General features: G+C 35.6%; 3 protein-coding genes and 1 long non-coding RNA gene across 5 annotated transcripts; 2 read left to right on the forward strand and 2 right to left on the reverse strand.

Annotated features, from left to right (window-relative positions):
• Nucleotides 1-37,588: 37,588 nt before the first annotated feature.
• LOC148940515 (uncharacterized) lies at nucleotides 37,589-119,431 on the forward strand. 2 transcript variants are annotated; one of them, XM_089105287.1, is made up of 5 exons: nucleotides 37,589-37,679; nucleotides 66,611-66,873; nucleotides 70,511-70,576; nucleotides 116,910-116,975; nucleotides 119,241-119,431. In XM_089105287.1, exons 2-5 carry the CDS (start codon nucleotides 66,852-66,854, stop codon nucleotides 119,303-119,305), a joined length of 219 nt encoding a protein of 72 aa, XP_088961413.1. In that variant the 5' UTR covers nucleotides 37,589-37,679; nucleotides 66,611-66,851; the 3' UTR covers nucleotides 119,306-119,431. The 2 variants fall into 2 exon arrangements, 1 of the variants encoding a protein (XP_088961413.1); XR_016143374.1 differs by lacking the exons at nucleotides 116,910-116,975; nucleotides 119,241-119,431 and adding an exon at nucleotides 72,060-72,221 and having other exon boundaries at nucleotides 37,665-37,679.
• An 11,239-nt stretch (nucleotides 119,432-130,670) lies between these two features.
• LOC148940516 (uncharacterized) lies at nucleotides 130,671-220,458 on the forward strand. The gene is made up of 5 exons (XM_089105558.1): nucleotides 130,671-130,691; nucleotides 157,536-157,920; nucleotides 200,596-200,942; nucleotides 205,081-205,339; nucleotides 214,804-220,458. Exons 2-5 carry the CDS (start codon nucleotides 157,566-157,568, stop codon nucleotides 215,349-215,351), a joined length of 1,509 nt encoding a protein of 502 aa, XP_088961684.1. The 5' UTR covers nucleotides 130,671-130,691; nucleotides 157,536-157,565; the 3' UTR covers nucleotides 215,352-220,458.
• LOC148940517 (uncharacterized) lies at nucleotides 190,600-197,979 on the reverse strand. The gene is made up of 2 exons (XM_089105570.1): nucleotides 197,941-197,979; nucleotides 190,600-191,097 (listed from the first exon to the last, which is right to left on the reverse strand). Exons 1-2 carry the CDS (start codon nucleotides 197,973-197,975, stop codon nucleotides 190,812-190,814), a joined length of 321 nt encoding a protein of 106 aa, XP_088961696.1. The 5' UTR covers nucleotides 197,976-197,979; the 3' UTR covers nucleotides 190,600-190,811.
• Nucleotides 202,810-214,240, reverse strand: LOC148940518 (uncharacterized). Its single transcript, XR_016143402.1, has 3 exons — nucleotides 214,106-214,240; nucleotides 212,415-212,543; nucleotides 202,810-202,916 (listed from the first exon to the last, which is right to left on the reverse strand). It is a non-coding gene; the product is annotated as an uncharacterized LOC148940518 (long non-coding RNA).
• Nucleotides 220,459-269,973: the final 49,515 nt, after the last annotated feature.

The raw sequence follows: 269,973 nt of genomic DNA on the forward strand, positions 1-269,973 counted from the left end.
GGTGTCAATTTATAGGGTTTTGCCATTCTCTAGAGGAAAACTGTTTACAAGTCCAGCAATTATTGGCAGTAAAAGTGTGAAAAAGCTACCGCCTGCTTGAAGGAGTCGTTGTCTTTTTAAATTTTTCCCTTGTTTTTACAAGCCAAGGCGCGCACAGTGGAACGATGTTGCTTTGTCTGTTGTCTAACACCTTCTGGCAGTTGAACATTGCCCACGGTTAAATTAAAGAATATTTCAGATATTATATTAATAAAATCATTGTCAACACCATGTTTGAGTATGGCCTTCCTAAGCAAGGGTTTTGAAGTGCTTAAAACGGAAAATAGATTCCGTTGTTTGTGTAGTTTTTTCAGTGTCATAATTCCAACTAATAGTCTTTTCTACTCTTTACCAGAAGATGTATTGTAATTTCGTTGTCGAAAATGTCGATGACTGCACTAAGATCCTTGGATCTGCTCTGATTACGATCAAGAAAAATATTACCGTAGGGCTTGCTAGTTACCTGATTTTATGCTGACAACAGAAAATTAGGGGCGCCGGGGTATATCTGTTTATTGAGAATTATGAGTGAGCTAGAATCACGAACAACTCGATAGATAATATAGATAGTGCAATTAAAAGCTAGGTTTTCCATACATTTGCTCTGACGAAACAGATTGTGCAGAGCTAGGGTTATAGAAATTTGTTTATGGTGGGCGCGAATAGTGAACAGTTGTAACATTTCCTCTGAGAAATGGTCAATGGTCTCGGCCAAATCATCAATGCTCAGCCATGAGTTTGATTCAATGGTATCGGAAACTTCTTGTCCCCGTATGAATTGTATTGGTATGGTTGTGTCAATTTCATTTATTTTATCATGGAACTCTTATGAAAAAGTATAGTAATGTTAGACTTTTTGGTTTGTCCAAAAACCTTTTATAGTAATTTTGAATTATTTTAGTTAAAAGTGCGGTTTTCCCCGACATTGAGGGACCACACAGAAACGATCTGAAGGGTGTTTTAAATTGATAAATGTTGCTGCTGCTGCTGCTGCTGACAACAGTTGGACTACAACTTACTGTAAATCATACGTGTCCAATGAATAAGTAGTAGTAGCAATAATTTTCCCATAGATCTATCTAGTACTGGTTAACAACAACAAACAAACAATATATCATGGTAGCATTTATTTCGGCAACATTAAAACAAATATTTGTTCAACGTGAACTGCAATGATATGAATAACACTTGTTCAACAAGAAAAACAACAATATTTCATGTCAGCATTTATTTCGACACTGCATGAAAACTCTATTTGTTCAACATGAACAACAACAACATAGGAATAACACTTTATGTTCAACAAGAACAGTTGACAATATTTCATGGCAGTATTTATTTCGACACTGCATGAAAACTCTATTTGTTCAACATGAACTGCAATGATAAAAATGACACTTATTGTCTTTAAAAACACTTTTTTGTCCATCAACATGAACAACACTTATTGTCTTTAAATACTTTGTCCATCAACAACAACACTTTATTTACATTAGTAGCAAACACACACTTTTCTCTACAAAAAATGAGCACTTGAAAACAACACTTGAAAACAACACTTGGAACATGAATCAGCACAGTTGAACATTACAGTGAATTTAAAGGTGGGGTCCCCCCCCCAGGGCCGCAGGACCGAAAGCCGGCCGCGGATGGGACCCCCCCCCCCTGGGCGGCCGCGGGCCGGGCCCCCCCCCCCCGGGAGCCGGCCGCGGGAAGGGCCCCCCCCCCCCCGGGAACCGCGGCTGGACGAAAACAATTGCACACAATAGTTGTCGTCACTGCTGCTGCTACAGGTTAGTCGAGCTGGGTTAGTCGAGGTTAGTTACATTTATGAATCGTGGTTGTGTGGTTAGTTAATTTATGAATGGGATGATGCTGGTTAGCCCTAGTGGTTAGCTCAAAGACATAGGTTACATCTTATCCATGACCAAGTTGATTGCGATAGTCTATGCATTCAACTCGGTCTGAAATACGGTCAGTCAGCCGGGTACCCAGAACAATCCTTAAGCAATTTCTCTGGAAAACATTTAGCAAATCTTCATCCGCTTTTCGGAGCGTCCATGCTTCAGAGCCATATTTGACCACTGTCATCACTGCTAGCTTCTAAGATTCTAATCTTGGTTTGCAGACTTATCTTCCTATTCTTCCAGACTTTTTTTAACTGTGAAAAAACACCCTGAGCCTTGGCTATTCTATTTTTAACATCTTCACTGCTCCCACCATCTTTACTAATAATAATACCAAGGTAAGTGAAGCTGCACACCTGATCAATCTTTTCATTACCCAACGTCACCTTTTCATCTTCACTTATTACTAGCCTTAGTGACTTAGTCTTACTAACATTAATTTTCAAACCTATTCTAGCACCCTGAACTCGCAAAAACCTCTAAAACTTCATTCATTTTGCTCACACTTTCATCTAGGATGCTTAAATCATCAGCATAATCCAAGTCCAGGAGACATTTTCCTCCCCATTTGATTCCGTGGTCTCCCATTGCCTTTCCTGTGCTCCTTAAAACAAACACTGCTACAGGTTAGTTGAGGTTGGGTTAGTTAGTTGGGTCAGTGGTGGTGGTGGTGTTGGTTAGTTAATTTATGAACGGGTCGGTGGTGGTTAGTTGGCTAGTTCAAGTTAGGTTAATTTATCCAGACCAAGTTGATTGCGATAGTCTATGCATTCAACTCGGTCTCAAATACGGTAGTGGCCATGAGGCAGGACACTCACACCATTCTCGAGCACATAGACTTTGTCGGATATACACGACATTGCATTCATCTCCACTCTCACAGTATAATTTCTATACTCTAGAGAGCGAATTGCAAGCACTTGTGCTCTCGGCACTAGGCTACTTTCTACACAGTATCTGTACACGCTCATGTTGAAATTGTTCATTACAAAATGTGTAGGCACCCCTTTACACGCCTGCTTTTCCTCCCCATTATGAGTTATAACGCAATAAATTTTAGGGCCCGGGAACACCTCCCTGGATATCAAATCACTCCCCGCCTCTAATTTTAACACTAATATTTGGTCGGGGGCTTGAAGTTTTACTAACTCGGGGTAGAGGGACGGATTTCAGCTGGTAAAATCTATCCACGAGCTGATGTATTCCCCCTTTTCTAAATAACTCAATAAATCTTCGGTCCCATTTACCTTTAACAGCAGAGGATCTGTATCCCCATAGTAAACTTGAACCTCCCCCTCCTGGGGCAATGGCACCGTTCAAACATTGTAAAAGAACGACAGGATGACACTCCTGGAAATTTCTAGCACTGAACTACCACCCACTATATTTTTGTTTACTACTAGATTTCGCTTTCTCTTCTATAGAAGAGCCATACCAGTCTCTATGCCTTTGACCGAATTAAAATTGGGGTCGGCAATAATTCGTGCACACTCTAGAGGGTCAGTCACAACGTTACAGCGAGATCTATTACAGACTCATTCACGAATTTTGCCAAACACTGAATTTAGAATCAGCTTGTATGTTTCCTTTTCCACCTTTGAATTTGCCCTAGACTGTCTATCGATAAAAGTATCGATAAACGTCTTCAAGTATGGTCGCTGATTGAACTGCAAGACCCTGTGTATTTTAGTGATCTTGAAACCATTGTTCCCCATCCAGTGCAAAAGCACATGGTGAACAACGATATTCTCCTTAGGGTCCAAATCAGCAATCAGTTTCTGTTTGGAGGGAGTCCAGTGCATCCCCATATCCTCAACCAATGATCGATTGTAGGGGCTCAACGAGTCCCTGCTCACGGGTCGATTAATACAGGGAAAAACAAAATCTTTGACGGAGTCGTGAAGCGCCAGCGGAATGTGACCATCAATTTCAAAGAACCATCCTTGTGACCCATTGTCCTCGACGGTGGTAATGTCGGGGAACTCACAAGGATTCTTAAGCCATTGATAGTTCCCACACGGCAAAGAGTAGTGAGACATTTCCGAGGGGTACAATGAGTTCATGTCCAAGAACACTGCGTTTGACTTTGCACCGGTGCTTTGTCCGCTCGGATCGGTTGACAAGACGCGGTCCCCGTGAACAATATATCCTCCCCTCATTGAATATTCTACTAAAAGGTGTTGATCTACATCTTTGATTAGGCCTAGTTCGTCCCTACTAATTTTTAAAACCAAATCCATCACCAAATGGTTTATAGAAAAATAATAGCCTCTTTCTAACCCAAACTCTGAAAGGATTTGATCTATGTTCCCACTGACTATATCCCACAGAGTTAAAACGTCTCTGGCCAAGTACAGTCTACAATAATCCCACCCATTTTTACAATCCCCACTGGACAACACCTTCTTGGCAAACTCATACTCCTCGGTTGTGCATTCACTGCTGGTCAGTGAATTGTAAAAAGCTTCAATTGGAGGTAGTTTCACCTCGCTTAAGCAAGCGCCAGAACAGTAATAATCGTATGCGTATACACCTTTGCAGGTCAACAGGTCATACATTTCACTGTCTGGAAAGTGCTGTTTAAGCAAAGGAAAGCTACCAAAATTGTCGCATTTCTGCACTTGAATCAATTGACTCAATACCTTGCGAAAAAAACTAAAGAAATCTAAAAACCTGATTTAATTCCAGCACGTTTTCCCATTATCCACTGCCTGCCATTTCAATTCGAGAAGCAATAACTTCTCGGCCGATTTGGGGATAATGTTATAGGTAAATGAATTGTTTATCCATGGCCTATCTACTCTCCCTCCCTCCCTGTGCATACGTGCCAGTGCCTTTAAAATAAATTTTAAGTCATAATTAGATTTGTGGATTAAAACAGGGGTAAAAAACTACTGGCTAACATTTAAGTTACACGACTGATGCTCAACACACCTAAAATTACTACCCCCCGAGGTGATGTCCTGCCCCCAAGGCTTCTTATATGTTACTTTTCCCCTACCACCTCGCTTACTGTTAGTCCCCTTATACACATCAACACAAACTCCCTGACAAACCCCAACAAGTGTTTTATTTTTTATAGCGCGACGCACCACATCGCACAAAACCAATTGGGAATTCGTATTTATCAAACAAGAAATAGCACCATTAGCCGTGCCACTTAGTTTAGTCAGTGCCTTGACCATGCACTCACCCTCATCCAATGTTTCTACTATTTCTAACAACCGCATGGTGTTAGAACTGTCTCTTTGCGCGTGAGCATAGGAAACTGCGATAGCCTGGTGTTCTTTGACTCGGTTTGGAAATTGGGGATCGTTCACCTCCACCAGCTTAGCTTCACAGTCTAAAGATATTTTGTTGCACTGGAGAAGATTGTTCTGGAAATTTTTGAAACGTAACATAGCCCTAACCGGTGAAACTATTTCTCCTCTCTGGTGACTAAGCCGTCTACAGTACTTTTTATTGCATTGCAGTTTTAGGTCACCGAAAAAGCGGGAGAAGAGAGTTGGACAGTAGAAACGTGTCCCCCTAGTCTTACCCGCCCTTAGATATAAGAAGAAGGTATTGACGAGGGCTGAAATGATATCTTGCAGTTTCATGGTCACAAGAGGTTGTTCACAGAACCAAACCCAGTGTTTAACCAAATCAATTGACGGGCCCCTTACCGGGAAGACCCCCCCTTCTTTTTTAAACGAACCCCATCTTCAAATTCAGTTTCATACTGAACCACAGTAACGCCGATATTTAAGTGGGCATTAGCCCTTTCAAAAATATCAATGGATCGAAGCGTTACTGGGTATTTTCCTTCTAAACAAGAGAAATCTACAGTGGAAAAATCGGACCCGTCCTTCCCATGCACAGCCCAGTAATCTAAATTCGTCTTGGTAGCGTCACGTGCTAGAGGCTCGAATGCTGATATGAGGAAAGCATACCTGAAACATTTTTGACCTGTTTCAAAACAAATCTTCTGAACACCTTGACAACCTACTAGATCTGGATTATAATTTAAAACTGTACCCGTGTCCCTATGCCCCCCTCTTAAAATAAAACCTTTCTTAAATTTACAAATATTTACACTTAAATTTTCAACAAAAAGAACTAGAGACCCACTACCGTTTTCGTTATAGTTCTCAAGATGCGTTATAATTTGCACTACTCAATCCATGAAAACACCCTCAAAATTTTCTAAATTCGAATAAACCAAACGCATCTCGGAATGTATATAATGGTGATAAACTTCACTTTTCCCCTCATTTAAATAGAATACCTTTAAAACAATAGAAACCTTAATTGAATCCCTCCCCCACAATTGAATTTGGTTCTCCAGCAGTGCACGAATTTTATCTACATAGGCATGCACAATTTCTACAGGGTCAAACACAAATTTTCCCCCCATTAGTGAATTAAAGGGATCACCAAACGTCGCAGTGTAAACAACTATTGCATTTAAAATTGTATTCGACAATTGAAAATCGGGAAAAGTTGTACCCCCCTCCCCCTCTTATAGATCACCCCCTCCCCCAAGTTGTTCAACAATATTTGGCGAATTTTCCACTTCAGTTGTTTGAAGTGGACTCGTTAGGGTATTGGAGGCTGGCGGAGGAGGAGGAGAAGGGTTCCCTGTTAAGTCCCGGGTAAAATCGTCTAAAATTTGTAGGGTATTTGGACTTAGCAAAGGCAAGTCCCCCTATGAACTAGGAACACTGCCCTGCTCAACTGTGCTAGGTTCTAAATTAAAATAATCACCTAAAGAATCGTAAATATTAAATGATATTTCTCCAAATTTAAGGATACAATGCTAGTCGTAGGTAGCTCATGTTTTATTGTACTGAATGTCGTAAAACTTCATTGCTCTTTCAACGAGTTCTTACACTCCTTCACCTGATAACGATAGCGTGTAAGGGACCAATGGTCGTCCAACCTATAAATGAAAAAAAGATTATTTTCAAAGTGTTCAAATCATCCCTACTGTTAAAATTTGGATTATTATTTAAAGTCAGTGCTTAGTAGTAGCATTTGGTTAATTCAACTGAAAGTTTCAAAATATCAAACTTAATATATTTACAATCTATAACAATGCTTTACATAGAAGACGGCAATTTGTTCAAAAAAAGAGATAGTCAAATATTTAAACTACTAAAACTAAATAATTATGTGCTAGTTTGTTTTGTTTTTTGTTTTTTTTGCGGTGCTTTTCGGGCCCGCATCGCTTCTCTGGCCTGCGGCGCATCCCGTAGCGCATCCCGCGGCGCATCCCGCGGCACACCCCGCGAGGCATCACGCAGCGCTTCTCGGGCCCGCAGCCCTTCCCGCAGCGCTTCCCGCGGTGCTTCCCACAGCGCTTCCCGCCCCCCTTTACATAATGTCCGTCAAAAGTTGAAATATTCGCTTAGACTGCATAAGTCGCTATTTCTTTCTAATTCCACACTGGTTCGGTGAACTCATGAGCTTAATTGTTGTAACCTATCGCGCGCGAGTGTTCTGATTTCCAAGATTGAACTTCAGACGAGGAAAATGCCGGGAACCGTTAGCTTGGTTTCCCCTCGCTGAAATCTTGGCACGATAGAAAGCTATTTAGAAATATTCAGTGCAAATTAGAACGCTGATATGTGACAGATGGATAAAATGGAATAAACTCTCTCTTAAAACTATGTGATATTCAATTGTGAAAAATAACATTTTGAGTTTCAAAGGCAGTGATTATTAATTGTCTAGAAATTACCTAAAAATATTCACTTATGAGATATCGAAGCAATAGCAACGGAGAAAATAGCAAAGATTAGAAAAAAGAGGAGCGGTTTCTTTTGCAAAAAAAAATTACATTAGATATCTCCGAGGGAGGGGGGGAGAAAACAATGGTTGGGGGGCGCGGGGTTAATTTCCCGCTGAGATACACTTTTACACAGTTTTGAAAAATAGTGAACAAGAAAAAACATTGGAAGAAATAGATATATATATTTACATAAGATAGTTTGAGGAAAAAATGCTCACATTTGCTAATCCTGGCTGCACTTGGGTGCCGGATGGTCCAGGTAACGTGTGTTCGATGGTGGACGGGGCGACGTTAATTTCTTGTGCAACTGAGCCAGCAATGTCATATGGCTGTGCAGCCGGGACAGCTCCAGAGGTCGAAAAAGCATGATGAGAGACAGGCTCACAATCTTGCGTAGGTGGGGCTTCGACATTGTAGCTAACTACCCACTTTGTCTTTGGTTTTCTGACAGGCTGAATTGGGGCATGCAGCGTAGAGCTGGGGGTTTCGACCAACAAGCATATTGTATAACTGATGCTCTTACAGGGGCTGCCTCACCCTCTCTTGCTTTGTTACTAGGAGGTGGGGCACATTCTTTACAATTTGCCTTAAAAAGAAGAGAAAAAATTAGTATCAAAATAATCTCCCCCTTTATTTTAAAGAAGGAAAATTAGTACCTCCTTCTACAGAATTTATTGTCAGATATAATTCGTCTAGAAAAGCATTTATCTCAAAGAAGCCCCCTCCTCCACCCTTTTTCAGCAAAGCAAAAAGTAAAAATTTCGCGAGAAATATATTAGGCTTAGAAATCAAACATTTTTATTAGACAGCTTGTAAAAATATTAAAGGTTCCAGTCTATAGGCTTTAAATTAGATAAATGATTGTTAACCCAGCGGCCTATAGGCCTAAATTTTGCAAACATAGGTTAAAATGCTATTCAATTTACACATAATATAAGCTTCATGCAACTCCTAAAGACTTTTCTTTCTAGCCTTGCATATCAGCCTTGCACAGTTTGTTTTCATTTTACAATGATGGCGATAGAATTGAGGCATTGCCCCCTCCCGCTTTCGCCAATATACTAAATATATTGTTAGACCTAAATTTGAAAATAATCCGTTTCACTTCTTCAAAATAGCGCATTGCGTCTGCGCCTAATTATTGCAAATGCATCATAGTGTTTTAATTTTGACGGAAGAACAGTTCCTTTGACGTTCGTAAACACAAATGGAAAAGGGTGACAGCTAATTTTAACCTCGCATAGAGCATTATGTCAAAACAGAGCGGCATTTTCTTTAAAAATTGACAGAAGTCAGTAGACACTTTAAATCACATTAATTTAACGAAAAGATAATTATTTCTTTTTGCGAGAATTTTGGTTGTAAAAACAGTGAGGGAGGGGGTTAGGTTTAGGTAATAAAAAGAACGCCTTTTTTGTTTTCTATCGAGTATAAAGATTGTAGAGTGATGTTTGTATTGTATGGTGGGGGGGGAGGGGATTGACCTGACTAGACTGGAGGGTGACCAAGGAAAATAATCTTATTTTGAAAATAAAAAAAATGAAAAATGTACTTACATTCCAAATTGAAGTTGGCATGGCTTCTAATACATCAATATTATCCATTGTTGTATCAACTATGTCAAAATACTTTCTGATAATTTAATCACATTGCATGCCCGTTATATACGAAATCTCAAGGGCGAATTGTTATGTAACGGGGAAAACCATATGTAACAAGTCCTCTGATTGGCTGAGAAGGGGGATGTAACCGACTCGCTGATTGGCTGAGAAGGAAACAAGTGATCTAACTGTTTTCTATTTCTGGAAACTCATGACATTCGTTGAGAGCAAAACAACAACAACAACAACAAATGCTGTTTTCTATTTTTGGAAACTCATAAAATTCGCTGAGAGCCTGCACTTACCCAAAACAACAACATTGACCAGGAAATTCGCTGAGAGCGTGCACTTACAACAACAACAACAACATCGACCTTGACATTTGCTGAGAGCGTGCACTTGCCCAAAACAACAACATTGACCTTGTGATTCGCTGAGAGTGTGCTCTTACAACAACAACAACAAAATCGACCTTGACATTCGCTGAGAGCGTGCACTTACAACAACAACAACATCGACACCTTTGGAAATTTAGGTCATTGACCCCATTAACCACGTGTTCTCCCTAGGGAGGCTATGCCCATATAAGGAGCCCTGTCACGACCTTTACCCCCTTTCTACTACCCTTAAGATCGGAGGGCATTACTTCCCTCCAAGAACAAAAAGAAATGACAAATACTAACCAGGAATGGGAGTAGAAAGGCCTCATGAGCTCCCGGGCGAACCACGTGGTTTATGGTTTTTGTCAGTGAGAATGAAAAAACAGGATTTTTCTCACTTGAAAAAAAAGGAATTTTCTCACTTTTATGGATGTTTTTTTGGACGGTTATGAGTGTTGTTAAATTTATTTTATTTTTTTAATGGATGTAAAAATAATTTTATTTATTTTTTTTGTTTTTTTTCAGTGATAATTAAAAAAACAGCGACGAGTACAGCAATTTATGGATGTTTTATGGTTTTTGTCAGTGAGAATGGAAAAACAGGATTTTTCTCACTTTGATGGATGTTTCAAGGTCGATTTATTTGTTGTTGTTTGTCCAGATGTAATGACAATGGGGTGATTTACATAATCGCTAGGGGGATTATTGATTTACAAAAAGGGGAATAAAGAAACAAGTATGGCTTCTTTGATCTTAGTTCTGAGGGATAAACGCTCTTTAGGTCAGAGAGAAAAATTAATGTTCTATTTTTAAATAGGGCTTCATTGATCTTTAGTGTCAGGAATTAGAAATAACATCACTTGTTATCTTGGAATTATGCGGGACTCCAAACAGATAGAAATTCTATTTTTAAATACGGCTTCATTGATTTTTAAGTCGGAGAGATAAATTGATATTCTAACAAAACCTTAATAGTGTAGCTAGGAACATTTATGAGATGAAGAAATTAACGCTGGAAAGGGTTTCCCAATAATTTCAAATGTGACAGCATAGGGATGTCAAAAACAAAAGGAACACGTAGAAATTACGTTTAGGGGTTATTTGGGTGAAACCGTTTTAGACATTTTAGGGAATTATTTCGGCGAAACAGTTAGAGACATTTTAAAAGATGATTTTAGAAGATGTTTTAGAAGAGAATTTGAGGGTGAAACTCTGTGGTCATTATAATACACAAGTTCCATTTGAACAGGGTTGTGAGGTCCTCTACCCCAACCACAAAGGGCCCCGATCCCCCTACCCCAACCCCAAAGGGCCCCGATCCCCCTACCCCAACCCCGAAGGAACCCCCGGCCCCAAAGGTCCCCCGGGCTTCCAAAGGACCACCCGGCCCCCCAAAGGTCCCCCGGGCTCCCAAAGGACCACCCGGCCCCCCAAGGACCCCCCAGACCCTCAAAGGCCCCCGGGCCCCCAAAGAGCCCCCTCTTCATTTTTTTAATACTTTTTTGTGCACTTGAGACACAGAAGGGCCCCCCCCCCCCAATTTCAAAAGGCTTTATTTTATCTTTTCAGAACAAGTTCCTTTCTTAATGTCATTACTAAACCCATTTTACAAGTTGAAGTACCCATCCTTTTCAACACAACTTTACTTTACAGCTTTTTGAATGCCCCAACACCAAGCAGTACTTTTCAAAAGGCATTTCACAACAAGTTTTTTTCTTGATGTCCCTCCTAAACCCATTTTACAAGTTGAAGTACCAATCCTTTTCCCCATAACTTTACTTTACGACTGTTTGCACACCCCAACATCAAGCAATACTTTTCAAAGGCATTTCAGAACAAGTTCTTTTCTTAATGTCATTCTTAAACCAATTTTACAAGTTGAAGTACTTATCTTTTTCACCACAACTTTACTTTACGACTTTTTGCATACCCCAACATCAAGCAATACTTTTCAAAGGCTTTATTATATCTTTTCAGAACAAGTTATTTACGTAATGTCCTTCCTAAACCAATTTTACAAGTTGAAGTACTCATCTTTTACCCCACAACTTTACTATAAGGCTTTTCGAATACCCCAACATCAATCAATACTTTTCAAAAGGCTTTATTATATCTTCAGAACAAGTTATTTACGTAATTTTCTTCCTAAACCCATTTTGCAAGTTGAAGTACTTATCTTTTTTCCCCACAACTTTACTTTACGACTTTTTTTGCACACCCAAACATCAAGCAATACTTTCCAAAAGGCTTTATTATATCTTTTCAGAGCAAGTTTTTTTTTTCTTAATGTCCTTCATAAACCCATTTTTCAAGCTGAATTGGTAGAATGTTTTACTACATCTTTATTTTACGCCTTTTCTGTGCAACCCAAGATCAAGTAACAATTTAGAAAAGCTAAATTATATCTTTGCACAAAAATTGCTTCTCTAAATGTACTTTCTAAGACGATTTTAAAAATTCTAAAGTTTTACTTAGTAGATAGATAAAGATATATCATAGTTGTGAATATTTTCTCGGAAGATCAGCAGTTCTATTTCAATTTTAAAGTTTCTCAATGAACTGGAGAAAAGTTCAAGTTTTCTTCTGAATTTTCTCAATAAAAAGAAATTAGTTATTAATCAATTCTATTTTTCCAAATAATATAAAAATTTTCCACTTCGGTTCAGAATTTTCTCAAAAGGGATGAAAAAATTTAAAATACTGTTCCAAATTTTTCATAGAAGATAGAAAAGTTCAAAATCTCTTCTGAATTTTACCAAAGAACACAATTCAATTCTAATTTCTCCAGAGAAAATAAAAATATTCCACTTCAGTTTTAAGTTCACCAAAGACATAAAGAACTTTAAAGTTCTATTCTAAATTTATCCGTAGTAGATACAAAAAGCTATACCATAGTTGTGAATATTTTCCCGGAAGACAAAAATTTCTAGTTCAATTTTCAATTTTCTCAACGAAGTCAAGGAAAGTTCAAGTTCTATTCTGAATTTTCTCCATAAAAAAGAAATTAGTTATTGATCATTTCTATTTTTCCAAATAATATAAAAATTTTCCACTTTAGTTCAGATCTGTCTCTAAGAGATGAAAAATTTAAAATACTGTTCCAAATTTTTCAAAGAAGATAAAAAAGTTCAATTTCTCTTCTGAATTTTACCAAAGAACACAATTCAATTCTAATTTCTCCTGAGAAAACAAAAACCTTCCACTTCAGTTCTTTATTTCACAACGACTTAAAGAAATTTAAACTTCAATTCTAAATTTTTCGGTGGAAGATAGAAAAAGTAATACCATACTTGTGAATATTTTCACGGAAGATAAAAAGTTCTAGTACAATTTTAAATTTTCTCAACGAAGTGAAGAAAACTTCAAGTTCTATTCTGAATTTTCTCAATGAAAAAGAAATTAGTTATTGATCATTTCTATTTTTCCAAATAATATAAAAATTTTCCACTTTACTTCCGATCTGTCTCGAAGAGATGAAAAATTTAAAATACTGTTTCAAATTTTTCACAGAAGATAAAAAAGTTCAAGTTCTCTTCTGAATTTTACCAAAGAACGCACTTCAATTGTAATTTCTTCAGAGAAAATAAAAATCTTCCACTTCAGTTTTAAGTTCCCCAAAGACATAAAGAAATTTAGTTCTATTCTAAATTTTTCCGTAGTAGATAGAAAAAGCTATACCATAGTTGTGAATATTTTCCCGGAAGATAAAAAGTTCTAGTTCAATTTTTAATTTTCTCAACGAAGTGAAGAAGTGATTTTCATCACAAAAGCTTCCACTTCAGTTCTTAATTTCTCAAAGACATAAAAAATTTTAAGTTCAGTTCTAAATTTTTCCATAGAAGATAGGAAAAGTTATACTATGATTGTGATTATTTTCCAGTGAAGATAAAACGTTTCACTTTAATTCTAAATTTTCTTAAATTCAGGTTTCATTTTTCACACAGAGATGAAAACATTTAAAGTTCTGTTCCACATTTTTACATAGAAGATAGAAATAGCCAAAATTTGATTGTGAATATTCACCGTGGAGATAAAAAGTTCCTCTTTAATTCTAAATTTTCTCAATGAAGTGCAAAATGTTCAAAATGTTCAATTAATAAATAAATAGAAACATTTCTACATGTTTAAGTTAGGTTAGGTTAGGTGAACTTATCATGAGCGCTCATGATAAGTTAACCTAAACTAAACTAACTTAAACATGTAGAAATGTTTCTATTTATTTATTAATATTTATTTATACCTAATCTAATCTAACCTATTGTTTTGGAGGTTAGATGAACGAGTTTGAACGATTTTCTTTAATAATAGAACGAGTCACTCATTTTCTAATTTAAAAATTTGAGGGGTAAATCCATAAGACAAAGGAGCTAAAATTTAATTTAAAATTAGAACAGAACTGTAAATTTTTCATCTCTTTGAGAAAAAAACCAGAACTGACGTGGAACCTTTTTATTTTCTTGGAAAAAATAGAAGAGAACTTGAACATTTTGCACTTCATTGAGAAAATTTAGAATTAAAGTGGAACTTTTTATCTTCATGGTGAATATTCACAATCAATGTATAACTTTTTCTATCTTCTATGAAAAATTTGGAACAGAACTTTAAATGTTTTCATCTCTTTGAGAAAAATCGAAACTAAATTTAAGAAAATTTAGAAGTAAAGTGAAACTTTTTATCTTCACTGGAAAATAATCACAATCATAGTATAACTTTTCCTATCTTCTATGGAAAAATTTGAACTGAAATTTAAATTTTTTATGTCTTTGAGAAATTAAGAACTGAAGTGGAAGCTTTTGTGATTTTCATTGGTAAAATTCAGAATTGAGCTAACTTTTTTCCCTTCTTTAAGAAAATTCAGAAGAGAACTTGAACATTTTGCACTTCTTCGAGAAAACTCAGAATTAAAGTGGAGCTCCTTATCTTCATGTCGAATATTCACAAACAATGTATAACTTTTTCTATCTTCTATGAAAAATTTGGAACAGAACTTTAAATTTTTCATCTCTTTGAGAAAAATCGGAACTGAATTTAAGAAAAATTAGAAATAAAGTGAAACTTTTGATCTTCATGGAAAATAATCACAATCATAGTATAACCATTCCTATTTTCTACGGAAAAATTTAGAAGTGAACCTTAAATTTTTTACGTCTTGGTGAACTTAAAACTGAAGTGGAAGCTTTTTATTTTATCTGGAGAAATTAGAATTGAATTATGTTGTTTGGTAAAATTCAGAAGAGAACTTGAACTATTCTATCTTCCATAAAAAATTCGGAACAGTATTTTAAATTTTTCATCTCTTTGAGAAAAATCTGAACTGAAGTGGAAAATTTTTATATTATTTTGGGAAAATAGAATTGATCAATAACTTATTTCATTTTAATTGAGAAAATTCAGAATCGAAGTTGAACTTTTCTTCTTCCGGGGAAATATTTGGAACAGAACTTATAAATTTTTTCATCTCTTTGAGAAAAGTCGGAACTGAATTTAAGAAAATTTTGAATTAAAGTGGAACTTTTTATCTTCATTGGAAAATAATCACAATCATAGTATAACTTTTCCTATCTTCTACGGAAAAATTTAGAACTGAACTTTAAATTTTTTATGTCATGGTGAACTTAAAACTGAAGTGGAAGCTTTCTATTTTCTCTGGAGAAATTAGAATTGAATTGTGTTCTATGGTAAAATTCAGAAGAGAACTTGTATATTCAAGATAAAAGTATGACCTTTCCTATCTTCTATGAAAAATTTGAAACATAACTTTAAATTTTCTCCTCTCTTGGTGAAAAGTGGGAACTGAATTTAAGAAAATTTAGAATTTTAGTGAAACTTTTTATCTTCATTGAAAGTAATCACAATCATAGTATAACTTTTCCTATCTTCTACGGAAAAATTTAGAAGTGAACTTTAAATTTTTTATGTCTTGGTGAACTTAAAACTGAAGTGGAAGCTTTTTATTTTCTCTTGAGAAATTAGAATTGAATCGTGTTCTTTGGTAAAATTCAGAAGAGAACTTGAACTTTTCTATCTTCCATAAAAAATTTGGTACGGTATTTTAAATTTTTCATCTCTTTGAGAAAAATCTGAACTGAAGTGGAAAATTTTTTTATTATATTAAGAAAATAGAATTGATCAATAACTTATTTCATTTTCGTTGAGAAAATTCAGAATCGAAGTTGAACTTTTCTTCCTCCGGGGAAAATATTTGGAACAGAGCTTTAAATTTTTTCATCTCTTTGAGAAAAATCGGAACTAAATTTAAGAAAATTTAGAATTAAAGTGAAACTTTTTATCTTCATGGAAAATAATCACCATCATAGTATAAGTTTTCCTATCTTCTACGAAAAAATTTAGAAGTGAACTTTAAATTTTTTATGTCCTGGTAAACTTAAAACTGAAGTGGAAGCTTTTTATGTCTTTGGAGAACTTAAAACTGAAGTTTAAGATTTTTATTTTCTCTGGAGAAATTAGAATTGAAGTTTGTTCTTTGGTATAATCCAGAGGAGAACTTGAACTTTTCCTTCTTCTATGAAAAATTTTAAACAGTTATTAGAATATTTTCAAATCTTTGAAACAGATCTGCACAGAAGCGGAAAATTTTTACATTATTTGGAAAAATAGAAATGATCAATAAGTAATTTCTTTTTCATAGAGAAAATTCAGAATAGAACTTGAAGTTTTCTTCACTTCGTTGAGAAAATTTAAAATTGTACTAGAACTTTTTATCTTCCGTGAAAATATTCACAAGTATGGTATTACTTTTTCTATTTTCCACCGAAAAATTTAGAATTGAAGTTTAAATTTCTTTATGTCTTTGTGAAATAAAGAACTGAAGTGGAAGATTTTTGTTTTCTCTGGAGAAATTAGAATTGAATTGTGTTCTTTGGTAAAATTCAGAAGAGAACTTGAACTTTTTTATCTTCTGTGAAAAATTTGGAACAGTATTTTAAATTTTTCATCTCTTCGAGACAGATCTGAACTAAAGTGGAAAATTTTTATATTATTTGTAAAAATAGAAATGATCAAGAACTAATTTCTTTTTCATTGAGATAATTCAGAATAGAACTTGAACTTTACTTCACTTCGTTGAAAAAAATTAAAAATTGAACTAGAACTTTTTATCTTCCGGGAAAATATTCACAACTATGGTATAGATTTTTCGTATTTACTACGGAAAAATTTAGAATAGAACTTTAAATTTCTTTATGTCTTTGGGGAACTTAAAACTGAAGTGGAAGATTTTTATTTTCTCTGGATTAATTAGAATTGAAGTGTTTTCTTTGGTAAAATTCAGAAGAGAACTTGAACTTTCCTTCACTTCGCTGAGAAAATTTTAAATTGAACTAGAACTTTTTATCTTCCGGGAAAATATTCACAAGTATGGAATTACTTTTTCTATCTTCCACCGAAAAATTTAGAATTGAACTTTAAATTTCTTTGTTTCTTTGTGAAATAAAGAAGTGAAGAGGAAGATTTTTATTTTCTATGGAGAAATTAGAATTGAAGTGTGTTCTTTGGTAAAATTCAGAAGAGAATTTGGACTTTTCTATCTTGCATGAAAAATTTAGAACAGTATTTTAAATTTTTCATCTCTTCGAGACAGATCTGAACTGAAGTGGAAAATTTTTATATTATTTGTAAAAATAGAAATGGTCAATAACTAATTTCTTTTTCATTGAGAAAATTCAGAATAGAACGAACTTTTCTTCACTTCGTTGAGAAAATTAAAAATTGAACTAGAACTTTGTATCTTCCGGGAAAATATTCACAACTATGGTATAGCTTTTTCTATCTACTACGGAAAAATTTAGAATAGAATTAAATTTCTTTATGTCTTTGGTGAACTTAAAACTGAAGTGGAAGATTTTTATTTTCTCTGGAGAAATTACAATTGAAGTGTGTTCTTTGGTAAAATTCAGAAGAGAACTTGAACTTTTTTATATTCTGTGAAAAAATTGAAACAGTATTTTATAATTTTCATCTCTTCTAGACAGATCTGAAGTAAAGTGGAAAATTTTTATATTATTTGGAAAAATAGAAATGATCAAAAAATAATTTCTTTTTTATTGAGAAAATTCAGAATAGAACTAGAACTTTTCTTCACTTCGTTGAGAAAATTAAAAATTGAACTAGAACTTTTTTTCTTCCGGGAAAATATTCACAACTACGGTATAGCTTTTTCTATCTACTACGGAAAAATTTAGAATAGAACTTTAAATTTCTTTATGTCTTTGGTGAACTTAAAACTGAAGTGGAATTTTTTTATTTTCTCTGTAGAAATTACAATTGAAGTGTGTTCTTTGGTAAAATTCAGATGAGAACTTGAACTTTTCTATCTTCCATGAAAAATTTGGAAGAGTATTTCAAATTTTTCATCCCTTTTGAGAAAATTCTGAACCGAAGTGGAAAATTTTTATATTATTTGGAAAAATAGAAATGATCAATAACTAATTTCTTTTTCATTGAGAAAATTCAGGATAGATTTTGAACTTTCTTTGACTTCGTTAAGAAAATTGAAAATCGAACTAGAAATTTTTGTCGTCCAGGAAAACATTCACAAATAGCGTATAGCTGTTTTTATCTACTACGGATAAATATAGAATAGAACTTTTAAGTTACTTATGTTTTTGTTGAACTTAAAACTAAAGTGGAAGATTTGTTTTTTCCCTGGAGAAATTAGAATTGAATTGTTTTGTTTGATAAAATTCAGAAGAGATCTTGAACTTTTCTATCTTCTATGAAAAATTTTGAACAGTATTTTAAATTTTTTCATCCCTTTTGAGAAAATTCTGAACCGAAATGGAAAATTTTTATATTATTTGGAAAAATAGAATTGATTAATAACTAATTTGTTTTTGTTGAGAAAATTCAGAAGAAAACTTGAACTTTTCTTCACTTCATTGAGAAACTTTAAAATTGAAATAGAACTGCTTATCTTCCGAGAAAATATTCACAACTATGATATAGCTTTTTCTATCTACTAAGGAAAAATGTAGAATTTGTAAAATTGGTTTAAGAAGGATATTTAGAGAAGAACTTGTTCTGAAAAGATATAATAAAGCCCTTTGAAAAGTATTGCTTGGTCTTGGGGTGTGCAAAAAAGTCGTAAAGTAAAGTTGTGGTGAAAAAGATAACTACTTCAACTTGTAAAAATGGTTTAGGAAGGACATTAAGAAAAAAAACTTGTTCTGAAAAGATATAATAACGCCTTTTGAAAAGTATTGCTTGATGTTTGGGTGTGCAAAAAAAGTCGTAAAGTAAAGTTGTGGGGAAAAAGATAAGTACTTCAACTTGCAAAATAGGTTTAGGAAGAAAATTACGTAAATAACTTGTTCTGAAGATATAATAAAGCCTTTTGAAAAGTATTGATTTATGTTGGGGTATTTTAAAAGCCTTATTGTAAAGTTGTGGGGTAAAGAATGAGTACTTCAACTTGTAAAATTGGTTTAGTAAGGACTTTACGGAAGTAACTTGTTCTGAAAAGGCATAATAGATGCTTTGAAAAGTATTGCTTGATGCTGGGGTATACAAAAAGTCGTAAAGTAATGTTGTGGTAAAAAGGATGAGTACTTCAACTTGTAAAATTGGTTTAAGAATGACATTAAGAAAAGAACTTGTTCTGAAATGCCTTTGAAAAGTATTGCTTGATGTTGGGGTGTGCAAACAGTCGTAAAGTAAAGTTATGGGGGAAAGGATGGGTACTTCAACTTGTAAAATGGGCTTAGGAGGGACATCAAGAAAAGAACTTGTTCTGAAATGCCTTTTGAAAAGTACTGCTTGGTGTTGGGGCATTCAAAAAGCTGTAAAGTAAAGTTGTGTTGAAAAGGATGGGTACTTCAACTTGTAAAATGGGTTTAGGAATGACATTAAGAAAGGAACTTGTTCTGAAAAGATAAAATAAAGCCTTTTGAAATTGGGGGAGGGGGGCCTTCTGTGTCTCAAGTGCACAAAAAAAGTATTAAAAAAATGAGGAGGGGGCTATTTGGGGGCCCGAGGGGCCTTTGGGGGTCCGAGGGGCCCTTGGGGGGCCGGTTGGTCCTTTGGGAGCCCAGGGGACCTTTGGAGGGCCGGGTGGTCCGTTGGAAGCCCGGGGGACCTTTGGGGCCGAGGGGTTCCTTCGGGGTTGGGGTAGGGGGATCGGGGCCCTTTGGGGTTGGGGTAGGGGGATCGGGGCCCTTTGTGGTTGGGGTAGAGGACCTCACGACACTGTTCAAATGGAACTTGTGTATTATAACGACCACAGAGTTTCACCCTTAAATTCTCTTCTAAAACATCTTCCAAAAATCATCTTTTAAAATGTCTCTAACTGTTTCGCCGAAATAATTCCCTAAAATGTCTAAAACGGTTTCGCCCAAATAACCCCTAAACGTAATTTCTGCCGGTTCCTTTTGTTTTTGACATCCCTGCGCTGTCACATTTGAAATTACTGGGAAACTCTTTCCAGTGTTAATCTCTTCATCTCGTAAATGTTCCTAGCTACACTATTAAGGTTTCGTTAGAATATCAATTTATCTCTCCGACTTAAAAATCAGTGAAGCCGTATTTAAAAATAGAATTTCTATCTCTTTAGAGTCCTGCATAATTCCAAGATAACAAGTGATGTTATTTCTAATTCCTGTCACTAAAGATCAATGAAGCCCTATTTAAAAATAGAACATTAATTTTTCTCTCTGACCTAAAGAGCGTTTATCCCTCAGACCTAAGATCAAAGAAGCCATACTTGTTTCTTTATTCCCCTTTTTGTAAATCAATAATCCCCCTAGCGATTATGTAAATCACCCCATTGTCATTACATCTGGACAAACAACAACAAATAAATCGACCTTGAAACATCCATCAAAGTGAGAAAAATCCTGTTTTTCCATTCTCACTGACAAAAACCATAAAACATCCATAAATTGCTGTACTCGTCGCTGTTTTTTTCATTCTCACTGACAAAAAACATAAAACAGACATAAATTGATTTTGACATCCATTAAAAACATAAAATAAATTGACCAACACTCATAACCGTCCAAAAAAACATCCATCAAAGTGAGAAAAATCATGTTTTTTCAACTGAGAAAAATCATGTTTTTTCAACTGAGAAAAATCCTGTTTTTTCATTCTCACTGACAAAAACCATAAACCACGTGGTTGGCCCGGGAGCTCATGAGGCCTTTCTACTAATGGGTTTCTTTCGCATCATAATTTCTCTATTGGAAAATTCGTTTTATAATTAATTATTTCTTAGAAAGCAGAAAGAATTGGTTCTTTAAAATAATTGGTTCTTAGAAAGCACAAAAAAGCAAGAACAATAAAAGCGTATCTCTCTAAGGTAAATATTGACTATTTTACTTACACACGGGATTATCTTCATTCCAAAAGCTTTCATCATAAGTAAACTCACCATCTGGAAAGCAAAAATAAATATTGAATTTCAACTTCTGAAGCAGTTTCATCACCTCAAATCATGAAAGAAGTTTTGAAAGGCTATCATTTCAGCTTGAACAAAGGGATTAGGACTAGAAACGGAATAAAAAAAAAAACTTTTCTCGAAGTGTCTTGTAAAGAAAATCCTATATTAATGGTTTTATGTACAAGAATTCAGATACGGGTACGGATACGGGTATAATTGTTTACCCCAAACGACAAGATTAAAGTTATTTTATACAGCAAAAACAAATTATAAGGGGAGCAATTATAATTCTTGTTTAATATATTCTTGTTTCCGCCATCCCGATTGTTACCAAAAAGCCTCTGTTATCTCGCAGAAAAAGAATTGTTATCTATCAAATATTTGTTCTACCAACACATGGAAAATGTTTTAAGTGGGGGAAAAACTTTAAAATTGGAGTTTTGAATGTAAACAAAGTTTAAGTAAGTTCCAAAATTTAAAATAAGTGTCAAACGCACAATTTCCTAACAGTTACTTCTCAAGATTTACTTGCAGGGTCGTATCCAGGTTTTTTTTCGAAGGGGGGATACAAAAAGATTTTTTCGGGCGGAGGTTATAAAAAAAAACTTTAAAAAGCGCATCTAAAATTTATTTATATTCATGTTTGTTACGTTTTACGAGCCAGAGAAATATTTCGGGGGGGGGGGGCTCAAACCTCCTAACTCCTCCCTGGATACGCCATTTTTACATGTTATACTTTCCGATTCTTTGAATTTTGTGCTAAAAATCTGCAAATAATTTTCTATGACAACATGTCAAATTGCTAGAAATTTGTAATTACAACTGTTCGCAACAGTTTTCTGTTAGCTCGCGGCAGCGCAATTGCTACAGATTTCTAACAGAAAATTAGAATTTAACCAAATATTTAAACAAATTACAAACTAAACATATAATAAGAGTAAAAATGCAATAGAAAACTGTAAAATACAAAATTCGTCAATACTTATTCACTAAAATTTACAAGTTTGATTTTTTCAACCTTTGTGCTCAAAATGTATCAACAATCTTCTCCATTAACGTTTCAAATTGTTAAAGAATTTTAGTAGCAATTGCTTATCACAATTTTCTGTTAGCTCATGAAAACATATTTGTTAGGATTTATTATTATTTGTTAGGATTCATTTATTTATTATTTATATTTGTTAGGAATAATAAAGATTTATTATTATCAACTCGAAGAAATGTACTAACTGGACGAGAATTTTTTTTATTGGAACTTTGAATACCAACAAAGATTTTAAACCAATTCCGACCTTTAAAAAAAGAACTAATATGTAAATCTAGGTTTTCCATAGTTATTCCTAATACTTGCAATTTTTATTTTTCGTATTTTTTTTCAAATTTGTGCTCAAAATTCGTCAGGTTTTTTCAACAACGTTACAAATTCTAAGAGAATTATACTTTCAATTATTCATGGCAATTTTTCGCTAGCTCCCTAAGACACAATTGGTAATGAAATTGATATTAACATTGTTTTTGTTACGATGGCAAAAAAACTTTTCATTTGACAACAATAAAGATAGTCTCATGTTTATTCATGTATATAATTATGGTAAAGGATACCTCATGACCCAAGAGACCTTTAAAAGCAGTTTTAACTTTGACCTAACTAAACTAATAAGTAGTAGTTTACTTATTCCCGGAACCCCCACCCCGAATACATTTATAATATTTATTCTTGCTGACAACCCTTTAATAGGAAAAAAAGGGAAAAGAAATTTCAGTGAAAATAGGTCTGGATTCTTATGAACTTGTACATTTCGTAACCGACTAATTATTTGTTCCTTGATGATCTTATCACTTTTTATTTATTTATTACTTTTATTATTAATTTTTATTATAATATTATTTATTACTTTTACTCAGCAGTTTTTTCTTTTTTTAATATTCCTATTTAGCCTTTTCTTTTCTTCCTATTTAGCCTTATCTTTATGTCTTCTTACCCTTATCAATCAATTAATCTAAAAAAAAAATAACAAAACATTAACTAATCTTCTTTAATATATAGCATTTAGTATATGTATACCGTATATATAGACATGTACTATTACATTTGAAGGCATACATTGCTGTATCCAGGGTAGGGGTTAGGGGGTTTAACCCTCCCCCTTCCCGAAATGTTTATCCGACTCTTAAAAACGTGATAAAATGCATTAAAACACATTTTGGCGGAATTTTCAATTTTTTGTAGTCCCCCCCCCCCTGAAAAAATCCTGGATACGGCCCTGAAGGCATACTACAAATAGAAAACAATAAAGAAATTACTGGTCTTCCATATTTACTTGCGAGTTATATATTTTTTAGATATAGGCCTAAAAAGCGTTGATAAACTACTTGCATAAATCGCACAATTTAATTTACTTCATGAGAATTGGATGATTCAGTATTGAATTCATTAAAGTTCAAATATGATTATAAAATTTTGTTTCAAAAACGATTCCAAATATGTTTTCTCCACATTATTGGGGGAAACTGCCCCCCTTGCCCCCACCAAACGATGCCTCTGACTGAACCCCTGTGCAATTCAACACTCGTGCAACTGAACCCTCGCGCAACTGAAGCCCTGAGCAACTCCTTCCAATTTGACTGAACCCTCATAAAAGATCAATTTCTGTGCAACTGAACCCTTGTTTAACTGACCCTGTGCAACTGAACCCTCGTGCAACTCAACCTCCCTTTAACTGAACTCTCGTGCAATTCAACCCACGTTTAGCTTAACTGTTGTGTAACTGAACCCTCGTCCAACTTAATCCCCGTGCAATTCAACCCCACTCAACTGATCCCTCGTGCAACTCAAACCCCCTGTAACTGAACCCACGTTTAAATTAAAACGTGCCGTTAATACTGATTCAGGAATGATGGCTATTATTTAAATTTATCTTTATAGTAAAAGTTCATTGTGAAAACAAATTTATTGGAAATTTTAAAAGAGCAGGAAATGTTTCCTTCCTTTTTCTTTTTTCTTCCTTTTTTTTTCTCCAGTATTTATGGGGTAATAGAACATCGTAGAGAGCTGTTTAAGTTCATTTGAAAGCTAATGCTTATGTTTACGCACTTTCTATAGTTTTGTCATGACAACGCCATTGTAAAATGCCATGTCATTTCTGGAGAGTAGATGCCATAAAACAAATACCACTGAAATCTCCATGATCGAAAACTCCTTAAACTGGTGTTTATAACCTCCCTCTTGAATACTCCCCTTCTCAGTAACCTACGAAAGTGGAAAAAAGTTTTGAAAACTACCAAGTAGAAAAAACTCCTTCCAATACAAAGTTGATTCTTTAATGATGCTATTTGTTATCATTTCAACACTGAGATTAGTTAAAAAACAAATTCTTTGGAATTCCGAAAAAGTGCTTGATACCCGGACGTGTCTTCTTTTTATTTTTTTTTTACCACCACTAGTAGGTTACTGGAACATCGTAGGTGCGCTGAAATAGGTAACCATCCGAGGTTCTCAGAATTAGCGTTTAGTTTCCCCACTCAATAAGGGCGGGTGTCATTTCCTGGTTGATCTTATGTGGAAAGACCCAAACAAAATGCTTTTACTTAACTTTAAAAATCAAACTAAAAAAGCTTAGGGAACTGGGTATAATACCAGTGTTTTCACTTGCCCATTCGCAAATCTTTACTCGAACACTAATTTAAAAGCTCATAGCTTGCAATAAAACCAAAAAACACCTTATCGGACCATGCAGGGTTGCCACCCCTAGTGATTTATCACTATTTCTAGTGATTTTTATGTTGCGTAGTGATTTTTTTCTAGCTAATGATTTAGAATGATTTTCGTTCTAAAACTAGTGATTTTTTTTCTACATCTAGTGATTTTTCACGATATAGTGCGTAGTTTAATGATTCAATCGAATAAATCATACAAGAAGCTAACTAATAAAAAAACACAAAATAGTGATTTACTACAGTTCCTAATACGTATGCTCCATATTAGCATTTATGCGCATATACCGCCTTTGAAACTTCCGATATCCCCCGATATGTCTATATCAAATATGACCCAAGAGCGTTATCATCAAGCTAATAGGCTAACTAGTTAATCGCAAAATTGCACAACTGTTCTATACTTGCTATATTACAACATTTGCTCAGGTCGAACTTTTATCTTCATATTTATGTTGTTGTTTTTTTCTCTGTAATTCATCAGCTCTAAATCAGATTTATTCTGATTTAGAATATGTCCTCTACATCTGCAAATAGAACAGAAATAGAGTAATTGAAAAATAAGAAGGTAGGTATACATTAAATATAATTTTCTAAACGAAAAAGAAATCATTGAAAAAATAAATAGTACTTAGTGCTTTTTATAATAGGATTTGTAATATAACTAGATAGATTAAATAGATTGTAGTGTGATTATTAAAGTCCGTTGGGAGTAAGGGGCGAGGTATCTACTTTGGGAATGGTCTAACGGTTTTAATTTCTACTTCTAATGTCTAATCAAAAATTCCAATAATTCTCCGAATTCTCTTGTTTGTTAATTAAAACCCCTAATAAGCGCAGATAAGGTCCTATTCTTTAAGTTTTTGGCTTTATGTGCTAATATATCAAATAGTTTGTGCATACGAACTGTAAGAATGCAGCTACAAGGCCCAATAGTAACCGAAATTCTAGAAACGGAATTTTGAATCAATCAATACATCGTCGGCTTATTTATAAGATTCATTAAGCTTAGTTTAAAAGGATAAGAAACTGCGAAAATTTGCCTGATTTTTGAAAGAGGGAGGAAACACCCAATAAAAGTGAAAGAATTTTAATTAAAATTAAACCATTAGATTCGACGTATCAGGGAACCCCACTATTACTATAGGGATTTCAAGCCTCTATCTGCAAAAGTGTTGAATTTTGTATTATTTGCCAGAAGAGATTTCACGGATGCATGTTCTTTTTTTCCCAGCGGTGATCGTATCGAACCAACGGTTCTAGAACATTGGGAGAGGGTTCATTTGAACGAAAATTAAAATTTCTGGTGTCCCTTTCATTTGACCAAAAAGATCGGACGGCTACTGCCCTCGCCCCCCCCCCTGTCACGTCCCTTTTTTAACCAAAAATTTGAGATAGCTATTTTGTTTAGCATAGTTGAAAGATTCCAAAACTATACCTTTAGATTTAACATGACCCACGCAGCCCCTGAGGATAAGTCTTGGGATGAAAGTATGCTAAGCATAATAAGGATAATATACGATTTTATGAAAAACAGTTTCATAGCCACAAAGACAAATAACGGGTGACAGAATGCATTGGATTTGTATAACTTGGGCTATATATTTGCACATTAGGAGAGTGGGGGTAAGATTAGGTAAGATAAGATAAGATTTATTGCTGAAAAACGGCTATCACAAGCCCAAAAGGGCCGAATTCGCACTTTAGCGTCAAATACAGCGAAAAAAGAACAACAAAAACAAACAATAAAAAAACAACAGAAAATTATAAAAGGCTCAATGTCAAATACGCAAAAATGTTAAAAACAAAATAAACTCATAAAATTAGAAGGTCAATGTCAAGTCAGCAAAAATGCCAAAAAAAAAACCGAAAACTCGTAAAATTAACAAGGGGATAAAGTAAAATTAAAACAAAAACATAAGTTAGTTGGTGACTTAACAAACATAAATATAAAACCTCCAAATTTTCAAAATGTGCATTAAAATAAATAACTATGAGGTAAAGAGTGAGTGAGGGGGGGGGGGGAGGCAGCGGAGATTCACTGGTTGAAAATGTCAACTATGTAAGGGATAAAAGTTCTTCTATATCTTTCAGTGCAAACTCTTATTGGGGCAAGAAGGGGGATTTTTGTTGACACAGAAAGCGGGAGGCGGGGTCGAAGGGGTGAATATTGACAAGGGAAAAGGGGAGTTGCCCGAGGGTTATGAAGGGCTTTGTTAGACAAACACAAGGTAATTTTTTCTCTCCTTACCTTAAGGGGGACAAGATTAGCTCTCCTAAGAAGGGAAATATAAGGTACTTCACCCTCATTGAAGATAATTTTTTGGCACCCTTTTTTGTACTGCCTCTATTCTGTTCGACAATTCAGTGGAGATGCCTGGATGCCAAACTGGACAGGCGTACTCAAGGGTTGGGCGTACAAATGAGAGGAACATCCTGAAACAATGCTAGTTAGGACGTTTAAACTTTTTAAGGAGTTTAAGGAGGGAAAATGCGGCATTTGTACGTTTTAAGATGCCATTAATCTGACAATCCCGTTTTAAGTCGCTTGAGATGATAACGCCCAGTAATTTTGTAGTGGTAACAGACATTTCAGGGGGGATTGGACAGGAGAAAGAAGGGGGAGTTTTAAGAAAATTAATAGCAAAAACAGTTGACTTTAAACGGTTGACTTTCATATCATCAGTAAGAGCTTCGGCTGATATCGATTCCAAAATGTCCAATGGGTTGCTTTTTGAATTTTTGGACATGTCTCAAAGACAGTTAGATCATCAACGAATTTCCAGCTATCTGAAAAATAAACACCAAGGTTGTTTATCATTGTAAGAAATAAAATTGGATAATTTACCCCCACATACCCTAATGTGTAACTATATAGCCCAAATTATATTGTTATATAAACCAAAGTATATTTTCATCATATTTTGGCATATTTCATTAGGATTAACATGACTTTAATTCTTGGTTGTCTTCCGTGTAATTAACAATTTTATCGACCGATGCTTATCGAAATTTGTGAAGAGTGGCACACATTTTTTCCATCAAGTTATAAAAAGGCAATTTTCAAAATTGTCGCTGGTGTCAATTCGGGACAAGGGAGGAAGCAAGGATTTTGTTCCATTCTCTACATAAAGATACAAAAAGGCATTTCTCAAATTTTTAAGAGTAATTTTCGCTTGCGAAAAAAACAAAACATCAACCTAAAGGTATTTTTGCACATTTAGGGGTAATTTACCCCCTTCCTGTAGGTGCGCCTGTATAGAACATAGTAAAGAGACAAAATAATTATTAATTACAGTTATAAAGAGTATTATAATTCTGGTGACTTCTAGCGATTTCTGGTCAATAATCTAGTGATTTATGTGCTGATTTAGTGATTTTTGTTTCAAGAATCTAGTAATCTTTTTTCTCACCGGTTGGCAACCCTGGGACAATGACTTCGGCGATAGACCCGTTCCAGAATGCTTCTTTCAATTTGGAAAAGTTAGGGGGTACCCAAATGGGTAATATAAGTTAGAAACTGCGAACGAGCCGAGAAGTGAACTTTAAACTTCTAATCAGCGTAAGTTCGAACTTATTCTTAGCCCAAGGTTGAGTTGAGTGAAACAGGGCTTAATTCACATGAGTTACATAATAGATGGCAATAGTTACATAATGGATGACCAGTAGATGGCTGCTGTAAATTTGTTTGGATTTTTTATGCTAAATAAATTAATTTGAATTTGTTTAGTTAAATGGGGGCTGGTTTAAGCAGGGATTCAGTCAAACAAGTGTTCAGTTAAATGGGTCTGAGTTACACGGGGTTTTAGATATGAGAGGGGTAGTTACACGAGGGCTCAGCTAAATGGGGCTAAGTTGCACGAGGGTTCGGTTAAGTGGGGCTCAGTTGCACGGGGAGTCATTTGAACGAGGGTTCATTTAAATGGAGTTCTCTTGCTTGAAAATTCAATTACATAAGTGTTCAGTTGCACGGGAATTGAGTTACAATGAGGTTCAGTTAAACTAGAGTTCAGTTACACCTGGGGTCAGATGATGAGGGCTTAGTTACATAGGTTTAGTTGCACGGGGCTCAGTTGCATGAGAGTTCAGTTACGCACATACCCACTAAATACAAATTTATCTATGGTAAAATGTTCACATGCATACAAAAAGCAGTCCAAAGTTGATGAAACCAGTTAAATAATAAAATAAATAATAATTAAATACTTGTAACCGTGAAATAAATGTGGGAAAGAAAATTGAAGAACTATCGGTCAAACATGAAATAAAATGTTAAAAAAAGAAAACTCATTAAGTACTTAAATTTAAAAGGTCAAAAAGAGAAAAAAAAACGATACAAGAATTTAAATGTCATAAGATGTTAATGAAATAAAAGGCGGCGGAAGTCTGAGAAATAGAAGGGGATTAGGTCAATTGTTGAAAAGAGCTGTAACATACGGCCCTGCTGGTTCTGAACTCATTTAGTAAGAGCATTAATTGGGAATAAGTAGGGACTTTACTAACAACTCACAACTAACAACTCACCGCAACACCAAGCCGCCCGAGGCCAGTACAGCTACGTATACTCCTCTTCTATCCCATTCTATTCAAAACCTCCGTCTTTGCACCCTCCAAGTAAGTTCCGATCTCCCTTAAACTCTTCCTTACAACATCCTCCCACTCCAACCGAGGACGACCTGCTTTCCCTATAGCCTAAGACGATTGGCCGAAAAGGACAATATTTGGCAATCTGTCATCTATCATCCGTAGAACGTACCTTGGCCATCTCAACCTTTCTCTCGTTATAGCCCTAGACAACGGGATTGAACCACACTTTTCATACAGCCTACTATTTGAAATAAGTTAACGATGGCCAAATTATCAAGAAAATAAACTCAAAGTCAAACCTCTACGCATAGGAGAAAGTGCATAATTCCCAACAGCCACTGTAGCACCAACAACAACAAGAATCCACATTTTTTAATCCCTCACTTTCATTGCTAATAGTAACTAGTCTTAAGCACCCTACTAAAGATTCATTGAGCTCTCAGATATCCCCTGACAAGGATGGAAACTGGCCCCCTTTAGAGAAAAGATGTTGAGACTTCCCGTGAAAGCGGACATGCGCCAATGTTTTTCATAAGTAGAGGAAATATTGATTTGAAAATCTAAAGAGGGAAAGTGTTAAGTAACATGGTCCCTTCTGGTGGGGCAAGATGATTAGAAACAGATCTGTAAAGGTGAATTTCTGGGCTGGAGTACCTAAAAAGAGACGAAATTACGGATACAATACCACGTTTTATGTATCAGAACTAGGACGCAAAAGTTGCCTCCATTACGTTTTTAAAGAAATTAGTTAGCTGGCCTATTATTGTGTGAAATCTAAAATTAATAGGCGGATCGATTATAGTAGCCGGATTTCTTCTTACTGTAAAAAAGTGATTGCAATTCCAACTTCAAGACTGGGTTCTAAAGCTGAAAAAATCCACGCTTGAAATTAAAGAAGTCCCAGGAAAATCGGTTCAAAATGGGAAAAGTTTCTGGGATCTCTCGCCCAAAAGTTTTGCGATCTCTGGCCCAAAAAAAAATTTATACGTTATTTGCTTAAAAGTAGTGGAAACCATTATACTGAAAATTTTATAATAACTCACTTACTGTCGCGTTGCTGCAATCTCAAAAGAAAAAAATTAAAGAAAAAAAAACCGGAAAATTCCCCTGTAGAAAATTTCCCCATGAAAAATTCCATCCTGCAGCAAACTCATTAAAGACAGATTCTCCCCTGTGGAAAATTCCCCCTATGTATTAATAACGATCGTATTTTTAAATTTAAAATTATTTAAAAAATCATATAAACCGAAAAATACGATAATGCACTGAATCGATAAACAGGACTATCGGTTTTTTCAAACGTCAGACTTACCGCAACAGGGTTAGTCTCGCACTGAATAAAGTTGTCCTTTACCATATTTTAAATAAAAAAGACAGGTCTTTTTTAACTGAAAGTAAGGAGCAACATTAAAACCTCAAACGAACAGAAATTATTATGAATATGCCCCCTCCTGAACAGCTCGCTCTTTACGCTAAAGATTTGTAGTACTTTTAAAAAAGTCTTATTGTTCGAATTAAACCGCCCATTGTGCTTCAGGAGTCGTTATTAAAGAATTAGGACAACTTCAAATTTGAGCGTAAAGAGCGAGGTGTTGAGAAGGGGGCAACCCCCTCATATTTGTAATAATTTCTGTTTGTTTTAAGTTTTAACGTTGCTCTTTACTTTCAATTGAAAAAAACTTGTTTTTTATTTAATTTCTAATCGTTTTTTATATAATGCCCGAAAATCTGGCTCCACCTCCACGGAGAAACCCCCTCTTCACGGAAATATTCTATCCTGGTGAAAATTTACCCCGGACAAGTATAAGAATTCTGACAAATTCCCCCAGTGTATAATTTCCCCTGACAAGTTCACTCCCTGAAAACTTTCCTTCCCATGTAAAATTCCCCAGTGGAGAACCCCCCAGCAGAAAATTTGTACCCCATCCCACCCGAAAATGTATGCATGCCTCCCAATAACAAATACATTGCACAAACAAAGGGCAATTTTTATAACTTAAAGACCTTTCCCCAGGGGTTGTGGGGGGAGGGTCATGATATACCCAAAGGCATAGCTTTTGGGCTTTTAAACTATGCTGAACAGAACGGCTATCTCAAAATATCGATCGGACGAATTTGGGGGAAAAGGAGCAGGGGTGGGGGCCTATGGTCACTTAAAAAGGGCACTATAACTTTAATTTCCGTTTGAATGAGCCCTCTTCCCATATTTTAGGACCACTGCGTCGATACGATCACCCCTGGGAAAAAAAAATAAACACGCATCCTTGATCTTTCTTCTGGCTAAAAATACAAAATTCCACATTTTTGCAGATACAGTAGAGTTCTTTTATACGCTGAATCTGATGGTGTTATTTTCATTAAGATCACAGGACTTTTAGGGGCTGTTCCCCCTTTTTTCGAAAAGCAGGACAATTTTCTCAGGTTCGTAACTTTAGGCTGGTAAGACTAAGCTTTATGAAACTAAATGTTTGTATTATATATTTATAATTATATGTTTGTATATATTTTTATATTACTTGCTTATAATGGTGGCTGGCGTTAACCCCCCCCCGTGGAATATACCCCCGGCGGAAAACACCCCCCGGTAATACCTCCGCCCCAGAAAATACCCCCTATGGAAAATAAGACTTTCCAAATTTGAGAATTTTATTTGAGTTTTTTTTTTAATTTCCGTAGAGGGAAGAAATTTTGGTACTTATGTATTATGCGCCATTCTCTCAAGTTTACACTGTGTAAAATTCGAGAACAAACCGTTTTTTTCGTTCGTTTCTTCGTTCCTTAGAAATAAATTTGGGCCATCGATTTGCACTTTATGGGGGAAGAGGGTACAGTGTAGCGGGTCTGAATGCAAAATATGTTTGGTACAATTATTCTGCATGTTAGATAGGTAGATAGATAAGTGTATTTTAAAATATATGGCCATGAACACAGTAAAATAACATAAATAAAAGGCGAAAATAAGATAAACTTTTATCAGTGATCATCATAAAGAACTTAAATGAAACACAACAATAACCTAATAATAGTACTTGATACTTGGAAATACAGTCATTGAAAAAAAAATACTTAACACTTGGAAAAAGCACTTAAATGCTGTGACTGTTTTAGTAATTTACTTTATACTGCGACTGTTTTAATTTTTGCTAGTTGACAAAATTTCAAAATACCTCACTATTCTTCTGTATTTTTTTAGCGGCCATATACCTAGAAAAAATTGTTTTCTGACTTCAAACTGTCCAAATACTTTACCCCCCCCTTATGTACAAATATAGAGCCCAAATTATATTTTCCAATATATTCTGTCACGTGTCTTTGTCTTGTCTCTCGCTAAGCAGAAAAAAAACTAATGAAGAAACCGGTTTGTTCTCGAGTTTTACGCAGTGGAAGCTTGAGTGAGTGGTGCATAATACACAAGTACCAAAACTCCCTCCCACTACGGAAATCATAAGAAATAAAACTCAAATAAAATTCGCAAATTTGGAAAGCCTTATTTTCCACGGGAGGGGGGGTATTTTCCACGGGGGCTATTTTGCGGGGGGTATTTTCTTATGGAGAGTATTTTGTCCGAGGGGGAGTATTTTTCGGGGTGGGAGGGGTGGGGGGTATTCACCGGGGGAGTAAACACCGGCCACCATTATAAAAATGTAATATAAAGATTTATATAAACATATAATTATAAATGTACCTATAATATAAACATTTATATAAATATGTAATTTTAAATCTATAATATAAAAATCTATATAAACATGTAATTGTGTACAAACATACGTTTATCATATTGACTTTCTGATTGCCTTTCTGATTTCTTGCTCAAAAACTAAATTTACCCGTTATTTGCTCAAAAGTATATAAAAACCTCTTCATCAAATTTATTAATAACTTATACTTATTACAACATTGAATTTTTTTTCGGCGTTGATCGCATCAGAGCAGTGGTTAATAATTGTCGAGAGGGGGTTCATTCGAGCAGATATTTAAACTTTTAGTGCTCTTTTACGACCTAATACCACCAGCTAGGTGGAGGATTAAGTATTTTTTCTCTCCAAACAAAAATGTTGGCCCTAGAATCTCATCGTGCCAAAATTTCCTAAACACATATATATATAAATATATATATATATAAATATATATATATATATATATATATATATATATATATATATATATATATATATATATATATATATATTATATATATATATATATATATATATATATATATATATATATATATATATATATATATATATATATATATATATATATATATATATATATATATATATATATATATATATATATATATATATATATATATATATATATATATATATTATATATATATATATATATATATATATATATATATATATATATATATATATATATATATATATATATATATATATATATATATATATATATATATATATATATATATATATATATTTATATGTAAACAAAAAATCGCGAAGAAAGGAAACGAGGACAATTAACCCGAGGACAAATTATAACGAGGACAATCAAGCCCCATTCTGGGTAGTGGTGTTTATAGAATTCCTTGTTCTTGTGGCTGTTTTTATGTTGGTAGAACCCAACAGCAATTGGGGGAGAGGTTATCTGAGCACAAGTCCTCAATCGACAAGGCAATGACGTTACGCCAAAGGCCTGAGGTTTTTGATTCCGCCTTGGCGCAACATGTGTACGAGAATCCACACCATTTCATTTTGTTTGACGAAGCCTCTATCGTTGCCCCCGTTAAAGGTCTCACGCAAGTTTTCAGGGAGGCAGTTGAAATAAAAAAGCACATTCACCAAAAGGTAGCTCTCAATAGAGACACTGGAGAAATTTTTCTAAGTCCCATTTATGACAAAATTATTAATTCTGATCGTTTTTACATACATCCACAAAGTTATATTGTGCAATCGAATAGAATCTCCGATAACAATCAAACTGGAAAGCGATCAGCCTTTAAAAGTGCTTTACGCAAAATGAAATTCTGAAATGCCATTTAGACTTGTGTTTTTTATTCAGTTACCCTTTCACCGTTACTAGGAAAGGGTCGTCCAATTTTAGTTTGGTGTTTTTATTTTCAGGTTTGGTTTTTACATTTTTATCAGTTTTATTCTGCACTGAGGACGGTCAAGCGGAGGTCTTGACCGAAATATTTGCATAATTTTTCAATTTTTTCACTGGCTGTTAATTGTCCTCGTTTCCTTTCTTCGTGATTTTTTGTTTACATATAAATATATATATATATTTTTTTTTTTTTTTTTTTTTTTTTTTTTTTTTTTTTTTTTTTTTTTTTTTATATATATATATATATATATATATATATATATATATATATATATATATATATATATATATATATATATATATATATATATATATATATATATATATATATATATATATATATATATATATATATATATATATATATATATATATATATATATATATATATATATATATATATATATATATATATATATATATATATATATATATATATATATATATATATATATATATATATATATATATATATATATATATATATATATATATATATATATATATATATATATATATATATATATATATATATATATATATATATATATATATATATATAAATCTATTTTATATATAAAAGTATTATAAAAAAATATAAATATAAAGCTATTAAAAATAAAAAAAATTATAAAATTGAAAATATTAATATGATATTATAAATATAATTACATAAATTATAAATCTCTATTTGCGTTCTTCTCTCTATGAATCTCTATTACGTTCAGGGGTCTCTGCTTACGTTTGATTGGTGACAAACAGTTCGTGGTAACGAACTGTAAGTAAGGAGCAATGGAGAAATTTTTATATCAATAGCTATATGAAAAGAATCGGCTTGTTAGGCTGAGTCCAAATATGTAAAATTCAATAAGTTTAGTGTTACCCATAAAAATCTACGAGCCTAAAAAAATTTGCCTGATTTTCGAAATGGGAGGAAACACTACCTAATAGTCAAGGATTCATAATGACCATCAGATTTAACGCATCCGCAGTTTCAAGCTCCCATCTGCAAAAATTTGGATTCTTTTGCCAGAAGATAGATCACGGACTTGTGTTTATTTCTTGTTGTGTTTTTTCTTGTTTTTCCCCAGGGCCGATCGTATCAACCCAATTGTCCTTGAATGTCGGGAAAGGGCTTCTTAGTAGGAACCCATTATCCAATACGACGCTGCCATCTATAATCGAGTCAAACGGTACAAGACCGCAGGCCTGTTTGTTGGTTATATGATTTAATGTTGTTTCATGGTCCTGTTCTGTTTGTTGGTTATATGATATGATGTTGTTTCATGGTTCCGTTTGCTGGTCAACTTGTTTGATGTTTCTTGGATGTCTGATGTTTTTTTCATGGTTCTGTTCTGTTTGTTGGTTATATAATATGAGGTTATTTCATGGTTCTGTTCTGTTTGTTGGTTATATGATATGATGTTGTTTCATGGTTCTCTTTTTTGGTCAACATTTTTGATGTTTCTAGAATACAGACAGAAGTTTACAACATTGCAGGATAAGAGCGAGTTTATGGGACAGGATCACGTGTCTCTTTTTAGGCCAATCAGGGAGTCGGAAACACTAACGGGACAAGATCATTGACACCTATTTCTAGGTCAATGGATTTCTCTTACATCGCAATTCAGCCTTGAGATTTTGTTTATAATGAATACGCTTTGTGTTTAAAGTAACATACCGTCTCAAGACATTATGGAGAAAACATCCAATATTGTGGACTTGGAAGTCTTAGCTGCATAGATTTATAATATGAGTCCTGTTTAGTAAATTTTCTTAGGTTTTTCCAAAAAAAATCATTTTTTGTAGTCCGCCCCCCCCCCCAATATATTCAATTCAGGGTATCCCCCCCCAAAAAAAATGTTCACTACGCGATGTTTATAGTCGTTAGAAAGCGTAAATATGCTCTTTTTTCCACTACGTAAACCCCATCCTACCTCCTCGCACCATTCATCACCATTTATTTCATTCAATTGAAGTTATTACTCGAAATTGTCTTTTCACATGCGTTTAAAGTCATCAAAATCTTTACACTTGCGATTTAACCTAACCTGTGTGTGAATATGTCTCAAAAGTGGTGATTTCTTAAACAAATCCTTTCGCACGTGTCATATATAAATTAGCATAAACAAGGGTGGCTTAATCAGCTCAGTAAACAGGCTAAAACTTTAATTATCGCGCACCTTCAATTGCTCATCCGGCTTGCTAAATCTTATAAATTTTCGCTTCAGCATTACAGTGGTTTCACAAAAAGATGCTTTTTTCGGTCAAATTAGTGACATATCTCTCTACAATAAATCTTATGAATTGCAAGAGGGAGGGGGTAGGTGTTGTTTATGATAAATTTTTTCATATACTAAATTTAAATGCTTCCATTTTGAGTACTCAGTGTTTATATCGGAGGAGGTAGGGGGCTAAGAAAAAGATACATACCTGCCATGAGAAGGTTTATTGAAGCGGGGGACCATTTAAAAGATCTAAATTGATACACCTTTTGACCCTACAGAAATAATTAAAGTTTATAAGCTTTAAAATAGAGCTCATTTTGCTTTAAATCCGTTCCAACTCTAGGTATGTAATTAAATTTTTTCTAAATGCTGAAAGTACGAACAGATATGTATAATATATGATTACTCTTCGACGGGTTTATTTCCTGCATGTAGTGTATTTAAATTTTTCTAAATGGTAAAAATAGGAGCATTTCTACTATAGAGCTACTGACTGTCGTGGTGTATTTCTCGCAAATTTTACTTTTTGCTTTGCTGAAAAGGGAGGGGCTTCTTTTGGCAATGGCAGATACTTTCTAAATAAAATTATGCCTTCCAATAAATTCTGTTTTTTTTCTCTAGAAGAGGGTACTAATTTTTCTCTAGAAGGGGTTACTAATTTTTATTCTGTAAAAGGGGGACGTCATTTTATACTAAATTTTTTCTTCTTTTTAAGGACAATTTTTAGCAATGCCCGCCTCCTGAAAAGAGAGCTAGGGTCCAAGATAAAACCCCTGTGAGGGCGCCAGTTGTACAGTATGGTCGTTGACCAATGCCTTCAGCTCAGGGTACCACACATATACATGGCTATGACGTTGCTGGTCCATCCACCCCACATATACAAGCGTTGCCGGGCCCTTCACGACCAATGCCCTCTATACAAGGCGAGAATGAGCCTCCTTCAGCCCTCAACATTCAAGCTGAAAATCTAGATGTAAGTTTTTATATTTTATTTCTCGCTGATGACTTATTCCCCAAGTCAATTTGAAGGACAGAAAATTGTACCGTTAGTCATTTACACATATGGATTCTAATTTGCGTAATAAAGGCTTTGATACGAGACTTAACGGTTTCCATTTTATCATTTGTTCTGGAAAATCTTGAAAATAACAGACTACTAATTGAAAATAGGCTATTTTTAGGAGATGACGTGAATGAATTAGACCCCGTTTTTTCCTCAAAGCAGATCAAGAATATTAATATGAATTGTTTTGGGGGGGGGTTGTTTGAAAAAAATCAAAATCTACTATGTATCGTTTAGATTGTAAATATGTTATATCACTATTAAATTGGAACTTTCAGGATATATAGAGTGGCGAATAGTGAATTAACCAAATGGTACTATGTACATACTGCTTCTGCTAAGCGTGTTTTTAAGCACATTTTTTAAATGATATGAAAATAATCATCCAATTTAAAAAATAGGGTGTTTTAGATACTTTGAAAATAAGCTATTTGCTTTATGGATTGCATTGGTTCCATATGCTGTGTCCCCCTCACCAACTGAAGAAACAAGTCACGAACTATGTGTTCGCATTGACGCGCCTATGGAGTTTCGTGACAATAAGGACACTGAAATACCAGCTATCGACGATAATGAATTGCGCGGTAATGTTAATTTAGACGTTATAGCTTCTGATATTGACAATTTATTGAGTAATTATTTCAATGTAGACGCTAGTACAGTTGAGCAAGGCATTACAGTTAGTTCAGAGAGCGGGTTACCATGGCTAAGCCCGAAAACATTGAATTTTTTAGATAATTTTACCAAAGAGTTAAATGAGAATCCCCCACTGATTTAATGAATATAGCTTCTATTCAATCGAATTTAATTGAAAATGAAATTGTTTTGGCAGATTTTCAGAGCCCTGTTGTTGAACAATGTGGGGAAGGACGCTTAGGTAGTGATATACACGGGGGGAGGGTAATGATATACAATTCTCCTCACTACCGGAATTTCAACAAACGAGTTCGATATTGAATACAATAGTCGTTTACACTGCAACTTTTAGGGATCCGTTTAATTCACTTATGGGGCGAAATTTTATAACCGAACCCATTTATATCGTTCATGAATATGTAGAAAAAATTCGTGCACTTTTAGAAAACTAGATTCAGTTGTGAGGATGTAGGGACTCCATTATGGCTTTAATTGTTTTAAAAATATTTTATCTGAATGAGGGACAAAGTGAAGTGTACGACCAATATGTACACACCGAGATGTTAGTGGTCTATCCTCATTTGGAGAAATATGAGACAGTTTTTATGCAATGGATCGACACTATTATCACGCATATCCAAAATTATAATGAGAACGGGAGCGGGTCTGTGGTTTTATTTATTGAAAATTTAAGTGTAAATATATGTAAATTTAAATAAGATTTTATTTTAAGAGGGGGGGGGGCTGAAGGGCCAAGGGCAATAGTTTTAAAATATAATCCCGATTTAGAAAAATATATTCCTCTAACAAGCACGCGGGGGGTGCGTGTCGGAAAGAGCAGTGGAAAAAAACACTCTCTATACAATAGTCACTGCGGCAGTTAATTGATAGTACTATTTCAATTTAAGTTAACTTATCCAGACCGAGTTCGTTTCGATAGTCTACACATTCAACTCGATCTGAAATTCGATAGTGGCCGTGAGGGAGTACTTTTACACCATTCTCAAGCACATAGACCTTGTCGGATATACATGACATGGCATTTTTTCCCACTCTAAGAGTATAGTTTCTATAATGTAGAGAGTGAATTTCTAGCACTTTTTCTCTTGGCACTAGACAACTATCTAAACAGTTTCTGTAAACACTCATGTCGAAATTATTTTTTACAAAGTGTGTAGGCACCCCTTTGTTTGCCTGTTTCACATCCTTGCCGTGTGTTTCTACACAGTAAACTTTAGGACCGGGGAACACCCATTTGGATATTAAATCACTCCCCTTCTCTGATTTTAACATTAATAGTTCATTGGGAACCTGACGTTTCATCAACTCAGGGTAGAGGGACTCATTTCTGTTAGTGTAGTCCATCCGCGAGTTGATGTGCACCCTGTTTTCTAAATCGTTTAATAAATTCCCGGTTTTAACTTTTAACAACAGAAAATCTGTGTCCCCATAATAAACTTGAACCTCCCCCTCCCTTGGTCACTGTACCTTGCACACATTGTAAAAGACAACTTGAGCTTTCTGGAAATGTCCAGTACTGAACTGCCCCCCGCTATATTCTTGTTCAGTACAACATTTCTCTTTTTTCTGTGTAGGAACACCATATTCGGCTCTATGCTCGTGAATGTTGTAAATTTGGGATCGGCAATAATTCGTGCACATTCTTTGGTTCTACACAATCTGTTTCATCAGAGAAAATGTATGAGAACCCTTGCTTTGAATTGCACCATCTATATTATCTACCGAGTTGTTCGTGACTCTAGCTCGCTAATAACTCTCAATAAGCAAATATACCCGGGTGCCCCCAAATTGCTATTTTCAGCGTACAGTCAGGCAACAAATAAGCCCTATGGGTAAATTTTGCTAGATCTTAATCAGAATACACCCAAGGATATACGTTTAGTCACAGATATTTTCGACAAAGATATTACTATATATCTTCCAGTGAAGAGTAAAAAGGATTATTAGTTGCCATCATGACATTGAAGAAACTACACTAAAATAGACATTTATTTTCTGTTCTAGGCGCTTCAAAACCCCCACTCGGGAAGGTCATACTCAAACATGGTGTTGACAATGATTTCATTAATCTAATATCTGAACTTTGTTTAAATTTAACCGAGGGCAATGTACATTTGCCAGAAGGTGTTAGACAACAGACAAAGCAACATCGTTCCACTGTACGTGCCTTGGCTTGCAAAAACAAAGGAAAAAATTTTAAAAGAAAACGTCTCTTTCAAGCGGGCGGTAGCTTTTTTACACTTTTACTACCAGTAATCACAGGACTTGTAAACAGTTTTCTCTAGATGGCTAAACACTATAAATTGACTCCAATAGAACTTCTCCTCTCACCCGTGGAACATTTTGAAGACAATCTAAGTAAATTCATTAATGACGAAAATATTGCCGATGATAAAAGCTATTTTTAATTCAAGATGCATTGCGACGTGTTGACAAACATAGACCTTATCGTGAGAGACCCGTCGCCATCACAGATCCCCCTAAACAAGAAACATCTTCTCAAGATTCTGCACACTCAAAGGAGAAGGAATTGAATTCCATAGTAACATCAATTGAAAACTTATTGCCAGTGACCTATCGAGAACATAGTAAAAGAGTATTAACATATCTTATGTTGGAAAGTGATGGTGATTATCAAGTACAAGTCGATAGCACTGGGAAACGAATTATAATTCAGAGAAAAAGTTATAATTTAGTTGATTTAATTTGCGATATGGTGACGAATCGTAAAGGACTTTTATCATTTGACAATAATCTATACACCTTTCTAAATGCATCAAACTTCCCCAAAAGTCTTTTTGGCAATAAGAAAATTCTAAAGAAATTAAGAGAATAGAGTCCTCTAATAACGCCAACAACACCATTTAAAAAATAAGAAAAAGAAGATTTTAATTCAATCTTGGAAAATACTAGCACTCCTAGTAGCAGCAATGATTTGGTAAAACCAACGAGGATGGCTGGACAAAAGCAAAGACGTATTGATTCACCCTCCAGTGTGCAAAAGGGAAGTGGACATTACACTACGTGATTGTGTTCAAAATGGATGAAGTTTCAAAACGTGTCTATGAAAATATTGGTGAAGTGGGAAGTCTAAGTTCCCCTACAAAGCATTCTAAAGTTGCCTCTGACATAGGTGGCAGCACATTAAAAAATGCAGAAGAGTATCTAGAAAATGAACCGAGTTACACACTGCATCGGAATCGCAGGCTTCGTGGCAAACAATATCGACAAACTAAAGCCTTTTTTCTCTGCATATAATGCAAAGTGATCTTTTAACTCTAAAGGCGATTCAACGGCCTCACAATACACCCTACAAATATATTCTAGTGGCAATCAGTGTCTATAGTCGCTATGCCTATGCCATTATATTGCGATCGAAGAGAGGTGTTGAAGTTGCTCAGGCCTTAGAAAGTATTCTTGAACATGATTGCTATAGAAAAATTCAATCGGATCGCGGTAGAGAATTTGTTAATCCTCATGTGCAAAAGGTTCTATTGAAATATAATACAAATCTATATCATAGTCACAGTCCGATAAAGGCTGCATTGTCTGAACGATTGATAAGAACTATTCGTTTATTGATTTCAAGATATTGCACGCTGAAAAATACTGCTGCTTTTATTCATGATTTAGATAAAATCATGCAAACATATAACCAACGACCACATCGATCCCTGTCCAATGTTAGCCCTCGGGACGTTCATTGCAGTGAAAATACATTTGATCCTTTTCTAAATCAATATTCCAGTGAAAAAAAATTGTGAAGAAGAAATTCAATGTTGGTGATACTGTTCGAATTAATAGAACCATGAATATTTTTGAAAGGGGGAATTATTAATGGAGCACTGAACTTTTTAAAGTGTCCAAAATACTAGACACTACACCCACGAAATATCGGCTGCGAGACAGCAAATATGATGAGATTCTCGGCAATTTTTAGGAATATTAACTACAAAAAGTTAGAAACACTAGTGAAATTCATCAAATTGATATTAAAGAGTCGTACTTGAAAAGATATTAAAGAGTTGTACTTGCAGGGGCAAGAGACAGTTGCTCGTTCGTTGGCTAGGATAAAACTCTGATTTTGATTCTTGGGTTGCAGTTGAAGAAATTAACAATGCCCAATGATTTCTATTTGACATTCAAGTCCAATGTTTCTGATCCTTTCTACAATAATTTGAACAAAACAAGTGATTTTTGGACGAGACTCTCCCCCACTATCAAATTTGCTGGCGCATATGAAGTGGCTCTTGTCGACTGTATTCTAAAAATACATACGATATCCTGAGAAAAGATCGCAAATATGATATAAAAATTAGACCCTATGATTGACCGCCACCCCCAGGTGATCAAGAACAAATTCAAAGGATCAATTGGATGAATTATCCATATATTGAGTTACCCTACGAAGAACTCACTTGTATGAATTATTTATGTCGTTCTATCAATAAAAGAATTTCCGCTCGTAAAAATGGAGCCTTTCATTTCAACTATTCAAAGAGGAGGGTAAGATCTACATTAGTTCACCCATTGCCGATGAAAAGGTTATTCTCAATGATAATCCAAAAGATGTTCTTGGCTTGAAGCTCTATATAATCAATGGTAAAAGTGCTGGAAACATTAATTTTATTTTTGCTGACTACCCACCTGCCTTCTCCACCGACACTTGAGTTGGCAACAGCAATGTCCCCCTCCTACGAGTTTTTGAACGAAAAACCAATCAAGAACATATTCACCATTACAATATAAAGCATCTTCAGTATATCCCCATAAACACTTCCTATTTGGAACTCTGTCAGTTAACACTAAGAACTGAATTAGGTGATCCTTTAGCAATGTCAAAAGGTTTGGCTATGATTACATGCCATTTTCGACCCATTCAGCAACAAGATGTCTAATAGAAAAGCGGTATTTATTTGTCCTGATATTGACTGCTATGTTAATACTCTTGGCCCAAGACAACTGGGCAATGGAACGGACTATTACAAAGGTCGCTCATCAATGTCTGGCTACGGTCTTGGCGGTTGGTTTGCTAAGCTGTTTCGCTCTGCACTACCTCTGGCTAGTAAATATATTGTACTGGCTGTGACACATTTTGCATCCTCTACACTAGACGATTGGGGCTCTGGCAAGGATTTTAAAAAATGTGCTTCGGAAAATCTTAAGTCCACTGCGCGAACCCTTGGTGAACAGTTGAAATCTCAACAGAATGGAAAAGGTTTAAAAAAGGTCAAGAAAAAATGCACCACTCATTAGTCTCTCCTCATGTCAGAAACGAGAGAGATCACCCCTGTCAAAGAAAAGAAGGAAAAAGACGACACATAGAGTAAACAGAAGAAGAAGTAGCCTCAGGAAGAGAATTGTTAGATCGAAACTGGATTTCTTTTCATAGATGTCATAGCTACCGCATAAGAATTCACAACGTTCAATCACTTCATCTTCAAATCTATTCAATGCAGAAAATGTTGATGTGAGCGTAAAACATAGATACTATGAACAATTTTATTCACAACAACCCCTCTCCGATAATATCCACTTTCAAATTTATTCCAATGAAGACTAATTTATGGACATGTCTTCGACTTTTATAGATTTGCGAATGAAAGTCCGGAAATCCGACAATACATTGCCAATTATCGCCGATGGAATATCCTATGAAAATTGTATATTACATAATTTATTTCGTAAAATAATTGTCTACATAAATGGCACGCTGGTGAGAAAAAGCAACAAACTCTCGAACTATACAAGCTATATGCCATTCATGCTGATGACACCCAAGTCATACAAGGATTAAGAGGCACCTCCAATGGATATGAATATATTACAAATATTGATAGTACAGACGCACTTAAAAATGCTACATCTTGTGAATTACATCTAGTTGGAAAAATATATCATGAAATATTTAATATACCCCAATGGCTACCACCCAATATTAAAGTGAATATAAAATTGGCGCTTGCTCCATCCAATTTCATTTTACGAAAGGAACCTGCTGCAAATCCTGATGTAACTCTCTGCCTCACCTCAGCAATACTACATGTACAAAAACAGCAGGTTATGAGTTCTGTTGCTTTGGCAGTGGAAAAACTGAGAGTCAGTGGAAATAATATAAAACTACTTGTTCCTCATACAACACTAATCAACGCCATATTACCACAGGCTCACGCACCTTCAACGACTCATCCTTTATCAATGGGGAAATTCCATCAAAATTAGCATTGGCATTTGTAAAAAGCGCTAGTGCAATAGGAACGTGGACTGGATGCCTAAATAAATTTGAAATGTTTGGGCTTTCATCTCTTGTCTGCAAAGTAAACGAAATCCCACTCCACAATCTATTAAAACTCTAAAATAGGGAGGGGGGCTCTTTGGGGGCCCGGGAGGCCCTTTGGGGGCCCGGGGGATGGGGGGCCCTTTGGGGGGAGGGAGCTCTTTGGGCTGAGAGCCTAACTTGAAACTCTAGACTCTGAACTACAACAACACTAAACTATAACTCTAACTAAAATTGTAAGCTAATATCTAACTAAAACTCTAAACTAAAACTCATATCTAAAACTAAACAACAACTCTAAACTAAAACTCTTAACGAAAAATAAACTAAACTACAACTCTAAACTAAAACTCTTAACTAAAACTAAACTACAACTCTATACTAAAATTTTTAACAAAAATTAAACTAAACTATAACTCTAACTAAAACTCTAAAATCTAAACTAAAACTGTGAAGTCTAAACTAAAACTCTTAACTAAAATTAAACTAAACTATAATTCTAACTAAAACTCTAAGCTTAGACTTTAAGCTAAAACTCTAAACTCTAAACTAAGACTCTTAACTAAAACTAAACTAAAAATCTAAACTAAAACTCTTTACTAAAACTAAACTACAACTCTAAACTAAAACTCTTAACTAATACTAAACTAAACTAAAAGTGCAACGGAAATTCTAAACTCTATGCTGAAACTCTTATCTAAAACTAAACAACGCCTCTAAACTAAAATTCTTAACTAAAACTAAACTAAACTATAACTCTAACTAAAACTCAAAGCTAAGACTCTAAACTAAAACTCTGAATTAAAACTAAACTAAACTATAACTCTAACTAAAACTCTAAGCTAAGACTCAAAACTATAACTCCAATATAAAAACTAAAACTATTAACTAAAACTAAACTAAAACTATAAGTTAAAACTCGAAAGTAAAACTGTAAACTAAAACTATAAACTCTAAACTGAAACTCTTAACTACTACAACTCTAACTGAAACTCTAAACTAAAACTCTTAACTAAAACTAAGCTATAACTCTAAAGTAAAGCTCTTTAAAAAAATTAAACTGAACTATAACTCTAAATAAAACTCTAAACTCTAAACTACAACTCTAAAATCTAAATTAACTAAAACTAAACTAAAATTAAACTAAACTATAACTCTAACTAAAACTCTAAGCTATAACTCTAAGCTAAAACTCTAAAATCTAAACTAAAACTCTTAACTAAAACTAAACTACAACTCTAAACTAATAATCTTTACTAGAACTAAACTACAACTCTAAACTAAAACTAATACTAAAATAAACTAAATGTGCAACGAAAAACTCTAAGCTAAGACTCTAGGCTAAAATTCCAAACTAAAATGTTTAGCTAAAACTAAACTATATGTCCAAAAACACTTAATTAAAACTAAAATAAAATATAACTCTAACTAAAACTCTAAGTGCTGAGAGTCTAACTTGAAACTCTAGACTCTGAACTACAACTAAAATAAACTATAACTCTAACTAAAACTTTAAGCTAATATCAAACTAAAACTCTAAACTAGGGAGGGGGTTTCTTTGGGGACCCGGGGGCCCTTTGGGGGCCTCGGGGGTGGGGGACCTTTGAAGCCCTGGGGGGAGGGGGAGGGGGCTCTTTGGTGGCCCCGGGGGAGGGGGCTCTTTGGAGGCCTGGGGAGAGGGGGACCAAGGGGAAGGGGGCCCTTGGGGTTGGGATGGAGGACCTTACAACACTCTTCAAATGGAACTTGTGTATTATAACGACCACAGAGTTTCACCTCAAATCATCTTCTAAAATAACTCAAACTGTTTCGCCCAAAAAATCCCTAAAATGCCGATTAATTTTTTTGCCCAAATAATCCCCTAAAAGTAATTCCTGTTTGTTCCTTTCTTTCGGTATCCCTGCGCTGTCACATTTGAAATTCCCAGGAAACCATTTCCCGCGTAAAATATATTCAATCTGTCTTGATCTCGTATGAATTTCTGAAAAAATATCTAAGGTGTTCCTACTTAAACTATTGTGGCTTCGATAGAATATTAATTTATCTCTCAGGCCTAAAGACCTGAGAAGCCCTATCTAAAAATAGAATATTAATTTATCTCTCAGACCTAAAGACCTGAGAAGCCATATTTAAAAATGAAATTCCCTCATGACAAAATTCCCCGCCGATTTTGTAAATCAATTTCCCAGGAATTCCGTCCCCTTCGTGGATCAATACACTTAGATGGGTTCTATGCCCATATATGGAGTCCCTTCCGGAGTCATTAGGCTTAGAAACATCCCTGATTAACCTTGAAAAAGACACGTGATCTTATCCCGTTAGACTCGACTACAGATGGCAGCACACGGTCCCGTTCGGATGTAATAACCCATTTCTACTGATGTTAAGATTTCCGTATTATTTTGTCACAAGCTGAATCCATCCGCTTTTGCACTCATTGTATTATTAGCAAAGAATACAGCCAAAGAAAAAAGAATAATTATTTGCAAAGAACAATTAAGATTAAATTATCTTAAATTAAACTGAAGAAAAAACTCTTATTTGAATCTTATGATACTAAGTTATTGTAAATTAGGTTTATATGAATATCTCCAGTATCTCTACTTAAAGCAAGGTCACTATTTATGTATTTTTTAATTTCCCCTAAAAGATTGTGGCAAACCATTTGCTATAAATATTAAAGTTGTCCGATTAAAAAGAACTAAATAATCTGGATTTTCAAAAATGTGGAGGGCCAAAGCAGAAGCAAAATCATTCTTTTTATTTTCTCATTTCAGAGATTTCTCTATTGAAATCTTGTGTTCATGCAGTCGTTCCTCCTGTTGTTGACTGGTCTTGCCAATATAAAACTTTCCTCATGAACACAGGACTCTGTAAACACCACTAAGCAATATAGGGTCAGTTCTGTCCTTTCCCGAGTTGAAAAAACATTCAACCTAAGGTTCATTTTTGAAAGAAACAGGGAGATTATGTTTCTTTAAAAATTTTCCAAGTTTGTCGCTGAGTTTAAGGATATATGGTTGAGTGGTGGAGATTTTGTTTTCAATTGCAGGAGTAACTAAAGAATGGGTAATCTTAGCTCTGCTCTAGAATGTATGATAGACTATCAATCAACAAGTGAAATAACATTATTTTATACAATTCTAAAAAACGGTTATTGCCACCTTTGCCTCTCACTCAGACTATCTGTCTTTACTCCAATTAGCCATGGCTCTCAACTTTTTCATTAGAGTCCACCAAGTTGATTTTAATTCAAAATCAATTGGGGCTCAGTATTTCCTTGTTTTACCTTTTTTAATTTTTTATATATGGTATTTTCAATCAGATTAATGTGATAACCATTACTGAATAAAATATCTTCAACACAGTTTAATTCAGATGATACAAGATTGTGTGAACAGATTTTTGGAATTCTGTCGACAAAAGAGATTTCGACCCCCTCTTTTCGCAGAACGAGGGTGGTTTAACGGAAGACCCCCTTGTTCCTTGTATAAGTATAAAATGTAAGGTTAGGAGTAAAAGGTAAAAAATAAAAGGTAAAGAATGCGACGTTGGACTTTATAGTCCCTACCGGCGGTGCTGATCTCCGTTTCTTGCCCCTATAGCCAGGAAGTGCAATGGGGGGTTGGGGGCCAACCATCCTGTGCTTACACAAACCCTTCCTGTTCACCTTTCCCAGATTTCTCCAGGAACCCATTTTAAGCTGGGTCGACTCTGGCTGACTTTACACAGTCACGCCACTGACCCCCTTCCCAAACCAAATAACTGGGTACATTAGGATTCGAACTCTCATCCTCTCGGACAAAGGATCAAAAATCCAGCGCACTAATCCACTAGGCTAGGACGGCCCTAGCCGACCTAGCCTAGGAAGGCTAGAAAATACTCCTAACCTAAGAAGGTTAGGAGTATTTTATTAAATTAAACCATCTAAGAAAAAGAAGCTTCCCTGAGTCTTCAGATTGAGGATCATAGACAGCACGCTAGTGCTGCCTAAGTAGAGAACGATGTGGGCACAATATGTTGTTTGTTTTTTCTCCATACCCGGGCACTTCGTATCGAAAGAGTCGTCGTAGAAACTTCGAAAAGGGCTCATTCGATTGGAAATTGGAGTGGCTAGGGCCCTTTTTAATAGTCAAAAGTGATTGGAGGGCAACTAGCCCCCCCCCCCCCACGCCCATCATTTCTCCAAATAACTCCATTCAAAGTTTTTAGATAGCCATTTTGTTCAGCGTAGTTGATTTCCAGATAGAACATATGTTTTTGAAGAGGACACTCCCCCATAATCCTCAGGGAAAGGGTTTTAAGTTATGCCCTGGGGGCATATAAGGTTTTTATAGAAGGTGTTGTCGTAGAAACTTCAAAACAGGCTCTTTCTATTGGAAATTCAAAGAGCTAGTACCCTTTTTAATAGTCGAAAGTGTTTGGAGGGAAAATAGGCCCCCCCACGCCCATCATTCCCCCGAACATATCCAATCAAAATTTTGAGATAGCCATTTTGTTCAGCGGACTTGATTTCCAGATAGAAAACATGTTTTGAGCAGGACACTCCCCCACAACCATCAGGGCAAGGGTTTTAAGTTATGCTCTGAGGACAGATACGGTTTTTATAGAAGGCGTTGTCGTAGAAACTTTGAAAAGGGCTCATTCGATTGGAAATTGGAGTGGCAACTAGCCCACCAACGCCCTTCATTCCCCCAAACACATCCAATCAAAATTTTGAGATAGCCATTTTTTTTAGCGTAGTTGATTTCCAGATAGAAAATATGTTTTTGAGGAGGACACTCCCCCATATCCCTCAGGGTAAGGGTTTTAAGTTATGCCCTGGGGGTATATAAGGTTTTTAAAGAAGGCGTTGTCGTAGAAACTTCAATAAAAGCTCATTCGACTGGAAATTAAAAGGGCTAGTGCCCTTTTGAATAGTCGAAAGTGATTGGAGGGCAACTAGCCCCCCCCCACACCCATCAGTCCCCCAAACACATCCAATAAAAATTTTGAGATGGCCATTCTGTTCAGGGTAGTTGATTTCCGGCACTCCCTCACAACCCTCAGGGCAAGGATTATAAGTTATGCCCTGGGGGCATATAAGGTTTTTCATTGAAATCTTTGTCGTAGAAACTTGAAAAAGGGCTCATTCGATTTGAAATTCAAAGGACTAGTACCATTTTTAATAGTCGAAAATGATTTGAGGGCAACTAACCCCCCTCTCACGCCCACCTTTTCCCCAAACACATCCAATAAAAATTTTTAAAAAGCCAGTTTATTCAACGTAGTTGAAAGTTTTGGAAATTAGGTCTTTAAGGATGACAACCCCTCCCCACAAAGCCCCCAGGGCAAGGGTTGTAAGTTATACCCTGGGGGCATATAAAGTTTTATTGAAAGCATTGTTGTAGAAAATTCAAAAGTGCTCATTCAATTGGAAATCGAAAAGGCTAGTTCCTTTTTTAATAGTTGAAAGTGATTGGATAGCAACTAACGCCCCTCTCACGCCCATCATTTTCCCAAACACATCCAATTAAAAATTTGAGATATCCATTTTGTTCAAAGTATGTGAAAGTTCTGGAAATTTTGTCTTTTAGGATGATACCCCCAGCAGATCCCTCAGTGCAAGGGTTGTAAGTTATGCCCTGGGGGCATATAAGGTTTTTATTGAAAGTGTTTTCGTAGAAACATCAAAAAGGCTCATTCAATTGGTAATTCAAAGCGCTAGTACCCTTTTTAATAGTCGAAAGTGATTGGAGGGCAACTAGCCCCCCCCCCATGACAATCATTCCCCCAAACACATCCAATCAAAATTTTGAGATATCCATTTTGTTCAGCGTAGTTGAATTCCAGACAGAAAATATGTTTTTGAGGAGGACACTCCCCCACAACCCACAGGGCAAGGGTTTTAAGTTATGCCCTGGGGGCATATAAGGTTTTTATAGAAGGCGTTGTCGTAGAAACTTCGAAAAGGACTTATTCTATTGGAAATTGGAGTGGCTAGTGTCCATTTTAATAGTCAAAAGTTATTGGAGGGCAACTAGCCCTCCCCTCGCCCATCACTCTCCCAAACACTGTTTTTGAGGAGGACACTCCCTCACAACCCTCAGGGCAAGGGTTTTAAATTATGTGGGGGTATATAAGGTTTTTTAGAAGGCGTTGTCATAAAAACTTCAAAAAATGCTCATTCGATTGGAAATCCAAAGAGTGCCCTTTTTAATAATCAAAAGTGATTGGAGGGCGACTAGCCCCCCTAACGCCCATCATTCCCCCAAACACATCCAATCAAAATTTTGACATCGCCATTTTGTTCAGCATAGTTAATTTCCAGATACAAAATGTGTTTTTCAGGAGGACACTCCCCCGCAACCCTCAGGGCAAGGGTTTTAAGTTATGTCCTGGGGGCATATGAGGTTTTTATAGAAGGCATTGTTGTAGAAGCTTCAAAACAGGCTCATTCGATTGGAAATTCGAAGAGTTAGTAACCTTTTTAGTAGTTGAAAGGGATTGGAGGGCAAATAGCCCCCCCCCCCCCCCACACCCATCATTCCCCCAAACACATCCAATCAAAATTTTGAGATAGCCATTTTGTTCAGCGTAGTTGATTTCCAGATAGAAAATATGTTTTGTATGAGGACACTCCCCCACTACCCTCAGGGCAAGGGTTTAAAGTTATGCCCTGGGGGCTTATAAGGTTTTTATAGAAGGCGTGGTGGTAGACACTTCAAAAAAGGCTCATTCGACTAGAAATTCAAAGGCCTAGTGCCCTTTTGACTAGTCTAAATTGATTGGAGGGCAACTCGCCCCCCACGCCCTTCGTTTCCCCAAACACATCCCATAAAAATTTTGAGATAGTCATTTTGTTCAGCGTAGTTGATGTCAAGATAGAAAATATGTTTTTGAGGAGGACACGCCCCCAAAGCTCAGGGCAAGGGTTTTAAGCTATGCCCTGGGGGCATATAAGGTTTTTATTCGATTTGAAATTCAAAGGGCTAGTGCCCTTTTTAATAGTCGTAAGTGATTGGTGATATTATTTGTTGTTGTTGTTGTTTAGACCAAGGCACTTCGTATCGAAGGAGTTGTCGTGGGAGCTTCGAAAGGGGCTCATTCAATTGAAAATAGAAAGGGCTGATGCCCTATTTAATAGTTGGAGGTGATTTGAGGGTAACTAATTCACCTTCCACACCCACCCTCCCGCGACCAGCCTCCCATTTGCCCATTATGTTTCAAAACTAAGTGTTACCTTAAGATTAAATCAAAATGAACTGTGATAATGCTAATTCCCAATAAGGCATCTCAGCAGTATCCAAAGAACGACTGAGGGTATTATGTTCAAACTTTCGGGGCTACTTCTGCTCCTAAAATTTAACTGAATCAAAGTAGCGTAATTGTATCTAAGCTAAAAAAGAAAGTAAACAGATTTTTTTGCGAATGGTATCAACTTTTCCCTTTCAGGTCAACTAGAGGAGGTATGAAACTAAATTAAACAGTACTATTTGTGTCCAGATTTTTAAAAGGGTGTATGTTGTTAAAAATTGCTGAAAATTTTTCTTCAGCATACAAATAGCAGGCCAAACTCTTTATTCTTAAAAAACGAAAAGATTGAACTATTTTTTTTTCCTGAAAAAGACTGTGTCAATACAAAGCGAGCACAAATTAATTAAAAATTTTTTTTCACAAAATCAGTTTTTCAAAGAACAGTAAAGAACTCCATTGAAAAAAAAATGAACAAAACTAGAATCAGATAATCTAACAAGCGTTAAACTACCACAAATCAGTATCAATAAATAAATGAAACCCAGAACGAACAGAAATTACAATAAATAACCGAGTCAAACTCAAAACGAGAAGAAATTAACATAATTTGGGCAAAAAACTCCTGTGCGTTCCCAAGGCCAGAACAAAATTTGCACTTTACTGAAAAAATATTTTGTGGTTGTTATAAACTTGTATTACTTATTACTTATTATAAACTTATATAAATTTATTATTATAAACTTATAAACTTATATTATAAACATTATAAACTTATGTTGTGGAAAAAGTTTGTTTAATTAATTTGAATCAAAAGCGTTCAAATGCAGCAAAAATCGCTTAGAGAATCATGCCCATGATCCCAAACAGACAAAATTTCGTCTGGAACAAAACGGAACCAGAAAGAGTGTTTAAAGGGAAACTGATCAAAGCAGAATTTTCGATGAAATCCATGTAGAAATTTGCCAAATAGAGAGACAAAACGTTTCCCATATGTAAACCCATAATTTGAAGAAATATTTGTCTCTAAGCCTATCAACCTGAACCAAGGAAAATTTGTTGCAAAGGCGAACAAGGGTCATTATTGTATAGATTTCTAAAATCTTATAATCTGACCTTGCAGAATTTGCCTTTAATTTTCTTTGTAAGGCCTGTTCACATTAATTTATGGAAATCACAAAAAGTGCACATGGAAACTGCATCGAAACTGTGTAAGATAGTATTTGCTGTTACACTTTAATTTGTTTCACTTTCCAGTAGGATCTACGTAGTTTTTTATATAAGATTTCTGTATTCTTAAAAAAGGCTTGAAAATGACGGCCAAAAAGTTTCCTACACTCATAGCTGGGGAAGTACCATATAGCACTCTACCATAGGACACAACGGAATATCTTACCTATGGATTTTGGGAAGACCGTAAAATTTGGTAATAAAGCAGCCTTTAGGTTAGAATTTTCTGTACATTTTAGGGGTAATTAGTCTATTATCTTTTAAATTTTCTATTTTTCTTCTCAGCTGCTGTGTTTATTTATCTCTGGGGTCCGTTTTTACGTATTTGTAAGTGTTTTTATCCATCAAAAGGGCATTTGCTTTTTTATAATAACTAATTAAAAAAACTTTTTCCCCAAAATAAGTTTTTCAAAGAAACATAAAGAGCTCCATTAAACCAAAAATGAACAGAAATAGAGTAAACTAATCTTCCAAGCGTAAAACTACCACAAATCACCGTCAATAAATAAATGAAACCCAAAACGAACAGAAATTATATTAAATAACCGAGTCAAACTCAAATAGAGCAAAAATTAACATGAGAAGCGGGCTGACAGCCCCATTCCATATCAGCACCAGAACATAATCTACTCATGGTACTAGTATCAGCAGAAGTATTAATATGTTGCATTTTTGTCAGTTGAATATTCCTTTCATCAAGTGATGGACGTTTCAGCTTAATACAATTTACCGTTGTTATGACATTGCCGATATGTCCTTTTGATAACCTGTTTGTTCATATACTTCTTGAAATTTTCACCTGACTGCTCTTTGCCTTGTAAGTAGTTGCAACAAAACGGTAGTTGGAATAGTAGTAGTAGTAGTTGTAGTAAATGCAGGAGTGGTAGCTGTACTAGTAATAACACGCACACTAACTTTTGGTCAATTGATCTTTTTCTTTAAGCATTCTCTGAAATATCAATTTTAATGCCTATATCCATTCTTGACGTACGCCCTTTTGACAATATGTACGCACATAGCGTGTTTTGGTTTAGTTCAAATTACCCCTCAATATTCCAGCAAATTTTCACCTTCATGCGCGTAGCCTTAATAGTACTAGCATCATAGTTGTAGTGAGGGTAGTAGGAGAAGCGCAGTAATAGTGTTGTATTAGCGGTAGTAGTAACACTAGTAGAAACAGTATCAATGACAGTAGTAGCATGCACACACTGCCTTTTGGTCGGTTGAAAATCCAACTCATGATACCCCGGAAGTTTCACCTTGATACGGTAAGACAGTCTAGCCTAGGAAAGGAACGGTTTGACAGGGAACAAATTATAAGAGAAAATATTCTTTGACTACCCGACTCAACAAAATGTGCTGATTCCAAATATACAAAGTTGGCTCATCTCTCTGTTTCACAAATATGTTTTTTTTTTAGGTTGAGGCTTATTTTGAGGGGGTAAATTTCGTATTTCATATATAGGCGTAAAACAACAAAATTGATGTCTAGGATAGTGTAATAGATCATGATGATTATGAAAATCCCTTTTATTTGAACGTAAAATTAAAACTTAGGTTTTTTTTTAGGTTGAGGTTGATTTTAAGACGGTGAAATTCGTGCTTCCATGTATAGGCGTACTACAACAAAATTTATGTCTAGAATAGGATATTAGATCATAGTGATTATGAAAATCACCTTTATATGAACGTAAAACAAAAACTTAGGTTTTTTTTTGGTTGAGGTTGATTTTGAGGAGGGGAATTCGTTTTTACATATAAAGGCGTACAGCAACAAAATTGATGTCTAGAATAGGATAAAAATCACGGTGATTATGAAAATCACGTTTATTTGAACGTAAAATTTAAAAATGTTACTCAAATATTCCATCAGTGTTAAACCGCGCTTAATCTGACAGAAACCGGGCTTAAAATGTAGAATGACAATTATCACCCAGTTCGATTTTTTAACTAACGATTAAAACATTCTCGACCTTTTCAGTTATATAATATACAAATGTGATAAAAAAAAAATCAAAATATCAATTTTCATAGATCTTCGTTATCTTCCAGATCATCAGCTCCGAGAAACTCAATTGTAACACAGTTAGCACAACTTGTTCCCTTGCAAGGTCCACAGGCCCAGGTGGATTTCATGCCATTTCTTTTGTAAGTACATCGCATATTTGAGCAGTCGGTTTTCTAGTTACCGTGAAAACCTGTAAGGAGAGAGTTGGGGGTAGCTGGGAGTTCACCAAAAATAGGGCAATATAGTCCATTCTGAATTACCCAACCGAACTGGGTAGGGTCGAGATTACATCCCAGGGTTTTCCATGATCTAACTTTAAAATAAACTCGAAATGAGTGGAAGCTGCAAGCATCACTGGTGGGAGAGAGAACTTTAGACTCAACATGCGAAGCAGAATACGATGCAGATGCTGTAACTTTCTCGATGAATTTGAGATGAAGCAACTGATAGAGGGTTGAAATTGAGCCTGGGTACTTATATAAAAGCATCATTGCTTTCTCCCCAGCTGCTGAAATCTTGTGCTTGGTGGATAGTGGGTCCAAAAAACTTTGGCGGATTCGTAAAACTCATTTTCTTTTTTTGTCTGAAGCTGTAGTCCCGCTGACTTCCCAATGCCATAGATACGATAAATTCAATCGCACCCAAGTAAGGCGTAGACATACAGGATTGTGCTACATAACGAGATCCAAGTTTGAGTTTCGTTGCATTTATATCCCAATTCTATTCTTTGAGATTCCAGCTCGAGGCTCAGAGTAAAAGTATATCGCTTGGCTACCTGTCTGTGCGTAATAGCATACGAGTATAAGCAGATCTCTTCGTCTCTAACCAGGACATATTCTTTCTTTGTAGAACAGACCATATTCCTGTTAAAATTGATGTGCAGGTACAATCGTGACCCTTTCCGTCTCAAATGGGTGATGTCTTTGATTGCAGGTGCTTGGTTGTATCCCTCGAAAATAACCGACGTCCTTTGCAACCCATATTTCCGTGCAACGTTGTCAACGTACTTCTGGCAGATACTATCATAAGTTGAGTTATTTTCCCAAAGGATTCGCTGAAGCAGTGCCCCACCATCGAGAACTAAATGCTTATCACTAAAATCTTTGACGAAGTCTTTAGTTTTTGGCTGCTGCTCTGCAACTAGACACCACATCCCATCGGTGAGGTCAGGCTTATGGGCTAATTGTGGAAGTTCATTTACTTCAAAAGGTGACGGAGGCGGCGAGCACAATTCATACTCAAAGTATGACTCCAAATTATTGTCGCTATTTCCAGCAATTGTCACCAGCCGCTGAAACATCAATGCTGGATGTTGTTGCTGGAATGCTGGATGAAAAACTGGTGCAGATTTATTAACAAGCATTACGGCCACTGACTTTTTCTTGAATGTGTACGTGTTGACGTTTTTCCCCTGTTATGCTGTCCATGATTTCTTGTCTGACATATCTAGCTGTGTTGACGTTGACTTTTTCATCAGCCGTATCTCCAGAAGTAATATTTCGCAAGCTCGGGTCTTCTGCGAAAGGGGTATTCTCAGCAAGAAAGCAGACAAGCTTGCTAGCGTCATTGTTGTCGCGTTCAATTTCTTGACTCTGTAACTTCTTTGTGCTGTTCGCTTGTCTCGTATTGGACCCTTGCAAAATTTTGCATCGACAAATTAATTGCACTACAAGTTGGTGCTAAAAGTAACCAAGTCAGCCTCTGCAATTAACTCATGCCACTTCCCCTTGTAAGACCACCGTTAGTTTTCAACGAGCGCATGAGGACCTGCTCATTGACCAAATCTGACGACAGACCCGCTCAAAATTTTTCGGATCTGCGGATAACATATCTTCCGTTCTGAAAATTGTCAAACACGTCGGGATTGACACTTTCCAGCTACCAATAAATATATAATTTTTAGGTACTGTTTTACAAAGCGGTAAGCGCGCGAAAACTGTATAGCAAAGTTCTTCATGAAAACAGGTTTTCGCTACCTTGTGAGGTATAAACAAATGGTTTCTCACTAGGGAACTATATTTAAACTTTATTTTTTGGGGGTTTAGGGGGAATAAAAGGTACCTAGGTTGGGTTAGGTTAGGTTAAGTATTATATATATGCTATGCTTTACCCCCACTCCACCCCCTAATGTGCAAATATATAACCCAATTGTGTTCATAAACTATTATATTTTCATCCTATTTTGTTTTATTTCATTAGCATTAACGAAACTTCACATCTCACGTGCTTATTGGTTTGTAAAACAGTAAAAATTTTTATGTTTATCACTGTGATAATAAACATAATTTTTAGTTTTAAATTCAAATAAAGGTGAATTTCATAGTCACCATGATCTAGTACCCAATTCTAGAGATCAATTTTGTTGTTGTATACCTTTATATGGAAACACGACTGGGTAATAGACGTCATTCTACATTTAAGACCGGTTTCTTTCAAATTAAGCGTGGTTTAATACTAATGGAATATTTAAATTGAAAGTTTTAATTTTACATTCAAATAAAGGTGATCTTCATAATCACCGTGATTTTTATCCTATTCTAGACATCAATTTTGTTGCTGCACGCCTTTATATGTAAAACCAAATTCACCTCCTCAAAATCAACCTCGATCTCAAAAAACCTAATTTGTAGTTTTACGTCCATATAAAGGTAATTTTCATAATCGCCGCGCTTTAATATCCTATTCTAGACATAAATTTTGTTTTAGTACGTCTTTACATGGAAGCACGAATTTCACCGTCTTAAATTCAACCTCAACCTCAAAAAACCGAAGTTTTAATTTTACGTTAAAATCAAAGTGACTTTCATAATCACCGTAACCTATTACACTATTCTCGACATCAATTTTGTTGTTTTACGCCTAGATATGAAACACGAAATCCACCCCCTCAAAATCAACCTCAAGCTAAAAAAAACATATTTGTGAAACAGATAGATGAGCCAACTTTGCATATTTGAAATCAGCACATTTTTGAGTCGGGTAGTCAAGCTATCTTTTCTTTTGCAATCTGTTCCCCGTTAGGCTCTTTTTTAACACACTTCTTGGACTATTCTAAAACTATTACTGATTTGCCCTTTTGACCCCCCTTTGAACGCCCTTTTCATCTTAATACTTTTAGCCTTACAAGTATTTGCAATCGAAGTAGTAGTTGGAGTATTTTAGTAGCAGTAGTACTTGTAGTAGTAGTAGTAGCAGGAAAAGTAGCAGTAATAGTAGTGTTAGTAGTAGCATGCACATATTACCTTTTGGTCAATTAATCTCTCCCTTTAAGCATTCTCTAAAAATTCCAACTTAATACCCAAATCCATTCTTGACGTACACATTTTTGACAATCTGCATGCGCAAAGAGTGTTTTGATTTATTTCTAATTCCCTCTTAATACTCCGTCAAATTTTCACCTTAATTCGCGTAACCTTAATAGTACTAGTAACCTTAATAGTACTTACTAGTAATAGTACTAGTATTATAGCAGTGGTGATAATTGTAGGAGCAGTAGTAGCAACAATAGTGTTGTATTACTAGTAGTAGTAAGAGCGGGAGCAGCAGTTTCATCTTGTTTCATCTCAATTTCATCTTGATGCGGTAAGTTGTTCCAAAAATATTGCTGATACGCCTGTATTAACAATCTCTATGGACATTATATGTTTCGATTTAGTTCAACTTTCCCCTTACATTTTCCTTAGATGTTCATTTCAATATCCTCAGCCTTGGCAGTACTCGCTATGGAAGCAGTAGTTTTGTTGGAAGTAGTGGTAGTAGTAATAGTGGTAGCAGTAGCAGTAGTGGTAATTGTAGTTGTAGCAGGAACAGTAACGTGCAATTATTGTCTTTTTGGTCAATTGATCATATCTTTTACCATTTCCTTATAGTTCCAATCTAGTATACTCAGTAATCCTGAGCTTTTGACAACCCTTCTGCACATAACATGCTTTGATGTAGTTCAAGGCTCCTCTCGAGAGTCTCTGAAAGGCTCACCAGAATGCCTTTCGTGTTTTTGGAAAGTTAAGGTCAAACATGCCCACCTTTCTCAATAACGCTTACTATATGTAAATAATGGACAAATCTCCTAAGTTACAGCCCTTGCCCTGAAGGCTGTGGGGGGGGGCGGTGGTTGATATTGGGGTTCCACCCTTTGTTTCTTTTCTTTTCAGATAAATGACCTATTTTCTTTTCTGTAATTACATTTACCTACAAGATAATTTTCAATCGTAAGTTAAACTCTCGTCGTCAAGGCAACTATTTTGCAAGAGAAAATAAATTGACTGGATTATAAATCAGTATGAGTCATCACATGGACCTGCTAAAATTCAAGTTATTGATTCTGAAAACACTTGCATTAATTTTTGAGACATATACATGTGTCTGAAGCAGTCCAAATTAAGTCGTTTTTATAAAATTACTTAGCTTCTTAGATGTGAAAGCTTTGGATGATAAATATTCGAAAGGAGAGTGAGGGTGAAATCTAGGAACGAAAATGCTTGACTGATGAAAATTTTCAACTTTCAATTTTGAAAATTTTTCGATAGGCGAGTTTTGGCTACTTGAAAAACGTGTCCGAGAGACTTTTGTGAGATCTTAAGAGTTTGGTAGAAATTGATAGTGGATAAACTCTGATAAGGTAAAGATTTGAAATCAAATATTTTATTACCAAGGAGGTTTCTTTTGAATTTGTCTTTTGGTTTTTTTAAATTGTGTGAAAAAGTTTTGCAACCCATTCTCTGGATACACAAGTCTTCAGATTGTGTGGCTAAGTGTAGATTGAAACGCAAAAGAAGGATGAAGAATCCGATTCCTTTTGCTATCTTGTAGAAAATTAAAGCGACAAATAATATTTACACTTGTTTTAACATAACTGAAAATATCTAAAACAGCATTGGTCAAAGACTCCCCGTAAGCCTGACATTCTAGGCCCCGTGAGCTGACATACATTCTAAGGCACCACTGGCTATACATAACGTATGACCAAAAAAAACAATAAATAAATGAATAATAAATAAAATAGCCGAGAAAACGAGGATAATGACAGCCAGTTTACAGAAAAGAAACAAAAATGACAAAAGCATATATTTCGGTAAGGACCTCCGCCAAGCCATCTTCAGTGTTAAAAAAAAAAAAAAAAAACTAATCTTTTTAAGTAAACTCGAACAGAGCAGAAGAAACACTGAATCTAATAAATCAAAAACTATGCTAGAATAAATAAAAGGCTGTTGTTTAATGGGTACCCTATTAGACTTAATCAAAAAATTATAGATAGAAGATTAAAAAAGGTAAAAGGTAAAACATAATCACTCTGTTTCTATCAAAAATGAACTAAAGGTTGAACGTTTTTTGAATTCTTAAGAGGATGGAACTGAGCCTACATTGATTAGCGGCGTTTACACAGTCCTGTGTTCATGTGGGACGTTTGACATTGGCAGTTTGATTTGAAATTTGACTTGAACACAGGATTTCAATCGATTTATTTCTGAAATATCAAAATAAAAATGAAGACTTTGATGCTGCTTTGGCCCTCTACATCTTTGAAAATCCGGATCATTTAGTTATTTTAATGAGGCCCCTTTATTTTACAGCAAATGGCTTACCACAATCTCTTAGGGAAACAGGTTAAAAGATTCAAATAACATATTCCTCGGTTTAAAGTAAGACATTGTGACCGCCCTTTGAAATGAATTTTGTTACTTCTGCTTCACTCTTGTCCTCTGGCTGACATTACTTACTTACTTGCACTTGCAGCGGGACCAAGCGTTTCCACCTCACCCAGAACTCAAACAAGGCTTCCAAATGAGTGTCTCCCATGATTTTGGTCTCGTGCCAATTCTTTAGCAAACTTTAGCCATTGTTTGTCCTATTATTGACCGAATATACGGAAACCTCTAGCAAGGTCCAGCTCTTACCTAATAAGTTACTACCAATTTTTAAATAGCCCTCCGTTTCTTCTACGTCATACTGATAAGGGTTCGACAAAAAGTATTTGTTTAATGAGGTATTCGCTATGGCGACACAATACGTGTCCAAGCCATCAGAGCTGGCGGACTTTGATTACGCTTCAGATTTTGTCAATGTTGAAATAATGTCAGAGGATACCGTCGTTCGAAATCCGATCTGACATCTGGAAGCGTAAAATAGAACGTAGGCAACGGTGGTCAAAAGCCTCTAGAGCATGTCCGTGATCTACTTTGATGGGCTATGATTCAACACTATAGAGTAGGACTGTCCTTATTGTTGACTATATATGCTTATCTTTGTCCGGAAGGTAATTTCTCGACGGACCTAGAGATATTTACAAAGTTGAGCGAAACTGTTGGAGCTCTAGATATGTTTCTGTTGATATTTTAATCACATCTTCCCTTCTAATCCACCTTGGAACCCAGAAGAACGGAGACCATTAAGGATAAGTTGGTAGTCTGTAGTGATGTTCAAATCAAAAACTGTTGTTTTCTTTGCGTTCATTTTTAGGCCGAGGTAGGCTGAGAAATGTGCCTTCTAATATCCTTTGGAAATGGTTGAGGATCCAATCGGTACAACAAATGAATAGAACCGGTGAGCCTTGTTCACCTCCTGTTCTCTTCCTTGTTCCTCTGGTTCTCCTCATTGTGACACAGTCTTGTTTCATCTCCCAGTCCACATCAAACAATGACGACTCTTTCCCATAGAATTCAAAGTGGGATACAAATCCTTCGTAGTTGGCTTCCAATATGTCAACACAGTCTTGTGGCATGTCGTTTTCAAGTAAACTCTTCCACAGGGATTTTTGGTCAACTGAACCAAAGACGGCAACATTGTATATGGATATGTTGATAAGAGGGAGGTTGTATCTTTCGCAGTGTTTTATGATCAAGTGGAGGACAAAAATGTGTTCCGAGCATTCTCTACCGAACCGGAATCCGGACAGTTTTTCCTGTGTTCGCTTATCTATGGCAGTTTGGAATCTACGTTGCAGAATGGTGGAGAGAGATATCTCTCTATAACTATCACACTGTCTTTTCACCTTTTTGGTAAACGGGGAGAATGACTGGAAATTATTGGTATTCCATGTTTCTGTAAAAATCGCCAGTAGCTGGCTTACAGTTAGGCAGGATAATACTTTATAAAAATCAGGCGGAATACCATCCTCAACCAGAAGACTTGTGTCTTTTGAGTTTTTGGATGGCATCGATAATTTCTTAAAGGTCTGGTAGAGGCATGTTTATAATGTACTACTCCGTCGAGGCCGAGGATGGCGTGTTTCCAATTCTATAGCCGTGTTAACATTGGGGCTTACAAGTTTGCTTGAATACATTTTCCATCTCTCCACTTTTTTAGCATAATTGGCTATGGTGTTGCCTTGTTTATTTTTTAGAGTTAGCCACAGAGGACTTCTTTCCAGTAGCTTCTTTAAGAATTTGACATGAACGTTTAGAATCTTCGTTTTGCGTGGCGTTTTCTAGTTTATGAGCGACTTCTCTCCAGTAATGTGCGTGGTATTTCCAAATACTTTGTTTATTGCGCTTCCTCAGTTCAGTTTTTGACTCTTTGCTAAGGTGGCTTGATGTGTGTCTCTGTTCATTCAGCTCTATGGATCGTTATGAAGTCTCTCTCTTTTTAGAAGGGGGGGGTATAGCCAAGAATATTGGAAGCACCTTCAGTGGTTGAAGTTTTAAACAATCACCATATCACCAGATGATATATTGAAATTGACTTAACTGTAAGCTCTTCAGACCTACGACACCCTATATTTGTTGGCATTAGAGTGCATGAGGCTTGTGACTCGTCGAAAGGACCACCAGACTACCACGTTAAGGTGCACAACTCGGGTTTCCTCTTGATGGTTAGGGACAGAGGAATTCGACAAATATATGCAAGTACCCCAGAGCCAGGAGACAAAGCGCCTATTCGAACCCATTTGAATTCAGCCCCATCATATTTTTGTTGTTATATGTCAAGTTTACGGGTAACATTTGATCAACGTTGTTTTAGATTTTTATTTTTTTTCTCCTATTTACGTTAAAAAGCATACAAATGTTATTTATCAGTTTAATTTTCTATGAGATGGTAAAAGGAATAAAATTCTTCGTCTTTCTTTGTGTTTCAATCTACACTTACGGCACGCAAACTGAAGGCCTGTTTATCCAGAGATTGACTTTCAAAACTTTAACACACGTTTTAAAAGACCAAAGACTCAATAGACACCTTCTTAGTAATACAATATTTGATTTTAAATCTTTACCTTGTCACATTTATCCGCTACGGATTTTTACCAAATTCTTACGAGCTCATAGAAGTTTTTCAAACACGTTTTTCAATTAGCAAAAACAAGCCTATCGAAAAATTTTCAAAACCAGAATTTGAAAATTTTCCACAATCAAGAATTTCCCATCCTAGATTTCGGCCTCACCCTCCCTTAGAAGATCTATCATCTAAAGTTTTTAGATCTAAGGAGCTAAGTACTTTATCAAAACGGCCTCGATTTGCAACGGCCAAGACACGTGTAAATGTCTCAGAAATTAAAACGAGTGTGGAGTCTGTAGTTTCTAGCTCTCAATTTGAGGTTGACTATCCGGTCTTTTAAGAGGATGTGGAGTCTGGTATTTTTATCTCTCAAGTTAAGGTTGAATATCCGGTATTTAAAGAGGAGAAGTAATACCGGATATTTAAAGACCGGTATTTAAAGAGGAGAAGTAATACCGGATATACCGGATAGTCAACCTCAATTTGAGGTTGACTATCCGGTCTTTTAAGAGGATGTAGAGTCTGGTATTTTTATCTCTCAAGTTAAGGTTGAATATCCGGTATTTAAAGAGGAGAAGTAATACCGGATATACCGGATAGTCAACCTCAATTTGAGGTTGACTATCCGGTCTTTTAAGAGGATGTGGAGTCTGGTATTTTTATCTCTCAAGTTAAGGTTGAATATCCGGTATTTAAAGAGGAGAATTAAGGAGTATCCTCGATTTTAAGCCGTAAATTTTAATCCAACTTTAAGCCGTCTCAACTCAATCGAATGAAGAAATTAGAATCCTCCGTGACAAAAAATACAAAAACAGAAATAACAAAAGCAGACAAAGAAAACACAGTAGTGATTACGGACGCCACAGATTATTATAAAAAAGCATTTGCCCTTTTGATGGTCAAAAATACGTACAAAGAAATAAAAACTGACCCCATGGATAAATACACACAGCAATTGAGATAAATCAAAAGCAAGATAAATCAAAGACAATAAAAAAGCTGGACTAAAGGGGTTCTGTGTACAAACACTTATCTCGAAAATGCTTTAGTCTTGATGCTTTAAATCTATTCAAGATCCTTTAAAGATAAAATACACTTCAGAGGCTTGGATTCCAATGCTTAGGACTCCCCTCCACCACTCTACCCTTCTCAACGGTTTGGATATGAGATAACTGCCATATATCAAAGTATTTTTTGAGTTTCCTGGAATTTCTTCGACAGTACTTCAGCGACGCCATCTATGCATTTTATGCCTTTAAAGCAAAGAGTTATGGGCAACGTCATCTGTGGATTCACTAGCGATTCAAAATTGATCTTAAGGGCTGGGCACACGTAGCTGATTTCAGGAACTGATTTCCAAATCAGCACTGACTTTAAACGGAATCGGCGTCTAGTTGAGATTGAAAAATTTTCAGCAGATTTTCAAAATCAATTCTGATTTTGATCATGGTCATCGCCAAAAAATAGGGATACAAACAAATAGTCAACCAGAGGTATCTGTGGTGAAAGACCCCGAGTACTGAGCTTGAGAATTAAACTGAGAACTAAGCTAAGATTAATCAAGTAACTATTAATAGACTCCAGTTGACTATTTGTGTCCAGGATTTTTTGTTTTGAAAATTTTGCGCAATAAATTTTTCTTTTAACCAAATTTTTCTTACCGCTTTCGTTTGTCCACTGATGCAGAAATCAGCTACGTCTGCCTAGCCCTTTAGTTGACCCCGTTTACGGTATGCAGTGTGATCTTTGTCCTTGCTTTGTGGCATGTAACTGTGTTACGTCAGATTACACTGATGCCTCAAACATAAATCCTAAACAGCATCCAACTGATTCCGGTATTTATTTTTCATGAAAACTTACGATGAGAAAGCGCTTTCTAATATCTGAGTGCTAGTAATCAATAATAAACGTCATTGCTTGGTACTGACGTATTATATCAACTACACCCAAGAACTGTAATGAAGTTCCTACCAAAATCTAATGAAAATATAATACTTTAGTAACAAAATTATGGGAACTGCAACAGAGAATTGTGGATAGCAGGCCGCCCAGAACATATTATATTAAATACCTAACCAGCTTTATATATTAAATATTTAATTAAATATACCAGCATAGTAGTTTATCTCACTTAGGCTAAGCTGATTATCTCCAAGTGCATACAGAGAAACGAGTTTAACACAGATCAAGAACAACAGTGTGGTTGGTATAATACGTAAATACTCATTGCTTTATCGGTAATGATCCCAAATTCGTTGTTATACAATACCTAAACTAATAATCCCTTTTTTAAACTGAGATTTCAAAGTGGGGCTACGTAACCATTTGATGAATTATTTAAGGGAAAAACAGAAGGTGAGCCCATGTACCCTTGTACAGTGTCCCCTCCGGAATAGACCCCGGGCAGTATGAGGGGCTCTAAATTTGTTGCGTCATTTATATCCCAGATTAAAGAGTTTCTACTCAGTCATGATAAAGATGAGATCAGGCTCCATGTGAGTACTATGAATATGTTTTTTTTCTTTTTGTGTGTGTGTGTGTCTTGACTATGTGATTTAAATAGTTAATTTTAATAATTAACTAATTAACTTAATTTTAATAACTAATAGTTAATAATTAACTGAGCACAGGTCATTCAGTCATCAAATATTGGCTATGTTTATTTTTTTGTTGTATTTTTTGGTGAATTGTTGAAAATAAAGTTATAAATCAATCAAAAAGATCAATATTTGACAAATTAGCTGCTTCGAAGTACTTATTTTCAAATCGATTTAAAATCCAATTATTCATGTTCTTAGCTTTTTGAAGATATTTCCACAATCCTGACTCTAACCTTTCAAATGTTTAGCAATTTTTTATTGTTTCTGAAGCAAGTCGTAGCTTTTTTAGAATTATAGAAAATTATACTAGTTTTAAATAATTCACAATGACCCTTTCCGGTTAGAGACTTCCAAACAATTATTTTTTTCATAAATTCCATTCTATGAGAGGTATTAAAGATTGTTCTTGAGTTATTTTAGAGTGCTAAATTTGACTTGTTCATTTTTAGAAAAATATCAGACACGTACACAAAAGTCCGGGACCATTTTTCGTAAATGTGGAAAAAAAGATAATATATAAATAATTAAATAATAACGCATTGAAGCCTTACGGCTCTTTACTATAGGCAAAACTTTCGCGGATTTGCGGTGGATCTGATTATGAGGACCGAAAACTTTTTTTTTCTAGATTATTACGTAACACAGATATTGTGTAGTAGCCCGTCGAAAAAAAATATTGAACTTCATCCGTGATAAGAAAAACAAGCTTTTACAGCATTCATAACGGCACTCGTTGTTTCTAAAAAATTCTAGAACTACGGCATTCGTTTGTCGAAATTGAACAAAAAGCCAAAGCTTAGCTGCTTAATCAGTCAGAAGAGGAAAGTAATTTTGGATCAAGAAGTAACAGAAGCTAGCATCAAAGAAAAATGGATGGGCCAAACTGCAAAGGTAAGTGGCAATAATTTCTAATTAAATGCATAAATCAATGGGTTGCGCACTGGTATCTGTGACCTCGTGCCTATTTCTCCATACTTGTGCTCGATTTTATTAATACACCTCTCACATTCACTGGCGTCTTTTCTAAATAGACATATTACTTTTATCGGCAGTGTTTATGAGACTAGATTATATGTTGACCTATCAATCGCCGAAAAATTTTGGCAGCCACGGTTACCAACCCAAATGCTTTATCACTATTATCACTATATACATACTCTTTGTACTGTATTTTGTTAGGCTTATAGATTTTATTATAAACTTTTGTTGATTATTGCTTTTATTTTGATTTTTTTTTTATATATATATATATATATATATATACTCACGAATGAAGCAAAAACTAAAAAAATATAGATACTTGACTCACAACAAAATTAGTGTTGTTATTCTAGTATTTCAGTCAAAATCCCTTTGCAAATAAGTATGTGTTACCATAGAAGTTTTATATGCTTTTTTCAGTCACGTGACGTGTTTTGTTCAAAATCCTGTCTCTCTACATCCTTTTACAAGTGCGATCTTTTAGTTGATTCCCACGGCCAAATTTTCCAATCATTTGGAAAGAGATGAGAGATGTTGCCATCTAACATCATCATGCTCAAATACCATCTAATTACCATCATGTTACATCCATTTCTGCTCAAGGTGGGTTCGACCATTTCCGGTCGATCCATTCTTGGTTCATCTGAACTATAGAATCTAAGCGACCACGATTTTGATTAAATAAAACAAAACAACAAGTTTCTCACCCGAAATTAAGGAGCAGCATTAACACTTAACAGTCTATTTTGTTTATTTTTTGATGTTTTTTGGTACTTTTTTGGGTGGTCTCTTTTTGGATGCTGTAGCGACTAAATAGATGAAATGACAAATTTTACTCTAATCATTTGTCACAATTTTGGTTAAGAATATGATTTCTACAACGTTAAAAAGTAAATACATAATTTGTGACATAATTTGATAACTTGTGTACACTGACGTCACCTTTTCTTTCTTTTTTTAAACTACCTTGATATCATTAATGTATTTCGTAAGAGGTGTTTGAAAATTTCAGTTGTTTTGATAGGTAATCTAACGCCATGTAAAGTATATGCATCGTGCTACGTCGTAAACGTCGTATGATGTGTAAACGTCGATTTAGGTACTTGTTAATTATCCAGAACACACTCAAGAATTTTGATCTGTAGATCTGTAAAAACCGGTTTCATATTTCAAAGCCCAAGGCCGTATCCAGGGGAGGGGGTATCCGGTTTGAACACCCTCCCCCCTCCGAAATTTTTGACCGAGTCGAAAATTAGTCTAAAAAATACCTGTAAAGACGGGAAAAAATCGGGTACCCCCCCCCCACTCCGAACAAAAAATCCTGGATCCACTCTTGTTATAGCCGCAAGCATGGGCATACGTAGCTTCTTATCTAGTGAAGGACAGCCAATTCTGTGATGAAGGGCGGGGTGCTGAAATTTTATTGGCAGTTCACAAAACCTTACATTGCCAGCAAGTTCTATCATACTTATGAAGTCTATTAATAAGTAATCACCAAAAATCATAAACCATCAATAAGCTTCAGTATTAATCAATCTTCTTGGATTCGATCTAAATATTTCCAAAACATTATGGATAATTACTTCTTGTTTGACTTTTATTCTGCGGTTCCAGCATTTTATTTCCAGCTTTTTCAACCATCTACCTTTTATCAACTGCTTTTTTTATCCATCTACTCTTTTAAACTGCTTTTTCAACCATCTGCTTTTTCAGCCATATCTAGTGCAAAATTCAAGTTCTAGGGGGGGGCAGCTGCCGCCTTTCCGTACGCCCATGGGCACAAGACTTATTTAGTTTTACATAATGCATTGAGCTTGTATAATTTGTGCTATATATTTGCATATTAGGGGGGGGGTAAAGTATTTGGACAGTTTGAAGTTAGAAAAGAATGTTTACTTCATAATATGTAGAATAATTGTAGCTAGCAAATTTTCAGTGCAGACCCGCTATACTTTACCCCCATCCTCTCTAATATACATATAAATAGCCCAAATTATATAAGTTATGTTCATTTTATCAGCCGTCACTTGTCATTGTGGCGATGAAACCGGTTTTCACATTTCTTACATTCAGATCAAGATTCTTGGGTGTGTTCTAAATAATTAAAAAGTACCTCGATTTATAACTTTGGAAGACTGCCAAAGCTTCTGATGCGTCCTGAAGGTCATTTTAAGGTCACATTGAAGGTCATTTGAAGAGGGCGTGACTGACGTAAGCTACTCCGAGCAACGTGGCTGTATGGGAGGAGTCAACAATCCTTTGTATTAAATGCGATTACATTAGTATTTTGCTAGCTTATATAAAATTTTTAGGTGAGGAGGGTATATTTATCCAGGGGGGGGGGGCAAAAATCTTCGAAACATTTCAAAACTTACTGCTTCAGCTTTTAGGATTGATCCTGGTCAATAGAATATAGGTGTTTTATCGACACTTATAGATGAGGGCTAAGAATTTCTGCTTCACCCCGAATCTACAGGATTTACGATTTTCCCCATACTATCTTATATGTTCCTTTTATTCATTTGTTTTGAAGGTTTTCGCAAGTGCTTCCGCTTCGCCTATATCATACAAGAACATTTTTTTTTCAGGAAAATATTAGTAAGAAGATTAATCATTATCAGTTCTATAAATTTTCTAAGATCGCAGACTTTGACAACTTAAACAAAAGATAAAACCGTTTACACAATGCACGAACCAAACCTTATCTTGAGGTTATCAGAAAGCCTGTTTTAAATTTTGTTGGGATTTATGAGTATTGAATTATTTCCTACTAAAAAAAAATATTTCCTTACATATTTTTAAAGTGAAAAGTCTATTTACAGTTGGTAATTTTTTTTTTTGCATTTAGATGGTATATACGCTTGGGTATAGCTAGGGTACAATTTACTGTTATTCTTTTTCTAATTGATCTAATGGCTATAGCAAACCAAAAATAATCTAATAAAATTTCGGTACTGATGCATTATGCGGGCACCGCTATATACTGTATATGGAATGTCAAATGAGAAATGCTACATTCAAACCAGAGAGAAAGATACCCAGTTGTAATGGTTTCTACCCATTATATATTTTTTTCAAACTGCAGTAAGAAATTGTATTTTACTATTAGCAAACCACATATTAACACGCAAACCGACTTTTTGCTTACATTGCCGTACACAACACCTCCAATATTGTCCAATATGCTTCTCATACAAGTATAAAGTCATGGCGTGGCCATTTTCGCACTCTTTTGTCTTGGGCAATAACCCCTTATCCTGTAAAAATCCAAATCTGTCTTTGGCAAATCCCAAATTGTAATTTTAACATTCATATTAAATCAATTCCACTCTTACTACTGTTTAGTACCGGGTATCTGTCTCCCCCGTTTGACTGTAGCATTTCGCGTTTGACATTCCACATACAATATATAGCGGTGCCCGCATAATGCACCAGTACCAAAATTTCATTTTTATTAGTAATATTTAATTATCTCCAGAGTTAAAATTAAATACTTTCCTTTTACTTGTAAATATTCTTAAAGTTGGTGATGTTTTTTTCATTTTAGACGCCACATGCCGATGCAACCCATGCAAATGCAGCCCTGACACAACTTGCTGCTCTACTGCTCAAGGTATGTTCGTTATTGTTTTTTTCTTATAAACCATAATTTCTTTTCGAGTAATTTCAAAATTTTTGCTCACTGTCTTTGTTTGGGCACTTTTTAATCGTACCAAAATCATAAAATTAAATTGATAAATAGCTACTATGCGAAAATATGAAAATAAACACATATTGAACAACAATCATAGTAAAATAAAATAATTACCTATCCATACAATAGCAATAAAACTATTTGGATATTAGTACAATATGTGACATTATGCAAAAACTCTACACAGATTTTTTTTTTTTTTTTTTTTTTTTTTTTTTTTTTGTATTATTGATAATACATTTTTTAGGCGTCTGCCATTTTGATTGAAAGGTTTTTGCAATTATGTTTTGCTTAATTATTTTGGTTATTTCTATTTTATTTACTTTTATTAGCTATTAGTTATTTTAGTTATTATCAGCTATTTTATTATTGCCATTAGCTATTTTACTTATTTCTTACTATTAGCTATTTTATTAGCTATTTTTACTTACTAATTAAATATTTACTATAATTTTACTAATTAATTACTTAAATTAAATAGCTATCTTATTTACTTATTTAATTACTGTTAGCTATTTTACTTATTCTTTATTATCTATGTACTAAACATAATTTTAAATAATGACTTTAATATATGATGAAATAAAACAATTTAATTTGACTGATGAACTCTGAAATTTAAACTTAATTATTTAAAGGTACGTCAAGATATTAGAGTCATATTTAATATCAAAATTAAATGTACTAGGTTTTTCAAGTAGAACATTATTACTTCATTTAATTGAACATATTCGCTTAATGCCTAAGCCACACCATAGTCGAAGTTGTTGATAGACTGAGCCAGGCTTTGTGAATGATGTGCGTTTTGCAGTGACTTTAACGTCAAACTTGCCCTGCAGAAACAGAAAATTAAAGTTATGAGAAATTTAATTTCAAAAGCCTATCTATATATGTTTTTTGAACCAAGGACAATTTCAAAGCACATGAAAGGACAGTGCGAAAAAGTTTTTGATAAAAACGAAGTCTTTAATTATTAGATGGCGTTGATGATTTTCTTTTTGGACACAGTACCAGTTGCCATTCTTATAAGCTTTCTATATTTATTGGCTCAGGGAAAAACTTGAAAACTGGTTTGTCAGGAAAAACTTGTTTGTTTGTTCCTTCTTCAGCAAGTATGAAAACAAATTGATACGAAATTGATTAGAATCAGAAGTTTCAAATGGGGACCATCCCTCCTTGGGTTTAAAAAGTACGTTTTTTATTTGAAAAAACAAATTGAAGCCCCCCCCCCCTGATTTTGATAACACTTTTTTTATTTTTTTTGAAAAACACAGAAAAACCCGTCCCCTCCCCCTTGCATTTTCTTGAATTAATTTCTTATTGACAATAAACTTACTATTTTGGAAGAGAAAAATATTGTTTTTGTTTTTAATTTATTTCAAATTTCTCTCTATGTTTTCAGGCAAAGTAACTGACGCCTGTGTGTGTAGCAAGCCGTGCAAATGTAACCCATGCAATTGTAAATAAGTTGAAGCTGAATATGAAGAGAAATTGACCACAGTTCTTTTTTTTCGTTTTTTATTTTGTTTTATTAATTACTATATATTATAAATTACGTTACTTTTTTCGCAATAAAAGTATTTTAGTACCATTTTTTTCTTCGACATGCTTTGAATAATTGATTCAACTCCTGGCTGAGCCACTCAGCCAGGAGTTTGGTTTTGGTTTGAGCTCGGTTTTGAGTGGCTGAGTCAATCAAAAGAAAATTCATCACTTTTCGCACGAAACATTCGAAAGCTGGCCAAAGTATCCCAATGTCAAGAATGATGCTTCCTGCATTGCAAGTATATCCAGGAGCTTAAATTTCTTATCCTTGAGTTTTCAGGGTCTAAAGTGCGGAACTTCATTTTGGATAGTATTCTTGTCGCTAGGAAAGTTCAATAACAAGTTAAGGAGGCAGTTAGGGAAAATTTCACTATTTCTCACATTTCAATTTTTTAGTTTTTGTTATTTATTTAATTACTAGTAACGCGTGTGCAGCTACCCTATTGCAAATTTTTTTGTAACTATTCTTGGAGGGAAGGGGCTAATTTTTAATTTTGTGGATGTTTATCTATTTGTAATAAATGAAGAAAAAATTGAACTGAATAGAGCAAAAATTAACATTAAGCAGAATTAGCAAAGTCACAATTTTCAAGTTCAGAAGACTAAAAAGGGTACGGATCCGAAAAATGAACTTGCAGCAAATTCTCAAGTAGGGATCTTGCTATCAATCAACATGGCATTTTCGGGGGTTTTCTAACTCTCTCTTTATGGTATAAATATATCTAATGAAAGATCTTAAGCTGAACTTGCCAGCCATGACAAAGAACGAACAAAGAGAGAAATTTCAATGAAGATTAAACAAACGGGACTATCGGGAGAAAACTAAAATAGGTACTTATCGGTTAGCTGGAACACAAACGACAAGTACCGCATATAGAATCTAAAAGTTCCAAATAAAAAACAGGTTTTCTCTGCCTAGTGAGGTATTGCTCATTCCGTGAAAAATTATTTAAACTTTAGTTTTCTGGGGTTGAAGGGGCAAAAAAGGTACCTAGGTCAGGTTACGTATTTAATATATGCTTTGCTTTACCCCTCCCCCCTAATGTAAAAATATATAGCCCAAATTTATTTCTAAACTATTATATTTTCATCGTATTTTGATTTTTTTCATTAGTATTAACCAAAATTCACCTCTCGCGTGTGTTCCAGCTAACCTAATAACCTAAAAATAAATGTAAACCAAGGAATAAGAAGACCAATATTAATATCTACAAGTGTCACACCTTATCCATATAGATCACATAAGCTTATAGAGTTACTTCGATGAGAACACCAAAGCAACTGGATAAAATAATGTAAAATGAAAAATAAGGTAATTATTCTATTCCTGTTGTTTGTAACCATGGACGCAATTATCCTGTTTCTGTTTTTGTCGAAAATGAAGTTAATTATTCTATTCCTGTTGTTTGTGTCCCATGGACACAAGGATCCTACAGAAAGTTGTTGTGGTTGTACCATTTGGTATTACATCCACTGTTGCAACTGTTTTTGGGATTTGAAGAGAAATAGGTTTTTATTTCGTATTGTGTGTCATGTTATTTGGTACTATGTTTCATGTTATATTTGAATACAAGGTTTTAGTAAAGATTTAAATGAACCCAAGCTGGGGCCCCCTTTAAAATGAAAATTTAAATATTTGCAGACTGAGTGTACTTGAACAAACAATCTTAATTCTTTTTTTTAGGGATTAGTCCTATTATTTAAACTTTCAAAATAGTAGCTGAAAAATTTAGTATTACGTTTTACGTGAAATTTTTTTTTTAAAGATTTAAATGAACCAACGCCTGGGCCCCCTTTAAAATAAAAATTTAGATACTTGAAGAAAGGGTGCACTGAAACGAACAATCTTAATTTTAATGTTCTTAATTTTCTTAATCTTAATTATCTTATTAATTTTGAGCCTTACAATTAGCTTCGGTGACCTATTTGTTTGACCTATTAGTTGGTTTTTATTTGTTTTTAGGTTATTTTAGTTTTATCTTTCTGTCATCAGCATTGAAGACGGTTTTCATACAAGCGAAATATCCGTATCGTTTTGGTTTTTATCGTTTCTTTGATCTGGCTGTAGTCCCGTTTTTTTTCTTCATATTTTTTTCTTCATTTTTTCTTCATTTGTTTCTTTATTTCTCTCTTTGTTAGTTCTTTATACCTATACATAATTTCCCGGGGAAGCTACATCGCATTTTCAGGGGGTTACTCGCTACATGATGTACCTTTACTGATTTTTAGGCGGGGGTTTTATGTTGTAGAGTAGTATGCGGTGAAGAATAGGAGACATGGGGGGGAAATTGTCGCTGTGTATAACTTGTGATTCATAACATTTGTTTTCCGACCCTTGGTTTATTGTTACATCAATCATTTTAGGAGACATATTGTATTACATTTTGTTATTAAAAGTGATAGAGTTATAAATATCTTCTGGAGAGGGGTTCCCAAACACCTCCTTTTTTATAAAACATCTCCCTAGCACCCCCTGTTTGTGAATTTAACCCCCGCCAAGAGTTTATTTACAAAAACATTTCTCAGCCAGTTGTTTACCAGCTTAAGCCTTATACATTTATCTCCCGCCCGACTGTGGAAAAGTTCAGTATCTTACAGACTTTTGGCGAACTCAGCTCAATTTGAGTAACTTGTTGAGCTAACATAAATAAGACTATTTAAAGAATTCTTAATGAGCATAATGATATGTTTGAACAAATAGACTTTGAAGAGGAAAGCGTAAATCAAGCCAATCCAGAGAAGAAAGGGCGCTATGGTTCATCTGAAACTACGCAAAATAAATCATTTGTTGCTACAATTAACTGCACTAATACCGATCCGTCGCACACCTCTGTTACAACTACCCAAAATAACTTATCTGTTGCTACAACTAGCCATATTAATGTTGACTCTTCATACATCCCTTATGCAGCTACCCCGTCCAACATCGACCCAGCTATAAGTGCTTTACTATGTGATCAAGAATTTGATTTATTAATTGCAAAAGAACTGGAGAACTGGTGTTCGTAGATATTGTACGAACACTACATCCACTGACCCACCACCCTTAGGCAATTCATTGGAGACCCCTCCTATAACTACCCCATTCAACATCAACCCAGCTATAAGTGCTTTACCCTGTGATAAGAATTTGATTTAATAATTGCAAAAAGAACTGGAGAAGTTCAGATATACTATGAACTTTACAACTGCTGACCCGTTTTTATTCAATTAAGTTCAATCATTTATTACCCACAACTACAAGAGAACAAGTAGTACAAGTGGAGTATAAATATAATAATAAAAAAGAAAAAAAAGAAAAACAAAAATGAACATCAACAAACACTAGCAATTAATTTCTACTAAGAAAAAACTTCAAAAGACCATGATCAGGGCCAATATTACAAAATGCATCTGCAGAAAGCCTTTTGTGTAGGTCACCGAGCTTCAGAGTTACATCCGTAACATAGAAATTTTTAATTAGATACCGATGTCTAGTCCATGGCGGCAGAGAAAGAAGAAATTTCTAAAATTTGAAATATGTAATTTTAATCTTTTTCAAATCCTTTAGCTTAAGAACAGAATGAAAACCCGAAAAATAAAATACAGAGTGATCAGAAAAAGTCTAGAATAAGCACCCAAGAGCTCATCTGTTATATTTTCCACGGTTTGCTACACCTTTTGAATAACTGAACTGAATTTTTCTTACTGCATCAGCAACAATCTCTTTGCAAAAAGATTTAGAGAATTAGAAACAGTAATACCAAGCCACCGAAAGGAAGAGACAGAAAGTACAGAATATTCATTACATACTAGAGGAGTAGACGAAGACAGATTATAAGATAAGAATTCACTCTTGTCAAGATTCAGAGATAGACCAATATTTAGGAAAGACTGAGAAACTAAGGAAACCATCGCACAAATAGCAGGCTTAGTACGACTAATCAACAGAATGTCATCAGCATAGGCAATGTATTAAATATCAGTAGAGCCAGAAAAATAAGTGCCAGAGATTTTTTCCAGAACAGTAGAAGTACAAATTCTGAAAAGGGTTGGTGATAAAACACCTCCCTGCCTTATGCCTCGAAGCACTTTAATAGTTGTTTCTGGAGAATATTTCCGGACGACGTAAGAATTAGAATACCAAAACCGTAGAAGTTATAACCGATAAATTAACACCAGAAGTAGCCAAAGAAAAGAAAAGCTGGTTACGAAAAACAGAATCTAAAGCCTTTGAAAGATCAAGTGTACAGAGACATACGACTTTACCCTCGGAAGAATTAGAAAGTAGAATAGAAGGACACAATGAGCATGTTGGCACCCCACACCAGATCTTAAACCAAGTTGATTTTCGCCAAAGAAAGAAATATTTTGAGTTGTTTTGCGTTGGACTAGGCAAAAGAATATACAAGAAGACCTTGCTAATATTGCAAGAAACAGAAATTGGACGATAAGAATAGCAGTCTGTTAGCGGTTTATCTTTTTTTTAAACTGAAGTCACGCTGCCACACCAAAAGCTTTCCGGGACGACAGAAGACGCCAAGCACATTTGGAAAAAAAAAGTGCAAGATGTGAGTAGTAATCAAGGTTATACTTTGCCTAGACTATGTTCCATCCTGTTTTATTTGCGGTCTTTACATTCCATGGCACCTTTCCAGTGCATGTACCTATGGATCTAGTTTGGTGGGTATAATCTATTCCATGGCACCTTTCCAGTGGAATTATACAAAACCTACCAGACAGGTTTTTCTGACATAATGTGTAGTTTCACGAGCACATAAATATACAGTGCAGTTTGAGGCACTTTCATCATAACGTGTTTTTTTTTGTTTTTTTTTACCAAAAACTAGAAGTTGTCAAATTGCGTATTTAGGAATGATGTTGTAGGAAAAATTGTCTATCACCTATGCATCATCCACTGGTCTATTTCTTTGAAGTATGTGCTATCAGACTGGTTTCTGATTTTTTGGACAAATGCCTTTAGTCAAGACTAGTTCGTTAGGAATGTGTCGTTGCTAAAGCTAACTCTAATTGGAAAAAAGGGGCATAAAGTTTTTTGTTTTTGATAAGAATTGCACAATGAATGTATCGTTTGACGTGGGCATTTTTTATGAGCCAATCAGAGGTTGTTCAATATACGATAACTTGATTTGTGGTTGGGGTTTGAATAAAAGGAATGGTTTTCACTACAATTCATATTAGTAAGAGAATTGAATTCAGATTCAAGTATTATCACGACCAGTATATGCCTTAGCAGATATTGACAAATGTTAATTGCCTTAACTCGAGAGTAGTTTGCTATTAAAAAAAAAATTGTATGTTACAATTAAAATTGTTTGATTGACATTTGCCAAAAGGGGTAAGGGATTCGTGAAGTGAACTGTACGAACGATCTTATTTGAATAATAAGGAAAAAGAGCTAGATAACATTTGCCAATTTTAAGATGGAGAAAAAAAAGGGTTAAAGTGATTAGCAGTCAAGGTAACCCTGAAGAGCATGTTAATTCATTAGCATTTGCGAATACTTCGATGTGTTTGGTATAATACACAAGTGGTGTTTTGAACAGGGTTGTCAGTTTAAAATAGAGTCTAACGAGGGCTTGTTAACTCAGGCAATTTGTTATAAACGGGGATTTATATTCTAGTCGCTTCTTGTTCCCCCAATTTTTCAAAGTGGGTGTTTACAACTAAGGGGGAAACTGGCCCGACCAAAGAGTATTTATATTCTTGTCACTTTTCGTTCCCCCAATTTTTCAAAGCGGGTGTTTACAACTAAGGGGGAAACTGGCCCGACCAAAGAGTATTTATATTTTTGTCACTTTTCGTTCCCCCAATTTTTCAAAGCGGGTGTTTACGACTAAGGGGAAACTGGCCCGACCAACGAGTATTTATATTCTTGTCACTTTTCGTTCCCCTAATTTTTCAAAGTGGATGTTTACAACTAAGGGGGAAACTGCTCCGACCAAAGAGTATTTATATTCTTGTCACTTTTCCTTCCCCCAAATTTTCAAAGTGGTTATTTACAACTAAGGGGGAAACTGCCCTGACCAAAGAATGAAAAGTGTTTGATTGGCAGAAGGATGTTTTAGTGAAGTTATAGTGGAGGGTGAGTTGCCAGCGAAAAACCTGTGTAGATGAGTTGAAATAAAAAAATTTTAACAAGAAATGACTGAAAAGTGTTTTGGTGGAGAGTGGTTGATTGGCAGAAGGATGTATTAGCGTAGTTATAGTGGAGGCCGAGTTGCTAGCGAAAACCCCGTGTGGATGAGTTAAAATACAAAATTTTAAAAGGAAATGACTGAAAAGTGTTTTTGTGGAGATGAGTTTATTGGGAAAAGGATGTTTTAGCGAAGTTATAGTGGAGGGCGAGTTGCTAGTGAAATTTAGTTTTAGTTAAGAGTTTAGAGTTTTACCTGAGAGTCTTAGCTTTCAGTTTTTGTTAGAGTTCTAGTTTAGTTTAGTTTTAGTTAAGAGTTTGATGTTTTACTGTTGAGTTTCAGTTAGAGTTCTAGTTTAGTCACTTTTTATTCCCCCAAATTTTGAAAGTGGATGTTTACAACTAAGGGGAACACTGGCCCGACCAAAAAGTATTTATATTCTTGCCACTTTTCGTTCCCTCGATTTTTCAAAGTGGGTGTTTACAACTAAGGGGGAAACTGCCCCGACCAAAGAGTATTTATATTCTTGTCACTTTTCGTTCCCCCAATTTTTCAAAGTGGTTGTTTACAACTAAGGGGGAAACTGGCCCTACCAAAGAGTATTTATATTCTTGTCACTTTTCGTTCCCCCAATTTTTCAAAGCTGTTGTTTACAACTAAGGGGAAACTGGCCCGACCAAAGAGTATTTATATTCTTGTCACTTTTCATTCCCCCAATTTTTCAAAGTGGGTGTTTACAACTAAGATTGAAACTGACCCGACCAAAGAACATTTATATTCTTGTCATTTTTCGTTCCCCCAAATTGTTCAAAGCGGGTGTTTACAACTAAGGGGAAACTGGCCGGACCAAAGAGCATTTATATTCTTGTTATTTTTCGTTCCCCCAATTTTCCAAAGTGGGTGTTTACAACTAAGAGGAATGGCAGAAAGACGTATTAGCGAAGTTATAGTGGAGGGCGCGTTGCTAGCGAAAAACCCGTGTGGATGAGTTGAAATAAAAATTTTAATGAGAAATGACTGATAATTGTTTTGAGGGATATGGGTTGATTGGCAAAAGGATGTATTAGCTAAGTTATAGTGGAGGGCGAATTGCTAGCAACAAACCATTGCGGATGAGTTGAAATGATTATTTTTTAAAAATTAATTAATGAATAGGGTTTGATTGGAAGAAGGATATATTATCGAAGTTATAGTGGAAGGCGAGTTGCTAGCGAAAAACCTGTGTAGATGAGTTGAAATAAAATTTTTTTAACAAGAAATGACTGAAAAGTGTTTTGGGGGGAAATGTGTTGATACGCAGAAGGATGTATTAGCGTAGTTATAGTGGAGGGCGAGTTGCTAGCGAAAAACCCGTGTGGATGAGTTGAAATAAAAAAATTTAACAAGATGTGGCTGAAAAATGTTTTGGGGTAGATGGGTTGATTGGCAGAAGGATGTATTAGCGAAGTTATAGTGGAGGGCGAGTTGCTAGCGAAATTTAGTTTTAGTTAAGAGTTTAGAGTTTTACCTTAGAGTCTTAGCTTAGAGTTTTTGTTAGAGTTCTAGTTTAGTTTAGTTTTAGTTAAGAGTTTGATGTTTTACTGTTGAGTTTCAGTTAGAGTTCTAGTTTAGTTTAGTTTTAGTTAAGAGTTTGGTGTTTTACCTTAGAGTCATAACTTAGAGTTTTAGCTAGAGTTGAAATTTAGTTTAGTTAAGAGTTTAGAGTTTTAGCTTAGAGTCTTAGCTTAGAGTTTTTGTTTGAGTTCTAGTTTAGTTTAGTTTTAGTTAATAGTTTATAGTTTTACCATAGAGTATTATATTAGATTTTTTTTTAGTGTTATATTTTAGTTGGTTATTAGTTGATAGTTTAGAGTTTATAACTTAGAGTCTTAGATTAGAGTTTTTTTTGAAGTTCTATTTTTGTTGAGTCTTAGTTAAAAGTTTGAAGTTTTAGCTTAGAGTCTTAGCTTAGAGTTTTTGTTAGAGTTGAAGTTTAGTTATGATATTTATAAAGTCAATTAAGATGAAAAAATGTCGGAATGTAGGTTTGACATCACCAGGCACGTGCGAGGGTAATTGTTTGTTGGTGGAGGGCTTAAAAAGGCAAAAATGGGTGAACTACATGAGGTTATAAGACGATTCGTGAAAATCCCAAGGTTTTTTTCTTATTTTTTGGACCATACCCATACTCCTATTGATGAGGACTGATTGTTCTAATTCAATATTATTTTCATGAAAACAAACTATTTTTTTAAAAAATTTTTTTTTTGACTTCGAAATTATTCAACTTTTTGTTAGAGTTCTAGTTTAGTTTAGTTTTAGTTAAGAGTTTAGAGTTTTACCTTAGAGTCATAGCTTAGAGTTTTTGTTAGAGTTCTAGTTTAGTTTAGTTTTAGTTAAGATTTTGATGTTTTACCTTTGAGCTTAAGTTAGAGTTCTAGTTTAGTTTAGTTTTATTTAAGAGTTTGGTGTTTTACCTTAGAGTCTTAGCTTAGAGTTTTAGTTAGAGTTCTAGTTTAGTTTAGTTGTAGTTAAGGGTTTAGAGTTTTAGCTTAGAGTCTTAGCTTAGAGTTTTTGTCAGAGTTCTAGTTTAGTTTAGTTTTGGTTAAGATTTTAGAGTTTTAGTTTAGAGTTTTAACTTGGAGTTTTTGTTTGAGTTCTAGTTTAGTTTAGTTTTAGTTAAGAGTTTAAAGTTTTAGCTTAGAGTCTTAGCTTAGAGTTTTTATTAGAGCTGAAGTTTAGTTATGATATTTCGAAAGTCAATGAAGATGAAGAAATGTCGGAGTGTAGGTTTGACATCACCAAGCACGTGCAAGGGAAATTTTTGGTGGTGTGGGGCTTAAAAAGGCAAAAAATGGGTGAACTACATGAGTTTATAAGACGGTTCGTGAAAATCCCAAGGTTTTTTCTGATTTTTGGACAATACCCATACTCCTATTGATGAGGACTGATGGTTCTAATTCAATATTTTTTTTCATGAAAACAAACTGTTTTTTTTAGTTAGAGTTCTAGTTTAGTCTAGTTTTAGTTAAGAGTTTAGGCACGTGCAAGGGAAATTTTTGTTGGTGGGGGGCTTAAAAAGGCAAAAAATGTTGTTTTTCATGAAAACAAATTATTTTTTAACAAATTATTTTTTTTGGACTTCGAAATTATTCAACTTTTTGTTAGAGTTCTAGTTTAGTTTAGTTTTAGTTAAGAGTTTAGAATTTTTAGCTTAGAGTCTTAGCTTAGAGTTTTTGTTGAAGTTCTAGTTTAGTTTAGTTTTAGTTAAGAGTTTAAAGTTTTAGCTTAGAGTCTTAGCTTAGAGTTTTTATTAGAGTTGAAGTTTAGTTATGATATTTCGAAAGTCAATTAAGATGAAGAAATGTCGGAGTGTAGGTTTGACATCACCAAGCACGTGCAAGGGAAATTTTTGTTGGTGGGGGGCTTAAAAAGGCAAAAAATGAGTGAACTACATGAGTTTATAAGACTGTTCGTGAAAATCCCAAGGTTTTGTCTGATTTTTTGGACAATACCCATACTCCTATTGATGAGAACTGATGGTTCTAATTCAATACTTTTTTTCATGAAAACAAACTATTTTTTTTAGTTAGAGTTCTAGTTTAGTTTAGTTTTATTTAAGAGTTTAGGCACGTGCAAGGGAAATTTTTGTTGGTGGGTGGCTTAAAACTGCAAAAATGAGTGAACTACATGAGTTTATAAGACGGTTTGTGAAAATCCCAAGGTTTTTTCTGATTTTTTGGACAATACCCATACTTCTATTGATGAGGACTGATGGTTCTAATTCAATATTTTTTTTCATGAAAACAAACTTTTTTTTTTTAGTTAGAGTTCTAGTTTAGTTTAGTTTTAGTTAAGAGTTTAGAGTTTTAGCTTAGAGTCTTAGCTTAGAGTTTTTGTTGAAGTTCTAGTTTAGTTTAGTTTTAGTTAAGAGTTTAAAGTTTTAGCTTAGAGTCTTAGCTTAGAGTTTTTGTTAGAGTTGAAGTTTAGTTATGATATTTCTAAAGTCAATTAAGATGAACAAATGTCGGAGGGTAGGTTTCACATCACCAAGCACGTGCGAGGGAAATTTTTGTTGGTGGGGGGCTTAAAAAGGCAAAAATGAGTGAACTACATAAGTTTATAAGACGGTTCGTGAAAATCCCAAGGTTTTTTCTGATTTTTTGGACAATATCCTTACTTCTATTGATGAGGACTGATGGTTCTAATTCAATATTTTTTTCATGAAAACAAACTATTTTTTTTTTTAGTTAGAGTTCTAGTTTAGTTTAGTTTTAGTTAATAGTTTAGAGTTTTAGCTTAGAGTCTTAGCTTAGAGTTTTTGTTAGAGTTCTAATTTAGTTTAGTTTTAGTTAAGAGTTTAGAATTTTTAGCTTAGAGTTTTTGTTGAAGTTCTAGTTTAGTTTAGTTAAGAGTTTAAAGTTTTAGCTTAGAGTCTTAGCTTAGAGTTTTTGTTAGAGTTGAAGTTTAGTTATGATATTTCTAAAGTCAATTAAGATGAAGAAATGTCAGAGTGTAGGTTTGACATCACCAGGCACGTGCGGGGGAAATTTTTGTTGATGGGGGGCTTAAAAAGGCAAAAATGGGTGAACTACATGAGTTTATAAGACAGTTCGTGAAAATCCCAAGGTTTTTTCTGATTTTTTGGACAATACCCATACTCCTATTGATGAGGACTGATGGTTCTAATTCAAAATTTTTTTCATGAAAACTAACTATTTTTTTTAGTTAGTTCTAGTTTAGTTTAGTTTTAGTAAAGAGTTTAGAATTTTTAGCTTAGAGTCTTAGCTTAGAGTTTTCGTTGAAGTTCTAGTTTAGTTTAGTTTTAGTTAAGAGTTTAAAGTTTTAGCTTAGAGTCTTAGCTTAGAGTTTTTGTTAGAGCTGAAGTTTAGTTATGATATTTCTAAAGTCAATTAAGATGAAGAAATGTCGGAGTGTAGGTATGACATCACCAAGCACGTGCAAGGGAAATTTTTGTTGGTGGGGGGCTTAAAAAGGCAAAAAATGAGTGAACTACATGAGTTTATAAGACGGTTCGTGAAAATCCCAAGGTTTTTTTCTGATTTTTTGGACAATACCCATACTCCTATTGATGAGGACTGATGGTTCTAATTCAATATTTTTTTTCATGAAAACAAACTATTTTTTTTACATAGAGTTCTAGTTTAGTCTAGTTTTAGTTAAGAGTTTAGGCACGTGCAAGGGAAATTTTTGTTGGTGGGGGGCTTAAAAAGGCAAAAAATGAGTGAACTACATGAGTTCATAAGACGGTCCGTGAAAATCCCAAGGTTTTTTCTGATTTTTTGGACAATACCCATACTCCTATTGATGAGGACTGATGGTTCTAATTCAATATTTTTTCTCATGAAAACAAACTATTTTTTTTAGTTAGAGTTCTAGTTTAGTTTAGTTTTAGTTAAGAGTTTAGAGTTTTAGCTTAGAGTCTTAGCTTAGAGTTTTTGTTGAAGTTCTAGTTTAGTTTAGTTTTAGTTAAGAGTTTAAAGTTTTAGCTTAGAGTCTTAGCTTAGAGTTTTTGTTAGAGTTGAAGTTTAGTTATGATATTTATAAAGTCAATTAAGATATAGAAATGTCGGAGGGTAGGTTTCACATCACCAAGCACGTGCGAGGGAAATTTTTGTTGGTGGAGGGCTTAAAAAGGCAAAAAATGGGTGAACTACATGAGTTTATAAGACGGTTCGTGAAAATCCCAAGGTTTTTTCTTATTTTTTGGACAATACCCATACTCCTATTGATGAGGACTGATGGTTCTAATTCAATATTTTTTTCATGAAAACAAACTATTTTTTTTAGTTAGAGTTCTAGTTTAGTTTAGTTTTAGTTAAAAGTTTAGATTTTTAGCTTAGAGTCTTAGCTTAGAGTTTTTGTTAGAGTTCTAGTTTAGTTTAGTTTTAGTTAAGAGTTTAAAGTTTTAGCTTAGAGTCTTAGCTTAGAGTTTTTGTTAGAGTTGAAGTTTAGTTATGATATTTCTAAAGTCAATTAAGATGAAGAAATGTCGGAGTGTAGGTTTGATATCACCAAGCACGTGCGAGGGAAAATTTTGTTGGTGGGGGGCTTAAAAAGGCAAAAAATGAGTGAACTACATGAGTTTATAAGACGGTTCGTGAAAATCCCAAGGTTTTTTTCTGATTTTTTGGACAATACCCATACTCCTATTGATGAGGACTGATGGTTCTAATTCAATATTTTTTTTCATGAAAACAAACTATTTTTTTACATAGAGTTCTAGTTTAGTCTAGTTTTAGTTAAGAGTTTAGGCACGTGCAAGGGAAATTTTTGTTGGTGGGGGGCTTAAAAAGGCAAAAAATGAGTGAACTACATGAGTTCATAAGACGGTCCGTGAAAATCCCAAGGTTTTTTCTGATTTTTTGGACAATACCCATACTCCTATTGATGAGGACTGATGGTTCTAATTCAATATTTTTTCTCATGAAAACAAACTATTTTTTTTAGTTAGAGTTCTAGTTTAGTTTAGTTTTAGTTAAGACTTTAGAGTTTTAGCTTAGAGTCTTAGCTTAGAGTTTTGTTGAAGTTCTAGTTTAGTTTAGTTTTAGTTAAGAGTTTAAAGTTTTAGCTTAGAGTGTTAGCTTAGATTTTTTGTTAGAGTTGAAGTTTAGTTATGATATTTCTAAAGTCAATTAAGATGAAGAAATGTCGGAGGGTAGGTTTCACATCACCAAGCACGTGCAAGGGAAATTTTTGTTGGTGGGGGGCTTAAAAAGGCAAAAAATGGGTGAACCACATGAGTTTATAAGACGGTTCGTGAAAATCCCAAGGTTTTTTCTGATTTTTTGGACAATACCCATACTCCTACTGATGAGGACTGATGGTTCTAATTCAATATTTTTTTCATGAAAACAAACTATTTTTTTTAGTTAGAGTTCTAGTTTATTTTAGTTTTAGTTAAGAGTTTAGAGTTTTAGCTTAGAGTCTTAGCTTAGAGTTTTTGTTAGAGTTCTAGTTTATTTTAGTTTTATTTAAGAGTTTAGAACTTTTAGCTTAGAGTTTTTGTTGAAGTTTTAGTTTAGTTTAGTTTTAGTTAAGAGTTTAAAGTTTTAGCTTAGAGTCTTAGCTTAGAGTTTATGTTAGAGTTGAAGTTTAGTTATGATATTTATAAAGCCAATCAAGATGAAGAAATGTCAGAGTGTAGATTTGACATCACCAAGCACGTGCGGGGGAAGTTTTTTGTTGATGGGGGGCTTAAAAAGGCAAAAATGGGTGAACTACTTGACTTTGTAAGACAGTTCGTGAAAATCCCAAGGTTTTTTCTGATTTTTTTGGACAATACCCATACTCCTATTGATGAGGACTGATGGTTCTAATTCAAGATTTTTTTCATGAAAACAAACTATTTTTTAACAAATTATTTTTATTGGACTTCAAAATTATTCAACTTTTTGTTAGAGTTCTAGTTTAGTTTAGTCTTAACTAAGAGTTTAGAAATTCTAGCTTAGAGTCTTAGCTTAGTGTTTTTGTTGAAGTTCTAGTTTAGTTTAGTTTTAGTTAAGAGTTTAAAGTTTTAGCTTCGAGTCTTAGCTTAGAGTTTTTGTTAGAGTTGAAGTTTAGTTATGATATTTCTAAAGTCAATTAAGATGAAGAAATGTCGGAGTGTAGGTTTGACATCACCAAGCACGTGCAAGGGAAAATTTTGTTGGTGGGGGGCTTAAAAAGGCAAAAAATGAGTGAACTACATGAGTTTATGAGACGGTTCGTGAAAATCCCAAGGTTTTTTCTGATTTTTTGGACAATACCCATACTCCTATTGATGAGGACTGATGGTTCTAATTCAATATTTTTTTTCATTAAAACAAACTATTTTTTTTAGTTTGTGATCTAGTTTAGTTTAGTTTTATTGAATAGTTTAGGCATGTGCAAGGGAAATTTTTGTTGGTGGGGGGCTTAAAAAGGCAAAAAATGAGTGAACTACATGAGTTCATAAGACGGTTCGTGAAAATCCCAAGGTTTTTTCTGATTTTTTGGACAATACCCATACTCCTATTGATGAGGACTGATGGTTCTATTTCAATATTTTTTTTTTTCATGAAAACAAAACTATTTTTTTTGTTAGAGTTCTAGTTTAGTTTAGTTTTAGTTAAGACTTTAGAGTTTTAGCTTAGAGTCTTAGCTTAGAGTTTTGTTGAAGTTCTAGTTTAGTATAGTTTTAGTTAAGAGTTTAAAGTTTTAGCTTATAGTGTTAGCTTAGAGTTTTTGTTAGAGTTGAAGTTTAGTTATGATATTTCTAAGGTCAATTAAGATGAAAAAATGTCGGAGTGTAGGTTTTACATCACCAAGCACGTGCGAGGGGAATTTTCGTTGGTGGGGGGCTTAAAAAGGCAAAAAATAGGTGAACTACATGAGTTTATAAGACGGTTCGTTAAAATCCCATGGTTTTTTCTGATTTTTTGGACAATACCAATACTCCTATTGATGAGGACTGATGGTTCTAATTCAATATTTTTTTCATGAAAACAAACTATTTTTTTTAGTTAGAGTTCTACTTTAGTTTAGTTTTAGTTAAGAGTTTAGAGTTTTAGCTTAGAGTCTTAGCTTAGAGTTTTTGTTAGAGTTCTAGTTTAGTTTAGTTTTAGTTAAGAGTTTAGAATTTTTAGCTTAGAGTTTTTGTTGAAGTTCTAGTTTAGTTTAGTTTTAGTTAAGAGTTTAAAGTTTTAGTTTAGAGTCTTAGCTTAGAGTTTATGTTAGAGTTGAAGTTTAGTTATGATATTTCTAAAGCCAACCAAGAGGAAGAAATGTCAGAGTGTAGGTTTGACATCACCAGGCACGTGCGGGGGAAATTTTTTGTTGATGGGGGGCTTAAAAAGGCAAAAATGGGTGAACTACTTGAGTTTATAAGACAGTTCGTGAAAATCCCAAGGTTTTTTCTGATTTTTTGGACAATACCCATACTCCTATTGATGAGGACTGTTGGTTCTAAGTCAAGATTTTTTTTCATGAAAACAAACTATTTTTAAAAAAATTATTTTTTTTGGACTTCAAAATTATTCAACTTTTTGTTAGAGTTCTAGTTTAGTTTAGTCTTAGTTAAGAGTTTAGAAGTTCTAGCTTAGAGTCTTAGCTTAGAGTTTTTGTTGAAGTTCTAGTTTACTTTAGTTTTAGTTAAGAGTTTAAAGTTTTAGCTTAGAGTCTTAGCTTAGAGTTTTTGTTAGAGTTGAAGTTTAGTTATGATATTTCTAAAGTCAATTAAGATAAAGAAATTTCGGAGTGTAGGTTTGACATCACCAAGCACGTGCAAGGGAAATTTTTGTTGGTGGGGGGCTTAAAAAGGCAAAAAATGAGTGAACTACATGAGTTTATGAGACAGCTCGTGAAAATCCCAAGGTTTTGTCTGATTTTTTGGACAATACCCATACTCCTATTGATGAGGACTGATGGTTCTAATTCAATATTTTTTCATGAAAACAAACTATTTTTTTAGTTAGAGATCTAGTTTAGTATAGTTTTAGTTAAGAGTTTAGGCACGTGCAAGGGAAATTTTTGTTGGTGGGGGGCTTAAAAAGGCAAAAAATGAGTGAACTACATGAGTTCATAAGACGGTTCGTGAAAATCCCAAGGTTTTTTCTGATTTTTTGGACAATACCCATACTCCTATTGATGAGGACTGATGGTTCTAATTCAATATTTTGTTCATGAAAACAAACTATTTTTTTTAGTTAGAGTTTTACTTTAGTTTAGTTTTAGTTAAGGGTTTAGAATTTTTATCTTAGATTCTTAGCTTAGAGTTTTTGTTAGAGTTGAAGTTTAGTTATGATAGTTCTGAAGTCAATTAAGATGAAGAATTTTTGGAGGGTTGGTTTCACATCACCAAGCACGTGCGTGGGAAATTTTTGTTGGTGGGGGGCTCAAAAAGGCAAAAAATGAGTGAACTACATGAGTTTATAAGACGGTTCGCGAAAATCCCAAGGTTTCTTCTGATTTTTTGGACAATACCCATACTCCTATTGATGAGGACTGATGATTCTAATTCAATATTTTTTTTCATGAAAACAAACAATTTTTTTTTTTAGTTAGAGTTCTAGTTTAGTTTAGTTTTAGTTAAGAGTTTAGAGTTTAAGCTTAGAGTCTTAGCTTAGAGTTTTTGTTAAAGTTCTAGTTTAGTTTAGTTTTATTTAATAGTTTATAACTTTTAGCTTAGAGTTTTTGTTGAAGTTCTAGTTTAGTTTAGTTTTAGTTAAGAGTTTAAAGTTTTAGCTTAGAGTCATAGCTTAGAGTTTATGTTAGAGTTGAAGTTTAGTTATGATATTTATAAAGCCAATCAAGATGAAGAAATGTCAGAGTGTAGGATTGACATCACCAGGCACGTGCGGGGGAAATTTTTTGTTGATGGGGGGCTTAAAAAGGCAAAAATGGGTGAACTACATGAGTTTGTAAGACAGTTCGTGAAAATCCCAAGGTTTTTTCTGATTTTTTGGACAATGCCCATACTCCTATTGATGAGGACTGATGATTCTAATTCAATATTTTTTTCATGAAAACAAACTATTTTAAAAAAAATTATTTTTTTGGACTTCGAAATTATTCAAATTTTTGTTAGAGTTCTAGTTTAGTTTAGTCTTAGTTAAGAGTTTAGAATTTTTAGCTTAGAGTCTTAGCTTAGAGTTTTTGTTGAAGTTCTAGTTTAGTTTAGTTTTAGTTAAGAGTTTAAAGTTTTAGCTTAGAGTCTTAGCTTAGAGTTTTTGCTAGAGTTGAAGTTTAGTTTAGTAATAGTTAAGAGTTTAGAGTTTTAGCTTAGAGGTTAGAGAAATTTAATTCAGGAAATTATGAAAAAAAAATTTAGACGGGGTTACGTGCGCGCACGTAACACCGTCTAAAATTTTTCTTGAATTCCCCATTTGGATGCACAATACAGAAATTTAATTCAAGAAATTATGAAAAAAATGTAAGTAAGTAAGTAACAAACTCTATGCTTTTTCTGCATCAATTGTCGGATATGTTGAATAAAATATGCAAAGTCGACATAGCTTTATTTCATTTTTTAAGGTTAATTTAGACGCGGTTCCGTGCGCGTAGGTAACTTCGTCTAAATTAACCTTAAAAAATGAAATAAAGCTATGTTGACTTTGCATATTTTATTCAACATATCGGACAACTGATGCAGAAAAAGTATAGAGTTTGTTACTTACTTACTTATATTTTTTTTCATAATTTCTTGAATTAAATTTCTGTATTGTGCATCCAAATGGGTAATTCATTAAAAAAATTTAATCGGGGCTACGCGCGCGCATGTAACACCGACTAAATTTTTTTTTTCATAATTTAACGAATTAAGTTTATCTAAGCTCTAAGATACAACTATAAACTCTTAATAATTACCGTAATATGCTAAACTTCAACTCTAGCTAAAACTCTAAGCTAAGACTCTAAGATAAAAATTTAAACTCTTAAATATAACTAAACTAAACTAGAACTTCAACAAAAAATCTAAGCTAAGACTCTAAGCTAAAAATTCTAAACTCTTAACTAAAACTAAACTAAACTAGAACTCTAACAAAAATTTGAATAATTTCGAAGTCCAGAAAAAATAATTTGTTATAAAGTAGTTTGTTTTCATGAAAAAAATCTTGACTTAGAACCAACAGTCCTCATCAATAGGAGTATGGGTATTGTCCCAAAAATCAGAAAAAACCTTGGGATTTTCACGAAACGTCTTATAAACTCATGTAGTTCACCCATATTTGCCTGTCTAAGCCCCCCAGAAACAAAAAATTTCCCCCGCACGTGCTTGGTGATGTCAAACCTACACTCTGACATTTCTTCCTCTTAATTGACTTTAGAAATATCATAACTAAACTTCAACTCTAACATAAACTCTAAGCTAAGACTCTAAGCTAAAACTTTAAACTCTTAACTAAAACTAAACTAAACTTGAACTTCAACAAAAACTCTAAGCTAAAAATTCTAAACTCTTAACTAAAACTAAACTAAACTAGAACTCTAACAAAAACTCTAAGCTAAGACTCTAAGCTAAAACTCTAAACTCTTAACTAAAACTAAACTAAACTAGAACTCTAAATAAAAAAAATAGTTTGTTTTCATGAAAAAAATATTGAATTATAACCATCAGTCCTCATCAATAGGAGTATGGGTATTGTCCAAAAAATCAGAAAAAACCATGGGATTATCATGAACCGTCTTATAAACTCATGTAGTTCACCAATTTTTTGCCTTTTTAAGCCCCCCACCAACGAAAATTTCCCTCGCACGTGCTTGGTGATGTAAAACCTACCCTCCGACATTTTTTCATCTTAACTGACCTTAGAAATATCATAACTAAACTTAAACTCTAACAAAAACTCTAAGCTAAGACTCTAAGCTAAAACTTTAAACTCTTAACTAAAACTAAACTAAACTAGAACTTCAACAAAAACTCTAGGCTAAGACTCTAAGCTAAAACTCTAAACTCTTAACTAAAACTAAATTAAACTAGAACACCAACTAAAAAAAATAGTTTGTTTTCATGAAAAAAAATATTGAATAAGAACCATCAGACCTCATCAATAGGAGTATGGGTATTGTCCAAAAAATCAGAAAAAACCTTGGGATTCTCACGAACCGTCTTATAAACTCATGTAGTTCACTCATTTTTTGCCTTTTTAAGCCCCCCACCAACAAAAATTTCCCTTGCACGTGCCTAAACTCTTAACTAAAACTAAACTAAACTAGAACTGTAACTAAAAAAAATAGTTTCTTTTCATGAAAAAAAATATTGAATTAGAACCATCAGTCCTCATCAATAGGAGTATAGGTATTGTCCAAAAAATCAGAAAAAACCTTGGGATTTTCACGAACCGTCTTATAAACTTATGTAGTTCACTCATTTTTTGCCTTTTTAAGCCCCCCACCAACAAAAATTTCCCTTGCACGTGCCTGGTGATGTCAAACCTACACTCCGACATTTCTTCATCTTAATTGACTTTAGAAATATCATAACTAAACTTCAACTCTAAAAAAACTCTAAGCTAAGACTCTAAGCTAAAACTTTAAACTCTTAACTAAAACTAAATTAAACTGGAACTTCAACAAAAACTCTAAGCTAAAAATTCTAAACTCTTAACAAAAACTAAACCAAACTAGAACTCTAACAAAAACTCTAAGCTAAGACTCTAAGCTAAAACTCTAAACACTTAACTAAAACTAAACTAAACTAGAACTCTAACTAAAACTCTAAGCTAAGACTCTAAGGTAAAACACCAAACTCTAAACTAAAACTAAACTAAACTATAACTCTAACTGAAACTCAAAGGTAAAACATCAAACTCTTAACTAAAACTAAACTAAACTAGAACTCTAACAAAAACTCTAAGCTAAGACTCTAAGGTAAAACTCTAAACTCTTAACTAAAACTAAACTCAACTAGAACTCTAACAAAAAGTTGAATAATTTTGAAGTCCAAAAAAAAATTTTTTAAAAAAATAGTTTGTTTTCATGAAAAAATATTGAATTAGAACCATCAGTCCTCATCAATAGGAGTATGGTTATTGTCCAAAAAATCAGAAGAAACATTGGGATTTTCACGAACCGTCTTATAAACTCATATAGTTCACCCATTTTTGCCTTTTAAGCCTCCCACCAACAAAAAATTTCCCTTGCACGTACCTGGTGATGTCAAACCTACACTCCGACATTTCTTCATCTTAATTGACTTTAGAAATATCATAACTAAACTTCAACTCTAACAAAAACTCTAAGCTAAGACTCTAAGCTAAAACTATAAACTCCTAACTAAAACTAAACTAAACTAGAACTTCAACAAAAACTCTAAGCTAATCCTCTAAACTAAAAACTCTAAACTCTTAACTAAAACTAAACTAAACTAGAACTGTAACAAAAACTCTAAGCTAAGACTCTAAGCTAAAACTCTATACTCTTAACTAAAACTAAACTAAACTAGAACTCTAACAAAAAATCTAAGATAAAACTCTAAGCTAAAACTCTAAACTATTAACTTAAACTAAACTAAACTAGAACTATAACAAAAACTATAAGCTAATACTCTAAGATAAAACTCTAAACTCCTAACTAAAACGAAACTAAACTAGAACTCTGACTAAATTTCTAATCTAAGACTCTAAGGTAAAACACCAAAGTCTTAACTAAAACTAAACTAAACTAGAACTCTAACTGAAACTCAACAGTAAAACATCAAACTCGTAACTAAAACTGAACTAAACTAGAACTCTAACTAAAACTCTAAGCTAAGACTCTAAGGTAAAACTCTAAACTCTTAACTAAAACTAAATTTCACTAGCAACTCGCCCTCCACTATAACTTATCTAATACATCCTTCTGCCGATCAACCCATCTCCAAAATAAACCTTTTAAGAAATATATTGTTTATTTTTTTTATATCAACTAATAATAAAGGGTATTTCTCTAGCAACTCGCAAGCCAATATAACAACGCTAATAAATCCTTCTGCCAGTCAACACATCTCCCCCCAAAACACTTTTCAGTCATTTCTTGTTAAAAAACTTTTATTTCAACTCATCTACACAGGTTTTTCGCTAGCAACTCGCCTTCCACTATAACTTCGCTAATACATCCTTCTGCCAATCAAACACTTTTCAGTCATTTCTTGTTAAAAAAAATTTATTTCAACTCATCCGCATGGGTTTTTCGCTAGCAACTCGCCCTCCACTATAACATAGCTAATACATCCTTTTGCCAATCAATCCATCTCCCCCAAAACACTTTTCAGTCATTTCTCATTAAAATTTTTATTTCAACTCATCCACACGGGTTTTTCGATAGCAACTCGCCCTCCACTATAACTTCGCTAATACATCTTTCTGCCATTCCTCTTAGTTATAAACACCCTCTTTGAAAAATTGGGGGAACAAAAAGTGACAAGAATATAAATACTCTTTGGTCGGGCCAGTTTCCCCTTAGTTTTAAACACCCGCTTTGAAAAATTGGGGGAACGAAAAGTGACAAGAATATAACTACTCTTTGGTCGGGCCAGTTTCCCCTTAGTATTAAACACCCTATTTGAAAAATTTTGTGAAAAAAAAATGACAAGAATATAAAAACTCGTTGATCTGACCAGTTTTCCCTTAGTTGTAAACAACAGCTTTGAAAAATTGGGGGACCGAAAAGTGACAAGAATATAAATAATCTTTGGTCGGACCAAATTCCCCCTTAGTTGTAAACACCCACTTTGAAAAATTGGGGGAACAAAAAGTGACAAGAATATAAATACTCTTTGGTCGGGCCAGTTTCCCCCTTAGTTGTAAACACCCACTTTGAAAAATTGGGGGAACGAAAAGTGACAAGAATATAAATACTCTTTGGTTTGGCCAGTTCCCCCCTTAGTTGTAAACATCCACTTTGAAAATTTGGGGGAACGAAAAGTGACTAAACTAGAACTCTAACTGAAACTCAACAGTAAAACATCAAACTCTTAACTAAAACTAAACTAAACTAGAACTCTAACAAAAACTCTAAGCTAAGACTCTAAGGTAAAACTCTAAACTCTTAACTAAAACTAAATTTCACTAGCAACTCGCCCTCCACTATAACTTCGCTAATACATCCTTCTCCCAATAAACCTATCTACTCAAAAACACTTTTCAGCAATTTCCTGTTAATTTTTGGTATTTCAACTCATCCACACGGGTTTTTCGCTAGCAAGTTACCCTCCACTATAATTACGCTAATACATCCTTCTGCCAATCAACCCAACTTCTCCCAAAACATTGTTCAGTCATTTCTTTTTAAATAATTTTTATTTCAACTCATCTACACAGGTTTTTCGCTGGCAACTCGCCCTCCACTATAACTTTACTAATACATCCTTCTGCCAATCAAACACTTTTCATTCTTTGGTCGGGGCAGTTTCCCCCTTAGTTGTAAACACCCACTTTGAAAAATTGGGGGAAGGAAAAGTGACAATAATATAAATACTCTTTGGTCGGGCCAGTTTCCCCCTTAGTTGTAAACATCCACTTTGAAAATTTGGGGGAACGAAAAGTGACAAGAATATAAATACTCTTTGGTCGGAGCAGTTTCCCCCTTAGTTGTAAACATCCACTTTGAAAAATTAGGGGAACGAAAAGTGACAAGAATATAAATACTCGTTGGTCAGGCCAGTTTCCTCTTAGTTGTAAACACCCGCCTTGAATAATTGGGGGAACGAAAAGTGGCAAGAATATAGATACTCTTTGGTCGGGCCATTTTCCCCTTAGTTGTAAACACCCTCAGTTAAAAATTGTGGTAACTAGAATTGCAAATAATATAAATAATATTTGTTCGGGCCAGTTTCCCACTTAGTTTTAAACACACACTTTGAAAATTGGGGAAACAAGAAGCGACTAGAATATAAATACCCGTTTATAACAAATTGACTGAGTTAACAATCCCTCGTTAGACTCCATTTTAAACTGACAACCCTGTTCAAAACACCACTTGTGTATCATACCAAACACATCGAAGTATTCGCAAAGGCTAATGAATTAACATGCTCTTCAGGGTTACCTTGACTGCTAATCACTTTAACCCTTTTTTTCTCCGTCTTAAAATTGGCAAATGTTATCTAGCTCTTTTTCCTTATTATTCAAATAAGATAGTTCGTATAGTCCACTTCACGAATCCCTTATCCCTTTTGGCAAATGTCAATCAAACAATTCTAATTGTAACATACAATTTTTTTTTAAATAACAAACTACTCTCGAGTTAAGGCAATTAACATTTGTCAATATCTGCTAAGGCATATACTGGTCGTGATAATACTTGAATCTGAATTCAATTCTCTGACTAATATGAATTGTAGTGAAAACCATTTCTTTTATTCAAATCCCAACCACAAATCAAGTTATCGTATATTGAACAACCTCTGATTGGCTCATAAGAAATGCCCACGTCAAACGATACATTCATTGTGCAATTCTTATCAAAAACAAAAAGCTTTATGCCCCTTTTTTCCAATTAGAGTTAGCTTTAGCAGCGACACATTCCTAACAAACTAGTCTTGACTAAAGGCAATTGTCCAAGAAATCAGAAACCAGTCTGATAGCACATACTTCAAAGAAATGGAACAGTGGATGATGCATAGGTGATAGACAATTTTTCCTACAACATCATTCCTAAATACGCAATTTGACAACTTCTAGTTTTTGGTAAAAAAAACAAAAAAAAACACGTTATGATGAAAGTGCCTCAAACAGCACTGTATATTCTTCTGCTCGTGAAACTACACATTATGTCAGAAAAACCTGTCTGGTAGGTTTTGTATAATTCCACTGGAAAGGTGCCATGGAATAGATTATACCCACCAAACTAGATCCATAGGTACATGCACTTAAAAGGTGCCATGGAATGTAAAGACCGCAAATAAAACAGGATGGAACATAGTCTAGGCAAAGTATAACCTTGATTACTACTGATGTGACACAAGTTCAGCACATTGGGGAGTTAGATGCTTTTTAGGTATACCATCAGCATCAATGGATTTTGACTTAAGATCTTTCAAAGCATTCATAACTTCACAACGCGATATAAGCAGAACAAAGCGTTGACTTAAAATGTAGGGACAATTTTAACCAACGCTTCGCCAAACTTTCTATGAACAGAATAATTCAAAACGGAGAATATCTTCGAATAATTTGCATGCCAAGAATTTGGTGGAATAGCATCATTACTCACATCGGAATCGTCTGTTTTACTCGAATTAATTACTTTCCTCCTTTCTTTAGGCGAAGATGGGAAATCAAGCCCACAGTATCGGACACTTTTTAGATACTTGTTGAATTCTAATTTAGTTTTCTGTTCAATAAGAAAAATATTACCAGACCTAGGTCGACGATATTCTGTCCAAACATTTAGCCAAAATTAAGCTTTATTTTTACAGGCATTAAGGTTAGGGTTAAGTGACCAAAGAGGCTTATGAGTATTCTTTCGGATTCACTTTTTATGCGATTTTTCGCACATCCCTAAAACAACCCAGTTTTTAACCCGTGAATTTCAAGACTGTTTAGAAGACATTTTATCCCCAGTTTCACATAGTGATAATATTGGAGATACTCAACCTCCTCAATTCCTTATCCCCCTCCTGCTGAATTTCAAGATGATTTTGAAGAGCCTTGATTTAATGAAAAGCAAGATTTGGCAACTCAAAGTAGTGTTGTTTTAAATTAAATAGTTGGCAATATTTGCGAACCCTACAATTTTAATTCATCCTGTATGGTTAATATTCCGGTGGAAACTATATAGAGGTCAAGAAATAGCATAGTGAAAGTTTCAAAAATAACTAATACTAATGAAAAATACTCCAAAAACAGGTCGGGTTTACCATTACCGGGAGCGACATATCGGATTTTCATTTAGCACTCGCTAACTATAGCTATCCTATTGGTTGAAAAGGGCCCAAAATCACCCCTCCACTAAAGATAAGTCGCGGAATTCTTGTCTTAGATTTGGTCAAAATAATGACTCTTTTAAATAAGCTTTTAGCTTTGAATGAAGCGGGATTGGAAGGGATATATTTAATACTGTATCCTTCAAATACTTTGAGGTAATGTGGCATACTAGAACAAAATATATTAAAATAAAACTTATGCCTAATATCTGCTTCTTCGAACGTAAATGTAAAATATCTCTTTTGTTGTTGTATATTGAAGATAATGAATCTTTCCCAATATTAAAGCTTAGTAGACACATTTATAACGGTCAATATACTAGATATTTTTATGTTTTTTGTCTTGCGCCAAAATAAAACGAGGAGGGGTTAAATGAAGATTTAAAATATAGTTTACCTCACAAGCTACGAGTAGTGGGAACACTTTCAAAAGATAAAGCACGCTAGAATTTAAAAAAAAAGTTGGTACAAAATCCTTATGGAATATGGAATTTTGGTGGCCTATACAATTTCGGTGACTTTGAGTCTATTATTGAGAAAACTGGAGAATATTCGGGGCACCATAAACGAACGAATTTCGGTTAAGCAGTAGTCAAAGCATATAGGCAACTAGTTAAATACTCGGAAAAAGCTCGACCCTTTTTGTAATTATTATTTTTTTATCCGAAAAAGAAGTTTTAGAAAGAAAAGTAAAGGATATATTGAACTTAATATCAGTGAAATTAAAAATATATGATTATTCAAACTTTAAACACCCAGAAAATACTATTGAAGGGTAAAGGAGACGGTAGTATCCCCATAGACACTCCGAGCACATGCCCTCCCTTTTCCCATAGAATTCCGAGCACATGCCCTCCCTTTTCCCATAGAATTCCGAGCACATTCCCTCCCTTTTCCCATAGGATTCAAGCGCATACCCTTTGACGTCACTGCCTCCCTGTTTCTATGCAAATTCCCACCCCTGGCAAGATTTCCAGGTATTCCAATTACTCGGAGTGTGGCCAGGATAATACACAAGTTTTGATAATATGGGTAGCTCTTAGCCCCTCGCACGTGTTTCTAGCTGGGGAGGTTTCCGCCATGGCACGATTTGGCATGTCCTGGCAAGATTTGGCACATCTAGGTAAGATTCCGGCAAGATTCTCATCCTTGGCAAGATTCCCACCCTGGCAATATTCTCATCCTTGGCAAGAGTCCAGAGGTGTTTCAACTGCTTGAAGTGTGGTCGGTATAATAGGGAATTCTAACTGGAGTCCCTCGCACATGTTTCTAGCTGGCAAAATTCCCGCCTTGTTTCTAGGCAAATCATGTCTAAACGCCTTCCCAGGTGCTAGAAGTCCCACGTGATGTTTCTTTAGGCACTAGTGCATGTCCAAGCATACCTCCCCAGGTGGTAGAAGCCATATAGTTTTTCTATACGCTTATTGTCCAAACATACCTTCCCAGGTGGTAAAAGCCATTTTGTTGATCGAAAATCAGGTTCTTTCTGGAAGTAGAGCAGTCAACATCAAAATAGATGCTTATACCCTATTGAATATTGAAAGTGTTGAGGAAACAAAACCTAGAGTGCCTAAGCTGGTGGTGGAAATTGAAAAGGGTCCCCGACTTACCCTAGAATGGGACAACATGTATAATGGATATGTTATAACATTAAGCAAATTAAATTAGGAAGAACAATTGTGCTTTGCGGCTAAGTTGAATATAGCGCATATTGACAGATTACAAGCCGGATTAAAAGCATTGGCAAAATATATAGAAGAAAAAAATTTATAGAAAATTGTTAGTCTATTTTTGCCAGTGAGAGTGATAAAATTGATAGATTAAAAAACCAGATTGTCTTACATAATCTAGTAAAACTAGAACAATGTTTTGTTTTAGATAATGAATTTCTTAAATTATCACTTCAAAAAGGATATTTGCTCGAGGTATGTTTAACGATATAATGGGAACCGATTCCCCATCTTTGGACTATTGTATGAAACTTTGTCGTCGTGGTTCCCAAGCATTTACTCAATTTATAGATATCTTAATTGAGACAAAACAAAATGATATTGTGGTTTTGCTCTTAACCACTACTTAGACGGTCATTTTGTGCAAAATCGTGTCTGAACATGTTTTGTGATGCTCCAAGGAGACATTTTTTTATTGACCCCGAGTCAGTTTCTTTCTGGAAGTGGAGCAGTCAACATCAAAAAATGTTTTACATATGTCCATTATGCTTGTATACTCTGGGCAGCTGGTCATCCTTTGAGAATTCTGCTTTTGTTGATGACTATAATGAAAAGTTTAAACAGTGTAATCCGTGTAAATTGCATAAAGGATATGCAGTACAAACGAAAGACTAATTCTTGTATTGAAGAGATTTGTGACTCTCATAATAGAGGATTCTTATGTTCCAATTGTCACTATGGTAAATATGATGAATGGGAAAACACTTGCCCTGGTATGATTGCAAAAAAACCTAAACGTGAGTTCAGTTTATTTTTAAAAGACTGGTGTCGCCGTGGTTTTAAATTGTTTTGGGAAGAAGAATTTGGTCTACGTTTCAATTGCTGGAATAATAAAAGAGTCTGGTTTTTACAAAATCGTTGTGAAGATAGTGGCTAGTTTGATTTCAAGCCTAGAGACTTTTATTTCTCTGTTACAGAAAATAAATTCTTCATATGAGACGTTTGTATGTGACATTGCTTCAAATGAGAAAATTGAAACACGTGAATTTTATAATATGAATCAGAATAGTATTATTGACTTTAGAAAGAGATCTAGTAGAAATTAAGTTACACTATATTGTAGAAAATGAGACCCGGACTTTGCATGTCAAGATGAATACAAGACGGATCCTGACGTGCTGTTACCGCTTATCGTTTCTGATGATTACCTATACTTAGAAGAAGAAATCTAAAGGACACAGTGTTTTGTATATATATACAGATTTTATTAATAAACAAATTTACATAAATTCTTAAAGCATTTCACTTTTAGGGCACCGAAATTTATACTATAGAGGTAGGAAAGAGTATTTTCAACAAGAAAGTGGTTCAATCGAGGATTGTCACCATAAATCTTGAGGAATTACATGCAAGTAAGCGTGCAAATTCAAAAAATGATAGGGCATGAAATCCAAAGCTTTTCGTTGATAGATCTTGTACCCGCTCCCGATCTTGAACAATAGATTTTTCACTCTGCTCAAGAAAATTTTTAATATGAGGTGTGTAGAATGTATACGGTAAGCCTGGTGGATCCAAAAATTCTACATTGCTTCTTTTTTGAAAGATGCATTTTTGAAAGACTGCTATTAACAATAATTAGGGTATTGTCAACATGTTGAACATGCTCCAGGATATCTGACAGTATGTAATAGCTTTTGTATTTCGACTTGTAGGGGTCAATATTGAAAACGTTGAGTATTTGTTTCGTGTTCATTGTGTCAAGTCTAATAAAACACTGTCGTCAGGGGTAATTTCCCACTTGATTTCAAACTGATTTAGCGAGATTAATGAAATACTTTACTCCAATGGTTTAGCAAAGGTTCACTCTAACCGTGCATTCCCAGTCCGCACAATACTCATATTTTGTGTACCGGACAAATCAAATACAATGATGCCATGCGTTATCGCAAGCATTTCTTCTCTTAAACCATTTTCGAATAATTGAGAATCTTGATCTAGGGATTGGACTGTCAATTCATAAAGGTTCCTGTTGGACTTATCAAAGGATAAACTGTAGAGCGGAATTCCATTTACTTTACATACAAGCGATGAAAGCCCAAACAGTTCAAATTTATGTGGGGAATCTGTCCATGAGCCAACAGTGCTAGCACTTTTTACAAGAGCTAATGCCAATTTTAAAGGAATTTTGCCAATGATAAATGACGAATCGGTATAGGTACGTGTACCTGTAGCAATATGACGTTGATTCATGATTGCATGAGGCATGAGCAATTTGACATTATTTTCAGCAGCGCTTAATTTTTCAATCGCCAAAGCCACAGACCTCATAACTGGTTGTTTTCGTACATGAAGTATTGCCGATGTAAGAGAGACTGTTACATCGGGCGCAGTGTCTAGTACTTTTCACATAATATAATTGGACGTTGCGAGTTGTAGTTTTACATCAATCTTCACTTTCGGAGGTAGCCATTGAGGTATATTTAAATACTTCATGATTTAGTTTCCCAACTAAATGTAAATCTTTAGTTGTCGCCTCTAAGAATATTGGTAGTATCAATATTCGTTTATATTCATAGCCCAGTGCTTGTCCCCTCAACAGCTTATAAGACAATGGAGTCATCAACATGAATTGTATATAAATTGCATAATTTGAAAGATTATAGCTCGTGCTCACCAATGCTCCATTTATATAGACACTTATTTGTCGAAATAAATTGTGTAGTACACAATTTTCGTAGGATAACTCCTCAGCGGCACCATGTTTTTCATTATTCAATTTTAACAATGAGATTCAAATCTATAAATGTCAAATTCAAATCGATAAAACAGTCTTCATTGGAATAAGATTTAAAATGGACATTTTCTGAGTGTAGTTGTTGTGGGTAAAATTGTTCATAGGATCCATGTTTTATACTGACAACTACATTTTCCACATTGCAAAGATTTAGAGATGAGTTGGCTGAAGGGTGAGGATCTTTATGTGGTAGATATGCCATTTTTGCTAGGAAGAGAAATCTGTTTTGGATCTTTTTACTTTCTTTGATGTTTTACTCTTGTGGGCTGACTTGAGAATGATGAGTGATGGAGTCTTTCTCCAACTTATTAAACCTTTTCCGCGTTGTTTCAATCACTCTCATAGGGATCGCGCGATCGACTTGAAATTTTGCGAAAGACTTTCTTGAATATCTTTCCCACAGGCCCAATGATGTAATGTAGAGGACGCAAAATCCACTGCAACCGGTGCAATATATTTTTCCAGCCAAGGGTAGTGCAGAGCGAAAAAGCTTAGCAAACCAAATGCCGAGACCATATCAGGACATCGACAAACGACCCCAATAGTAGTCCATTCCATGGCCCAACTGCCGTGGTCAGAGAGTAGCAACATAGCAATCAATATCAGGACATACAACTGAGTTCTATTAGCCATTTCACTAAATGGGTGTAAAATAACAAGATCTTACAGCCAAATCTTTTGCTATTGCTAGAGGATTACCCAATTCGCTTCTAAATGTTAATTGACAGAGCTCCAAATACGAAGTGTTGATCGGAACGTATTGAAGGTGCTTTATATTGTAGTGATTCAACACACGTAGGAGGGGGACATTGGTATTACCTACTTTTAATCTGTCGACAAATGATGTGTAAAGAAATATACAACTGTCCGAGGAAAAGGCGGGTGGATGCTCTGCGTAGATAACATGTTTCTTCCCACTGAAATATTCTTCTTTAATAACACGTTCTTTAAATACGAGAACCTCGCGTAAATACTCATTGAGGAAAATTCTGTCATTCTAAAATGGATTGGTAATATAAATTCTCCTTTGTTATGTCAAATAGTTAAAAGTGAAACCACCCTTTTTTCGACTTGCAATTTTTTCGTTGATAACTCGACACAGCTCATGTTTATTGTTGTAGAGCCCAAAGTTGCCCAAAGTTGAACCCCACCCCAAAGTTGCCACCAAAAGTTGCACCCCAAAGCAGAGCCCAAAGTTGCCACCCCACCTTCGTCACTGAAGTCAAAGCGTCTTACTTTAATCTTATATGTACGATCCTTTCTTAAGGTATCGTATATATTCTTGAGAATACAATCTAAAAGAGCAACTTCATACCTTCCATCAAATTTAATGGCAAGGGAGAGTTTAGTCCAACATTCACTCGTTTTATTCAAATCTTCATAAAGAGGGTCTTAAACATTGGACATGAATGTCACATAAAAACCTTCAGACATTATGAACGTAATCAGTTGTTATCCGCGAATCAAAATGACAGTTGTATCTTAGCCAGCGGACAAGCAACTCTCACTGACCCATGTGATTACGACCCTTTAATACTTTTTCAAATTGATAGATATGACTATTTCCAAATTTTTGTAATTCATAGTTATAGAAACCGCCAAGAATCTATTAGTCTTTCATATCACGCAGTCGATACGTTATTGGTTTAGTCTCCAAGACTTTTGGTACTCTAAAAAATTCAGTGGACCACAAGTAATATCCCTTTTCAAAAATATTTCCAGTACGATTGATTCGAACAGTATCACCAAAATTAAATTTTTTCTTCCCCGCCTTTTCATTAGAGTATTTTTTAAGAAAAGGTGTATTGTCACTATGATGAACTTACTGAGGGCTAGCGTTGAACAATGATCGATGAGGAAGTTGCTTACAAATCAACATAATCTTATCTAAATCATGCTTTAAAACATTTCAATGTACAATATCTTGAAATTAAAAGTCGAAATGTTCGTTTTAAATGTTCAGCCAATGCTGCCTTTATAGGACTATGACTACGATAGAGTATTTTATTATATTTCAATAAAACCTTTTTGACATGTGGATAAACAAATTCAATTCCAATGTAAGTTTGAATTTTTTTTTATATGAATCTTGTTCAAAGACTGAACAAAAGCCTTAGCAACTTCATTTTCTCTCTTTGACTGCAATAGAACTGCAAACGCAGATAGCCTAAAAACACTTATTGCAAGATAAATTATAGGGTTTTTTATAACTTCTTTGAATCGGGCCTATCGTCAAAAGATCTGCTTGTAATATTTGCAGAGGGTGAAAGGCTTTAGTTTTTTTATAGTGATTACCATAAGCCTTATGATTTCAATGAAGGGTATATCTGGGTTGCTTTTTTCAAAAAACTCTTTTGCTAGCTTCTTTTCAATTCCGGTAACCTGAGCAAGTGTAGTGGGAGAACTTAAAATTCCTGGCTCTCCAATATTTTCATAAACAACTTTCAAAACTTGATCCATTTTGACCGTAATTGTCCGCTACCCTTTTGCGTACTACCGGGTGAATCAATAAGTCTTCGCTTTTGTCTAGCTACCGCTGTCAAATTGCCAGTAGGTGTACTATCCAAGAAATACTTAAAATCCTCATCTTCTACCTTTAAGGTGGTTGATGACTATATTCTTTAATTTCTTTAGATTTTGCTTATTGCTAATAAGACTTTTAGGAAAATTTGACAACTTTAAAAATTATATAAATGACTATCGAAGGATTCGATTCTCTTAAGATTTGCAACCATGTTCGACAACAAATCGAATAAATTGTAGGGCTTGCCCTGGATCACAAGTTCATTCTTTTTCTCGTCAATTTGTTCATTTTCAGCGAGGTTTGTCAAAAGTCTTTTACCTTGTTCACGATAGGATGGAGGCAACAAGTCTACAACATAGGTAATAAATCTTCTTTTTTTGGTTTTTCAAAACTTTCACTATTTTCAGAAGGTTGATCAATGATATTGACTTTGAGCGGTTTTCCACGACATGTTTTATGTTTGTTGACATGAAGAAGGGTATTTTGAAGTAAAATTAATTTTTCGTCATCGGCAATTGTTTCATTGTTAATGAATTTACAAGTTTAATGAATTTACAGTGTTTACAAGTCCGGTGATTATCGGTAGTAACAACGAAAAGAAATTACAACCCGCTTGAACAAGATGTTTTTTTTACAATTTCCTGTCTTTTTGCAAGCTAGAGCACGTACAAGTGACCGATATTTCTTTCCTGTTGTTTAACACGATCTGACGGTTGAACATTGCCTTCCATTAAATTTAAACAAAGTTCAGACAAAAGATTAATATATTCCTTGTCAACACCATGTTTGAGTATTGCTTTCGTAAGCCTCGGTTTTTAATTGCCTAGCACAGAAAATGAATTCCGGTTTTCATGTAGCTTCTTCAACGTCATGATAGTGACTAATGACCTTATGTACTATTAATGGGAAGATATACAGGAATTTCATTATCGAAAATATCAGTGACTACACGTAACTCTTCGGGCGTGTTTTGATTTAGGTCCAATAATATGTATCCATAAGGATTATTAGTTGCTTGATTGTATACAAAAAGTAAAAATTTGTGTTCGCCAGGGTAGATTTGTTTGTATAGAGTTATAGGAGAACTTGAATCGCGAACATCTCTATAGATGACAGAAGAGGTACAATTCAAAGCAAGTGTTCTCATACATCTACTCTGATGAAAAAGATTATGGAGCACAAAAGCCATGGAAATTTTTTGTGATGTGACCAGACTGTCAATATTTGTAACATTTCCTGCGAACATTTTATAATAGATGCAGCTAAATCGTTAATAATCAACCACAAGTTTTGCACAGCACTATTAAACACGCCATCCTTTTCTGAATTTTAAGATTAGATCAATTTACTTTATTTTGTCATAATATTATTCCAATATACTATAACAATAATAGATATTTTTCTGATTCTCTTAAAATATTTTATCACAATTTTGAATGGTATCATTTCAGAGCGCCGCACAGTATTAAACAGCACTTGTAGCCAGAGTGTCATGGATGGATCGCCGTTATTAAGGAGTTCTGATGTCAGGCTACATACTCCCGACTCTTTATTGTTCTTCAGCTTTCGTACTGCTGCTTTAATTTCTTTAACGTCTTCTGGTGATAGATTCATTGGATAGTGTTAAAGGCGCAGCAGTGAAATTGCCTCATTTCTTGTTTTAATAAGAGTAACCATGGCTGTACCAACACAATCCTCACCCCCCAACGTCTCACTAAAATCTACCAATTGCATGGTATTACTTGATTCTCTTCACGCATGTGCAAAAGAGATCGCAATGCTTCATGTTTATTCACAGGATTCAACTTTGACGGATCCGACACATCCGTGAGCGCAGCCTCAATGTCCAATGATGCCTTTTTGCTCTGCAACAGCGTGTTCTGGAAGCTTTTGAACCACAAGGTAGCATTGTCCCCTGAAACCGTTTCCACAGACTGATACCCATGACAATTGCAGTGTCTCAAATGGTTTTTTGATTTTAACTCTGTATAAAACCTAGACACAAACCGTGGGCAGTAATGACGGGAAGTTTGATTTTCACCCGACTTAAGACCCTGCTAATTTGTGGAATTGGAAAGAAATGTCCAATTGATTCAGGATCTTTAGCAGGCACATAAAGAAGCCATGCCCAGTGTTTCACTGATTCAATAAACAGTGCCCTGACGGAATAAATTACGCCTTTTTTATCGCTAAGTTTCCCTTCTTCGTACTCTTCATCCAATTGTAAAACTGTAACCCTAACTTTTAAATGTGCATTTGCTCTTTTAAAAATATCAATATCCTTGAGTGTTATTGAATAATGTGCCTTTAAACAATTAAAATCTACTTTAGGAGATTCATAACCCTCCTCACCGCCATTTACTGCCCATTCGTCCAAATTCGTCTTACTAACATCCTTTGCCTCGGGATTATGACCCACTACAACGACAGAATATTAGAAACACTCCAAGACAGTGTCAAAAACGAAATTGTTGTACACCCCTAGTAGCTTTTAAATTTGCATCATATTTTTTTAAGTTAGCCTTCCCCGCCCCACCTCTTAAAGCAAATTCCTTTTTAAATTTAGTTATATTTAATTCTAATTTCTCAATAAATAAAACCACTAGCCCACTCACGTTCTCATTATAGCCCCCCATCCTATTAAAATTTTCACCCCCCCAATTCGAAATACACCCTAAAAATTATGGAAATAAGGGTGTAGCGTCTGCATTCTTGTTTGTATTTGATGCTCACGCAAAACGCCCAAACTTGCATTAAAAAAATAATTTTAAACGTGATGGATGCTTTTAAAGAGTCTCGCCCACCAACCTCCTGTATATAGTTTTCAAGAAGTGCCCGAATCATGCTGATTTAGGAATGTGCCTTGTCTATAGGATCCGTGTGAATACTACCGCTTGAAAGAGAATTGAATGGATCACCAGACTTGGCTCTATAGACGTGAGTATTGTGCAAAGCAGTATTTGATAAATAGAACTGAGGCAACACTGGGGGCGAGCCAGCTCCACTTTCCTCCCCTAAATCACTATGAGGGAAGGGTAGTGTCTTGACCTCGGTAGGTGACAATTTTTCTAAAACACTGTCAAAAAAGTCATTGCTGAGGTCGAGATCCCGCACTAAACTGTCTAAATCAATAAGAGCCACACTATGCAGACTCGCCCCCGCACTTAAACCCTCCTCGCGCTCACTAGTATCCGGAACCTGTTCCATGTTTATAAGTGATTCTATTTCCTCGTAGAGGTTTCAGGTCCCAGGTGTAGGTGTTGTACGAACCTAGAAGAATAATAAGAGCATATTAGCTCACTAGAACACGATGACCCTATGAAAAAGGGAAAATGAGTATAGAATACGTCATTGTATTATGGGTACCATGAGGCCCTTGAACTCATGGACCCCCACTACTCATTGGAAAGTATCATTGTATTATGGGATACCATGAGGCCCTTGAACTCATTGAACCCCCACTAATCGTCCGAATGCATCATTGTATTATGAAATGTACCTCTGGTACCTTAACCACCTGTGCCCATACTACTGATAAACCCTTTTGAATGTATTTAAGAAATAGTCTTGAAAAACTTACCGAATGGGGGTTTGCATCATGTATATTCACACTGCTTGCACTGTCCTCGGCTGGTGTAGCTTCTAGGAGCTCTCTCTAGGAGTTTGGGGTAAATAAGTAGACACTTAAAGATTAGAAAGGATTGAAAAATGACGTTATTTCTAAGGGGAGACGTAAATAAGTAGACCGTAAAAGATTAGAAAAGAGTGGTTTCTTTGACAAGTAATAAACGACATTAATAGAGTGAGATGGCTAATAGCCTTATTTTACTTATTTTTGAGGGGCAGAGTCTTTTAAAACTAGGGGGGATGTAACCTGAAACTTCAATATTCTAGCAAAGAAGGCAAAATATAAAAACAATTTAGAGTAAAAAGCTGACAATGTCTCTGACCAGTGCAAAACTGGTCTAAAAATTTTAAAACGGCCTTATTTAGTGTCCATTAAAACTATGGGGGGATGGGGGGCTTTAATATTCTAGCTGAAAGTCATAAATACAAAATGAGTAAGCACCTATTAGTGTAAAAGTACCCTTCAAAGCTTGAAAATTACATTATTAGAGTGAAATGGTGAAAAACAATTTATTTGTGTGGGGATAGGTCTTTAAAACTATTGAGGTAGGGCTGGCATATAACTTGAAGTTTCAATATTCTAGTGAAAAGTCAAAACTATTGATAAAAACTAATGAGTAAGGCTTAATTAGATTTAGAAAAAGCGATTTTCTTCGATCAGTAAAAAAATGAAAAAAATAGCGAAAATGTGCCAGTAGTAGGCAGAGAATATAAGGTAAAAAGAAAATAGTGAAAAAATAGGCCCAAAAAGTTGAAAAACGGGCTCATTTCGAGTCTTTAAAACTGGGGGGGGGGTTATATAACCTGGAAAGACGAAAAGTAGCGAATATAAGAACTTAGGAAAGCCTGAAAAATTACATTATTCTTAGCTATCTCTGCAGGAGTCTATTAAACTAAGAGGAGGTGGGGGCACTTAAAGAAAAGAAAACCATTAGTAGGCAAAAAATATATAAGACACCACCATTAGATTGATAAGAAACTAGTAAAAGGTTCTATGGCCGGTAAAATATAACATTATTAGGTTGATAAAAAAAACAGTGAAAAGACATCAAAATTAAGAGGAAAAATTATCGAAAGAATAGCTTTTATTAGGTTGAAAAAAACTACTTACTTCTTGAAATTCTGGCTGCACTTTGGTGTCGTCTCTTGAAGCACTCGGAAACGCATGATGGAGGTTGGAGGGACCAGCGACGTAACGGGCTTGTGTAGCCTTGTCAGTGACGTAACGCTCTTGCAATGATGTGACTGCAGGTCGCTGGGCGGGGATTTGCCTATGTTGCATGACAGGTCGATGGGCGGAAGTTTGCGTAGGCTTCATGGCACCTCCTTGGCGGGGGGCTTGGGCTGGCAGCGTGGCAGCCCAATGGCTGGGAGCTTAGGCTGGCAGCGTGACAGCTCGATGGCTGGGAGCTTGGGTCGGCAGGATGGCACCTCGATGGCTAGGAGGTTGGGTCGGCAGCGTGGCAGATCGATGGCTGGGAGCTTCTGCAGCAGTGTGGCAACTCGATGACTGGGAGCTTGGACTGCTAACCTGGAATGGGGTAGCTATCTCCAACCCCTGCAAGAGTGTGGCTTCGTTCCTTCTTGCCCTCTTTGATTTAGGGGGGGATTAGAAAAATCTAAAGAAGAGAAAATTTAGTATAAAATAACGTCCCCCTTTTACCAAAGAAAAGAAAATTTAGTATAAATTAGTACTCTCTTCTAAAGATGAAAAACAAGATTTATTGGAAAGCATAATTTTTATGAAAGCCTCGTAAAGTATTAATCACCTAAAGAGCATATAAAATCCATGAATTTGAAAATGAGAGTATTTAAATGGAATTTAAAGTCTAGATCTCAAAATAGGCAGCCCCCTTCTTTCTAGGAAAGCGAAACTAGAATTTTGTTGATAAATATACTTCGGAAATCTTTATTTATTGGAAGCCATAGTTTTGCTATAAAACCAACTTAAGGTATCGTCTAGGGAACGGAGAGAATTCTGTTACCATGGATCAATGGTATAACATCAACTAATAACTAGTGTATGATGAAAAACGGAAAACTTTTATTCTCCCTATAATAGACAATAGTAAAGCTAGAATTTTTTTTTATATGAGACCGGTTAAATGTATTACAAAAAAATAATAGGCTCCTAGGACAGGTCTCCCCCCTTTTTAAAGAAAGCAAGTAGTAGAATTTAAGAGAAATAAACAAAAACTAGCCTAGCATCATTCGCTATAATTGACGGCAATCCTTTCGTTGCAAAGGTTATTTACAAAGCTCCCCTCTTGAGACGTATTCACATGTTTTTGTTTAGACCACAAGCGTAGTGGAAAGATTTTTTGTTGGGGGGGGGGGGGTATAGGGAAAACCAGGGGACAGGAAAAAGTTCTAATAGAGAAAGTGACTTGCTTTATTGTAGGAGTTATCCATTATTTCATCACTATTTTTAAATAATTTTATCATTATCAGTATTTTACGCCTTTAAATAGAAAAGCATCGTGGGGGACTCTACCACGTGGGGAGGTATGTTTGGAAATGTAAATGGGGGAAAACATCGCGGGGGGACTTCTACCACCTGGGGAGAAATGTTTGGACATGTGTAAGCGTATAGAAAAACATCGCGGGGAGGAGGGAACTCTACCACCTGGGAACGCGTCTAGACATGGGGAATTTTTGCGAGGGGTTAGGAGCTCCCCATATTATTAAAAGCACATTCCAAGTAATTAAAACATCTCTGGACTCTTCCCTGGGCATGCCAAATCTTGCCTGGACATGCCAAATCTTGCCTGGGCGGGAATCTTCTCAGCTAGAACTATTTGCCAGGGACTAGGAGCTCCCCGTATTAATAAAACTTGTGTATTATCCCGGCAACACTCCGAGTAATTGAAACACCTGGGAATCTTACCAGGGGTGGGAATTTGCATAGAAACAGGGAGGCAGTGACGTCAGAATGCATGCGGTTGAATCCTATGTGAAAAGGGAGGGCATGTGTTTGAAACTGGGGAGGGCATGCGCTTGAATCAATGGAGGGGTTGCTACTGGAGACCCAAAACAAACAGAAATTAAATAAACAGTCATAGCTAACAAGCATACGAAATTTACCATATAAATGAATTAATAAATTTTAAAAAGAGGAAACTTTAAATTGAATATGCAAATCAAGCTTAAAACGAAAAAAAAATTTGTAATTAAAGGATAAATAAAACCCAAAACGAACGGAAATAAATTAAGTAAATCATGGCAAACAAACATACAACAGGTACTAATATAAATGAATAAATAATTAAGAAACGAGTAAAACTTATATAGATATTGCATAGTAACTCATTGAAAAAAAATATTGAACTTCATCCAAAATAAGAAAAAGAAGCTTTTACAGCATTCGTAACGGCACTCATTGTTTCTCTAAAATTCTAGAACTACGGCATTTATTTGCCGAAATTGCATATAAAGCTAAAGCTTAACTGCTTGACCAGTCAGAAGAGGAAAGCAATTTTGGATCAAGAAGTAACAGAAGCTAGCAACAAAGAAAAATGGATGGACAAAAATGCAAAGGTAAGTGGCAATAATTTCTAAATAAATGTATAAATCAAGGGGCTATGCACTATCTTTGAAAGGTGTATGTGACCTCGTGCCAGTTTCTCCATACTTGTATTCAGTTTTATTAATTTACCTCTCACATTAACTGGCGTCTTTTCTAACCAGACAGATTACTTTTATCGTCAGTGTTTATGAGACTAGATTATATGTAAACCTATCAATCGCCGAAAAGCTTTAGCAACCATGGTTTGGCAAAGCCTTTATCACTATATATTACAAATATATCACCAATTATAGTGATATTTTCCTTTTCTACTAGATCAGAGAGTATGGGTAACATATAAGAGCGGGAACTGGTGCTAGTGTTTACAAGAATACAACTATCAACGTCATCTATCAACGTCATCCAGCACGTGGCGTTTTTTTAATCACTGTAGTCGTTTTTCTGTCAGGAACTGGGATCAGACACTTAAGCGGTGCTGCCACGTGGTCCCCGAAGCCGCGCAACGCCGACATGACGGCTGCGAATGTGTGATTTAGTATCGGCGTGATACTGTGATTTAGTATCGGATTTAGTATCGGCCGAAATTTTTTTGCCGGCGCGCCACCGATTTTAGACCGGCGGCGCGCCCAGGCGCGCAGATTTTTCTGATTAAAAATAATAATAAAAATTCCACTTCACCAAGCACGTTCAACCTCGATTTTAGGTGTGTGTAGTTTTTGTGTGTGTAAGTTTTGGCGTGTGTGTGTAAGTTTTTGTGTGTGTGTGTGTATGTTTTGTGTGTGTGTGTGTGTAAGTTTTTGTGCGTGTGTGTGTGTGAGTTTTTGTGGTCATGTTTAAGTTTTTTGTGTATTTTTGTGTTTGTGTGTGTGAGTTTTTTTGTTTTTGTAAGTTTTGTCGTGTGTGTGTGTGAGTTTTTTTTGTGTTCATGTGTAAGTTTTTGTGTGTGTTTGTGTGTGTGGGTGTGTATTTGTGTTTGTTTGTTTATTTGTTTGCGTTTGTTTGTGTGTTTGTTGGTGTGTGTGTGTGTGTGTATTTTTTGTGTGTGTGTGTGTGTGTGTGTGTGTGTAAGTTTTTGTGTGCATGTAAGTTTTTGTGTGCATGTAAGTTTTCTTGTGCATGTCTAAGTTTTGTGTGTGTGTGTGTGTGTGTGTAAGTTTGTGTGTGTGTGTGTGTGTGTGTGTGTGTGTTTAATTTTTGGCGTGTGTGTGTAATTTTTCTTGTGTGTGTGTGTGTAAGTTTTCGTGTGCATGTGTAAGTTTTTGTATGCTTCCCAAATCATAATTTTCTGAAAGGACACACCTATGAAAGGCTATGAAATCTAGCTCAGAAAAGTCGAAAATAGCAAACTACACATCCCAAATCATAGGTTTCAGACAACACACACCTATGAAAGACTAAGAAATCTAGCTCAGAAAAGTCAAAAGTAGCCATCCATCCACTCCAAATCATAGGTTTCAGACACTACACACCTATGAAAGACTAAGAAATCCAAATCAGAAAAGCCTGAAATAGCAACCCACACATCCCAAATCATAGGTTTCAGACACCACACACCTACGAAAGACTAAGAAATCCAGTTATGAAAAGTCGGAAATAGCAAATTACACATCCCAAACTATTGGTTTCAGACAACATTCACCTACAAAATACTAGAAAACCTTAGCTCAGAAAAGCCTGAAATAGCAAACTACACATCCCAAATCATAATGTTCTGACAACACATACCTATGAAAGACTAAGAAACCTAGCTCAGAAAAGTCAAAAATAGCAAACTACACATCCCAAATCATAGGTTTCAGACACTACACACCTATGAAAGACTAAGAAATCCAACTCAGAAAAGCCCGAAATAGTAATTTACATATCCCAAATCATAAGTTACAGACAGCATTCACCTACGAAATACTAAGAAACCTTAGCTCAGAAAAGTCTGAAATAGCCAACTACTCATCCCAAACTCGAAGTTTCAGACAACAAACACCTATGAGTGACTAAGAATCCTAGCTCTGAAAAGTCCAAAAATCAAACTACAACTCCAGTTACAGATAGCATTCACCTACGAAAAACTAAGAAACCTTAGCTCAGAAAAGTCTGAAATAGCCAACTACTCATCCCAAACTCGAAGTTTCAGACAACAAACACCTATGAGTGACTAAGAATCCTAGCTCTGAAAAGTCCAAAAAGCAAACTACACCTCCCAAATCATAATTTTCTGAAAGGACACACATATGATAGGCTAAGAAATCTAGCTCAGAAAAGTCAAAAATAGCAAATTAACCATCCCAAATCATAAGTTCCACTCAACACACATCAACGAAAGGCTAAGAAACCTAGCTCATAAAAGCCTGAAATAGCAAACTACTCATCCCAAACTATTGGTTTCAGACAACATTCACCTAGGAAATACTAGGAAACCTTAGCTCAGAAAAGCCTGAAGTAGCAAACTACACATCCCAAATCATAGGTTTCAGAAAACACACATCAACGAAAGACGAGTGCTGGGGGAGAGCCTTTGTGGGTTTGTGGGGCCGTTGTGGTTGGGGGGGCATGGGGGAGCGCGGGGGGACGTTGGGGGCCGGGGGGAGGGGCTTGGGGGTCGGGGTTTGGAATTTGGGGGTCTGGGTGGGCATTTGGGGTGCCAGGAGGGCCTTTGGGTGCCTGGGGGACATTTGGAGACCGCTGGAGGGCCTTTGGGACCCCGTTGGTCCTTTGGGAGCTCGATGTTTCTTTGGGGGGCCCGGGGATGGCATTTGGGGGTCTGGGTGGGCCTTTGGGGTGCCGGTGGCCCTTTGGGAGCTTGGGGGGCCTTTGAGTGTCCGGGGGACAGTTGGGAACCTGGGGGACATTTGGGGCCTGGGGATGGCCTTTGGGGGTCTGGGTGGGCCTTTGGGGGCCCGGTGGAGGGCCTTTGGGAGTGTGGGGGGCTTTGAGGACCGGGGGCTTCCTTCGGGGTGGGGGTAGGGGGAGCGGAACCCTTTGGATCGGGGTAGGGCGATCGGGGCTCTTTGGGGTTGTGGTAGGGGACCTCACAACACTGTTCAAATGGAACTTGTGTATTATAACGACCACACTCAAAAATCATCTTTTAAATCAACGTCTTTAACGGTTTCGCCGAAATAATTCCATAAAATGGATAAAACGGTTTCGCCCAAATAATCCCTAAAAGTAATTTCATCGTGTTCCTTTTGTTTGGCATCTCAGTACTTTCACATTTCAAATTTCTAGGAAACCCTTTCCTACGTTAATCTTTTCATCTCATAAATTTTCCTAGCTAAACTATTATGGTTTCGTTAGAATATCAATTTATCTCTCCGACTTAAAGCTCCGTGAAGCCGTATTTAAAAATAGAATTTCTATCTCTTTAGACTCCCGCATAATTCCAAGATAACAAGTGATGTCATTTATGATTCCTGACACTAAAGATCAATGAAGCCCTATTTAAAAATAGAATATTAATTTTTCTCTCTGTCCTAAAGAACGTTTATCCCTCAGACCTAAGATTAAAGAAGCCTTAATATTTCTTAATTCCCTCTTCGTGAATCAATAATTCCCCCGCCGATTATGTAAATCAAGTTCACTGGTCAGGCCTAAAGATTAAAGAAACCTTAATGTTTCTTAATTCCCTCTTCGTGAATCAACAATTTCCCCGCCGATTATGTAAATCAATTTCTCAGGTTAAGCTAACCAAACAACAATGAAGCCATGTTTGTTTCATAATTCCCCCATCGTGAATCAATAATTTCCCCTAGCGATTATGTAACTCACAGAATAAAGAAGCCTTAATGTTTCTTAATTCCCTCTTCGTGAATCAATAATTTCCCCGCCGATTATGTAAATCAAGTTCACAGGTTAGGTTAGCCAAACAACAATGAAGCCATGTTTGTTTCTTAATTCCCCCCTTCGTGAATCAATAATTTCCCTAGCGATTATGTAAATCCACGGAAATTCACTTCCCCCTCGAGTCCCAGATCAATAACATTGTTCCCGTTAGAATTCAATGCACATGTGCAACCTTCGCCCCCGAGATATTACACATAGAAACAACAAATAAATCGATCTTGGAAAAAGAGGTCATTGAGCGATTACGTAATCTTTCTCCCTAGGGACTCTATGACCATATTGTTTCATAATTCCCCACGCTCGTGAATCAATAATTTCCCCCATCTATTATTTAAATAACCCTCATGTCATTCGCACGTGGCCAAACAACAACAGATCGATTGACCTTGACACACCCACATTAGACTCGATCGATAATCCTTGAATAAATTATGTCCCGTCTTCCCCACGCTCGTGAATCAATACGACCCCTATCGATGTTGTACCTCATCCCTCCAGTCAGTCGCACGTGGCCAAACAACACCAGATCGATTGACCTTGACACACCCACATTAGACTCGATCGATAATCCTTGAATAAATTATGTCCCGTCAGCATTAAACTAAATTGTAGGTGGCAGCAGGGGTGCGTGACACGAGCTTTAGGGTCACTTCTACTAAGGATTTTTAAATGGTTGGCTAAAAACATACAGGAACAATATGACTTACTTGACTTACTTACTGTTGTGTTTATGTGTTTATGTTTTAGGAAATAGAAGCAAATTGGGTTTGCATATAATCAAATTATTTCAAATAAGTTGAGGTTCAACAGAAAAGTTTTAGATCACCTTTATAATGCAATTACCCTCCCCCATTTTTTGTATTACCCTCCCCCATTTTTTGTATTTGAGTCCTTTTTGGAGAATTTTTCCCGAGTGCGATAAACGTAAACTTCGATATGTTTGCTAAGTTTCAACTTCGTCTCCCGCTTTGGTCCCGAAATTCTTTTCTTATTGGAATTATAATATAAAAGACCCAACTTCAGCCATCCTTAATCAGATCTCAAAGTTCAATAATAATGTTAAAAGCCATCCGTGGTTTGAAAACCTCCGCCAGTAGAACTCAGTGTGTTTTTGTTTTCTCTATGGTTTAACCAGTCTTTTCTTGCTAATGAGTATTACATTAGTGTCTAAAACTTGTACTTTGTTGTATTTTGTTTTTGCGTGTATATTTGTCTTGTTTATCTTTTTCTTATATTTTTATGTACTCCGTCTCTTATGTTTGATTTTGACGGGTAATAAAATATTATTATTAAAGGAGAAGATAGCCCCGTCACTCTATTTGTTTAAGAATATGATTAACATTGATAATCCCAGAACAATGTGTTTAATGCTACGAATCTTTAATACTATTTTTTCCTTTTGATTTTTGAAAAAATTTGAAAAAATTTGAAAAAATTTCGATTAACTATGCTTTTCATTACGGAAAACTAGTCGGAATGCACTTCCTTTGACTATAGTTACTTTACCGACATTTATACATGAGGGCTTACCTTCAAATGGTTTTCGCAAATTTTACGAGAAGATTTTTAATTACATTATTTATTATCTGCAATAGTTGCAATATCCTCAAACCAATAAGTGTCTTCTTTAGAAAAAGAAGCCAAAAATTCTACCCGGATATTTAAGCCAAAATGAAAGCACTAATTAGTAACATGTCTTAAGAAAATCATTAGACATAACAAGACATAGTACAAAGAATGTGGATAACTTTTAGGAGTAGTAACTGGTGTTAATAAAGACAAAAATTATACTAACACCATCTAGCGTTTGGCAACATTTAAACAAAATATAAAACTGTATACATGCGACAGAAACCCAAGAATATCTTGAGGTTATCAGAAAACCTGGTTAAAATTTTGTTTTGATTTATGAGCTTTGAATTAGTTCTTACTAAAAAAAAAATTATTTCCTTACATATTTTTATACTTAAAAATTCTATTTCTAGGTAGTAATTTTGTTTGCAATTAGATGCCATATACACATGAAGCCCCCTCAGATACAGTTGAGATACAATTTATAGTGTTTCTCTTTTCCGTATTTAACTTAATGGCAATCGCAATCCAAAAATTAGTTTTGTAAAGTTTCATTTTATTGGCAATATTTAATTATTTTTTACTGTAAAATAATTAATTTCTTTGTACTTGTAAGTATTTTTACAGCCGGTAATTTTTTGTTTTCATTTTAGACGCCATTTGCAGATGCAACCCATGCAAATGCAGCCCAGATACAACTTGCTGCTCTACTGCTCAAGGTATGTTAATTATTTGATTTTTCTAATAAACCGTAATTTAGTTTTTTAAGTAGTTTTTTCTTTTTTTTACACTGTCCTTGGCTGGGCATTTTGTTATCGTAACAAAACCATAAAATCAAAATTGGTAAACTCTTACTGTGTCAAAATATACAAAAAACATAAATTAAATAATAATCATAATAAAATAAGATTTTACTTGGCAGATAATAGCAAAAAAAACTATTTAGCTATTAGTACAAGATATGACATTATATAAAAACTCTACTCGGAATTTTTTTTTTTTTCGTATAATTGATGATACAATTTTTTAGGCATCTACCGTTTTGAGAGGTTTTTGCAATGATGTTTCACTTTATATTTATTTCTTCAGATATTTCAGTCATTTATTTCAGGTATTTGAGTTATTTCTTCGACTCTGTTTCCTAAAAAGTATTTTTAAAAATGATTTTAATATAAGTTAGAGTAAAACCTGCTGGTTTGACTGTTGAACTTTGAAGTTTTAAACGTAATTACCGAAACTGACGTCAAGATATTTAAGCCATATTTAGTTTAGTTTTATATTTATATTTATTATATTATATTTATCCTTTCTCATATATTTATATTTTATTTTATAATTATTTATATATGTTATATTATATGTTATATTTATTTATATATATTACAAACTTTATTATATTTTGTTATATTTATTTTTTTTTATGTTTTTCACTTTTAATGTTTTAGTTTTTTTAAACTAAATTTACGGTATTCTGTTTAATTATTATTGTATTTAATTGAACTGACTCAGTTCCAAAAGGAAGTCATGCCTCAACCACATCACAGTCGAAGCTGTGGATAGACTGAGCTAGGCTTTAAGAATGATGTGTGTTTTCAGTGTCTTTAACGTCAAACTTCTACTGAAGAAGCAGAAAAATTAAAGTGATGAGAAATTAGATTCAAAACCCATCTATATATGTTTTTTATGTGCTTGTATGCTTCATGAGATTCATCATACAGTTTAAAAATACTGCTCAAAGATTCCATCTTTTCTAATTTCAAAAAATCATGCCCTAAAATCTGGACTCTGATTTGGGCCTTTTCAGCTGATAAATCGAATTTATAAATTTATAACTTGGATTTTTGAGTATGCCTTTCCATTAACAATCTAGATTCTTGAACATGAAAATGCCACTCAGTCTCGATTACCAATTTGTCAATCCTGGTGGAAAGAGAAAATGGGTTGTGGGTTGTGGATTTTGCTAGTTGGGGGTTTTGGAACACCCATTTTAAAAATCTTTTTTTCACTGATTATTGTAAGTCTCGTTTCAAGAATTTGACTGGTCAAGGAAAAAACCCTTTCATAAATCCTGATGATTATGCTCGTATAAAATTTCTTAGACCAATTTTTCATAAGTTTAACGTAGCTCAGAACTCAAAATTACGTAAGGAATATATCGTTATCGCTGTAGTCGAGTGTATTTTTAACTTTATCAATTAGTGTGACTAATACAGCCCTGGCCAAAAAGAACAGGAAACTTAAAAGCGTTGCCAATAGAGCCACTTACAGTTAAGTGTCACGGGGCTTCATTAAAAGTACATAGCATTTTAAGGAATGTTGTATTTTTTATATGATTAACCTACAATGCAGTAGGTTCAAACCTGAAGTTTCTCTGTAAGTAATAGTTAATGCGTCGCCAAAAAACTGGGCTATGTTAACTTATGAAAAACTTTGAATTTTAAGTAGTCTAGTTGCCTTTCAGCTGATAGGCCTATTTGACACATAATTCTATTTTCATTACTCTCATCTGCATTTCCAACAGAGTTGTTCCTAGGGTTTGTAGTGCCCGGGAACCCCTCCCGACTCAAATATAAGCAAAAAAAGCCGAATTGAAGTGAAAAATTTGATCAGAGTGGGCAATCCCCCAGCCACCACCCCCCTTAACTGCGGCACCAAGGGCATCTGACCCCGGACCTCTGATTTCAAAGTACAGGAAAAGACAATGCGAATCAGTTTTGAGTTAAACAAAGTCATTAATTATTAGATGGCGTTGATAGTTTTCCCTTTGACATACTGAAAACTGGAAAACTTGAAAACTGGTTTGTCAGGAAAAACTTGTTCTTTTGTTCCTTCTGCAGCAAGTATAAAAACAAGTTTATACGACAATGATTTAGAATCAGAAGTGCCAATTTGGGGCGTTAAAAATGTCGAAAATAACAAGGGTATAAGACATAAAATTGTGTTTTTGCGTTTTAATTTATTTTAGTTTTTTCTTCTTGTTTCAGGCAAAGAAACGGAAGCCTGCGTGTGTAGCAAGCCGTGCAAATGTAACCCATGCAATTGTAAATAATTCAAAGGTGGCTATGAAGATAAATTAACCGCAGTTCTTCTTTTTTCGTTGTTATTTTGTTTTATGAATTCGCTAAGTATTATAAATTACATAACTTTTTTTTACAATAAAAGTATTTTAGTACCACATCTTTCTTTGGTAAGCTTTAAGCTCAACCCCTGGCTAAATCAATAATTTCATCACTTATCACGCAACATCTGACCAAACTATCCAACATCTGAAAGTAACCAACATCCGACAAAGCTGACCAAAGTATCCCATAATGATGCTTCCTGCACTGCAAGAGCTTAAATTTGTTATTTTTGGGTTTTCAGGGTCTGAAGTGTGGAGCTCTTTTCTGGATAGAATTCTGGCGGCTTGCAATCTAGGGCAGTTTGAAACCAAGTCATGGAAGCAGTTAGGGAAAAGTTCATGGTTTTTTATTTTTATTTTCTTGTGTTTTGGTTTTTCGTTTAGTTATTAGTAAGGCGTGTGCAGCTACCCTCTAGCAAGTGTTTTTGTAACCATTTTTGGAGGGAGGGAGCTAATTTTAATTTTGTCTATATTTTTTTTAATAAATGAAATGAAGTTGAATTAATTGAGCAAAAATTAGTGTTTGGCAGAAATAGCCAAGTCCCAATTTTCAACTTCAGAAGACTAAAACGGGTACGGATGCGAAAAAATGACTCAGTTTGACATAATTCATTCAGGTTGCCTATTTTAGTTAGAAAGCACGATCAGAATTATTTGCGTTGCCAAGGGCAGTGAAAATTAAATATAACTTTTCAAATCGGTAAAGCAAAAACGACAGCTCGAAAAGAGAATCCTTTCATCAGAAAATATATGCCTGAGGAGAAATTTAAATATAAGCTGGCAACAGAGATTCAGTAACCCTGAAATCTGAATTAGAACAGGCCACCCTCTCATTCCTATTGTCCTAAGGAAGAATAGATGAAAATATTTAAAACATTTACTCCGTATGAAGGTAGGCCACCATCCTCGGAAATGTCGTCAAAAGAATACCTTACGGCAAACCTTTGGCTGAGATATGAGGACGGCTGATACCTTGTTAGTATCTGAACGGAAAGACCTCACCTCTGCTGTACTGCTTTGGGACGAGTAAAAAGGCTCCGTTGACAACTTTTGCGCCAGAAATGGCTTCAGAAGAACTAAGGTCTAAGGTAAGCACTCAGTTATGCCAATTTTGGTAGTAGGAGGTACCAAAGATAGGAAAAGGAAACAGGATCATGGGTCCTGATTTAGGATTTGTTACTTTATGGTCTTCACAGTTTGCCTCTAGAACGCACCGGAATCGCATATTGTTGTGCTTAAAACGCATCCTCAAAAGATAAACTCAACACTACCGTCATAAAGCCTAGTATTGCGTCGGTGGTAATCACTAATTTATCAACAGTTTTTGTTTACATAGTAATGCATTATACTATCTACAATTGGACTGGGTAAATTCTGTGACGAAAAAGGTATGACCTGAATTAACAACAACTATTTAACTCTCTTGAAGGATTTTTTAGAAAGGATACACATGCTAGATGGCAGTGGCTTCAAGGTGTATACGATCAGAAAAAATAAAGATAGTTTTTACTTCAAAATAGTGGACATTGAAAATAAAGTTATACGCTAAAAATAAACTTTACCAAATAGAACTTAGAAACAGGGTATCTTGCAAAGTCCAATTTCCATAACTTCATAATTACGCTATTCTTCATCAGCATAATCAAAATAGCTTGAGCTACAGAGGTTACGGTACGTATTTTTGAAGTTGAAAAACTCTCTAATGCAAAGACTTAGTCTTGTTGCTGTTGTTTCTACTTCCTCTTAGAATCAAATTTATCCTACCTCCTGATTTAATTTTTAGCTTTTTGGTCTTTTTGCAGGACGACGAACATGTTGATGGGGTTAAAATCTTTATGAACTTATACAAACTTGGAATAGATTTAAGTCCAGTGATGGGTTGAATTTGTTTAGTGAGTGGGAGCATAGTTTTCTCATTTAGTTTTTGTTTAATTTAGTAAATTTAAGACTCCGTGAGGCTGATCCACTTTCAGTTTGTTAGAAGAAGATTTTATAAGGCCTAGGTCTTCAAGCGGTAAAAATTTCCCCTTTTCTAAGAAATTTTAAATTATTCTATTAAAAAAGTCTAATCATCATCAAAAATCTTGCTTAGTGAATAGATAAATCTGAAACCAATGAACATATCATAAAAATACTGTTACTACTACTAACAACTCACCGTAGCACCAAGCTGCCTGAGGCCAACACTGTTTCCATTTCCTTTAAATGTTTCCTTAAGACGTCCTCTCGCCCCAACCGTGGACGACCTGTTTTCCATTAGTCCTAGACGGTTCGCCGAAAAGAAAAATCTTTTGCAATCTGTCATCCTTCATCCGCAGAAAGGGCCCTAGCCATCTCAACCTTTCTCTCATTACAGCCCCAGAAAACGGGATTGAACCACACTTTTCGTAGAGCATACTGTTTGAAATACGGTCAGTCAGCTGGGTACCCATATCAATACATAGTAAATTTCTCTGGAAAACATCAAGCAAATCTTCTCAGTTTTTCTGAGTGGCCATGCTTCAGAGCATATTTGACCACTTTCATCACTGTTACTTCAAATATTCTAATCTTGAACAAATATGCAACACTCAAGATTTAAAAAGGTTTGAGGATTTACTTTTCCTTACCAAGGGAATAATTTTGTCAGAGTATAATCTGTTTTAAGCAACAAGTTTATCTCTGGATATATTGACCGCGTATCAGAACACAATTTAAACAAATTAGATAAAATATAGGAATTTCTCCTTTAGCTCAGGGGCAATTTTATGGAGGAGACAGAGGGGCCACTTGCCCCGGGCATAGAAATTTTAGAGGCACAAAATTTCAAATAAATAATTTAAGGTTTATAATCATTTTGTAATTTTTGAAATTTTATTTTTATTAAAATAAAGGAGAAGGCCCAGCTGGTAGTAAGCATAAGCAAATTAAATCCAATTTTTCCCCCCATATTGTCATCACTATATCTTGAAAATAAACATTCGTGAACTCAAATTTAATTAATTTCAGACCTGTCGTACTTTACAGGATGCTATATTTGTAATAAATTTTGTTAATAAATACAAGTTTTGTTAAAATTTTGCCTGAAATTTTTTGCATACAGGAGGGTGGTTGGCTGATCAAGATTTTGTCTTGGGCGCAAGAGAGGCCAGAACCACCACTGTTTAAACAGGGATTGAACCTCAACAATAACTCATTACTGTCATACCTAATGGCTGGATGCAATTCCTTGGTAAGTATCAAATTCTAGTCACTAAGCTGTTCTCAAAGAGTGGATCAGATGCGCAAAGTGTCAAGAGTGTCTAAAGTGCAAAGGACCAAATTTTTTAATGAAAAGTTTGCTTTTCATCAATTCCTAACGGAAAAAAACTGGATTTTTTTTCTCTCAGCAGTAACATGAAACTTGCATGACATGCAGACAGTGCCAATCGAGCTCCAATGAGGACAATGGAAAGTAATTTTGTTGTATTGGTTCGTGGGACCAGAAGTTATTTTATGACAACGAAACAGAGTTGGAACCACTGAAACACATCTATCTGGTGAAGGTGAGGAGTACATTGGTGAAGGTCCCACACTGCTTTAAACGAGGAGGCGTTGGTCTAGTGCTGAACAGCGCCGCGTGCAAGGCCCTTCTGTCATTCGCAGCAATAACACCCGGGCTCCTGAGAGAAAGGTGCAATGGTAAACATGGAAAAATAACCATCATCACCTGTTATGCCCCCACAAATGAAGACGAGGAAGAAGGACGACTTCTAGGATGACCTAAGGATGACTTCTATGCCCTTTTAAGTTCTGAGCTCTTCGTGAGGACCTCCCCATGATTACCTTGTCCATCTAGGAGATATGAATGCTAGCATTTCTAATGAGTCTGGCCTGTGGGATTTCGCTGTTGAAACCGTAACAATAGATAGCCTAAACGGCAACTGAGAGAGAATTCTAAAATGCTGTCTCGCCCACAATCTTACCATCGCAAACACGTGGTTTCAGAGGCCCAACATAGCCAAGTACACCTGGTATAGCATTGATGGATCAACGAAGAAGATGCTCAACTACATCCTCATACGCCGGCGAAGGATATCTTCTGTACAGAATTGTCACACTTACCGAGGCGCCGAACATGGGAACACCGTTCATCGTCTTGCTGTAGCCAAAATCAGGCTTAGCCTAAAAACTACAAAAGCCAGCCAGACACCTCGGAAAATTGATACCTACCGTATCCAGCAAGACTCCGCTTTGGCTAGCAGTATCAGGTCGAAATATCCAACAGGTTCGAGGTTCTTACGCAGTGCGATGACAGTGAAGGTGTATGGAAGGTCTTCAAAGAGAATGCTCTTGCAGCTGCAACTAGCGTTGCTGGAATGAATCAGCGTAAGAAAAAAGACTGGATCAGCAACGAGTCCCTTGCCATTATTGATCACAGACGGGAAGCCCGCCTTCACGGGGACATGACAGCGTATAGCAAATTAAATAAAGAGTGAAACATCATGCTGAACAAAGACCGTAAGACATTTATTGACAAAAAAGTACGCCACCAAAAAAAAAGACATTGAACCACATATAAGATCCATCGTGAGCTCTCGGTCCAACACTCAAACTACATTGTATCTCCGTAGCGCCAATGGCGAAAATGTTTACGAACAATCACAGTGCCTTCACCATTGGGAGCAGCACTTCGAGAAGCTACTAAACTCAGAGCCACCTGACCAAATAGACGACCAAATCATTGCTGCTGCTGACAATGCTACACCTGCCCCCGATGGTACTAAATTTTCAGCAGAAGAAATTAAAGCAGCAGTACGAAAGCTGAAGAACAATAAAGAGTCGGGAGTATGTAGCCTGACATCAGAACTCCTTAATAACGGTGATCCATCCATGACACTCTGGCTACAAGTGCTGTTTAATACTGTGCGGCACTCTGAAATGATACCATCAGACCGGAAGACAGGCTTACCTGTGCTAGTCTACCAGTGGAAAGGAAGTAAAGCAGAATGTAATAACTATCGTGGAATAACCCTGCTTTCAGTACCCGGCAAAGTCTTCGCCATGCTGCTCCTCAAGCAGGCAACAAAGTACCTCCATCCTCTTCGTCGCCACCAGCAAGCTGGATTAATGCCGGGTAGGTCCACTACTGAGCAAATCCATACAATTAGACAGCTGATAGAAAAAACTCTAGTGTATAAAAGGAAGGAATACATTGCCTTCGTCGACTTTCCATCTACTTTCGACACTGTCGGAATACAGTCACTGTGGCTGATCCTTCAATCTGCTGGTGTACCTAATAAAATTGTCAATCTGTTCGAAGAACTATACAAAAAGACCGAAAATGCTGTCATTGTAAATGGCCAGCTCTCATCACATTTTCAAATTGGAAATGGTGTTTGGCAAGGCTAAACTGCTGCTCCCAAACTCTTCAACTATGTCATGGACCGTGTTCTCAACAAAACACTGCTGGTGCATCCGTTTGACATCGATCTTGCTGGAAGAGTTCTGTCAGATGTTGACTTCGCTGACGATGTTGCATTGGCATGCAAATATGTCACTGACATCAAAACTGCCCTGGAAACGCTAGCATCTGCTCCAGGAAAAGTTGGTTTGAATGTACACTTGGACCAAGACCAAAATATTGCCTGTGGACAAGACACCATGCATCCTCCTGACAACTATAGAAGTATGTGGCCAAGATGTTGAGATAGTCAAGCAGTTCACCTACCTTAGTTCCATTGTCTGCTCAAATGGAAATCTAGATGCAGGGATATCAGCAAGCGGGGCAAGGGCGAGAGCCATTTCTGGTCGCCTACTGAGAACAATATTCCACAAACCACAGATCAGCCGTCTCACGGAAGCTCGTATCTACTCTGCCGCGGTAGCAAGTTTCGTGTTGTACTCGTCAGAGAATTGGCCTTTGACTCAGTCGCAGATGATGAAGGTAGATGCTGTCCAGACAAAAAACCTCAGCAAAATCAAGCACGTTAGGTGGCTCGACAGGGTACGGAACATGGAGATACTCGGGTCCTTTAAATTACCACCCTCGTCCGAACAGCCTTAGTCCCACTCGCTGCGTTGGTACGGCCATTTATTCGCCTACACACTGAAACACCTGCCCGACTTATATTTGACTTCGATCCAACTGCAAACGGCTGGAAACGCCCCAGAGGTAGACCACGTATGAAATAGGCGGACATCATCCGTGATCGACTCACAGCGTGGGGCATTGACTCCAGTGAAGCTCCTGGCCTCGCCCAAAACAGGGCACTCTGGAGACGACTAACGGCGCTGACGTTAGGTTTCCTCTACGCTGGCCACGCTCCCCAAGCAAGCGCTTTAAGTCAAGGCAAGTAAGTCAAAAGAAACGGAGCTCTTTTTAAACACGATCTAGATGTACAAAATCAGTTACTGCGGATCGGATCATTAAAATATTATTTGAATAAACCTTTGAATTAAGATACGTCTGTATTCAAGTGTAACTTTAAGATCAGGGGGATATATGGCTTCAGCTTCATCAAAGACCACCAGTTTGAAAGATTGAAAATTCCCTGATTTAACCGAGCCCAAATCTTGTAGAGAAGAAAATTTTCAAAAATTTAGTCCCCCAAACTATGCTTGATCAAAGATTTTGACTGAAGATTATTTTTTTTTACTTAAAATGTACTTTGCGATTCAACAGTTTAGTTCTAAAGCAGAAAAGCTGAAACAGCTTTTCAAATAGTCCTGTAAATTTTGTGACTTCAAACTTTGTGTTTAGGGTTTCAGAAACCAAAAACAATTTGTGGCTCCAATCTATCAAAAAGGCTATTTACAACTAGCTCCACAGGAACTTAAAATCTATCTACTGTGAAGTAGTGAAGAAAACTTAAAGACAACATACGTGACCAGGCTACAAAAATAACATGCCTGTAATATTTTGGGAAAGGCTTAGGTGGCTAAACTTAGAATATACGGGAGTATTGGGTGAGGGTGAGGGGAAGAAAAATGGCCCTCAACTGTTATGTTTGAAAAAGAAGATCAGAGGACCAAAATATTGTGCCTCCAAAATATTGTTTGTCAAGGAGACTTTTAAGAACTTCTAAGTTTTTTTGCATCGTTTCACCCATTAAACATTTCGTCGTTTCAAATGATCTGAGCTTAATATTCGGTAAAATTCTACTTTAGCTACTTTTGGCTATCTTGGAAATTGGTTGGTTAGGAAAATGAAACTTTCAGCGATGGGTCTACAGGTTAAAGTATGTCTAGGAAAGGTATTTTGTAGTACCCACCCTTACTCTTTCTCCCTCTTTTGAACCTATTGACCTATTGAAATTTTAACAAAACAACATTTTACCTTAAATTTCAGTTATCAGTTTTATTTTTCTCTGGCTTTAGTTATGAAAATACAAATCCTGTTATTTTAGTAGAATTTTAAGCCATATCAAAGTTTTTTTTCAAAATGTATTTGCATATCTTTAAAACCTTAGAAATTGGGAATGAGTAAAGTTGAGAAGTTGAAAACAATTTTATTGTGCTCCATTCAAGCAGAAGATCTGTTTTGCAAGGTTTAACTTTTATAACACACAGCTTTTTAAAGGTCATCAAAGGTCAGGACCCTCTAGAGGGAGAAGGGATGGAGTTAGGTACTTCAGACTACTACTACTACTACTACTAACAACTCACCGCAGGACCAAGCCACCTGAGGCCAACACAGCTACAAACACTCCTCCTCCACCCCAATTTATTCAAAGCCTCCCTTTTTACACCCGCCCACAAAATACCCATTTCCTTTAAATCTTTCTTTATGACGTCCTCCCACCCCAGACGGGAACAAACTGCTTTCCGTTTAGCCCTAGATGGTTGGTCAAAAAGAACAATCTTCGGCAATATCTCATCGTTCATCCGCACAGCGTGCCTTAACTACCTCAACCTTTCTTTCATTATAGCCCTAGAGAGCGGTATTGAACCACATTTTTCGTATAGCCTATTGTTTGAAATACGGTCAGTCAGCCGGGCACCCGGAACAATCCTTAAGCAATTTCTCTGGAAAACATCTAGCAAATCTTCATCCGGCTTTCGGAGCGTCCTTGCTTCAGAGCCATATTTGACCACTGTCATCACTGTAGCTTCTAATATTCTAATCTTGGTTTGCAGACTTATCTTCCTATTCTTCCACCTTATTTAACTGTGAAAAAACACCCTGAGCCTTGGCTATTCTATTTTTAACATCTTCACTACTCCCACCATCTTTACTAATAATACTACCAAGGTAAGTGAAGCTGCCCACCTGATCAATCTTTTCATTACCCAACGTCACCTTTTCATCTTCACTTATTTCTAGCCTTAATAACCTAGTCTTCCTAACATTAATTTTCAAACCTATTCTAGCACCCTGAACTCGCAAAACCTCTAAGACTTCATTCATTTTGATCACACTTTCATCTAGGATGCTTAAATCATCAACATAATCTAAGTCCAGGAGACTTTTTCCTCTCAATTTGATTCCGTGGTATCCCATTGCCCTTCCTGTGCTCCTTCAAACAAACTCCATTAAAATAATCCATATAGAGGGGGATAGAGCACAACCTTGCTTAACTCCTGATTTAATACAAAACCAGCTGCTAACCTCATTTCCTACTTTAACCGCAGCAGTGTTATTCTCGTACATAGCACTAATTACTTTAATGTATTTGTCTGGTATACCATACAAGGATGAAACCTTTACTAAAGCTCTTCTATCAACAAAATCGAACTAATCTATAAAACTGAAGAACAATGGTGTTTGAAAACTCAGGCACTTCTCAATTATTAACCTAAGAGTGAAAGTTTGGTCGATACATCCTCTAGCCTTTTCTAAAACCGAACTGTTTTTCTCTTAAAACTTTGTCTACAGCATCTCTCAGTCTAAAAAGTATCATATTACTAAGCAATTTGCTACCTACAGAGACCAGACTAATGCCTCGATAATTACCACACTCACTTTTATCACTTTTCTTATAAAGTGGCTTAATTAAAGTTTTCCTAAAATCGTTAGGTACTTCCCCTTTTTCAAAAATCATATTCATAATTTTCAGTAACTTATTTCTAACCCAAGAGCCACCATATTTAAGAAACTCACTTACCACCCAATCAGCACCTGGAGACTTATTATTCTTTAATCCTTTTAGTAATGCTGCTAATTCCTCCTCACAAAACAAATCTTCCTTCACATCCAAGGTATCACAAACTTTTTCATTTTCCTCTATAAATTTTTCCTGTAACTCTATCTCGGTTAAGCAAGTTCTCAAAATGTTCGGCCCATCTCTCTTTAGTTTTTTCCTTATCGCTAATTGCGACCCCATTCCTATCTTTAACTGGGACAAGTCTGGATTGACTACTCCCTCTCAATTTGTTAACGTGCCAGTACAGAATTTTACTATTATACCGTCTAGCTGCATCTTTCAGATCATTGGCAATTTTATCCCTGGCCTCCACTTTATACCTACTTAGTTTACATTTCAGTGCTTCCTCCATGTTACTTGCACTTCTTCTATTTTTACGTGGCAGGTCAATCAGATGGTTCATTTACAGTTTCCTTTTTATACTTGATCAGCATAAAGCTATTTAGCCCATATCTTTAGCTGCATTCCTAAGTTTCTTGTCTAAGCCACCATCCGCAACTACATCAATTATTTTTTTTAAATTATTTCAACCATCTTCCACATTATCAAATTTTAAACTCTTAAGTTTAGTATTCAACTGTTTCTGGAAAGTTTCTCTCAAATTCTCATACTGGAGTCTACCAACATCCTAACTTCCCGGGAGGTAGTTACTCTTCCGTTATTCCAGCTTCAAATTAACCCTAGACACTACTAGATGGTGATCTTTACTTTTAACATCAATAACAGCACTCCTATATACCCTAGTATCTTGTATTGATCCTGCCAGTATTTGGTTTACTACAACATAATCAATAAGGTTTGCTTTCTTACCATCACGTGAATACCATGTTAACTTATGAGCCATTTTATGACCAAACACCGTATTGGTTATAACTAGATTGTTATACCTACAAAATTGCAAAAGTCTGTATCCATTATTGTTTTCTGTTCCTACACCAAATTTACCTAGGCTGGGATATCATCTATCCCTATTTCTACCAACCTGGGCGTTAAAATCCAGTAATAACATCCTATATCTACCTGGGACCTTGTTTATTTGCTCCTGTAACTGTAAGTATAATTCATCTGAGTCACTAGTATCTCCGTCAGTCGGTTCTACAGGGGCGTATACTACTATAACTGATACCCTGAACTTTCTAGTCATAAAATGAGCAATTAGTATTCTATTATTAATACCTTCCCAGCCTTAACAAGACTTATCAGCTTCCTTATTCATCATATGCCCTACTCCCTCTGTCTATGTACCTAATACTTCGTGCCTGAGTAGACAAATTCTATATCACTTAACTTAATGTTTCTTACTTCTTGAATATAAGTTTCTGAAACTACTCATAGGTCCAGTTCGAATCGTCTGAACTCGTTAGTCAAAATGCTGATACGATAGTCATTTTTTAATGTCGTAACATTCCAAGTTCCAATTTTCATGTTCTTTAAATCATTGAAATGATTTCAGGAAAAGCAATGATCCCGGATACCAGTGCATGACGGGGATCACATATCTTCTCAAGTGTACACCGAAATATGGCTCTAAAGCACGGACACTCCGAAAAGCGGATAAAGATTTGCTAAATGTTTTCCAGAGAAATTGCTTAAGGATTGTTCTGGGTACCCGGCTGACTGACCGTATTTCAAACAATAGGCTATACGAAAAATTTGGTTCAATACCGCTCTCTAGGGCTTTAATGAGAGAAAGATTGAGGTGGCTAGGGCACGTTCTGCGGGTCAAGGATGAAAGATTGCCGAAGATTGTTCTTTTCGGCCAACCGTCTTGGGCTATACGGAAAGCAGGTCGTCCGCGTCTGGGGTGGGAGGATGTTGTAAAAAAAGATTTAAAGGAAGTGGGAACTTCGTGGGTGGGTGTAAAAAGGGAGGTTTTGAATAGATTGGGGTGGAGGAAGAGCGTGCATAGCTGTGTTGGCCTCAGGCGGCTTGGTGCTGCGGTGAGTTGTTATATTAATTTTTTGTACCTTTCGTATCTTATTGTATCTTCTGTTTGAATAGCCTTATGCTTTTACGTAGCTTAACCTGGGAAGTAGAATTAGCTTTATTGACATGTGATAGTCGTTTGATGTAGCTTGTGATAATTATCAGCACACAATAAAATTTATGAAGCAAAGCTCTGAACAGCCATCTAACGTTTTAAAAGCTTAGCATCACCATCATTATTAAATTGTAAACAAGATTTGACAACAAAAATACTAAATAACACTGTAAGCATTAAATTTTGAGATATTCACCAATGATACTACTGTCTCACACTTCCTTTGACTAAGGTAGCTCATGAGCTGTACTGGGTAGCTTAATGGTAGTTCCTTTCTATGTTACTTTGTGACATAACCTAGGCTCTATTTAAAATACCAGTGATTAGAATGACTGTTGAGATTAGATAGAGTAAGGCACCCAGTAATCAGACTGCTCATCACCACTTCATCAGCTAAATTACTGCATAATCTATTGTACCACATGAAAAGTGGATTATTTCACCGTTGAATTTGTCCAAGTTTTCTTAGTAAGAATGTAATGAGCTGGAATGTTTTAGCCATAAGCAATGCTGAATATTTTAAGTGCAATGATAGTCAATAGGGGACCCTAATCTTGGATGCAGATTTAAAACAAGAGCTGAATCTTGGCAAGTAAAGTCTGATCTAAGACAAAGCCTAGGATCTTAAAGTTATAAGTAGGCCTTGATATAGGCTACTTAGCCTAAGTAGGCTGTCTAAAATCGGTAAAATTTTGCTTTAGCTGGGCCTATTTTTGGCTGTCTTAGAAAGGGGTGAGGCTAGGAAAATAAAACTTTTAGTGATAGGTCTATAAGCTAAATTAGGCCTAATTCCTAGGAAAGTATGTTGGAGTGCCTAACCTTATTTTTACTTCCTTGAGAGGGTACTGACATGTTCTTGCTTAACAGCACTATAGCCTAGCTATTGAAATTTTGAAAAAACACCATCTTACACCCAGTTTATGTTTTCAGTTTCTTTCTCTCTGACCTTAGTTCTGACAATGAAATGTTAGTTGTATGAGCAGAATTTTTGAGCCATATCAATGTTTTATTCCCAAAATGTAGGAAATGTATTTGCCCATCTTTAAAACGTTATAAATTGGGAGTAGGCAAAGCTTTGAAGCTGTTAAAAATTCAATTGTACTTCATTTAAGTTAAAGATCTGTTCTACAAAATCTCGACTTTACGATACACCTATTTTTAAAGGCAACCAAATTTCAGGACTCATTAACAATAGACGTAAAGTTAACAGATACTTCGATGGACTTTCCTATGTTATACTTTACACAATAAACTTATTCCTGACTGATTCATTTTCCTAACCCAACCTCTTTCTAAGATATTCAAAAGTAACTAAAGTAGAATTTTACCCTAAAATTATTGAAAGACTCAGTCTAGGATAGATTTAATTTAAGCCAAGTAGTTTGAAGTAGAATTGTTATGTTTAAATAGGCTAGGCTGTAGACTAGTAGCTTACATCTAAAAGTAAATGTTGGATAACAATGTTTTTCAAGATTATAATGAGCCAATCCCAACTAAGCCTAGCTTAATCATAATAAACAGTCAATTCTAACCCTGTAAACCTATAAAAAATCCAAGGTTAGAAGCCTATTGCTTATGTAATTAAAGAAACATTTGAATCAAGATTAGAACATGTCCATAGATTGTCCTTTAGTTTAAAAAACTACTTATTAGATTTTTGAAACAGAGTTTCTATGAAAGATCCAATAGCCTATAATAACAAAATGTTATGACCAAAACCTAGCCTAGGGTAAAAGACCACTTTTCTTTGGCATTCCAGAAAAATAGAGATGGGCTTCCAGACCACCCCCAATTTACTACATCATGATGCAATGTGAGGGTAGTAGCAAGGGCCCTGCCTTCTTGGTCAAATTTTCACCAATAATTTGTCAACATGAATTAAAAATGTAGTCTCTGTTTTTAGAAGCAATTGAATAAAAATTATGTTTAATATTTGTGAATTATAGAATAAATATCAAGCAATAAAAGTTACATTTCTTGAATCAGAAGAAAATCAGCTTTCTGTTAATATTTGAATGAAAATGAAACACTAAAAGGATATACATCAAAATAGGATAATTGGTATTTCCAAAAAGAGGTCCCTGCAGGGTATGTCCTGAGGAGGGGGGGCACACTGCCCTTCCAACAGTTTTGGCATTCAGTAAAATTTTTGCAGAAGGTGAAAATGTTGGCAGAAATTTTGCAAAATTGCCTAAAGTTTAGCAAAATTCTTGATTTCTTCTGAAAATTCAGCATAAATCAGGTATTGATTCAGTAAAATTTACAAAGATTGCCCCCCCCCCAATGAAATGAGTCTTGGGATGCTCCTACCTGTAGATAAGTCAATAAACTAATAATTCCAAGTGTTTGATCTTAAGTAATTTTGATAATAACCATATTGATACATAGCTTAGATTTTTAGCTATTCATTAATATATACAATTCTTCTCAATTACGCTTTGGTAACAAGATGTGAGAGTTTTAGTTTTACATAATTTTGCTCAATTGGATACTAGTTTTTTTACCCTACCTTTAATATCAAGAATAGCCATTAAATTTCTAGTGGGCCATATAGTTTAGCTAGGATGAAGGTGGAAACATCATTTGATGTCTTTTTATGCTCTTTCATAATTCAATAATTGCATCTTAAGACCTTAAAGGGACCCCAAAGGTATTTTATATGAATTATGAAAGAGCATAAAAAGACCATCAAATGATGTTTCACTTTTATCCTAGCTAAATTATATGGTCCACTGCAAATTTACCATGAAATTTACCCCCCCCCCCCTAATGTGCAAATATATACCCTTAATTGTTGACAGCAAAGTTTTGAATCACAAAATTCAGTGCTGTTTTTGTATATGGCATTTGAAAAACTTGAAATGGTAGGAAAACAGTTTATATTTAAGCTGCCTAATAAATGAAGTTTGAATTGTTATAAATAAGTATTTTTGGAATATATTACTCTTGAACAACTTATTTATAAACTAGTGATATGTTTTTAACCACTTTTCAATAACTTAACTAGTGTTGATAACTTCTTTGTGTGGTTATAAAAATGAAATATCTTTGGGAACTCTTTAAGGGCTCAAGATGCAAGTAGTCCCAGAAGCAATTATTGAATTATAAAAGAGCATGAAAAAGGCATCAAATGATGTTTTCACTTCCATCCTAGCTAAATTATATGGCCCACTAGAAATTTACAGAATAGCCTACAGAAGAATATGATTATTCTAGCAATGAAAAATAATGAGGAAATATATTATTTAGGGCTTCATTAGGGGGAGGGGTCATTGTCAAGTCAGTAACTATTAGGGTTTTACCCCTAGTGCTGAGAAAGTGCCTTATCTTGATCAAAATGTAGGGTATCTCTCCTAAACATGGACAACAGGCTCCTTATTCTGGACATGATGTATATACATTCTGATGTTTAGGATTGACTGATAGTTAAGGTTTGGCTAGGGTAAAAGACCTCTTTTGGGGAAAGACCACTTCTTTGGCATTCCAGAAAAATAGAGATGGGCTTCTGGACCATCCCTAATTTACTACATCATGATGCAATGTGAGGGTAGTAACAAGGGCCCTGCCTTCTTGGTCAAATTTTCACCAATAATTTGTCAACATAAATTAAAAATGTGGTCTCTGTTTTTACAGGCAATTGAAAAGAAAAAGATATATTTAATATTTGTGATTTATAGAATAAATGTCAAGCAATAAAAGTTGCATTTTTAGAATCAGAAGAAAATCAGTTTTCTGTTAATATGTGAATAAAACTGAAACACTAAAAGGATATATACATCAAAATAGGTTAATCAATATTTTCAAAAAAAGAGGTTGTCGTAGGTAAGTCAGTAAACTAATAATTTTAAGTGTGATCTTAAAAAATTTTAATAATAAGAACCATATTGATGTATAGCTTAGATTTTTAGCTTTTCATTGATATATACATTCTTTCCAATTGCTCTTTGATAACAAGATGTGAGGATTTAGTTTTAAATAATTTTGCTCAATTGGATACTGGTTTTTTACCATATTTGTGATTGACTGCCTACAAATTTAGGCTGCAAAAGATACTCTATCAGCCTAGCTTATTCAAATGCAATTATTGTGCTTTTAACAAGACAACATGATAAAAACTTATCAAGAAGTATACTAGCTCAAGATTAAACATCAAATTCATTTCCAATTAGGTAATGAGTTTGGAACTTGTTGGGCCAGGTTTCTTCTGCCAGTATTGAGTCACAAGCCCTGGCAAACAGCTTTGGGCTTGCCAGACCAGTCAGCACCAGGGATGCAGCTGAGGGGGAGGGGGGTACCAAAAATTCTAAGGTGTTTGTGCACCAACACCTATGAACTTAGCTTATGTATGTAGTTTAAGTTAGCTTATGTGTCCACATTTATTGACACTCTTAATATCCCCCTTTCAAACTCAAAACCCTAGCTAAACCCCTGGTTAGTGCACTATCTTTACTGGCTGGCAACTAAAGTATTAACCTATCACTAGCAAGGGTAATTTTAAGGTACACCACTTGTTTTAAACTAAGCCTACCCAAGATTGATCCTGTATTTTATTTAGATACTTTGTTTTACTTTTAAGATGTTGTGTCCAAGACAACAACATTGCCATAAGGATAAGCTCAAGCTTTAAATATGTGTCCAAGATAAAGCTCCACTATTTACTATAAGTGGATTTAAAATATTGAGCATTACATCTTGATAAAATATTCAAGCTAGTTATATTAAGAATAATTTTTTGTTGCAGATCTTAATTTTATGTTGCAACTAGGTTTTAGATCAATTTGTTTCTGTCATGTGTCATTTTATCATTTTTGACCCATAAGGAGATACAATAAATGATGAGAGAAATATACGCTTGGCTTTTACCCTCTGGGCATAATGATGGCTCAATGTGCTGAGTCACACCACTGACTCGTACCCCAAGCCAAAGTCTTATTAAGAATATTTAGAAAAATTCAATAGTGAAAGAATCTACTTTCTAGTGATTTAACTGTTGTGGTGATGATTAGCTGTCCAACTAAGCTGCTGTGTGTTTTACTCTAGGCCTATACTGGGAAAATTGTTTGTTCAGGAATAAAAATTCTCTTCTTAACCATGCACACTAATAAAACTATAATATATAACCCTAGGCAGACACAGGATTCATCCTATTGCTAGCAAGTGTAGTTTAAGGTAATAGTAGCCTACAATTAGATTTTGGGATTGATGTTCTTTCTAAATTGTTCTGATGGAAGGAACCCTTAATGGTTCTATATTTAACCATAGGCTATACTTTTTATTTATATATTTAATAAATTGAAGATTTGTCTACAAAAGGCAAAAAAGACAGAGCAAAAATGAAAAAATATAAAGAAAGGAAGACAATACATAAAGAAAATAAACATTTACACTAGCAGAACATTGAAAATAGTGGGAAACAGCAGCTTAATGCAAGACAAAGCCAATAAAAATCAAGTAAGAAATCCAACTTATATATAGATAAAAAGTGAATGTCTTTGCACACACACTTTTGCTAAGATATAGAGTGAACTTGGGTAAATCCAACACAGGGGTAACATCCTCATCTTATTTGGCTCAATGATGACAGATGGCTGGTTCCATGTGTCATTTTCTTCCTTTAGCTTGGGTACTTGACAACAGTATTCAATATTTCTGCCATTTTCAATTCCTTTTGTAATAAAGCTATTCCAAAATTTCAATGAGGGTTTTTCTGTTAGCCAGAGGGCAGGTAGCATGTTTTCAGTGATAGTGCAGAAAAATAGAGACATGATAAAAATATTATAAATAGCTGATAAGTTAATAGGATAGTTTAAGTAATCACTGTTATTCATTAGTATTTTATTCTTAAACCAGTCAGGAGATAGAATGGGTGTTGGACTTACCCCAGGTAACCCCCAATTTGGGGTAAACCCAACATGTCAGACTTACCCTGTACATGGTAACTTTTGACAAGGGAGGTTGGGCTTACCCCATGTATGCAAGTGGCTAATTTTTGGCAATTCTAGCCTAGATTTCAGTGTGTTTGTCAACTATTTACAATGTTAACAATACATACTATACATAATTTACAACATACTAATTGATCATACAAAGAAGCAACGAGATTTCCCCACCTTGCTGCTGTTGCTCTCAGAAAACCTCTGGAACTGCCCAATTATGCTTAGCAGACCATGGCAAATTCACTGAAGGTCATGGAAAAGTTGGCATGGGGCTTACCAAGCAACAGTTTATAGATAAAGTCAAAAAATATATCAGTGAGAACAAAATCAGTTCTCATTTCACAAGGAATTGACCAGGTGAAGACTGGTGGTTTGGGTTTTTCTAAGAAAAGAAAACATCTTGCTTAAGGAACCTGAGCAACTTGAAAATCCTGAGGGCTGTGCAATAAGCAGACCTTTTCATCATTCTAGGATTTTTGGACCAGCTTAAAAAAAACAGCAGAAGAGCTTGACATCTTAGACAAACCAGAATGTTGGTACAACTTTGTCAAAACTTGGTTTTGTTGCAATCCTGATAGCCTTAAAACTGCTGGTGCAAAAGGATCACCAACAAAGTGGTAAACTGGTGGCAATGGGCATGATAACAAACCTGTTCCCACCTGTATTAGTGCATCTGATGAGAGACTGCCACTACTGGTAAGCTTCGTGGGGAAAAACACTTAGTGTTCATGGTTACCCATACCATCCAGATGCATATTTTTCCCATTTGACTTCTTAACAAAAGAAGGGCTCATGAAAATTTTATGTCAGATCTAGGAGACTTACCTTACCCCTTCACTGATTGAAAATCATTTTAAATGGCAGGAATTTATGATTCTGCTATTCCAGCATGTATCAACTGCAACATGATTGCAAAGGCAAAGTATCCAGCCAAGTTAAAACAATGTGTTGAGACAAAGACATTGGAGACTTGGAATTTAACAAGAGCAACAACCACAGTGAATGCTGCAACAAATCAGTTCAATGTTGGTTAGTTTAAAAAAGATTCATTTGCATGAGAAATCATTTGAAGAATCTCTTTTTTCTCAGCCCAGTGCTCTTCTCTTGATGCCTCAACACCCGGGACATCTGGTAGGCAGAGAATTGCTCAGGAAGCCAAGGTACTCACATCTATAGAGGCTCTGAGAGGGCTTGAACAAATAGAGAAAGGAAAAAAAGAAGAAAAGCTTGAGGACAAAAATGAGAAATTAAAGAGAATATGCTCAAGCCAAAACTGAAAAAAGAGGATCTTTCAAGTGAAGACTCTGATGTCTTACTCGGTTCGAAACTGACCAGATGGACATCTGTTACACCATTGGCAGTGAGAATGAAGAAGAGGAGTAAAAGAAGCTAAAAACAGAAGGAAAAGAAGCGAAAAGAAGCTAATTAATTGCTATGCTGTAGCATATGATAGCAAACATTATCAACAAGGCTTGTATATTAGAAGGGTGGTTGATTTTCTTGACTAAAACCTTGTTTGCATAAAACATCTTTGCTGTCTGAGCTTAGCCAATAATTCTTATGACTGGTCCCAAAAAGGCAAAATTGAAGAAGTTGAAGAATGCATCTTCACCAGACCACTGGAGCATTCTGGAGCTGGTCCCTTTACTCTACCATCATTCCAAGTTCCACATGTCATCAACCTGTACAAGAAACACACTCCTATAGCCTACAAGTGATCAAAAGTTTGCTTTCTCAACTCCCTCTGATACAAATTGAAATTATTTTTTGATAAAAAACCCTTTTTTCAACTAAAAAAAAGAAACTTTTTTTCTCTGATACCAATTGGAATTACGACTATTTCCCTATTATTTGAAGTCTGGTGGTGCCTTTTTTATATTTACGATACAAATTTGGAAAAATGCCATTCTCAGATACTTTTTCTATGTACAGGGTCAAACTGACTGTCAGAATTACCCTGTTGTAATCAGAAAACCTGTCTTCTGCTGTAGTACATGAAAACTATTAATGAGTTTTTGTTTTGCATGGTATTTCTGTATATAGAAGCATCCTTTATCATGTCTTACTGTCACATAATTTTGATCTCTACAAAAATAGGATTTACCTAGGGGTGTCAGATTTACCCCAGACTAGGGGGTAAGTTTGACCTCCCTAAGATGGGTTACTTTGGTGCAATAGTTCATGGAAACAACAAAACTTGCAATCTTTCTGGGCTGTGAAGAATACTACTAGTAAGACCAAGAGCCACTTCAACCAGTTTTTATTTTACCAGAAACTCCAAAACAATTTTGGAACCAAAATAACCTGAAAAAAAACTAGATAAGGGGTTGGACTTACCCAAGTTCACCCTAAACCAATAAATGATTCGGTTTTTTATTGGCTACATCTAAAAGGGAGTTGAAACACCATCATTAAAAACAATAAATAAGAGTTCAAATACCACAAAGAAAGAAAAACAAGCAAAAATAGGGTTTTTAAAGGCCAAATGAAAATACTGAAAAAAACACTAGAAAGCAAATATTTCGAGGGGACAAACGCCACTCTTCTTCAGTGCGAAACGAAAAAATGTAATCAATGCAAGTGCCAAAGAACAAACCAACAAATAAAACGCGGAAAGTCAATGTGAATGTGAAAAAAAAACAATGAAAAAAAAAATTAACAGATGAATAAAAATCAATAAAAGCCAACAAATTTAAAGAATTAAAACCAAATGCCTAACAATAATAAAAGTGAGTCATTCACCAATATCCGTGATTTGCAAAGAAATTCGAAATTGAACCGCCATCAATGGATACTAGCAAATAACTTTTGTTGTTGTTAGGTATTTGGTTTTAATTCTTACAATTTTTTGGCTTTTATGGAATTTTATTCATCTTTTAATTTTTTTTTATTGTTTTTTTTTCACATTCACATTGACTTTCCGCGTTTTATTTGTTGGTATATTCTTCAGCACTTGCATTAATTTATATTTTTCGTTTTGCACTGAAGAAGAGAGGCGTTTGCCCCTCGAAATATTTACTTTGTTGGATTTTTTCAGTATTTTCATTTGGCCTTTAAAAACCCCATTTTTGCTTGTTTTTCTTTCTTTATGTTATGTCAAGCCAATTTGGTCTAAGAAATTATCAAAGTTGAAATAGGGATAAAATCCTTTTAGTAGACCGTGTTTCACAAATGGTGATATAAAATTCACAAAAAATACCAGATATTTTGGTCACATATGCAGTGACCATCATCAGTAGTAAAACTAAACTAAAACAATAATAAACAATAGTTTATATACGAATAATTTCTAGTAGATAATTTCTATCACTGTTTGTGAAACACTGTCTATTAAAAGTATTTTATCCCTATTTGAACTTTTATTTATTGTAATGGAAAGGCAGAGTGGTCTCCAAAATTATCTACATCATTAAAAAATGAAGAAGAAAAGGACATAGAAGTTACCACAAAATCGAACGAAGCAAATACAACACCAACATATTCAAACATAAATACTACCACTACTACTAACAACTCACCACAGCACCAAGCTGCATGAGGCCAACACAACTATATTGGTGAATGACTCACTTTTATTGTTGTTAGGTATTTGGTTTTAATTCTTACATTTTTTGGCTTTTATTGATTTTTATTCATCTTTTAATTTTTGGTTTTTTGTCATTGTTTTTTTTCACATTCACATTGGCTTTCTGTGTTTTATTTGTTGGTTTGTTCTTTGGCACTCGCATTGATTATATTTTTTCGTTTCGTGCTCAGGAAGAGAGGCGTTTGTCCCCTCGAAATATTTGCTTTGTTGTGTTTTTTTTTTCAGTATTTTCATTTGGCCTTTAAAAACCCCATTTTGCTCGTTTTTCTTTCTTTATGGTATTTGAACTTTTATTTATCGTTTTTAATGATGGTGTTTCAACTCCCTTTTAGATGTAGCCTATAAAAAAACGAATCATTTATTGGTTTAGGGCGAACTTGGGTAAGTCCAACCCCTTATCAGACAATTTGCCAATGCCCTTTGCTTAGCTGCCCTTATTAGTCTAGTATTACATGATGGTCCATGTTGTAGATTCGTTAATTGTACAGGTGGTGGAACATAAACTTTCTTTTCTTCCAACAAATTGTCATGCATAACAATTGTCTCATTTAAGGGTCCAGGCTGTTGATTTTTACCCTTTGCGAATTTAATCATACTGCAATATTTTCATTGATATTTTGATTATTGAAGCGTGTCCGATTTCTATCACCGATTGTCTATTAAGCTTCAAACTTTTGGTTTTCTTTTTTAAGGTTTTTGAATTGGTGTAATCCCTTGTTAAAATATATACAAATATTTTTGCAATTACCGTACCAGTTTTTTTTGCTCTTCAAGCCATTTAATTTCTTTTCATACTCCTCTTTTCCAAATATATTTGATTATTGAAGTAAGTCCGATTTCTAATACTGATTGTCTCCTAAGCTTCAAACATTTGGTTTTCTTTTTCAGTTTTTGATTTGTTGGAATCCCTTGTTAAAACATCTACAAATATTTTTGCATTACCAGTTTTTGCTCTTTAAGCAGTTTTTGCTCTTTTATGCATAAAAATCTTTAATTTTTCCACATATGTGTGACAACATCGTTGCAATACTGATACATTTAAAAATGACATCACTATGAATGAGAAGGTAGCAAGTGGTGCTTTCCTTCCTCACCTGAAAATTACAATGAGTGAGAGATTGTATAATAATGTATCTATAATGTCTGCAGAGTTAAATGCCATAATCATGGCATTAGAACACCTTATGGAAAATAAACCTTTGATTGCTAATTCAAATAATATTATAGTTTATTCCGACTCTTTATCAAGCCTTGAGTTGCTGTCTTCAGCTCCTCAGTATAAGTTGGATATTGACACTTATCATTGTCTTAGTATTATAGATAATCTTGCTTCAAGTGGCATAAGAATTTAGCCACTCTGGTATAAGTGGTAATCATCAGGTTGATGAAATAGCAAAAAATGCTATAAATATCGACCAGCCAAGTGGGAGACCAATCCCCATTAGAGATATTTATCAATGGAGACTATCAGATACTATGTTTAATAAGAATAATCCTATTCTTTTCCGCTTTCCCAATAAGTATTTTTCTAAAATTTGTCATAGAATTCGTTCTGGAAAAAATGGACTAAATTTTCTTGCATTCTCTTATCAGTTTCCTAATTCAAGTGGTTCTGTTCCCCTGTCCCCTCTTTGCTGGTATTATAATATGTATAATGAAGCAATTGACCACTGCTAATTCTATTTATATTGATATTAATTCTATCGTTTTAAAGAAAAAATTCACACATGCATAAAATTATTGATCATGTAGTAATTTCATATTTTGGAACTAATAGAGCATTTCATTGCCAAATTAGTAAATTAGTAGATATTTGCAAAATGGAAAATCAATGTGAATGGATTTTAGATTGGTCTGATTTTGTAAGGATTCTAAATAATGGGTGTAAGATATGAGGGAGGGCCAGTGCATTGTAAAGGCTGGTGAGTAGATAACGTCGAAATGGAATTTGTATGTATTAATAGAGGCATAAGATGCCCAAATTTGGTAGACTTAACTGATAGCAGGGGAGCCTATTCAGCAGGGGAGCCGAACTGAAGCCTATTCTTGAGGTATTCATCCTGAGCAACTTTGAATGTTTCACTGATCTGCTGCAGCATACAACTGACATACAAGATGTCATCCATGTAACACAATAAGAGTAGATTGATAGATATTAATATCAAGGAAGAGGTCATGAGCCTCCAGAACATAATTGTTGAAAAGAACAGGGTGAGGAAACTGAGCCTTGTTGGCATCCTTTAATACTGGTATAAGCTTTCTCCAAGGTATACAAAACTAAAGAAAAGACTGCTTATTAAATTCTTACTTTCTCATATGCAGAAATTTGTATTATTAAGATTTTCATCTTTCATCCAAATTTTTAAATCATTTTCTGATAGCATAGTTTTGTTTCAACCACTAAAATTGCAGAGTATGATAGGCCTTATAAATGCCCTATCAATATAGTGCATTGATACACTTTATCCATACATATAGAAAGGGATATTGTGTTGTTTTCCAAAGTTCATTAACAAGATTTACTGTTTTGCTTAATTGATGTATTAATTTATGATGCCTGATACATGCTCCAATATGTATTAATATGACATATAGACACCAAATGGATAGAATGTTGAATGTTTCATATATCATTGTATTCTTAACACAAATTTTAAATAATTTGAATGGAATCATGTTGTTCTATGATCTATAAAATAGAATTTATTTTAAAAATTTCTTTCACAATATTGTGGCCGAATTTGCATTTTACATCAGGAATAGCAATAGTATATATATCAAAAGAATTTGCCCTTCATTTCAAACATAATACATTGTACAAAATACATAAATAAGATGAGTCAAAGAGTCCAAAAGAAAAAAAATAAATTAGATAACTATAAAGTTAATGACTAGTTATCCTAGCTATTATACAGTTCTACAAAACTCGGCACAAAACTTTTGTGATATATTTCATGTTTAGTGGGGATGGGAGTCAGTTTGGGCACTTTTTGGGATTTTATATAGGATAGTCTGTTGTGGGCGGGAAGGTTGGGTTCGTTGTTGGAACGTAACTGAGGAAGAAACCAGGTTTTGATACCGAAACAAAGGCACAGGAGGTTCTTTCTCTTGGCCAACATGGTGAGCTCAAACTTACCTAGTAGATAATGATATGGAACCTTCCCTTCACCATTTATAATTCTAAGTGCTTATTTTTGGACATTTTCAATCTTATAAATATGCTCTGAAGAAAAACTGAAATGCCTCACTGGACAAGTAAACTCCAGTACAGGCTGTGAACAATAAAGTTGGAGAAGTTCCTTAGGTGGACAAGGGAATTTTATCAAAAGTTATAGAAGAGGGAGCTTCTTCAGGGATGTTTTGAACATGTGCATCCCACTTCAAGTCCGCAGTAATTGTCACCCCAAGTAATTTATTTCATGTTACAGAGATTTTGGGAGGAATAGGGTTTGTGAAAGATGGGGATGATTTGAAAAAATTAACTGGCATAATGGATGATTTATTAGGGTTAACTTTCATCTTTGACAAATAAGCTTCCTGTGTGACATTTTCAAGCTATGTCATAATTGAGCTTTTAATATTTTGTTGACAAACCTCATGTGCAGACAGGTCATCCAAATACTTCCATCAATTTGTGTGTTCAGTCATGAGGCTATTAATCATTATAAAAATAAAATGGGACCCATCAGGGTTCCCCGGGAGACCCCACATAAGATAGGAAGGGGATCAGAATAAACATTATATTTAAGCATTTGAGGACGACCTGTTAAAAAGGAGGCAACAATTTTAGCTAGAAAGGGACTCACTTGAAACTCTGTCAGCAGTTTTTTTTTTTTTTTTTTTTTTTACAGGGATAATGTGGTCAATTAGGTTGAAATCTTTTTTTATGCAGTATTCAGCCAAGTATCAGTGCTTTCAAGCCTTTTAAGAATGGTGTCAAGAAGACTAACAAGGTAGTGTGAAGTAGATGTCTTAATGGATGAAAATAGAAAGGATGATGAAACAGTGGTGTCAATCAGGAAGCAGGGTAGGGGGAGTTGCTCCCCCTAGATTTTGAAATATAGTCCTTGTTTTGGGTATTTTAAGTGACAATAGCTTTTTATGTTATTTTCAGTAAATAATAAAAAAAAAAAAACAATATTGCCCATCCTAGGTTTAGCAATATATTTTTGCACCTTCCCTTCCAATATTTTGTGAATTAATTCCACTGTTTTAAAATCTGATCAATTAAAATTCGCTGCATATTATAAAGTAAGAATTTCATTTCACTACTGATTTCTATTTTGTATATAGCCTGGGGCTATCTATATCCTGTACTATCAGGAGAGGTGAGGGGTTGGTGCACTTTGGTCAAAATAATGAATATGATGTCTGGAGAATATCAAATAGAAAATTGACTTGTTTGTTATCTTAGTGTTAAAAGATTTCCTTCAAAAGAGGAGATGTAAAACGCCAATACGTCAAATCGTTTCCTTGTGAAGTCTTATAAATAAGTATAATAAATAAGTCTTCTAAATAAGTTATAAATAAGTCTTATATGTTCGTCCCTCCTACCAATCCTAAAGAAAAATAAACCCAAAGATAACCCTGAGTCTTATAGGCCCATAATGATTACTCCTGTGCTGGGGAAAATAATGGAGAAAAGGATCTATCACAGACTCCTCTGGTTTGTTGGAAAAAATAATATGATCCCTCACACTCAAACTGGATTCAGGAAACCACTCCTCAACAGATGCTTTCATTTTGCTAACAAATGCAATAAATGAATCTTTTTCAAAAAATAATGTCCTAGTTGCAGCTTTCCTAGATTTTAAAGGGACATATGACAATATGAACCACCAAATCCTTTTAAACAAACTTGCAAACCTTGGAGTACCCCCTAAGCTCGTATCTTTTATTAAATCCTTCATAGAAGTGCGAAGTTTCATTGTTTGTGTTGGTTCAGCCTCTTCACCCTAAAAGACAATAACCAAAGGCCTACCTCAGGGAGCAGTCCTCAGTTGCCTCCTATTTGCCCTATATCTTTGGGACATGAACCTACCCCACACGAATCTACAATATGCTGATGATCTCGTGCTATGGTCATCTGGCAACACCTTTCAGATAGCACAGTCAAATCTGCAAAAGTCACTTTTCCAGTTTGAAAAATTCCCTCAACATTCAGATTTACCCATTGCACCCACTAAGTCAAAAATAATCCAATTTCACCGGAAGCGAAACCATGTTAATGTAAAACTAACTCTAAACAAAACAACTATTCCAGAAGATAATCATATTAATTACTTTGATCTCATACTTGACCAAAAACTCATCTTTCACCTCCACATATCCAACTCAATAAAAAAATGCTATAGAAAAACCAATATGCTTAAAAGCCTTCTTTATACACAATGGGACTGTAAGGAGAAAACCATGATCCACTTTTAAAAATCACATATAAGGCCCCATATTGACAATGGGCTCATCGTCTATGGTGCATGTGCAAAGACCCAGATGCAAAAAATTGAAACAACACAAAATGATATAATACGTCTCATATTTGGTCTTTGGAAACCCACAAGCACCAAGTTTCTGCTTATGGAGAGTGGATTAACAACAATAAGGAAGAGACTTAGCTTTCTCTGGACAAAACATCTTACAAAAATTGAATCAAGTAGCTCACACACACTGCATAATTGGTTAAGAAATCCAGCTGTGTATTGAGTCATTGGAGATGAGTATGCCAATATTCAGAAGAAGTTCCCCATACCAGCAAAGTCTATATTGCACCTACTTTCCCCCTATCCCCCCATGGAATTGGTCAAGTCCCATAATAAATACTGATTTCTCAAAGTGGAATAAAGATTTAACCCCCATTGCTTTTGTCCAGAAAAAGTTTGCAGAACTTAATACTATTACTTATAAAAATCACTTCCAAATATTTTTTGATGGGTCAAAAATGAATGAGAAGGTTGTAAGTGGTGTTCTCCTTCCTCGCCTGAAAATTGCAATGGGCGAGAGATTATATAATAATTTATCTATAATGTCTTCTGAGTTAAATGCCATAATCATGGCATTAGAACATCTTAAGGAAAACCAACCTCTGATTGCAAATTCAAATAATATTATCATATATTCCGACTCTCTATCAAGCCTTTTGTTGCTGGCCTCAGCTCCTCAATATAAGTTGGAGATTGACACTTATCATTGTCTCAGTATTATAGATAATCTTGCTTCAAGTGGCATAAAAACTTATTTTCAGTACATTCCTAGCCACTCTGGCATAAGTGGTAATCATCAGGTTGATGAAATAGCAAAAAATGCTATAAATATTGACCAGCCAAGTGGGAGACCTATCCCAATTAGAGATATTTACCGATGGAGGCTATCAGATATTAACTTTAATAAGATTAATTCTATCTTTTCCCCCTTTCCCAATAAGAAACTTTCTAAAATTTATCATAGAATTCGTTCTGGAACAAATGGACTAAATTTCCTTGCATTCTCATATAAGTGTTCTAATTCAAGTGGTTCAATTCCCCTGTCCCCTCTTTGCAGGCATTGTAATATGAATAATGAAACAATTGACCATTGCCTATTTGAATGTAATATGCTGACGTCTGCACAACATACCTTGCTTTGTAAACTGTTAAAATGCTTCAAACACCACAAAATCTCACTATCAGCCTAGAGCCTAGCCAACTATACATGCACACAGAGCACAGAAATCGATATCTATCATCTTATATTTGAACTCCTTGAGTCAAAAGATCTACTGAAAGATATCTGACAATATCTAATGAATAAGAGAGGACCAAGCCAGTAGCTCTGTAGCCCACAGAGTGAAGCAAAAAGAAAAGGGCTAAATAGTATTAACTGAATAGCCCGCCTGCTGTGAATTAGAAGAAGAGAAGAAGAAATAGCCTTTGGCTATATCTGGCCAACAAGGAAGGGCGACTGGATACAATTACTAAAGCAGAGACTGCTATATTTCAGAAGAGCAGTGAATAAAGAATTCAGTAGCATATTTCTTCTTTTCCTTTCTGATTTTTGCCTTGTGTTAAGTGTTAAAAAGACCTGGTAAAAATACTGTCATTTTATTGAAGAAAGCTATTAAATTTTGAACAAATAGAATCATTAAATAATTTGAGCAAATCTCTTTACTGCAAAAATAGTCAAAAGAGATACCAAGGTTCTATCACCTAAGCCTAATAGCTGCTGGGCTACTGTGACAATTAGGTTAACCAACAATTGCATACAAGCCCCCCTCCCTCACAGTAATGAATGAAAATACTTTCTAAGAACACACTGGCTATACATGACATATGAAGCTAAGAGAAGAAAGGAAATAATAAATCAAAAAAAAACACAAAAAGGGTGAGAAAACAAGGATTAGCCTACTGGCTGACAAAATCCTTGTTTTCTCACCCTTTCTTGGTTTTCTTTTTCGTTTATTATTTCCTTTCCTCTCTTAGCTTCATAAGTAATAAATGTATATAGCCATAGATAATATACAAACATTTTGTGTATTGTCGCTGCTGACATTTTTTTGAAATCATTGTTGAAATCAACATTTGTTGGATTGTTGAAATTTTTGTGGGTTAAAGTTAGTTGCAGGAGATACATCAGATTGGAGGAAAAGAAATACATTCTTGAAAGTCCTATTCAGTGCTGTTCAAATAACCTAGTTAGGGATATAAGAGCAAAAAATATAAATATTTATTTGTGAAAACAAAAAAACTGCCACTGTTGTGAGGCACCTTATACAAATGATAAAACTATAGAGCAAAAATGAAGGTGACTACTGCTGTAAGCAAAAAAAGTAAAAATCTTGTCAGCATTTCAGAGGGGCATAGAACCTCAGTTGCCCTCTCCCTCTAAAGATGCCAATGAGACACAGTAATGGCCACCTGTTTTCATTAAGTCAGTCTGGGTGGCTCTTGGGTCACCAACCCTCCTTCTTAAGAACCTGCATGTTATAAAACCTTTATGTCTACTAAAAATTGCATATAAATTTGCTACCTTAAAAATTGCAATAGTCTTATTTCTAAATGATACATGATGTACTTAAATGTGTAATCTTGCTGCTTTGAAATTAAATTTACATAATTTTAAAACCTTATTTGGCTTAGGGGTGTCAACCCCTATTATTTTGGGTCAATTCAGGTTAAGAAATAGGCCTTAAATACTGCTTATAATTATGGAATTATAAAATTGAGTATAACATTTTGTATTCCTAGCAAGCTCCCTCTTTGTAGTCAGAGGGAGCAATACAGTATTTTAAATACTCTATTGTTACCATAAATTACCTTAAATCGCATTTGCCAGCGAGTTAAGGTGGCTATAACCTCCTGTATTTTTCGCTGGGTTGGAAATGATGTTATCTGAATATCACAGGAGCATCCCAGTGACATTTACACTCGACACTTGCCCACTCACAACCAACAGCTTTTTTAAAAGAATTTTTTCTTACATGCCGAAATCCCAACTTTTAACAACGTCCTTTTTTAATGGTCTGTTTTCAGCAATATTTAAGGGCATGTTGCAGGACACTCATAGTTTTCCACTATGATTATGTACAATTCTTTTGTAGCATAGTTGAGATTCTTCTATAGTATGTTTATCTTAAGAAATCCACTCCTCTGAGTTATCTAACTTAATAAACTGAAAGCATCGCTTTGCCAATTGCTTGCTCTATAATTATATTTGAAGTATTGGTTTATTTTGTTATTTTGTAATTACTAAACTAATTAATTTAGCGCAAAGATACAGTACTTCATTTTCTAACATAAAAAAACTTTCCAGGACTATGATTTTGAGCAAGATCACCTTTCCAACTGACTTAATCTTTTTATCAGAGTTCCTTAAATAATTCCTGACTTTAGGAACAGCAAAAAGTAAGTATATGACAAGCTTCTTGATTGGTATGGTATAAAGAAGCTATAGCAGTAATAGCTTTCAGTAAAGATTCCTTCAGATACAATTGTGCAACATTTAGCCTAAACTAAGAAAAGAAGTTTCTTTTCTCCTCTGGTTGAATAAACCAGACCCAAATTGAATAAACCTTCTTTAAAACCCACGAGTAATTAAATTAGATTCTCACTGTGTCAAAGACTTTTATTTCATTTTATGGATTTACAAATTCATTTTATGGATTTTATTTCATTTTATGGATTTACAATGGTTGAACAAATGTTTGAAATGGATAAGTTATGTAATGTAAAACAGACAAAAGTTAAGCCAGAGGAGATTTCAGGGATAGGACTTGTATTATCCAAACTTAATGCTTCTGTATATTCTGAGATAACAAAGATAATATGAGATCACAGAATATTCTGAGATAGCTTAGATAACAAATGTTTGAAATGGACAAGTTATGTTATGTAAAACAGACAAAAGTTAAACATCAACCAGAGGAGATTTTGGGAATAGGATTTGTATTATCCAAAGTTAATGCTTCTGTATATTCTGTTCTGTATCTTCTGCTATGACACTGATTGGCTTTCAGTTAGGATGCACAGTTACCTTGAAAAAGTAATAACAATTAAAAACAAGGGCTTTAATATAGCATTGAATGATTTAACAGCTATCAAGGTGTATTTGGTAAAATAATAAGTGGTTAATTGAGAGTTTAAGGATATTGATGAAGCTTTACTCTGAAGAACTCTTAAATATATGGACTTTCCAGAGGTAGTTATAAAATTTTAGATAATTAAACAGGCATAAAATTAGAGTTCATAGAGATTACTCTTGTCTATCCAGTGCATAAAGGACTCCTGCAGGGGTCATCACTTTGCCCTAGTCATCACTTACTTTGTTTCTGTCTGATTTAAAGTTCAGCTCTGATAATGTTTGCAAAGAGAGTTTGCTAACGATCTTTTGATTTGGAGCTCATGGTCCAATACAAATGATATGGCAATGGAATTTAACCAAATGATGAAAGAGCTATGGGCTTTTATGGCTTTTTCTCTTCTGATATCAATATCAAAGACTAAGGCAACTATATTTTACAAAAAGAAAAGGATTTGTCCCTCCCAAAATGTGGATAAATGAAATTCATTATGACCCTTCTTCCAAACTTCTTGGTATCCATTTGGACTATGGTTTGACTTGGAATAACCATATTGATTTTGGTAAATCATCTTGCATGAAAAGGCTAATTCTTTTTAAACGTTTAGCTACTACTAAATGGGCCAGCTCACTGACAGTACTGCTTGATTTTTACAAAAGCTTTAGCTGGTCAAAGATTGAGTATATGTATTGAAGCATACAGAGAATATTGCAAAACAAGTTTAGCAAAGTTGGAAACCCTCCAAAACATAGCAATAAAAATAGCCTTTGGTTTTCACAACCATACCCCAAGTCATAAAGTCCAGGTACTAACTGGTATGCTGTTAGTGCAAAAAAGGAGAAATATACTGGTAATCAAGTATTACACAGAAATCCAAGCGATTGGTCAAGTGCATGGGTTTTTTTCAAAAACTTTTGGTAATAATTGTTCAATGAATAATAGCGGACATATCCACTCTTGGATTATTTGCACTGAACTAGTTTCCAACTGGTTAGTGATGCAGTGAGTTGCATTTTACATCTTCAGCCTCCAAAATGGACGTTTAATCCTGTTCAAGTATGCACTGAGCTTATAATGGATAAGAAGTCAAGTTATTCCTCTCTCAGATTAAGGTAGTTTTCAGACAGAAAGTCTGAAATGATTACCCTGATTTCCTACAAATCTATTCAGATGGTTTGGTAAAAGGGTCCAAAGCGGTTTCAGCTGCAACAATCCCAAGTTACTCTTGAAATATTTAGGCCCGTTTTTTAGCACTAAGATCTTACATCTTTCTGCAAAGATTATCGTTTTTTAACTCATCTTGTTCTAAGATCTTACAGCTCACTGACGTTAGTAAAAAGTGTGAAGACCGCCACTGTTCTGCCATATAGAACAATGATGAGAGAACTTTGATGATCTACTCACCATTGTTCTCAGACCGCTGATCAGCGCAGAATGATGAAAGACGTTTGCACAAAAACGACCAAAGATGTAAGATCTTTGTTCAAAGATTTCACTTTTAAGCGTTTTCTGACAAAAGATGTAAGATCTTACCACATTGATGAGTGAAAAAACGCCCCTTTTGTACAAGGCTGCCAAATGGAGTATGCCATTGAATCATATAGAGAATGTAGTAAGACTAATCTTGCCAAATTAGAAACAATCCAAAATATGGCTAGCAAAATTGCTCTAGGGCTTCATGCTCAGTGCCCCTCTAACAAAGTGAAACACTTAATCAGTCTGCCCTCTATTTTAGAAAGACGGAATACGTTGATCGTCAAATATCACAGCAAGATACAAGCTATAGGTCAATAGTATGAGATTTTTAAGCTCACTTTTGCCAAAGATGGTATCTCGCATAGTTTGGCATGTATAAGGTCATGGAAAATATTTAACGAGCCCATCTTGGAAACTTGACTCACCCTGTTTCAGTCATTTTCTTGTCCCCCCAGGATGGCAAATGTCACCTCCAAGTGTTTCACTAGAGTTGATACTCTTGCAAAAGACAAATTACCTGCCAATCCAAATTCAGATACTTTTTCATGAGAAAATAACCACTTTGTATCCAGATTCTCTCCAAATTTACACTGATGGCTTGGTTAAAGGCAGCAAATGCGGCTCTGCATCTGTTGTCCCAAGTTATTCGCTGAATATAAAAACCAGACTTTCCAATAATACTTTCATCTAGAACCCGGCGCCGCGCCAATAAGGGAAGGCTGGCGGCCGTGGGGGCAAAAATAGTAGTGATGGTGCACCACCGGCGCGCCGCCGATGATTTGTTCATGCCGCCGCACAATAGGGTTATTGTGCGTGTTTGCAAATTTCCACGGATGAGTTTTCTATGAGGGGGAGGGGTATATTTCATAGAGGGTGAGCCAGATTTACCGGTATTATTTGAAAAACAAACAGAAATTATGCCATATATGAAGGTTTGCCTCCTCTTCAATACCTTTTTCTTTACGCTAAAGTTTGACTGTTTACTAAAATTGAAACACAAGGGCTGTTTAATTAGAAAAGGAAGCTTTTTTAAAGGTGCTAGCAGCTTTAGTGTAAAGAGCAAGGTATTGAGGAGGAGGCAACTCTTCATATCCAGAATAAATCTGCCAAAATTAATTTGCAAATTGTGTTTTAATTTTTCGTGCACAGTGAGCCAAAATCGAACCTGTATTAGTTGAAAAACAATCAGGAATTAAATAAAAAACAAGTTTTTTTTAAACTGAAAGTAAGGAGCAACATTAAAACAACAAACAGCAATTATTCCATACATGAAAGGGGCTGTCCCCTCCTCAACGCCTCTCTTTACGCTAAACTTTGACTCTTTTTCACCATTCTACTTTTTAATACAATAAAAACTTTAGTGTAAAGAGCAAAGCGTTTAGGAGGGGACAGCTCCTTTCATATACAGAATAATTACTGTTCGTTTTAAGTTTTAATTTTGCTATTTGGTAGGGATAATGCAGCAGATGAAAAATACTTGTACAAAAGCATAATTGATTTTCTTGTGGATGATAATATTGTTTGAAGAGAGCGAAATGAGTGCAGAAGAGAGCGAGAGTGAGTAGCAAGAGCTGTATAGGTGCCAGCCAGCTTACAGGCCTTAAATTGCTGAGGCAACTCGAGTACTCATACTTCCCACAAGTCATCTGATTCCATCCTTACTAATTTTCCTTTTGTTCTGTGTTAATGTTTTTGATATATGAAAACCAAGAATATTATGTTCCTTAACAATTGTAGAAAGAAAAGAGAGAAAAAATATATATGTACATGTATATTAATTGTGTTGATGGAAAAAAAAGTAGCCAATGCATTTAGAAGAAGCCGAAAGTAGTCTATTGTAGATTCCAGGTACTGTTTTTGGAAGAAGAAGGAGTACCACTGTATGCAAATTTGGTTTGCAAATTTGGCAAAAGGAATACAAACCTAAGCCTATCCAGTGTCAGAAGTGTCGCAAACTGGGACACACAACAAACAAATGCAATGAAATTCTCCTAGAGTGCAGTAATTGTAAAGCATACCATCCTAAAGAGTTGACAACTTGCAACAACACTCAGCCTACATGTCGCAATTGCAAAGGCCCACGTGAATCTACAACGAAATCACTATGCCCTGCATATAAGAAAAGAGCTCTAGCACTCCAAATAGCAACAGAGAAAGCCATCCCATACCCCGGTGCAGCAATGGAAGCAAATGCTGCCCAACAATACCAAATAAAGCCTGTAATGAAACCAACCAAAACCCCCAAGTCAAACGCCCCCAATGCGTCAAGTACCCCGTATAAAAAACCATCTCCTAATCCCCCTAGCTCACATCCATATCAGAAGGAATCACCAAGTCAACCAGCCTCCTTGTCCAGTGAGATGAGGTCAGCCTGGCCCCCCCTCCCGAGTAGAAATCAACAAGACACACTACCAGGAATTAATCCCTTAACCGACAAACAGGATCCGCAACCAAACATACAATTCCCAAATATATGCTTATTCATTCTAAACTGTAATGCAGTTCAGGGCATGAACATACATCAACTGCAGAAAACAAAAATCTACAAAAATTGGCAAAAATCTACATCCCTGATTATATGCTCATTCAAGCAAAAAAAAAGATCTTGCTTTACTTTTAACAAAGCTGAACATTGATACACAGTCATATGAAAAATAAATCAACAACACAACACATATCAATACTCCAGTGGAACATAAGATCACTCGCAGAAAATAAGCTAAATGAACTAATATCTTTTATGAATAATAATTCCATTAATATTGCTTGCCTCCAGGAAACTCATTTAACCCAAAATCAACAAATTAAGTATCTGGGATATACTATCCTGAGGAAGGATAGATCGTCAGAGAGAAAAGGAGGTGGAGTAGCTCTATTAGTTAAAAATAATATAAAATTATGTGGCATCAAGTTTCCAGATTTTGCAAATGATGTTGATGCAATTGGTATCAGTGTTTGGCTGAATAATATAAAAACCTACATAATAAGCTTTTATTACCCTAATGGCCAAACTACAGATGCCATGGATTTCTTTAATTATATAAATAATTCTAATATGTTAAAAAATATAATTATTTGTGGAGATTTCAATGCCCACAGCCTTTTGTGGGGGAATAAACCAGCAAATAAAGCTGGTAAGTTGATTAAGTGTATGACTTCAAATAATAATGATTTAGCTGTTGCTACCCCTCCAAACTAGAATACTTATTTTAACCCCAAAAGTGGCAGATACTCCACAATTGACCTAAAAATTGTGTCATTAAATATTTTGAATAAAATTTATATAAATAAAATTGATAGTCTGTGTACTGACCACTTTGCTATAGTTTGCTCCCTAAATGAACCTGCTGAAACTACTACACACCTCCAAATATATCAACACTAAAGAAAATTAGTCTATGTTCCAAAATAAGCTAAATGATGAAATTACAAGTTTCACTCAAAATTCATGCATTTCAAACACAACAGTTGACACACATGCTGAAGTATTGACATCTTTACTAATAAATACAGCTAATCATAATATCCCCAGGACAACACCTAAGAAAACCTTCCCTAAACACATTCCTAAAGCATGGTGGACAAATGAGTGCCAAAATAAATGGAGAATAAAAAAAGCAGCTAGGAAAGAATTCATAAAAAAAACCATCACCTACTACATATTTAAAAAAATTGCAAGCAGAATCTAATCTAAAAAGGACTATAATAGATGCTAAATATAAATACTGGAATAATTTTGCAAATAATCTCCAGAGAAACACATGAGCCAATTATACATAAAGTAATAAGCCACATCTGTGGGAAAAAGATTTCCCCCAACCCACTCCTGTATGAGCTTATACATAATAATACCCATTATGACAATGATAATGAAAAAGCTAAGCTATTTGCAACTCTTTTTGTTATTAAGCTAACATAAAATAATCGAAGCAAAATGTCCCCAATTCCTATTAACCCAAGTTACCAACCACGCCCAGGATCCGAGTATACAACTAATCCATTTTCAATCCAGGAAATAAATAAGGCAATAAATGATGTTAGGACGGAAACCAGCGGCATATATAACAATCTACACCCTCCATGGATGAAGAATATTATACCTTCTTACAAAAAGGAACTGCTAAACTTTTGTATTCACATTTGGGAATCTTCTAAGTTACCCAGCATATGGAAATTTTCGTCCCTTCAACCAATCCTAAAGAAAAATAAACCCAAAGATAACCCTGAGTCCTATTGGCCCATAATGATTACTCCTGTGATGGGGAAAATAATGGAGAAAATGATCTATCACAGATTCCTCTGGTTTGTTGAAAAAAATAATATGATCCCTCACACTCAAACTGGATTCAGGAAACTCCACTCCTCAACAGATGCTTTCATTTTGCTAACAAATGCAATAAATGAATCATTCTCAAAAAATAATGTCCTAGTTGCAGCTTTCCTAGATTTTGAAGGGGCATATGACAATGTGAACCACCAAATCCTTAAAAAATGCTATAGAAAAGCAAATATACTAATAAGACTTCTTTCCACACCCTGGGGCTGTAAGGAGAAAACTTTACTCCAGTTTTATAAATCACATATAAGACCCCATATTGACTATGGGCTCATCGTATATGGTGCATGTGCAAAGACCCAGATGCAAAAAATTGAAACAACACAAAATGATATAATATGTCTCATATTTGGTCTTAGAAAACCCACAAGCACCAAGTTTCTGCTTATGGAGAGTGGATTAACAACAATAAGGGAGAGACGTAGCTTTCTCTTGACAAAATATCTTACAAAAATTGAATCAAATAGCTCACACACCCTACATGCGCCCACTTTCCCCCAATCCCCTCCATGGAATTGGTCAAGTCCCATAATAAATACTGATTTCTCAAAGTGGAATAAAGATTTAACCCCCATTACTTTTGTCCAGAAAAAAATTTGCTGAACTTAATACAATTACCTATAAAAATCATTTCCAAATATTTGTTGATGGGTCCAAAATGAATGAGAAGGTAGCAAGTGGTGCTTTCCTTGCTCACCTGAACATTGCAATTGGCGAGAGATTATATAATAACTTATCTATAATGTCTGCTGAGTTAATTGCCATAATCCTGCCATTAGAACACCTTAAAGAACACTAACCTTAGATAGAAAATTCAAATAACATTATTTTAGATTTAAAATCTTTATCAAGCCTTGAGTTGCTGGCCTCAGCTCCTCAGCATAAGTTGGACATTGACACTTATCATTGTCTCAGTATTATAGATAATCTTGCTTGAAGTGGCATAAAAACTTATTTTCAGTATATTCCTAGCCACTCTGGCATAAGTGGTAATCATCAGGTTGATGAAATAGCAAGAAATGCTATAAATATTGACCAGCCATGTGGGAGACCAATCCCAATCAGAGATATTTACCGATGGAGGCTATCAGATATTAATTTTAATAAGATTAATCCTATCCTTTCCCCCTTTCCCAATAAGTATCTTTTTAAAATTTATCATAGAATCCGTTCTGGAACAAATGGATTAAATTTTATTGCATTCTCGTATAAGTTTTCTAATTCAACTGGTTCTATTCCCCTGTCCCCTCTTTGCAGGCATTGTAATATGAATAATGAAACAATTGGCCATTGCCTATTTGAATGTAATATGCTGACGTCTGCACAACATACCTTGCTTTGTAAACTGCTAAAATGCTTCAAACACCACAAAATCTAACTATCAGCCAAGAGACTAGCCAACTATACCTGCACACAGAGCATAGAAATCGACATCTATCATCTTATAATTGAACTCCTAGAGTCGAAAGATCTACTGAAAGATATCTGAAAATATCTAATAATCATGAGGCAATCAAGCCAGTAGCTCTGTAGCCCACAGAGTGACGCAAAAGGAAAAGGGCTAAATAGTATCACTGAAAAGCCCGCCTGCTGTTAAATGGAAGAAGAAGAAGGTTGTCCAGATTTGGAGAGTTTAAGTAACAGCTTTATTTTAGACGAAGATGAATAGTTGTTTTTCGAGTAGCTGAATTACATTGAAATTGTTTCAAAAATCAGGGATATGTCTTGATTTTTTTTTTGTTAAAACACTATTCTCAATTTTGATTCATACTAGTATCCTTCTGATGTATAAGAAAAAAGACATGAAATAGTTTGACCTTTATAATTTTTAGTTAAGTACAAATAGCCACCTGAACATTATGAGTAGGGGAGGGATGGGGATGACAGATCCTTTCCCATTTATGATAATTTTTGGTTGTTTCAGTTTCAAATTGTGCTTTTTGTGTGTATTTGACTTTTTTTTGGATTTCAGTAATGGACCTTTTAACCTAGGCTACTGTAGCCAAGTGATCCTATCTCAGTTGTTACAAAAAGTTTCTATTGAAAAATTGCAAATAAGTATATAAACAAGATAAGTTCTGTTCTCTTTGAGTAAGTGATGGAATAATCAAGGTTTATTCTGTTTACAGACTACACAATACAGAACATGTGACCTTGCAATGGCTGCTCCTGTTGCATCCTCAGAGGATTTTGTCTTAAAATGGAATAATCATAGACAAAATTTTGTACATGTTGTTGAAGAACTTTGGAGACAGGACATATTCACTGATGTGGTCCTCTGTAGTGAGGGAAGAATTTTCCCTGCTCATAGAGTCATATTATCAGCGTGTAGTGCTTATTTCTATGAAACATTGTCAAAAGTGGCTGAACACCAATACCCAGTGATATTTCTGAATGGTGTTTCTAGTGAGGAATTAGCTGCCATATTGAAGTTTGTTTATAATGGTGAAGTGGTTGTTTCAAAAGACTGTATGCAAGATTTCTTTAGAACTGCAGAAATGCTTCAAATTAAAGGTAAGCTCAAGTGTGTGTAATCTAAAAAAAATATAAGCATAAATTCAAGACTGTGTTTGTTTATGCATCCCTTGAGTGCATGGATAATTCATTTTCTTTTAAATTATGCATAAAGGTATTAATTCTCAGAGCTTTTAATTTTAGAACAATGAGAAATTAGAACATCCTGCCCAAGTTTAGTAAAGGCCCAAGTGTGAATCTGATGGACAAAGCTACAACCAAGGAGATGCTATAGACTTCTTTTTCAAGGCTAGAGGATTAACTAAAGCAAAACCTTTTTTTAAGGGCTAGAAACCCAAGCAGAGTGCAGCCCCTTGGTTTTGACCTAACCACAAAGGCTAGTGTATAAATTGAGAAATCCTTACCTTAGATCCTTCTGTCCCTCCAGAGGAGTCCAAGGCATCCAAGAAGAGTCTCTATTTATTGCTGAAGTCTCTGGTCCACTCCAGTTGTAAAGAGTCATAACAGTTTTTTAGGTTGTTGATTTTAGACAACAGAGTTTATTTTTGAGTCTTTGTCTATAGTGGGTGCTTTTGGGTCACCATGTCGACTTGATATTTTGGACTTCCCCTTGTGTCAATCATACCCAAGTTAACACCATATTTGCCTTCTTATAATATTGGTGTGGGATAGCTGATATATTTTGTTGCTTATAATCTTATTTGTTATCTTCTTGGTGGATCCTGCAGCAGTATAAAATTAAGCTCTTTTGATGATACTGCTTGCTTATCTGATTCTGGCAATGCTTTCTTAGACTCTGTCCTGTGTTCTTGATGAATTGGCTAAGATATGAACTTTCTTTGTTGTTGCTACGCTTGATGCTCATGGGTGTGCTGCTGTTTTTCAAGCCATTCACTTGCATAAAAATCATATATAAAATTTAGCTCATTTGAAGATGCTGCTAGCCTATCTGATTCTGACAATGTCTTTGTAGGCTATGTCCTTGAGGGATCTGCCAAGATATTGACTACTTGTTGCTACATTTGATGCTCATGGGTGTGCTGTTATTTGTCAAGCCATTCACTTGCATAAAAATCATATATAATATTTAGCTCATTTGAAGATGCTGCTAACCTATCTGATACTGACAATATCCTCATAAGCTATGTCCTTGAGGGATCTGCCAAGATATTGACTACTTGTTGCTCTTTGTTATTGCTACATTTGATGCTCATGGGTGTGCTGCTATTTGTAAGGCCATTCACTTGCATAAAAATCATAAATAAAATTTAGCTCATTTGAAGATGCTGCTAGCCTATCTGATTCTGACAATGTCTTCGTAGACTATGTCCTTGAGGGATCTGCCAAGATATTGACTACTTGTTACTCTTTGTTGTTGCTATATTTGATGCTCATGGGTGTGCTGCTATTTGTCAAGCCATTCACTTGCATAAAAATCATATATAGAATTTAGGTCATTTGAAGATGCTGCTAGCCTATCTGATTCTGACATCTTCGTAGGCTATGTACTTGAGGGATCTGCCAAGATATTGACTACTTGTTGCTCTTTGTTGTTGCTACATTTGATGCTCATGGGTGTGCTGCTATTTGTCAAGCCAGTCACTTGCATAAAAATCATATATAGAATTTAGCTCATTTGAAGATGCTGTTAGCCTATCTGATTCTGACAATGTCTTCGTAGGCTATGTCCCCTGAGGGATCTGCTAAGATATTGACTACTTGTTGCTCTTTTTTTGCACCATAAGTTATAAAATGTATGAGATTCTGATTCATTGAGTGATTATAAGAGTCATTGATTATAACAATGGCTCATTAGGCTGTGTGTCCTTTGTTCTTGATAGATTTTCCTGGATTTCTAAAACTGACTGCTTGTCCTTCCTTGTTGTTAACATATTTGGGCATGCTGCTATTTGTTATGCCAATAAATTACATTAAATCACTTATAAATTTGCATCTTCTGTTTCGTATTAGTTTAAAACTGTTTAGTTTTATACTCAAAGGAGGAAGGGAATTTATGATACCCTAAACTGCCTGAGAAGTTTGCTTGGTTCTCAGATGATTGATTAACTTGAATGTTCTTTTTTTTTCATGGAGTAAGATCTCAGTGGTTTGATTAGCAATAAAACAGCCCCAATGTATAAAGTACAAATCAAAGAATTACTATTGGTTACTGTATATCAGAACTCTGAGCAGTTTCAGCCATAGTTAAGTGAATAATTTGTTAACTATAATTTAATTGCTTATGTTATTGGAAAGCTTGTTCCTGATACATCCAATAAAGTTAAATTGTTCATTTCAGGTGAGAGTAAATTAACAGAGGGAACAATCAAAATTTAGCTTCCTATTAAATTTAATTTTTCTGAATAGGGTTAACACGCATCTTTGGTAAATCAATTTCTGTACATTCATCATCAGTTGGGAAAAATGGAGGCAAATGACAAATCCAGTGAGCATGAAGAATCTAAGCTATCTTATAGGGATAGACAAGTCCCTGTGTATGGATTTCACATCTTCAATTGAAATTTAGCACACTCCCTATCTTAGCCAGAAAATAGGGTAAAATCAACCCCTGTAAAGTACAAACAAACTTACTTGTGCTGTCTCAATTGCATACAAAATAGAACTGACCAAAATTGACAAACACAAAACTACTATCTCCGACCAAAGAGGGGCGTGACCAATCGAATGAATAACACTTAGGGGAGAGCAGTGATCAAAGGAGATTCTTTAAATGAAGGCCCTTAGCTGGTTTCCCAATGCAGCCCAAATACGAGGAAAAGTATGATTCACCCCTCATAATTAGACGTAAATGAACTCCTTTGTAAGGTGCCATACTCTACATGACACTTTTTTGTGCCATTTCTGGAGTAGAAAGGCTGGGAAGCATAATGAGGCTGTTATTTATTTATTTATTTATTTCCCTCAAAAACGAGGAGTATAAAAGATAATTAAATAAATCTTCAAAAATCCAAATAACACACCATCAAACATAGCAACAATTTACAAGTTGCCCAAAAGAAAACTTAATCAAATGCAACAAATAGTAATAATGAAATCATGCACTTTTTAAACTATAGAAAAAAAAGGAAAAAGATTATGAACATAAAGTATATTTTCAGCTTTACGGTAAAAATTATTTATTTTTACCTTGGCTATTTCCAACGGCTCTTTAATTTTAAAATTTGAAACTAATTCAGTATTACTAAAGGAAATTGGAAAACAAAGTAAAAACTTACAATATTTAAAATAACAAACGCGAATTGCTGAAAAATCACAAATTTTAAAATCTCGAAGAAGAAGGGAAGGATAAAGAACATGCGGGAGGGCTACTGCATTAAAAAGAGAACCTAGAATTTCACGACGATAAACACCACGTAGCCGTATTATGGAACCATTATGATCTCCATGATCAAACATCCTCCCTCTTATACACTTCCTCACAATGAGACCTTGTGAGAGGCATTAGTTAATAAAATGCTCCATGGTTGCAGTCAATTTATATTAAATATGAAGTAAACACAAATTAAATTGCAGTTTCCACTGGTTGAACTTTCTAAAAGTAAGGTCATTGCTAAATGAATAATTTTAATCAGTATTGCTGTCCAGACCTTTGAGAAGAAGATTCTCTGAGGGATGGGAGATCTCTGAGGTTCTCTCCAAGTTCTCGGAGGGATGGGAGATCTCTGAGGTTCTCTCCAAGTTCTCTGAGGGATGGGAGATCCACAAGAGGTGCATTCTAAAAGCAAATATTCCGGGTTGTTACTACATTTCCCTTTTTCTTTTTCGAAAATTCCCTAGCCTATTTTGGCGAGAGGTACTCCCTTTCCCTCCTCTGAGAATTGCTCTAAGAACAAGAAAGTTGAACTGTGAAGTATTCTTTTTGATTTTATAACTCACTCAATTCCAAAAAAATTGCCTAACTATTCTTCTTATGGTCAAGTGTTTGTTCAACCACACTGCTATCTGCAGTAGGTTTTAGGGGAAATAAAGCTTGCACTGTTTGAGCAAAAAAAAAAAAAAAAATCACCTGCAAATGGAGCTGGAGATAAATGGAAGGTTTAATGTGAGTTCTGAAGGTTCAAAACCTAACACATTTTAATAATGTCAGTTAAAATCTTTAGAAAAAATTAATTATTAAAGTATCTCTTATTGTTTTGTTGATCTGAAGAAATATTAAGTTGTAAGTATGTTAAATTTAATACAGATTGTCTAGTTCATTAGGTGGTTGTCTGCTGCAATGAGTTTGCAGTAGTACTAGTAGCAGTTTAGACATATTTGAAAGCAATGAGTGTTGAAGTTTGGAAGGGATGGGGACAATGGTGCATCCAGGATATTTTTTGTTGGAGGGGTGGGGGTACAAAAACTACAAATTTGTTTATATGCATTTTTGCATATATTTGATATATATATTTTATATATATTTATATATAATATATATTATATATAAATATATATATATATATATATATATATATATATATATATATATATATATATATATATATATATATATATATATATATATATATATATATATATATATATAATTTATATATATATATTTTATATATATTTGCATATATGACATATTTGAAAGCAATGAGTGTTGAAGTTTGGAAGGGATGGGGACAATGGTGCATCCAGGATATTTTTTGTTGGAGGGGTGGGGGTACAAACAAACGTACAAAAACTACAAATTTGTTTATATGCATTTTGTTATTTTTGGGAGCCGAACAAACAAACATTCGGATGCACAATGGTGCATCCAGGATATTTTTGGGGGGAAGGGTGGGGTGTTATAACTAACTGTTATACGTAAATCTTTGTTAATACGTAAATTATTTATTTCTTTGTTTCTTCTAGACCAGGGCCCATCGTATGGTAGGAGTTGCCGTAGAAACTTCGAAAATGGCTCAATCGATTGAAAATTGGAAGGGCTTGTGCCCTTTTTGATAGCCGAAAGTGATTGGAAGGCAACTTACACCCCTTCCACGCCCACCATCACCCCAAACACTACCAATCAAAGTCTTGAGATAGCTATTTTGTTCAATGTAGTTGAAAGATCCGGAAAATATGTCTTTGAAGAGGACACTCCCCCCACAGCCCTCAGGGCAAGGGTTGTAAGTTATTCCCTGTGGGCATATACGGTTTTTATAGAAAGTATTGTTTTAGAAGCTTCAAAAAGGGCTTATTCGATTGGAAATTGAAAGGGCTAGGGCCCTTCTTAATAGTAGAAAGCAATTAAAGGGCAATAGCCCCCCTCTTATGCCCACCATTTTCCCAAACACATCCATTCAAAATTTTAGAGATAACCATTTTGTTCAACGTAGTTAAAAGTTCCGGAAATTAGGTCTTTGAGGATAACACCCCCTCCCCCCACAGCCCTCAGGACAAGGGTTGTAAGTTACGCCCTGGGGGCATACCGGTATAAGGTTTTTATAGAAAGCCTTGTTGTAGAAACTTAAAAAGGGCTCATTTGATTGAGAATTCAAAGGGCTATTGCCCTTTTTAATAGTTGAAAGTGATGGGAGGGCAACTAACCCCCCTCTCACGCCCACCATTTCCCCAAACACATCCAATCAGTGTTTTGAGATAGTCATTTTGTTTAGCGTAGTTGAAAGTTCTGGAAATTAGGTCTTTGATGATGATAACCCCCTTAGAGCCCTCAGGGCAAGGTTTTTAAGTTATGCCCTGGGGGCATATAAAGTTTTATAGAAAGTGTTGACGTAGAAACTTCATAAAGGGTTCATTCGATTGGAAATTGAAAGGGCTAGTGCCCTTTTCAATTGTCGAAATTGATTGGAGGGCAACTAACTCCCCTCTTACGCCCACCATTTCCCCAAACACATCCAATCAAAATTTGGAGATATCCATTTTGTTCAATGTAGTTGAAAGTTCAGGAAATTATGTCTTTGAGGATGACACCCCCTCCCCACAGCCCTCATGGCAAAGGTTGTAAGTTATGCCCTGGGGGCATACAAGGTTTTATAGAAAGCGTTGTTGTAGAAACTTCAAAAAGGGATTGTTCGATTGGAAATTGAAAGGGCTAGTACCCTTTTTAATAGTCAAAAGTGATTGGAGGGCAACTAACCCCCCTTTCACGCCCACCATTTCTCCAAACAGATCCAATCAAAATTTTGAGATAGCCATTTTGTTCACCATTGTTTAAAGTTTATGAAATTAGGTCTTTGAGGACGACAACCCCGAGGGCAAGGGTTGTAAGGTATGCCCTGGTTGCATATAAGGCTTTTATAGAAAGTTTTTTCGTAGAAACTTAAAAAAGGGCTCATTCGATTGTAAATTTAAAGGGCTAGTGCCATTTTTAATAGTCGAAAATAATTGGAGGGCAACTAGCCCCCCTCTCACTCCCACTACTTTCCTAAACACATCTAATCAAAATTTTTGAAATAGCCATTTTTTCAACGTAGTTTAAAGTTCTCGAAATTTTGTCTTTGAGGATAACAACCCCCCCCCACCCACAGCTCTCAGGGCAAGGGTTGTAAATTATGCCCGGGGGGCATATGAGGTTTTCATAGAAAGCGTTGTCTTAGAAACTTCTTAAAGGGCTCATTCAACTGGAAATTGAAAGGGCAAGTGCCCTTTTTAAAAGTTGGAAACGATTGGAGGGCAACCAACCCCCCTCTCATGCCCACTTTTTCCCCAAACACATCCAATCAAAATTTTGAGACAGCCATTACGTTCAACGTAGTTGAGAGTTCTGGAAATAAGGTCTTTGAGGATGATTAACCCCTCAGAGCCCTCAGGGGGGAGGGTTGTAAGTTATGCCCTGGAGGCATATAAGGTTTTTATAAAAAGCGTTAACGTAGAAACTTCAAAAAGGGCTCATTCGACTGGAAATTGAAAGGGATAGTGCCTTTTTTAATAGTTGAAAGTGATTGGAGAGCAACTAACCTCAATCTCACGCCCACCAATTCCCCAAACACATCCAATCAAAATTTTGAGATAGCCATTTTGTTCATCGTAGGTGAAAGTTCTGGAAATTATGTGTTTGAGGATGACAGGCCCCCCATACCCCTCAGAGCAACGGTTGTAAGTGATGCCCTAGAGGCATGTATGGTTTTTATAGATAGTGTTGCCGTAGAAACTTCGAAAAGGGCTCATTTAATTGGCAATTGAAAGGGCTAGTGCCCTTTTTAAAAGTCGAAAATGATTCGAGGGCAGCTAACCCCCCTCTCATGCCCACCTTTTCCCCAAACACATCCAATAAAAATTTTGAGATAGCCATTTTGTTCAACGTAGTTGAAAGTTCTGGAAATGAGGTCTTTGAAGATGACAACCATCCCCCCCCCCGCACAGCCCTAAGGGCTAGGGTTGTAAGTTGTGCCCTGGGGGCATATAAGGTCTTATAGAAAGGGTTGTTGTGGAAACTTCAAAAAGGGCTCATTCGATTGGAAATTGAAAGGGCTAGTGCCCTTTTTAATAGTAGAAAATAATTGGAAGGCAACTAACCCCCCTCTCTCACCCACCATTTCCCCAAACACATCCAATCGAAAATTTTGAGATAGCCATTTTTTAACGTTGTTTAAAGTTTTGGAAATTAGGTCTTTGAGGATGACTTACCCCCACAGTCCTCAGGGTAAGGGTTGTACTTTATGCTCTGGGGGCATATATAGTTTTTTTTTTATAGAAAGTGTTGTCGTAGAAACTTCAAAGAGGGCTCATTTGACTTTAAAAATGTAAAGGGCTAGTGCCCTTTTTAATAGTTGAAAGTGTTTGACGGGCAACTAACCCCCTCTCACGCCCAACATTTCTCCAAATAGATCCAGTCAAAATTTTGAGATAACCATTTTGTTCAATGTAGTTTAAAGGTCCGGAAATCAGGTCTTTGAGGATGACACCCCCCCCCCCCACACACACACACAACTCTCAGGGCAAGGGTTGTAAGCTATGCCTTAGGGCATATAAGGTTTTTATTGAAAGTAACAATAATAATAGTATAATGCAAAAACGTAGGCCAGAGCCTTTTACAAAACAGGAAAAAGACAATACAAAAATTTAGGTAAATCTTCTAAAGTTACTGATGTCGTACATACGACTCTCGTATATCTTGTCAAACGAGTTCTTGAAAGAGCTGATGGGGGGTGCCAGAACGGTTTCTTCGGGTAGGCAGTTCTAGATGTCGACGAATCGGTTTCTGGGGATAAATCCATTTATTTAGACAGTGAAAAAACATGAACACAAGTCCAGATATTTTGGTCACATATACAGCGACCGTCTTCATTAGAAGTGCTGAAATAGTAAAATTGAAACTAAAATATTGATATGCAACAAAATAAATAGCTTTTCGGCTCCTTCAAAACATAATAAACTTCCTGAGTATTCACCGGATTATTTTCAGAGAGAGTTCCAACCCAGTAAACTCAACATTTGGTTTGCAATTAGAAGACACGGAAGGCTTTACCACTTTCAATGGAAATTTGTTTTATGTTTGAGCAGGATCGAAGAAGAAAATTTACATGAAGAACTTAGAATGATTATCGTCAATGAACTCTCTCTGCGAATTACCCCGAAGTTTTTAATTTTATTAATGAGCCAAAACGCTATTTAATTTGTTGCATATTGATATGCTAATTTCACGTCTATTGTTCCATTATATCCATTGAAGATAGTCGCTGTATATTTGATCGAACTGTTTTGACTTGTTGACATGTTTTTTCGCTGTCTAAATGAATGGATTTATCCCTATTTGAAAGTTTATTTGTTCGTCTTAGAACGGCAGTGTGGTCTAAGAAAACATCACCTAATTTAAAGGTGTTATGTCGAAAATTTTTTAGTTTCGATATCATTTTATCCCAAGATTCTTGTTTTTATTTTATGAGGTTAGTTGTTTCGCTCGACAATGCTACCCGCGAGTGACGTTTGATCAGCAGAATGTGTCGCCCTTCAGATTCTTTTATGACCGACAGGAAAATGTCATAGAGTTTGTCGGGTGAGTCTTGGTCCTTGAACATTTCTTCCCAGTCAATATTTTGGAGGTCTTGTCTCATCGCTTGATAATTTCCCTTGTAATAGTTGCGCTTTGGCTGAGCAGGCGATTTCGCTTGTGGTTTGGCTTTGATGTCAAACGCTATCACGGCAAGATCAGATTTTCCAACTGGTGCTAGCACTTCGATATTCGCTACCATACTAATATCACTCACGAGGAGATCTAAGAGGCTTGAGGTGTCGGTGCCACGCACCCTCGTGGGCTCATCTATCAGCTGTTCGAGATAGTTTTCATTGAATGTTTCCATGTAAAGCCGTTTAGGCTCATGGGTCAAAGTGCCAGTGTAGCGTTGTTAATGCCAGTGTAGCGTTGATTAATTCCTTTTTTTCTGAGAGTTATTGAAAAGCGAGTCAGCGTTGAAGTAAATGCATTTGATAGTTGTCTTCTCAGTTTTTCTTCGGTTTCTCTGATGTCAGTTTAGTTTTATCTCTTCAATATGGTCTCCTTGGATTCTGGGTTTCTCAAATGATTTTTCGGGTTTTCTAACCTTCTAGCTTGATGGTTTGCAGCTTGATTAGCTCTTTGCATTGGTGTAAAATCAGGGTTTATGAAAATGTTCGATTTCATGAAGTTGTCAGCAGAACTTCTAAGGTTTCGGGTGCACTTTACTAGCTTGTTTTGCTTTTTGAGGCAATCGGACGAATTTTTTTTTATCTCGACCACCGGTAGACAAGGCTTTCTGTCTTCTCTTTGGGCTCCTATTCTCAGGGTTCCGGATATGTCATCGATTTGGATTTCTGCGCCCAGGTCGTTTTCTGCAATTAGTTTGATCATCGTCTCTTTTTCAGGCACGGACTTTGATTCTAGAAGTCCAAACACAGCGAAGTTTGTTTGTTTCTCTTCCTTCAGTCCTTCCTTCCGTTTTCTGCTTTAAGCAGAGTATTGACAGTAGAGCTAGAGTCGAGAGGCGTTTGTTGGCTGGCTAGATTAGAGTAGAATATTTTTATTTATAACACATACATAAATAAACGTCACAAAACAGCGCACATGCCTGGTGGCATACTTTAGCTCTGAGAATATTGCCAACGAAAATACACAGCCATTTTCTAACTAAATTTTACAACAACGAAAAAGAAAGCCCTAATGAACAAAATACTTAGCATGTCATAAGATATTTCTTCACCAGTCTTAGAAAATGTCGCTTGTTGCTGCATTTTCGAACTGATGATGGAATTGAGTTCCAGAGTTTTGGCCCAGTGTGACGCATGTTGAATCCCGCTCTCGATGTCGGGCAAATTTCCCACGAAAAGTCTGAACGATGCGTAGTAGGATAATTATGAAATTATGAATTAGTTGGAAAAATGCCGGGGAAATTTGCAGGTAAATTACTATATTGATAATCGTGACAAAAACTAGATATTGAAATTAAATGAAGTTGGTCCAAAAAATAGATTCCTGAAGTCCCGTATAGGTGTCTAACTGAAGATCTACAACCAACGTTAAAAAAAGTCCTCTTGGCTTTATTCTGAAGTATTTGGAGAGATTTGAAAACAGACGAAAAGGTAGATGCCCAAACCGAAATGCAATAGAGAAAATATGGGTGGACGAAAGAATAATAAATAGATTTTAGAATAGCTTTAGGCTGATGTAATAGAATAGCTGATGTTGTTATGGGAGCGTGGTTCATGGTTTGATGAGGGGCCAACGCTACTCGTTGCGAAAACAGAGTTCCACCTGTTTGAAGGCTTTCCCTTAGCTTCAGCTGCAAGTAAGAGACACTTCTTTAATAGCATCTTTCGCATACGTAGTTAAGAAGGGTCGAATTCTGATCGTGCATCTTGATTGTAAGGAAGAGATCAGCTTGGATTCCTCTACAAGCGGCATGTACCAGCTCTCCACAAAAAAAAGTATCTAATAGCCGTAGCGTCCTCTCTAACTGGTGAGTGGCAGTAGCTGCACGGTTCGTCCGAAATTAGGAAAGAGATTTCCGTCGATTGGGGTGGGTCGTTTCGGTTGTTGACTGCAATTGGCTGCGTTCCTTGAAACAGGGGTGAGGGAACAGGAAGCTGATTGCGAGAGGTTAACTACTGGGCATTTTGAGGGACACCTGGAGGCACGAGGCACGGAGGCACGGAGCTATCGTTTGAGACGGATTCAAAAGATTCACCTAAACACCAAAACTTGATATTTGGGGATCAAGTTTGGCATGTATTTGTTATCAAATATTACCACAGAGAGAGCCATGAACTGTGAGCACCCTAGAACCGATATACTGTGATAAATTTCTCATCCGGTAGGTTTTACTTTTCGCTACAGTCAGCTTTAAAATACAAAACTTGGTATATACATTTTTATAACACAACTACCTCAAGGTCCCAAAAAAGGTCGTTTAGAAGATTTGAATAACTGGAGACAGGTTACCCTCAACTCATGCGAATACAGACTACTGTCAAAAGTACTATCAATGAGAGTCAAGAAAGAAAGCGAAAGCTAACACGAAGGAATTGAAAAGAGAAATACAGCAAATGTGCTCAGCCATATAAGAAATCTATTGATTCACAATGATATGACCAGAAAGAAGAAAGGGTCAAAAATACGAATAACAGGATTGGATATTAGGAAGGCCTTTGACAGAGTAAGAAGAAGCTTTCTTTTTGTAATAATGAGGACATATGGTTTCAATGAGTCATTTGTTGATTGGATTAAATTTGTTTACTCTAGTAATTATCCTTGGTAACGCGGTAGTCTTGTGAAGCTGAAATGGGAATAAGACAGGGATGTCCACTAAGCCTTTTACTTTTTGAGATTTATTTTGGCTTATTGCTGAAATATCTGGAGACACAACTGAAAGGAGTTCCACTGGTGAATGAGACACTGAAATAAGGGGATTTGTTGATGATATAACTACAGTAACATCAAATGATGAAGACCTAAGGAATGCTATAGGCGAGGCTATGGGATGAACCGAGCAATACTGCCAAGTTGTCAAGCTTGAACTCAATCAACAGAAGTGTGTAATTTTGGAATTGAATGACAGTAAAGGGACGGGAATACCGATAAGGAGTGAAATTAAGATCATGTGAGTGAAATTTAGAAATACATGGAAGGAGACAGAAAAAACAACTGGAATGAGGTAACAAGAAGAGTTTTAGTAACGGTTAAAAATGGACAGGGAAGGAAACTTATAAAATATTCTAAAGGGTGCAATATGTAAATATAATACAGCTTGCCTGTTATTCGGTATCTGTCAAATATTTCAGCACCTTCAAAAGCGATCTTTTAAAACTTGGAAAAAATCATTTACGAGTTTATTTGGCAAGGAAAAGAACCCCCAAGACTGAAAACAACTGATATGTAGCCTACCTAAAGAAGAAGAACGGAGGACTGCAAGTTGTTAATATCCATTCAAAAACTACGTAACCCTACGATGGCACTGATGGTGTCACTTTTTCCTATTACACATGCAGCGTTGCCACCAGCTCAAAAATAAAATTCCGATTTTTCTTCAAAAAAAATCCCGAAATTACAAAAAAAATTCCGGAACACGGTTTTTAAGTTATACAGCATAGGGCTGCGCGGTGATGACATAAAAAGTAAGGTGCGAAGTACAAAGTACCGTGAAACGTGGTTTCAAGTTGTAACTAACAACTGATTGTCAATATCCCTAGCATTATTTCGACGTGAAAACGTTCTGGTGGATTAGTAGGATCTACGACAAATATTTTAGGCCAAAACAATTCGCCAAAGTTTCGAAAAAACATGTCTACGCGTCCACGTTTCATCTTTAGTTGAATTTCCCGCCCAAAAATTGACGTCACGCTTCGCAGCCCTATTCAATATGGCTTGGCCAGCGGTAAAAGTTGCCTTTCATCACGTCTTCACACGTCCCTTTCCCTTTTATCATACCTGCTTTTCTGTTTAGTGGCTGTGCCAAGACACACCCTTGGATCTCGGATTCTTAATTGTACTAAAAAAAAAAGGAATTTGCTGCTTTGACACGAAAGAATCTGGAAGAAACAAAGATCCCTTTTTCCCGAATGTACTTAGAATCCAACTTTCTTGGTATTAAACCCAGGCCTTTGGGTATTTGAAGAGAAAACTGTAAAGCAACAGTCAGAAAAACTGTTACTACCGAGTTATTAGTAAAAAGCGCTAAGTAAAGCAACCAGCTAAAAAAAATAACTAGTTTCTCAGATATTTATTGGTACGTTTCAGTAATCATCTCGATAATCACAGCTCAAATGACAACCCTAAGAAACTGGACAAATGAGGTTCAGTAAATTAAACTAAGCTCGGTTAGCCCAAGTATAAACACTAAGTCTTTTACTACTAAGTCTTCTACTGAGCTGTAAATTTTAAAGTTGTAAGAGTAAGCCTTTTAGAAGACAACTTTAAAATTCGAATTCGTATTAGTGAAAATTGAAGGATATGAATTTTAAGAAATTGAAGTAAAAATGCCACCGGAAAAGCGTCTCCTAAAGGGGGAAGGACACCCTGGAACGGGGGGAGCGATAGATATTTGGCAATAAAAAAGTTAAATGGTAGTGTGCCTTCATGTCCTCTAATACATTGACTGGTATATAATAATTTTTTCTTGTTTTTGAAGTTTAGGTGATATGATAATGTATAAAGTTGTAAGATTTATATGTTTTGTATTAAAATATCACCGAGTGGAGAGGAGGAGGGGAGAAAAAAAATAACAACTACCTCTGAAAAATGTTAAACACGATTCCTTCTGTTGACACACAGAACATGGCGATGGTGATGGTTATGGTCTTGAGGTCAGTTTTGGGTTTAGGTGCCATTTTTAACATGATGATTGCGATGCTGACGAGACATCAAAAAAGTGGAACCGTATCTTCTGGATAAATGAATTCAGCTTTGTGAAGACGTCTGAGTCAAAGCCAAAGACAATGTTGTTGCCGATTTCCATAGAAACGGGTTCTGCTGAATGGGTTCTTCCTATGTCGTCAGGGAACGGCATCACCATATTCTGCGTGTCAACAGAGTGGCATCTTCGCCCAGACAAGTAGCCAAACTGTATGACCTGCCCAACTAATACTCTCTTTGCCCTGTCAACCGGTCTGTAAGCGCACCATTCACCGATACGCAATTCCGATTTCACACCGACCTCTGCATTGGTTTGTGGCGACTCACGTAGTCCTACTCGTCGGCCCTGGACCATCACCCGTTTTAATCGGTCCCTACTCAGCTTCTCAGAGCTTTCCCTCAGAAGCCACAACAGCGTTGATTTTTTTATTGGTGTTATGGAGCCGTCAGAAGTCTTGACAAGAAAAAATCTTAGAATTCTTCACGTTGGTCACAGGCTCACTAACCCAATTTTTCTCAACTGGGTGTTTCACACAGTGAGCAATCACTTGCAAATCTTCAAAGATGCCGTCACTTTCCAAGCCCGATGCAGTGTCAGTCGCGGAAGCCTTTTCCTCTAAGTCATCGTCTGAGTCACTGTCGTGAAGTACAGAAAGACGAACATTCGGTACTTGGTGACCGAAAGCAGAAAGTACGTCGTCGGGTATCAAGGATTTTATTATTTGCTAGCTGTCAATACGTGGTTACCCTCTATTCAGATTGATTTCTTTGTTCCCTGACAAAGAAAAATCGCAACTAACTGACACAACACCAACGAATTTAACCTGCTTGGACTGTGGCACGGTCAGTTGTTCATTAGAATATTGAGCTTCAAAATCCGCTATACTTTCATATCGACGAATTCGATGTAGAAGTTGGAGGAACGAAAAGTTTATTACAGCACTGTAAGTGCTGGTTTGAGACCGCATCTTCCTAAAAAAAACTTCACACGGTTGGCTATTCATGTCGGAGAGTTTGAAAAGACGTTCGAGCCCAAGCGGTTTGAATCGACGAATGACAAGCTCTAGGGAATGCATATTTTTCTCTAGGCAATGGTAAAGGTTTGTGGTAATAAAATTCTCGTTCAAAGCATAATTTCCACTTTTTAGAACCCAGGATCGCCAAGGTCCAACGCAGTAAACAACACGACCAAGCAAAGATAACCTCTCAAGAGGAGAAAGTTTGACGTCGTAAAAAACACGCCGTACGCTTTCCATAAGCCAAAGATAAAACTGTGTTCCTTCGCTTCCAGGAACACGATGTTTCAGTAAAGACTGAATCCTCTCATGTGAGAGTCTTACACATGCATCGTAATTCATTATGTCGTCACTGTTTAGGTCGCTGGGGTTTAAGAAATGCGAGTCCCTTGGCTGTCCCTGGACAGCTTTCTTAACGTCAGATACGGATATAGTATAAGGTCCAATTTGTAACATAACACTGGGACGAGCAAGGCACGCTCTGAACTTGCACATAATATGGACCACGTCCTGGAAGTCAGGAGAACACTCTGTGTCAAGCGGATTCAACGTAACTCCAAAATCTGTTCCATCTCACTTGCTCATGGACGACCGCGTCTTCATTGCATATAAGCATCTTGAATATCCGTCGCTAGTAAATCCGATAACTGAGATACCTATGATAAGTAATATACTAATCAATAAATTGTGTAAATTTAAAATAAGCGAACATTAATAAATGATCGAAGTCTGAAATAAACAAATTTAAATCTAAGCAAAATTAGAGGTTTTCAAGGATATTTGGTTAACCGAGCGCCGCAGTTAAATTGACTTGGGAATGATGCAAGAGCCCAAAATTGTGGGTCGAAAGGAAACTATAAAAGCTTAAGAAAGTAGCGACAGGAAGAACTTTCAGCCTGTCGATAATTCGAGTTGACGGCGTGTACACTGTGTTTACAGGATACATATACCACATCAAGAAGTACCCAGTTTGCTTCGATAGTAAATTTTATTTTGAGTACGTGAAATCATATTCGGAAGCCAATTGTAAACGTTTGCTAAATATAGTACCACCTAGATTTTCCTCGTTCCTCGTTCACAGACTCGATAGAACCTTCGCCAAATTGTAAGCATCCTAGTTTACCCTACGCTAGACAGGCTATTCGAAACCTTCGGCGGATACTCTGGGTCACGGATGGTCAGGATTGTTTAGGCCCTTGATCGGTAAACCTCTTCGTACCTGATACAACGAACCCGGGGCAAGTTGGAGAGAAAGAATAGTCTCGAGCTAAGGTAAGGATCAGAGGAATAGCCCTTAAAAAGACAGTGGGTAAGAAAAATCATAACATACCTTCTTTTCCTAAAAGTTCATTCATTGTTCTCCATCGACTAGATATTTGCGGCCCCGTGAACCGATTGTCGGTAGCATGAAGAGACAAAACAAACTACTTTCCACCAGGAATTTTAGCCACAGTGACATAGGCATTGTGAGCTACCGGCAGGGCAGCAGACCTGCAAATATCGCTAGCCGTCTCAAGCCTTACAGGAGGCTCCGAAAGACCGTTTTCTAGTAAAGCTTTGGCTGAACTGCTCAGAGAATTTGTCATAGTGTCAAATTCGAGTTTCCCAACGATACGTGTTGCATCCTTGCTAATGAAATCGTACGGCTCATAACCGTTTTTCTCAATGAAGTTTCTCAGCTCTTTACACCGAATGTCACCTTCCTTGGGGGGGGGGGGGGGTGTTGCGGAGTGCAGATCTCTCAGCAAAAGAGAAGGGGATGGGAGAACGCTTGGCATATTACTGTGGAGAAACTGGTAACAAGAATTTCCCCAAAAAAGAAAGAGCATTTTTGCAACATCCTTGCATTTTTGCTCATATCTCCTTCTGGTCTTCGCACACTGACAGTTCCGCTCACCTGAGTCACTGAAAACTTTTAATAGTGGGTTTGCACTGAAGACTTTTTCAAGGTTTGAATCGACGGTTTTCGCTTTATTCTCTTTCAGAGCCATGAGTACTTTTTCAGTGGTTTGATTTCGTCCTGCAAAACAGATGTTTCATCCTCTGCTGATTTGTTCTCTAGTTCAAAGTAGTTGCTGATTACAGCACACGAAACAGCACTACGACTTAACTGACATTGTCTTCTACTAAATTTGCGATATTTGCTAGTACTGAGTTTATTTGATGATGAGGAAGCAACTTCCATCAGGGCTGTTGTTCCTCGTGACGAAAATTCTCGTCAGTAAGACGCCTTGGCTTCTTATTACTTCTAATAACAATCATTCCTTCTTCTTCGTCCTCCTCCATAACATCCGAGACGCTACCTGGAAAGATTTCCTGCAATGAATATGTATATATTTACGCATGCACACTTGTACTGAGTCTCTAGGACCACCCCGTCTACTAAACGTGCCCTGGTAAAAAAAAAAAAAAAAAAAAAATTCAATCGAATTCAAACAAATCCGCTAAAAGAGAAATGATGTCATGGGCCTCTAATGCTTGTTTAATGCATTTTTCACGTGGTTCGCTATCTTTATTATCGTTTCTCTACTTTTCGATGATGAGATTTTGGGGATGAAATGACTTCCCTCGTTACCCAATGGAGGAAATTCTTCGCCCTGAAATAGAAGGTGGAGTACATGGTCTCCGTCTCTTGGTGAAATGGGCACCTATTATACTCACGAAACAGGACGGGAATCTTTCTCTGAATTACCTTATTTTTTTTTTCGCGGGTTGGTAGATAATTCGCTCTTATTTGAAACTACATTTTAAGATAGTACTAACTTCAAAAGAAAAATTGCACTAAATTTTCTTGTAAAATTTGAATTAAAGTTTTTGGCCTACCTTTCTGGCGCTATATTGACACATTTGCATCCGTTCCAGCCAAGTCAATCATGACATCTTCTCTGTCTTCTGCAGTAGTAAGTTTGGTAGTATGTGCGACACCTTTCTTGCTGGAAAACGAAGAAGGGGATAAATGTGTATAAAGTATAAAAGTAAACTTAAACTCCACTTTTTACTCCTGAAATAAAAGCAGATTGATTACTTTATATTCGAAAGCTCTATGGTAGTAAGACAGATAGTATCAATGGAACAACACTGACTACAAGAGCAAACAAGAAAAAATTTCAAGCTCTTGTGAACATAACCGGGAGCCAAAGGATCTTAAACAAAAGGCTAGACATACTCGGGAAATATGACTCAAAGATAACGGGAAGATGTCAAAACTGAAAAGACACAAACTACAGATGGTGGAGCAAACCATTGATCTGTGGCTCATTCTATGGCTAAACTATGGGAGGTTCAACGAAATCGTAGTGAGTGACGAAGGTCTGACCAACAGATGGCTGTTATTTCAATACCCAGCCATTAATCTATGGCTCGTTTTACAGGTAAACTCACAGGTTATATAGGTATAGGGAAAGCTCCAATAAATCGTAGAAAGTAATAATCGTAGAAAGTAAAATAATCGTTTGGTCAATAGGAAGACGGCAGGGGGATCTTATGTATATATATATATATATATATATATATATATATATATATATATATATATATATATATATATATATATATATATATATATATATATATATTATATATATATATATATATATATATGTATTTCTGTATATAGGACAGACGCATATAGTGCTCTAGTACAGAGACCCAGGGTTACGAAGTTACGAAGTAACTTCAGAGTTATGATGAACTATTTGTATTTCAACAGCACATTCGGGACTGCTGTTATAAAGTTTCTAGTTATAAAAGGATTACTACTGTAAGGAGATAAACAAAACAAAAGTTCTGCATACTCATAGTAACAAATTGCTTGGTTTTGGAGACCTTCCAAATTAGCATGGGGTGGACTCTACAAACAAAATACAAGTGTGGCAGCATTTCCTGAGTAAGTTGATATATTAGGCCAAGGCAAATCAATACCTGAGTTCAAGACTAGCATATATCCAGAAGTGCTTAATTCAAGAATATTGTATGTCCAATATCTTTCAAAATGAGAAAAGCTCACCTACCATAGTTTTCAATAGCTGAAAGGTGCAAAGCTTTAAATACAATACTTGTCTAAGGAAGGAAGATAACTAGCAGGCATTGCTGAAAAAAACTGCAAAAATCGGTTTGCTGGTAAATTTTTGAGCATATAGGTAGCCTTTTCTCATTTGGCCCGATATTGTAAAAAAGATAGTCTTGAATTGAGCACTTCTGGACACACGCTAGTCTTGAACTCATGTATTGAAATGCAAAAGAAAAACTTTTGTATAACCTCTCTCAAAAAAGGCAGTAACTGACTTTAGCATTTGTTTCTCCTCTGCAGTATGGCTCTTGCTTCTCTCACTTGGCTGAGAGGTACTCTTTTCTTGTGAATACCCATAAAATCTTTCCAAATGTCTGGTAATGTTGTGGATTCTTAACTTGTTCTTAGTAGCCAAAACTTGAGATTCTAGTGAGACAACTGCTGCTTTTGTTTTGCAACTTCTCGTTTTGCACACAGTATTTGCTTTGAAGGAGACATTACTTGAGTCCTTTAAAGACAAAATGTCACCATCAGTAGTAGTCAAGGTACTATTTTGCTTGCCTTATGTTCCTTCCGGTTTTTCTGGTAGGTAATTCTATTCTACAGGTCATTACACCTTTCAAAGAGACGGGTTTTCTATTGTGACATCGATTTTTTGGAGGTCAAACTCATGGATACATGTTTTTTTTATTATTTTTTTTTAACTGGTATTTTTTCAATGAAGTCCATAGCACTTTGCAGAAACCCGTGAATGTAGGACTGAAAGTCCAATTACTAATCAAGTTAGTGTGACCGCCATTTTTGATCTGGTTAAGTGGGTATAATCTGGTTTGGTTTGTTATTGCGAGAGGATTACTCAATTTACATCTTAGTGTTAACTGGGCAATGACTAAAGGAACAATTGAAGGTGGAGAAAAAAAAAGGGGTAATTAGCGATTGGATAATTTTAACAAGAAATGACCGAAAAGTGTTTTGGTTTGCACAGTGTTGTCAATTTTAAATAGTTTAGAAATAAAAAAAACTAACAAGAAATGGCTGAAAAGTGTTTTGAGGGAGTTGAGTTGCACGAGGGTTCAGTTACATGCGGATTCAGTTACACGGGGATTAGTTAAATGGGGTCGAGTAGCACGGAGGTTCAGTTGTACAGAGTTTCGGTTATACAGGGGTTCAGTTACAAGGGGGGTTCAGTTGTACGGGGTTTCGGTTATACAGGGGTTCAGTTACATGGAGGGCTCAGTTATTTTTCTGATTTTGTCTGTTTTCGCAAGAAAATAACTGGTCTTTTAGCAAACTTAGCCATAGCTACCTGAATTGATAGGTGATTTGAATAAAAGGAATTCAAATATTTTGTCTATGAAATAGAAACCAACTCAATTTGCGAAAAGATATTCCATTTGATCAACTCTGATCTGATTGAATTGTTGCAGACAATGAGATTTAATCGCTGCTAAGCCCATTGCTATTGCGAAAAGGGTTACTCAATTTACTTCTTAGTGTTAAATGACAAATTTCCAAATACGATCATTTTGAAAAGCAGACAAAAAAAATTGGTTTATCCCCTCATTTCTGTAGGGCAGGAGATAACTTAATTTACTTAGACAATGAATGATATTAATTAGTAATTGATTGTATCAGTGGAGAAAAAAAGGATTAAACTGATTAACAGTTAAGGTAACCCCAAAGGAGCTGTTAACTGAGGTAATTTGTTATAAATTTGAAAAATACCTAACGACGAATCGGAAACGTTTGATTAACATTTGCGAAGAAAAGCAGCAATGGGATTTGTGAAATGGAGGAGATGGGGTGGTTATGCACTGTATAATACACAAGTGATGTTTTGGTGAGTTAGGGGTTGTGTGTGTCTCTTTGGGCTATGTATGTCTCTTTGGGAGCGTTTGAATATTTTGGTTACTAAAGTATTATATTTTCATCATGTTTTAGGATATTCAATTAGGATTAACTTAACTTCATTCCTTGAGTGTTTTAGGGGGTAACACGTAAGTACCAAATTTTGAGTTCACTGCAGGGGATTTTCCACAAGGAGAATTTTCCATGTGAAGGGAATTTTCCAGGAGGTGAATTGCTACAAGTTTCACGGGAAATCATCCGTACATAGGTTTTTTCCAAATTTTTAAAGAAAATTTGCAAATGAAAAGAGGATTTTTGCACCAAACTTATGTTAATTTCTGCTCGTTTTGGGTTTTGATTCGATTATTTCCTACATTCTTTACAGTTTCATGAAATGTAATTAAACAAATATAAAAGATTTTTCAACTAAAGTAAGGAGCAAGTTTAAAACTCATAACAGATTTTCTTTAAAAATTTGGAAAAAAAAGCCACTTCACAATAAAGAGTAAGGAGTTAAGGATGAGACAGACTTTTGATCTTTTACATAATTAAATAAATAAAAATGGGGGGTTCAGTTGTACAGGGTTTCGGTTATACAGGGGTTCAGTTAAAGAGGTCTCACTTGCACGAAGGTTCAGATGCATGGGGATTCACTTGCTTGGGGTTCAGTTACACGAGGATTCAGTTACAATGGAACCCACACAAAACACACAGGGGGCACACACAAAAGCCAAATTAGCCCAGTGGCCTACGAGAAATCATAGGTTGCATGGGAGGTTGACTTGCACGAGGGGTCAGTTAAAGGGGGTAGAGTTACAGGTGGGTTTAGTTACATTGGGTTGAGGTGCACGAGGGTTCACTAGAACGAGACTTCAGTAGCACGGGGGGTTCAGTTGTACAGTGTTTCGGTTATACAGGGGTTCAGATACATGGAGGGTATAGTGACATTTTAAAAGATGATTTAAAAGACGATTTTAGAAGAGGATTTGAAGATGAAACTCTGTGGTCGTTATAATACACAAGTTCCATTTGAACAGTGTTGTGAGGTCTCCTACCCCAACCCCAAAGGGTTCCGGTCCTCCTACCACAACCCTGAAGGAAGCCAGCAGCCCTCAAAGGTCCCCCAAGCTCCCAAAGGACCACCCAGCCCCCTAGGGCCCCCTAAGACCCTCAAAGGCCCTTCCCGGACCCCCATCTTTCGTAGTTGAATGTTGTCTAAAACATATGTTTCGGGGTGTAGGGGTTGCTATTTTCGACTTATCGGAGTTGGATTTCTTAGTCTTTCATAGGTATGTGTTGTCTGAAACATATGATTTGGGGTGGATGGTTTGCTATTTTTGACTTTTCTGAGCTGGATTTCTTACCTCTTTCATAGGTGTGTGTTGTCGGAAAATTATGATTTGGGATGTGTAGTTTGCAAGTTGGACTTTTCAGAGCTAGATTTCTTAGTCTTTCGTTGGTGTGTGTTGTCTGAAATATATGATTTGGGATGTGTGGGTTGCCATTTTTTTACTTTTCTGAGCTTTAGCCTAAATGCGTAGCTATTAAATGAACATTAGAGACGACACATTAAAAGAGAAGACTTAACGAGATAGAAGACACACACACAGAGAAGTAACACACGCAGATAACAATCAGAATGATATACGACACACACAGAGATAAGACCAACAGAAAGATACGAATTCCACATCGAGACGACACACACAGAGTTGATAAAAAACACCACACACTCAAAAACGACAGTGGCGACGCACACCCAGAGATAAAACACACAAAGAAATGACATATAGAGACGACACATTCACAGAGACGATACAAACACACAGAGTCAACACACACAGAGAGACGAGACACGCACACAGAAATGACAAAACTCACATAGAGACGACACACACACAGAGACGACACACACACACAGAAACGAAACACACATAGAGACGACATACACACATAGAGACACCACACGCACACACACAGAGACACCATCCACACAGAGACGACACACACACACACAGAGACGACACACTCAAAGTGACGACTTACACATAGAGAAGAAACACACACAGAGACGACAAACACACAAAAACGACATACATAGAGATACGACACACACATAGAGACCATATAAACACAGATAAGACTAAAACACAGAGAAGAAACACACACAGAGACGACAAAAACACTGTGACGGAAAAATTAGATATACGAACCGAACAGCGATACTAAACACAAAACGAGACAACACACACACAGATCCGAAACACACAAAGCTAATACACGTCAAGATAGAGGAAAAACACACAGACACAAGACACACACACAGAGACAACACACACATAGAGACAACACAGACATAGAGATGACAGACACACAGATACGAAACACCCACACACAAAAGAACGAATCACACACAGAGAGTACAAACACACAGAAACGACACATAGAGACGACATATGCACAGAGACGATACACACACACAGAGTCCACACACACACAGAGATGAGACAAACACACAGAGACGACAAACACACAGAGACGACAGACAAAAAGAGACGAATCACACACAGAGAGGACAAACACACAGAAATGACACATAGAGACGACACATGCACAGATACGATACACACACAAAGATTCAACATACACAGAGAGACGAGACTCACACACAGAAATGACAAAACACACAGAGAGACGACACACACAAAGAGACGTCACACACATACAGATATGAAGCACACATATAGACCACACACGCAAAGAGACATTACACACATACAGAGACAACACCTAGAAAGAGATGACACACACACACACACTGACCACACACTCACAATGACGACTTACACATAGAGACGACACATACACAGAGACAACAAACACACAGAGACGACATAGATAGAGAGACGAAACACACACAGAGACGACACACTCAAAGTGACGACTTACACATAGAGACGACACACACACAGAGACGACAAACACACAGTTACGACACACATAGAGAGACGACACGCAAACAGAGACAACAAACACACAGAGACAACACACACACAGAGATACTAAACACACAAAGTGACGACACTCTCACAGAGAGTACAAACACACACACACTACACACACACACAGATACGACACACACATAGAGACAACACAGACATAGAGATGACAGACACACAGATACGAAACACACACAGAGATGACACACACACACAGAGTCCACCCACACACACAGAGGACACACACACAGAGACGACAGACACAAAGAGACGAATCACACACAGAGAGGACAAACACACAGAAACGACACATAGAGACGACACATGCACAGAGACGATACACACACACAGAGTCAACACACACAGAGTCAACACACACAGAGAGACACACACACACAGAAATGACAAACACATATAGAGATGACACACACAAAGAGACGTCACACACACACAGATACGAAACACACATAGTGACGACACACACATAGAAACAACACACACACACACAGACAACATCCACACAGAGACGACACAAACACACACAGAGACGACACACTCAAAGTGACGACTTACACATAGAGACGACACACACACAGATACTACAATCACACAGACACTATACACACACACAAATACAAAGATACTACACACACATAGAGAAGACACAGACACAGAGACGACAAACACACAGAGACGTCAACACATAAAGAGACGACACGCACACAGAGACGAAAAACACACAGAGACAACACACACACACAGATACGAAACACCCACAGAGACTACACATGCACACATAGTCCACTCACACAGAGAGAGGACAAACACACATAGACGAAAGACACAAAGAGACGAATCACACACAGAGAGGACAAACACACAGAAACGACACAAAGAGACGTCACACACACACAGATACAGAAACACACATAGAGACGACACACACATAGAGAAAACACACACACACACAGATACAATGTCCAAAAATATACGACACACACAAACAGACACCACACACACAAGGACAAGACATAAAAATCTACAACACACAAACACACAGAGGACACACCCCCACAGAACACACACGGAGAGATCAGACACCCACACAGACAAGACATACACACAGAGAGGACTTATCCATAGAGACGACACACACACAGAGACGACAAACACACAGAGACGACACACATAGAGAGACGACACGCAAAAAGAGACGACACACACACAGAGACAACACACACACATATACGACACACACACCACTCATACACACGCACAGAGAGTACAAACGAACAGCAATGACACACACACAGTGCCAACACAAACAGAGAGACAATACAGATAAAGATATAACAGACACAAAAATACGAAACACCCACAGAGACGACACACAGAGTCCACTCCCACACAGAGACGACAAACACACAGATACGACGTACACAAAGATACGAATCACACATAGAGATTACAAACACACAGAAACGACACAGAGAGACGACACATGCACAGAGACGATACACACACACAGAGTCAACACACACAGAGAGACGAGACACACACACACAGAAATGACAAACACACATAGAGATGACACACACAAAGAGACGACACACACACACAGATACGAAACACACATAGGGACGACACACACATAGAGACAACACACACACACAACATCCACACAGAGACGACACACACACAGAGACGACACACTAAAAGTGACGACTTACACATACAGACTACACACCCACCGAGACTAAACGCAAACAGACATGACACACAACCACACACACATACACTACACAAACATAGATAAAACACAGACACAAAGACGACACACACACAGAGATGACACAAAGAAAAAAGATCAGGCACACCGAAAGATAACACACACAGAGAGACACCCCCCACACACAGAGATACGAAACACCCACAGAGACGACACATGCACAGAGACGACACACACACACACAAAGAGTCCACACACACAGAGAGAGGAAAAACACACAGATACGACAGACACAAAGAGGCGAATCACACACAGTGAGGACAATCACACCGAAACGACACATAGAGACGACATATGGACAGAGATGATACACACACACAGAGTCAACACACACAGTGATACGATACTTGGCATATCTGATGAAGTAATTTAGGTCTTATGATCAATTTAGTTTATTTTTTTTTAATAAAGTAGTTTTTTTTAGTAAGGACACTCATAACAACACGCACACAGAGAGAACACACACAGACAGAGAGACGACACCCATACAGAGACGACAAACACACAGAGACGACATACTCAAAGTGACGACTTACACATAGAGACGACACACACACACAGATACGACAAAACACATAGAGACGACACACACACACACACAGATGAAACAAGAACGGACGAAACACACACACACAAAGAGCCGACACACACACACACACACACAGATAAGACCCACACAACGACAAGACACACGCACAGAGACGACACACACACAGAAAAAACTCACGCACAGAGAGGACAGTTTGTTGGTCAGAAATAAAGTCTGTTTCCCAAGACTTGGAATAAGAAAAAAGATGCCAGGTGTGCCTACAAATTGCAAAAAGTGACCAGCACGAAAACTCCACGTTTTCAACCAGACTGGTTTTTGACACGACACACAAACAGAGTCATAGTGAGAGAGATATCCAAAAAGTTGGGTTAATCTAGGTTCAATTAGAGTGGCGCGTCACTCTAAGTGAACCCAGACTAACCCAACTTTTTGGATATCTCTCTCACTATGACTCTGTTTGTGTGTCGTGTCAAAAACCAGTCTGGTTGAAAACGTGGAGTTTTCGTGCTGGTTACTTTTTTGCAATGTGTAGGCACACCTAACAACTTTTTTCTTATTCCAAATCTTGGGAAACAGCCTCTATTTCTGACCAAGAGCCTGTCCTCTCTGTGAGTGAGTTGGCTCTGTGTGTGTGTGTCGTCTCTGTGCTTATGTCGTGTCTGTGTGTGTTTGGTGTCTGTGTGTGTGTGTGTGTGTGTGTCGTCTGTTTGTGTGTGTGTGTTGTCTCAGTGTGTTTGTCATATGTGTGTGTGTGTGTGTCGTCCCTATGTATCTCGTCTCTGTGTGTTTTTTCGTCTCTGTGTGTGTGTGTGTGTGTGTGTGTGTGTCGTTTCTTTGTGAATGTCGTCACTATGAGTTTTTCGTCTGTGTGTGTGTGTGGTCTCTGTTTGGGTTTGGTCTCTGTGTGTGTGTGTGTTCTCTCTTTGTGCGTTTTTTTATGTGTGTCATTAATAAAAAAAAACTACTTTATTAAAAAAATAAATTAAATTGATCATAAGACCTAAATTATTTCATCAGATACGCCATGTCTCGTCTCTCTGTGTGTGTTGACTCTGTGTGTGTGTATCGTCTCTGTGCATATGTCGTCTCTATGTGTCGTTTCTGTGTGTTTGTCCTCTCTGTGTGTGATTCGTCTCTTTGTGTCTGTCGTCTCTGTGTGTTTGTCCCTCTGTGTGTGAGTGGACTCTGTGTGTGTGTGTGTGTCGTCTCTGTGCATGTGTCGTCTCTGTGGGTGTTTCTGTATCTGTGTGTGTGTGTTGTTTCTGTGTGTTTGTCGTCTCTGTGTGCGTGTCGTCTCTCTATGTGTTGTCGTCTCTGTGTGTGTGTCGTCTTTGTGTCTGTGTTGTCTCTATGTGTGTGTGTCGTCTCTGTGTATGTTTGTGTGTGTGTAGTGTATGTTTGTTTGTCGCCTCTGTGTATGTGTCGTCTCTATGTTTAAGTCGTCACATTTTGTGTGTAGTCTCTGTTTTTTTGTAGTCTCTGTGTAGATGTTGTCTCTGTGTGTGTGTGTTGTCTCTTTGTGTGTGTCGTCCCTATGTGTGTTTTTGTATCTGTGTGTGTGTGTGACGTGTCTTTGTGTGTGTCATATCTTTGTGTGTTTGTCATTTCTGTGTGTGTGTGTGTCTCGTCTCTCTGGGTGTGTTGACTCTGTGTGTGGGTCTCGTCTCTGTGCATGTGTCATCTCTATGTGTCGTGTCTGTGTGTTTGTCCTCTCTGTGTGTGATTAGTCTCTGTGTGTCTGTCGTCTCTGTGTGTTTGTCCTCTGTGTGTGTGGGTGGACTCTATGAGTGTGTGTCGTCTCTGTGTGTGTATCGTATCTGTGTTTCTGTCATCTCTATGTCTGTGTTGTCTCTTTGTGTGTGTCGTTTCTGTGTGTGTGTTTGTCCTCTCTGTGTGTTTGTCCTCTCTTTGCGTGTGTCGTCGCTTTGTGTGTTTCGTATCCGTGTGTGTGTTGTCTCTGTGTGTCTGTCGTCTCTGTGTGAGTGTCGTCTCTCTATGTGTGCCGTCTCTGTGTGTTTGTCGTCTCTGTGTGTGTGTCGTCTCTGTGGGTGAGTCCTCACTTTGAGTATGTCTTCTGTGTGTGTCTGTCGTCTCTCTCTCTGTGTAGTCTCTGCATGTTTGTCGTCTCTGTGTGTGTGTCGTCTCTATGTGTTAGTCGTCTCTTTGAGTGTGTCGTCTATGTGTGTGTGTGTCGTCTCTGTGTGGATGTTGTCTCTCTGTGTGTGTGTGTTGTCTCTCTGTGTGTGTCGTCTCTATGTGTGTTTCGTATCTGTGTGTGTGTGACGTCTCTTTGTGTCGTTTCTGTGTGTTTGTACTCTCTGTGTGTGATTCGTCTCTTTGTGTCTGTCGTCTCTGTGTGTTTGTCCTCTCTCTGTGTGAGTGGACTCTGTGTGTGTGTGTCGTCTCTTTGCATTTGTCGTCTCTGTGGGTGTTTAGTATCTGTGTGTGTGTGTTGTCTCTTTGTGTTTGTCGTCTCTGTGTGGGTGTCGTATCTCTATGTTTTGTCGTCTCTGTGTGTGTGTCGTCTCTGTGTTTGTGTTGTCTCTATGTGTGTGTCGTCTCTGTGTATGTGTGTGTGTGTCGTTTCTGTGTGCTTGTCGTCTCTGTGTGTGTGTCGTCTCTATGTGTAAGTCGTCACTTTGAGTGTGTCGTCTCTGTGTGTGTCGTCTCTGTGTGTGTGTTTGTGTCGTCTCTGTGTGGATGTTGTCTGTGTGTGTGTGTGTTGTCTCTATGCGTGTGTCGTCCCTATGTGTGTTTCGTATCTGTGTGTGTTTGTGACGTCTCTTTGTGTGTGTCATCTCTATGTGTGTCTGTCATTTCTGTGTGTGTGTGTCTCGTCTCTCTGTGTGTGTTGACTCTGTGTGTGTGTATCGTCTCTGTGTATGTGTCGTCTCTATTTGTCGTTTCTTTGTGTTTGTCCTCTCTGTGTGTGATTCGTATCTTTGTGTTTGTCGTCTCTGTGTGTTTGTCCTCTGTGTGTGTGAGTGGTCTCTGTGTGTGTGTGTCGTCTCTGTGGGTGTTTCGTATCTGTGTGTCTGTCATCTCTATGTCTGTGTTGTCTCTATGTGTGTGTCGTCTCTGTGTGTGTGTATAGTTTCTGTGTGTTTTTACTCTCTGTGAATGTGTCGTCGCTGTGTGTGTTTCGTATCTGTGTGTGTGTTGTCTCTGTGTGTTTGTCGTCTCTTTTTGCGTGTCGTCTCTCTATGTGTGTCGTCTCTGTGTGTTTGTCGTATCTGTGTGTGTGTCGTCTCTATGTGTTAGTCGTCACTTTGAGTATGTCGTCTCTGTGTGTGTGTCGTCTCTCTATCTGTGTCGTCTCTGTGTGTTTGTTGTCTCTGTGTATGTGTCGTCTCTATGTGTAAGTCGTCACTTTGAGTGTGTCGTCTCTGTGTGTGTGTGTGTCGTCTCTGTGTGGATGTTGTCTCTGTGTGTGTGTGTGTGTTGTCTCTATTTGTGTGTCGTCTCTATGTGTGTTTCGTATCTGTGTGTGTGTGACATCTCTTTGTGTGTGTCGTGTCTATGTAATTTTTGTCTTTTATGTGTGCGTGTCTCTTCTCTCTGTGTATGTTGATTCTGTGTGTGTGTATCGTATCTGTGGTTGTTTAGTCTATATACGTCGTGTCTGTGTGTTTGTCCGCGCCGTGTGTTATTTGTCTATTTGTGTCTGTCGTCTCTGTGTGTTTGTATTATCTGTGTGTGTGTCGTCTATATGTCTAAGTCTTCAAATTCTTTTTGTCTTCTATTTTTGTGTGTCTTCTCTGTATGTGTGTCGTCTCTGTGTGTTTGTCGTCTCTGTGTGTGTGTCGTCTCTATGTGTAAGTCGTCACTTTGAGTGTGTCGTCTCTAATGTTCCTTTAGTAGCTACGCAATTAGGCTAAAGCTCAGAAAAGTAAAAAAATGGCAACCCACACATCCCAAATCATAGATTTCAGACAACACACACCATCGAAAGACTAAGAAATCTAGCTCTGAAAAGTCCAACTTGCAAACTACACATCCCAAATCATAATTTTCCGACAACACACACCTATGAAAGGGGTTGGAAATCCAGCTCAGAAAAGTCAAAAATAGCAAACCATCCACCCCAAATCATAGGTTTCAGACAACACATACCTCTGAAAGACTAAGAAATCCAACTCCGATAAGTCGAAAATAGCAACCCAGACACCCCGAAACATCTGTTTCAGACAACATTCATCTACGAAAGACGGGGGTCCGGGAAGGGCCTTTGAGGGTCTTAGGGGGCCCTTGAGGGCTGGATGGTCCTTTGGGAGCTTGGGGGACCTTTAAGGGCCGCTGGCTTCCTTCAGGGTTGGGGTAGGAGGACCGGAACCCTTTGAGGTTGGGGTAGGAGACCTCGCAACACTGTTCAAATGGAACTTGTGTATTATAACGACCACAGAGTTTCATCTTCAAATCCTCTTCTAAAATCATCTTTTAAATCATCTTTTAAAATGTCACTATACCCTCCATGTAACTGAACCCCTGTATAACCGAAACCCTGTACAACTGAACCCCCTGTGCTACTGAAGTCTCATGCTACTGAACCCTCGTGCAACTCAACCCAATTTAACTAAACCCCCGTGTAACTGTACCCCCTTTAACTGAACCCTCGTGCAAGTCAACCCCCCATGCAACCTCTGATTTCTCGTAGGCCCCTGGGCTACTTTGGCTTTTGTGTGTGCCCCCATTGTTTTTTGTGTGGGTTCCATTGTAACTGAATCCCCGTCTAACTGAACCCCAAGCAAGAGAGTCCTCATGCATCTGAACTTTCGTGTAAGTGAGACCTCTTTAAATGAACCTCTGTATAACCGAAACCCTCTACAAGTGAACCCCTCGTTTTTATTTATTTAATTATGTAAAATATAAAAAGTCTGTGTCATCTGTAGATCCTTACTCGTTATTTTGTAGTTGGCTTTTTTTTTACAAATTTTTAAATAAAATATTTTATGATTTTTTAAATTTCTCCTTACTTTAGTTGAAAAATATTTTATATTTGTTTAATTACATTTCATGAGACTGTAAAGAATGTAGGAAATAATCGAATCAAAACCCAAAACGAGCAGAAATTAACATAAGTTTGGTGCAAAAATCCCCTTTTCATTTGCAAATTTTCTTTAAAAATTTGGAAAAAACCTATGTACGGATGATTTCCTGTGAAACTTGTAGCAAATCACCTCCTGGAAAATTCCCTCCCCATGGAAAATTCTCCTTGTGGAAAATCCCCTGCAGTGAACTCAAAATTTGGTACTTACGTGTTACCTCCGACAACACTCAAGGAATGAAGTTAAGTTAATCCTAATCGAATATCCTAAAATACGATGAAAATATAATACTTTAGTAACCAAAAGATTCAAACGCTCCCAAAAAGACACACATAGCCCAAAGAGACACACACGACCCCTAACTCTCCAAAACATCACTTGTGTATTATACAGTGCATAACCACCCCATCTCCTCCAATTTGCAAATCCCATTACTCCTTTTTTTGCAAATGTTAATCAAACGTTTCCGATTCGTTTTTAGGTATTTTTCTAATTTAAAAAAAATTATCTTGGTTAAAAGTTCCTTTTGGGCTACCTTAAATATTAATCATTTTAATCCTTTTTTTTTTCTCCACTGATACAATCAATCACTAATTAATATCGTTCATTGTCTGAGTAAATTAAGTTATCTCCTACCCTACAGAAATGAGGGGACAAACCAATTTTTTTTGTCTGCTTTTCAAAATGATCGTATTTGGAAACCTGTCATTTAACACTAAGAAGTAAATTGAGTAACCCTTTTTGCAATAGCAATAGGCTTAGCAGCGATTAAATCTCAGTGTCGGCAACAATTCAATCAGATCAGAGTTGATCAAATGGAATATCTTTTCGCAAATTGAGTTAGCTTCTATTTCATAGACAAAATATTTGAATTCCTTTTATTCAAATCACCTATCAATTCTGGTAGCTATGGCTAAGTTTGCTAAAAGACCAGTTATTTTCTTGCGAAAACACAAAATCAGAAAAAATAACTGAACCCTCCATGTAACTGAACCCCTGTATAACCGAAACCCCGTACAACTGAACCCCCCATGTAACTGAACCCCTGTATAACCGAAACCCTGTACAACTGAATCTCCGTGCTACTCGACCCCATTTAACTAATCCCCGTGTAACTGAATCCGCATGTAACTGAACCCTCGTGCAACTCAACTCCCTCAAAACAATTTTCAGCCATTTTTTGTTATTTTTTTTTATTTCTAAACTATTTAAAATTGACAACACTGTGCAAATCAAAACCCTTTTCAGTCATTTCTTGTTAAAATTATCCAATCGCTAATTACCCCTTTTTTTTCTCCACCTTCAAATGTTCCTTTAGTCATTGCCCAGTTAACATTAAGATATAAATTGAGTAATCCTCTCGCAATAACAAACCAAACCAGATTATACACACTAAACCAGATCAAAAATGGCGGTCACACTAACTTGATTAGTAATTGGACTTTCAGTCCTACATTCACGGGTTTCTGCAAAGTGCTATGGACTTCATTGAAAAAATACCAGTTTTAAAAAAAAATAAAATAAACATGTATCCATGAGTTTGACCTCCAAAAAATCGATGTCACAATAGAAAACCCGTCTCTTTGAAAGGTGTAATGATCTGTAGAATAGAATTACCTACCAGAAAAACCGGAAGGAACATAAGGCAAGCAAAATAGTACCTTGACTACTACTACCATCATCATCCACAACAGTGGCGTCAACCTGAGGTGAATCCTCCTCTGAAATGCTGACACTGAGCTGGTAATTCACATCTTCCACAGAGTTATTATCAAGCAGCAAAGTGCGGACTTTTACCCATTTGGTAATTTCTTACTCTATTTTCTTTCGAAAGTCGTCTATAGCTACAGAGAGGACCCTGTTCTGTTTGCTAGTAGTTTTAGGCGTTGATGTCTGCTCAACCGTCTTTTTTTTCTACGATGCTTTCGGACACTTTCTTTACTGACTGAAATAGCAACACCCTATGGCCTGGAAGCAATCGAAATTTCGTAATATCTTTCACACATTTACACAGAAGCGCTGCACAGCTGTCTTCCTTCTCTAAGGTTCTCACAAAATCTTCAGCCTCTTTAACACTTTCGGGGGTTAATGTGACAAATGATTCAAAGGTGTCATAACCAGTGGCGGACGGAAATCCCTCTAGAATGGGAGGAAGACTGATTCCTTCTTTCTTCAGAATGTGACTAAGAAAAAGAATTTAAACAATTGCATCTTCGGGCACTCAGCTAGAACAAGAATATTTGAAAAACTACCAGAAGTAAATTGTTAAGAGGCTTTTTCTCATCAACCCATACAAACCTGTGCATAATCTACTTTAAGGTCAAAAGCATTCACACTCATTTTTTCTCTCTAAAAATCATAGCACAGGTGAGTCATCAGATATATCAAAACCAACCCCCCATTCCCCCTCCCCGGTACACGAATACTGACTCATTAAAGAAACCCATATTGTGAAATACCTAAACTCAGCCAAGGCTGCCTAATCACAGACAGGCTTGCAAAAGCATTGAAATAATCTGTCTCTGTTTACTAATCTGCACCGTTACCAAATTTGGTTGTCATGTTTGTTGGCTAAATTTGTATCAATTCTCGAATTTTTGGCAAATAATCTAAGGAAGAGCAAAATATGATATCAGAACCCCTTCCAGTTTGGCCATTTCTAAATAAGATAACAGTACTGCAAGGTACTGCAGCTACCCTTGCAGTAAGGGGTGCATAGATACTGGTTGATAGAACAAGGATAGACAGTAAGAAGTCAGTTGTTTTTATCCTGTTTCTACTGGGCAGTGGATCTCTGCAACTTTACAGCCCAATGGAATGACTAAATTCAGTAAAAAATAGGTTAAGGTAAAGGGGTAGATTAGGTCCCTCCGTAGTGTAGGGTGCAGAGGTCCTACCAAAGGAACTGGGATATACAGTAAAGAATTAAGTTGTTTAAATTCTGCTTCTCCTGGACAGTATCTTGCAACTTTACTGCCTAATTGACTGAATAATTTACCGTTAGAAATAAGTTGTTTTTATCTGGGGTATCTAATCTGCACCTTTTACTAAATTGCCTGATTGACTGAACAATTCACCGGAAATAAGTTGTTCTTATCTTGGGGAACTAACCTTCGCCTTTAGCAAATTGCCTAATTGACGGAACAATACACTGTTATAAATAATTTTTTTTATCTGGGTGAACTAATCTGAACAAGTACCAACATGACTAATAGATTGAGTAATATACTGTTAGAAATAAATTGTTTTTATCTAGGGAAACTAATCTGCACCTTTGCCAAACTGTCACTAATGCGCTTAAGATCAGTTTTTATTTCTATCCTCAAAACAACAGCTGTTATCCAAAATCAATCATTACTATGTCAAGCAAAATTATGGCCATATGATATATTTACCACTAAAAGCCCTTCTAGTACATACTAAATAAAACTCAGACGTCAGTACAAGGATAGAAATAAAAATTTTAATCTTGCTTCAATTGGCGACAATTCATTTTGAATTACTACCTGATTAGACAGAACTCTGCAGTTCTCCCAAAGATAGAAAGAATGTTGTGCTCCTGACAGCCAGGAGCACTAACTTTAGAAGTTGTCTCATTTAGAGCAGGCATTGCTGTTAACATTGCCAAAAACTCAGTGATGCCAGCTTGGGAAGGTGCTCAATAGATATTCTTTAAAAAATTACATTCTATAGACTGTAAAAATAATATCCAACTATACTTAGCATCAAGATAAAATATCATGCTAGAGAGATAATAACATTTTTAAGACTCTTACACCTTTACCTACCTAGCTGAATATTTGACTGTATATGCAATATACAGAATATCTACCTAGTTGGATAATAACATAGCTCAGCGTTTTTTGGATATATATCCAAATAGACAGATAAGAAGATTCTCTAAGCAGTTTTGGGTTAATATCGAACTACCCAGATAAGTTGTTTCTCTTAGGCACAACAAGAATATCTACCTAATTGGATAATAATGTAGCTTAGTGTTTCTGATATATATCCAACTTGGCAGATAAGAAGATTCTCTAAGCAGTTTGGGGTTAATATCCAACTAGCCAGATAAATTGTTTCTCTTAGGCAGAGAGAATATCTACCTAGTTGGATAATAATGTCACTTAGTGTTTCTGATATAGTTCCAACTTAGTGTTCTTAGTGTTCCAACTAGGCAGATAAGAAGATTCTCTAAGCAGTTTGGGGTTAATATCCAACTAGCCAGATAATTCATTCCTCTTAGGCATAGCATGAAAATCTAAGTAGGTGGATAATACCAAGTCTTAACACTCCTGATATATATCTAACTAGGAGGATAAGTAAGTTCCATTATACAGTTTGGTGATAAAATCCAACTAGTCAGATAAATTGTTTCTCTTAGGCACAGCAAGAATATCTAACTAGGTGGAGAATAATGTAGCTTTGTTTTTCTGATATATATCCAATTAGACAAATGAGAGGAATCTCAATGTAGTTTAGGGTAAATATCCGACAAGATAGATAATTCATTTCTCTTAGGCACAGCATGAACATCTAACTAGGTGGATAATACCAAGTCTTAACACTCCTGATATATATCTGACTTGGAGGATAAGTAAGTTCCATTATACAGTTTGGTGATAAAATCAAACTAGTCAGATTAATTTTTTCTCTTAGGCACAGCAAGAATATCTAACTAGGTGGATTATAATGTTGCTTAGTGTTTCTAATATATATCCAACTAGGCAAATGAGAGGATTCTCTAAGCAGTTTGGGGTTAATATCCAACTAGCCAGATAATTCATTTCTCTTAGGCACAGCATGAACATCTAACTAGGTGGATAATACCAAGTCTTAACACTACTGATATATGTCCAACTAAGAGGATAAGTAAGTTCCAATATACAGTTTTGGGATAAAATCCAACTAGTCAGATTAATTGTTTCTCTTAGGCACAGCAAGAATATCTAACTAGGTGGATAATAATGTAGCTTAGTGTTTCTGATATATATCCAACTAGGCAGATAAGAAGATTCTCTAAGCAGTTTGGGGTTAATATCCAACTAGCCAGATAGTTCATTTCTCTTAGGCACAGCATGAACATCTAACTAGGTGGATAATACCAAGTCTTAACACTACTGATATATATCAAACTAGGAGGATAAGTAAGTTCCATTATACAGTTTTGGGATAAAATCAAACTAGTCAGATAAATTTTTTCTCTTAGGCACAGCAAGAATATCTAACTAGGTGGATTATAATGTTGCTTAGTGTTTCTGATATACATCCAACTAGGCAAATGAGAGGATTCTATAAGCCGTTTATGGTACATATCCGACAAGACTGAGAATTCATTTCTCTTAGGCACAGCATTAACATCTAACTAGATGGATAATACCAAGTCTCAACCCTACTGATATATGTCCAACTAGGAGGATAAGTAAGTTCCATTATACAGTTTGGTGATAAAATCAAACTAGTCAGATAAATTTTTTCTCTTAGGCACAGCAAGAATATCTAACTAGGTGGATAATAATGTTGCTTAGTGTTTCTAATATATATCCAGCTAAGCAGATAAGAAGATTCTCTAAGCAGTTTGGTTAATATCCAACTAGCCAGATAATTGTTTCTCTTAGGCAGAGAGAATATCTACCTAGTTGGATAATAATATTGCTTAGTGTTTCTGATATATATCCAAATAGGCAGATAAGAAGAATCTCAAAGCAATTTTGGGTTCATATCCAACTAGCCAGATAATTCATTTATCTTAGGCGCATCATGATCTTCAAACTAGGTGGATAATATCAAGTCTTAAAACTCCTGATATATATCCAACTAGGAGGATAAGTAAGTTCCATTATACAGTTTTGGGATAAAATCCAGCTAGCCAGATAAATTGTTTCTCTTAGGCACAACAAGAATATCTAACTATATAATAATAATGTAGTTTAAGTATGTTGATAATAATGTAGCTTAGTGTTTCTGATATATATCCAAATAGGTAGATAAAAAGATTCTGTAAGTAGTTTTGGTTAGTATCCAACTAGCAAGATAAAATGCTTCTCTAAGGCATAGAGAATATCTAAATAATTGGATTATAATTTTGCTTGGTTTTTATGATATATATCAAAATATCTAGATACGAAGATTCTCTAAGCAGTTTGGGGTTTATGTCCAACTATCCAGATAAATCATTTCTCTTAGGCACAGCATGAACATCTAACTAGGTGGATAATACCAAGTCTTAACACTCCTGATATATATCCAACTAGGAGGATAAGTAAGTTCCATTATACAGTTTTGGGATAAAATCCAGCTAGCCAGATAAATTGTTTCTCTTAGGCACAACAAGAATATCTAACTATATAATAATAATGTAGTTTAAGTATGTTAATAATAATGTAGCTTAGTGTTTCTGATATATATCCAACTAGGTAGATAAGAAGATTCTCTAAGCAGTTTTGGTTAGTATCAAACTAGCCAGATAAATTGATTCTCTTAGGCACAGCAAGAATATCTACCTAGTTGGATAATAATGTTGCTTAGTGTTTCTGATATATATCCAACTAGCCAGATAATTCATTTCTCTTAGGCATAGCATGAACATCTAACTAGGTGGATAATACTAAGTCTTATCACTCCTGATATATATCCAACTAGGAGGATAAGTAAGTTCCATTATACAGTTTTGGGATAAAATCCAGCTAGCCAGATAAATTTTTATCTTAGGCACAACAAGAATATCTAAATAAGTTGATAATAATGTGGCTTACTGTTTCTGATATATATCCAACTTGGTAGATAAGAAGATTCTCTAAGTAGTTTTGGTTAATATCAAACTAGCCAGATAAAATGTTTCTCTTAGACAGAGAGAATATCTAACTAGGTGGATAATAATGTTACTTAGTTTTTATAATATATATCCAACTAGGCAGATAATTCTTTTCTCTTAGGCATAGCATGAACATCTAACTAGGTGGATAATACTAAGTCTTATCACTCCTGATATATATCCAACTAGGAGGATAAGTAAGTTCCATTATACAGTTTTGGGATAAAATCCAGCTAGCCAGATAAATTGTTCTCTTAGGCACAACAAGAATATCTAACTAGGTTGATAATAATGTAGCTTAGTGTTTCTGATATATATCCAACTAGGTAGATAAGAAGATTCTCTAAGCAGTTTTGGTTAATATCCAACTAGCCAGATAAATTGTTTCTCTTAGGCAGAGAGAATATCTACCTAGTTGGATAATAATGTTGCTTAGTGTTTCTGATATATATCCAACTAGGTAGATAAGAAGATTCTCTAAGCAGTTTTGGTTAGTATCCAACTAGCCAGATAAAATGTTTCTCTAAGGCATAGAGAATATCTACCTAGTTGGATAATAATGTTGCTTAGTTTTTCTGATATATATCCAACTAGCCAGATAATTCATTTCTCTTAGGCATAGCATGAACATCTAACTAGGTGGATAATACCAAGTCTTAACACTCCTGATATATATCAAACTAGGAGGATAAGTAAGTTCCATTATACAGTTTTGGGATAAAATCCAACTAGTCAGATAAATTGTTCTCTTAGGCACAACAAGAATATCTAAATAGGTTGATAATAATGTAGCTTACTGTTTCTGATATATATCCAACTAGGTAGATAAAAAGATTATGTAAGTAGTTTTGGTTAGTATCCAACTAGAAAGATAAAATGTTTCTCTTAGGCAGAGAGAATATCTACCTAGTTGGATTATAATGTTGCTTAGTGTTTCTGATATATATCCAACTAGCCAGATAAGAAGATTCTCTAAGTGGTTTGGGGTTAATATCCAACTAGCCAGATAATTCATTTCGCTTAGGCACAGCATGAACATCTAACTAGGTGGATAATACCAAGTCTTAACTCTTCTGATATATATCCAACTAGAAAGATAAGTAAATTCCATCTTGGGATAATATCCAAATAACCAGATAAATTGTTTCTCTAAGCACAGCCAGAATATCTAACTAGATGGATAATGCTGAGTCTTAGATCTTCTGATATATATTTAACTAGACAGGAAGTTACTTAACTGCCTAGTTGGATTAATATCAAAAGGGATAGGACAAAGTGTTATCCACCAAGTTAGATGTTCATGCTATGTCTGAGAGAAAAAATTGTCTGATTAGTTGGATATTTGAGGATATTATCGCTAGTTTGTTATCGCTCGTGGATATTACCACTAGTGTGCAGGCAGCATTTACTAATGTGTTTAGTTAGATATATATAAAAGGCATTAATTTAAAATGTTATCTACCTGGCTAAAAATGATAACTAGGCTCTTATGCTTTTTGAGATTTGACTAGCAAGATAAAACTATTTTTCTTTTAAATTTTAATTATTTTCCTAGTTGGATAATTCCTTATTTGCTTAAAAGGGTTTTTGAGGTAGCTATCTAGTTGGATAATTTTGAAAATAACTAAGAATGGTTGAATATTATTTTTACATTCTATAGAATAGAAATTTTTAGATATTATCCATTGGGTATACTCCCTCGTAACTGCACTGCCTTCTCTGTATGAGGCGCCTTCTAAAGCTAGTTCTCCTGACTGTGTGCAGCTCAACAGAATCTGAGAATTTACCCCTGAAGGGGAAGCAACTTTCTGCAGCTCATCAAAATAATTATTTGCAACTTTCTGCCAAGCTTTCTGGAGCACCATAATCACCCTGTTTTTAGATACCCTTCCTCTTTATTTACACAGCATGGTATAGCCTATTATTTAAGCAGGCTGGACCCCCCACCCCCACACAAAAAAAACGGTAAAGGTGCAGTGTAGCTCCCCCTGTAGTATAGGATGCAGAGGCCCTACAAATAGAACTGCATTATACAGGAATAAGTGTGTTGTCTGCATTCTGCTTCTACTGCTCAGTAACTGTGCAACTTTACAACCCAATTGACTAAATAATATACCTTTAGAAATAAGCTGTTTTTATCAGGGGGAGCTACACTGCACCTTTACCAAAAAAACTATCACTTGCCCTAGCTCTATACCTATGCTTGGCTTACCTAAAATTTGGTTCCTCTTGATCTAGGCCCTCCATATCAGCAAAATGACATCAGAATAATTTCAAACAACAGCGAGAATCAATTCTCCCAGCTTTTGGTGCGAATTCCCTGCTATGTCTTAAAAAATCCCTAATTTATGAACAAGCAACGAGGACGGGTGTCTCGGAGGCAGGCCGGATGCACGGAGGCATGCCGGATGCACGAAGGAAGGGACACCTGTGACGGTCAGTTAATAGCCCCTCGGCTGATTGCCTTGATGACCAGAGGAAGAGGCCACTACTGACCCCGCTCGGGCTCTGGTGTCTGCGGACGAAAAGGAGGCGCGAGGTATGCATTTCCAATTCTGTGCAATCAATTTTGCGTCGGCGGACGGAATCTTCAGGTATTTGGTATGAAACTGTTTGTTGCAGGATTTACAGGACAGGGAGTAACCCTGTTTTGTATGAAGCTTACAAATGGTACAGCTCATTACTCTGTTTGGAGCTTTTACGTCGAGGAAAACGAGGGAAGCGTGGAGCCCCGCTACCTATTCCCCGCAGTTTAAGAGTCAAAGGTACCTCGACGGCCGTTGCAAGAGGTGCCCTCCCCTCTTCTGCTTGTTTTCCTCCCAAGAAGAGCCTCAAATCCCGCTAATACAATAAAACACTGGTTTGTGCCTTATGGCGCTCAGACGTAGGCCTTCGTAGGAGAGGTGTACCATAGGTGAATGAAACAGGAGTGAAATGGATCGGGAAGAAAAGTGCTTGAAGTTGTTATTGTTTGGCGTTGTAGAAATACTGGAAATTTTGGTTAATGGTGGGGATTTTAATTTTAAACAACAGATGGCAGTGTCTTGAAGACGTTTCTTTACTCTAGCACCAGATCTTCACTTTATTTGTTGGTAAATTTCACTATTCAAAGACTATATATATATATATATATATATCATTATATGAACGCACTCTAGAATCCGCTAGTGAGAATTACCATAGATAACGCTGTTTTGCTTCGAAGCAAACAGCATAAATTAGTAATAATGTTATAAGGCAACTCCAGTTAAATAAATCTATTCTTCAATACAAATTATTTGAGAAGAATTGAAAAACAACTGTGTTTTCTTACTGTTCCTGGGATCACAGAATCCAAATCGAGTACAACCTTGGTTAAAGAATCAAACTATTTCCATATAAATTTGACTTATTTCAAACTTGGCATTTTATTTGCTTCCACTGATTAAGAAGTTCAAAAGCTTCAAAAAGGGCTCATTTGATTGAAAATTGAAGGGGCTAGTGCCCTTTTTAATAGTCGAAGGTGATTGGAGGGCAACTAAGCCCCCTCTTACGCCCAACATTTCCCCGAACACATTCAATCAAAATTCAGAAAATTTGAATTTTTTTTCAGTAAAGTATCTTCTGACTATTAGAAAGCATAGGGGTAGAACCCTACTCATATTATTTTCTGCTCGTTTCGAGTTTGACTCTGTTATTTATTATAATTTCTGTTTATTTTAGGTTACATTTATTTATTGATACTGATTTGTGGTAGTTGTATGCTTGGTAGATTATTTGATTCTTTTTTTGTTCATTTTTGGTTTAATGGAGTTCTTTAAATTTTTTTGAAAAACTATTTTGTGGAAAAAGTTTTTTTAATTAATTACAATAAATAACCGAGTGAAATTCAAGACTAGCAGAAGCTAAGTAGCAGTGACAGAAGAAGTACTTGTAGCAGCATGTATATAGTGCCTATTCGTTAGTTCAACACCCCCCACACCATGTCCTGGAAGTTTCAACTTAATTCTCTAAACCGTTCTTAAGATATTGCTGATCTGCCCTCTTGATAACCTTCATGTTCACAGTGTCTTTTGTTTTAGTTCAACTTCTTCCTCCATATTGCTTACATCTTCATGCTTAATACTCTTAGCCTTAGTAATAGTAGGAGAATAAGTGACGTGATGGGGGGGTAGTTTGTCCTCCAGTTACTTTTAAATTTTAAAGAGGGTGCTAAAACTTTTAATTTCCAGTCGATTGAGCCCATTCTGAAGTTCCTACGACAACTCCTTCCTTGCAAAGTGTCTTGATAAAAAAAAAAATAATACATGTAGCCCAAATCCTTCTTTCGTTAAGCGCTGCCTATGATACAGTAAGTTTTAGGTAAATATAATTTTTTGAGTTTATGATGGTCGATTGAAAGGTATAGAGTATAGAGTAGGTTTTTTTATGCAAAAGTCAACCTGAAAATCTAATTAATTTTTTTTTCTAGTTTTAGAATTTTCCAAAAGTATTCTAAGCAGTTATATGTGACTCCTTGTGAGGGGTCAGATCTTGTTCTTTATATGTGCGGTAAGCTTTTGGGGATTTGTGGATTTCTTTTTAGGGAACAGGAAATGAGCAACTTCTATTTATTTTAATATCAGTTTTTCATATTCAAAAATTAATACTTGCTAATACACCAAAAGGCTATTGTCCTTATTTTGTTAACTCTTGATAAAAATTTAATCAAGAAGCTTTTCCCAGTGGAATCGAATTTGTGATTTATTTTTTTTTAATTTTTTACTACCACTTTTACTGTTGTGTCTATCAATTTTCTGTATATGGCTTAAAAGCTTTAAAATACAATATTATTATTATTGTAAGTAGGGTGTAGTTATTCACAAGCATGAACCGAATTCCCTTTCAGGTCTTGCTAAACATCAAGTTCCCAATATTTTACAACAAGCTACTAGTGACGTCATCAAAAGAGAGCCAATTGTTGTAGAGGACCAAGAGTATATTGACTCTAATGTTAGTCAAATTTTCCGCACTCCACCATTGAATACAAAAACGCCTGAACCTTTTGACCTGACTGTCAATCGTGAACCAATTCAGCCAGTGGAGAGGCAGAGTTTGTCATTTTCTGAGAGCAACCCTACGCGTGATCGATCTTTGTCTCCTACTCTACATCAAAGCTGGACTAGCCTGCATACTCAAGGGCTACAGTCTGTTGTAGTGCCATCAAACGTCACGCCTAATCCACCAAGAAGAGGGGTAAGTTTCTCTTTCTAGTACTTTCTCTCTCTCCTCTCTCCTCCCTCTCCTCTCCTCTCTCTCCCTCCTCTCCTCATTTCGTTTCTATCTGTCTGTCTTGCAGTCAAGAAACTTTAAAATGCAGACCAATGCTCAGTGTAGCGCAGGTACGAATCTTCTCGTTTCTATAGAATATTTGTGAACTCTCTGATGCCTTTTAGCCCCAAATGCCCTGACGAGTGTAGGCTCGTCACAAAGGCTTTGTCTTTCTTGGTGTTGTGAGATGGTTCGGGATCTCCACTCTGTCGTAAACTCCCCCCCCCCGCTCTTATCTTCGGAAGGGAAACCCTATCGACGTGGCCTCATAATATAATTGGGATGGAGCTTTCATTAGTTTGCTTAATCAGAACCAGGACAGCAAACAATACTGCAAGGTGACCTATAGAAGTTCCCCTTGAGGAAGCCATAGCCTAGTACGCGATGCAGCATTGCACTATTTATTATTATTAATTTTTTGGGTTAAATATTGAAGGCATGGATTGTAATGAGTTGGGGACAATCAGCTTGAAATTCTTGTGGTTGACATTGATTCTTGTTTATAAGAGTGCATTGCTGCATTCTGAAGATCACGGAGTGATCAGGATGGGTCCTTGGCTTGCACAGAGCCTCTATTCAACCAACGGTCATAGGGTCTTCTTGCTGTCCAGTTATAAGCCCCCCTTGAGCAATTTGTGTAGACTTTAGAAGGGGTTATTAGTCCCTGGACTGGTGAGAACCTATTGCTTTTCTTGAGGGCCATAAAAATTACAGTGATTATAACTTTATGGCAATCTGGAGATAGAACGTTACGACGTTGATAGACATCTATCGGATCGATATTTTGACTGATGAATTCAGACGTTCTAAATTGGAAGGGGTTTGAGTGTCAAAAAGGCATCTCCCAGAAATAAGAAGGACGGAATTAGACGATATAGAACGATAGACGATATTAGAACGATCTTAGAACGATATTAGACGATATTTATTCATCCAAGTAAGAAGGTATGGTACCTAGGAAGGGAGAGACAGTTTATGATGAATAAGAAAGCTTCTAAGCTGGGCTGAGAATATAGGGAAAACATTAATAATAGAATTATAATTGTATGACGTTATAATATAATATTATACTATAATATTTATAGTTATAATATAATTATAACTCTATGACGAAAAATTTTCAGGCCATTTTTAAAAAAAATTTTGTATTTATTTAAATCTGACTTTTGTTACTTTCGCCTCTACAAAATTATTAATTACCTTGTCTTAACTGATTGCTTCTAATTCTTTAGTTCGGTTTACTTACTTTTTGCTTATAATTAAATTTAAAGTTGCTTAAATTCGGTCTACTTACTTTTATTTTCAAGGAATGGTAATGAATATATTGGGAAAATGAAAGTTTCGGATTCAATTTTCTTATACCTATTGCCAACTGCACCCTCTGCTTTATTTTAATAAGAATAAAATCACAAAATTATTTGAACCGTTAGATTATTTATTTGAAATTTTTTGCCCCTAAAATTTCTGTGCCCGGGGCAAGCGCCCCTTGCCCCTTTTTTTTTTTTTTTTTTTAATCCCACCTCCTCTCCTCTCGGTGACATAATAATCTTTTTCACATAATTTCAAAACTTTAATGTCACCTACACTAATTTAAAAACGACATTTATTTTTAAAAATTTTATCCAAAAAAAATTGATGAAACCACACTCTGCTACTATAAATATTTAACATGATCAAAATTTTTAAAAAGGATTATTAGCCTTCATTATCCTTTTCTGTATTTTTATCCTATATTTTCTTTTTTTCCCCTTCCATTTTTCCAATTTTCCCCTTTTTCCCTTTTACCCCTCAACTTCATTTTACACTTATTAAAAAATAAATTCAACAAAATTACAAACTTCAACCAAACTACAACCACCAGAAAACTTCTCTTCCTCTATTTTCTCCTCCTTTATATCCCTGAAATAAAAAAAAACTAAATTAACCTAATATAACATTTTCATCATCCTAACTATATACTCCCTTTTTCAAAACAGGAAAAAAAAAATTTCCCATATATACCAACTAAAAATGAATTAAAGCAATCAAATACAACAGGTTACTCTCCGGGGCATGCTACAACACAAATAAAAACAAAACAAAATACAACGCACGTCCCGCTTGTAGGATGCTCCCCCTCCTTAGGAGAATCCTTTAGCGGTGGCTCAACTACAATCCAAATATTATATTACCCCTTCAAGCTTCCATAAAAAAAAAAAAATGAAAATAAAACAATTTAAACCATTCTTCCCTTACAAAAACCTCAACAAACAATAAAACATAACTTAAACACCACAATACTTATTTAGAAAGAAGGGTTAAAAAATTCTAACAAATTACCCATAAACTTTAAATTTCCAAATAAAATTCATACTATACTTGATTGCATAAAAAAAAAAAAAAACTATTTACCAAACTCTCTATCCACTCCTCATCAATTCTTTCATTACAATTTCTATTCTTTCTCAAAAGCTCTACTTTCCCCCTAACTACTCCTTTCAATCTCTCTAACTCAACTCTCTTTTTCTTTTTCCTCATCTTCCAAATATGGGTACATGCACATATCACAATTAATAACATTCCTTTCTGCCTCTTTTCCTCACCTTTTCTTTCAAAATCCAAGTTCAAAATTATTTTTTTACTATTTAAACTCACCATCTCTATATTCTCACCCCTAAAAACATCAAAAATAAAACTAAAAACTTCTTTATTAAAAATACATTCTATAAATTCATGCTGTAAACCATCAACCACCATTTCATGGCACAGGTTGCACTCCTTTATTTCGCCCTTCTTGAAACGGCTTATTCTACCCCGGTAAGGTAATATGGTGTGTATCAGTATAAACATCACCTCTCTTCCACTGGTGTCACACGGAACTTTATTTATATTTTTGAAAGCCGTATCAAAATTCATGAAAGGTTCCTTTTCTTTAACATGGTACGAAAAATTGTCCTCTCGGGTCCATATGTAATCATCTATGACCATTTTTCTTTCTATCTGACTCAATCCGTCCTGAAACAGTCCTTTTGATCTCAATTCTCTTAAAGTTTCCGCTGTTTCCTTTAACTGATTTGGGACCTCTTCCACTAGCGTCACAACTTGTTCCTCAACTACTTCGTTCAAGACTGGTAGTAGCCAATCTCTCTCCAAACATCCAATTTCATCGTCCCTTTGGAGCATCTCAATCGCATGTCTCCTAACAAGTGATTGGCATAAATTCCTATAATTTAATACTCTTATTTCTCCTTTTAATCTGGGTAAGAACAGCATTTTCATACTCAGCTTTTCAACTTTTCCTCTTCACAATAACCTTCAAATAATTTTTGATGTCCTCTTAGCACTCCCTTCTTCTAGTACGAAGGCTGGTACGAAATTGAACAGTAGTGGTAGACAATATGTGTTTGCATATGTCGCTCTGAAAAACAAAGAAAACTATTCAATATCATTTGCCGTCGCCAGCATCCCTTCAATTTTCTGTATTTTTTCTTCCAATAATTTATATTATATTAATATCATAATTATATTAATTGTGCCTTTTCCCCTTAAAACCGTCTCTGATGGTGAACTTTACTAAATGTAATAGTGACAAGTGATATTTTCTGTTACTGAAATCAGTGGGGGTGAGGCTTGAAAAAAAAGGAGGAAAAAACAACCAAAAATTGTTTTATTTGATAACTAATTGACAGTTTTTTTTATTTAGATAAAGAAAAGTACTAAATCATAGTTATTTAATAATGAAGTAAAAATAACCAAAAACTTTTTTAGGTAGGTAATAAAAAGTCCTACTGCTTTCATAAAATGGAAAAACAACAAAAACATTAAAATTTTAATATAGCCTAAGGATTTGATAAGGAAATCGATTTCTTAAGCTTGAATTTCAAGACGGGAATGAGGGGGGTGTCCTATGGCAGTTTAAAGGAGATATATTTTATGGCTGTCGATCTGTTTTACTTTACTGTTTTATATTATAATTCTTATAGAGCTGGGTCTTTTGAGACGGATATAGTGAGATCATTTCCTTTAGTTACATGTTTGCGGATTATAATAAAGAATATTATCTATTTCGTTGCTTCCTTTTCAGAGACCACCGTTAGATGCCTCTCCTAGTCTGCCACGAATTCAGCAACCATTTGTGCCACACACTGGAACAACAACGGTTATACAATCCCCCTCGTCCACTGCTGCTGGTAGATCTGCTTCTTCTTCTACAGACCAACAGCAAGTAGTCAGAGTAACTGTTATGACACCACAAGGACTGATGACCATGTTTCAGTGTCCATATTGTACAAAAAGATTTCGGAGGCGGGACCATCTACGTCAACATATCCGCACTCACACTGGTAATGTTAACAGGGTTGCCAGGAAAATTAGTCTAATATTGTGTTATGTCAAAGTAGTATAATTCACTTTTATCTTTGAATCCGTATAGAAATGGGAGATATATTGCAGAAAAATGGACATCCACAGGAGGGGGCCGAGACATGCTCCACCTGGCCAAAAATCCAGAAAATATGTGAAATACTGTAATATATTTAAAAACAGTGCAATGGTGACACTTATCTGTAAAGAAAAAATTCAAACATTTGTCCTCTCGGAAGTTTTATTTTGCAGGCTTTCCCCCCTCCCTCTGATCAAAATAATTCCTGTGAGCATGCATAGTAGAAAAGAAAACTGTAATCCTGGTAAAGTGCGCTCGTAGTCTCATACTTGTCTTGATATGTTTGAGTAGATGCATTTGGATAGCGATTTTTTATACAAAACAGAAGAAAAAAAGAAATACAAGAAAAAGCAAGAGTAAAAACTATCCATATTTCTATTTTGTTAATGAAAGCCAATCACTAGGATTTTTTGTTCGTGTCTCTTAGGAGTACATAGCTCCTAGGATCTCAGCTTGTCTGATTCTTCAGCTGAGCGAGGTCCCATCGCTCTAGGTATTTGGGAGCTACTACTGGGAAGACTACGTCTTCATTCCCTCTCAGGAAGTTCCTGCATTTTCAACATCTTTCATTATGACCTCTTTTTGGCCCATTCTAGAAAGTTCTGCTTTTTGTTTGGCTTCAGCCGGCTTGCTGAATTGCTTGATTTTTGGCAACCTAATATCCTCTGTCAGTAAATTGTGACCTCTTCTTTTCCGAGCTTCAATCTTTACTCCCTCTCGGAGAGTTCCCTCTTTTTGTCTTATTCTAGTATGTTCTGCTTTTTGTTCGACTTCAGTCAGCTTGCCGAAAGGCTTGATTTTTGGCAGCCTAATATCCTCCTAGTTGTGACATATTTGTTTACTTTTTCTTTAATTATGATCCTGGATATTGGAATCTAGCGGCGGCTTATTTCTAAATTGCCTTCTAAATGCACTTTAAATTACTGACAATTATCGCACTGTTTGCTATGTTAATTCCTACAAGAACGCCTTGATACAAACACAATCAATAGACGGCCAATCACAAACAGCGGATTGTCTGGTTCCGGCAATTGGCTCATGACTGAAAAATGGGACGGCATAATTTCTACGGCTAATGCTGATGAAATGGCCACTACTTTTCTAGAAAAACTTCTCGGCAAGTACCATTTCTATTTTCCTGAAAAAAGTTAACAAACGTTTTTCAGCTGATCGTCCATACGTTACAAAAGAAATGAAAGCACTAAGCAGGAAAATAAGACAACTTTTCAGGAAAAAAAAAAAACATAAAAAAGCTACTACCCTGAAGAATAAAATCAGAGGAATGACCAGCCAGGCAGCGGCGTTTTACTACCAAAAGGAAATATCTCATTTATTGGATTCTAAGCCTGGACAGTGGTACAAAAGGATAAAGCAGATGACAGGTAAAGTGCAGACTGGACTGGATTTTGGCCAAGATGAGCCGGACAAAGAAACTACAGATCGCCTAAACACTCACCTGGCAGCGATTGTTTTGTCACTTCCACCACTAAACTCGGAGAATTCCCCGGATCCATCTCCAGATCTTATGGATTTCCAAATCATCACAGAATCCCAAGTTCACCTCAAATTGATGAAACCAAAGAAGACCAGTATTGCACCATTCAATATTCCTGTTGACCTCATTAAGGCTTTTTCTGTATTTTTAGTGCTCCGTTAACTTTAATATTCAACAAGATTACAATGTCAGGCCAGTATCCGCAAAATTGGAAAAATAGATTATAACCCCTCTCCCCCAAAAAGGAGCCCCCTGTGATTTTACTGGGGTGCGGCCTATTGCGATGACATCGATTGTTAGCAAAATCTATGAAAGTTTCATCGCTGGGTAGCTGAAAACTTTGATTCTGCATAATTGACCCTCAACAATTCAGTAATATTCCCAAAAGTTTGGCAAGCCATTACTTAGTTAGTTTGCTTGATAAGATTTTCAAGAATCTAGATCAGGGGTCTCCAAACTTTTCAGCCTCAGGGCCATACTGATTACTCCAGTAAGTTCCAAGGGCCAAAACCATATTGTCATTGTTGCCGATGGTAAAAAGTGAAATAGTTCACTGATGGAAAAAAAAGTCCGAAAAAGTACGCAAGTTTAAAAAAGGCTGCAAATCAGACTTAAGTCCGCAAAACGGCAACACTGCATATTATTAATTGTCCTTTCATTATCTGTAATTTCTAGATTAGTCGTAGAGTACGAGCCATGAGGAGTAACGTGACATGACATCTGGTGGACACAAGCGGAAACTCACTTCTAGATGGTAGTAATTGGAATATATAAGAAGGCTAGTGGCGCAACCACAAGTCGGTTCCTATGACACAGTTGTGAAATAAAATAGTGTGTACCTCCTTACAACGTGTTTGTGCGTGTTTAAGTTTAAGACATCTTTGTAACAGTATTTTGATTTGAATTGTTGCTTTTGTGCATGATTTATTAGTATGGAAAAGAAGCGAAAAATTGATAGTGAATGCAGAAAATTCAAAGATCAGTGGAACATTCAGTATTTCGTAATTGAGTCCAGTAACAAGGCGCTATGTTTGATTTGCAATGAAAGCATAGCCGTTCTCAAGGAATATAACATTAAACGTCATTATGAAACAAAACATTTTCAAAATTACTCAAAGTATACAGGAAGTTTGCGGACAGAAAAATTCGAAGCTATGAAGCACGGATTGAAAACGCAGCAATTTTCATTTACAAAACTCAAAACTGAACAAGAGGCTGCAACTCGTGCAAGCTTTCGTGTGGCTCTTGAAATTGCGAAACGTGGAAAACCATTCACCGATGGAGAAATGATCAAAGAATGCATAATTGCAGTAGCCGAAGAAATGTGCCCTGATAGGGTAAATTTATTAAAAACTGTCAGTATGTCAGCAAACACTGTGGCTCGAAGGGTAGAAAACATCGCTGAAAATATATTCTCTCAACTGTTCGACAAAAATGGACATGTCGAGTGGTTTTCTTTGGTCTTGGATGAGTCAACGGATGTGTCGGATACTGCTCAGGTATTGATTTATATTCGAGGAGTAGATAAAAGCTATGAAGTGCATGAAGAACTTCTTGATATGTATAGTATTCATGGCACAACTACCGGTACAGATATTTTCAAAGGAGTTGAAATGGCCATTAATAAAAAGACCCTTCGATGGAAAAACTTGAAATGTATTACAACTGATGGAGGCAAAAACATGAGCGGGAAAGATAAAGGAGTGGTCGCTCTTGTGTCAAAGGCTGTAGAAAATGACGGTGGTTCAAAACCATTTGTCTTACATTGTATCATTCATCAACAGCCTTTGTGCGGAAAATGTTTGGATATGTCTGAAGTTCTGAAACCAGTCATATCAACTGTTAATTTTATCAGATCTTTTGGGCCGAATCACCGACAATTCCGACAATTCATTGAGGAGATTGGAGAAAATGACTTACCTTATCATATTGCCGTACGTTGGCTTAGTTGTGGGAAAGTCCTTCAGCGCTTTTTTGAACTTCGAGCAGTGATCGAAATTTTTTTGAATGAAAAGCATCGCCCTCTTACTGAATTACAAAACAACACATGGCTGTGGAAGTTAGCATTCTATGTTGATTCGACGAAACATGTTTTCGAACTGAATTTGAGATTGCAAGGAGAAAACCAGCATCTTCCTGATTTATACACTAATATCAAATCATTCCGGAAGAAATTGATACTGTTTCAATCGCAACTACAAAGTAAATGTTTTTCACATTTTAAAACATGTGAAATATTCAGCCACACCACTGAGACTTGAGTTTCCTATCGATTTTTCAATCGAAACTTTGAGTGCTTTGAAAATAAATTTTGATACTCGTTTCTCGGAGTTTGATACCATTGCAAATCAAATTAAGATTTTTCAGAATCCTTTTGATACTGACATTGAAACCCTAGCCCCAGAACTTCAAATGGAAATGATTGATCTACAGTGCAGTGATGTAATTAAGAATAAATATCAAAACTCATCTTTGTTGGAATTTTATTTGAGTCTTCCCCTGACACAATTTGATAATTTGCATAAATTTACTCGTGGGCTGTTTTCTGTTTTTGGTACTACTTATTTGTGTGAGAAGACCTTCTCCAAAATGAAGTACACAAAAAATGTTTACAGATCTAAATTAACTGATGAGCATCTTAAATCTCTGTTAATAATTGGTACAAGTAAAATTAGTCCACAACTATAAACTATTGTCAGTGGAAAATCTCAATTACATAAATCTAATTAGTATTTCATATGTCATTATGCTTGTGTTTTTATTTAAAATGTATAAAATGTTAGTTGGATTCATTTCAATAATTTGTTATTTATTATATACTGAACTTAAATTTTCTGCATATTATACATGTCTTTACTCAACAATTCTTTGTTTCTTTATCCAACTTATCACAAAAACAATAACAATAAGCCTACAACAATGTTATGAGTAGTTAGCTCATGATCATATCAATGTAGATGTCATTAATAATTATTCAACATAAAATTAGAATACTTCAGTAAACTAAATTTAATTTGCTATAAAAAATATGTTCTCTAAAAGGAGTTTTCAAGTATGCTAGCTCTCCGCGGGCCGGACATAATCTGTCCGCGGGCCGGATTTGGCCCTCGGGCCGTAGTTTGGAGACCCCTGCTAGATGAACTGGAACGCTGGGTCAACGATTTGATTTGATCTGCCATAGAACCCTTGTCCGCAAGCTATTGACAAATTTTGATGCTGATGCATATTTAATAAGAATAGTTGTAACTTTCCTTTCGGGTAGAATTAAAAAAAAAAACTAAGTATAAATCAGCCTATTCTGATCCGCAGCCAATCTACTGTGGAGTTCCCCAGGGAACAATTTTAGGCCCTCTACTTTTTTGGTTATTGTTAATGAGTTGGCAAATGATGAGTCGGATCGCTTTAAGTTCGCTGAGGATCTATTCGTACCGGAGCTCCGTGAAAAGAGTGTTTCAAGTGAGGCAGACAGAACATCACGCCATGGCGAGTTTATCACGCCAAGCTGGGGAGGGCAAAATGATTGTCAATCGTGAAAAATCGCTCGTATTAACTTTTTCTTTTCTGAGAGACAGTTAATCCCTTGCTTTTGCAGAATGTTTCAGGCATCATGGATATCAAACTCTTGGGAATACATCTCACACATGACCTGAAGTGGGAAAAACAGACACAGGTGATGATCAAACGGGCAGATCTGGGTATCCTTCTTTAAAACTCCTTGCTCGTCATGGTGCCCCCCTCCCTATTGCGTAATTTTCTTACATTTGTCAGACCGCTGGTAGAATATGCTTGTCCCGTTTGACATTACGGCCTGATTTAAGACTAGAAGGACCGCCTGGAAAGGATCCAATACCGAGCTCTTATGTTAGTGTCTAAATCTCCCAAAGTCCCTTATTGCTCCCTTTTAAAACAATTTTCACTTACAACTCTTTTGACACGCCGTGAGGGATTGTGTTTTAAATTTGGTGTCGGTGTTTTGGAAAATACGTGGCTTCGTGAAATCCTCCCCCTTCAGCATCTCCTTTGTGCCAAAGGCTCCCGCGATATGTAGCTCAACCGGTACCAGCACGGCATAGAATAGAATTTATTTGCGCTAAAAGCCCATAGGCCATGGCAAAAAATATAAACAAAGAACCATTTTAAAGAAATTGCACATAACCTAACATAATCCTAGAGGAATCTACTTCTATGATTCATCGCGAGACGAAGGAATCGTGCCAACCTTCTCATACCCATAAAACACTCATCCGCACACACATTCACCAACCACTCAAAATCATAATCCCCCCTACCAAATACTTCCAGTATCCAATCACTCAGTTCCTCACAATAACACATCAAGTGATACACACTCTCATCTAAACCTCCACACATAGGACAAAAATATGGACCGGCCTTTAACCTTTCCTTCTCGACAAATTTTCCTCTTTGGCTCAGTGGCAAACTAACAGCCCTCATTTCAATTAATAACTTTATTTTATTTTTATTCGAACCCATCTTAAAAAATAAAACTTCACCCCAAATCTCCTTTGACCAACAATAAAGACGCAGTGAATTCGAAATTGAACGCTGGGCCTGCCATGCCTGTATTTCTTCCTATCCCCCTTCTTAACTTCCTATCACTCTGTGATGAATCCTCCAGTCCGCCATCCTTTGTATTATCCAGTGATTCAAGGTAAGCGGGCCAGGTATCAGCACCCAGTATTTGCTCTGTAGTAGCAGGATTAATAGATCCTCGTACTAGTTTCCATAATTTTTTTTGTTCCTTTGTTACAAAATTTGTCTCAATTTCTAAGTTCCTGACTTTATTTTGTTCCCTCTTCTTACTACGAAGTGTCTGTTTGTATTTCCTCCGCTTCGCTCGATATACCAGGAGAGCAGATTCCTCGTTATTCTTTTTCAGCTTTCTTAGAGCCTCCACCACTTCCATTTTTTTTTTCTGCACAATCATCATCAAAAAATCCCTTCTTATTATTTTTTGTTATTCCTCTATTTGCTACATTATAAGTCTCTAAACTCTCTATTATCTGGAATAATTGTCCCGAGCCTTTATCCATTCGTCCTTCTCTGTGATTCTTTGGGTTTCCTCCAAATTCCTGTCCACTACACTCTCTCCTAGCCATTTAACCACCTTATCCTCCCCTATAATATCCACCTCAATATTTTTCATAATGAAATTAGATCTAATACTAACATAAATATTCCCTTCATTCCTATTTATAGCCCTATCAACCCATATATCTGCTACAATAGGGTGATGGTCAGACCCCACGGCTCCCAGAACACCAAAATCCCCACAAAACTACCTAAGCCTTACATCAACTAAAATATAATCAATAACACTGGACTATCAACCCCAAAACAAGTAATATCCCCCTTTCTTTATCTTGTGTCAACCTCCCGTTTAAAATTACCAATTTCTCAATTCTACAAAAATATAAAAGTTTAGATCCCCAATTGTTTTTCCTCCGCGACCGGTCCTTACTTGTCCATTTTCCGTAAATCTTCCAATCTCCTTGCATATTCTCATCATTCATACCATTATCTTCTTCTTCAGCCTGCAAAGGATCAATCCACTTCTCCAAAATCTCACTTGTGTATGCATTGAAGTCACCTAAAAATATACACTTGTAATCTTTATACAGCCTCTTATACTTAAACGCCTCTGAATACAAAATATCCCACGTATCCTCATGCGAACTATAACTACTTAATTCTGGAGGGATATACACCGCACATATCATAAACTTAACAATTCCTATAATAATCCTCAACCAAATCACATTCTCTGATTGCGATTTTAACATATCACATGTACTAAATATATTGTTCCTAATCAACAGTGTAATACCACCATAAATTCGATTATTCTTACTTCTCTTTCTGGAAACATGGAAACTTTTAAAACCTTTTATAAATACTGGAACATTCTGCCTTGTCTCAACAAAGCTGATAGCATCATAATCGTCTAGCCTAAACAAATCATTCATTTTATCATCATTATGACCTTGGATATTCCACTGGAACAACTTAATCTACGTGTTACTTTACCCATGGGCCAGCTCCCGCTATTGACTATTTTTAGCGTTGAAATTACCCTCAAAATGTCCACCAGAGAAACTTCGATCAAAGAAACACCGTTCAAGATCAGGGTCCCAGTCTCCAAACTGCATCCCACGACGGCCACTCGTCCGTCCCCTGACATCATAACCCACACGAATACCAACCCTCCCTTTATCTCCCCCACTATTCTGTCGAATATATGCTGCACTAGGTTGATAATCCTGGTCATTTGGGCTCACCACCATCTCACTGCTTCTTTTCATCGTGGATTTAGGTGTGATAGTAGAATCAGATTCCTGGGATGATATTGATTCATTTGTTTCTTTGTCCACTATGCTAACAGCACTTCTAATCTTCTCTGAATTCATTGACTCACGGACTATAACTTCCTCACTCTTTTTTATTTCTTTCACTTTGTCGTTTATCTTATTGTACACAAATAAACGATTTCCAAGAAAAGGTTTTACACCCCTCAACTTAACCTTTGACTGACCTTCTTCTTTAACATTTATCATAACCGGTATAAGCTTCCCTTGGGCTAGCCGTTCGCTAGCTGAATAATCGGGAGCTACAGTAAGGTCATATCTTAGAAAATTCTGAAATGATTTCAGGATCGCGAATTTAAGATCTATAGATGAGAATCTGATCACAATAGGTCGGACGTTTTTTGTGATGGTAACCGAAATGCATCAATATTATCGTGTTCAGTTATACTTAAATGGGGTACCACCGGGGTAAATCATGTAATAAGATCTACTTTTAGATATCTTCCTCTTACAATCGGAGAAAAATTATAAAGGATTACATTGCACCTTTTCTGCTCTTTTTCTATTCTTTCCATTCTTTCTATGCTAGACTCTAGTTCTCTGCTAGTGTTCTCGATTCGTTTTGTATTAATGTCTACTGCAGAACTTACTTCACTAATTTGACTAGAAAGACTTGTAGCCAGGCTTTGGAAATCTTTCAGTAAATTATCAACTTTAACAGCCATGGGATTAAGAGATTTTAACTTTTCTTCCACACTTTCCAATTTCGCTAATATTAATTGAGTTGCCTCTAATTGATCGTTCATAATTCTATTTTAGCTTGCCTGCTAAAATTGCAAAGACCTACCTTAGAATGTGCCAGCCATATGCTCCGGCACTAGAGTTATCAAGTGATGGTATGAAGTGAGCAATCCCTCGTAATTAAATCAGCTGGATTTTTTCACGAAAAGTTACTTGCGTAATATAACACAGTACCAAAGATAATCCGAAAAACTTGTTCTTTATCGTTCAGAGACTAAACTCAGACTAATGAAACTCAGACAAATCAGACATATGCGGTACGTAGATTTGAATCTGTGATATTTCAAATCAATGTATAATTTTGTATGACGATGGTTATGGCTGTGATTTTCATATTTTTCATATGTTTAGTGCCTTATTATGACGAGAACTGCCGTTGATTGGTATGACTATGTAAGGCGTTTGAAAATAAAATCGTTTTATTATTATTATTAAGGGCTGCTTTTTAATGCATTAACAGCTTGCCTGCTGCACGTAGCTATGGAGAGCGGTGCCTTATTTCATATGTGGAAAATAAAGATTAATCAGTCAGATATAATGGGGGAGATTTCTATATTACGTCAGATTGTTCCTTGGAGGAACAATATAGTTTTTTCGTTTTGTTATTTTTTGTAAGGGGAGTGGGCGGGTTCAATTTTTTTTAATTATTTTTTTTACAAAGTGTGTTTAATCATGTTCACTAATTTGTTGTTATCTTCAGCTTGTAGAAATGAAAAAAACTTCTAAGTTAGTGTCATTTTCTAGGAGAGAAACCTTTCGCGTGTGATGTCTGTGGACGACGTTTTTCTCAATCTCAGCAAGTTCGTATCCATATGCGAGTTCACATGGACACGTCCGCACCATCTGGAAAGGGACGAACAAAAAGTGGATCATATGAAGTTCCTTCTCAGCGATCACGTCAAGAAAGTGAGTCAGATCGAACTTCTCGTGAGGTTCGATCACCAGGCATTTTCCCAAGATACTCCCCAATTCCTGGGTCATCTGGTGAAAGAGCTATAGATTTAAGTTCTCCTTTAAAAACTGAAGAAGAAACGGAAAAAGTCGTACGAAAACGTCTTAAGTTCCTCTCTGAATCTGAAAAACCAATGTACCAAAAGGACCCAAGAAGAGAATTTCAAACTGTTGATGCTTACGGTGAAAATTGTCGTGATATTTATTTGAGAGAGCCATCTAATTTTCAGCAAAATGAAGATGGCGCTCCTGATTCCAGAAATGAAGATTGGGAATATGGAGAATCTGCTGGTACTGCCGAACGTTGTATAAGTCAGAACAGTGAGATAAGCGAGACATGACTGAGGAGTACCGTGGCCTAGCCCTTTGCCTTACCGTGACTTACCATTTTGCTTCTGCCTATATAGAGAAAGAGAGGTTTGCTAATATTATATGCTTCAGGCTGGTACAATGTATAATTTGAAGAAAAAATTTTCCTCCAAAAAGAGTATACAACTTATAGCCAGGGACTATCTGTATAATACGACTGTAGGCTTACGAGAAAAAGAAGGAAAAAAGCTAAGTACGAAATTCAATGCTGTATATCAGCCTCGTTGCGCGTACTAAAGTCTTAAAAAAATGTCATAGGCGTACACCGGCCCCACCCTTGAGTTAGGGTTTGATTTAGGGTTTTAAACTTATAATATAAGTTAGATGATACAAATATAGCCATTACTTTGAAAATCTGGCCTGCTAGTTTTGAAAATTTTCCTTTCCTCCTTGCCCTCCTTTCTCGCTAAACCTATATAGAGTCTTCCATCTAGACTTGTTTCCCTTACATCTATATCGTCCCTCCTCCAAAAAAAAGAAAGAAGAAAAATGGAGAAAGTTAGTTTTGGCAGTTATCCCCTATATACCGACCGAAATGAGCTAACTTCTATCCCTTGTCACCTTTTTCACAATAAAAGTCAGGTTAACCACCTTTCTTGAAAAAAGTATGTACCGCAAAGCTTCAGAGGCCGTTAAAAGTCCTTTGGCCCTAATATAACTGGACATCTTGCATTCCTCCTATATAAAAGTAGGAAGGGCATTACTAATCCCAATCAGATTATTTAATTATGAGAGTATAAGTAAAAGTGACATAATTGATTCGTGGGAATTCGGCAAGCTAAATTGAGAACATTTAGGTTGCTTTTTATGCTGTAAATTTAGTCCCTCTCCCTTCAGTTATATGAATTTATATGAACTTTTTCATTTAGCAAAGTTCGGACAATCCCTGAAATGCTTTTTCTCTTCTTCTGAGTATGATTATGATATACGAGTATGCGGTATGATTTGCAACCTGTTCACCAGTCAGTAAGTGACTAAAAATGATATTAATTGAATAAAAGGGTGATACTACTTGTTAGTTTTGAACATTTTTTGTGTCTTCAAAATTTGCAAGCTCACTAAGAGTTTTGCCCTTTTGACAGTCCCCCTCCCTAAAATAAAGTCTTGCTACAAAAAAGGGAACAAAATCTAAAGTTTTTAAAATCGCCACAAAAAGAAGTTTTTCTAAAAAAGCATAATTTCTTAAATATACTCTCTGTATCAAGAACGATTTTTCCCAAATTTTGGACATATGTGTAACCCTTTCTATAATTTTCGTACCGCTGAATCACAATGTGAAAAAATTAGTAGTATTTTAATAAAAATAAATATATATTAATTTTTCATATGTACACGCAACAATAGTGAAAGAAAAATACAATTATTCTCAATAACACCCAAATGAAATTATATCAGGAATTGAGTTTATTTGAATCAATGAGAAGAATAAAAATATTTGTGTTAAAATGAAAGATAGTTATTTAGTTTTCTGGCTCCTAATGTTAATCTGTGACGTGAGTTCACGTCCAATTACCTGTTCCTTGCACATTGTAGGTTCCTATTCATACCAAATTCTTATCGCACCAACGGGGGAGGGGCACGCTTATCATTTTCTGAAAAACACTGGCATAGAAATGTCTTTTTGTGGATTTTGACAAGTGGCAGAAATTAAGCAAAAATTATAATGATTTATATAGAAATCATAGGGTACCTTTTAACTGGTTTTTGGTTAATGCAGCAAGAGTTATACAGCGATATCAAGCCTACAGTCTAATCATATAGTTAGTCCAATCCAATTATAACTTAGTCACTGATTGTCCTATGGACATAACTGCGCTTTCTATTGAAATTAGAATGGATTGTACCTGCCAAATTAAGGCTTTATCGTGTGATAGGTTTTGGGGTCGCTTTATAGTATATAGTTCTAAAGCAGTCTTAATGCAAGCAGTATTATTGCTTATAGTTCTGAAAGAAATAGAAGTGGAGGGGGAGGAGGATGGAGGGGGTGTATCTGATTTAGCCCCAACCAGGTTGAATCACGTCGATAGTAATACTTCGACTTTAAGTTATGATGGTCACCGACTGAGTGTAAAGTTGGAATAGTTTTCCATTGTTCTGTTACTGTCAGAGTAGTGGCATTATAGCACGAATGCTATCCCATGATCCAATTCACCTCTCTAAGCTCCACCCATTTCATTAGAGTGATTCATTTATTATTATATGTGATTTACATTTGTGTAGTGATTCACCGATTTTCCTTATGTCTTTCATATCTACCATCTCGAAAAGCAACTTTTTTGTGAAGTTATTTTTTTTTGGTTTGATGAATATTTTGTGTAAAAATAGAATAGTTCCGTAAACAAAATAACTTTGGTGATAGATTTTATTTCATACAAATATAAACAACACAAATAATTAAATAAAGCCAGCAGGGAGCTAAGCTCGAAAGGAAGGCTAACAGTTATTACAATGAGTTCAAGTACACCAAAAATAAAGACAACAATTTAGCTATTATTCCTAGCCAAGATTCAGCTCGTGATTTGGTTCCTGTGAGGGCTGCTGAAAAATAATATACCAAAAACTTGCATAGGAAACATAAACATTAAAATTAAATTTATTTTTCTCGCCTTTCTTAGCCGAGTGGTTAGATCGCTAGACTTGAAATTCTTTGTCCGTGAAAACAGGGCTTCGAGTTCTGGTGTAACTGGCTATTTAGTTTGGAACGGGGTTCAGTGGCGATACTCTGTGTACTCAGCCAGAGTTGACCCAGCTTTAATTAGGTACCTGAAGAAATATGGGGAAGGTAAACAGGAATTTTGTGCGAAAGCACAGGATGGCTGGCCTCTAATCCCCCATTGCACTTCCTGGCTGAAGGGCCATGAAAAGGACATAAGCACTGCCGGTAGGGACTGTACAATGCCGTATTCTTTACTTTCTTTTATTAATATTTTTTCTAAACGCAGTCTGTTGAAAAGCGATTTTTTTTTTCAATATGTTGCAGCAAGTAAACTTCAGATGAACTATTGAGCAATAATATTGAATGTTCAAGGACTGCTTAGTTATAACTGTGGATAGTTGATTGAAAGTGCCTTTAAATTGAACTGGTTTGAACCACTGCCACGGTAGATATAGTCGGTAAATGTATGTGATATGGACTGTGATGTTTCAGTTAACGTTAAGGTTGTGGTATTGATGTTTATTCGAAATTTAGTTTGGGATTGCATCGTAAATTCTGTGCAGAAAGCATTTTTTTTTTTGTGTGTGAATCATTTTATCGTTATGTTGAATAGTATAACGTTATAAACGTTTTTGTTATATATGTATGCACGTTATATATCGTTATCGTTATAAAGTTTATCGTATATTGTTATATTTAGCGTTACTCTTAAATCGTCTAGTAATATGTGTTCAATAGTTAAACACGGAGGACCAGAGGGATTACATTATATGGCTAAAAAAAAACTTTTCAATCCTTTGATTGGTTTAAAGTTCATATGTGCTCGCCAGTCAGGTTTTAGAAGGCGGGGCTTATATAATTTTGTCGAATAATATGGATGGATTAAATTCACAACCTAAAATGCGTTTCACAAATAAAATAGTTGGCTTAAAAGCATATGTCACTAAAGCCAAATTAATTAAATTGAATCTTACTCTTTAATATGGTATTATAGGGAATTGATGTCGTTGGTTTTCTGTGGCTTGAGCAAAATGGGCTTTTTGGTTCAAATATTCATTTTTTGTGGGGAGCAAATCAATCAGACTAACACTTCGTATATCCCTGCTTTGTGATAGATCATCGCTAATGTTTAGCATTCAATCAAGTTCAATTTCAAGTTTTGCGATTTTTCACAAAAATATTTCGAAGTGGCGATATTTCTGCGAGGGGATGGGGAAAATAGTCGATAAATGTAAAATTTGCCTTGATTGATTTTTTTTCTGAGTGTTTCAGTTGCCTAATTGAGAATATTCTTTCTTTGTCTCAAATTTTGACAAGCTCAGTAAATAATAAGACGATAGCATTTTTGTCGTTCTCCCGTTTCTATTATTTTTATATTATTTCTCTTTAATTTATTCAATTTTATTTATTTTACTTTTTATTCTATTTCTCGTTATCTTATTTTTCTGTTTATTGTATTTTTCTCTTTAGGTTATTTATCTCTCTATATCTCTTTATTTATTTTTTTCATGATGAAACACAGTAAATTTGGTGGATGAAGTGTCAATTTTGAAACTTTTTTTTTGTCTGTGTCCTGTTTGAATAGTTTTGTTTAATTATTTAGGCTGGAGAATTTGTATAGTTCAAAATTTTTAAGCATTCCTTATTGTGGTTGTTGTTCTGTGTGTTTTTCCATTGATTATCCAAAACTATAAGAAATGAATGTACGCTTCCAAACCTCGTCGAATGAAATCGAATGTATAATAGAAAGCTTTCTTAGTAAAATTCTAGTTTATGATATTTTTGCTACCTTTGCAGTCTTGGCTATTTGCCAATTCTTATTTTGGCTGTTTGCCAATAGTTATTTTGGCTGTTGGCTATTTGCTATCAAGGCAAGAAGTTAAGCTCGGTCAGTGAAACTCTCAGGAATGCACCCAGAACATTAATGATCTCGTGGGAGAGTATTTTGAAGCACCTACCTCCAAAAAGAATATACCTTATATAGTCTTTATCTTATTAAAGTAAAACGTTGCACTCATCCTTAAAACTCCTCTGTTTTAAGAAGGCAAAAGAAAAGCGCTTTGAGCCTCATGCCTTGTTGGCTCGATCCCAATTTATAAGGTATTAAAAATACGTAAATTTATTTCTTAAATTTAGGGCTAACGCTTAATACAGCTTAAAACTTAGACTAAAATAGCCTATATTGCCTTTCCAAAACTAAAGCCAATCAAAGAGAGATTGAATCCTCGAAATGAAGGTAAAAGGTTCTTAATCCAAACTTGATAGGTAATATCTTCTAAGGATATATTTTACACCTTCATTCCTGAAAGTTTCATTCACCTAACTACTACATTCCAAGATGACTAGAAGCCCTTGAGCTAAAATTTATCGTTTTATTTTTTCCTCTTGTAAATCTTTTTTTTGTACTGATAGTCAGAACTGTAGTAAGGATTTTTTGGGGGGGGGAGGGGGAGTGCACAAAAAGCTTCAAAACGCGTAAAAAATTTATTTGTATGCATTTTTAAGTGTCGGACAAAAATTTCGGGAGGAGGGGGTGGGGTACAAATCTCCCTGGATACGCCCCTGCTGACAATAGATAATTCCAACTAATAAGACTTTTGAATTCCATTTGTCCTATTGACTATATTGCAGATACCCACTGTTAATCAGTTTTTATAAATCCTTCTTTTCCTTTTTTCTATAGTTCTTCTTTCTGTCACTTGTTGCCCAAATTTAAGTTCAAAACACCAAATAATAATGAAAAATTAGATGGGGGGGGGAATTATAAAAAGAGAACAAGTTTTGGAAACAAAAAAAGATCCTTAGGAAAAAAAATTGGGGGATATACATCACGTACGTAGCGATGTATAACTTGGGTGGTGGGATGTAGGCAGTAATATAAAAAAAATTCAGGAGACAAAAAGCTCTTTGAGAAAAAAAATGACGGATATATATCAGGATATTCTATACCTTCGGGAATACCTTTTTGGGTATTCTTTGGGTATACCAATACCTTATGGGTATTTTGTAATGATAAAGAAAAACAGATTTTATTTGATAGTTTCAACAAGGAGGGCCCAGAAATTCAAAGAAATTTGAATTCCGAATTTGGGACTCTAGGCCACTCCTGGGCGTGTTCCTGAGATATTATTAGGAACAGACTTTCATCAACTCTCTTGATTGCCTTATTTTGAAGATGGAGTTGGGAATTGGGGTGTAGGACATTTGATTGAAAGATATGGAATTAATTTGTTTTTACTGTAATAAAGTGGATGATTCAAGTAGTAGACCATTTCTAGATCATTCTAGATCATTTCTAGAAAACATTTCTAGATCATGATAGATCATTTCTAGATCAGGTCTGTTTGAGGGGATAAAGAAGCTCTAATAAAACATTCCTTCTTTAAAGGATTCAAAGAACTTGTTTTTGAGTGGCATTTACCTACATGAACTTAAATAAGCATAAAGAAGCATGTTAGATGGTAAAAGAGGTAAAGATTCTTCAGAGTCATTGACGGTACGTAGAGCGTTGACATTCGTCGACGTTTCCGGTGCTAAGGTTTCTTAAACATGTTCAGGTAACGAGCCTATCGCCCAACCTAGCGGCAGCTGGACCAAACCCCAGGGTCCATACCTCCAAGTAGAGATCAATTCAATGTACTACCACAGGATAGGAGAAAAGTAGATGGTAGATGGGAAAAAAGATTCTTCATATGCGAGAAGGAGTAATGAAGACAATCATGATTTTCAGGGTATCAATTGGTATATATCTCATACTTGGACACGGGGAGTGGAGACAGTCTCCTGAGGTTGATCTGAAGGATCTTGTCCCTCCCCATAAACAAAAAACATGAAAAAGGGCAGACTGAAAACGCATGAGTTAGACCCCCCTCCTCCTGAGTCTCCTGAGGTTGATCTGAAGGATCTTGTCCCTCCCCATAAACAAAAAACATGAAAAAGGGCAGACTGAAAACGCATGAGTTAGACCCCCCTCCTCCAAGTAAAGTGCTTTGATCCCCTGTCCAGGAAAAAATTTACTGATATTCAAAGTGAAATGGTTAAATAACAAGACGCTATAATGATTAACAATAGGTTGATTAGACAAATAGAGAATTGAGGTATTTCAACTTTATTTCTGTCTCATAAATCTATTAAAATAGAGCAGGAAAGAAAATACTTTGTTGAGCTTTTTGAAAAGCTAATTCGAAGGGCTTCAGGTAAACATCAACGCAAAACTATGATTATAGTCATAGATAAAGTACTTATTATTAGGAGCTTTATTATTCCTGTTAAAAAAAAACTTGCATTTTGCAATCTTTTGCTTTTTTCAAATTTATTAATTGATTATTTATTACAACGAATATTACTTATATAGTTATCAGCAATTATTTATCAATGAATGTTCTTCATAAATTAGTTATATATATTTCATTTACAGTTTTGAATTGTAATCTATAAAAAAAATATTAATCTTAAATTCTCCCTTCCTCGCTTCTCAATAAAATATGCCTTTGTCCTTCACTAGAGTGGAAATTATGATTAGCACTCTAATGCTAAATCTTCTTGTAAATTGTACCTTGAGGGGTATTTATAATATTATGGACTATTTAGGGGTTGTTTGGGGTAAGATTACTATGGGGCATAAAGGGTATTTTTATCTTTCTTTGTTCAGACTTTCAAAACAGAAAGAGACAAATGAGTAAAGAAGGGGGGGGGTTAATATACACATAGATCTATTCTTACATATACGCAGGAGTGTGTTCTTTTTTGTGGCACGTTGCCAACTTTTTTTTAGAGTATTTATGTTTCTTAAATTTGTTCTTAGTCTTACAAAAATTTCAACTTATTTTAAGGTCTTTAACTTCATGAATGTTTCCTTCTAATTTGAAAATGAATGTTGGGAATGCAATACTATAACAATTATTCATTTATCGTAAATAACTTTCGTGAACTAGCCTTCTTTAGATGACCTCTTTATTCTGTCATTTAAGGTTCATTGGAAACATGGTAATGACGAATTGGTTACTGGTAATTTGAAACTGACGATTGTTCCGGAGCTCGGTACATAAATATGTATTTACAACGGCGGAAAATATAACAATATTTCCTTGTTTATAACACAAACTTTTTGTTTTGATAGTACGTTCGACCTTGTTATTTTTAATATTTCTTAGCCTTGTTGTACCTTGTATTGTTACTGAAAATTTGACAGTTTATTGCATGTCAATTTTAGAAATTCTACGGTACACATTCGGGAGAGTAATATATAATGTTTATTATATATTATATTTAAAAAATAATATATAATGTCTTTTCAAATATCTGATTGTAGAAAATTCTCTTCTTTTTCCTTGTTCAGACATTCAAAGAAAAGAAAAGGTCAGAATGGGGGACGGTGAGTAAGGTGGTGGATGGTTGGCAGGCTTCTTAAAATGCAAACCTAGATCTATACCTGTATACACACATCAGCTTGTATTTTTGTTTTACCGCATCGCCATCTTTTTTGGAAGTCCGAATTTGTCTTACTAATCTATTTTGCGAATTGTTACTCTGCTGATTTGGAAGTCGATGTGGCATCCACATTTTTAAAGGTCTATAACGATTGCGGGGGGGGGGGGGTATTTCGTATTCAATATTTCAGAAAGTGGCGTTGGATAGCGTTGGATATTCAGTTGAGTGAATGAATTTTCATTTGTTGGGGAAGGGGTAGCAAATTTACTGTTTTAACATTAACTTTTGTTTCTGTAGCACTTCTTAGATTATTGTTATTTCTTCGTTTGTATACCTCTTTAATATTCACTGGAGGCATGACAGTCTATTACTAAAAGATTAACTGTTATTAATCGATAAACTGTCATATGAATTAGTATTATTTAAAGAACTTGATGCATGGTATGCAGTTGGGATAGTATATATTTTATTGGGATACTAATTTGGTAAAGGTATTTTTCTGTGTAATGTTTGAGTTTTTATTTTATGTACCTTTATTTCATTGCATTGAAGGGAAAGGCTTTAAGAATGTTAACATTGTACCTTTATTCTTGCTTTTATAGTTTGACGTAACAAGTTTGTATTCTTTATGGTAGTTGCGAATCTTTAAAACTTTTTAATTAAGTTTATTTCAAAGAGGCGTGTCACAAAAAATAGATGTGTAAAGACTTTTTTTCGTTCATTTTACTGGCTGAAAATTTTACACAGCAGAACCAATAAACGGGTTGGGCTTTGTAAGGCGGGGCTACTTTTAGTAGTAAAAGTATTTAATAAAAAAAAAATCAAAGTCAACTGGTAGCACAGCAAAAGCGTTGCTTGCGGGGTGTGCTACTAACAAAAATTGGTAATAACGAATATATGGTATAAGGAGTTGGAGGGTGAAACTATGTACCGAGAAATAAAACATGAGTAAAAAACACTCAGTAAAACTGCATAATATCATGATCCTGAAGTAACAATATTGATTACCATATTGATTAATTTCACTAGTTGAATTATAATTTGAAAAGTCTAATATTAATTTCGTAACAGTTGTACTGGCCAAGACCACTTCATCATCTAAATTAATTTTACCATTTGAATTATAGTGTGAACAATATATTGTTTTTCATGGCAATTAATGGCTGAGACCATTTTACCATCTGCATTAATCACACCAAAAAGGAATTGACTTTTTATTTGTCAAGCTGTGAATATTTACCCCCCAAGAATTTAATTTTCATATTTGTAGATTTCCATAAGTAATAAAGTTCAATTTAGGCATGAAAGGTCAATCATTAATTGAAATTCTGTTTCAGTATACTGCAATAGTCCATCGCAATAGAAGAAAAAGAAATTACCTGCATTTGAAAATCCAGATAAAAAAGTAGCCTCCAGTAGTGTCCTTTATATGAGATGTATAATTAAAGATGGCCCAATCTTAAGTTATACAATTTCAATGAGGAGGCTAAATTTTTAATATTTCGATAAAATATACTCTTTCCTGGGGTAGTTATGTTTATGGTCCCTCCTTGTATATTTAATTTTATGAATCCACTTGTTTTCCCTTTTTTCTTTTCTTCCTGATATTGCTGCAGGGCCTACAGGTCCAGGCCTTTTCCCCTCTACCTGGTGTATGAAGTTATGGTGTTACTAAGGAAACATTTTTAACCATAAGACCTATGAAGGGTATACTATAATAGCAAAAAGAGAAGTACTATTCAATGCTTTCTACACATATTTAACACTAATATAATTATTTTACCAGCCTCCCCTTTATAGGGCCAGATATACGAACCCTCCTTATCTTGGTAGTCAAAACATATACCCTAGGAAGCACTAAGTTTCGAGTCCTTAGTTATAATTCAAATTTGATTTTAGCCCCACCCAGATGTTGAATGCTTGTATGATTATATGTATATATTGTATGAGATGTTGAATGATTTCTCATTGAAAACTCTCCAATTCTTTAAATTTGTCTAATGGTTTGTTCTTGAAAGTATTGAAGTCGAAAAATCTATAGATATTAAAATCCACCAAAAATGGTTTTTGGGTCATCTCGAGAGGGGGATTTTCTTTTTCTTCTTGTGTGGTATTAATTCATAAAGTATTGACTCAAATGCTCTATTTCGAACAAAGATAAATAACAATATATGTATATGTGAATAATCGGTTCAGCAGTATTTGGCAACACCGTCGTCAATTCAAGAAAATATGGGGGAGAGGGTATAATTGAAAACATAAGAAATACTTATTTTTCAAAATCATAAGATATAGAGTAATTACCCGTCCCCCAATTTATGACCCTGTTTGTTATTCATTTATCCTACTGCAAGAATACTTTTTTGAAAGAAAAGGTGCTTGTAGATGACGTTGAGAGCATCGAAAAACAGAAACAAATAAGAGAGATGTCCGAAATAACAATTTAACTGCAAACCTTGTACCTTGGGACAAGAGTTACATTTCCCCAACATCGATTGGTCAGCCCCCCTCCCTCCTCTAAAAAAAATGACTTGAAAAATACTTTGTGTTTGAAAATGTTGTAAAATTCAAAAATAAATTCGGAAAGTAAAATTACATCAGTTTAATTTTCATATTGATTCTTTTAATCGCGAAACTAGTGTATAGGATTAGCGAAGCGTATAGCGTACAGGAAGCTAGCTTATTTTTGCTATGAAATTTGATGGGGATATAGTTTATATAAAAACTATACTATTTTGTTTAAAAGGATAAATCGGTGAATTTTTTGCTAAGATTTTTGCAGGATTTAAAAGAACGAAAGTGGGATTTTTCGTTCTTCAAGATCATCTCGAGAGGGATGATACGCCCTTCTGCTTGTGTGATATTGATTCACAAGATATTAAATCATATTGTTCAGTCATGAAACTTTTTTTGTTTGTTTTTGGTTCCCTAGTTTAGTGATTTTGGGACTTTCGGATTTCAAGGACCTAGTTAGTCCCAATTGTTAGGATTTATGGTACTGACCTCTTGATCCATATTTAATCATCCGTGTTTTTTCTCAGACAAATCACTATAATTCCTAAAATGACCCTTTACGTACCATTTGTCAAAGTGGAGAGAAATAATACAATGTAGAGAAATATATGACATGTTTAGTAAGTAATATATATGTATACATGTTATAATATTATCATATAATATATATATATATATATATATATATATATATATATATATATATATATATATATATATATATATATTTATTATATGATAATATTGATATATGATATATATATAGGTAATTTCCATATATATATATATATATATATATATATATGTAGGAAATTACCTTTGAAAAATCAGTTTTCAGTGGTTTGCAGTACTTTTTTTTCAATGTCAAGATATGCTCTATAAACTATGCATCTCCAAATCTTTTGACAGGGAAAACGTTTTGATTTTGGATGGATGATATATCTGTGTTTTTTTTTATGTCTTAAATTGCTTTCTTTTTAGTATAAATTTTCTGCTTTTTTAATTGACTGTGAATATTAACAAAGTAAAAATTAGTATGGAATTTCGTGACCTTGTTTCGATAGATTCTTTAACTTATTTTTCTTATTTATTAATTGCTTCTTTTTTTACTGTAGTATGTACATGTTTATATTTTAATGTTTTGTTTTTCTTAATTTTACACGCAATAATTTTGAATGTTTACTCCGGTGGTGTGACTTTTCGATTTTATTTTTTTATTTTTTTTAGGAAATCTAAAATTTAATTGGGTTAAAAGGAAACAAAATCAAGGGAAATTTTAAACAGAGAATTGCGAAGATAATAAGGACTAAATATATCAAAGACTATATAATTTATATAAGCGAAGAGTCGAAAGATCATGATTAAAAGTAGGTATGTTGATTACTTCGTCGATCTTATTCTATCGAATGATAGAGTAACTTGAAAACGGATAAGAATAATGACAGAAGAGGTAGTGAATAAAGAAGAAGACACAAAAGTATGATAGGTAGCTTCGCCTAATAGACGAAGCCGTTTCCTATCGAGTAAACAAAATTTGCTTTTTATTTATTTTTTCAATTGTTCTTGATCCTGAGTACGGCTTCCTTCTTTCCTAGCAAAGGTATCAATATCAAGGACAGAAATTTGGTCATTGTGGGTATCAGTAACATAAATTTCCACGTATAATGAAGTAATTGCTTTAAAAATCTTATGCAAGGGCGGCGCAGATCTTACCCGCCTATAGGGAAGAGGAAACAAACACAATCTCAATCCATGAAGTTAATTAATTAATTAATTTGTTTTTAACCCGCTTCCATTATAATAAAGTGGAGTAACAGAAGAAAATAAAAAGAAAAATACATATGAAATAATATTAGATATTAAAAAATAAAATGCAAATCAAAATAATTGCTCAAGAGGATGAAGAAGAACATAACTGCAGGCAAGCCTCTGCTTTTAACTTGGCACAAGGCCGTACCCAGAATTTTTTCCGGAGGGGGTTTTACTCAATTTTTTTTTTTGGGGGGGGGATACACAAAAAAAAACTAAAAAAAAGCACAAAAAATTTGTTTATGTCCATTTTGTTCGTTTTGACGAGTCAGACAAACATTTCGGGGGGGGGGGCATCTAACTTATCATAAGATACCAATATATCAGTACCGCCAAATATTTGGTTAACCTTTCGGTTCCTATACCAATGAGGCAGTTATAAAAACCTGCAGTAGAGGAAATACAACTCTTTAATATCCAGCATCTCACTAATATTAAACAATGGGCGCAAACCCGACAGAAAAACAATAGAATAGTCCCAATGTTTAATATTCTTATATATTTATGGTTTAATAATCGCGTTGGGCCCACCCTGGGGGAGGGGGCTCTAGCTGCCCTTTCTGGGCACGTACCTAATGGGTCTAAAATCATGCTTTTTGTCCTACTTTTGCGTTATCTTAAGTTACTTGAACAGGACGAGGAAAGACTGTTTTCCTCATGAAAAAACAAAAGCATCGCTAGTTCTCCTTTCGGTAATTTATGTATAAGCTTCCTAAGGTGTAGAATCCTTATGACACCAATTAAGAGGGGGCTTTATACAGCTTAGAACACGTTTTTTCCAGTGTGTCTGAACTTATCATCCACCTAAGCTTTTCCATTTTCCTTACTAGTAATTTTCCTAAAATTAAAACCTGATCCATGCATATTGTATATAAGTCATCTAAAGTGCATAATCCTCCTAACCCTTATTACAGCAATTAAGATGGGGTGCGTTTTTCCAGTCGTCTGAATGTATCGTTCATGTCAGCTTGTCCTTTATTGTTATTAGTAATTTTCCTGAAAGCGTAATTGTGTGCCTGCCAAAAAGTTCAATTTATTCTTTAGTTTTTTTCCTTTGAAAGTTTGATTTGGATTTATCAGCCTAGATTGTTTTAAGTTGTTTCCCGTTCTTATGTTTGCTGAATGTGGGTTTGTCGGCCTAGAATGTTTAGCTTTTTTCTGTTCCTATGTTTGCTTGTAACTGAATGATCTCCTATGATAAAACCTGTTACGGTAGAATTAGAAAAGTAATAAGACCAGTACTAGTTTATAGAAGTTGGCGTTGAAGTAGCAAGGATAGTGAGAGTGAAATCTAATTGTTGAAATTGATTAAGGGAAGTCTTACCCAAACCTATATTTCTTCAAAGCTATAAAAATCGGAAATCTAATTTTTAATGAAAAAACCTCAATGTACAAGTATGCATTTTCGGTAGTAGTGGTTGCCAAATAAAAAAATGGGTGTAAAGTCAGCCAAGAATCAGCAAAAATACGTATAGTATTAAACAGGTTAATAGTTGTAAATTTCCTTTTTAAAGATGTAGTTGTCATTGGGAATCAACAGATTGATAATGTTTGAAAGTTTACGGACGAAAAACGTAAAATTTTATTAGTTTTATTTATTTATTTTCACGGTTGAATGTGGCAACACTGTCAGAAATGACTACATAATAACTTGCTAAAACTTGTTACGGTAGAATTAGAAAATTAATAAGACTAGTTTATAGAAGTTGGCGTCCACGTACCAAGGACAGTGAAAGTGAAATCTAATTGTTGAAGTCAACCCTACGTATCTTTAGTAGAAAATCGGGAATCTAGTTTCTTAATGAAAAAGACCTCTATGTACGGGTATGCAATTTTGGTTTTAGCGGTTGCCAAATAAAAAAAAATATGGGTGAAAAGTCGACCAAAAATAAGCCAAAAAAAACATATAGCACTAAACAGCCTAATAGTTACATATTTCCTTTTAAAGATGTAGTTGTCATTGTGAATTAATAGATTGTTAATATTTGAATCTTTACGGATGAAAGGGTTGTCAAATTGTCAAAAAGCTTTGGAAATAGATATTTAATCCCTCTTGATTTCTGGAAATATTTCTGGTTTTCGTTGTTATTATGAAAGTGAAGGATAACATTAAACCCCAAAATTAGCAGAATTTATTCCGTAAAGGAGGGGAGCTGCCCCTTTTTATCCCCGAGCTCCCCCTCGGGGTCATAGAAACTTTGCATTATGCTCACTCGATCGGAATCTCTCTTATTTATTATGAGGTTCAACGTGGCAACATGGACAAAAATGTTATATTACCATAATAACTTCATATTTTGAAACCGCCAAAATAAAAACGATTGAAAATTGGGGTTTCCAGGCATAAATAGACCTAAGATAGCTCCAAGGGAAAAAATGTTTCTATTTTATTGTCCTTGGTACTCTAAACACAGATTTAACTACAAGGCTTTTTTAGACCTAGGGAAATGATATAGTTGGTAGATATAGTCACAATAATACAAAGTATTCCGTTTGGATGAGGCTATAACTAGTGGTGAAAATAGTTTTGTTATTTATATTATTTTAAGCTACTAAATTCATGGTGAGGGGACAACTGCCCTTTTGAAGAGTCTCAGACGCTTTCTGTTGGGTTGTAGTCCCTACTGTGAAAATATGAGGGGCTAAGAAGCTATTACAAGACTGTTTTGTTTTTGCAGACTTTTTGAGTAAACGGATTAATAATACAATAAGTTAATAATACAATTTAAAGATTATATGATAAGGATGTTATAAATACGGGAAATAAAGTAAGTTTAAGTTAAGTAAAAATAGTAAACAATAAAATTTTAACAGAACAAAACGTGACGTTAAATTTAATAATTAAAGTTTTTGAAAAATTTTGTATTTAATAAATATAGCCTTTTAATTGTCAAGTCCGTATGATGTATGTAAAGTGTAATTGTGAATTGTAAAAAGTAGCTTCGAAAACTGAGATCAAAAAATTGTCTGTTCATTTGCTATACTGCCGTGCTAAGCGTATAAGAAGCAAGCGCGTGCGCAGGAATGGCTTAGGGCTTGCTCCTCTTCCACTGTAATTTCCATCGTTACGCTTTACGCCACATTCTTTGCAAATTTGCTTGCTTTTGGAGGCTATTGATAAATCCGTCCAAAATGTGAGCCCCTCCCAAAATAAATTTCTGTGTAATTGTCTGAGAAAGATCTTATTTTTTTTGCATTTATTTGTGTCATTTTGTATATTATTAATGTCAAGGAGTCAATGTACCATGATCTTCAGTTGAAAATTCATGCCTCTCTTTGAAATTACTCAAATTCAAAGTGGAAATACAATTAAAATTAGAAATGGTCTGACACAATGTACGACTGTCTCAAATGATTAAATTATACTAATAAAATGTAAATTACTCAAATTATTTGTATTGAAATGGGTTTTTACAGTATAAGATGGCAGCACAGTTTTCTAAAATGGTTGTCCTTGTTGCCCTGTTATAAATTTTATTATTTTTAGTGTCAGAACTTGAAAAATAAAATGTTTTCTAGGCCTTATTTAACCCAAATTTAGTATACTCCATTGCTTAAGGTAAATTTCTGTAATGAACTATTTTACGCTTGGGTATTGGTAACCAACGATGTTCATGATAGAGAATAAAGGGCTGCCCCTCCTCCTCCTCTCTAAGACCAAAAACACATAATATGGGCAAATGTCCAGTATTTGAAAAATGTGTTTCTCCTTAGATTTACTTTTGTTGGATGCTATAACAGGATAGAAAAATTCTTGTCTCAAGTTGAAACATCAAAACCGCAGGACTGCAGGGAAATAAAATACCAAATACTTGTACACAGAACATAAATCTTACTTTTTTGTTTTATGGTCAATTCGTTCATATCTTTAGACCATAATTTTAAATGCTTCTTTTTCTTCTTGGGCTTGGATTTTTTCGATTCGCGCTATGATGATTTTATTTTGTAAGATATAACTAATAACTATCAGCGTATTTTTATTTTCCAATATTCTCCTTTTTAGCTCTGATTCTATTGTAAATTCAAAAAAAGATTGAACTCCATGTCAAATGAGATCTATAGACTACCTAGTGAAACAACTTTTATACCATGTACCTACCTATTTTAGATAGATATTCGGCTGAACAGGGAATATTTTTTGATAAATCTATCCAAGTGTTCATATCGTGGACTATCGGTAGCAGTTATGGGCTATCATGAGCTAATCTGCAGCCTAGGTAGTTAACTAAATTTGATACCAAATACCATTGACTAGAGGGATACTTGGCTCAAAATAAGATATTTTGATAAATCTATCCAAGTTTTCATATCGTGGGCCATCGGTAGCAGTTACGGGTTATCATGGGCTAATCTGCAGCCTAGGTAGTTAACTAAATTTGATACCAAATACCATTGACTAGAGGGATACTTGGCTCAAAATAGGATGTTTTGACAAATCTATCCAAGTTTTCATATCGTGGGCTATCGGTAGCAGTTATGGGCTAATCTGCAGCCTAGGTAGTTAACTAAATTTGATACCAAATACCATTGACTAGATGGATACTTGGCTCGAAATAGAATGTTTTTGATAAATCTATCTAAGTGTTCATATCAAGGGTTAAAACAACGTTGTGACCAAAAGAGGAGGGGGTCATTTGTTTGGCTAAAAACAAATAGTGGGTTGCTGATACTGTGGACAATTATTGACAAGTAATAGACTTGTAAGAAACAAGTGACACACAAGTACTTATATTGTTCTAAAAAATGTGAAGTTGTGGAATGAGAATAAGATGTTAAAATGCATCTAAAGAATGTGAAGTCGTGAAATAACAACAAGATGCTAAGATACCTAAATATTTTCTTGGACCAGGGATTCTATATTAAATGAGAATGAGGGTTATTGACTTCTAGTGTGAATTATTGGCAGTTGTAGATGGTATGTTCGAATTTCAATTGCGAGGGAGTTTATTGTTTAATTCTTCTTTTTTTTTGGTAAATTAAGATAAATTAATTCTAAATGTGCGTCTGGGATGGGGGAGAGAAATACTGCTTACGGTTGTATCACAGCTGAAATTGCTGACAAATTTCTAAAAATCAAGGTTGTGAAGTTACGATCTGTTCTTATCCACCCCTGTTTACACAAATTTTCAAACGTAATTGCATATTGTTGATATAAATGAAATATTACTTATTAATATATTACTAATTAATTTGTGCACATAACTCAAAATTTTACTCTTAATGTAAGAATTTACATGCGATTGGTGTGACCTTTTAAATTTGCAATCATTTGGCACTGTTTTTTAACTGTTTTTGTTTCAGTTCGCTTACCATACTCAACTACAGTGTATCATGATCGTTGAACATGGTAGGTTACAGTAACAGCTGGTGTATAAGCAATAACTTAAAAGAAAATACAAGCTAGATTTCAATCTGTAATTATATAAGTATTATTTTACATTTGTTTTGTTTCTGGTCTGATGAGTTGAATGAAAATCTTGTTAGGTTGAATTTGAAAGCTACCACAAGCGTTTGATCTGCGTGGTAGTTCATGACGTCACCTCCCGCGGTAACTGAAATTACAGAGCTGTAAGGTTGGAACAGTTCATATATTTTGAAACTTCAGTAAATTTTTTTCGACCATGTTGAAGCTGTTAATAGCATTTGAAATTTACGTCTAGGCCCTCTAGTCGTATCCAGGGTTGCTAAGCAGTGAGAAAAAAATCATTAGATTTTACTGATTTTTGTTTGATTAATGATTTCCTTCAATGATATAGTGATTTACGTGCTGGTTTAGTGATTTTTTTTGTTTAGACAATATAAAAATAACTACAAATAGTGATAGATAAATCGCTAGGTTTGGCAACCCTGGTCATATCTGAGTAACTGTATTGGTTTCCAGTTCGAATATATCTATATCTTGTTTCGATACTGTTGCTTATATTTAGACTGAAATTTGTAATGTATAACTATTTAAGAAAATAAATATTATTAATGGATTGAATTTGGTTTCCATATGAAGATGCCTAAAGCAGGGTTGTCAAAAGACAACGAAACATTTTGGACCAAACACTTGAGTTCATCATCTCATATTATTCTTCTTGTTATTCAGCTATCTCTGGGGGTTTGTATTTACGTGAATAGATGTTTTCGGTACATATAACGGTAACCCCTTGTGTAAGGTCATATTGTATGGAACAAGTTCCCTGAATCAGCTTGAAGCCGCCACATTCAGGTTGTTTCAAGAAATTGTTGAAAATTTGTTGGCTTCTTAGAAGCTAGTTTTGTTTATTTATTTATTTTTCTTATATATTATTATTTTGCTGGAGTCTTCAATTTATTTATTTTTTCTGTCCTATAGTTTTTATTTTATTTGTATTTTTTTTCTGACTAAGTGACTGTTTTTTTTCTTCTCCCTTCTTTAAAGGCCAATGAGGCTTTGAAGGGATAGTAAAATGTAATATTGTATGTAATATTATATATAGTATAGGATAGTAATAGGATACTATCCTATTACTATACATAGGAGTAATAGGATAATGGGATAGTATAGGATAGTAATATTGTATGTGTATTTCATGATGAATAAATGTTATCTTAAGATTTTCAACACATAATTATTGTGTTGCTGAGCCTGTCAAGCGCAAAGTATGGCGTCAGAAAAGTTCTGTTTAGGAGCAAATAAAGGTGGGGGAAAGAAGTTCTCATGCTAGTGCTAGCTCTGGGGATCAAATGCCACTTGCTGAGGATGGCTGTTAAATGATGGGTCACCCTTTTCGCTCTTTCGAGGGACGAACACTACCTGTCCAAGTCGGTTTGATTCTGACGGTTGGTGTTTGACGTTTGACTCAAGAAAACTTTGTTTGAGTGTCGAAATTTTTCGATGTCTCCTAGAAAATACTCTCATCGACAAGAACCTTGGAACCGAAGATAGCAATCAATAGGTGTACGGAGAAAATCCATTGAAAGATGAATTTCCGAAAATTTGGGGGCTAGCCTGAAAAATTCACGAGAATATCAGGAACCTCGGCTCCGCAGCATTTCGGGTCAGGCAATTAGACTGGAACTGTAGAATTACTCTTTCAACAAAAACAGTTAATTTGAGATGGATCTCAGGCACTGTTCTGGTAGTAGTGCCAAGGATACTGTCATCAGTGATAGCAACTAGAGTGTCCTCATCCGTTGATGGAGCTCTATGTTTGTGTACAGGGAAAAAAAATGGCACTAGCTATTTGAATTTCCAATTAAATGAGCCCTTTTTGAAGTCTCTACGACAACGCTTTCTATAAAAACCTTATACGCACCCAGGGCATAACTTACAACCCTTGACCGGACGGCTGTGGGGGGGGGGGGCTTGTCATTCTAAAAGATATAATTAAGGAGCTTTCAACTACTTTGAACTAATGGCTATCTAAAAATTTTGTTTGGATGTGTTTGGATAAATGGTGGGCGGGGAAGGGGTGTTAGTTGCCTTCCAATTACTTTCGACTATTAAAAAGAGCACTAGCCCTTTCAATTTCCAATCAAATGAGCTATTTCTTAATTTTCTAAGACGACGCTTTCTTTGAAAACCTTATATGCCCCCAGACCATAACTTAAAACCCTTGCCCTAAGGCCTGTGGGGGGGGGGTTTCATCCCCAAAGACTTAATTTCCAAAACTTTCAACTACGTTGAAAAAAATGGCTATCTCAAAACTTTGATTGGATGCGTTTGGGGAAAAGGTGGGCGTGAGAGGGGGGTTAGTTGCCCTTCAATCGCTTTTGACTATTAAAGAGGGCACTAGCCCTTTCAATTTCTAATCGAATGAACCTTTTTGAAGTTTCTACGACAACACTTTCTATAAAAACCTTATATGCCCCACGGCATAAATTACAACCCTTGCCCTGAGGGCTGTAGGGAAGTGTCCTCCTCAAAAATATAATTTCTATCTGGAAATCAACTACGCTGAACAAAATGGCTATCTCAAAATTTTGATTGGATGTATTTGGGGACATGGTGGGCGTGGATTTAGAATTTGAAAGATAAGCGTGAATAAAAGTTGCATTCACTTATCACGTCCTATACGGTTACAACCTATGATTAAGACGTCATTCATCAGCCTTGTACATAAAAATACAGTTTTTTTATATTCTGTTTTAAATATATTTATATTTAAAAAGTCACTAGAGGTGGCGAATTCCTTTTCAAATGAGCCATTAAACAGCTCTCTATGATGTTCCAGTGCTCAGCTATCTTGGGAGAACAAGAAAAAAAAGATGCTGTCGGTGTATAATATCGTAGTTCAAGCAACTTATCTTGTTTTTCAAGCCAATAGATATTCCTCGTTATTCAAGCCAAGGGACGGTAAGTTTCACATATAGGGGTTTCGGACAAGGCGGTCCTAAAAGTGTACTTCTTGTTTTGATCTGACACTGTTTTTAGGAGTTTTGGCTATTACATTTCTTAGCATTGGACGTGATTGTTTATTACAAGATAGCTATAGATACCACTGTAAACCGGATGTTGATGCAAAATATTACGATAATGAGCAATTTTCTTGTTTCTAAAGTCAAGGATTTTCATTGTTGTTCAAGCCAAGGGGTTGTAACTTTCCTTTATAGGGATTTCAAACAAGGCGGTTCTAATGGTGTACTTTGTAGTTAGATCTGACACTATTTTCAGACGTTTTGGGGTGTTTGATTTCATAATAGTGAACGTGATCGTCTCTAATTAGGTTGCTGCTACCGCTGCAACCGTGATTAAGTTTGTTAGTTAAAAGTTGAACTCAAACTCTCTACCCAACACACATGCACACATTCTTGTTTGTGTCCAGAATGCTATAGGCTTCTGAACCAGCTTGGTTTTATGACGTAGCTCACCATCATTTGTAAAACACCAAACACATTTAAGAACTTGTTTAAGAACACATTTAAGAACTAAAGGAAAAAAGAGAAAAAATTAGGAAAAATAGAAAAAAATTTGCAACATTCGTCGATTATCCTTTACTTCTCTTAGCTTTTGTTGACAGCATCCAAATTTTATACCGCAAAAGAAAAGTTACGTCTGTCATTTCTTAAGAGTAGGAGTATAGGAAATAATTTTCTTTAGTGAAAACAAAATATTGACTTTTTTAACAATAATGAACCGTATGTCCAAAGTACCGTATGTCAAAGTTGCATTAGTATTGATAGCACTATGTTTTCTTCAAACACTTGCCAAGCCAAATGCTGTAAATGTTCATATTAATCGTGTTGGAGCTGTTGTCACAAACATCTACATCCATGATGCAGATTCTGAACTAGATTTGGGAATTCTTAAGCTTGATTTGAAAACAGATCTGAAACATCTTTTTAACTGGAATGTAAAACAGCTATATGTCTATCTAACTGCCGAGTACTATACAAAACACAATGGATTAAACCAGGTAATTTTATGCGATAAAATAATAAAAAATGGTGACCAAACTAAACTTGACTTAAAGGGTTTGACGTTGTGGTTTGGGGATGAAAAAAATGGCTTGAGTGGGCGCCAGAACATTGCTCTAACTCTTTCTTGGAATTTAGTACCTTATATTGGATTTCTTCCAAGATATTCAGGCATAGGAGCCAAGGTCATCAATTTTCCGTTGAATTATATGGAAGTTGCAAAATTACAAGATAGGAGAATAATCAACGAAATAATGCTGAAATACTTAAATGGAATTTTACAAAGATTAGAAGACAGTAAGGGAGATTAAGAAGGCATTAAAGCATGAATTAAGAAGGTGTGAAACTAAGGCTATTAAAGAAACTGACCATGATCAGGAAAATACTGCCAGACAGCACATGCTAAAATGTATTGAACTACGACATGTTGTAGATAAAGTCTTAAGGGAAGGGAAGCATGTTTGTGTGTAGAAGAGAGGTAAAATGATCAAATTTTCATTCTTAGATTGATAATTGAGGATTCATACAAGATATTATGAGGATGTTTGTCAAGATATTTTTTTTTCAAAAGAAAGGTGTATCATCATACATTATACATTATCATGATTTATTTTAGCATTTCAGCTACCATTGCATTTTATCAGATTAACTACACTTTTTTAACACTAAGATCTTTGCGTCTACCCTTCAGTGTGTTACAAAAGCCATTCAGTTACCATGGGCTAGCATTCATCGTTCACTATAAAGGCCACATACCCCAGAAAAGCAACTTTTAAAATGACAATTGTGCAATATTATCTTACCACAAGATCCATATTATCTTGTCAAAAGATAAATCTGTTGTATCATCATACTTAGTGTATTATGATTTAGTCGCTGTCAAAACTGCATTTCATTTTAATACTTCAGTTACTATGGGCTAGTTTTTTCTTCCTAATTTCTCGTTGTTCAAGCAAAGGGACGGTAAGTTTCTTTAGTAGGTTTTTCGGACAAGGCGGTTTTAAGAGTGTACTTCTTGTTTTGATCTGACACCATTTTTAGGAGTTACAGGCTATTGTATTTCTTAATATTGGACGTGATCGTCTCTTACTAGGTTTCTAGCTACCGCTGCAGCCCCGATTACGTATTCCTGTCAGTATTAGCTAGAGTTTGTTCTTTATTATAATACTATGGGTTAAAGTTCGTTTCTTAATAATCCAAAAAAGCACCGAAACCTATTTTCCTGATTAGATCAAAAGTTAGGGGCTAGTTGCTCTGCGATCATTTTTAATTCTTAAAAAGGAACTAGAACTTTCAATTTCCAATCAAATGAGCCTCTTTCAAAGTTTATACGACCACCACTTCCGTAAAAATCTTATATACCCTGGTGGCATAGCTTACACCCTTGCCCCAAGACCCTGGAGGGTTTTGTTAATTCTGGAGGCATTGTTATATAATCTTTGGACAATTTTGAACAAAATAGTTATCTCAAAATTTAAATTGGATACTTTTGGGGGAAAGAGGGCGTGGGAGGGGCTAGTTGCATTCCGATTACTTTTTAGTGTTATCTATTTAATTTTTTTGTTTTTGATTAAACAGACACTAGATCTTCTAATATCCGTTCGAATGAGCCCCCTCGCGACATTCTAGGACCACTGGGTCGATACGATCACCCCTGATGAAAAAGAAAACAAAAAAACACGCATCCGTGATCTTTCTTCTGGTAAAAAATAACAAATTCCACATTTTTGCCAATAGGAGCTTGAAACCTCTACAGTAAGGTCCTCTGATACGCTGAATCTGCTGATGTGATATTCATTAAGATTCTATGACTTCTAGGGATGTCTCCCCCTTTTTTTCGAAAATAAGGTCAATTTTCTCAGGCTTGTAACTTTTGAAGGGTAAGACTAAACTTGACAAAACTTATAAATTTCAAATCAGCATAAAAATCAAATTCTTTTGATGTATCTATTGGTATCGAAATTTTATTCTTTAGAGTTTCAGTTGCTATTGAGACGAGTCGCTTTTCCTATACAATTCGTTACCACGAACTGTTTGACTTTAATTGAAATTTTAAAACAATACAACTTCAATTCTCATATATATACTGAACTGAAAACAAAAATATAAAAAAATTGAATTTTTTTTATGGAAATACACATTAAATTTCGCGTTTAGGACCTAATAAAAATTAGAGCTAATTTTAAAATTTTAAGGTATTTTTTTTTAGTTTGAATTACAAGATTCAAATTATTGCTGAGATACCATAAACATTTTTCAGTTTGCGTAACATATGTAACATATAAACATATTGTAACAGTAACCTTTTCAATATGATCATAATAACTTTATATTCGTTATATGTTATGATTTGATTACAAATAAGAAAAAGCCAATGGCTTTTTCTTCTTTGGAATAGGAAGAGACGAACCTCAAAGAACCAGGCAGCTAACTGAGTCCAACATGTGTAATGGTTTGACCTCCTAATGATCGTCTTTTAATATAAAACTTAACAAAACATAAATGTTTAAAATCAGCGTAAAAATCCGATTCTTTTGATGCATCTACTGGTATTAAAATTTCGTTTTTTAAAGTTGCGGTTACTATTGAGGCGATTCACTCTTACTATACAGTTTGTTATTACGAACTGTTTGATTGCTTCAAAAATCAAATATCTTTGAGAAGACTGCATTATGAAAGACAGCAAAAATGCAGTTTTTCTTGTAAAAAGTTATTTTTGTTTTTTAATTAAAAAGGGCACTAGAACTTTTAATGTACGTTCTAATGAGCCCTCTCGTGACATTATAGGATCACTGGCTCGATAGTTCGCTACCACGAACTGTTTGAAAACTTTTGGTTAGTGGGCTATGGTTCGTATTCCACTAGGTTGCAGCTACTGCTTCAACCATGATGTGTTACGTCAGCATGCATATAATGTCGTTCTTTAATATAACAGTGCCCAGCTAGCTGAGAAGAAAAATCAAGCGGAAAAAAAAAAATATCCCGTTTGTGGAGAATAACGTGGTAAAAGTCAATTTTCTTGATTTTCAAGCCAATATATTTTCTTTGTTATTCAAGCCCAAGGGCGGTAAGTTTCCTTCATAGAGGTTTCGGACAAGGCGGTTCTAGTGGTGTACTTTTTGTTTTGATCTGACTCTTTTTTTAGGAGTTGGGGGGTTTTATGTTTCTTTACATTGGAGGTGATCGTCTCTTACTAGGTTGCTAGCTACCGCTGCAACCCGGATCTACTAGCCTATACTATAGCTAAGTGGCCTATGAAATTTAGTATAGGAAAGAGGTCGTTTCTTATTATAATTTTCTTTGTTATTCAAGCCAAAGGACGGTAAGTTTACTATTTAGAAGTTTTGGACAGGGCGGTTCTAATAGTGTACTTATTGTTTTGATCTTAATCTTTTTTCAGGAGTTATGGGTTACTTGAGTTTTTACTATGGGGCGTGATCGTCTCTTACCTACGGCCTAACCTACAAAACCTACGGCCTTTTCTTCTTTGGAATAGTAAGAGACGATGTTCAAAGAATCAGGCAGCTAACTAAGTCTAATATGCATGATTCCGTTCTTTAGAGCTTCAGTTACTATTGATTCCGTTTCTTAGAGTTTCGGTCACTATTGAGACGAGTCACTTTTACTACACAGTTCGTTATCACGAACTGTATGATTGTTGAAAAATTAGCGCGTATAAATATTGCATTTGCTTATTTCTTAATAAATGGTTACTACCTACGATTATGACGTCATTGATCCAGATTGACCATAAAAATGGAGTTATTAGTGGAAAAATTGATTCTATTCGAAACTAGCTACCGCTGCAACCCAGATTAAACATTTCAGTTAGTATAGGCTAAAGATAACTCTGGCCTATTATGCCCAGCTAGCTGAGGAGTCATAAAAAGCGAGAAGAGAAAAAGATGCCGTTTGTGGAGAATACTGTGGTTAAAGTCAATTTTCTTGATTTTCAAGCCAACATATTTTTCTTGTTATTCAAGCCATGGGACGGTAATTTTTCTATACAGAGGTTTTGGACAAGACGGTTCTAATAGTATACTTCTTGTTTTGATCTGAATCTTTTTTCAGGAGCTATGGGTTACTTTAGTTTTTACTATAGGGCGTGATCGTCTCTTACTAGGTTGTTAGCTACCGCTGCAACCCGGATAACTACCATATATAGTTACTGACATATAGGGTTCCATCATAATTCATCATAAATTCAAGCCAAGCATAATTCATCATACATTCTTGGCTTGGCTTCATATATGGTTACTACCTACGATTATGACGATATATCATATTGTTAATTTTACAACTTTAATTAATGATGTCATAGTACAAGCGGCTAGCACGATCGACCATTACCCGAAAGGTTGGTGGCTCAAAGCCAACCGGGGTCAATTATTTTTAGTTTTAATTCAGCTATCAACAAAACCATGATACTGACGATGCTTACAAAATTCCAATTTACACTATCAATCCCTTATGTATAATCTCCTAATGATCGTCTTTTAACATAGCTTCAGCTACTATGGACTAAAGTTCGTTCTTTAATGTAAAAAATATTGAATTACACGATGCAGATATTTATAAATATAATAAATGGAGGGAAACAATCATTGGTCTTCCTTGCGGCGTGCAGGATTGAACCTGAAATCCCCCATCGGTAGGAACGGTTTGCACCACTATACCACCAAGGGTAATTAGTAGTATTATTTTAAAAGTTTATGTTAATTTGGAGAATCATAAGTTCCTATCTTTAATAACTTCAAGTTGTCATGGCAAGAGCTGTCCAGCCCCCGGGGCAAGGGCTGGAAATTACACAAGTTGTCCGATGTTAACATATTTGTACGAAAAATTGTATTTTCCTGTACAAGATTGATGAATGATGTCATAATCTTAGGTTGTAACCATATATGCCTTAAAAATAAATGCAATATTATAAAGTTAGCTATAATTACATCAGTACAGAGTCCCTAATGTCAATGCAAACTGCAAAAATATATACGGTGTCTGAGCATTTTACCAAAAGATGATCAACAGAAGAAGAAAAAGTTGCATATATTGAGCTTAGTTAGCTGCCTGAATCTTTTTGGTTCGTCTCTTACTATTATAAAACTATGACGGCATTCATTATTTATCTAGTAGGATTTCAGACAAAGTGGTTCTAATGATTTACTTTTCTTTTGATCTGACTCTATGTTTAGGAGTTCTGGGTTTTTATATTTCAGCATTGGACTGGTCGTCTCTTACTAGGTTGCTAGCTACTGCTGCAACCCGGATTCACATGTATAGTTATGAGAGGCAGCGTGGCCGAGGGGTCCAAGGCGCTGGTGTTAGCTACCAGTCTCTTCGGAGGCGTGGGTTCCAATCTTACCGCTGATATACGATTATGATTTATGTACAAAAATCAAATATCTTTGAAAAGACTGCAGTATGAAAAGACATCAAAAATACAGTTTTTGGTGGAAAAATTTATTCTCTTTTAGAAATAATTTATTTTAGTTACTGAAGATTTTTAACCTAATTAATTTCCTTTCAAATGAGCTATTGAACAACTCTCTACGATGTTCCAGTGCCAAGCTATCTGTGGAAAAAAATATGCCGTGTGTGGAGAATAACGTGGTTAAAGTCAATTTTGTTCATTTTCAAGCCAATATATTTCCCTTGCTGTTCAAGCCAAATGACAGAAAGTTTCCTATACAGGGGTTTCGGACAAGGCGGTTCTAATGGTGTACTTTTTGTTTTGATCTGACTCCTGTTTTAGGAGCTCTGGGTTTTTATATTTCTTAACATTAGACTTGATCGTCTCTTACTAGGTTGCTAGCTACCGCTGCAACCTGGAGTAAACAAAACTTCTATTAATAAATGCTACATGAGATCCTCTTGACTGACACAATTTATGATGAACTATGTCTATCCTTTATGTAATGCAACTGGGGGTTTGTTCAATACTATATTTATGTACATAAAATACTACACCTTTGGTCCTTATATATGCTTCATGATTCGTTCTTTACTATACTGATTACAAACAGGAAAAAGCCTACGGCTTTTTCTTCTTTGGAGTAGCAAGAGACGACTCTCAAAGAATCAGGCAGCTAACCAAGTCTAACGTATGCAATGGTTTGTTCTTGTAATGATCGTCTTTTAATATAACTATAAAATTTAGTATAGCCAAGAGGTCGTTCTTTAGTTTAAATGTTCTTCTAATGATCGTCTTTTAATATAATAGCTGTTCTCTGTCATCTTTGGGTATGTCCTGTTGGGGGTGTTCTAAAATCGTGGCAAACATTACATCAAAACCTTTCTTATTTGAAAGTGATCTTAGACTCTTCAAATGGTATTTTGTCTTTATCTGCTCGCAACTGTCACAATGCATTGTGGGGTATACATCCCTGATATTAGCTACCTTATCAAGGCTCTCACCAAATAATTTTATTATTGTATTTTCATCCACAGAAACTCTAATATTGCTATCACCGTAGATGACGTCTTGACTATTACGACAGAGTCTACTTGACACTTCTTCTAAATAATGACTTAATTCCTTGTACGAGCCCTCGACTTTTAGTAGATTAATATGTTGTATAATCTTAGATTTTGATACTGCCTTATATACGCTATTAATGAAACAGGTCAAGACAGGAAAATGTGGAGCTAGTGCCCTTAGAGAACGCAAATAGCTCTGACATCCCTCATTTGGGCTACAGTAAAACGAATGCCCATGCTTTCTTGTGTCCCTTTAATTGATTTGTTTTGATCTGAATCCTTTTTTAAGAGCTATGGGTTTTTATATTTCTTAACATTGGACGTGATCGTCTCTTACTAGGTTGCCAGCTACCGCTGAAACCCGGATACCATTGCAACCCAGAATATATTAATGATTTGAGTTCGTATTAGCGAGAGTTCGTTCTTTATTATAAAATTTTTACTTATAATGATTTCTTAAGGAATATAATTGAAATTTCTTAATATAATAAAAATAATTTGTTTTGATTACAAAAGATTTTTAACCCCATTAATTTTCTTTAAAATGAGCTATTGAACAACTCTCTACGATGTTCCAGTACCATGCTATCTGTTGAATTACTAACCTATACTACAATTAAGTGGCGTATAAAATTTAGTATAGGCAAGAGGTCGTTCTTTATTATAATGTAAAATATAAGGAAAACCTAATTGACAAATACCATTTATGATGAACTATATCGGTCCTTTATGTAACCATGGCAAAGCATTGGCTGCCTGCGTATCCAGATAGAAATATATTAGCTTCTGCTTGATTCCAGTCAGCATGTATAATTCTTGATACCTTTCTATTACTATCAAGAGTAACATATGCACTTGCTGGTGCATTTGCATTATTAGCATTTTTGTGTTGTTCTTGACGATCTTGGGCTGGTGGAATGACACGAAATATATCACTGTGATCAAGTCTCGCATTAATATTTATTTTTTTCTCTTTTGTTGACACCACCGGTCCGACACTAGTTATCCTTTTCTTATTTTTGGGATAAATTTCTATTAATAAGGGTTCTTCAACTGAAGGGCTTCTCATTCTTTTTCTGGGACCTCCAACAATGGAAATTGTTTTTTCTTGAGTCTCTTGTCCTTTAGAATTTACTTCATTTGTTATACATAATTTTTTATGTATAACGTTAAAATCGGCGTCTTTTTCTGCATCTTCTATTTTTACTTTTCTTTTGTTCTCTTTTTCTATGACTGCATGCACAACAGTACTCTCCCTTTTCTTTCCTGTTGGAGAAATTTCGGTTAATAAGGGTACTTCATCTGGTATACCTCTGAGTTGCCTTTCTGGGAACTCAAACAATGGAAGATCTGTTCTATATATTTTTCTTAAACGGTTGTACTCAATTAAAGCATCAGCATCGCGATAAATCTTTGTCTTATCAAATTCTACTAGATGTAAACATGCACTAGTGGTCACACGGGAAAGAGCAACGTACATCATACCTGGACCAAGGCAACGATTACCTGCGTCAACAATTGCACACTGTAAACTTAGTCCTTGGGACTTGTGTATTGTAATGGCAAAGGCCAGTTGAAGAGGAAACTGTCTTTGCGTCTAAAAGACTTGCTTCAAAACTTCAAAGCACACGGTTTCTCTGCCAATTTCAACCGGAAATTCCAGTCCGTCAAATTTTACAAGAACTCCAATTATTTCTCCGTTTGGTAGCAACTTGAAGTTTGTTACTGTATCCATTGATCCATTTACTAGCCCCTTAGCAACACAAATATTTCTTTGGAGAATTACACGTACACCTACTGCAAGTAACAAGCTCATGAAAGAACCGGCTGTTCTTTTTCTGTTGTTGCCAAAGTTTAAAACAGTGTTTGCAGCTTTCTGTTCGATTCGTTTGTCGTCAACAACTGAAGAGAGTCGATCAACTGCAGAAAGTTTAACGTAGTCTGAGCAGCTTTTTGTAAGAAGCAACTCGTTAGCTACCATACAATTTTCATTGGTGGGCATAAGAATGGCTGGTCTATTTCCCTCTTCATACAATTTTGAGTTAAGATCTATAATTTCGTCATTTGAAGCTCTGTAGGAGTTCCCAATTTTTCTCTTGTAAAGGCTATTCAAATTTTCACCAGTGCAAAACCCCTGTCCAATTTCAGCAAGTGTATTAGCATAACTCTTATCCATCTTTTGTCTCACATTTATGCTTAGTTCCTCATACTCAAATAGATGCCAGAGGTTGAAAGTACTAACTGATCTGATCCTATTTCTTACTTCTAATCGTGTGAGAGGTATATAAGGAGGATTACCACTTACTGGTTTTAATTGAAGAAAATCTCCCAAAAATACGCAGTTAGCATTACCCATTGGCAAATCAACTGCCATTATTTCTGATAGTCTTAAATGACTGTAGGTTAAAAGAAGAGACGAAACCATACTAGTTTCATCAATAATAAAAAGTCTTGTCTCCTTAAGTGTGTTTCTCAACGTAAGAAGTTTTTCAGTGGAGAGAGGTGTGTATTTTGTGGTGTTTTCCTGATCAATAGCTAAAATTAAACAACTATGTATTGTTAAACCATTTATGCTATGCGCAGCAATACCAGTAGGTGCCATAACTATAACGGGACAATCTTCATTCTTGAACTTGTTGCAAAGTAGTCTTCTCACGACACTGATAACCCTAGATTTTCCTGTACCCCCACATCCAGATACAATCAACTTCAAAGATGTTGCACCATTGCGCTTGGTAACTGAGTCTAAAATTTTGTCAACAACTCTCTTTTGATCAATATTGAGTGACTCATAATAATTTTTCAACCTGTCTTCGGTGTCACCATTTAAAATCTGTTTGTTTGCGTCTAACAAATCCTCCATAGTGTAATGGAATCAATTTTCAAGACCCTGAAATTTTCCAAGTAAAATAAAATCACCCAAAATATGAACCAAAAAAAATCAAGTAACACTTAATTGTCAAATTTAAAAAGTAGCGAAACATTGTATCACAATTGTAACTCTATGAAAAAATCGTTCCCACAAAAAAGGTGACAGCAATAAATATTCAGCATGACCAATTATACATGACAGGCAACCAACCATATAATTTAAATCTAGAGTTTGAATTTCCAAACGATCAAGGGATGGTAGGAATTATCATACAAAAAATGGTCACTTGAAATAAGAAATAAAACTATGTATTCCGCTGTAATTACAAGGTAAAAACTTTAAAAAATAGTTTCTTGAGATAAGAAATAAAACTATGTATTCTGCTGTAATTACAAGGTAAAAACTTTAAAAAATAGTTTCTTGAGATAAGAAATAAAACTATGTATTCCGCCGTAATTACAAGGTAAAGGTTTAAAAAATAGTTTCTTAAGATACTATGTAGAACTATGTGGTTCACTCTAATTACAAGGTAAAAATTTTATTCCGCTAATAAAAATTCCAAAGTGAAGTTTTAAAGAGTCATAAATCTTATCAAAAGTCAGTTAAAATTGACTAGCTGATTGGTACATCACTGTCCAATAGTAATAGAGGACATAAAATCAGAACCAATAGAATCAGATTCAGACTTCGACTTCGTATTGATTCAGACTTCGTTGTGTTAACATCAAAAATTTTTCGCATATAACCCTGCTCAAGCTGTGAAATGTCCCTGTGGACTTTCATTTTGGATTTATTTTCATAAGCGGATTATCGTTTTGCTGGCTATTTCAAATTCCCTCGGGACATTAAATTTCCATTGCCAGTCTTCAGAGTGTAAACACCTGTTTTTGGACTTATTATTTCACTAACAAGAACTTAATTAATTCAGTGACCTTCAGCAGTTATAAAAGTTCACAATTAAGACCGGTATATCTCTTTTTTTTCTGATGTGCTTCTTGATAGACTGAATAACCAAACAAGAGATGTTTACTATCGGAGATCTTGCTTTAGCCAAGTTTGTTAACTACCCCCTTTGGCCAGTTAGAATACTTGGAAGAAATTCCACTAGAAATGGACTGAGTTATCTAGTATTCTGCTCCAGTACTCATGATAAGCAGACAGTTAGTGAAGATTGCTTTGTTTCTTATTCAGAGAATATTAATGAAGCAAAGAGATCGAAAACTAAAACGGTGGGACAAGCATTCACAGAAGTAGCGACTTTCCCCAATATATACAAAGAGTTTGCAAAAACAGGGACGTCTGAAAATTCTTCTAGTTCGTCTATTTCTGGACTTTTTCAACAGTTAGCTGCGACCCAGGAAGAATTTACGATAACTAAGACTAAGCTAGTGGCAGATATAGAAAAACGTGTTGCAGAAAAAATAGCGCAAAACATTGGAACTGGGTCTTCTGGTGCTGTACAGATAAATAGTCAAATTATTACTGGAGAAATTTATGATGCTATAGTGCTAGATTTTAATCCGAGGTTTGAGCGCATTGAAAACTTACTTAAAGGACTAAAGAGTCAAATTGAAACACTAAAATATTATATTTTTACAATGGAGAACAAGCAGGATGATTTTGAACATGAAACTATGCAAGACTGTATGATATTCTCAGGGATAAGACAGAAACTTGGCTCAGATCTTGAAACTACTGTCCTAAACCTTGTTAAGCTAACTATGGGAGTTTCAACTATTACTAGGGAACATTTTGTGTCGATTCAGTGTTTCAGACTCAACTCTACGGAAGATTCTTGAAATTTAGCCCGCAGAAATCCAGATCCTGTGGCCCCAGTTTTAGTGAAGTTGGTATCAAAAGAACTTGCGTACAAAGTGTTTAAAACTAAATCAAAACTAGCTGGATCTGGAGTTAATGTTAGTGAATTTCTTACGAAACATAGAAAGGCAATATTAAATAGTGCACGGGACAAGTTTGGTGTGAAAAATGTTTGGACAGATAAAGGTCGCATTTTCGCGAAATTACCCAGCCAAAGTGCACTGCGTTGGCTCTATAGCCTAGCTGATACTTATTGAATTTTTCATAGTTGATTTGAGTGGGTTTTGTAAAGATAATGGGTGATATTTCTTACTTGCGTTTTCTAGAGAGTAATCCTTTTAGAGTGGGAGATGTTCTTTATGATGATTTACTTCCAGAAAGTATAAATGCTGATTTTTTCCCCGCAAAGAGATAGTTGTTATGTGGATGTGATTTCTTCAGGATTAGAGGTGAATGCAAGATCGTTTTGCCTCTGTCATTGGAATTGCCATGTAACTTCAACGTATTATGAAATTCTCCAGTTAATTGATAATGTGAATAGTAAATTTGATGTACTTGGCCTTTGTGAAACTTTTTTAACTTCTGAGCATGTTCTGTCGTTATATAATTTTCCAGGATACAGGCTTATTGTAAGGAATAGAGAGAAAATAGGACGTGGAGGTTTGGCATTTTTGGTTAAGGACCATTTTGTTGCTAAAATAAGGGAAGAATTATCAGTTTGGATAGAAGGTAGGGTAGAATCTTTGACTCCTGAGCTTGAATTTAGTAGAAAAGATATATTGATTTCTGAGGTTTATAAGATGTCGAGTATATTCTGGATGGAGTTTGAAAATGGTGTTAGCAGTTTAATGGATGCAGTAGAATTGAGTAGTATGGACTGCATTTGCATGGGGGATTTTAATTTTGATCTTTTAAGTTTATACAATGATAATTTGGATTTTTTAAACCTTTTCTCCAGTTATGATTTTTATCCATTAGTTGGAATTCCGACTCGTGTTACAGGACAGTCAGCTACACTTATCGACAATATTTTCGTGCGATCCCAGGTATTACATAGCTGTTATGCTGACTTTATAGTAAGTGATGCTTCCGATCACTTTCCTATAGTAGCTGTGACTTCATATCAATATGCGATAAAGCAGAACAGGACAAAGGTTAAAAAAAGGCAACTAAAAAAAGACAACCTACAGAAGTTTAGAGAGGAAATAAGTATCGTGTCATGGAAACCAGTTTATGAAGAATCTGAAAGTGCTTCTGCGGCATCCGATAAGTTCATGGACATATTGCAGCCAATATTTGAGAGAACTTGCCCAGTAAAGAGCATAAAGGTGAGAAAAAAGGATACCCTAAAACCTTGTGTACATATGGAGCTACTCGACTTAGTTATAAAAGGAAACAAACTGTATTTGAGTTACATAGATAGTAACCATAGTCAATATCTTAAAGGATTTAAAAAAATCAATAATCAATTAATTTAGTTAAGGCGGTCAAGCATTCGTTACTATAATGGAGAGACATTTAAGGAAAACAAAGGCAATATGAAAATGACTTGCAATATTATAAATGAAGTCGTAAATTAGAACAAAGAGACCAATATTCCTGCTAGTCTGATCTTTGACGGTAAATTTGTTGATGGAAATGATGAGGTGGCTAATTTGTTTGGTGAATATTTTTCTAAGATTGTTGAATCAATAAGTGAGAATCCATACGATGAAAATAATGAAATTAATGAGACGTTTCGTGATGAAAGGGGAGTTGGATTGGAAATGTCTGCAGATGAAACGAACATTGAAGAATTAAAACAGATAATAGGATTGGTAAAATCAAGTTCTCCAGGGACTGAGGGAATTAATCTGAAAGTGTTCAAGTATGTTATGGTATATTTGTTGCCTTGTATTGTTTATTTGATTAGCCTTTCTTTGAAGAAAGGTGAATTTCCTACTCGTCTGAAAGAGGCAAAGGTTATTCCCCTTCACAAAGGGGGTTCAAAGACTGATCCGTCTAATTGGAGGCCGATTTCAATATTGCCCCTATTTGCTAAGCTGTATGAAAAAGTGATGCATCGACGACTTTATAACCACCTGACTACTTACAGTTTTCTTAGTGATACCCAGTTTGGATTCAGGAAAAACCACTCTGCAATACATGCAGTCCAGCACCTAACAGATTTCATCAATGTTGCTCTCGAAAAAAGTGTACTGGTACTTTCAGTATGTATAGACTTTAGAAAGGCTTTTGACACGGTGGTTCATAAAATTTTATTAAATAGGCTAAGCTGTTTAGGGATCCAAGGAGTTATTTTGAAATGGTTTGAATCTTATCTTAACCAGCGTATTATTCGAGTCTCTATTAAAAATTCTATTTCAAAAACTTTTATCGTTAATTCCGGTGTGCCTCAGGGTTCAGTGCTTGGCACACTTCTTTATCTAATTTACGTTGATTCCATGCGTTTTTATATACCAGGTGCACTTATAACGTCTTTTGCTGATGACACGGTGTTTACGATTACAGCTACTTGTCTGGACCAGTTAATTGAGAAGACAAATAAGGCCCTCGCTGAATTGATAAGTTTTACAAATTCTAGTTATTTGGTAGTGAATATTTCAAAAACAAATTTCGTGACATTTTGTAGAAATGGAGTTTCATGGGTTTTAGATAATAAAATTGTTTTTAACGGTGAATTTTTAAAGTATGTAAATATTGTTAAATATTTGGGCTTTAGTCTTGACTTTAATTTAAGTTGAAAATCACATTGTGATCTTGTGGCAGTTAAGATTTCAAGAGGGTTGGGTGTGATAAGAAGACTGAAAAATCAACTACCGTCAAATATTTTACTTTTACTTTATCATTCTATTGTTAGCCCTTATTTATCATATGGTTGCATGCTATGGACTAGTAGTTTTATTTCAAGTTTTAGAAAGGTCCAAATTTTACAGAATAAAATAGTTCGTATTTTAGGTAATTACATTCAGTTTGAAAATAGCACGTTGAATTGCTTTACAAGTTTGAAAATTTTAAATATTTATCAGTAACTGGATTACCAGTTAGCAATTTTTATTTATCAATGTTTGAATAAGTGTTCACCGGAGGTATTTTGGGAAATTTTTAAAGCTAATTCATCTTATCACTGTTATGAGACTAGAAATGCGAATGACCTTGCATCGGAGCTCCGGAATACTCAACGTGCTGCGTTTCTGCCTCGTTTTGCGGGACCGGGGGTGTGGAATTCCCTCCCGGATGCTATTAGACAAGTTGATAATGTAAGCCAGCTCAAGAGTAGATTGAAGCGTTACCTTTTGGGTTATAATCTGAATGATTAGAATTTTGAATTTGTTTAATGTTTGGTTTGAAAATTGTTTGGACAGATAATGGTCATATTTTCGCGAAATTACCCAGCCAAAGCGCACGGAGTCGGCTCTATAGCCTCGCTGATACTTATTGATTTTGTCATAGTTGATTTAGTTAGATGTATCTTTTTTTTTTTTTTTTTTTTTTTTTTTTTTTGAGTGTATGCTTTAAGGATGATATGTGATATTTCTCACTTGCGATTTCTAGAGTGTAATCCTTTTAGAGCAGGAGATGTTCTTTATGTTGATTCAGTTCAAGTGCTGATTTTTTCCCCGTAAAGAGATAGTTTTTATGTGGATGTAGAGCTTTATAATAATGGATTTGCAGCCATCGTAAACAAACCTTCCGGTTTTTGTAGATGGCCGCTGTAAATTTGTTTGTATTTTTTTATGTTAAATAAATTAATTTGAATTTGAATTTAACCGTAGGCGAAGTCGCAGAGTATAGTACTTTCGAACTTAGCTAGTTTGAGTCAGTCGATTGGTAGTCTTTTATCAGTCATTTTTAGAGTCTATTATTGAGTCTTGTAGCAGTCTTTTGGAGACTACTGTCAGTCTATTATGAATCTATGATCAGTTTTATGTGAACCTAGAAACAGTCTTTTTGAACAGCCTTATCTTAGTATCTTTGATTTCGAAGTGTTTGTGATATTCCCTTCAAGCTCTGTACCGATCATGTGAGCAAAAATAAATGCATTACTTTCTTATTTTTTCTCTTTATGTTAGTATTTCTCAAGATAGCTTGTCCTTGTGGCCCCATTCGCTCTCAAGGGAACCTGAATCCTTTCAATCTGATTTCGACTCAGAATGACCATTAATATATGCTTCCTATTTGAACCGCTAATTTCAGCTCCCCACACACGAATTTCCGCCTCCACTCTGGTATGCTACTTGCAAACCGCCAACTAAGAGTTTAATCGAAAATAATCTTAGAAACAATTAATTGAAGGAATCAAGCAAAGAAAAGAAGAACAAAAACCCTCTTTTAATTATTGAAAACCCCCCCGTTAGAAGTGGCGCGGCGCCTGCTTAAAGGAGCAGAACACAAGGAAAAAAATTTTCTACAAAAAAAGATTATTGAGAAATATTATGCATAAAGAAAATGCAATATTTTGTGCAGTATTTAAAGTGCAATATTTTATAGGCCTAAGTCCTCTTAAAATAGTAAAAAAAAAATATAGTTTTAAAGTTCAAAATTTGAATTATATCAAAACAATAAAACCAGTGCCGAATTTTAATTTATTTTGAAAAAAAAATGTCGTTAGATCAAAACGAACAATTGTTAAGGCAAATACTCATTGCCAAAACAGTGGAAATTTCAAAATCCCTTCCCTCATATAGCGGTGATTCGGATGTAGATGAATTTATTATCCAATTAAACCAATTCGTAGAAGTAACTCAAACGGACTTAAAATCATTAGTAGGCATGTTATTATTGAGACTTAAGGGGCAAGCACTAAAATTCTAAAAACAAATAGAAAATACAATAGGGGAAGATAACAACCTTCCAAGAAACTCAATAGAAAAATTGCTAGGAGCGTTCTAAGAAAGATTTGTTGAAACTAGTTCAACACACAAATTAAAGCACGGAACTGTACGTTTCGACGAAACCCAAAATGTTAGAGAATATCTGCACAAAGTAATGGTATCTATTGAAACTAAATACGGGAAAGGATCTGGTCCTTTTTATGATAAAATTGTACTAAATGCTTTCATGCAAGGATTGAGCCCCAAACTATACCGAATGTTGATATAAAAAAATATTCAAACATTAGAGCTGGCAGTCCAGGAAGTAGAGAGAATAATTGAAATTGACTCAATTGTGGCAAACCACAATAAGTCAAGAATAATTAATGTAGAAAGTTCATATCCGGGACGATCACGAGGAATTTCCCCAGGATTTTTTTCGAGAGATAATTCACCCAAACCGAACCAAAACAGATCCCCAACCCCTACCAGGCAAAGAATTGTATGTTTCGTACCCACGAATACTTCAAAATACGTAAAGAACTCCCCAATTATATGCTATGCATGTAACAAACAAGGACTTATTGCCAGGGAATGCCGTACTAGAAACAACTATACACCAGCAACCCCCAGTTTTAATAACCATTTGTTCGGGAGAACAAACTTAAATGCCAATGGGTCAGGAAGTTATAAAAATAACCCCCCGCGCCTCCCACCGTTCCGCAACCCCTACCAATAAGGATTTGCGTATTCAAATCCTTCCCTCAACCGAAAAAATAATCGTCGGTTCCCAAACCCAAATACGCGACAAAACATGTACCAATTTAATTCACGGATAGTATATCCGACTAGATTTAATAGGAATACGAGCGATGACAGAAGATGTTTTTTCCCGACGGGAAATGAAAGAAATTTTTCAGGAAACGGAAGAAATTTTTCTTCAATACAAAATGAACAAATGCCGCGGGCCGTCGGCACAAGAAATTCTAACCCACGCAACAATTCGTGGCAACCAAGACAATCAACTGTCAATCAACTTGGAACTTCCCTAGCAAGTGAAATTCCCACCGATCCCTAATGTCAAACGCCAACCTGTCAAATAAGTTCACCGGGAAACGAATGAGGCCCTCAAGAAAATTAACCAGGAACCTGGAGGCCAGTATTTTTTATAGGTCCCTTCCGGTAGTTGTTCCTTCCTTAAGTGATAATAATGACACATTACGTATATTAAATAATTTTGGTGTTGCAAGTCTTAATTTCAAAGCGTTAATAAATTGCGGTGCATCAGTTAACATAATAAACGCGAATGTATTTAATAGACTACCAGTATAAATAAAGCGGCGGAAAAATTTCAATATTCCAAGTTTAACTAGCGTCACAGGACATAGACTGGAAGCAATAGGCTCCATACGCTTAGATGTGACAAAAGATAATAGAAAATTTCCTACTAACTTCATAATATGCAAGAATTTCCCATATGAGGCTATAATCGGTGCTAATTTTTTAAAATATAATAAAGTATTATTAGACATAGCAAATAACAGACTCGTGTATCCATACGATCCTATTCTCCAACGCGTGGAGAGAGGGGAAGCAACAGTGACCAGAATAAAGTCTTTTGTACCCCATCTCTCGTCCTGTGGGAGAAACTCAAGCAGCAAATGGAATGGGTAAATAAAAGCAAAGATAGGAAAAATGCAGGAGTATAGACAAACAGAAATAAAGAAAATAGCAGAATTATGGAACGAAATAATAAATCCAAGTACCGTCCCCTTACAGCCAACCCCACAAGCGGAAGATTTGACGCAACCAAGCGCCAATCTTAACTTAATAGAAAATGACTGGGAAGAAAAATATTATGGATTGGCGGTGCGTAAAACACAAAATCCTCCCAAAAACAATGCAAAGAGTTCAAATTTCACAAATGGTCACCCCCGTGAATGACCATTCCGAAATTTGGTTTGCATCCCCGTGTAAAGAAATCCCCGAAAACCTGTTCTGTGAGGAACAGATCATTTTATATGAAAAGGGAGAAGGCTTTATTTGGTTGACCAATACACATGAAAATTATACGATTACATTAAAAGGGAACATGCCTCGTTGAAATACAAGTGATTTCTGAGCACGAGATCAACAAATGGAAAAACTCCAAGGAAAGCTTAGTTAATGGCATTGGTGTCAGTAATCCAAAGAATAGGTACCCACTAACAAGACCCCAATTTTTGGAAAAATTTAAATTAGACCATATCCAAGATACGCAATTAAAAGAAAAATTATGTGAATTGCTCTGGAATTTTAGAAATATATTTTTACATCTCTCGACCTCACAAAAGGTTACCATCAGGTTAAGATAGCAGACAATGACGTTTATAAAACGGCCTTTTCGACGACGGAATGTGGCTTTGATGAATATTCAAGAGTACCCATTGGACTAAAAACCAGCTGAAGTGCACTCTGTAGACCTCTGCTACACTTATTGTAAGGTTTATAAAATATTATCCATTTTGTGGATGATGTTATTTGTGTGGGAGAATCCCCAGAGGACCAATTAAATACATTAACCAAAGTTTTCGAGAAATTTAGAGGGGGTAACCTAAAATGTAGACCTGAAAAAGTAAATTTACTTCAACCCGAAATAAAATTCGTAGGAATGATAGTGACCCAAGGTCAAATATCATCGGACCCTGAGAAGATGAAATGCGTAGAGAATCTCAAACCGCCAAAAACTATAAAACAATTGAGAGCCATTATTAGTTTAACAAGTTATTTCAGAAAATTCATACGCAACTACGCCCAAATTGCAAAACCCTTAACGGACTTAACTAAAGGGACCCACTAAAATATCACCTGGTCCAATGAAGCTCAAACTTCCTTGGACACTCTCAAGAAAGCACTGATTTCTGAACCAGTATTGTCGCTACAAGACTTTGAAAAAGGACAATTTGTAGTCACCACTGTTGCCTCAGCTACGGTCATTGGTGCAATCCTTTCCCAATTAATCCCTATAGAAAATTACCCCGATCCCTTACAAAAAAACCCTCAGTATATAGAGAAAGTAATATGCTATTCAAGTAGAACTCTATCGAAAGGCGAAAAAAGTTATTCTGCAGCGCAATTGGAGTTTCTATCTATAATCTACCATTTAGATAAATTCAGACATTACTTAGTGGGCTGAAAGTTTAAGCTACGTTCGGATCATAGAAGCTTGCAGTACCTAAGTACATTCAAAAATCCAACTGGAATCTTAGCTAGATGGATAATGAAAATCCAAGATCTGGATTACGAATTTGAACATGTGACCGGTAAACAAAATGCCCCCCATGATTACCTAAGTAGGTACCCTGGGAATAACTCCTCAGACAATGAAACTAAACATATGAATGTCATTCATTCCAGTAAACGAAAACATAAGAAGAATAAACCTAAAGTCCAAATAGAAGGAGACGAAGTCAATCATAGCCCCTTATCGATAGCTAACATTCAAAGAAACCAAGCCAAGGATGAAATGTGCTTGGATCTCATTAATTATTTTGTGAATTCCGATAATCTCCCCGATAAGTTCAAAACCCTGAGAAGGGAAATAGACAATTTTTATTATGACTTGGACGAAGAAATCCTTTGCAGGATAATAACAGGTGAAACAAATAGACATCAAACTTTAATAGTCCCAGTACTCCCCAAAAGCTTAATAATACCTGCCTTTGAATATTTTCATTCTGATACTTACTTAACCAATGTAATTAATGACCTTACTAGACCAATGTAATTAATACCGCGTATTCAGAAACGACTAAAGAAAGTCCATTTTTTCTTTTGTTCGGACGCGATTTTAAAATAACTTATCAGGAAATTATAGAATCCAGACAATATTACAATAACACAGAAGACTATAAACAAGATTTTATAAACAGGAGGAGGAAAACCTATAAAGTAGTTAGACAAGAGTTAGAAAAATGTAAAATGAACCAAGAGTTGAGAAACGGGTCCAAAGTCAAAGGGAACATAAATTTTAGGGTAGGCGACTGTGTCTATCTAAAAAATGAAGCAAAGCCAGAAGGCAAAAAACTTTCCAATAAGTATTCGGGACCCTACAGGATAATCAAAAAATACGACAATGATTTTAATTTTAAAATGATAAACCCAGACAACGGGAGAACATATAAGGCACATGTTAGCCGTATAAAAGGAGCCAAATACCCAGTTAAGTGGGCACCCAAACCCTTATCTTCAGATTCATCAAACGCGGAAAATGAATTCCCCAAATCAAGACTGGCCGAACTAAAATCATTTAATTTCAAACATGACTATTTCGAGAACCATAGCGACGAGGAAGATTTTGAAGAATTTTTAGCCATGAAAAATTTATTCATCACTAAAAGAAAACCCTTAATACCCATACCAGTAAGAATCCCAGAAAGGTCCAGAAACCTCATCATCAGAAAGTTCGGACGAGTTAGATTATACGCTCTCCCCAAAAACCCTATTTTTCCCCGATAGAATTTCAACCCCCTGTCCTCCCAAAAGATTTCCTTATGACAGGGTATCCCCAGCAACACCGATAGGAAGACCTTTATCGTTACAGGATGAATTAAACAGATCTATGGAAACCCCGGGTGCAAAAATAAGGAAGACTTCACCCAGGGATACAAATAAAGGAAATATAAAAAATTTGAGAGAAACTATGGATATTATCAATTATCCTATAAAAACAAGGCAAAGTACCTTGCCTTGGACCCAGGAATACCCTGAAGATGAAAATCTAGGACAATACCATCACATAACGGTATCCTTATCCAAGCCCAAGGAATCAAACTCCTGGCAACAAACCTTGTTACAAAAAATACCCCACTCCCCAGAGGATATGGAATTCAAACAATGGAGACACTCTCCACAAACATTCAAATCCTCCCAGAGTTCCCAAGAATCTTTTAACTCCCCCGAAACAGGAGTTCAGCATGAGGAAATGGAAAATAAACCCTCTACCTCGAGAGGAGACGAGATATATGAAGCAAGGGCAGGTGATACTCCAAAATTGAAAAGGACCACCCCAGAAAGCCCTAACAATGAATCCTCAGGAACTAGTTCTACCGAATCCGACGATGAATCAGCTCCTGATGAGCCCCAAGACACACAAAAACGAAAACCCACTTCGGCTACCGCACATGCAAAACAGGCTAAAATGAAAGGTCAAACATTCCTATTGAAACAGTACAAAAAATTTGACTTCATTTTTATGGGAAAGTAAAAAAAGAATAAAATGCCAGAAAGCGAACAGGAAATTTTTACAAAGTCTGGCAGAGTAAGTTAAAAAACAAGATAAATGGAAATACGTCTAGGGATCAAATACACCAAAAACTCATAAAGTGAAAAAAAACCCTTAAAACAAAGGTATATGAATAAAACATTTCAACGAAAGCTACCCGCAAAAGGTCGAAGGAAATTAATAGTTAACTTTTCCAGATAAACTAAATCTCGGCTTGATAAAAAACCCTGAAGATAGAAGCAGAAAGGAAATTGTACAACCCATCCTCCAAAAAACAAAATAAAATCCTAGTGCCACCCCGTTACAGACAGAACAAATATGGACTAGCTATTTCAAATACGATCGAAACTTCTAGACGCTTCGGCACTATTGATAACGGAAAGACTGAAAATCGAAAATATGATGGAGGCCACGCTTAAATCTCTTATCGAAGTTAAGGCTTCCCAAGAAAAAATGAACAAATAAATAATTGAGATCCTAGTAACTAAGCAAATGGATAAATTAATCGAGACCCAGTTTATGGAAATTAAGCTGCAGACCGCAAAAATCCAGAGTGAAATGGAATCAATAAGTGAAGCCTCGCTTGTTAATAGATATAATTATCCCGACAAGGTCCTAAAATTACAAGTATTATACAATAAAATGCAAGAAATTGGTAAAAAAGTGCAAGAGTACAGAAGCAGTACAGTTCTATCCGCGACAATCGCGATACAAGAAGCCCTGGCACCCGAACGAGTAAAGCTTTTAGACTTACGACATAAATACGACAACTTGAAAGCACAAAAAGATATAATCAAGCACCAAAAGGACAATTTAGAGAAGCAACTGAAGGAAAACCAAGTCGAAATTACCAGAGACTTACAAAAACAAAGAGAAGTCTGCTCAAACTTAGAAAATATGGTGGCGACATATTTTACAGTTGAAATTGACCTACCCCTCAATCCCCATTAGGAAAGTATTCTTGCTAACAACGAAGGGCCATGTTCGACACATTCACAACCCGCGTATTTTGCAATCCCAAACCAAGCCCGGTATCATAATATCAAACCCCAAGTGGAATCTATTCAATAAAATCCTCCGACGGACAATAGCATAATTATGAGGACCCAATACCCCAACGACCAAGCAAATGTTACAACGGGCCAAGACTCCTCAGAAGTATCTGCACCACAAGGACTGCCCAAAACACAACCATTACCATATGATACGGAAAACTCAGGAATATCAATCATGGGAATTAATTGATCTAAAAAAAGGAGGTAAAAATCTCTTTCTCGTTAAAAAAAAATTTTTACAAGTCTAATACAGTCAAGTGGTTACACTTTATAGGATATAACGTTTAGCGATAAAATTTATTGAATAACCTAATAAATCGAGTGCAAACACGTTAAACTAGAGTACCGATGTTTCTGCTGACCAGAATATAATATTTCCCAAATCAAAAAAAATATAATAAATAATTATATTATAAATAATCATAGAAGAGAAAATGTAGTGAACAGCACTCCTAGCTTTGACAACCTCGAGCAACCCCCGGAGAAGGCAAACATGAGGATCACTGGGCAGACGGCTTGGCAGACGGTTGACCTCAGTACACGAGGATCACTTCCGTGTGCTGGGTTCAATCGTGTATCAATGCATAACCCCAAACCATGATAATTCAAAAATTACTTTGTTTTAATGGAGTATTCAAATGCCGATCTGAGGAACCTTCGGTGTATCGAACCTCGGAAGGCTTGATTATTTGTATTTGGATGTTTGATAAACTGAAAATTCCTTTAGGATAGATTTTACCTCTTCTAATTGCCTAAACAATAAATAACCGCTTCTAATAGTAAAGCTTTAACCCAAGTATCAACGAAAACAACATACTTTCGAAGAACAATAAAATTGTCCAAATTCAATCACAAGAAAAGATAATCGGAAGTAGCCAACCTCACTCGCTGTAAAATTTATAAAATACTCGACGACCTAAAAATACTTATTCGACAAAGAAAATATGAACAAGTTTTATCTTATTAATTATAACCAACGTTGTTGTTAGTATGTAGAAACAATTTCCGTCAATCTTATAACAGAATCAGGTTTGAATAATCTTTCAAATTCGTTCATATAGGCCCACTAAAAGAAAAAAAAATTTGTCGCCAATTTGAGTCGACACATGAACTCAAGAAGTTGGCAAAAACTCCTTAATAGAAATTAAATTTGAGTAAAATTAAACCTTTTCCTTGGCGAGTTAGATGGATCCTTAATCCGTATGCAAGATACGTGATGACGGAAATATTGAATTATCAAAAAAACATCCCTATTAATAAAATAAAAAGGAAATTAGAAACAGCCAATAAGAACTGAAGGCATTTTTTTGATGTTTAAAATAAACTTAATTATCTAAAGACTCCTGCAAATCACCAAGCGAGACAAAAAATCTCCTTTCGCGATTTTTACCAAATTGATATCACTTCTCTAAGAGTTATAAGTTGCCTATGCAGTTAATGAGACTCTATGTAAAATGCTAATTCTTAGCAACCGATTCTCACAGTAAAATTCAAAAAGGCTTTCGTGCAAATTGTAGCCAGAAGTATTCTTTCAAATAAAAGCCAACAAAAAATGAAACAACAACAAAAATGGCCTTAAACATCTCCCCTAAATTGACCCCATGTAAAACGTCGATACGATAATAAATCAAGACCCGTAACTTCCTGATACTGTCAAAATAACAAAGATTTATGACAGCTTAGCTACCTAAGTATATTGTTCTCGAATTAAAACTCTTTTCCTTTTTCGTTGCTTATAATAAAAATAATTAACCCGTATACCGTGGTTTACTCTAAGATACGTGGATTCCTATAACAAACAGTCCTTTTGCTTGAAAACTAAGATCATAAGAATAAATTAATCAACATGCTAAAATGATCTTTGAATACAAACAAAAAACGCTAAACCCAATGGCGAAAAATTGGCCCCTATGAATATGAGATGACTGGAAAATATCGTTCGGTCTCAAATAATGATGTCTTCGATATATTTTTACTTATATATTGATACTTGATTATATTTCGATTACATTTTGGCATGGCATAATCCAAAGTACATAAAATCAGTATAATATACTGTTTCAAAAGAAGAATAAGCGCTAGAGAATTGACGCAAAACAAAGAAAATCAATAACCCTTTAAAAATAAGCCCCAGGAATGCGCAGGGCATGAGAAGACCTGAAAATGGCGGTTCCACGGTCTCAGTCTCGTAATACTTTTGGTTTAATGAATTTCCTACATGCCATAATTCAAATTAAGTACACATATCTTGTAAGATAAGTGTGACAACCACACTAAATGGAATTGTTTCGACAAACTGTCCCCGTAACCTAGGACTAATCACGTGTCACTCGCGCAGATTAAACAGTCTTGAGAGACAAAATTCGGTACCTTCCATAAGTAAAAAAAATACATGAAATTAGTTAACAAAATTCTAAAATATCGTATCTGTGAGTCACAATTAAGACAAAACTAAAGCAAGAAAGAGGACAAAGGTTGATCAATTTTTTTCGATTTTTGATGGCGCTCTATAGAGAAAATATTTTTGCTATCAAAAATTGTTGTACAATAAACTAAATTTGCAACCAACGCTTAGATAGCTAAACCATTAAACCATTAACCATTAAGATGATGATAATTAGTCTTATCATCGTCAGAAAAAACAGTGGGACCCTACCGGCTGTATGGGTCAGAGCCGTACTGTATGGCTATATAATAATTATACGATAGGTAAAGGGCAAAATAATCGTCAAAAGAAAAGCCCTAACAATTGCAGCACTAAAATTCAACCAAAATTATATTAAAAACGAATCAAATCGTACGAGAATGAATCGCGCAATTAAAGTATAATAAGAATAACCTGTAACAATAACAATGACAAAATAAAACTCTTTCCTAGGCCAGAATTAAATAATCACAAACCTGTAAAGCCAATGCAAAATTCGTCTCGAATAAAAATTTTTCACTTACAATCCAGCAATCAGTCGTATATTATGTATATATAATGCAAAAAGTTCAATAACATAGTTTACCAAAAGGGGTAAAAGAAGAAAGCCAATAATTGACATCCCAGAATATAGTATCTCGTAGATAAAAGAATTAGGCATAATATTTAGAATGATACCAATGTATAAAACTAGGCTAGTGTCTCTTTAATAATAGCAAATATTGTTCTGCTTCAACAGTCAGACAATAAATAATAGACCTTGAAGAGGAGGGTCCAATAAAGATTAATGCAACAAGCAAAACCCTTTCATTAAAAAGGGAACTTTTGAAATTAATCTACGCCATAATACCTGTAAAAATAAGGCTGCGGTTTTAGCCTTGTTCTCGAGAAATTACAAAAAATAGCGAATTCCAATTTCTATAGGTTCTCGCAAAAGAGGCAAATCCCACAAAATTATCGTAATTCACAAACGCTCATATAAGGTGAAAGACAGTATTTAATAATTCTCACTAACCTTATAAACTGGTCCAACCTAAGATCCTTGCTAAACTTATCCTCCAATGAAGAAATGTAAAGTAAAATAATTAACGAAATATTATTCAAGTCAAGCTTTACGAAATGCACGTCATTTAAAAGTTCAAAAAACATGTGTTCACCGAGGCACATACGAACTTGAACTGAAATTATTAAAATAAAAGCGAACATTTATATGAAGTATAAATGAGTCAAGGGTAATCCTTAATTTAATCAAACAAAAGTGGGAGCCATAGAATTTATGAATAGGTGAACGGAATCTTAGTCCCGTAAAGTAGTAACAACGGCCCAAAGTTCAAATTTGTTTTTGTTCAGGGGAATGCTTGAAAAACCCTATCTCAGTATACAATGTTGAGACAGATATAAAAATAAGGTTCAATGCCCTTAGAATTCTGATTGGGATGGAAAAAAGACTAGTTCACGCTAAACCGAATGAGAAATACTCTTAATGAGAAATTATATAAGATAATACAAAGTAAATAAATTCCAATATCTTAGGCAAAACTCCCATTCAAAAAGCATAAACAGATCCCTGCAAAATTTTAGGTATATCATACCTCTGCCATGTGGCACAATCCCTGCCACAGAAGCAAAATGGTGGTACGTAATAGATGTTAACCATATAAGAAAAAAACAAGAATAAACGCAACTATTCGCGCATTTGAAGTGAGAATCGGGCCAATGCTCTGATTTCTGTCGATTTGCCCCCAATATAGGGACGCGACGTGCCCTACAACAACCCAGTAGGGTTATGATTGAAAATGCTTTACTTTACAATATTACAAGACTGTCATTTAAGACAATTCCTTATACGTAATGATTTTGCTTTCAGAAAAATTTAAAACAAACAAGTTTTAGACGACGCGTTTTGATTTGATTCCCATATTTTTCAGTCACATTTCCAACGACTTTATAACAAAAGGATTATATCTTGTGGTAAATTATTACATCCAAATTAGGTTAAACTGGTTTCAACCCGCCAATAAGTTCCCTACAAAACGTAAATATACCTTAATTCTTATTTAGGAAATACAAGGGAATTAAATTTATATGCCTTATGACAAACTACAAAACTTTTAGGTAATACAGATCTTGATAATAAATACCCCTACCACGTAGCGATGGCTCCACTACTGTAGAAGAATAAGTCGACACCTTAAAAGTGAATTTGTTTTCCTTTTAACTCATTTGAACGGGAAGGCTTAATCTCGACTAACAGACCTTTATATTCCACTAATTTAGCATAATTCTAAAATACGCTGAAATAAAGAGTTTATTCCTACGTATTCTAAGGACATTATTTAAGTAAATATCAATGTACAAATCTTCATCCGCCTCAATTTAAACAATAGCTATCAGAATAAGCAATTAAGGAAGAGTCGCCTTCAATATAAAATAAATTAACTCCCTTTAATTAATCGTGTACACAACCGAAGAAAATAAATCAATAGGTATTTTAGTCGCAATAATCAAAGCTAAATAAAATATGACAATAAATGAAAATGCATTACAGTTTAATAGCTTAATTTTTGAAAGCCTTAAAAAATAATTCTCTATTTTCAAACTTCGGCCTTAATGAAAAGAAAAATTTGCCTTGTTAACTACAGATTACTTAAAAAAAAAATAATTGTTGTATATAAGGATTTAACAAGTATAGAAATCGAATGCCACATAAAATTCTAAAAGAAAATTTTAAAGTTCCCTCAAACTGATCGACAGTTATCGCATTAATTGAAGTATGCTAGCGAATAATATAATACAACCCTTTCTTTAACAACTTAAGCTTGAAAGCCCACTCAAAACCATGCAAAGATACTTTTAGCTAAAAATCAGTAGTGACACCCACCACACTTCGGGTGGTAACAATAGAATTTTTCTATTACTCTCGACAATTAATAAAACTCAGTATAAATGACAATTCTAATTCATAAAAGAAAAATAAAATAATAGTCAGCGAACAACCCCATGAAATACTTTGAAAGTGGTATAGGAGGAATAATTCAAATATCCATACGATATACGATAGTGAAAACGGAGGAACCCCCGAGCATAGGAAGTTAGAGCCAAGGATGGACATGGTGTATATTGTCCCACCGTGAAATCACTTGACCCTCACCTTCTGTTGAGAAAAGGTTACATAGATACGAGGCTTGATTGCACAACAAGAAATCGCTCGACAAGCACTACAACTGCCTATCCATCAAATTTCTTCGACAAGTAAACCCTCAATCATGAGAGGCGGTGGCCATGGGGGAATAGAGGCGGTGTTATGTCATCCCGTATCCGTTTCCTTTTGGCCCTGGCTCTATGAAAAACAGCCATACAGATACAAATTGTGATAACGTGACAAAGAAATAACTGACAAATGGATGGACCCTCAGTCGTGAGGAGCCCTGGACAGTCCGGTGGAGGTGGTGTATACTATCCCTGTTCCGCCTGATTGATCTCAAGCTACCTATGAGAAACTACTACCCAGTTAGAAATGCGAACGACGAATAGTAAAGAGTTATAAATTACGGTTAAGCGAAATGAACCTACAACATGGGGACCCGCTGGTCAACTGTTGTGACCTGTGGTGCGTTTTATCCCATTGATCATAACAGTCTGTCTGGTGAGCTCTTATTAGAAAATCAACCCATCCCACTATGAAAAGTGACCCAAAGGAATTACCCTACATTACCCCTTCCATTATAAGAATCACTGTAACAAAAAATGTTACAGATATGTGGATACATTCCGATACGTGGGAAGTACTTAAGCTCCGTGTTTTTCACTGTTGATTATTTCGGGGAAAGACACGTAGCAAAGATACTTCTTATGGAAAACAACTCAAACAAGAAAAGGAACCCAAGGATACCAGTGAAACTTAAACACCATAAATTATAAAGGCCAGTTAAACAGCTATGCTTATTAACAAAGTCATCAAATTATAAGTGCCTAACTATTGCGTAATAATTACTTAAACTGCTAAAAATTAACGTAATTAGTTCGAAAATGTATTACTACTAAGTAACCATTTATTTTGTAATCATTGATAAATTTTATATAACAACAAATTTGCAGATAAGATACATAAGTAACCTTCGGCCACTGGTTAAGTGAAACACCGAAACGAGCGGCTACACGGTACGTTGCTTATATTAACTTAAAATCTAGTAGAATAAATTAAAGAAAAAAAGTAACCATGATAAGATACCCAAACCATCAACAATTAAATAATCATAGACTAGAAAATGCAACCTCATGGAATCTTAAGAAAAGACATAGTGTAAATAACATTAATGATTCATTAAAAGAATGGGGACTTGTTGATAATTCATTAAAAGAATGGGTACTTATCAGAACAGTAGAAAATTTCGACTGTCCAAAGCTATATTATCTTCTGAAATCTCGAAAGACAATCTTGGAACAAAGAATGATCCTAAGATTAACGGCAAGCTTAGTGCATTATAACTTTAGTGCACGTGCAATGACAAGAACACTAGAACACACTAGACTAAGTGCCAACCTGGCCTTCCTAATTTTAATACAAAATACTCCAACAACAAAATATAGCTTGTTGTCTGATTATATCGCCGACAATATTTGGTACGATCAAGACGATAACAACATAACTATAATTTGGCCCATTACATTTCTCTCCATACTAATAGACCGAGGACACATGTTAAAAGGTGAAAGCTTCCTTAAAGCCTTATACGTCAACTGTGTAAATAACACGTATCTAAATCCAATAAACCCTTTAACGGGATCCGCTATTTTTCAAGTTAACCCAAGAGATTATAAATACATAAAGAAAATAACCCTGAATTTCTTCCAAGAAAACAAAAATTTTGGAAGAAAAATAATCCCTGGTTTAGACGTAATCGAGCGCGAGCAACTACGCTGTTGCCAATCACACGTAAACTTAAGTTTCTCCGTAGTAAAAATAATAAATGACCCATTGTCTTTATCTCAGTTGTGCCGGAAAGTCATTCGAAAAAATATGCGAAGGAATGACATAACTGCCACACTGGAAGGCCTGCGCCTCCCAAACTAATTATTAGTGTATTTAATGTACTTAAATACACCTTAAAGCGGTAAAAATTATATAGTATTTGAGCTCAAATTTCTCAGCTCAAATGTTTCGTCATGGGAAAATTATCGACTTTTCGATATGCTTACATCTACAAGTTCAAAAGCGGCACTGCCGAATGATGCACCCATATTGAAATTAAAATCCAATATTAGTGGAATAAACTGTATATATAAATAACTTCGTTGAAACGAATAATAAAAGAACCCTCTAATATTACCTGAAATGTTATGTCTATGTAAATCAATTATTATTGTTATTTAAAAAAAAGTGCGTTATATGAATAAACCAATAGTGTATTAATATTTATAAAAATATGAATTAGAGTAAATGTCCAAAATCGAAATAAATTGTTAATATATTGACAAAAAAAAGTAGTTTCTCGAAAATCTCAACACTTTAAGCCTATATGAAACTCGTTATAAATCAAGCGCGAACCCGTTAATCTAGAGTACGGAACTTTAGGAAATCGAATTACGTTCGAATACACAAATTGCCAGGTGCAAGGTGGCACCGGTAAAAAAGTAGTTCAACTTCGACCTGAAGTTACCTTGTTTTCCATTCAAAGTATATATTCATTATTGGTTAATATGGAGCTTTAGATGACTCGAATTACGTCGAACGAATAAGTACCCGATGTATGTGGAAATACCGGTGAAAAGGTAGTTTGACCTCGACCTAGAGTGTACCATGATCATAACTAATCTTGAAAAATTAACTAGACAAAGATCAATAGAAACTACCTTTCTTTTCAGATCAATGGCCAAAGCAATTATCGATACAGAGTTCATAACTGTAAAGCACGCAAAAGAAAATGTCATATACTCAGCGGCAATGATCATTTTGAGTAAATCAGGGGAAGAAGTCTTCAAGAAAAAATGGAATGTCAAGTATGATTTAAAGAAATATGACGTGGAATCCTATAAATTTGCTTTAAATTTAGCAAACAAACCCAAATATCGACCCGCGAGAGGGAAATTGGGAATAAAATATAACGGCAGAAAGGGCAAGCACCTCCATTATATTCAACATGAAATACGAAAATTGCAAAAACAATATAAATTTGGTACTGGTACGTTAAAGTTCCATGTCAGACAGATTTATTGCTTCTTGACAAATGTAGAAAACAAAAATTAGTTTACAAAATTGAGGGAAATCCAAACTGTGTAAAATATCAAGGTCAACACGACCCCCTCTAAGAAATAAAATACTACAAACAATATCTATACAATCCAAAAAGCGTAATATATAGAGCGAAAAGAAAAGAAATTATATTTAAAAGAATAAAAACCTATGAATCAAAATCAAAAGCAACCAAAAAATCAAGAAAACCGTCTCTATTGAAACAATTAAGTCAACCCACGCACCTTTTACGTTAAAAGAAAAATTTTTATGTGAAATTAATTAAAATAACTATCCCCCAGCCTAAGAATCAGCCGTATGTATACCATAAGCAATCAACAAATTCTATGACCACGAATCTTCATCTCACCTTGTTTCCTTCCCCGATAAAAAAGAGTTTACAAAATTGAGGGAAATCCAAACTGTGTAAAATTATCAATCATAAGAAATCTTCCTATATTGCGTTTAATGAAATATTAATTCCGGAAACAGCAAAAAAAGGATGTGACTAACAAATTTCATGATAATCTTCGTTGCCCAAACTATAGCCCAAGATGTCGTAAAGCATGGGATAATCTTCAAACATGAGAATTCGTTACTTGCACGCAACAATGACTGGAAGATATTTATGAAACTGGATCCCAAACCGTTCGAAACCCTATTTCAACAAGTAATGAGACTAGAGAAGAACACCAAGGAATTAAAGGACTCTATATTCCAATTCTTAAAATTGGACAAAAGCCTGCAGATCACGAAAGACATGCACCACAAGGAAAATACAGGAGATCTACCACCATTCTTCCTAAACTAAAATCGAAATTCCTAATAGATGACTTTGACAAGAAAATGGCAGAGATCGATAAAGCTCTAGGAACTAACAACAGAGAAAACAGAAGGAGAAGAGCATTAAGCAATGTGGACGGATTGCTTAATCCGTCCACATTGCTACGACAAATTATATCACAGTTTCCTTCTTGACAACTTCCAAGAAAAATAAACTCTATGATGGAAATTACGCCATGCTAAATGCATTACCAAGCATATGGACATACCTCAAGCAACTATGGCAAGACCATACGGCGAGAAACGTTACTGAGAAAGTATCTCCAAAAGAAATAAAGAAAAATATAGACAAGCACCAAAGAAAGAATAATACCACGACAACTATGCCCAAACTCGAGGCAAGAACAGAGGAGATACAGCCCTCACTAACGAATATAACAACCAATGCAAGACCAGGGTTAATCAAACTCAATGAAATCTCCCAAGAAAAATTAATTATCATAACACATTTGAAGCCAACGACATTTACAAAATGGTCATGGTCCACAGGACCAACATTTACAAAGACCCACTCCTTCGGTAAAATGTACATAAATTTAAGAGCAAGACTCCCAGTGTTGCATACCGAGACTCAAACTATATTAGTTCAAGGACGCCATTCGGATAACAAAAGGAATTTTCTGATAGTAAAAGGAAAGAAAAATACGTACCCGAGAAATGCTGAACAATCGATGGCAAATATACATGTGCCAGACTTGCCATGACCGACGAACCAGCCAAAAACTACGTTGAATCGTTACCTGAGCTAAATGAGGAAAACGCCCTAAGAGCATCGATTCACCAATCTTTCTTAATATTGTATAGACAGAGACTGCAAGCATTATTTGAATTATTCAATAACGAAACACAAAAGTTAAAGCAAAGTACCACAAGAATCTTCGAAGTATTCTTCCAAAAAAGCAAATACCGAAGATCAGCTAGTCTAATACCAATCGTAGGAGTTGCTAGTTGCTAGGTTGCTAGCTACTGCTGCAACCCAGATTCACATATATATTATTTATG

This window comes from Artemia sp. Qi Xiang Cuo, chromosome 19, assembly GCF_049724085.1.
Source record: "Artemia sp. Qi Xiang Cuo chromosome 19, ASM4972408v1, whole genome shotgun sequence".
NCBI lineage: Eukaryota > Metazoa > Arthropoda > Branchiopoda > Anostraca > Artemiidae > Artemia > Artemia sp. Qi Xiang Cuo.

Coding starts and splice junctions, on each gene's coding strand:
- LOC148940517 (XM_089105570.1), bottom strand. CDS start 197,975: ATGGAGGGCCTAGATCAAGAGGAACCAAATTTTAG. Junction 191,098..197,940: donor CAAGAGGAACCAAATTTTAG/GTAAGCCAAGCA, acceptor TCTTTTTCTTAG/TCACATTCTGAAGAAAGAAG.
- LOC148940515 (XM_089105287.1), top strand. CDS start 66,852: ATGGATGGGCCAAACTGCAAAG. Junction 70,577..116,909: donor TTGCTGCTCTACTGCTCAAG/GTATGTTCGTTA, acceptor TTTTCATTTTAG/ACGCCATTTGCAGATGCAAC. Junction 116,976..119,240: donor TTGCTGCTCTACTGCTCAAG/GTATGTTAATTA, acceptor TTCTTGTTTCAG/GCAAAGAAACGGAAGCCTGC.
- LOC148940516 (XM_089105558.1), top strand. CDS start 157,566: ATGGCTGCTCCTGTTGCATCCTCAGAGGATTTTGTCTTAAAATGGAAT. Junction 200,943..205,080: donor CTAATCCACCAAGAAGAGGG/GTAAGTTTCTCT, acceptor CTTCCTTTTCAG/AGACCACCGTTAGATGCCTC. Junction 205,340..214,803: donor ACATATCCGCACTCACACTG/GTAATGTTAACA, acceptor GTCATTTTCTAG/GAGAGAAACCTTTCGCGTGT.